Source organism: Pristiophorus japonicus, chromosome 18 (assembly GCF_044704955.1).
Source record: "Pristiophorus japonicus isolate sPriJap1 chromosome 18, sPriJap1.hap1, whole genome shotgun sequence".
Classification (NCBI taxonomy): Eukaryota; Metazoa; Chordata; class Chondrichthyes; family Pristiophoridae; genus Pristiophorus; species Pristiophorus japonicus.
In genome coordinates this window covers 17,315,173-17,603,530 of record NC_091994.1, presented here as the reverse complement: position 1 = coordinate 17,603,530, position 288,358 = coordinate 17,315,173, and the positions used below count along the sequence as shown (strand labels likewise).

The following is a 288,358-nucleotide window of genomic DNA, read 5'->3' as shown; positions in this document are numbered from 1 at the left end:
AAGTCTCCTCCGCAGCAGCAGTCTGCCACCTCTTACATTGGGAATTCTCTTCAATGACTCTTCTCCCATCTCTATTCTGCAGCATGTGATTAGTGATCAATACAAGTTGGGAAATTACAGGTCCCATCACTATAAATCGCTGTCAATGCCATTGCTTTGTCCTCAAGAGATACAAATATGGTTAGATGATTGGCAAGAATCAAAAAGCCCTTTAACATCAATCACAAATTGATTCTCCTCACAAACACTTGAAGCAGCCTTTTACTACAGATCCTCCGAATTAGAAAATGGCGTCCGTAGTGCTGAGTAATACTGAGCTAAGGTCAGGTGAGTGCAGATTTTCTTCAGCGTCTTTTTTGGCCAGCGATCATTTCGGCGAACTGTGAGCGAAATTCCGAAAGTAGCGCTCGGCGATAATCTGGGTGATAATCGGGCGCAGTTTTCCATTATAAGCACTATTATCGGCATTGCACGAGGATGCCGTCATATATATATTTTTTAAATTCGGCTGGGCGATGCAGTTCTTTCATGTGTGCCAAAAGTTGGGCTGGAGATAAATGGGTTATAATCGGGCGCCAGTTTCCACTTTTCATCAAATATCGGCAATAGTCTTAATCTCAGCGCTTATATGGGCGCTAAATGGGCGATGATGTGCCGAATGTCTAGCCCATAGAATCTGTGGAACTATGGGTTGGTTTAATAATGTATAATAATAGCGCAGGTTGGTTTAAGTATTGATGTATAATATTTTCGCGGGAGGGAGGGTTCAGAGATTTATTTACGCCGAGCTCCATGGTGATGCGATTCTGTCCGGCAGTAGCGATCTCTTTTCCCCACCCACTCCCCTCCTTTCTCTCTGGAAAAGTTTTCTTTGAAATGGCAGCAATATTTTCTTTTCAATTACCGCACAACCAAGAAAAGTGCGCACGTGCAACACTGCACCTTTATTGGCAACAGTCGAGTCCTAAAGAAATGCATAAAGCGTGTCCCTCATACTTCAGTTCCCTAAATAAATGCTTCAGTGCTGTGGTTCCATAAGTTAATAAATATGGGATGTTCACATTTCAAATAAGTTATGACTTTCTTCAAGGTAAGTAATGCAAGCCTTTGTAATATTGTTCTATTCAACTCCAGAGACTTGAGCACATAAATCTAGGCTGACACTCCAGTGCAGTGCTGAGGGAGTGTTGCACTGTTGGAGGTGCCGCCTTTTGGATGAGACGATAACCGAGGCCCCGTCTGTTCTCTCAGCTGGACATAAAAGATCCCATGGCACTATTTCGAGGAAGAGTAGTGGAGTTATTCCCAGTGTCCTCAATCAGCATAACAAAAACAGATTAAACGGTCATTGTCACATTGCTGTTTGTGGGAGCTTGCTGTGTGCAAATTGGCTGCTGCATTTCCCATATTACAACAGTGATTACACTTCAAAAGTACTTCATTGGCTCTAAAGCGCTTTGAGATGTCCATTGGTCGTGAAAGGCGCTATATAAATGCCAGTCTTTCTTTTTATGAGTGAAAGTGCAGGTCCGCCTGCTTCACGAGACAGACTAGTTCTATCTGTGACAATGCCTGACACAGCAGAATTAATGCCACACATGTCTGTGGGTGTTGTTATTGCGTGTTCTGTGTTTTCTGAGGTGCTGGCTCCTGTCATTTACTCAGGTAGGGAAGTTCCTGTGGCCAGTATGCCGGGAAACAACTAGAAAAATCAAAACTAATCATGCCGTGAGCTGCAAGCTTTGGCCAGCAACGAGGCCCCTGGATCGCTATATTCTTGTTCAAGTTCACTCCAGAGAATTTTTTCTAGTTTGCAATGCAAAAGTTCACTTCCACAGGCAAGCCCTCATCTGTGAACTAAAGCATCTGATCTTATTGAACATAGAAACATAGAAACATAGAAAATAGGTGCAGGAGTAGGCCATTCGGCCCTTCTAGCCTGCACCGCCATTCAATGAGTTCATGGCTGAACATGCAACTTCAGTACCCCATTCCTGCTTTCTCACCATACCCCTTGATTCCCCTAGTAGTAAGGACTTCATCTAACTCCTTTTTGAATATATTTAGTGAATTGGCCTCAACAACTTTCTGTGGTAGAGAATTCCATAGGTTCACCACTCTCTGGGTGAAGAAATTCCTCCTCATCTCGGTCCTAAATGGCTTACCCCTTATCCTTAGACTGTGTCCCCTGGTTCTGGACTTCCCCAACATTGGGAACATTCTTCCTGCATCTAACCTGTCTAACCCCGTCAGAATTTTAAACGTTTCTATGAGGTCCCCTCTCATTCTTCTGAACTCCAGTGAATACAAGCCCAGTTGATCCAGTCTTTCTTGATAGGTCAGTCCCGCCATCCCGGGAATCAGTCTGGTGAACCTTCGCTGCACTCCCTCAATAGCAAGAATGTCCTTCCTCAGGTTAGGAGACCAAAACTGTACACAATACTCCAGGTGTGGCCTCACCAAGGCCCTGTACAATTGTAGCAACACCTCCCTGCCGTTGTACTCAAATCCCCTCGCTATGAAGGCCAACATGCCATTTGCTTTCTTAACCGCCTGCTGTACCTGCATGCCAACCTTCAATGACTGATGTACCATGACACCCAGGTCTCGTTGCACCTCCCCTTTTCCTAATCTGTTACCATTCAGATAATAGTCTGTCTCTCTGTTTTTACCACCAAAGTGGATAACCTTACATTTATCCACATTATACTTCATCTGCCATGCATTTGCCCACTCACCTAACCTATCCAAGTCGCTCTGCAGCCTCATAGCATCCTCCTCGCAGCTCACACTGCCACTCAACTTAGTGTCATCCGCAAATTTGGAGACACTACATTTAATCCCCTCGTCTAAATCATTAATATACAGTGTAAACAGCTGGGGCCCCAGCACAGAACCTTGCGGTACCCCACTAGTCACTGCCTGCCATTCTGAAAAGTCCCCATTTACTCCTACTCTTTGCTTCCTGTCTGACAACCAGTTCTCAATCCATGTCAGCACACTACCCCCAATCCCATGTGCTTTAACTTTGCACATTAATCTCTTGTGTGGAACCATATAAGATACTGAGGCAGCTCGACAAGGTAAATGCAGAGATGATGTTTCCACTCGTGGGGGAATCTAGAACAAGGGGGCATAATTTAGGAATAAGGGGTCACCCATTTAGAACTGAGATGAGGAGGAATTTCTTCTCTCGAGGGTCGTAAATCTTTGGAATTCTCCACCCCAGAGAGCTGTGAAAGCTGGCTCAGTGAATATATTTAAGGTGGAGATAGACAGATTTCTGAACAAAAAGGAAGTCAAGGGTTATGGGGAGCAGGCAGGGAAGTGGAGCTGAGCCCATGATCAGATCAGCCATGATCTTATTAAATGGCGGAGCAGGCTCAAGGGGCCAAATGGCCTACTCCTGCTCCTATTTCTTATGTTCTTGTGTGTGAAATGATGTGGAATAGCAGCCTGCAGGGCTGGCAATGGACCTTTTGTACTTTTAAGCTGTGCTCTGGAAATAATTTGGGGATTTGGCCATACATTGCCGCTGTCTCTGACTGACAGTACGTCAACCAGCTTAAAAATACAAATTACATTTACTGAGAAGTAAGATGAACAGAAGTAGTAATTAAAAACAAAATGAGTGGCTAGTTTACAATATACTACTTTAACCTGCATTGAGACATTTATTAATTTGTAATAGACAAACGGGTTCAGTTCTTGGTATTAACACTTGTAGTATGAGCCAAGTGCCCATGATGAGAAGTTTTGTGTTTGCAGGATTTTAGGCAGTGATTCATTTGTAGCACTCATGTCATAAGTTATCTTTAAACACATCAAACATCTTTGATGAGCCCACTTACTGGTAGATAAAATGGATTCCTTGTGTTACTTTCCTCTTGCAACTTATCTCTGACCACATTCTGCCTCCCTTGTTTACAGATAGTGACTTAAATATTCCATTTGGTTGCTATGTGATTGACTAGGATCTTGCAACCTGATTAGTGTGCTCAAAGATATCTGCCTACAATTTATACACCATGTAGTGCTGCCCTATGGCTCAGTGCGGGTATCTGGAAAGCAACAAGGCCATAAAACCAGGAAGGACCAGTTTTGATCGTTGCTATGTTCCTAGATAGATAATTTCAGTACCATTGCCTCAAGAACTGCAGTGGTTCAAAGAGAAAGTTCACTACTTCCTTCTCAGGACAATTAGGGATGGGCAATAAATGTAGTCATGCCAGAGTCACGCAGAAGCCAAGAACAAATTAAATATATATATTAACATAGCAGTATTGATGTCCTAAAAGAGATTTTAAAATGTTTATACAAACATTATACAGGACATCTAGATAGGAATAGTGCAATCAAGCAGACGCATGGATTCATGAAGGGGAAATCATGTTTAACTAATTTACTGGAATTCTTTGAGGATATAACGATCATTGCGAGAGGGATGGAGTACAAAAGCTGCGAGGTCCTGCTGCAACTGTACAGGGTATTGGTGAGGCCGCACCTGGAGTACTGCGTGCAGTTTTGGTCACCTTTCTTAAGGAAGGTGTACCGATGGATGTGGTGTACTTAGCTTTCCAAAAGGCCTTCGATAAGGTGCCACACAAAAGGTTACTGCAGAAGATAAAGATACGCGGAGTCAGAGGAAATGTATTAGCATGGATAGAGAATTGGCTGGCTAACAGAAAGCAGAGAGTCGGGATAAATGGGTCCTTTTCGGGTTGGAAATCGGTGGGTTAGTGGTGTGCCACAGGGATCGGTGCTGGGACCATACCTGTTTACAATATACATAGATGACCTGGAAGAGGGGACAGAGTGTAGTGTACCAAAATTTGCAGATGACACAAAGATGAGTGGGAAAGCGGGTTGTGTAGAGGACACAGAGAGGCTGCAAAGAGATTTAGATAGGTTAAGCGAATGGGCTAAGGTTTGGCAGATGGAATACAATGTTGGAAAGTGTGAGGTCATCCACCTTGGAAAAAAACACAGTAAAAGGGAATATTATTTGAATGGGGAGAAATTACAACATGCTGTGGTGCAGAGGGACCTGGGGGTTCTTGTGCATGAATCCCAAAAAGTTAGTTTGCAGGTGCAGCAGGTAATCAGGAAGGTGAATGGAATGTTGGCCTTCATTGCGAGAGGGATGGAGTACAAAAGCAGGGAGGTCCTGCTGCAACTGTACAGGGTATTGGTGAGGCTGCACCTGGAGTACTGCATGCAGTTTTGGTCACCTTTCTTAAGGAAGGATATACTAGCTTTGGAGGGGGTACAGAGATGATTCACTAGGCTGATTCCGGAGATGAGGGAGTTACCTTATGATGATAGATTGAGTAGACTGGATCTTTACTCGTTGGAGTTCAGAAGGATGAGGGGTGATCTTATAGAAACATTTAAAATTATGAAAGGGATAGACAAGATAGAGGCAGAGAGGTTGTTTCCACTGGTCGGGGAGACTAGAACTAGGGGGCACAGCCTCAAAATACGGGGGAGCCAATTTAAAACCGAGTTGAGAGGGAATTTCTTCTCCCAGAGGGTTGTGAATCTGTGGAATTCTCTGCCCAAGGAAGCAGTTGAGGCTAGCTCATTGAATGTATTCAAGTCACAGATAGATAGATTTTTAACCAATAAGGGAATTAAGGGTTATGGGGAGCGGGCGGGTAAGTGGAGCTGAGTCCATGGCCAGATCAGCCATGATCTTGTTGAATGGCAGAGCAGGCTCGAGGGGCTAGATGGCCAACTCCTGTTCCTAATTCTTATGTTCTTATGTTCTTATAAAAGGGCCTGCCGTGATTTTAGAAAGAGATTCAATGATGTTTAAAGTATACCAAAATAGAACCCTGGATATTAAATGGCAGCAGTTCTGATAAATAATGAAGAAAGGTATGGGGAACTTAAAAGTGAAAAATGACAGACAACACAACAAAACAAAAATGCACGGAGAAAAGTGCAACAAAATATATTTGCAAAGTCAAAATAATTTTTTTTCCCCCCAGTTACTCAATCTGCAATCTCCCTTTAAGATGCCCAGGTTCTAGGACTTTTAATGTGCCTATTTTAAATGGAAAGGTGCCGGCTGTGGGTGGAGCTTTGCCTGAAATCTCAGAATTTGGTGTGGGGTCTGATTTGAATAACTGTACCAGTTTACTGATGCTTGCATATGCCTGTAGCCTGGCCTCTTTCCCCTCCCTCCCAAAATACAGCTGCTGTGACTTTGTGAGCCCGATTGTATGACCTGTGCACGCACAATGCAAGGCTCCACTGGTGGCACTGAGCGCTGCAAAATCAGCCCTATGGTCTACACATTCTGTGCAGTAGATATGAGCTTCTAACATTTCACTGCCCTGTGTTCCAGGTCTGACATTTCAGCATTTAGATACTTGTGGATTGAAATTGCACTGAACAATATTCACTTTAACATATTCGTGCATAGTTCTTCTGACCATTATTTTGATGAAGTTATTAATTGAAGTGCCCTTTGTAAAATAGCACAGGAAGTAATTTTATTCATGTCCAGTTTTGGGTGCTTACTTTAGGAAAGATTTCAAGACATAACTAACACTGCACTATGTGATTTCACCTTGTAGTCTTTGCTCGATCATGTTTTGTTTGTAGTGTATACAGATTTTTATGGAACTTGTGCACACTTGAGTCTAAGATACAACCAAGCCTATGCGCCCCTTGGAATTTTCCTTCATTGCCTCATCCGAAAATTGTGCAATGGACAAAATCTAAAACCCAGTAGCTTCACCATCCACTCCTTTGAACTATTTTGTTGCTCCTGTTTCAATTGATGGGCAAATGGTCTGAACCCGAGAAAATAAAATGAACCTAAAATGATGCCATCCAGCAGGTTGGCAGAATTGATATGGAAATGGATTTATGTTTGTACATACTGGAAAAGTGTCTAATCACATGGGTGGGTGGGGGTAAATTAAATAATTCCCATAATGTCTAGTACTTAAATCTTCGTGCATTCCAGGATACCCACATTCAGTATCAAAATTCTGCAACATATTGTTTTAGAAAATTCTTCTTGAAAGCTAAACCTTTACAAATCAGTTGGGTAGGCCACAGTTAGAATATTATGTCCAGTTTTGGGCACCTCATTTTAGGAAAGATGCCAAAGCTATGGAGAAGATGCAGAACAGATTCACAAAGATGATACCAGAGACGAGCAGAGACGAGAAACTGGAACTCTTTTCATTAGAACAATAATGGTTAAAAAATCCAATAAAGATGCTCAAAGTTATGATAGGCACTGAAAAAGTAAGTTGGGAAAAATGATTTCCATTGGTCCGTGAATTGGTAATTCGAGGGTATAAATTTAAGATTGTTACCAAAAGAATTATGGAAGAGGTTCGGAGATTTTTTTATGCACAGGGTTGCCCTTTGACCCGATTGGGGGCGGTAACCTTCAAGGGCCGGAACTTCCAGTGCCAGGACCAGAAGTCCCACCTCCAACACGGAATTGGGCCGTGCACCCCGACACGAAAGCGAGGCCCTGTCCCCGGCGCTCCGCTTCCTTTGAGGGGCGCTCCCGGGGCGACAGCGTAGCGTTGAGTCCAGCGCTACACGGAACAGGCCAGCGCTACACAGATGCTCCAAATAGTGCTGACACGCTACAACGCCCCTCCCCTCCCTATCAATTAAAGGGGAGGGCCGCTGCACGCTCTGCAGGCCCTTTGGTGGCCACCACTGGGCTACCAGGGACATGGTCGGCCGGGCCAAAACGGAGTGTTGGGCTGCATGATGGCGGCCCAGTCGAAGCGAGGGCCGTCATTGTCGGGCCGACACAAGAGTCGGCCGACCAAATAAAAATGGCGGCGTGGGGCGCGAAAGGCCTCCCCTCTAAGGGGCTCCCCAACAGCGGATGTTTGCTAGCTTCGTGACCCGCGAAGCTGGTGTTGACATCCGTCCGCGCCACCCTTGCGGTCCATGGGGCAATTTCCCCCACAGGATGCAAAGGGGTCGCTGCGGGGCGATGAGGGGTTGGTGCGCACGGCGATGACGTCATTGCCGATTGCACACCGACCCGTTGCGCTAATTGCAGGGCGCGCCGCTGCCGGGCCCCCCCCCCCCAAACTTCCAAGGCAATTTCCCTGTAGGCGCTAACGCCCCCCTCCCCCGGTGGACAACGGCATTGCTCCCCATTAGCTTCCCCCAGGAGGTTCTAATGCGGCTATAAAAAGGGGACATTTTGGCCCCATAGAATCATAGAGCAGTGAATGAGGGAATTCAGTCCATCATGCAGTTGCAATTTTGGTTTCCAAATTTACAAAAGGATATATTTGCTTTGAAAGCAGTTCTGAGAAGGTTCACCAGGCTGATTCCGGGAATGAGGGCGTTGACTTATGAGGAAAAGTTGAGTAGGTTGGGCCTCTACTCACTGGAATTCAGAAGAGTGAGAGGTGGTCTTATCGAAACGTATAAGATTATGAGGGGGCTTGACCAGGTGGATGCAGAGAGGATGTTTCCACTGATGGGGGAGACTAGAACTCGAGGGCACGATCTTAGAATAAGGGGCCGCCCAATTAAAACAGAGATGAGGAGAAATTTCTTCTCTCAGAGGGTTGCAGAACATAACAACATAAGAATTAGGAACAGGAGTAGGCCATCTAGCCCCTCGAGCCTGCTCCGCCATTCAACAAGATCATGACTGATCTGGCCGTGGACTCAGCTCCACTTACCCGCCTGTTCCCCATAACCCTTCATTCCCTTATTAGTTAAAAATCTATCTATCTGTGACTTGAATACATTCAATGAGCTAGCCTCAACTGCTTCCTTGGGCAGAGAATTCCACAGATTCACAACCCTCTGGGAGAAGAAATTCCTTCTCAACTCGGTTTTAAATTGGCTCCCCCGTATTTTGAGGCTGTGCCCCCTAGTTCTAGTCTCCCCGACCAGTGGAAATAATCTCTCTGCCTCTATCTTGTCTATCCCTTTCATTATTTTAAATGTTTCTACAAGATCACCCCTCATCCTTCTGAACTCCAACGAGTAAAGACTCAGTCTACTCAATCTATCATCATAAGGTAACCCACTAATCTCCGGAATCAACCGTAGTGAATCGGCTCTGTACCCCCTCTAAAGCCAGTATATCCTTCCTTAAGTAAGGCGACCAAAACTGCACGCAGCACTCCAGGTGCGGCCTCACCAATACCCTATACAGTTGCAGAAGGACCTTCCCGCTTTTGTACTCCATCCCTCTCGCAATGAAGGCCAGCATTCCATTCACCTTCCTGATTACCTGCTGCACCTGCAAACTAACTTTTTGGGATTCATGCACAAGGACCCCCAGGTCCCTCTGCACCGCAGCATGTTGTAATTTCTCCCTATTCAAATAGTATTCCCTTTTTTTGTTTTTTTTCCCACGGTGGATGACCTCACACTTTCCGACATTGTATTCCATCTGCCAAACCTTAGCCCATTCGCTTAACCTATCTAAATCTCTTTGCAGCCTCTCTGTGTCCTCTACACAACCCGCTTTCCCACTAATCTTTGTGCCGTCTGCAAATTTTGTTACACTACACTCTGTCCCCTCTTCCAGGTCATCTATGTATATTGTAAACAGTTGTGGTCCCAGCACCGATCCCTGTGGCACACCACTAACCACCGATTTCCAACCCGAAAAGGACCCATTTATCCCAACTCTCTGCTTTCTGTTAGCCAGCCAATTCTCTATCTATGCTAATACATTTCCACTGACCCCGCGTACCTTTATCTTCTGCAGTAACCTTTTGTGTGGCACCTTATCGAATGCCTTTTGAAAATCTAAATATACCACATCCATCGGTACACCTCTATCCACCATGCTCGTTATATCCTCAAAGAATTCCAGTAAATTAGTTAAACATGATTTCCCCTTCATGAATCCATGCTGCGTCTGCTTGATTGCACTATTCCTATCTAGATGTCCCGCTATTTCTTCCTTAATGATAGTTTCAAGCATTTTCCCCACTACAGATGTTAAACTAACCGGCCTATAGTTACCTGTCTTTTGTCTGCCCCCTTTTTTAAACAGAGGCGTTACATTAGCTGCTTTCCAATCCGCTGGTACCTCCACAGAGTCCAGAGAATTTGGTAGATTATAACGAATGCATCTGCTATAACTTCCGCCATCTCTTTTAATACCCTGGGATGCATTTCATCAGGACCAGGGGACTTGTCTACCTTGAGTCCCATTAGCCTGTCCAGCACTACCCCCCTATTGATAGTGATTGTCTCAAGGTCCTCCCTTCCCACATTCCTGTGACCAGCAATTTCTGGCATGGTTTTTGTGTCTTCCACTGTGAAGACCGAAGCAAAATAATTGTTTAAGGTCTCAGCTATTTCCACATTTCCCATTATTAAATCCCCCTTCTCATCTTCTAAGGGACCAACATTTACTTTAGTCACTCTTTTCCATTTTATATATCTGTAAAAGCTTTTACTATCCGTTTTTATGTTTTGCGCAAGTTTACCTTCATAATCTATCTTTCCTTTCTTTATTGCTTTCTTAGTCATTCTTTGCTGTCATTTAAAATTTTCCCAATCTTCTATTTTCCCACTAACCTTGGCCACCTTATACGCATTGGTTTTTAATTTGATACTCTCCTTAATTTCCTTGGTTATCCACGGCCGGTTATCCCTTCTCTTACCGCCCTTCTTTTTCACTGGAATATATTTTTGTTGAGCTCTATGAAAGAGCTCCTTAAAAGTCCTCCACTGTTCCTCAATTGTGCCACCGTTTAGTCTGTGTTTCCAGTCTACTTTAGCCAACTCTGTCCTCAACCCACTGTAGTCCCCTTTGTTTAAGCATAGTACGCTCGTTTGAGACACTACTTCCTCACCCTCAATCTGTATTACAAATTCAACCATACTGTGATCACTCATTCTGAGAGGATCTTTTACTAGGAGATCGTTTATTATTCCTGTCTCATTACACAGGACCAGATCTAAGATAGCTTGCTCCCTTGTAGGTTCTGTAACATACTGTTCTAAGAAACAATCCCGTATGCATTCTATGAATTCCTCCTCCAGGCTACCCCGTGCGATTTGAGTTGACCAATCGATATGTAGGTTAAAATCCCCCATGATTACTGCCGTTCCTTTTTCACATGCCTCCATTATTTCCTTGATTATTGCCCGCCCCACCGTGAAGTTATTATTTGGGGGCCTATAAACTACGCCCACCAGTGACTTTTTCCCCTTACTATCTCTAATCTCCACCCACAATGATTCAACATTTTGTTCATTAGAGCCAATATCATCTCTCACAACTGCCCTGATATCATCCTTTATTAACAGAGCTACCCCACCTCCTTTCCCTTCTTGTCTATCTTTCCGAATCGTCAGATACCCCTGTATGTTTAATTCCCAGTCTTGGCCACCCTGCAACCACGTTTCTGTAATGGCCACCAAATCATACTCATTTGTAATGATTTGTGCCGTCAACTCATTTACTTTATTTCGAATGCTGCGTGCGTTTAGGTCGAGTGTTTTAATACTAGTTTTTAATCCATGATTTTTAGTTTTGACCCCTCCTGCAGCCCCTTTACACTCAGTGGCCCATTTTGTTTTTTGCCTTGGGTTTCTCTGCCCTCCACTTTTACTCATCTCCTTTCTGTCTTTTGCTTTTGTCTCCTTTTTGTTTCCCTCTGTCTCCCTGCATTGGTTCCCATCCCCCTGTCACATTAGTTTAACTCCTCCCCAACAGCACTAGCAAACACTCCCCCTAGGACAGTCCGGTTTGTACTGGTCCCACCTCCCCCAGAACCGGTTCCAATGCCCCAGGAATTTGAATCCCTCCCTGTTGCACCACTGCTCAAGCCACGTATTCATCTGAGCTATCCTGCAATTCCTACTCTGACTAGCACGTGGCAATGGTAGCAATCCTGAGATTACTACTTTTGAGGTCCTATGTTTTAATTTAGCTCCTAGCTCCTTAAATTCATCTCGCAGGACCTCGTCCCTTTTTTTACCTACATCGTTGATACCAATGTGTACCACGACAACTGGCTGTTCACCCTCCCTTTTCAGAATGTCCTGCTCCCGCTCCGAGACATCCTTGACCCTTGCACCAGGGAGGCAACATACCATCCTGGAGTCTCGGTTGCGGCCGCAGAAACGCCTATCTATTCCCCTTACAATTGAATCCCCTATCACTATCGCTCTCCCACTCTTTTTCCTGCCCTGCTGTGCAGCATCTGTGGAATTTGCTGCCTCAGAGCTGTGGAAGCTGGGACTTTGAATAAATTTAAGACAGAAATAGACAGTTTCTGAAACAATAAGGGTTATGGGGAGCGGGCGGGGAAGTGGAGCTGAGTCCATGATCAGATCAGCCATGATCTTATTAAATGGCGGAGCAGGCTCGAGGGGCCGTATGGCCTACTCCTGTTCCTATTTCTTATATTCTTATGTTCTTATGTCTGTGCCGGCACCTTGAAAGTGTTATCCAGTTAGTTCCACTCCCCTGCTCTTTCCCCGTAGTCCTGCAAACTTCTCCTTTTCAAGTATACATTCCAGTGGATAGATATTTGATTTTTTTTTAAGGGTATAGGGAAAGGACAGCAGGAATGCGACAGGTGTAATGGGCTAAATGGCCTCATTCAGTTTGTAAAATTCTACTCAAAATGTTATACTCAATAAACAAGGAATCCCCTGCAGAGTTTGCAAGAGATTGAAAAAGCTTTAGTTCGCCTTGTGTTAGTAGATTACCTATCACTTACATTGTAGTTTGTAGTTAATTTGACAAGTCAACTTGTTCTTCAGGAGCAACATTGAGAAAAGCTGCATTATTAAGTGTGTGGACTGTCATTGCTTTAAACTCAAACAATGTGACATTTCACATATGCATCAATTATTGCAAATGTTTTTCTTATTAAAAACAGCTTTAATTGGTAGTTTCATTCTGCTTTATTCCATCTCCAGTTTTATACAGTCATTAGGCATTCTCTCTATTTATAAATCAAATGCCTCCCCAGAGCTTGCTGCAGTCATCTATTCAGCTGAAGTGTTACATTACATCTGGGAAAAGTACAGGCGGTATTCTTGGGGGAAATGCTTTATTATCATTACATATAGAATGACAAGTCATGTTGGAGTTTGTTACAAGGTTGTTATGTCGTCAAGGGGTTCAGATGTCTTTGGCAAATATGAAACCTGAACAGTTTGTGAACATCATCTGAACTTGATACTGTCCTACAGTCTGTGGCTCATAACATATTTGCAGTAATATCATTTGATTAGGTTACTTTTGCTGCCAGTGAATGGTTATGATGCTGTAATGTCTGCTGTGGCTGCGGAGTGATGCCCACTGACACCTGGGAGTCCCTGGCCCAAGACCGCCCTAAGTGGAGGAAGTGCATCCGAGAGGGCGCTGAGCACCTCGAGTCTCAACGCTGAGAGCTTGCAGAAAACAAGCGCAGACAGCGGAAAGAGCGTGCGGCAAACCAGTCCCACCCACCCCTTCCCTCAACGACTATCTGTCCCACCTGTGACAGAACCTGTGGCTCTCATATTGGACTGTTCATCCACCAAAGAACTCACTTCAGGAGTGGAAGCAAGTCTTCCTCGATTCCGAGGGACTGCCTATGATGATGATGGAGTGATGCATTGTTTACAATGAGCCACTGTGATTGTACGCTGTCATGTGACAGGAAGAAGGCATGGAGCCTCAGGAAGAAAATCCTCAGGTATGGCGTTCCACATGATGAGAAGAACCAGTGAGACAGAAAATAACTTTATTGTTGAACTATAACACAGTCACTACGCATTGTTTTGTATATTATATTAAAACCATAACATTTTGTTTGCCAAATGACTCAAATCATTTTTGATTGCAAAAGCAAAACACTGCGGATGCTGGAGACCTGAAATTATAAGAGAAAATGCTGGAAACACTCAGCAGGTCGGGCTGCATCTGTGGAGAGAGAAATAGAGGTAAAGTTTGAGACGTAGCAGGTTTTAAGCAAGTGCAGAGGCAGGGTGGAGGGGAGGAAAGGACAAAAGGGAATGTCTGTGATAGGTAGGAGAGATTGAATGACAAAGGGTATGGCTGTGCAAGGCAAAAGGAGATGGTAATGGGACAAGTGAAGAAAGGAAAATAGGTTTGGAAGAAGTGTAAATGGATTAGCAGAATCATCAACTGCTGACAATATTTGATTGCATCTATGTTTGGACTGGACACTGCACTTTCAAACAAAATTTAGGACATCTTCATAGGATGGGCATTATCAAAATGTACACAAAAATAGGCTAAAATTACTCTAGTAACAGACTGATTAATTAGGGGAGGTTATGGTAATCAACTTTAAAAAAAAATTGTTCATGGGATGTGCGGCTGGCAAGGCCAGCATTTATTCCCCATCCCTAATGGCCCTTGAGAAGATGGTGGTGAGCTGCAACGTACAACTTAGTGGCTTGCTTGGTCATTTCAGAGAGCAGTTAAGAGTCAACCAAGTTACATATAGACCAGACCAGGTAAGGACATCAGATTTCCTTCCCTGAAGGACATTAGTGAACCAAATGGGTTTTTACGACAATCTGATAGTTTCACAGTCACTATTACTAGCTTTTAATTCCAGATTTATTTACATTTAAATTCCCCAGCTGCTGTAGTGGGATTTAAACGCATATTTCTGGATCGTGGGTCTAGACCTCTGAATTACTAGTCCAGTAACATAACCACTATGCTACCATTCCCTACTAATCCAGACGTTGTGAGTTTATATCCCACCATGTGAAGTTGTGAAATTGACTTCAATAAATCTGGTAATTGCTGGACTAGCATTGGAATACGTGCATTGAAAGGTGCTGGACTGTTGCAAATACAGGGGTAGGTGATAGATTAACTGAAATACTGAGTACCAGCGAAATGCAAATAAAATAGTGTTAACTATATAAATAGTAATGAAGCATTAAATCGCTCCCTTATACTAGATCTTGGTCATTTATGGTGGCTGGTGACCATTCTATAGCTAGGCATTGACATATATTACTCTGTGAAAGGCATGCACACATCACATCACTTCATAGTTCCCTCAGCAATCCGAAGAAGTGAATGTAGGAATGTAGTGAATCTGGGATTTCTTACGAGATTTGTTACCTTGGCTTTGTTGAATGTGCATGCCTATTGATGGCTTGCATGCTTTAGTTTATATATTGACTTATAACAGGTTGAGCTCGGTTTTGTATTTGGCAGCAGAAGTAGCTAGGGCTAAAATCCTTGCTGAATTCCTGGCTCAGTTTCAATCTCCAGCAAGTAGGTGATCATTGGGACATTGCACACTAATCTGGAGGGATAATCAGACCCACTCAGTATGAAGAAGGTCTGTTGGTGGTGCTTTAATGTAGAGCATTAACATTGCAATAATTGTCTTTAGTGAACTAAAAAGAACAATTTATCCAATTATTGGGGGTGCATCCCCAATTAACTTAACGAAAGAACCTACATTTATATAGTGTCATATCCTATCCTCACGATATCCTAAAACACTTCACAATCACTGCATTAGTTTTGAGGTACAGTCACTGTTGTTCTGTAGGCAAATGTGACAGCCAATCTGTGCACAGCAAGGCCCCCCAAACAGCAATCAGATGAATGGCTAGTAATGGCCTAGACATTTTCAAAGCTTCCCTGATAAAGTGCAACATCCCCACTGACACCTGGGAGACCCTGGCCAAATATCTCCCTAAGTGAAGGAAGTGCATCCGGGAAGGCGCTGAGCACCTCGAGTCTCGTCGCCGAGAGCATGCAGAAATCAAGCGCAGACAGCGGAAAGAGCGTGCAGCAAACCAGTCCCGCCCACCCCTTCCCTCAATGACTATCTGCCCCACCTGTGACAGGGTCTGTGGTTCTTGAATTGGACTGTACAGCCACCTAAGGACTCATGCTAAGAGTGGAAGCAAGTCTTCCTTGATTCCGAGGAACTGCCTATGATGATGAGAGATTGGATCACGGTGTCTGTTTTTCGGGCAAAAATTGTGCACCGAAGGATCCAATATGGCATGTTGTGTGCGCACGTTCAATCCGTGCAGGGAGAGTGCCGCATGTCATGTTGATTAGGGCACTCCGTAGTCGTCCAGGGAACCCATTTGAATTTAGCGTTGGGCCCATTACCAGTGCAAACAGACGGCCTAATACTTGTTTCATGTCTCTTTGGGGAAATTGGATCACGGCTGACCACAGAATGCATCGTGAATGCTGCGGCCTCTTTTCTCGGGCAAAACCAGTGGTCCTTCAAGGGTTTCACTTGACGAAAAAGAAAGACTTGGATTTATATAGCACCTTTCATGACCATCAGACATCTCAAAGCGCTTTGCAACCAACTAAGTACTTTTGGAATATAGTCATTGTTGTCATGTGGGAATCGCAGCAGCCATTTTGCAAGCAGCAAGCTCCAACAAACAGCAATGTGATAATGACCAGATAATCTGTTTTTGCTATGCTGATTGAGAGATAAATAGTGGCCAGGACACCAGGGATAACTCCTCTGCTCTTCTTCGAATTAGTCTCATGGGATCTTTTATGTCCACCTGAGAGAGCAGACGGGGGCCTTGGTTTAACATCTCATCTGAAAGACAACAGCTCTGACAGTGCAGCGCTCCCTCAGCACTGCATTGGATTGTCAGCTTTGATTTTTTGCACTCAAACCCTGGAGTGGGACTTGAACCCACAACCTTCTGACCCAGAGACAAGTGTACCAGAGACCTACTGAGCCACAGCTGACACTGAAATGGAGCTGGGGGATGCGCCTCTTGGCTCTACGTTGAAACTGTGTGCTGCTGCCGGTCGTCGCTAACCCCTCCCCCAACCTCCTCTTCCCCCCGATTTACCGCAGACCTTCTTTGTGACCTATCCACTCCCCCCAATACGCTGGTTACGTTCTGATGACATGAGGACCAATTTCGAATGGACCATTTTCACATCAGTTTCAGCAGGGAAGTCTTTGCCGTCGCTGGGTTCACAACCAAATTTGGACCTGAACCAATTTCTAGCCCAATTCTGTTTAAGGAACCACAAGCAACAAGTGAATAAATAATCAAATGGTCAAATGGATTATATGCTCAGGTTCTGGAGTCAGGCTTTAATCAACAACCTTCTAACTCAGAAGTAAGACCATTACTGAATGAGCCAAGTTCACTCTTTAATAAGTCATTTGGGATCTTTTATAAGCCTTATAAAGTTGTTGTTATTATAATCCCAACATTACAAGCTACTGTTAGGTTAAATATCACCAAGGTTGTTACAGTGCTACAGATTATTCAAAATAATTTGTGTATTCAATGTGCTGCCCAAAAAAGAATAGGATGAAATATAAGGACATACAAGTTGAAGGTAATATTAGTGTGAAACTTTATACAGGCCAAAAAAGTCTTGGCTTTAGCAGTGTAGTAGGCTGTGTGAAATGCTAGTTCCAGGCACGGAAATATTCCAACTGGTCTCCTGGTGGCTTTTAAAGTCACAGCAATTGTTAATCTTTAGTTTTATAGCTACATGGTCTTTCCAGCATCAGAAAGAAATCAAAATTCCATTAGTCAAGGCACAAACCCCATCCAGAATCCAGTTTGTGATTAATGCATTACTTCAGAAGGCTGGTGGCTACATTTATTTTTTATCAAGGTATCTGGCTACACTCAAAGTTGCTATGCTATTGATGGCATTACCAGAATGCTGGGTGAGGTAGCCTGTCTACTCTGGGTGGGGCTGTCTGTGCCACCATTCAGTCTGCTGGCATGTATCAATTATAAGATCTTCTATTTCCTCAATGTAAAAGCGGGGTTGCTAATGCTTCTGACTGCCAAATACCGCAAATCAACTTGATTCCTTCATCCTTAGACAGTCTTGTTTAGGTAGTTTATTTGAATAGGATAACTGACTACAAGGCTGACTCGTGGGGTATCTAGTTTAAACGGCTTATGGTCCCTTTCCATCACCCGCAACGCCAACTGAACAAGCAGGTACCCAAAGCAACATGGCCTATTTCTTAACCATGCAATAATTTGTTTGAACATTACCCAGAAGTGTCTTGATCACTCCGAGGGTGGTTTGAAATATGTCCTGCTACATAATCTCACCATTCAAAAGAAAGTCCACATGAACATCAGTGAGGAGCAGATCTATATGCTGACTATTAAGGAGAAGAGGTGGTGAGCCAGCACTGGCAAGACAGGCTGATAAGAAGCTGATTTGGCACCAATTCTGTGGAAGAATCTTTCTTAGCAACTTGATGTGGGATACACCTTCAGCCATATTATTGCCAAGTTACCATCAGGAAGAAAAGTGTAAGTTCAGTCTCATATGCCCTGTGACCCTTATTGTCTTATTTATTAAATATTGTTACCATCAATATAATTGCAGTGGGAAGAGAAACAAGTTGACATCTACTAATCATTTTACAAACACTTGTTTCTATTCCACATGGACCACAAGATCTTTTCACTTACTCATTACTGCTCAATGAATGAAATGCACAATATTAGACGTACAATCAAAATTTCAATGTAAGCATGATGTATTGGACTGTATTTGAGGCCGTTACAGGAATGCCAGGGTTTAGGCATGGGCTGCGCATGTGCTAAAACCCGGAACTTGCAATCTGTCAAGAATTCTCTTGACAGGTTGAACGCATCCCCGGGAAAAGGGTCTCCATGGGCGGGGAGTTGGGCTATTTGCCCTCCTTCTGCTCAGTGAATGCCCATGAAATTCTTATACCTGGTAAAAGCATGGGGATTCCCTTCTTTGATTGGTTGGGTCAGCCCACGAGATCCCAGGGGCGCTTACGAAAGGTATGCGCCCCTACGATACGTGGGCCTCTACGCAGGCCTACGCGCAGAGGCCCAGGAGTGCAAGTCTCCATGGATCCCGAGGCAGAAGATAAGTTCGTAGATTTTTTGCTGGTCGGAAGCCTCCGACCGCGAATTCAGCCCCATTGTATACATTTGTGCATTTAATCCCCAGGGAGTTCCTTGCATTTGTTTGCACTAAGTGCTTAACACGTCCTTATTGTGACTCTTTGGATTCACCTGTGGCATTGGACGAGAGAGTCAAATCAAAATGGCGATGCACAACTTGAGGCATGGAGATGGTGATATGATCAGTGACACTTTCTGCCTTTAATGCATTAAGGTAGGGAATACCTTCAAGTATTTCTCTGCAGGCCTTAATGTCACCACTATGTGACACATAGTAAGTTTTTATTTCCAGAGATTATTCAGCTTCCTCCCAAGCCTAATGCTCAGTGTCCAAATGGCAAGACTTATGGCATATATCCACCCATTTACTGCCCATTTAACCGCTGAGATTGAGTTTACCGCCCATATTTGATGATAAATGGAAACTAACACCCAATTATCGCCGGCGGAACTTTTGGCATCACCGGGAATTCGCTGAAACGTCCGCCGGTATTTTTTTAATAAAATCTGACGTCATCACTCGTGCACTGCCCAGAAAACTGTTTTTAATGGAAACTAATGCCCAAATACCGGCCAGATTATCGCCAAGCGTTACTTTAGGCATTTCGCCCATATACCGCCCAAATGATCTCCAGTCCAAAAAGACGCTCAAGAAAAGCTGCACTCACATGACCTTAACCCAGCGGTATGGACACCATTTTGTAAATCGGAGGAAGTTTAATAAAAGGCTGCTTCAAGTTGATGGGAGCATTGAAGTAATTCATGAGTGATTTTAAGGGTGTTTTAAAATCTTGACAACCGTCTAATTACATTGTGGTGACTTTTGAGTTTGTAGAGGACAATTTAATAATTTTGAAGACATATTAGGGCATTTATACTGATGGGGCCTGTAATTTCTCAGCCAGTATTGAAGACTACTCACACGCTGCAGAATAGAGATGGGAGAAGGTTCCTTGAAGAGCATTATGTGCCCAATTAAAGAGGTGGCAGACTGCTGAGGAGGAGGAGACTTACACCCAACGCATTTACAGGTATAAGCAATCATACCTGGACTTGTCCGATAACAAGTGCCTTAGGAGGCTGCGCTTCTGAAAGGAGGTCATCAGTGAGATATGTCAGCTAATTAAGGGAGATCTGCAGCCCACCAGCACCATCAGGACTGCCTGTTGAGGTAAAGGTTACTGCGGCACTTTCCTTCTATGCATCGGGCTCCTTTCAGGCCTCAGCTGGCAACATTTGCGGTATCTCCCAGCACGCCACACATTGCTGCATTTGACAGGTGACTGAAGCCCTTTATGCTCGCAGGATGGACTTTATAAACTTCCCTATGACCAGGGAGACACAGAGTGAGAGAGCTTTGGTGTTCTCAAGAACAGCAAACTTCCCCAAGGTGCAGAGAGCAATAGACTGTATGCACATCGACTTGTGAGCACCGTTTCAGAATGCAGAGGTGTGTTGGAACCGAAAGGGATTCCACTCCCTGAACATGCAGCTTGTTGTTGCAAGCAAATAATCATGGCTGTAAATGAAAATTTTCCAGGGAGCATCCAGGATGCGCTCATCTTGCGTGCGAGTACTGTTTCTGACCTGTTTAAGAATCAGCCACAAGGTCATGGTCGGATGCTGGGGGATAAAGGATATGGCCTTGCCAGCTGGCTGCGTAACCCCCAGACAGAAGCCAAGAAGAAATACAACGAAAGCCTTATAGTACTGACCAATTGCTCTAGGTCGTAACTCCCTTTGGTTTCATGGTACACATGTTGCCTTTTCCATTCCCTTTCCTTGGGATCACTACCTTGTCTTTCTCCTTATCAGAACCCACTGCTCCCCAAAGGCAGTGATTCCTCAAATACACTATAATCCTGTGGGCTAACATAAAGTTGGCCCCTACGACTCCTGACCCTGGCTGTTCCCACTTTATTAGGATGCATTCTCACCTGATGTGGAGGGATCCTAAATCTATGGCTAATGGCCTGGACATGGCCCCTACCTGCTCATTCCTGGTGAACCCCACGAGACTGAATGGAACCTTGCTGGACCAGGATGAATCAGTCAGGTTACTCACATAGATCACTGTGCTCAAAGTCCTGGTGTCCACCAAGTACTTCCCCTCTACCTTCTCCACCCCCATCCTCACACATGGTCTACTCCACTCATCGTACATGAGTGAACACAGGTGCTCAGGCTGGGTGCGTGCTAGTCAGGTTGGTGGGATTACCGGAGCGGTCGGGATTTCCCTGCTCACGGCAGCGTCTACCCTTCCCTGCCCTGGCACAAAAACTGTCCAAAGGACGGCCACCAGAACATCAAATTGTTCAGCGGTCCGTCCCTTCACCTCGACAGGTTTTGTCTCAGGCACTGGAGGATCCCTTTTGCCTTGCCCCCTCCTCGGGGCCGGGCAGTCTCTCCTCCAGTGCCCCGTCTTCCCACACCTGAAACACGTCCTAGCCTTCCCTGCGCTATCCCCTTCCTGACGCCATTCCTTTTTATTAGCCTCACTGGCCTTTACTTCGTGTACCCTGCCCTTACTTGGTTTGATCTCCTTCGCTGAGCCGCTTTTTAAGGCCAGGCTCATGTGACAGAGCACTCCGGCCTCCGTATTCGCGAGGTCCTCGGAGTCAAACCAGGCTTCCGCTTTTACTCTCATTCGTGGCAAACTGTTTGCCATGAGGGTCCTGAGCCAATGGTTTCTCGGCCCCCCCCCCCTCCCCCCCTGTAACTGTGCTCAATCGAGCAACCCACCCATGGCCATTTCGTAGATGGGCCAGAGCCTGTCTGCGAATGCCTGAGGTGCTTCCCCTGCCAGTTGCTGTGTCCTCTCTACTTCAGAGAATAGACTACCCTAGGTGTGACCCATGGCTCTCAGGATTTCCTCCTTTAAGCTGGCCGTGGTCCCCTGTCCCCATTTGGTCTCAGCAAACAAGGCCTGATACAGTGTCCCATCCAGGGAAAACAGCAACAGCTTGTGAGCCTCGGCCTCACTACACCCATTAATTCCCCCCAACCTGGTCCACCTTGGTGAAGTGAACTGAGGAGTCCCCTTCTTTCTTTAACTTGGGCATCCCCGAGATCATATTCTGCAGCTGTGGGGTGGTGAATGGAACCACAAAATCGCTTTGCAGCGCGCCCTGACCCGCACCGTTTGCAGGCGGGCCGAACTTCTGCAGCCGTACGGGCCACATCGGTCCCTTTGGCACTTCAAGCAGTGGTCGGGTGTCCCTATCCTGCCTCCAATCCTCGCTATCTTCTCCTTCCTCTTCCCAGTCCACCCAAGCTTCCCCCGGGGCCATCAAGGAAACCATGCCTTTGGCTTTGGCAAGAGTTTGAGTCAAGCTTCGGATTTTTTCTTGGCAGGGCCGGTGATTCCCACTCTCAAACCCCCTACTGCTAGCTACCCTGTAAGCTGTCTTAATATCTCTCAGTTGCCCCTCCAGCCCGTCAACTTTACCCGTTAAGCGGGCGTTCTCCTCCCGTACAGCCTTCTCGTTGAGCTTGGCCTCGGTGACCTGGCATTGCAGGTACTCTCCGGTGTTACGGGAGGTTTCCTCCTGAGTACGCCTTTCCGGCCTCTCCTCGCATAGCTCATCCACTAATCTGTTCCCCACTATGGCCCTTGCTGCTGACTGCTGCTCTGACTCTTGGAGCTCTGCCTTAAGCTTACCAACCTACTCCCTGAGCAACTGGACTTGCTTCTGCAAACACAGGAGCCAAATGGCCTTTTCTTTTGCCTTTTTGTGCTCCTTACCCCCTGTCCACTCTGCAGCTCTGTCCATTGGACTCTCAGCCCGCAACAGGTCTAACACACACTGCTGTGTTACATTAACTTTACCAAATACGTACGAGAAAATCCTATCCTCCATTGTCAATCTCTTGACCTTGAGATCTTCCATGACTGTCTGTTCACTCATACTGGAGTCCTTCCCATGGTCACCAGATTCTGTAAGTGGTTTTGCCCCTGGTGATTTCGAATCACCTCTTTTACAATAGTTCTAGACACCGGAATTATAGTCGTGAACAGTAATATACAGTCATAGACAGATCATTTCGGTCTCCACCATCACACTGCTTTTATTCAAGTTAAAATACACCTGCACCCAGTAAAAACACACCCTGGTAGTGTAATACAAACAAATACAGTACTACACACAGTCTGGCCTATCTAAACAGGCCCCTAACGGGAAGTATGCACGTCTAAACCAGCCCTGCTCGATTCAAAAATGCACCACTGGGTCTGTCCAACAGAATGTGCGTATGCTTATGATCCTTGCAAAAACCTCCCCACTAAAACCCCTAAGGCTTGGTTGGGACACACAACACCCTTTCACACTATGTGGTGGTCTTAAAGATGCATGGGCTGGAATAAATGCTCACCAATTACCCCTCTGGCTTACTCACTGCTTCTCCCGATGAGACGTATCTTCTGGGTCTTCAAGTCCACTCTAAAGGTCTGCTTCCCAGTCGAAGTAGCAAAGCTCTCTGGTGTTTCTTCTCACTGTCCCAGATGGAGTGCTTAGTCCTTGTGCATTGTAAGCAGGCGTAGAGAGGAGAGAGAGAGAGAAATGGCAGCCAAAAACTGCCTCTTATACTTGCAAAAATGCATCCTCTTCGCACCACAAATCTAACTGTCCTTTCCCTTGAGGCTATCCAACTGAAAAGCAAACTCAAGTCTGTGGCTTGTTCCTTTGTCAACTGGGCTGTAGTCGATGTGTGGCTCCAATGAGTCTGTGGTCGAATCCCTTTCCTTTGTCTTTCGATAGCCTGAAACCCCGACCACTTTACTTAATGTCTCACTGATTGCTTCCCATTCCATGAAAACAGGCAGCATGATGTTCCTGCTTTCAGCCATTCTCATTCCCGCCCAGTTGATGTGTATTCAAGTTAAACAAGTTTGAACCTGCCCCAGCCAGCTCTTCTGCTGTACAGTGAATATCCAGTGAATACAGTAGCAATGTCCAAAAAGTCCAAAAAATATTTTTGCCGAATTCTTACACCATGTCGTCGGATTGGTGGTCCCCAGCGAGTTTGTTGTCAGGCGGGCTGGCCCTGCCAAGGAGGTTGTCAGCGGGCCCCACCGAGGAGGTGTTTGGGTGGGCGGGCCCCGCCGAGGAGGTGTTCGGGTGGGCGGACCCCGCCGAGGAGGTGTTCGGGTGGGCGGGCCCCGTCGAGGAGGTGTTCAGGTGGGCGGGCCCCATCAAGGAGGTGTTCGGACGGGGGCCACCAAGGAGGTGCTCGAGCGAGCCGGCAAGGAGGCCCCGAGGTCAGGCAGCGGCAAGGCACTGAGATTGTCAGGGTCGTCAGGTCCAGATTGCGGAACATTTTACAGATTCCGGATGACCCTGCCACCGATCGGTCCGGAGTCCAGATTCCGGAACATTCAGATATTACAGATATTACTCGATACTATTACAAAACACATCGAACACACAGATAATCCATAATTACTCATCGCCTAGGCGTTTCATTGTTAACGTTATATGCTAATATGCAATTGAATGCATGGTTATATCTACAGTCGGAGAATAAATTTAATAAGATCGTGGTTAGGAATTAACGCATGACACCAAGATTACCAGCTTAATTACAATCCGGTAGATTTACATTTTAGTTAATGAGTCATTGCATTATTACAATTATAAATTTAATAATTTAATACCTTCTCTTCCAGACCTAACCAGGTCATTGCAGCAGTTGCGGCACTGGTTTGGCTCTCGGACATCGTGGTCCACTGATGAAACAACCTCGGCGATCTCCGCCCAGATTCTTTGGTATATATTGAAGGGGGGAGGGGTTCCCACGGCCACCCCGGGTTATTTGGGCCCACCGAGTTTCCACCTCATGGACCAGGTCAGCATTCACTTCATCGGAGAATCTTTTAGCTCTCCTTCTCCCATCCATCTCCGCCAAATCACTCCCCTCACCCACCTCCACCACCTCACCAACATCACTCACTCCCAACTCCACATAATCCATCTCCATTATACTATCTACTATTTTTTTTTTTAAATTCTCTCCTGCTTGTGCCTTGACTGAAATACTTTCTGTCTCTCTCGCTCTCTCTTTCAGTCGTCTGAGCATGCGCAGATGATCCCCAACCTCATGAATCACGGGAAAAGTTAATCACCTAAAAAAAAAACACACATGCACAGAATGACCGTTGCTATGGACGCCAATCTTGCACGACGGAATAAATCGCTATCGCCCATTTCACATCACTATGGCTATCGCCCAAATTAAAAAGGCAAAATTAGCGGTTTTTAAAATGGGTGATATCAATGTAACTGGAAAGTCTAGCCCATTATGTGTTTAAGTAGGTATTGGGGATTCATTGGGTTCCAAAACTTCAACCTCCTTATCACAGTCTTTTTCAGAACAATACATAGTTAGAAAATTTAGACTTTCTTTTAGATGCAGATGCCATTTTCCTATCCACTATATTGGCAGTTATTAACATGTGATAGCTGATAGGGTAGAGATCTAGTTTTAGCTATGTCAAACATAGAAACATAGAAAACATAGAAACATAGAAAATAGGTACAGGAGTAGGCAATTCGGCCCTTCGAGCCTGCACTACCATTCAATAAGATCATGGCTTATCATTCCCTCAGTGCCCCTTTCCTGCTTTCTCTCCATACTCCTTGATCCCCTGAGCCGTAAGGGCCATATCTAACTCCCTCTTGAATATATCCAATGAACTGGCATCAACAACTCTCTGCGGCAGGGAATTCCACAGATTAACAACTCTCTGAGTGAAGAAGTTTCTCCCCATCACAGTCCTAAATGGCCTACCCCTTATCCGAAGACTGTGTCCCCTGGTTCTGGACTTCCCCAACATTGGGAACATTCTATCCGCATCTAACCTGTCCCGTCCCGTCAGAATCTTATATGTTTCTATGAGATCCCCTCTCATCCTTCTAAACTCCAATGTATAAAGGCCCAGTTGATCCAGTCTCTCCTCATATGTCAGTCCTGCCATCCCGGGAATCAGTCTGGTGAACCTTCGCTGCACTCCCTCAGTAGCAAGAACGTCCTTCCTCAGATTAGGAGACCAAAACTGAACACAATATTCCAGGTGAGGCCTCACCAAGGCCCAGTACAACTGCAGTAAGACCTCCCTGCTCTTATACTCAACTCCTCTAGCTATGAAGGCCAACATACCATTTGCCTTCTTCACTGCCTGCTGTATCTGTATGCCAACTTTTAATGACTGATGAACCATGACACCCAGGTCTTGTTGCACCTCCCCTTTTCCTAATCTGCCGCCATTCAGATAATATTCTGTCTTCGCGTTTTTGCCCCCAAAGTGGATAACTTCACATTTATCCACATTATACTGCATCTGCCATGCATTTGCCCACTCACCTAACCTGTCCAAATCACCCTGCAGCCTCCTAGCCTCCCCCTCACAGCTCACACCGCCACCCAGTTTAGTGTCATCTGCAAACTTGGAGATATTACACTCAATTCCTTCATCCAAATCATTGATGTATATTTTAAAGAACTGGGGTCCCAGCACTGAGCCCTGCGGCACTCCACTAGTCACTGCCCGCCATTCTGAAAAGGACCCGTTTATCCCGACTCTCTGCTTCCTGTCTGCCAACCAGTTCTCTATCCACTCAGTATATTACCCCCAATACCATGTGCTTTGATTTTGCACACCAACCTCTTGTGTGGGACCTTGTCAAAAGCCTTTTGAAAGTCCAAATACACCACATCCACTGGTTCTCCCTTGTCCACTCTGCTAGTTACATCTTCAAAAAATTCCAGAAGATTTGTCAAGCATCTGAATTAACTGTGTCACTCTCCATCTTAATACAGAATTCTACCATGTTATGGCCACTCTTCCCCAAGGGGCCTCGCACAACAAGATTGCTAATTAGCCCTTTCTCATTACACATCACCCAGTCTAGGATGGCCAGCTCCCTGGTTGGTTCCTCGACATATTTACTTGACTCTGATTATTACTGCTACCTGGTAGCTGAATGTCCTGGCTTATTGACAATGGTAAGTTGGAGTGAGTGGGAATATGCAGTGTTACCAGTCAGCAGTAAATGTGTGAGTTACCATCAGAAAACAGTCCCAAATGCTGTTAGTCCCAACAGCCCACGCAGTTTTATATTACTTTCCACTAATTTTTGCAATTGAAATGAATTGTTTAACATCATCTGCTCACTTCCTCTGTGAGCTTAACAACGAGAGAAAATTAAATAACCAACAAACGTTCGCTTGGTAACCACAATACTCCCAATGAATAGTAGACCAATCTATCCAGACAAGAGTTTTACGAGTATCTATTATATTTGAGACATCTTGCTTCAAAGCAATCAAATAAGGCAGTCTTTCTCATGTTTAATCTGACCTGGAGCCAGTAATTTACAAGCACCTTCCAATCTGCAAATTTCCTTTGCCAAACAACTGAACCCTTATTGACGTGAGGCTGGATATTCTTATAGCAATTAGATTAGTGGACTGAAAGGGATGGGCCACTTTAAACACATCTCCATCTTAAAAGCAGGAAAATATATTGTGCTTTATGTGATATAACACTTCTGTCATTATAGAAAATATCAAATCCTCCCACCTGAGGTGAGCAATGTTACTGGAGGTCTGTGAGCAATAATTAATAACTGGAGCAGCAGCGTGGGTGAGGCCTATAAAGGCCCAGCGGGAGTCCAGGGATCGGCAGCAGTTCAAGAGGCGGAGCAGCAGCGTTGGTGACGTCTATAAAGGCCCAGCGGGAGTCCGGGGATCGACAGCAGTTCGAGAGGCAGCGCAGCAGCGTGGGTGAGGCCTATAAAGGCCGAGCGGGAGTCCGGGGATCGACGGCAGTTCGAGAGGCGGAGCAGCAGCGTGGGTGAGGCCTATAAAGGCCGAGCGGGAATCCGGGGATCGGCGGCAGTTCGAGAGGCGGAGCAGCAGTGTGGATGAGGCCTATAAAGGCCGAGCGGGAGTCCGGGGATGGGGGCAGTTCAAGAGGCGGAGCAGCAGTGTGGATGAGGCCTATAAAGGCCGAGCGGGAGTCCGGGGATGGGCGGCAGTTCGAGAGGCGGAGCAGCAGTGTGGATGAGGCCTATAAAGGCCCAGTGGGAGTCCGGGGATTGGCGGCAGTTCGAGAGGCGGAGCAGCAGTGTGGATGAGGCCTATAAAGGCCCAGCCAGTACAGCTGCAGCAGGGAGGCAAAAAAGAAGTAGAAAGAAATCGAAAGGTGACGTCACAGCCAAGGGGGTAAGTGATTGGCTGGTGATTGGTAAGTAGTTTTTCTTTTTCTTTTCTACTTACCAATCACCAGCCAATCACTTACCCCCTTGGCTGTGACGTCACCTTTAGTATTGTTGTTGACAATTGAAGTTTATCTAAGGGTTAAGTCATGGCAGGACAGCTAGGACATGTGTTATGCTCCTCCTGTACTATGTGGGGAGTCAGGGACGCTTCCGGTGTCCTTGACGACTACATGTGCGGGAAGTGCATCCACCTGTAGCTCTTGACGGACCGCATTGCGGCACTGGAGCTGCGGGTGGAATCACTCTGGAGCATCCACAATGATGTGAATGACGTGAATAGCACGTTTAATGAGTTGGTCTTACCGCAGGTAAAGGGTACACAGCCAGATAGGGAATGGATGACCAACAGGAGTAGCAGTGCAAGGAAGGTAGTGCAGGGGTCCCCTGCGGTCATCCCCCTGAAAAACAGATATATCGCTTTAGGTTGAGGGGGATGACTCATCAGGGGAGGGCAGCAGCAGCCAAGTTCATGGCACTGTGGGTGGCTCTGCTGCACAGGAGGTCAGGAAAAAGAGTGGTAGAGCTATAGTGATAGGGGATTCAATTGTAAGAGGAATAGATAGACGTTTCTGCGGCTGCAACCGAGACTCCAGGATGGTATGTTGCCTCCCTGGCGCAAGGGTCAAGGATGTCTCGGAGCGGGGCAGGGCATTCTGAAAAGGGAGGGTGAACAGCCAGTTGTCGTGGTGCACATAGGTACCAACGATATAGGTAAAAAATGGGATGAGGTCCTACGAGACAAATTTAGGGAGCTAGGGGCTAAATTAAAAAGTATGACCTCAAAAGTAGTAATCTCAGGATTGCTACCAGTGCCACGTGCTAGTCAGAGTAGGAATCGCAGGATAGCTCAGATGAATACGTGGCTTGAGAAGTGGTGCACAAGGGAGGGATTCAAATTCCTGGGACATTAGAACCGGTTCTGGGGGAGGTGGGACCAGTACAAACCGGACGGTCTGCACCTGGGCAGGACCGGAACCAATGTCCTAGTGCTGTGTTTGCTAGTGCTGTTGGGAAGGAGTTAAACTAATATGGCAGGGGGATAGGAACCTATGCAGGGAGACAGAGGGAAGTAGGATGGGGGCAGAAGCAAAAGATAGAAAGAAGAAAAGTAAAAGTGGAGGGCAGAGAAACCTGAGGCAAAAAGCAAAAAGGGCCACATTACACCAAAATTCTAAAGGGGCAAAGTGTGTCAGAAAGCCAAGCCTGAAGGCTCTGTGCCTCAATGCGAAGAGTATTCGTAATAAGGTGGACGAATTAACTGCGCAGATAGCAGTTAACGGGTATGATGTAATTGGCATCACGGAGACATGGCTCCAGGGTGACCAAGGCTGGGAACTCAACATCCAGGAGTATTCAACATTTAGGAAGGATAGACAGAAAGGAAAAGGAGGCAGTGTGGCATTGCTGGTTAAAGAGGAAATTAATGCAATAGTAAGAAAGGACATTAGCTTGGATAATGTGGAATCAGTATGGGTGGAGCTGCGGAATACCAAGGGGCAGAAAACGCTAGTGGGAGTTGTGTACAGACCACCAAATAATAGCAGTAAGGTTGGGGACAGCATCAAACAAGAAATTAGGGATGCATGCAATAAAGGTACAGCAGTTATCCTGGGTGACTTTAATACATATAGATTGGACTAACCAAACTGGTAGCAATGCTGAACTTTGATGGTTTGAGGCGTGAATTGGCTAGAATAGACTGGCAAATGAAACTTAAAGAGTTGACGGTGGATAGGCAATGGCAAACATTTAAAGATCACATGGATGAACTTTAGCAATTGTACATCCCTGTCTGGAGTAAAAATAAAAAGGGAAAGGTGGCTCAACCGTGGCTAACAAGGGAAATTCAGGATAGTGTTAAATCCAAGGAAGAGGCATATAAATTGGCCAGAAAAAGCAACAAACCTGAGGACTGGGAGAAATTTACAATTCAGCAGAGGAGGACAAAGGGTTTAATTAAGAGGGGGAAAAAAGAGTACGAGAAGAAGCTTGCCAGGAACATAAAAACTGACTGCAAAAGCTTCTATAGGTATGTGAAGAGAAAAAGATTAGTGAAGACAAACGTAGGTCTCTTGCAGGTGAATTCAGGTGAATTTATAATGGGGAAACAAGAAATGGCAGACCAATTGAATAAATACTTTGGTTCTGTCATCACGAAGGAAGACACAAATAACCTTTCGGAAGTACTAGGGGACCGAGGGTCTAGTGAGAAGGAGGAATTGAAGGATATCATTATTAGGCGGGAAATTGTGTTCGGGAAATTGATGGGATTGAAGGCCGATAAATCCCCGGGGCCTGATAGTCTGCAGCCCAGAGTACTTAAGGAAGTGGCCCTGGAAATAGTGGATGCATTGGTGATCATTTTCCAACAATCTATCGACTCTGGATCAGTTCCTATGGACTGGTGGGTAGCTAATGTAACACCACTTTTTAAAAAGGGAGGGAGAGAGAAAACGGATAATTATAGACCAGTTAGCCTGACATCAGTAGTGGGGAAAATGTTGGAATCAATTATTAAGAATGAAATAGCAGCGCATTTGGAAAGTAGTGACAGGATCGGTCCAAGTCAGCATGGATTTACGAAAGGGAAATCATGCTTGACAAATCTTCTAGAATTTTTTGAGGATGTAACTGGTAGAGTGGACAAGGAAGAACCAGTGGACGTGGTGTATTTTGACTTTCAAAAGGCTTTTGACAAGGTCCCACACAAGAGATTGGTGTGCAAAATCAAAGCACATTGTTTTGGGGGTAATATTCTGACGTGGATAGAGAACTGGTTGGCAGACAGGAAGCAGAGAGTCGGGATAAATGGGTCCTTTTCAGAATGGCAGGCAGTGACTAGTGGAGTGCCACAGGGCTCAGTGCTGGGACCCCAGTTCTTTACAATATACATCAATGATTTGGATGAAGGAATTGAGTGTAATATCTCCAAGTTTGCAGATAACACTAAACTGGATGGTGGTGTGAGCTGTGAGGGGTACGCTAGGAGGCTGCAGGGTGACTTGGACAGGTTAGGTGAGTGGGCAAATGAATGGCAGATGCAGTATAATATGGATAAATGTGAGGTTATCCACTTTGGGGGCAAAAACGCAAAGACAGAATATTATCTGAATGGCGGCAGATTAGGAAAAGGGGAGGTGCAATGAGATCTGGGTGTCACGGTTCATCAGTCATTGAAAGTTGGCATACAGATATAGCAGGCGCTGAAGAAGGCAAATGGTATGTTGTTCTTCATAGCTAGGGGATTTGAGTATAGGAGCAGGGAGGTCTTACTACAGTTGTACTGGGCCTTGGTGAGGCCTCACCTGGAATATTGTGTTCAGTTTTGGTCTCTTAATCTGAGGAAGGACGTTCTTGCTATTGAGGGAGTGCAGTGAAGGTTCACCAGACTGATTCCCAGGATGGCAGGACTGACATATGAGGAGAGACTGGATCAACTGGGCCTTTATACATTGGAGTTTAGAAGGATGAGAGGGGATCTCATAGAAACATGTAAGATTCTGATGGGACGGAACAGGTTAGATGCGGGTAGAATGTTCCTGATGTTGGGGAAGTCCAGAACCAGGGGACATAGTCTTAGGATAAGGGGTAGGCCATTTAGGACTGAGATGAGGAGAAACTTCTTCACACAGAGAGTTGTTAACCTGTGGAATTCCCTGCCGCAGAGAGTTGTTGATGCCAGTTCATTGAATATATTCAAGAGGGAGTTAGATATGGCCCTTACGGCTAAAGGGATCAAGGGGTATGGAGAGAAAGCAGGAAAGGGGTACTGAGGGAATGATCAGCCATGATCTTATTGAATGGTGGTGCAGGCTCGAAGGGCCGAATGGTCTACTCCTGCACCTATTTTCTATCTTTCTATCTGATCCAGTAATGGCAAGCATGACAGAACCAGTAGGGTTAATTTTAATCCAAAGTGGGTTCTATTTTGCGTGGGAGTGAGGGCGAGTGCAAATTAACTCGCTGGCCTCATTTTCAGGCCCGTGGTATTTTAACTCCTGGGCCTGATTTAAAGAAAGACTTGCATGTATATAGCGCCTTTCACGACCACCAGATGTCTCTAAGCGCTTACAAGTCAATGAAATACTTTTGATGTGTAGTCACTGTTGTAATGTGGGAAACGCAGCAGTCAACTTGCGCACAGCAAACTCCCACAAACAGTAATGTGATAATGACCAGATAATCTGTTTTCTGTTATGTTGATTGAGGGATAAATATTGACCAGGACACCTTCACTTCTTCGAAATAGTGCCATGGGATCTTTTACCTCCACCTGAGAGAATAGATGGGGCCTCAGGTTAACATCTCATCCGAAAGACAGCACCTCCGACAGAGCAGCACTTCCTCAGAGTTTCAGTCCAGATTTATATGTTCAAGTTCCTGGTGTGGGACTTGAACCCACAAACTTCTGACTTAGAAGCGAGTGTGCGACCCATTGAGCCACAGCTGACACTGTGTCAAAGGGCGTCGGTCACATTCCTCCCAGAACGGGCATGAGGAGGGTGCAGACCGGCTGATGTCAGGCAAAGATCAGGTGGCCAAGGACCGCTCAGCGACTTCTACTGCAGCTTCACCGCTCAAACCCTGGTTAAAATTGCATGGAGATCTTATTGGCGTAAATATTGGCGGACCCCGATCGCCAAAACTTAGAAGGCTCCCACCTGCTTTAGGCGGACGCCTCACCTGCTTTCAAAACCCTGCAGGTTAAAATCAGAGAAGGTCGGTATCTTTGCGGGTATGTAAGCTGTTTGTTTTTAATTGCCCACCTGCCCAGTTTACACCAGGTGGGGAGGATTAAAATTAAGCCCAATTTTTTTTTTGCTTTGAAAAATGGTCCAATTTGTATAATTACATGTCTGTATCATATCATCTTAATTCAGCGGAATAAAATCAGAAAATGCTGGCAGTGCACAGCATGTCAGTATCTGATGGAGAAATATAGGTTAAGAATTGGTGTCTAATCTAATATTTGAGAAAGGCTTAAAATTGTGCATTATTTCATAAGGTTCTGCCAGTTGAATATTTAATATTTGATGGCTTGCTACTGCAAAATATCAGGAGCTGGAGAAATGCAGTCATAGAGGACTTCTTAGATGAATGTACTGTATTTTTGAAGCAAGTTGAATGAACATACAGGTACAACACCAAAATACGGAACCCTCGGGACCGAGGCTGCTCCAGATTCCGGGCTTTTACATAGAAAATAGAAAATAGGTGCAGGAGTAGGCCATTTGGCCCTTCGAGCCTGCACCACCATTCAATATGATCATGGTTGATGATGCAACCTCAGTATCCCATTCCTGCTTTCTCCCTTGATCCCTTTAGCCGTAAGGGCCACATCTAACTCCCTTTTGAATATAGCTAATGAACTGGCCTCAACAACTTTCTATGGTAGAGAATTCCACATACTCACAACTCTCTGAGTGAAGAAATTTCTCTTCATCTCGGTCCTAAAGGGCTTACTCTTTATCCTTAGACTATGACCCCTGGTTTTGGATTTCCCCAACATCGGGAACATTCTTCCTGCATCTAACCTGTCCGTCAGAATTTTATATGTTTCTATGAGATCCCCTCTCATTTTCTGGACTTTCAATTTGCTTTCTGACATCACGAATCCAGAAACACCCAAGCCTAGGTTCAGGTATTTCCAGATTTCAGAATGTCAGAAAGGGGGGCAGTGGGGGAATTCCCACCGAGGAAGTGTTCGGGCCGTCTGGCCCTGCCGAGGAGGATGGTGTCGGGCGGACCCCGCCAAGGAGGCCCTGAGGTAAGGGCAGCAGCGGTGAGGCGAGTGGGGCCAAGTGCGCGACGGCGAGGTGAGGCCCTAGGTCAAGCAATGGCGGGGCCCTGAGGTCAGCAGGGTCGTCGGGTCCGGATTCCAAAACATTCTGGATTCCAGACGATACTGCCACTGATCGGTCCGGAGTCCAGATTCCAGAACATTGCGGATTCCGGAACTCCGGATTCTCGACGCTGCACCTGTACAAACTCAGTGAATTTGATGCAACCAGGATGGACAGGATAACCTGTAGCTAACAGTTGAAATTGCTTCTGGAAAATGGTCATTTCTTCCCACAAATATATGGTCTTACTGCAATGTAACTTTCTAGCACTACCTTTCTTGGGATTTACCAACACCTCCCATTAGAAAATGAGCTGCGATATATTTTACGGTAGATAAAATTGTTCAAATACAGGGTATCAGCAAAGTTCCCTGTAATTTTTTTTGCCTCCATGTGGCCCCTTTAAAGGGCTGTGCAGGCCATTCAAAATACTGCGCATGCGTGGTTTTTTTGCATTGAAAAGCCGGTAATCTGGCTGCGTGGGATCCCTGGAGATCGTGCAGCTTTAAGGGAACATTGAGGAAGCGAAATTGCCCCTTCGTCAGCGGCCCGTTAGTGCCTCCGGGGGGGTGCTAATGGGGCGCATGACACTTTTTGCAACCGGCTCCCAGGAAGTTGCCTTTAAGTGAAGGGGAGGAGCGTTGAAGCGGGTCAGCTGCACAACTCATCCGAACATCGCCCCGGGATCCGCCCCTAAAGGAAGTGGAGCGCGCGAGATTGTGCTCCACTTTGTTTGAGGGCGGGTAAGCCCAATTCAGCGGCCGGGGTGGGATTTCTGTGCCAGGTGCAGGAAGTCCTGCCCCCAGCAGGTTTCCGCCCCCAATTGGGGCGCAGGGCAATTTCGCCCCCTGAATGTCAGTGAAATTCTCAGAACCAGAAAACGGGCTCAAGTTTCGGGGCGCGCCTAGAACGGTGCAGCCCCGACACCCACGCCTGTTTTGCGCGCTCAAAAGAGCGTCAAAAACTCACGGAGGAATTCTCGGCCTCGCAGCAGCTTCCTTGCAGCTCGGCGCGGCGTGCAGAGATCAGCGGGGGGGGGGGGGGGCAGGGCCAAAGCGTCGCGCCGATTTTGAGACTGCAGGGGGGCGGGGCTCGCTCAGAGCAGAAGATGTCGTGCCAGCAGCCCTGCGCATACGCGCTGGAGCGTGCACGCATGCCCATTGAGACAGAAACATTGGCACTCGGCCATTTTTAAAGATCGAAGGCTGCTGCTGCCGTCACTGTGGGTGACCTGACGCCGTGCCTTTCTCCTGGCCGAACAACCTGAATCTTCGCAGCTCGAAGGCTACTGCTGCTGTTTCAGACAGGAAGGAAAATTCAATGTGTTTTTTATTTGCTTTATTTATCATTTATTATTCAGGATGGCTCTTTATTTGTATAAGTGAGACTGTTGAATGCGTGTAAAATTTAATTACTTCCTTTCTCCCCCTCCCCACACAACCCCCCCCCCCCCCCCGCCGCCCCCAACCACCTTTCCCTATGCCTGATTTGTAACCTATGCCTGATTTGTAAGTGCAGGCAAGGTTTTTCTGAGCGTACAAAAATCTACACTTACTCCATTCTAAGTTAGTTTGGAGTAAGTTTTTACTGCCTAAACTTGCAAAACAGGCGTAAGTGGCTGGACACGCCCCCTTTGGAAAAAAAAATCTGATCTAAAATGAAACTGTTCTAACTCACTAGGACTGGAGCAAACTAAATGCCGAGAATTGCAATTTCTAAGGTGCTCCATTTTAAACTCGTTGCTCCAAAAAAATAGGAGCAACTCAGGCCGAAACTTGACCCCATTATTTCTGACTTAACAATATTCTTGAAATAAAAGTAATTTTTTTTGAACAAAATATTAATATTGTAACAGAGCAGGAACTTCTAAACAGTTAAATAGAAATTAATGTTGATCATTGTCATCATCATAGGCGTATGAATGCTCAGTCTTGTATGCACCAAATTCCTCTTTGCTCATTTTAACAGCAGTACTGACTCATCTAGCCTCAAATCTTCTGGCGCTCCATCACATTGAACAGAGAATTTTAATACCTTCTTGATCAGAAATCCGATTTTTAAAGGACAATATGCTCTCAAAAGCCCCTATGTTCCACTCAAGTGCAACTTTGTAGCATCCTTTGGGTAAGCGTGCAACATTTAAAAATTTTCTTTGTGCCCTGGGTTACGGGCAATTGAGAAACTATCTTCAAAAGGACTGAAATAGTTGCACAGAAAAAATAAGTTGTGATCAAAGATTCATCACAGACATCTCAAGATTTTCAAGCGCCATTATCTCCAGCGCTCATCAAAATAGAGATACAATAAAAGACAAAAGCTTGACCAACCTAGAATGCTTTGTCAAAGTAGTTAAGATATTAAAAAGCTTCTCGTGCAGGAGTGCACTGCTTGCTTTTAAATTTTTGTAATACTTAGCATTGTCAATCAACTGTTGTGTGGTCTTTGATGTATAAATTGTCCCATATAAGTCAGGGCTATCTTACAAACTTTTATTCAAGGAGTGAAAACTATCAGCTGATAACATCAACACTTCAGCAGATGGGAAAGGTTCCTGAGATTTTCCTTGTAGACTGGACTTTTGAAAAAAACTACTGACTGATGTAGGATTTTGAAGCTAATGCTTGCCACTTATAGTCTAAACAGCAGCGATATAATGTACACAGTACAACACCTCACCTGTACCAATTTGTCACCCTTTGGACCCCTGTAATTAAAATACTTTCCTTTTATAAATTCTTGCGACCTTTGAAAGAGAAAGTCGACAAATCTTGTAATGGGAGAGGTCCAATAATTCTCACTGCCCCTAATCGTCACCTGGATCAATTTCAACTGGCTATGTTTGAAAGTTTGTTCTAAAGTGCACCTTCTGAAAATGAGGGATTCTGTCGGATTTGACAAGTTGATCGCTCGTGGACACCTAAGGATCGAGTGGGTTAACTAGTCTAGCTCTCTGCCTAATGAAGATGTGGCACGCTCTGTGAAAATAAGTGAGAACATCCATTTTCCTGTGTCACTGCTTTGCTGCTTACATTTTTAATTCATGTCAGCAGCACATTTGACACTTCAGTTTTTATTATACTAAGAGTAATGTTTGCAAACAATCCCCATCAATGGGTTTTAATTATTTCCAGTGCACTATTTTCAGTGCACAGGTCAATGCATTATTTTCAATTTCTCATCTGCACCATTTTAATGAAGTCATCCACCTGTTCATTGAAGCAGCATCTTAATCGCAAACACCGATTGGGAGCACACAGGTCCAGCAAGCTACCCAATGCTGTAGCTTGCGTCCCTGGGACCAGAGTTATGCAACACGGAGTGTGGCCACAAGCAGCTAACATATACAAGCTGCAGAGCAAGCGATCTCAGGAGGGCAACGGCAACAGTATCGATACCCTGCCCCCGATCAGCCCCACCTCTCAGGCACCCGATGGCACCAACTGCCACGAGCCTGAAAGAGCAAACTGCGCTAAGGCGCAGCCCCCAGACCCTATCGCCACCAAGGCTACACCCGGGAATGAAGGGTCACCCGCAACAATTCTCCCAAATGGGACTGGGACCAGCCAGGATCCCAAACCAAATAATGCCCAGGCAAGCGAATCAGCAGTTCCCTGTGCACTGCTAGACGACTGCTCCTCAGGGAGCAGCAGCGACCTGGGGTGCAAAGAGAGGACCAGGAGGTCATAGGCATCTGTGAACCTGCCCGATGCTAGAAACAACGGCAAAAGCCCCGAGAGCAGGCAACTTGAGCCAACCAGGTTCCCACTGCCAGCACTGGGCGCCACACCGCCACCAGACTATCTGGATACCATCCAGCAATTCTGGCACTAGTTTGTCCTCACGCACTGGTGCTGACCCCAGTACTGACTCCAAGTATATTCCAAGTATGTACCTCACCATTCAAATGTACTTACCTCATCATGGTACCATGAATGCAATACGGTAAATGCAATTTTTTTTTTGGACTTGAATGTATATGAATGTACTGAGCCAACGGCACAATCTGTATGTTGGGGGGTGGGGGGGGAGGTGGGGGGAGAGAATGGAGTGGTCATGGACGCACAAACAGAAACCACCAGCAACTCTACTGCCAACGAAACACCACCTACTCACCCAAGATGGAAACGACCCTCCAAGGGTCAATTAGATAGAGCTAAGCCCAGATCACAGTCAATGCAAAGACGATTTGCATGAAAGACTTGGGGGAGAGTGATGACATGTATCTTACATGGTTACTGCTTGAACTATTAAAAGGTGTGCCACCAGAGGGCACTGCAGTGGGAGACTTGTAGGTTACCTGTACAGGTGTGCCAGGCCTAGTATAAAAGGCAGGCTACCATGTGTGATCCTTACTCTGGAGTTGCATTAAATGGACTAAGGTCACTACAGTTCAAGCACAACACATTGTCTCGTGGAGTCATTATTAGAGCATCTGAAGACATAACATGGAGGGAATTAAACCTTCAGATATCTAGACAAAATCTTTGGTAACTAAAATAGTCCTATTTGGAGAAAACTTTCTATCTATCTAATCTTGCAGTTAAAGGTAAACAGTCAAACAGGTATGGCTTTAATTATGTTTGTATTCCCATTGTAAAATTTATTTGCTCTATTTTAAATTTAATTTACTCTCATTTTTTATGAGTGTTTCTTTTTATTTTAAAAATGTCTGTCAATTTAATTTCATTTTTTCATGTCTTTTATTTTTGTGATCACGGAGTGATAGTGGTGGGAATGGTGCATACTTCCAATTTTGCTTTCAATGGTAATCTAGTACGATTTGAATTGATATAGCACCTTTTGCATCCTTGACATGTTCTAAGGCGCTTCACAGCCAATGGATTTTTTTTTTGAAGTGTAGTCACTGCTCATATACAGGCAAATGCAGCAGCCAATTTGTACACAGCAAGTCCCAGAAGCCGCAATGAGATAAATGATCGGTTAATCTGATTTGGTGATGTTGGTAGATAGATGAATGTTGGCCAGGACATTGGGAGAATTCTCTCTTTTTCAAAAAGGTAGCATGGGATCTATTGCATCCACTCAATAAGTAGATTGGGCCTCAGTTTAATGTCCCATCCAAAAGATAGCAGCCCTGGCAATGCAGCACTCCCTCAGTACTGCACTGATTATGCATTCCGGTTCTGTAGTGGGGGCTTGCAACCACAACCTTCTAACTCATAGGTGAGAGTGCTACCACTGAGCCAAGCTGACAAGTGTTCCCAGGACTAACATAGCGTGGGTTAAATGCATAACCTGTGTTAACTCCCAAACTAAGAGGAGGACCAAATATTGCACCTGTGTGAACATTTATATTTAACATAACAGACAATTAGCTCTGCATTGTTTGGAAGGCATACTTTTTGATATTTACAGATCATTCCAGTATATTATTGATAATTGCTTGTTCTGATCATGATGCATAGTGTCATTGGGGTTACAGTTTCTCGAGAAATACTGACCACAGCAAATCTTTATGAACATAGTTCTGATGTCACTACACATTATGACATTGCAATTCATCCACCAGTGTGCTGATTTATTCCCCATCTATATTCTATTTTTCTTGAGAGTTAAAAACAGGTGTTGCTATTTCATCCGCACTTTGAAAGATATATAAGAGCATTAATCAGCTGTTTTGGTTGCAGTTCCTTAAACATGAAAGGTGACAAGACTTTTGGCAAAGCGGTACCACCACCCCCACCTACCACCCCAGTCCCTCCCCTCCCTACGCCCCCCTCCCAAAAAATCTTGTATTTACAAGTGTGAGATTAAAAAATTGACCTGTAAAAAAAATAAATAACATTTCTTTCTAACCTCAAGCTGTGCTAAAGATGCCTGCCTGCAGGGATCAATATCAGTAATGCACTGCGTGTATTGTTATCACTGACCTCTGCTCTTTGCTCTGAGCTTCCTGCCTAGTTACAGACTCCAGGAACCCAGGGACAAAATGCATTCAGTGGTGTCTGCACACGAGCTGTGCATTGCTGATATTGATTCCTGAGGTAAATTTTAAACATAACAAACAGACTGAGTTTGTAAAGACATATTTTTCATAGTTACGCATTGATTAACGTAATTACAGCGCAACACAGCTTTCAAAATGCAAGCCATTTTGATGGTAGTATCTTCAGTTATCTTCCAAAGGGGCGTTGCTATTTTTGGAGATATACAAATTGCGAAACAACATGTTCCGGGGATGGTTTAGTTAGTAAGTTCACTCCCTAGTGTGCAACAAAGCCATACAGGACAGGAAGGTATCGGGTGTAACCTCCAGACTGTGTTCCTAGAATCATAGAACAGTTACAGCACAGAAGGAGGCCATTTGGTCCGTCAAGCCCGTGCCGGTGTTGAGCTAACCGACTTCCACTTGGGCAGCAGTTGCAGCCTTATAATTGGAGTCAGTGCCCCTGAGAAAGACAGGGGGAAACGATCAGTCAGGGTTCTTTTCCTGAGCAGGAGGGGTAAGTTCTTTTAATGAAAGGTGGGAGAATGTCAAATGTTCTGCCATTAATGACCCATTAACGAAACCCATTTTAAAGTTGCAGGTTCCCACAATTTCAGGAGCAAGTTGTTGAACACTGAGACAAACAGGCATTTGCCCCATTATTTTTAAATAAAAGAAAACATTTAGGATTGCTGTCTAGTGACTTCACCTGGAAGATGCCCCGTGCGTGTGGGGATAGGATTGGGCTCTGCAGCCTAAAATTTTGCTGACACTCGGGCCTTGAAATTTGATGGCACCGTGCCCGTTTTTCAGGTGCAAAATGGTCGTCTCAGCACCCAATATGGCGGGTGCTCATTACGTTGCGGAAGTGCGTCGCCTGCCACATTGGATCGAGCTCCTCTTTGTGAGTCCAGGGCACACGGCAGAACTATTTAAATCGCTGATTCAAACATTTAAATAAGGGGTCCATGCTTGTCGTGGGACCCTTTTGTAATATTGGGCTGTCCAGTGCCTGACCCGCCATGTGATAAATTCTCCCAGCAACTCGTGGTGCGAACAGGCAGCAAAGATTCTTCAGCAGCGCTATTTAAAGAGCTCATCGAATACATATCCATTAGCTGCTGGTTTGTTATTTGAGACTATTGTTGACATCTGGGCAGTTTTTGGCCTTTTATCTGATTGAGAAAACTTAATTCTGACTGATCATAGAATCGGAGAAACTTACAGCACAGAAGGAGGCCATTCGGCCCGTCATGTCTGTGCTGGCTCTTTAAAGGAGCAATCATGCTTAGTTCCGCCCCCTCTTTTTGTCCTTCTGTAAGTTCCTCATCCTCAGGTACCTGTCCAACTCGCTTTTAAAAATATTTATGGAATCAGCTTCTGCCACCTTTTCAGGTAGAGCGTTCGAGATCCCTTAACTCTCCGAGTGAAAAAAATTCTCTTCATCTCCCCTCCAGATCTTTTGCCAATGATTTCAAAATCCATGACCTCTGGTTATTGACCCGCTCGCCAGAGGGAATAGTTTTTCTCTATCTACTCTATCAAAACCTCTCATCTTCTTGAAAATCTCTATTAAGTCACCTTTTAACCTTCCCTGTTCCAAGGAGAATAGCCCTAACTTTTCCAACTTCAGTTGAAGAGAAGAAGATTTTTGTTGATGCTGCGCTGTTTTTGGCTGCATTCGAAAGAGTTGCACTGCAGTCAGGGTGGTCTGGTAGGGCTACCATTGGGGCTGGAGGAGCATCAGGAGGAGCAGGGAAGACAGCAGAGAGCAGGAGCCGTTCGCAAGCGAGGAAGGAGGAGGCTTCTGCATAGGAGGCCATACCCACAGCGGGCCTTTAGAGAGCACTTGTCCAAATGAACCTCTTGGAGGTGCATTTTCTCAAGTGCCTTCGCTTCACACTGTCACTGAACTATGTCAGCTGTTGCAGCCACAACTTGAGCCTTCTCCAGGGCATGGACAACATTGCCTGTGGGTATTGTAATGTATGCACCTGTGACTATGCGCACAGGTTTGTAGATCTGTTGAGTTGGGAGTGGCTTAGCCAGTCACTTGATGTTCACAAGACTCAATAAAACCCCAGCCAGTTTGGTTCAGGGGATCCACAATGAGACAGGTGGTTGTGAGCCCACCCATTAAAAAAATCCATGCACAGACATCTGCCATTCTTTAGACTGGAGTTCAGGACTGGAATATCGGATCCTTCATTAAAACATCTGTGAACTCATGTGGAAGCAAGTCATCCTCGTTCGAGGGACAGCTTATGAGTGATGAGTGGATGAACTGGTAATATGTAGTGTGATTGTTAAACGTTTTGCTAATAAACCAACTAGTTCTTAATAGCAACGTGTTGCTATGAATTCTTCAGCAAAGAACCCATGAAGCAAATACATTACAGGAATCAAGGTCACTGTGGCCCTTAACTATTATACCACAAGCTCCTTTCAAGTTGCAGCAGGTGACATCAGCGACATCTCCCAGTTTGCAGTCCACCATTGTATCAGGAAGTCACCGAGCCTTTCTAGTCCAGGAGAAATACCAACACCTCGCTCCCCATGGAGAAAAACGAGATCAGGGCACTCGGCTTTGCGCGCATTGCAGGCTTCTCCTGAGTCCAAGGTGCCGTAGACTGCACTCGCATTTCCTTGCATGCTTCCTGTTATATATGCAGACTATAGATATACTCCCTGTGTAGTCACTGTATAGTTGCATAAGATAGAGACTTGTTTACCTGATGTACTATCAATAAGGTTTGCGCTGTGTATATACATGCTGGCACCACTAGAGGGTGCAACTGATGGAGACCGGGGTTTCCTGCCCTGATGGCAGGGGCTGTATAAAAGGGGAGCCACCATGCGGCTGCCTCACTCTGGAGTTTGGAATAAAGGACCAAGGTCACTACAGTTTGAGTACAACACATTGCCTTCGTGGAGTCATTCATAGGTACAGTACAGATATAATACTTCTCATCATCATCGTGGTATCTTTGTCAATAGAAAGCGATTCCACTCCATCAACGTCCAGCTGTCTTGTGACCACCGGCAGCACATCATGCAGACCTGTGCCCAGTTCCCTGGCAGCACTCATGACTCATTCATCATGTGCCAGTCCTCTGTGCTGCCTTTATTCCAACCAGGCCACTAGGTCACAAGTTGGCTACTGGAGACAAGGGCTAGAAAGCAATCGTGGCCCACAACGAAACTAAATAAGAATAAAATTCACACCTTCCTGGGCCTCTTTGGTCCCGGCCCTATCTCCTTGCCGCCAGGTTGGCTTGGCGCAGGCCCCCGGTAAAAATTGCAGCTAGGTCCCAATGGTGTCATCAGAACCTGATCTGCATATTTAAAGAAGAATCCTGCTGCTTTCCAGCTCGGGTTAAGACCCCAGCCAGCGAGATCTTTGCGGGTAAGTCGCATGGACCATTTTAACTGCCTAACTGTCTAGTTTCCCACCAGGCTGCTCGGGTTTAAAATCGGCCTTTTAATAACTGCTTCCCCAAAGATAATGTTGAGGGTTCAATGCATTCCCAATCTGATATTTGATTTGGACCTGCAGACTTCAACCATGCAGTGCAGCTTGTAGTCCTGACTCCTGGTATGCGTGATGCATGAATGACTTCTCACTTGGTTGGTTTGCAACTTCACATGCAGCCCCGGGGCTGTAAGGTATGGTGGTTCAACTAAAATAGTTGCACTTCAGTCCCACGCTCCTGATCTTTGGGCATCCTGTGGGGAGGGGAGCGGGCAGGTCGGAAGGCCTCCTTGCAGGACTGCTCCTGGGCATGGCCAAGGTGGCCATTAATCGGGCGGTCGAGGGGGTCGTTCAGCCCGACTGCCTGCCTCTCTTCTGCGGTTACGTTCGAGCCAGGGTGTCCCTGGAGATGGAGCACACTCGCGGCCTTCCGCGAGATGTGGGCATCGGAGTGACTGGAGTGCATCATCACCCCGGCAACCAGATTTTAATTTGAACGATTATTGTAAAATGTTCATTGTTTAATTTGTCGGTTTTAGCGCCTCTTTAATAAGGGGACACTTGATTTATTGTTTCAACTTAAAATAGTTGTAAGGTATGGTCTCATGGTGGCTGCTACTGTCTAGGAAATGCTATTCTGGCTGGTGGATCACGTGGGTTGGTGAAGATTTGAGAGTCGGGCAGGGTTGCTCTGCATCTTTACGTGGCTGTCCATGAACAGAGGGAGTTGCTGCTGTGTCTCATGGCTCACAACTCCTCTTGCATTGCTGATTCTCTGAATGCCAGTGTCATGCAGAGAGAAGCCTGTCAGTTTAAATATGTATCCCAGCAGCGCTCAGCACGCGCTTGCACAAGAGTCGTTCGTGCGTGATGAGGGAGTGCGGCTCAGACACAGCTAGAGGGAGTGTAGATCCAGGAGGAAACCAATGTGGGCGGTAGCCCTTGCCTTAAGTTGAGGGCAGCTAAGTATGCAATGCAGAGGGCAACAGCATTAGTTTGCTATTAACTCAGATTTATAGGGAAAATTGGAGGAATTCTAATTCCCAGTTGGATCTGACAGTGCTGCATCTTAGTCCTGTCTTCCCATTGTCGTATCCATGACAACAACTTATCTAATCTCATAATTTTTCCGGCAGTAGAGTTGAACACAGATGAATAAAAATATATTCCTTTCTGCTCCACCATTTCCATAAACAATGCTAAATCAAAGAGAACGAGTCAAGTTTTTTTTAAAACAAAATCCCTTACAACTTTTAACTTTGAAATGTTTTACTCTTGCCATTGTATTCTGTATGTATAAATGAAACAGAATACGGCTAATCTTCTCATTTATGTCTTTACTTGCAGGATTATCTGTACACAAATGCTGTATTCAGGAAAGGGTCAAGTGTCCTTTCTCAAGCCCCGGTTCGGACGTTCTGCTTTGGATAAATAGAGTTAGTTGGCAAAGCTCAGACCTTGGTTTGTACTTTTGACCTGGGCCAGTAACCTGAGAAAACAGTTTGATCTTCCTCCCCTCGCCTTTCACAGGCCCACACTTTTTTTTATTTCACTTCAACTGTCTGCTATCATGTTAACATGCCTGAAAGAATTTCCATAGTGCATTGACAACATAATAAAACAGGAATTGGATTTCAACGCTATAGAATGACTCCCTGCTGGAACTCAAATTCAAGTTCTCTTGTGGGGCGGGGGGGTGGGGGGGGGGGGGTGGAGTTGTGTGGTTTAAGGGTTCTTACAGGTAAAGTAGTGAGCAAACGCTGCTGGAGAACGAGCTCGGGGGACGGAGCGAATTTTAAAAGGAGTATGACAAAAGCGTACCAAGTTGTTTCTATTCACTAACCTTTTTAGATGTTCGCTCATTGTTTTCCCAAATGTATTGGGTCCCGGTTTGTTCCCAAAGCGGTGGCAGGTGCAAAAGCAGGTGCAAAGTCAAACATAAAGCCAGCCGACTTTGTGCCCGTGATTTGAATCGATTATTCTTTTTTATTCCGTGTGGAAAAATGGGTATTCAAATTGGTTTGTGCTGATTATTTGGTGTGATCGCACAGCCTTGGTGGCCATTTTATAATTGTGAATAGGAAGGGTGGACACAAGCAGGGCCATTCTTCCTGGCTTCTTTTTCCTTAAAAAAAAGAAATGAATAAAATTTACCTCCTCGGTGGTGTGAGATTCGGCTAAGTGTAAAGTAGGATTATAATACACATCCTGGCACATGCCCCAATTGAAAGCCACAGGAGGGTAAGAGGGCAGAATTATATTTGCATGTGGGAACATTTTCGGTGGGGAAAGAGAGCACCTCTGAAAGCCCCTAATCACTTGGAAGCTCAACGAGTACTCGCCCTATACAGAAACAAGTGGGCCTGTGCGCTTGCATGTTAAACATTACAGTCATGAAATCAATGGTGAGCTCAGATGGGAAAATTAAAATCAGAATTAGCAGTTTAATAAGAAGGTACTGAGACGGAGTAGTGTTAAATGAGAATCATTAGCATTAAGAAAGGTAACATACAAAATTCTTACAGGGTAGATGCAGGGAGGATGTTTCCTCCAGCTGGGGAGTCTAGAACCAGGGGTCACAGTCACAGAATAAGGGGTCAGCCATTCAGGACTGAGATAAGGAGACATTTCTTCACTCAAAGGGTGGGAGGGGGGGGGAGGATCTTTGGAATTCTCTCCCCCAGAGGGCTGTGGAAGCTCAGTCATTGAGCATATTCTAGACAGAGATCGATAGATTATTGGATATTAAGAGAATCAAGGGATATGGGGATAGTGCCGGCAAGTGGAGTTGAGGTAGAAGAGAGGGGGAGAGAGAGAGAGGGGGGGAAGAGAGAGAGAGAGAGAGAAGAGGGTGGAAGATCTTATTAAATGACGGAGCAGGCTCAAGGGGCCGAATGGCTTACTCCTGCTCCTATTTCATGTGTATCACAGCTAATAGGAGTAAATTAAAAGTAGGACACAATAGCAACATGTTCGAATAATGAGGATAATTTAAATTTTAACCCATGAGGACATGCGGGGGCGGGGGGAAGCGGATCGGAGTGTGGGACTAAAAATAAAAGATCAGAAACCCAACTACAACACGTCCACTTCCAGTTTTAACGGAGGTGGTTTGGGGGGCAGGTGACTAACTTGCTCTCCCGAGGAGGGTCCCAAATTTCAATATTGTAATGAGGCTGCCTGCCTCACACTTTAGCTCCAATTTAAATTTTACACTGGCTGTCCAGGTTTCCCGATAGCTGAAGGGAGGTGGGAACGGCCACAACAGGTAAGTACCTTTCCAGTATTACTTGTGGGCCAGGAGAAGTAGGAGTGCTTTCTCTCCGGCCCACCAAGCTTACCTGTGAACCACCCTGCCATTGGACCCCCGCGATTTTCCGCTCCCCTCCCTATATCCGACCCTCTCCGATGTTCGATACTCTCCCGATGTTCGATCACTCCCAATGTTTGAGGCTCTCCCGATGCCCACGCCCCAGCCTCTTCATCTTTGCTGCTGGGAAACAGAGAAAAAAATTTAAATCCGCTCCTGCCATTAAATTCAGCAGGACCTCTAGGAAACCTGTACTTCTGTACATTACCAGCTGCTAAACCTGCCCCCACCACCCCTGCTCCCTTCCCGCCTCACAGTTATTATCGGATCCAATATTGCAGAAGTTAAAGGGACATGTGGGTAGGAGAGAAGAATGAAGTTAAATTAAGCCATTCAGTCCATCAAGCCTGTGCCTTCCACAGCGGAATGTACCTGTAATGAATGCTCACAGGTTTGTGGAGCCGTTGCATTGTGAGTGGCTTAGCCAGTCGCGTGATGTTCACAAGACTCAATAAAACTCCAGTCAGTTGAGTCTAGGTCATCCATGATGAGGTATGCAGTTGTGAGCCTAATGGATGAGCCGAATGTGAGCCTGTAGTATGATTGTTAAACCTTTGTTAATAAACCAACTAGTTCTTAATAGCAATGCGCTGCTATGAATTCTTAAGCAAAGAATCCATGAAGCAAATACATTACAGTTCCTATCAAGGAGTCTATTTAATCTCCTATGGCTAATGTGTACATATATGCTTCCTGATCCTTGAAGATATTCAAGCAAATTCGGAATATCGTTAATCTCCACATTTCCACAAACACTGTTGGCCGCCCTCCATAGATAATGTCCCTGTTAGCAGTTTGGGTCTTATCTGCCTCTCTTATTTTGCCTATTTGTAGTCTACTCTCATAGGTGAGGCTACATTCTCAAGAGCATCATCACTGGCCCTGATGGCTTGCCCAGTACACATGTCTTGTGAATGTAGTTAAATAAATGTACCAACTTCATTTTTGTCAGCCGCTTCCCCACCCGCTTCTCCCCAGTGGCAGTAGATGAATCCATGTATCCCATTGGTTTTTGATCATCTCAATCTATATTTGCCTTTGCAACTTTCAATTATTCCATTCCCAATCAGATATTTATCCACTTTTTGTTTCGAATGAGTTGGGCAACATAGAAACTGACTGCTTTGATCTAAGGACCTAATTCGGCACCAAACCAATACAGACTACAGGATCCTAGATGAGCTGTGTGAAGCTGAGGAGCCCAGAGAAAGAAGAAAGAAAGACTTGCATTTATACAGCACCTTTCATGACCATTGGACATCCCAAAGCTCCTCCAGTGCGCCAGCACAGCCAAGGTGAAGATGCCTTTTGTGTACTCGTGTGTCATAAGACAAGTCCGTGATTGATACCAAGCTGGTACAAGTGATGAATAGTTTAAGTGAAGGATTGCTCTGTACAACGCTGATTGATGCTTGCTCCAGTCCATCGCCCTTCAAAGGCAAGTCCGAACATCCAAATGGGAAGCTTGATCCAAGCAAATTTAAACCAATGTTGTTGATGTACAAAATTTCAAATAAATGACACTGCCCTCCGAACAGCACGTAATTACAATTGTTGACATTTACAATGGGTTCACCTGAGGAAAAGTGTGTTTGAAGACCTTGCCCTCAAATCCACCACCAAGCTCATGGTCTACAGGGATATAGTAATACCCACCCTCCTGTATGGCTCAGAGATATGGACCATGAACAGTAGACACCTCAAGTCGCTGGATAAATACCACCAACGATGACTCCGCAAGATCCTACAAATCCCCTGGGAGGACAGATGCACCAACCTCGACCAGGCCAACATCACCAGCATTGAAGCACTGACTACACTTGATCAGCTCTGCTGGGCAGGCCACATCGTTCGCACGCCAAAGCAAGTAAGGCCAGTAAAGAACATTAGCCTACAGTATATTTGATGGTCAGAGACACACAGGTCAATTTGCCCTTCAAACTGGAGGTGAAAGTTGAACGAGCTGAGCAGGGTGGTTAGTAACATTCTTGTATGCATGGCTTGTACTCACATCGGCCAATCCTCACCAGCACAAACTAAATGTATTCCATGCTTGGGCAAACACCAGACACAGAAAGAGGCGTTGCAATTGACCTCAACACCCCTGGATTAAGGAGGAGAAAATTCATGCTTCTGATCATCACCCCGCTCAGTCTGCACGAATGGACCTTGGCCGGGAACAGCAGTCAGCTTGGCTGTGATGCTCATCCTGCTCCCCCTCCCCCACCCCCCCACCCCACTCCCCCATCCCACTGCAGTCGAATCACCTGACAACACTTACTGCCAAGACTTGCACGAGAAGAATGACCACTTTGTTCACTGTACCTTACAAAGGCCCTGGAATTGTACCTTGGGAAGAAGTGGGCTTCACCAGAGGTCTGGATCCGAGGAAATTGGTTAATAATGCTGCACTATAAACCATGGAGGGGATCTCCGATTGTATGCTGGATGTGCACTCTCACTTGATCATTTTTTGCTTAAATTGATTGCTACTTTCAACAAGAGCACAGATTACATAGAATTACATAGAATGTACAGCACAGAAACAGGCCATTTGGCCCAACTGGTCCATGCCAGTGTTAATGCTCCACACAAGTCTCCTCTAAACCTAATTCATCTAACCCAGTGTTAATGCTCCACACAAGTCTCCTCTAAACCTAATTCATCTAACCCTATCAACATAATCTTCTATTCCTTTCTTCCTCATGTTTTATCTAGCTTCCCCTTAAATGGTCTATGCTATTCATCTCAACCATTCCCTGTGGTAGCGAGTTCCACATTCTCACCACTCTCTGGGTAAAGAAGTTTCTCCTGAGTTCCTTATTAGTGACTATCTTATCTTTATGACCGCTTCAAAGACACCCTCAAAGCCTCCTTGAAAAAATGTAACATCTTCACCGACTCTTGGGAATCCCTGGCCCAAGACCACTCAAAGTGGAGGAGAAGCATCTGGGAAGGCGCCGAAAACATTGAGTCTCTTCGCCGGGAACACGCGGGACAAACCAAGCACCCCATCTACCCGTCCCTTCAACCACCACCTTCCCCCACCTGTAACAGAGACTGTAGATCCTGCATTGGTCTCATCAGTCACCTTAGAACTCATCTTAGTGTGGAAGCAAGTCATCCTCGACTCCGGGGGACTGCCTAGTTTTGGATACCCCCACAAGTGGAAACATCTTCTCTAAATTTATCAGGTCAGCCCTCAGCCTTCTTCTTCTTTACCCTCTTCTTTAGAGAACAGAACCCCAACCTGTTCAATCTTTTATGATAGTTATGAACTCTCAGTTCTGGTAGCAACCTAATAAATCTCTTTTGTTATTCTCACTCTTAACGGTGCCATCCTATAGAAAAGAAAGATTTGCGTTTATATAGTGCCTTTCATGACCTCAGGATGTCGCAAAGCATTTTACAGTCGATGAAGTACTTTTGAAGTGTAGGCACTGTTGTAGGAAATGTAGTAGCCAATTTGCACACAGCAAGCTCCCACAAAAAGCAATGCGATAATGACCCAATGATCTGATTTTTAGTGATGTTAATTGAGGGATAAATATCGGGATAACTCCCCCTGCTCTTCTTCGAAATAGTGCCATAGGATCTTTTACGTCCACCTGAAATAGCACACAGGGCCTCGGTTTAACGCTTCATCTGAAAGACGGCACCTCCAACAGTGCAGCACTCCTTCATACTGCACTGGAGTGCAGCTATATTACATGCTCAAGTCCGAGTGTAGGGCTTGAATCAGCAATGGGATGACCCAGTTTTGAGAGTGCTAGCAAGCTGGTATTCATTGTCTCACCATTAACTTAAGTATTGCGTAAAGGTATCACTTCTTTGAAGTCTCACAAGGATATCTACACCCAGCTGCTGCCTTGCAGATTTTGGAACATTGACTTGAAGAAAAGAATAAATGTCATAAAATGAGGTTCTCTATGTTTATCTTAAAAGTTTCTTGTTGCCTTTTAATTTACTATCTGCTCTTTTCAATACAAGATTTTTTATCATTATTTGCTGATCAAGCTTTGAATAATATTGCACACAGGTAAAAATAGAAACCGGGTGGCAAGCAGGTGAAATATCACTTGATCCTTCAATTTCACTAGGCTCCAGTGTGGGGAAATCACCCTTGGCATCTGCTCTTGACCAATGTGTAATGACGCTAGCTGGAAAGTGCACGTATAGATGTCAGGTAAGGATAGGATCTGGCTACCTCTGATGCCCTCTGTGTCAGCTACGGCTCAGTGGGTAGCACTTTTGCCTCTGAGTCAGAAGTTTGTGGGTTCAAGTCCCATTCCAGGGACTTGAGCCCCCCCACCAAAATCTAGGCTGACACTCCAATGCAGTAATGCATGGAGAGCTGCACCGCTGGAGGTGCCATCTTTCGGATGAGACATTAAACTGAGGCTCCGTCTGCTCTCTCAAGTGGACGTAAAAGATACCATGGCATTATTTCGAAGAAGAGCAGGGGAGTTATCCCTGTTATCCTGGCCAATATTTATCCCTCAATCAACATAACAAAAAACAGATTGGGGGGAAAATGTCGGCCTCACCGGGTTCGGACGAAGTGCGCACGGACCCGGCGAGGCCTCGCAAAAGCCAGTTTTCAGGGCGCAACACGCATGCGCCGCAAACCGGCTTTTCCGATCTGTCATGGTTTCTCTTGACAGATCCTCCGCATCCCCAGGAGAAGGGCATTCGCGCGGGAGAGATTGGACTGTTTGCCCAACTCATGCCCAGCGAATGTCCTTCAAACTCTTACACCTCGTAAAAGCAGGCGCATAGCTTACTTTTACAAGTGTAAAAGTTTTAAAATATATAAAAATTACATTTAAAACCCTGTCCATTAAAGTAAATTTATTTCAAACCGTGTTAAAACACATTTTTTAAAAAGTCAAAAAATGTTTTTTTCTCTAAAACATTAACTTTAATTTCAATGAATTTTAAATATTTGAGGTGTTTTATTTATTATGTTGTGTTTCTTGTCTGAGGTATTTATTCTCATTGATAATAATGGGAAATCGGAGAAACGGAGTTCCCATTATTATCAATGAGAATACTGCCGAGTGATTGGTGGTCCAGGCCCACGTGACTCCAGCTTTTCCGTGCGTACGGGGAAGTCCTGTTCCCGCACGCTACGCGTCAAAAGAAGGACTGCGACCAGAATCGAAGGGGCCTCCGGGACCACCAGGTACTTTCGCAAAAACTTTTCCGGTGGGAGGCGTTTGTCTGAAGGAAGCCTGCGACCGGAATGTTAGCCCCAGTATCTGATCATTATCACATTGCTGTTTGTGGGAGCTTGCTTGTGCGCAAATTAGATGCCGCGTTTCCCACAGTACAACAGTGACTACACTCCAAAAGGACTTCATTGGCTGTAAGACGTCTGGTGGTCATGAAAGGCGCTATATAAATGCAAGTGTTTCTTTTTTTTCTTTCTATGGTAAAATTGTCTGTTAACACTCACTGTCTAGGCTCACACATGAAGACTAGGCTGTTGGCTCTGATATTGAAGACTGCCTGATCCATACAGAACTGCACCACAACATGAGCCAGCACCTTCAGGAGAGAAGGAGGAAAAAGTAGGATTTGTTTCTTTTAAACAAGACTCGGGGGGGCATTGGGGGGGGGGGGGCACTGGATTTTCCTCATTGTTGTGGGTTAACGATGGAACAGGGATTCTGCCCGCCTCTCTGTCCCTGCCTCAAACCTGACCCATTTTACTAGGTTGCGGGATCCACCAAGAGGGAGCCCACCTCTGCAAGGCAGGACATTCCTGGTGGTGTTGCAACAGGACAGCACCAAAAGAGGTGGCCGCCAATTGAAAAGGGCAAAAGAGCCCGGAAAAGCAGAAGGCAGAAATCAATTGGCCAATGATAAATGACAAACACTGGGACTAATAGCCAGCCACCTTGCCCTTCATCAAGAAACTTTGAGGCCATTACCACTACTACACAAGGCTTACTATCACCTTCCATCAAGTGGAAGGTCTTGGGGAGCAGTAGTGACGAGGAGTAAAATGGGCTGGGGCACTTTACATGCAATGTTTCATGCTCACATTTCTGACTGTTTCCACTGTGATACCACCCAGCAGGATCCCAGAGAAAAATCCAAACTCTAATCTCCTTGCTGTATACAGAATTTCAGATTACTTTAAAGTCCAGCCCAAAACGCTGATAGAACGAACAGAATGTTAATCGCTGTAGGTGCTGTGGCGAGACCAAAATCCAATCTCGCACAAGGGAGACCGACACAGCTCACTTACATTGAGGGTATTTATGGATCATTTGTGCTTGTGAGAGGACAGGGTGCAAGGTACTTTTATAAGTGCATATAATCAACCGTTAATAAATGTGCATATCAACCATTGGGTTGTTTTTAATCTGTCTGAGAAGAGTCTAGCCAATAACAGTAAGGCCATTATGTAGAAACAATTGTAATTATGATGTTTTTAATTTCCAGCTTTTTGTAGTTCTTGGCCTTCTCAGTTGTTGATCAGATCTGATAAGGAGAAAGAAAATAGCAGAATAAGACAGGAAGTGAGGTTTATAAATTTTGGTAGAATATGCAAAAGATTGAAAAATTCTGTTTGTCCGGCCCCAATGCCTGTGACCGCATAATGATTGGATTGAAGTCGAAAAATGGTGTTACTGATAATAGCCACTTCAAACAAATGTGTGCGTTCAGCTACTGTGGCTAGCCTTTGCAGTGACCCAGAGTAAATGGCTTTTTCTAACAGCCCTGGACTCAAGTCATAAATGTCATGCCTCAAATATATCACCAATGATGGGAGAAAGTGAGACACCAGCAGTACCCTGAGGGAACGGATCCAATTAACGTAAGGTGCTAATTGAAAACATAGGATGAGCCACGAAAAGAAAAACAAAAAAAAACTTTTGAGAACCTGCACATAAACTGGTCAAGATTCCTGGATCCTTTTGTAAACGTGTTACGGTGTCATCATTCAAACCTGTCTTCGGGAATTATTGTCCATTTCTGTCACCTACAAGTCAAAGTTCAATAATTTTAGCAGACGTGCGGAAAGATGGGCACTATAAGAAGACAGGTAATTCCTCTTTACTTTACTATAACACAGTGACCCCTAACCAGAAGGAATTCATTTTTAAATCTTTAGAGAGGTAATTAACATACTAATGGATCAGAGATGAAACAAACAGGGTTTTTCAAAGATAAACAAAGAATTTTATTAACTGAATACCTGGTGAGTGAATATTTCTGTTACGTGAAGAGAAACTGATTTTTGTCTTGACGTTTTCCCATCGTAATTCGTCCTATTAAATCCTTACTTTATTTAAATTCATGATATTTCTAGGACTTGCTGAAGGACAATAGGTTGTGCTATATTTGGGCAAGGTGGCAGTCCCAATGTTTGTCATTTATCATTAGCTCGCCATTGAGATAAACTGTTTTAAAAAATTTTGCTAACATAAATATTCTAGCGCCTATTTTTGAAATGGTTCCTCAATACCTATTGAACATACAACCATTTGCAAACAATGTTTACATGATTGGATTCCTATTCCAGCTTTTCATCTACCGCACACTGACCATAAAGTTTTGACTCCAAGCAGACTATAATTCCCCTTTTACGGAAGCAATAGGAGTGCTTTGACAAGGAGAACGAAGTATAGAACACATAAAATGCATTTCCTGCCTGGTTTACACTACTTTTATGGACCTGAGGCAAGATTCTGAAAAACCTTTAGTATTTATCGTTAAATCCTTCAGCACTTACTTTTTCTTGAAATTTCTTTAAATGATTTCAGAATTGAATAGTTAGGATAATCATTGAATGGCATCTTTATAAATCTGTTTTCTTCACGATTAACAAAACAGTCAACTGCAATTGCATGATTCTATTTGGAACAAAGTTTTAACAAACTTTTTTTTTAAAAAAAGCTCATAACACCTAAGACCCGAAATTCATCGACATACTGCCCATTACCGCCCGCGTACCGCCCAAAAATACAATTTTAGTGAAAAAACACCTGCATACCGCCGACATAGCGCTCGGCGGAATATTCATCATTGACATACCACCAAGCGGTATGCACACTGTCCGCCGTGCAGGACCGCCTGCATACTGGCCAAAAAGTCCGATTTTCATCGCATACCACCGGAACTGCATACCATCCTGGAAAAGGCGGTTTTATTCGATGTTAAGTGGGCGGGAATGGGCAGAGTGCTCGGAGCCGCCATTTTGGAAATTGGGAACTGTCAGCTAAAGCAGCACCTCTGTATTTCTGAGGTGAACAGTGACTTTACAATGCAATTTAATGTGGAAAAGGGATTTTTATTGGTACTGAGTAACTTATTAAGATAGAAGGCATTTTAATTATTTTTTTTCATTGAAAAATATTGTGAAGATTTAAAAAGAACAGGGCCTGTACTATCTCAGCCTGTATTGCTGACTACCTGTCTAATGGAGGAACCAGATGTGAGAAGGTTTATAAATGAACACTTTGCTTGAATGTGGAGAGCTGTGTTTTGGGACCCTGATGACTGTTACCCCAAACATTTGACACCATACAAGAGTGCTTAAATTCAATTCAAACGTTTATGTAAAAATTTCAAAAATATACAGCAATTTTAAAACTTTGTAAAATTTATAGCTATAAAACAACTATAACAACTTTAACAACTTTAATAACAACTTTATCAAAACTTTAACAACTTTAATAAACTTTTAAAAATCAAACTTCAATTATTCAATGAACAAGTACAACAAAAGACCCTTTACTGTCCTCGACCACGACCACGACTTCGACCTCGTGCTACACCACCCTTGGGACTATTCCTCCCTTTCTTACTCCCACCCTTCTCTTTCCCACTGCCCCTGAGCCCGGACCTCCCTGTGGTGGTACCAAGCCAGCGTGCAGCAGTGCACCCCGAGTGCTGTTGTTGTCGTTGGGGGTCAGACATTGCAGGCGCAATGAATGGGGTCTCAGGAGAAGCTCATGATGTGGAAGGCACGGCTTCAGGGCTGGAAGATGATGTCAGCTCCCCTGACCACAATGACACGGGGGGGGATTCCCGCTAAATCCCGATCCCGTCGATTGCCGCATGGCATCGACGGAGTCAGCAGTTCGCTCCACCAGGGTGATCATATGCGACATATCCTCCAACTGTCATTCTGATAGAGCCGCGATGTTTGCGGCTATCATAGCCATGGCCTTGAGCAGCTCTCGACCTATGTCGACGCTGACCTGTGACAGACGCACCATGTCCTGGTACACGCCTACAGCAACCGACCTTTCCTGCACCAACCTCCGTCGCTGCGGCAAAGGCGCAGCAACACTGGGGGTGCTTTGCTGTGCACCACTAGGTCCCGCAGAATCAGAGGAGCCATGGGGGAATCCCCTGAATATAGACTCGGTGGTGGAGGATGTTCCAGCTGTCCCACATGGAGCTGGTGTATCCTCCTCCATCTTCCCCCCTACCTCCACCTCCACTGGCTCCAGGATCAGTGGCTTTTCCTTTTCCTCTTCGTCTTCTTCATCTCTGCCAGTGGTGAAGTCGGGAGAGGGCTGGGTGACACTAGAGGTGGAGGCAGTGGGTCTCTCTGTGTTGGTGTGGTCTGAATCGTCCGAGTCCGGAAGGACAAAACATTTGAAAATGATTGGCACCAGGGGAGGGGTCAAGGTTACACGAGTACATAGTACATTGACTTAACGCAGTTTTACTTAAATGTCCACCACTGCTGCAGTGCTGCATTATATATCGCAGACAGACAATACATATATACATATACATATACATATGCATTGTGTTACATGCCCCCAACATTGCAGTACATCAATGAGGCCAACATTACAGTGCAATAAACTTACATTGAGAGCGGGCATTAGTCGTTGACAAGTACAGAGCATGTGTGTCTCTCCTGTTGGACCCCTTCTTACTGAGCTGTTTACTTCTATAATGAGCTTGGTAAAGTGTTCAGACTTTACCCAGCCATCGAGTAATCGCAGCCAATGTCCAGAAGCTGAGTTTTAAACAAAGTATCACGAGTTGTCAGCTGCTTTCTATATTAGAATTATAAATATTATCGGAATGTCGTGGCACATTCTGCTGTGGGCTTGTTTCACATCAAGAATTTTGTGAGCTGTTGTGTTCCTGAGCTGGGGCTCCCAGATATTCCAGTTGTACATGCCAATAACTTTGAACTTTTGATGCCCATCAGTGAGGACTTGTTGCCTGTTGGGTTTCTCTTGGTTGGACAGTGCACTAGTCAGACTGCACCTCAAGTACTGTGTCCACAAACACAAAGAGGCAATCAGGACCTGGAGGCAGTCAGTGCAGAGAACAGCACACAGCTGGTGTTGGTGCCATAAAAACTCTTGAAGAAAACCTGCACAGAAAAGGTTAATCTGGAACACTATTTGACGATAAACGGCTAAAGGGATCAAGGGGGATGGAGAGAAAGCAGGGATGGGATACTGAAGTTGCATGATCAGCCATGATCATATTGAATGGTGGTGCAGGCTCGAAGGGCCAAATGGCCTACTCCTGCACCTACTTTCTATGTTTCTATGTTTCTACTACATTACATCAGGCCAACATTATAGTTACAGTTACATTACATGACATGACAGGACAGGACCACAACACAGACCGGGGTTTGTATTCAACTTACCATCCTGTATGAGTGGGTCAGCTCCAACGCCAGTGGTGGCACGGTTGCTATCCCTGACCAGAGACAGGGCACGGATCTCGATGTCAGTCAGAGGCTCTTGGGTTGTGGGTCCTCCCCCCGTACACCGCTGATCGGCTGCTATTGCAGATGCCTTCTTCTGCAGAAAGTAAAGTAAATGAAAGTAAAAATCTTCAATCCATTTAACATCGCAGACACACAGGGTCACACACACACACACACATACACACACACACACACACTAAAAAAACACTGCATTGATTCTCTTCTCATTGCCTGAAAGCACAGATACATCATCGTAACCTTGGGATAAATAATATCATCCACGTGACACTGAACCTACATTTACATGTTACATGGCACATGGGGGGTTCATAAATAAATAAAATCATTACTTACTCTTGCTACCCAAGAACACAACTGTCAAAATCAAGTGGACATGAGGAGGAATTTCTTCTCTCAGAGGGTCGTGTATCTTTGGAATTCTCTATCCCAGAGAGCTGTGGAGGCTGGGTCATTGAATATATTTAAGGTGGAGATACAACAGATTTTTGAATGATAAGGGAGTCAAGGGTTATGGGGAGTGGGCAGGGAAGTGGAGTTGAGGCCAAGATCAGATCAGCCATGATCTTATTGAATGGCGGAGCAGGCTCAAGGGGCCAAATGGCCTACTCCTGCTCCTATTTCTTATGTTCTTTCCCCAGTGCGTACCATGGTACTTGTGGAGGTCACAGCCTCCACGATCTCGTCCCATATCCTGTCATACTCCTTTGGAGGGGGGGGGGCTTTCCACGACCACCCTTCGTTAGCTCGGAGTACCTCTCTGTGATATTCTCGAGAAGGGCGGGTAACTCCATCTCGTCGAAGGCGGGCGCCCTCAACATCCCGCCCTTTTCGATGTTCCTGCGCTTAGACTTTTTTTTTAACATTTCCATAATATTTAATGTTGTTATGATTTTTGCTTTGTAAAATATGTTTTATTCAAACTGTAGAATTATAAGTTCTTAGGATTATTTTTAAACTCTGCAATGTAACTCATTTACTGCCCGTTGACTAGTTTGCTGCTCCTTCTCACTTTCTCTCCCTCCTCTTCAACTTACTGCGCATGCTCGGGTGACCCCTGACCCCCGAAATCGCGGGTAAAGCGCTCTGTGAAAAAAAATGGGGAAAAAAATCTCGCATGTGCAGTTCAGTGCCATACTGTCCATCGAAGAGAAAGCCGGTCTGGATCGACTACTGTGTTACATACCGTCCGCTGCAGACTGCTGGCACACTGCTAACATAACGCCGAAAAAAAATGGATCAATTTTGTCCTCTTCTGTCTCGGCGGTATGCCGACGTTTTGAAGCGACGCACCACCGGCATACCGCCGAGAAATGGGCAGACTTTATGCAGCGACCAATTTCGGGCCCCAAAGGATTGTTATTAATGCCAGGAATCATGAGTTGCATCAAAAACGTTGTCGCAAATGCATTTAAAGATATCACTCTGTTCTGGCTCGCATCTGTTTGGAGTTTGTTCGGTCACAAATGCTGGAGTTCATTCTGTGTACTTCCAATTTACCTCACATTGCAAACCCACGACAGTTTGTAGGGGAAGTACAGGTTTGGCAACACAAGAGTTAGTGAATGCAATCAGGTAAAGATCAGCTCAGTATAAACACTTCTAAACTGTTTACACAAAATCTAGGCTGACACTCCAGTGCAGTGCTGAGGGAGTGCTGCACTGTCAGAGACGCCGCCTTTCAGATGAGATATTAAACCGAGGCTCGGTTCCAACCTCTCAAGTGGATGTAAAAGATCCCGCAACACTGTTTCGAAGAACGGGAGCGTTCTCCCCGTTGTCCTTGCCAACATTTATCCCTCAACCAACATCACTAAAACAGATTATATTGTCATTATCGCATTGCTGCTGTGGGATCTTGCTGTGCTAAAATTGGCTGTTGTGTTTCTTACAATACAACAGTGGCTACACTGCAAAAGTATTTTGTTGACTTTAAAGCACTTTGGAATGCACTGTGGTCATGAAAGGCGCTATATAAATGTAAGCCATTCTTCCTTTTCTTTGCGGCCTAGAATTGGTTCATGTTTGAAGCATAATACGAGTATGGATTTGGTTACAGGATACCAGCAATAATGGAAGCTTCTCACCTAATCTTTGCTTCAAAACTATGGAGTAACTCTCTGTGTAGACTCAATATTATTAAATATCAAGGATAAAATACAGTCCTTTAAAAGAGGCAGACATGCGTGTAAGTCTCTAACCAGTAACAGAACTACTGAAGGAGACGGTAAAACTCAGGATTCTGAACACTCTCAGGGAACACTAGTTTAGTAGCAGAGTAGCTCAGAAAAATGATACTTTTGAAAATGTAAAAACAAGAACAAATATTGAATGATCTCAGAAAGGAGATGATTGAACCAATCTGTTTCTCTTTTGCTTTTAATTCTTAATATTTTACTTCTGTTTTGTTACTTTGAACATTAAACAAATAAGTGATGGCTCTATCTTGCTTGGGAAGTTTGTTTTGGTTATTTCCATTGTAAGCTGCGTCGAAGAGCAATGTGGGATAAAAATGCACTGCAGATGTGTTTGGCTTTACAACCATGTTTGATCATTCCTGGTTTAAACTGAAGTTTTGTCATTTGCTGGAACGCATCATCAGGCAAAACTGCAACTTAAAAGCTGTTTATATTTCCTTGCCTGTAATGATGATTCATTTCCACACCGACTTAGAGGTGAAATGGTGACCAGGTCATCAAGTCTATAGGGATAAGGCCAATCATATTTTAGTCCCAAATCACCTAAATTGGTCCTAATCTAATCTTTTTAATACCATGTTTGGCCGAGGGGCAAAAGTGTCACATCATGTTTAGTGTGCCACTGTCATGGCTTCTGGGCAACTGTGTCTTGACCTACAGAAACAGTGGGAGCTAATCGAGTCGACTTGCTGGTTAGATGGGATGGCAATCAATCTTTGTTAGTCTAGTCTGTGCGTGTGTGTGGGTGAAGGATAAGTTACGGATGCTTGGTGGTCTTTTGCAAGACCTGTGCATCTGATTCCATTAAATTCAAGTTTGGACTTCATAAACACCTGAATTCTAGAAATGTCTCACGTTACAACTGTCAGATACATGTCTAAGGAAGCGTCTCATTTTCTATTACTCATGTTTAGCATTGTTTAAGCTTCAAACATAACTGACTTATTTTAGATACATGCTGTGTTGTGGACAACTAGTTAAATTTAATGAGACCTTGGATACTTTGCTGTGGTTAGGTCATTCTATCACAGATTTCCGACGGCTCAAAAAAAGAATCAGTTTTATTTGATACCGATGAATAATATTATTATTGTACATTGTCTCTGATCTAGAAAAAACAGACCCCTGTTACGTACCACAGATATGTTACAGCTCAAAGTATCCTGTGTTGAATACAAGATGTTAGGTTCTTGAAGTTTTGACTGGAGAACACTGGTGGATGACCTAGACTCAACCGACTGGGGTTTTATTGAGTCTTGTGAACAGCATGTGACTGGCTAAGCCACTCACAATGCAACAGCTCAAGGATGCTAACAGGTTTGTAGAGCTGTTGCATTGTGAGTGACTTAGCCAGTCGTGTGATGTTCACAAGACTCAATAAAACCCCAGTCAGTTGGGTCTAGGTCATCCATGATGTGGTATGCAGTTGTGAACCTAGTGGATGAACTGGTAATGCCTTGTGTGATTGTTAAACTTTTGTTAATAAACCAACTAGTTCTTAAAAGCAATGTTTTGCTATGAATTCTTTAACAAAGAATGCATGAAGCAAATACATTACAATAGGCAATTATGTTTTAGATCGATTTTATCCCATGTAAGTTAAATCTTCATGGATCGTCCATCATAAAAGACACCCGACTTGACCTCAATGGAAATTAAAATCTGGTCAATCCGCAATGCAAGTTAAAAATCTATCGCAAAAGCTTCTGTAATATATTTAACCGAGCAAGAAAAAAAGTAACAGCCGCATTTTCCCCAGATAAAGCTGTAAAATTATTGTTTACTTTCTGTATGAAAAAGAAAGCGCTACTTTCGACTCAAATCTAATCCCACTCTTTTACATCAAGGGTTCAAGTTCTTCCACCATGTTCATAAAATGCTGTCTGTGTAAAGGATTCCATTACTTTTATCAACTGCTTGCCAACAAGAATTGACAATTTATCTCAGGCAATGCTTAGCAATGCAATCAGGTCTTATTTTCCTTCACATTATCCACTCTTCCCACACTTTAATGTGTTTGTTTTATTGGCGTAAAGGTGGAATTATAATCGGCGCTGTTCTTATACAAACACTTAGCATTAAACCAGTGCCAATAAGAACTTGTGTTAAACATTCAGATGAGAACAGTGGCAGTAGTAATTCCTACTCAGGAATTATGGTAGTGGGTGAAATGATCGCAGATTAAATTTAATGCAGACAAGTGTAAAGTTTTTTTTTTATTCGTTCATGGGAAGTGGGCGCGCTGGCAAGGCCAGTGTTTATTGACCATCCCTAATTGCCCATGAGGTGATTCTTCGTAGACTTCTTTGTAGTGGTTTTGTACAACTGAGTGGCTTGCTAGGCCATTTCAGAGGGCAGTTAAGATTCAACCACATTGCTGTGGGTCTGGAGTCACATATAGGCCAGACCAGGTAAGGACGGCAGATTTCATTCCCTAAAGAACCTTAGTGAACCAGATGGGTTTTTACAACAATCTGATAGTTTCATGACACTAGTTTTATTTTCAAATTCCAGATTTATTTAATTAACTGAATTTAAATTCCTCAGCTGCCGTGGTGGGATTTTGAACTCATGTCTCTGGATCATGAGTCCAGGCCTCTGGATTACTAGTTCAGTAAAATAACCACTATGCTACCGTACTACACGACAGAAGGAAGAATGAATAACCCATGTGCTCCATGAATGGTATTGAACTAGCGAAGGATGAAGTTGAAAGAAATCGAGGTTGGCGATTTTAAGCTGGGAAAGGGACAGCAGTGGCTCAAAAGTCATGGTGCTGTACTTACCACCCAGTTCTCATTCCATTCCCTCCCACCTCCATTTTGCTGCGGCCCAATACACAGCCAGTCCAAGAGCGCTCCTGTTTCAGCTGTGTATCATCCCTCCCACCGCTGCAGTACTGGTGGCAGAGCCTTCAATCACCATGCCCTTGACCTCTTCATTTCCTTTCCTAATCCCTGTACCTTGGTACAACTCTCCTATCTTCAAAGGCTTCCTCAAAATCAACCTCCGCCTTTGGTCCTACATCAATTCATCTCCCTACTTTTACTTGGTATCTGACCCCCTCCATCGTTAATGAAGGAGTTGGGATGTTTTGCTATGTTAAAGACAACATAAAAGTGCAAGTTGCTGTTGAGTTACTTTATGTGTAACAGATTTCAGCTAACTGAAGGTTTCTTCTGTGCAGAACTACGTGTAAAAAGTTACACCATTCCAATGCTATGTAGAAACTGTGGGGGAGAAATTCCAAAGCGCCCTGAATGCGGCGGCCTGGTGTGGTACCAGTGGAGCACAGCACTACCATGGCAGCATCTCCGCTAACTCCCGCACAATTTCGCGGGGGTTGGTAGTGCCCTCCCCCGCACACCCCCCTCCCACCCCGCCAGCAAAAACTGTTTTTTGCACCCCATTAGCACCCCACAAAGGTGTTAATGGGTGTCGCAAGAAGAGACAATTTCGACCCATGTGACTTGCCAAACGTTTGATTGTGTATAGATTTTGCTCAGAATAGGGTTGCACCAGATGCGTATTTAAGTGGCTTTGACTGCAGTGGGTTTGTTCTGGAATCTGATATAATTAAAAAGAACATTACAAATTGGCACAAGCTTTTTCTAAAGTTAAAGTAGCTAACTTGCATGCAGACAAAATTGTACATGGTGCTCACAAGTCAATTCTTAACAAAAAAAGTTGGTTATGTAGACTGGTATGTAAAATGTTAATACCCTGCTATACCTAACCTGGCCCCCCCATTTTACATCCATCATGGTGCCTTCCTGTTTTCCTTCATGACCTGTTGTAGTTTTCATACACCACTACTACTTTTGCTTCACTCCTTTTCAGAATTCTTGTCCACTGGACAAACTTAAAGTAACAGTTTTTTGTGAGCAAATAGTTAAAAGATCTGATTTTCCTCCAGCAATTAGAAAAAAGACATATTTATTTAGTGTCCTTCACAAGCTCAGGATGTCTCAAAATACTTTACAGCCAATAAAGTACTTTTGAAGTATAGTCACTATTGTAATGTAAGAATTAGAGGGACATTATGTCCACAAAAAATTATTTGGTAAGGCTTTTTCTTTTGGCTCGGAGACGAAGAGCCAGTGGAACTGTGCATCATTTTCAACATGGCAATGTCACCTGCCATTGACCAGAAGGTGTGCTTTGGCAAGATTTAAGTCGCATAAGTGCAAAAAGTAACGGTGACCATGAAACTATCGGATTGTCGTAAAAACCCATCTGGTTCACTAATGTCCTTCTGGGAAGGAAATCTGCCATCCTTACCTGGTCTGGCCTATATGTGACTCCAGACCCACAGCAATGTGGTTGACTCTTAACAGTCCTCTGAAATGGCCTAGCAAACCACTCAGTTGTATCACACCACTACAACAAAGTCAGCACTGTGGAGATACCTTCACCACAAGGACTGCAGCAGTTCAAGAAGGTGGCTCACCATCTCAAGGGCAATTAGGGATGGGCAATAAATGCTGGCCTTGCCAGCGACGCCCACATCCCATGAACGAATAAATAAAAAAAATAAAAAATTCATATGAGTCGAGCAAGGTTTCCAGAGTATAATGGACATGGGAAACAATGTTCCAGAGAAGGCATTTGATTCAAGGTCAATGGATATTTTAAAAGGAAACTGGATCAGTGCCTGTTGAGAAAGGGGAATGAAGGTTATACAAATATTGGGACAAAGTTGATGATCTGGCACCTCCACCCCCGGGTAGAGTTTTGCATGACAGGAACCGGGCGCTTTGGAATTTCTCCCCCACAGTTTCTACATAGCATCAGAGAGATCAATCCATCTGATGTGTAGCCCACATGATTTTCCATCTGTTAAAATGCGTGGACTTTCTTATGTTCCTGTTATCTTTTGTGTTTGGAGAAAGATTTGCCGAGCAATTTATCCCGAAGGTGCTGTCCTTTTAATTTTCAAACTTTTCCCCAGTGCTGTGCAAATCCGGTCCAATTGCCTGAACTCATTAATAAGTTCTCCTTTAAAGCACACATACTCACCAAACAAAGGTGAAGCTCGTAGGTGTGAAGCTGTTGATGGCAACCGAGAAATATTTCTGCTGATGCCTGCCTTTTCCTCCTCACACCCATATACTTTGCCCCATTACACACCTGAAGTAAAAATCAAAGCATGTGATAAAAGTTCTATGACTGTTAAATGATTAAACAGGCCTACAGCCTGCCTTCCATTGTGTGGATTCTGCCCATGCCAATAGATAACACTGTGTAAAGTGATGGGATAGCAAGTTTAGTCAACTGTGCTTAATGCTGCAAAGACCCCATTGTTTCTGTTGAAGTCACTAAAATCACTGAACCATAGAAAATGGATGTCAATTGACCATAAAAATACAAAATATTACATTTTTCTGTTGCCTTTTTCCAAAACGGGGTGGGGGCATAATGCTTAAACTGAAACTAAATGAAGCGATCAGCCCAAGGATACAGGAATCTACCTGGAACTGCCAGTTTCCGTTCACCCATCACCCCTCTGCTCACTGCCCTACATTGGCTCCCGGTTAAGCAAGGCCTCAATTAAAAATAAATTCTCCTTGATTTCAAATCCCGCCGAGATGTCTGCACTCATCCAATTCTGGCCATTTGAGCATCCCCGATTTTAATCGCTCCACCATTGGTGGCCGTGCCTTCAGCTGCCAAGGCGCTAAGCTCTGGAATTCCCTGCCCAAACCTGTAGTAATAGTTCAATAATTAAATAAATGGGTTAACAACTTTATTTAAATTGTTGTAGAATCTACACAAGCTACTGAACGAATGAATTAACCCCTTCTTTCCAATTATCAAAGAAGTCAGACAATCAAGTAATGATCTAATAATTGTTTATTAACCATAAAATAGTCGTTTGTAGCACTTAAATGTAAATATTAAGTAGATTGGATTAATTGACAAAATAAATATGAGAGTTTACAAATGTAGTTCAGCATTAACCGCTTGCTGATTATACATTTACAATTGCGATTAATGTTTGAAACATAGAAACAGAAAATAGGTTTAGGAGTAGGCCATTCGGCCCTTCGAGCCTGCACCACCATTCAATATGATCATGGCTGATCATGCAACTTCAGTACCCCATTCCTGCTTTCTCTCCATACCCCTTGATCCTTTTAGCCGTAAGGGCCACATCGAGCTCCCTTTTGAATATATCTAACAAACTGGCCTCAACAACTTTCTGTGGTAGAGAATTTCACAGGTTCACAATTCTCTGAGTGAAGAAGTTTCTCCTCATCTCGGTCCTAAATGGCTTATCCCTGGTTCTGGACTTTCCCAACATCGGGAACACTCTTCCTGCATCTAACCTGTCCAATCTCATCAGAATTTTACATGTTTCGATGAGATCCCCTCTCATTCTTCTAAATTCCAATGAATATAAGCCTAGTCGATCCAGCCTTTCTTCATAGGTCAGTCCTGCCATCCCGGGAATCAGTCTGGTGAACCTTCGCTGCACTCCCTCAATAGCAAGTTTGAGATCAATATTAAATTGGTGAAATCAATTTAGTACTCAACTCCTTAGGTAGCTAATAATTTATCAGAATTGGATAGCCAGTCTAATGCATATATTAAAGTCTACATGCTTGTAGTTAGCAATGTTTGTAGAATTTATATAACCTTGTGCATATGAGCTGACGTGGATGAGCTGGTTGCCTGCTTTCCTCTGGGAAGATGGTGATAGCCTTCTTTGATATCAGAGTGATAAACCTCCCTCTGTGTCACTGCTTGCCATTCTTTCTGGATCCTCTGCTGTTAGTTAAAGTCAGCTTCTGCGCTGGTTGAATCTGGACGAGCTAAATATTGGTCAACTTGTGCTTTTGTGATATCAGTGCACAAAGGACTACTCAGTTTGTGGTGCAGTGCCTCCCTTGGTCTCGGGGAAACTCATAGATCTAAGTGACACACTTGTGTCTCCCGACATCTGGTTAGTACAATCTTAACTACTGTAACGTTTCTCTCTGGGAGATGCACTTCTACATACTCCAGACAAAGAACTCCTACACCTTCTACTACAAAGATCTAAAATTAAACTATGAACTAAAGACTCAAGACTGAAGATAAAATACCATTTTATATATCCTTAATATCCAAACAAACCTCTTCAATTCTATTGACCACTTTGAGTGACATTGTGTTAGAAGTGTTCAGCCCTTTTGGTGTCAGTCACCCCACAGCCATGTTGGTACCCCAAAGACCTCAAGTGTAATGAAACATTCACACCTAGACATGCCAGGCTGCTCATTTATTCCCTAACTTCTCCGATCTTTGCTCACAGAGGGTCACACATCGATCCAGATAAGGCAGGACATCTCTATGTTCCCCTTAACAAGCCATCTCCGAGCCTGTGGTCTTGATGGCTTGTTCTGCATCTCTTTTAAGGAATGTTTTGTCTGTATAAGTCTTCATGGTTTAATTAACATTGGCCCTTTCTTTTCCCAGCATTCAGCCTGACTACTGACTCTATTTTGAGGACAATTTTAAGGCAACTCTTACGGCATTTTTCCTATATTGTGCACAAAGGAATTCTCCACGAGCCAGCGCGCTACCAGAGGAAATTAAAGCCTTTAAAGTTTTAAATATTTTATTACTGAACTATTTTTATTATTTGGGTAGTAATACAGATGTTGAACTTCTCACAGTGATGAGGCTTTAACATCTGTTCTGCAATTGGTCAACTTGTGCTTTTGTGATATCAGTGCACAAAGGAGTACTCAGTTTGTGGTGCGGTGCCCTTAAACACTCACAGCAAGTGGTGAGTGCAATGAATTACAGGCATTGTGAGTGAAATTTTCTCATGTGTTGTATTATCATTGTTTTTTCTGATGTGAAATAACAGTGGCTGTGAGAAGAACACTAGTGGTTGTATAAGAATAATTTGTACTTCATAAGCCCAGTTACATTTGTCAAAATTTAAAACGTGACACTTACATGATAAATTCCTCTTTATTATTGATAAGTAAACAAGAACAGAAATGACAAAGGGATTTCTCTAGATTAAGCGTCAGCTGTATAAAGGTTTGCACTCCATTGCAGAGTGTCAATGAGATTGTCAATGACTTTATGACAAGGCTGTTATAGGTTAATGAGGATGTAGTGCAGACTTTTCCTTTTGATATTTTTGAAATACAGTCTACGTACATCAGCAAAGAAGGATACTGCAGCTTTAATCACTAAACACAAAATATGGGTTTCACCCACTTTCTTTGAAAAAGCAAGAAACCCTGTCTGGACATTCTGACAAGTAGCAAAGGTTGACCATTAACAAGCCTGGTGCTAATTGACTGGAGCCTGCAAACTGCTCTGACTCATAAATGGGATTGCTAATTAAACTTTTGAACTCTGGCCAACAAATGTAAGTTTATTACTTTTATTTCTTAAAGAAGGGGAAGTGGAAACCCCTCTGCAGTTACACTTTCTCAGAACATAGGGAGCGGACTTAATTGCTTCAATTACGGTGATTTCATCCAGAGAGGATCAAACAGAAGTTAGGACTGGCTGGAGTGAAGTCATTAAATGGATGACTACGTTTATGAGGCTGAGCAGTCAGCACAAAAGAGGGCTTTAATAGCCGCAGGCACCACACGGCCAGTGATGTTGCAGCACTCTGGAGGATGTCACCTCCGGTGATGGTGTGAAACAGGACAAACTGTTATTGGCACAGCACAATTTCCATATTTCGAGAGTAAAGGCTTCTTCATAGAGTCCAACCTGAAAACTGCATCTTTGAACCTTAAGTGCTGCTTTGCATCAGAAATGTTTATGTCATGTGTTTGCTCTTTTACCTGAACTGATACCAATTGGCTCACGCTGGATACTGATTCAAGCTCTGCAGCATTTGCATTCGAGTGTATCTCAGACCTTTCAAATCCAGCCATGCAAGCACTGACATCAAGTCAAACTGCAGACATATTTTTAATTCCATAATCCTACACATTCCTAATCATGTCAATGGCAGGCCCAGGTCACCCACTAATCCTATATTTACCATCTAAAATTATTAATGTGCAGACAGTATCCCTTCTGTAATCCTTTAGGCTTGTTTGACAAGAGATTTCTAATGGTAGCTAACAATGGACATGTTTGTCAGAGAAATCGCACCAGTGACACAATGCCAGACGCAAAATAAAAATATTTTAAATCAGACAATTTATAAATTAAGCAAAATTACAACTGGCAAAACTTGATGAAGATTTGAAAAGTATGTTTTTTTTTTAAGGCACGTTTAAAAGTATGTGAGCAATCTATTTCAGTTTCCTAAGATTTATGCAGTTTGCATTGAAATGCTTCATTGGACTGTGGATGAATCGCATCATCAGGATGAAAATGGTGCATGGCTGGTCTGGATGGCTCTTCCTCTTCTTCCATATTCACGACGACAGTGTTTCTTTGCCTTCAAAAGCTATGCTTCTAAGTTGCCTGCCTTTAGTTTCCACGCTGACTGCTTCTTTATAACAATTACAGCAGCACGCTTGCAGTTTGCTTCCAGCAGGGGATGGATAGCTTCACCATAGTGACTGAATGGGACCGAGGCTGACGACAAGAAAACAGTTACCAAGAAAGGCGGCAAGAAAACCATCACTAAAGCGCCTCCGAAGGGCGGCAAGAAGCGCAGAAAGTCGAGGGAGGAGAGTTACTCCATCTACATCTACAAAGTGATGAAGCAGGTTCACCCCGACACCGGCATCTCCTCCAAGTTTGTGAACGATATTTTTGAGCGCATCGCGGGTGAGGCTTCCCGCCTGGCCCATTACAACAAGCGCCGCACCATCAGCTCCCGGGAGATCCAGACCGCCGTGCATCTGCTGCTGCCCGGAGAGTTAGCCAAGCACGCCATGACAGAAGGGACAAAGGCGGTGGCCAAGAACACCAGCTCCAAGTAAAACTCCACACTGTCCTGAAAGATAAAACCATAGTGATACCTCCAATTTGCAAGACTATACGTTGCAAAGTGCTCTGGCAGGGACTGAGCTAAAATAACTAAGATGCTCCCTGTCAATTTTAAAACTGACCAACTACACCCATGTCAGGGTCAGAGAATCAAGATGCCCCATAGCGATATTTTTATCTGATATAATTTGAGTGTTCTAACTTCACCTCAAAGAAATGGATGCATTCTGAGCTTATCTATGAAGCCCTTCTATTGCTGATTGATTAGTAAATAAAGATAGTTAAAAATTGGAATGCATATTGTTAAATTGCCCATTGATTATTACAAATGATATGAATACTACAAAAGAACGCCATGAATTGCATATTTGATAATATGTTCCACTCCTCCTTTCTTAATGGCGATAAAAGCAAGGAACTAGACTGATGTGAGAATGCACAGATGCCCTCAGGAAAGGGTTTTCACTGATTCTGACTTAGGCCACCAATACTCAAGATAATGGCTCAATAAGTTGCCTCTTCCAAGCCTCTGATGAGCGAAAGGGGCTAAGTCGGCCATATTTATCAGAAGTCCTGCACTTGCAACAGTTCTATGTGAAATAATTTTGAGCTGTCTCAACCCAGCTCCTAATGAATATAAACCAGGACATGCAATTGCCACTAATTTGGCATTTATTGGCAATCTCGTTCAGGTAGGTCACTGGTATGGAAAATAGAAAAATGTTACATTAGAGCCCTTCTGAAGTTTGGGCTGAGGCTCATGGTTGGGACAGAGTCAAAGGAGCTTTACTTTGTGTCCCATCATGTTATACCTAGTCTGGAAGCATGTGATCCTGGCACTTAATGTCTGAAATGTAAAAATGTTCCATTCCCCAGCACGAACATTTCTTAACGTGATGAGCACAAGATTCAGCAAAGAAAAATTGGCATATTTTTAAATGTAGAGTTAAAAGCCACATTGGTTTAAGGACATAAAAGAATCCAGAGTGAGAAAAGACCAATCAGCCCATCACCACACCCTATCCACAGTACATGTATGACTCCCAGGTGTCAGTGAGGATGTTGCACTTTATTAGGGAGACTTTGAGGGTGTCCTTGTAACGTTTCCGCTGCCCACCTTTGGCTCGTTTGCCGTGAAGGAGTTCCGAGTAGAGCGCTTGCTTTGGGAGTCTCGTGTCTGGTATGCGAAGTATGTGGCCTGGCCAAAAACCACCCTAAGTGGAGGAAGTGCATCCAGGAGGGTGCTAAGCACCTCGAGTCTCGTCGTCGAGAGCATGCAGAAATCAAGCGCAGGCAGCGGAAAGAGCGTGTAGCAAACCAGTCCCACCCTCCCTTACCCTCAATGACTGTCTGTCCCACCTGTGACAGAGACTGTGGTTCTCGTATTGGACTGTACAGCCATCTAAGGACTCATGTTAAGAGTGGAAGCAAGTCTTCCTCGATTCCGAGAGACTGCCTATGATGATGGTGATAACATATATGATGATTCCATCATGAACTTCCCTCCCACACCACCAATTGACCCCTACTTTGGAGACATGAAAGGGTAAAAATTCTGCATCTGCGCTCAGTGCGTGCCAGCAGCACATACCGTGAACCTGAGCATTCCTAGCCCGTGGTTTTCCAGTCCATTTAAATTAGTATGTGTTGCTGGCATGTACCAAGGGTATAAGAGCAGAGCGTGTAGCTTCTATTTGCTTTAATTTCTAACTCTGGGCTCTTACAAATGCCTGTGTTTCAAAACATTGTAAATGTTTTTAATTACTAATATGTTAAATATATTCATAAAAATGGCTTTAAAGATTTGCTGTGCCTTGCCTTTTGAGGCACTAAGCTCTGCAATTCCCCACCTAACCCTCTCCGTCGATCCACCTCTCTCTCTACCTTTATAATGCTCCTTAAAACCTACCCCTTTGATCAGCCTGTCCTAATGTCTGCTTATGTGGCTCAGTGTCAAATAATTTGATAACACTCCTGTGAAGCTCAATGGGTAACACTATCACCTCTGAGTCAGAAGAATGTGGATTCAAGTCCCATTCCAGAGATTTGAGCATAAAATAATCTAGGCTGACACTCCAGTGCAGTGCTGAGGGAGCACTGCACTGTCTGAGGTGCCGTCTTTCAGATGAGATTGTAAAAGATCCCATGGCACTATTTCAAAGAAGAGCAGGGGAGTTATCACCAGTGTCCTGGCCAATATTTATCCCTCAATCAATATAACAAAAAAAAACAGATTATCCGGTCATTATCACATTGCTGGTTGTGGGAGCTTGCTGTGCGCAATTTGGCTGCCGCGTTTCCTACATTACAACAGTGACTACACTCCAAAAGTACTTCACTGGCTGTAAAGCGCTTTGAGGCATTCGGTGGTTGTGAAAGGCGCTATATAAATCCAAGTCTTTCTTTTCCTTTCTTTACATGCAAGTCTGGTTAACAGCCACACTGTTCTGATCCAGGATTCCACTACACTAGAAAAACAGTATGTCCCTCACTTATCTTTTGATTATGCCTCTATGACATGCTATTTCATTTGATAATGCTCCTGTGAAGAGCCTTGGGATCTTTTACTATATTAAAGGCACTATATAAGTGCAAGTTGTAGTTATTATTGTTGCTTTGGGACATTTAACGGATTATATAAATGGAAGCTCTTGTGTTTATATATTGGAAACAAAATGAAGGGGAAAAAATTCTGATTAAGGGTTCTAACCAAAATGCTAACCTATCATTCTCTTGCAGATGCTAACCAATCCCTAACAATGTGTCTCCGTGCCAGCTTCAGAAAAGCATCTCTGCACAAGTGTCAGCCTGGATCATTTGGTAGTAGTCGTGCCCCCGAGTTAGAATAAAGATCCCATGACACTAGTTTCTCCTGATGTCCTGGTCAGCGTTGCTGTCTCAACCAAAATCACCAAAAACAGATTATCCGGTCATTCATTTATTTGCTATTTGAGGGATCTTACTTTGTGCCGATTGGCTGTCACGTTTGCCTACATAAAAACAGCGACTGCACTTCAAAAATGAATTCATTAGCTGTAAAGCACATTGGGATATCCTGAGAAAGGGAAAGATGTTTCGTAAATTCAAGTTCTTTAGTTAGTGTGACATTTTTCTATATCCTTATCCGTCACCCTACGGTCTCTCCAACTGAGATTGCCAAATTACTGCCAATTCTGTTCTGTTCTGTTTATACCTATTGGGAACTGAGGTAAGGCTGCCCCACTCATTTCACATGAAACCCATCTTTTATAGATAACTCATACTCTCCCCGCCCCTTTTTTCAGCGCAATTCACCCCAAACCAGCGCAAAAGATGGCAAAAGATCAAGAAATTTCAATCACAAATTACGTCCAGCTGGAAGCCCCCCCACCCCCACACACACAAAACTGGCCACGTCCCCACATCGAATTAATCACCATGGCGAGTTTCCGCTCATTGTGCCTGTTTGTGGGCCATCAAAGATTAAGCTGTTTTATTTAGGCACAAGGCAGGCACCTTTTAAATATTAAAATATATTTAATTTACTGAGGAACTGACGACTGTACACCAATTAAACGAGTAAATGGTTCTGTACAGTTTTTTAAAAGTCATTTTCTATTATTTAAAATCGGGTTACTCACAGGTGATGGAGTTGACACTGGTTAAAATGTTTCTTTTTGTGATAATCCCATTTCCAGCTGTATTAATAAAACTGCCCCATGTCGATATATCAAGGAATATTTTTGAGTGCAATTTAAAAAAAAAACATTCTAAAACACTGCCCGATTGTGCTGGTTCATGAAAGATTTTACGTTCAATGACATGTAAATGAGTTTGAGCGGAAACTTGAGCAAAGAATTCACTTGGAAAACGAGTGCAATTTTGAGCGCAATTTGCACCCAGATTGTCGATTGTGCCCATAGTGGAAACTCTTGGCTTAATTTTCTTTTGCACCATTTAAAGGAGAGAAAGAACATATGTAATTGCTAACACTGACAAGAAGAAGGAAAAGGCTTCATTGAAGTGAATGACTGTTGGAAAAGTCTTCCAGTAAAGACAAATACTAAAATGAATGGTATAAATTGGTCTGTGCAACTCAGTGGAAAGAAATCCTGTAAATACTTTTTGTGGCTTCAAGGATCAAGCTTGGGTGGAATTTTTTTACAGTAGGAACTCAAGTGTGTAATTAAGAACACAGATCTAAAGTATTTATTATTTGTATCCCTTAGCTACAAGAGCAATTTGCAATCTGCTTCTCCTTGTTCAAGCTATATTAGCTGGACTCTTCCTTACTGCATGTGTTCCATGGCACGTACACTTCAGTAAGGATATTTTTATCGGTGTCCAATTTATGATTTCCTTGCATTCTCTGTGTTATGGTACAAACCCAACAGGCTCGAGAATTTAATGAGCAGATTAGATTAGTGCAGTTCTTATGATACATCGTGATTCACCATGGTCAAAGGCTCCTTTCAAATCTGTACTTGTGAACTTGCAGCTCAGTTAGAGAAATATTGCATTTGCGAATGGTTAAGATACCCATTACTATGGCAGTGAGATAGTCTCATTACTAGTTAGTCACCCATTGGCAACTAGGGCATTGATTGAACTCCGATTGTCTTTTCCATCATAAACAAATGTTACTTGAACATTAACTAAAAGAAACGAATCCTTAGAAGGAATGAAATACACCTCTAGAATAAGCAAGGAGCTCGTCAGTGGAGTAGGGAAGAGCTGCAAAAGACCATGAAGAAACACGTTCACCAAGAAAGTAGAAAAAGATGAGTGGATGGATTGCAGGAGCAGGGACGTATACACTCCTATTACTTGCAAGATGCTAAGTTGCTTTGTTCTTCAGATTCTCGTAGCAAGACAGTAACTCGCCCAAAGCAATCTCACGAGAGGAACTTCCTTGCCCTGGCATATGTACATATGACATTGGCAGTTTTGTTGGTAATGTATCTACTAGAAGATTTATGTGCTCATAATGTGGGAAGAACTGCAGAGATGCATAGTGTAACAAGCTCTACAAGCAACCTATTCTTTCCCGAATGTGCCCTGCGAGGTTTCAAAACTGATTCTGATTTTAGAAATAAAAAAATGCTGATCTTTCTGATAGAATTTAAACTAATGGTCAATCAGGAAATTTACATTAAGTTGATGTAAACAGACGAGTGCAAAACATCCCATCATTTTTGTTGCACAATGAACATATTAATCTTCCAGCAGATGCTCCAACAGTAAAGCTGCCAACATCACATGTACATCAGAGCAAGTAAATACATCTTGCAAAATTGCCCGGGGCAAGTGAGTTACTTGTTGAGGTGGACACTTAACGCCATCTTCTGTCTCACTCTGCATCAGTCCAGAGGACAATGTAAATAATGCATGACGCATCCACTTCACCTAATTAAATACGAAAATCGAAACTGATGATCAGTATTGAACCCCTGCAGTCCCTGTAGTGAAGGTACTCCCAATAGCGCTGTTGATCTAGTAACGATGAAGGAACAGTGATATATGTCCAAGTCAGGATGGTGTGTGACTTAGAGGGGAACATGGAAGTGACGTTGTTCCCGTGTGCCTGCAGACCTTGTGCTTCTAGGTGGTAGAGGTCGCAGGTTTGGGAGGTGCTGTTGAAGATGCTTTGGCGAGTTGCTGCAGTGCATCCTGTCGATAGTACATGATGCAGCCACGTTGCGCCGGTGGTGGAGGGAATGGATGCTTAAGGTGGTGGATGAGCTGCCGATCAAGCGAACTGCTTTATCCTGGATGGTGTTGAGCTTCTTGAGTGCTGTTGCAGCTGCACCTATCCAGGCAAATGGAGAGTATCCCATCACAACTGCTAAATATCCTGCAAATGGTAATGGAAGCTGGTTGGTTCAGGGGGAGGCCAGGTGCTGAGTTACCCCCAGAATAACAATCTGGCTGTTCCCATAGCCCCTTACAAATGCTGTCATTTTAAATAGAAAAAAAATACTCCCCTAATCTTCAGGGGTGCAGACCCCCACCCCAGCCTGGACCTAACCGTATGGCCCACTACCATCATTTTCAGTGAAGTATGCCTGGTGAGATCTGGTATACCTGCGCAGATACTATGCTGAGTCTTCACTGAGGGCAAAGGCATATCAAAGTCTCGATCGAGGGAATCCATGCTCCCCTTACATCAATGGCTTTGTAAAGGTGGGTAGATGCTCCACTCCCACAAGGTCATACAAGAAACTCTGTCTTAAAATTGGGGCCCAGAATACCCAGCTCCTGGTCAAGTTTGTGGCTATTCCAGCAAAGTCCAAATGTGCGGTGAGAGTCTACTGGAACAGTTGGTGTCCATATTATCTTCTGACAGAGTTAACTGGACTGCTACCAACTTAAAACAAAACGAAAACACTTCAGTTTGCACCCTCCTCACTGAGAACACAAGAGCAATGAATTTATCCTACAGTGAATCACTATATCTACACTGCAATACAAACTGTGAAGTATTTCAGGATATTCTCTTAATTTTGTTTTATACAGCCCAATGAAGTAATTCCTTGAAGCACTATGAATAGCGTATCCTGTGTTAACACTGAGAAGATTTCTATATGTGGGCTAAGCATAACAAAATCATAAACATGTTCACCTAGCAGCATCCATTTTGCAGGTGCTCCTAAGCCTCCAATATGGCGGGCAGAAAGTGCATGCTCCTTATGAGCCTGAGGTGTGCCACCTGCCATATTGGTAAAGACCAAAAAATCAGTGTGCAGCAAACCATGCCTGAAATAGGTTAGAACCTTTGCATATGCAAATCAGGAGCCAAACCTGTTTGAGGCCCCCACCGATTTGGTTGCCCTGGCAGCTGGCAGAGCGATTGCTAGTGAGAACCAGTTTGAGCCGGTTTGAACTGATGTGAGCCAGTTTGAACCAGTTTTCAGGTTTGAACTAGATTGAGCCGCCAGATTGAGCCGGAGAACCAGTTTGAGCCGGTTTGAACCAGTTTGAACTTGCAGAGCCATTGAGCCAGAGATCCGGGAAAACTAGGCCTACATACAGCCTAACCGGCAAAGTGACCGCCTGGTGGGCCGCATCCTAAAACATAAGAAACATACGATAAAAGATAAGTTTTATCATATACTTTCCTGAATGTGGAGCCAGGAGGAGCAGGAGTGCTCCTCCAGACCTCGTGTTGAAAGAATGCGGCCTGCTGCCACTCCAGCAACTGCTTTGTTTGGCACATAATATATGAAGTAACAAATTACATTTAATACAGAATTTTAATCTATTTCATAATGCTCCTCATAATATAGACAATAACAAAGCACGCCATACGATGATCATCCTGAAAGCACCGATGCCCACTGAAAGAAGTGCAGAATTGACCATAATACTTCATCAACTGGTTGCTACTGCATTGTCCAGCAAATGAACTGTGTTATTTTCTTCCCTTCCATCAAGGTAGTTTGCTAAATCTATCCCAGGGTAATTTAGGTACCTATGGAATGTTGCCCAACCGTGTGCCGCATGAATATAAAGGGAAAAACCAGCGAATGCCGGAAGTATAAAATAAAGAGAAAATGGTGGAAATACACAGCTGGTCCATCAGCATCAGGAAAAGGATAGTTCAATAGACATAATGTATGGTAAGTGTAGCATGCTTGGGAGGAACAGGTGACTTCTGACCTATGTTTCCTAAACCTTCCACCACTGGGGTCTTCCTCACCTCGTGTCTGGATACCTGTTGTAGACTACATGATAGAGATTGATTGCCATGTTTAGTCAATGACTCCATTATCATTGTATCATGCGATTACCAAGATGATAGAAGGTGAAGTAGATGGGCTTTGGTCTTTATCATCAAGCAATTCCTACGTCAATGTTTTGGATGTAGACACTTCATCTGAATTGGAAACTGTGCAAATATTTTTGTCAGAAAAATTCCTGTTTAGTCACCTGTGGTGACAAGATATTTTTGTAGTAACAGTGCAAAACTATAATAATCAAAGCATGGAGTATCCCATCTTTCTGTTTTTAAGGGTCATTTAGTTGCATACCGTAGAGCTCTTGGGCCACACAGGAAATTTCAATTAATATTTCTTGGTGCTTAGGATTTATCCACTAATGCAGGTGCAGCATTGAGAAGAGATTGTTCCAAATCTCCAGCCTCAAATGGGAGGAATTAGTGAAGTACAACACTTAAGCACAAATGGAAACTGAGGGACCATCTTCAGCTTCATAATGAGGCTGCCCACGCATGTCCTGTTCTGCTGGCCTGTTTCCGCTCAGCGCTCTCACCCATTTAAAATGGGTAGTACTGACCAGTCATGTTCACGCCGGCTAGGGCGGCTGTACTGCTGACCTCATCTGCTGGGAAGTAAGAAAGAAAGAAAAATAAAATAGAAAGAAATTGCATTTATGTAGTGCCTTTCATGACCGTAGGACAGCACAAATCATACTTTTGAAGTGTAGACGCTTTTGTAATGTAGGAAATGTGGCAGCCAATTTACATACAGTGAGGTCCCACAAACACGAATGACCAGATAATCTGTTGGTTGAGGGATACATTTTGACCAGGACACTGGGGAGAACTCCCCCGCTCTTCTTCGAAATAGTGCCGGGCGATCTTTTACATCCACCTGAAAGGGCATGCGGGTTAACATTTCATCTGAAAGACATCATCTCCGAAAGTGCAGTACTCATTCCCTCAGCACCACACCAAAGTTCCAGCTTAGATTATGGGCTCAAGTCAACTCTCTGGAATGGGACCTGGACCCATATCCTTTTGGCTCAGAGGCAAGAGTGCTACCACTGAGCCAAGGCTGACATCTAAGTGATCTCTTAAAACTGTACTTTACCTTTCCTTTTGCTGCCATTCCATTTAAAGCTTATTTGAATGCTCCTCTCTTAGAGGATGATTAAGAACAAAGAGATAGAGCTAGGTTAAGGGTTAACTGTGGGTTACTACAAGTTTTAGTGAGCAACAAAACCTATTGATTTACACACAATTTTTCTGTTTTTGATCTGTGCACTAAGATATCACCCACCCCTAGGCCAGACAATGAACAGGATAAGCAATAATCCACTTAATCAGCTGTGAACTGTAAGTAGCAGTGAGTTAAGCACTGAAAATAGTACTGGGAAGGCAAAGACAGATATTTACCCAGCAACATTGCTGTACGATGAGGCATTTACGAATGTGGAAACTCAGTTTTGCAGGTCAGATACTGGAGATCATCCTGCAAGCATCAGTCAGCCATTACTATCGCAGATGCAGTTCACTCACGTGCACGTTTCTTCACAGTGCAAAGTCCAAGGAGATCTAGTGCAATCAGAATTCGAGAAGGATTTAAGATAGAAAGAGGGAGATAATTGATAAACCAATCAAACTTACAAAGTATAAAATCCTTGGTTCAGATGGATTTTATCCGTGCATTTTTACAAAAAGTTAAGGGAATAGTACCAGAGGATTGGTAGACAGCTAATGTGATTCCTATCTGTAAAAAGGGAGCTAGAACAAGTCCAGGGAACTATAGACATAGTAGCTTATCGTCGGTGGTAAGAAAGCTGTAATGGAAAAACATGTCAACAGAAAAGGATTCCGATCAATACGTAGCTCGTTTGCGACCAGAAGCATTGCAGTATGTAAGTGAATGCTTTGCCAATCTGGGAGCTCTCTGCCCCCCTGCAGACTTGGCAGATCTTCGTTGTTCTCTGAACATTGGTTGCTGTGGCACGAATAATTCTGATGATGCTTGCAGCAGGCCTTGACTTTCTTTACCTGCATGCTATCTCCCCGCCCCCCAAATGGCAAAGAAAGTCTTGCATTTATATAGCCCCTTTTACAACCACTGGACTTCTTAAAGAGCTTTATAGCCAATGAGGTACCTTTTGGAGTGTAGTCACTGTTGTAATGTAGGAAATGCGGCAGCCAAATTGCGCACAGAAAGATCCCAGAAACAGCAAGGTGATAATGACCAGATAATCTGTTTTAGTGCTGTTGATTGTGGGATAAATATTGGCCAGGACACTGGGGACAACTCCCCTGCTCTTCTTCGACATAGTGCCATCGGATCTTTTACGTCCTCCTGAGAGAGCAGACGGGATTTCGGTTAAACATCTCATCCAAAAGACAGCACCTCCAACAGTACTCCCTCAGTACTGCACTATTGGCCTAGATTTATGTGTTCAAGTCCCTGGAGTGGAACTTGAACCCACAACTTTCTGACTCGGAGGCGAGAGTGCTACCCACTGAGCCACAGCTGACACTACAAACTCCCACTGTGAGCGCCCAACTGGAGATATTTCTGATACCTGAAGTGAGCTCAAAACATTATAATGAGGTTGTCTTCAGAAATTTCAGCGGAAGACAGCACTCCTGACGTGAAACAAGCAAAAATTGTGCACCGTCCCCACCTCTGGTCAGACACCTGCCTGAAAACTGCCCTTGACAACAACAAATAACTAGTAATTGATCTTGGCATGAAATGACTGCCATTCTTTATCTTTTTGTTAAGGGATTTCACATTTTGAAAGGTGACTGATGCAAAAAACTTCATAGGGTAAATTCACCAACCCCCTCATTCCCAGTGAGGAGCTTTCCTTGAAGGGAGAACTGGTGCAGCTGCAGGATTGATGAACTTACTCTTACACACACCCACACACACACATACACATATATATAAAATCGATGCACCACTAAGCTACTGAAACTTCTTTAACAATATGGCTACCCTGAAATGGCCTAGCAAGCCACTCATGGGCAATTAAGGATCGGTAATAAATGCTGGCCTTGCTAGTGATGCCCACATCCTGCGAAAGAATAAAAAGAAATGGTGAAATACAATTATTGCAAAAACAATGAGATGTGACCTTCTTTACAGTGCGACTACAGTAACAGAAAATCTGCTCAGAAAGTCTGGCCTGTAGCATATAAAATGATGTGCTGCTCTGTTAATATAACCGTACTGGATCTCTCCTGAATGCATCAGCAGTTCCCACCTCCTCTTGGGATGCTTCCGGTTTCAGGCTGCTGATGGTGTGTGCAGTCAGGCGTTTCTGCTCACAAAGATAATGACTGTGCCATCTAGTGTGTCCTTCAAGTCTCCTCTTCAGAGTTGAAGACGGAATTCAGGCTTCCGTCTATTTTTAGAACACGGAAGTATAATATCAAATTTTCCAAATGAAACCTCGTGAAACAACATTGTATTGATCTTCTGCTTCTGAGAGATCGTATCCTGAATGTTCTTAATTGTTCCTGAAATTGAAGGCTGGTTGCTTGATAATTGACTCAAAAGTTGGGTCTAATGTCACTGGATATGTACACGATATAGGAAGTGCTGAATCATTTTGTTTCTGTGGCAGCAATGCAAAAATCTGTTATTACGTTTATTTATTGGCTGCTCCTACATTACCAAATTGGTTTAGGTCTTAGCCATTAGGAAGGACAAGGGCATGATTAAAAAAAACATAAATAATATCTCTCAACTACACATCCTGCGTGCATTGTCCATTAAGAAACCCATTATACCTAGCTATAGCTTTGTGGACAGGTGTAAACCTGCCTAGCATGCAACGAGTAATGGTGACTTAAGCAAATGTGTTGATATGTGGAGATACCTCTATCCTCACCCAGGCTAATGGTTGTGTGATACATATTGGCCCAGAAATTCCGGTCTCCCGGGTCCGTACAGAGTGTGTACGGACCCGGGAAAGCGTCGCAAAAGCTGTTTTTTTAGCGCACAATGTGCATGCGCTGAAAACCGGCTTTTATGATCTGTCAAACTGGAGCTTGACAGATCCTCCACATCTCTGGAGTGAGAACATTTGCATAGGCAAGATTGCGGCATTTACCCATACCCATGATAAAAGCATAGCCTACTTTTACAGGCGTAAGAGTTTTAAAATACACAAAAATATTTTAAAATAAAATTATAAAAACACATTTTATTGTTAAAAACCCTCCCCACTACAGTAAGTTAATTTTAAATCATAATTAAAAAAACTTTTTAGAAAATCGGAAAAATTTATATTTTTTTAATATGTAAATAACTTTCATTTAAATTAATAAAAATAAGTGGTGTATTTTTTCTAATTTTTATTATTGTTTTGGGTGTTTGGGGGGGTGGGGGGTTCTCATTCATAATAATGGGAACTCCAACTTACGGAGTTCCCATTATTATGAATGAGAATATACTTTACCTGGATTGGCTGCCCAGAGCCATGTGACTGCAGCTCCAGACCTGCGTACGACCCGACGTGCACGCGCTGCGACACGCAGTCAATGGAGGCCTCAGGACCGGGAACTCGCGTGGGCGCAGCAGCTTCAGGTAATGCACGTCTTTTTTTTCCCTCGATCGCCCGCGGGAAGCAGCCAACCGGCATTTCTGGGCCATAGAATCACTGATTATACATTCTTATATTGCTCATTGTGCTATGATGAGCATTCATATGTCAGCCTCAAAATGAGATTCAGAGCCATTTAGCGTTACAGTGGCTTAGTGGTTATGTTACTGGACTAGTAACATAATGATCCGGAGACATAAAATCAAATCCCACCACGGCAGCTGGATAATTTCATAGAATCATAGATGTTTACCGCATGGAAGGGGGCCATTTTGGCCCATCATTTCTGTGCTGGTCAACAAGCAGCTATCCAGTCTAATCCCACTTTCCAGCTCTAGGTCCGTAACCCTGCAGGTCATGGCACTTCTAGTGCACATCCAAGTACTTTCTAAATACGGTGAGGGTTTCTGCCTCTACCACCCTTTCAAGTAGTGAGTTCCAGACCCCACAACCCTCTGCATGAAGAAATTTCCCGTCAAATCCCTTCTAAACCTTCTACGAAGAGAAATAGACCCTTTCTATCCATTATATCTAGGCTCCTCGTAATTTTATACACCTCAATCAAGTCTCCCCTCAGCCTCCTCTGTTCCAAGGAAAGCAAACCCAGCCTATCCAATCTGTCCTCATAGCTTAGATTCTCCATTCCCCGCCAACATCCTCGTAAATCTCCTCGGTACCCTCTCCAGTGCAATCACGTCCTTCCTGTAATGTGGTGACCAGAACTGCACACAGTACTCCAGCTGTGGCCTAACCAGAGTATTATACAGTTCAAGCATATCACCCCTGCTCTTATATTCTATGCCTCGGCTAATAAAGGCAAGCATTCCATATGCCTTCTTAACCACCTTATCTTCTTGGCCTGCTACCTTCAGGGATCTGTGGACATGCACTCCCAGGTCCCTTTGTTCTTCTACATTTCTCAGTGTCTGACCATTTAATGTGTATTCCCTTTCCTTGTTACATCCCTGTGTGACATAAGAATAAAAAAGGGAAGGTGGCACAATCGTGGCTAACAAGGGAAATTAGGGAAAGTGTTAAATCCAAGGAAGAGGCAAATAAATTTGCCAGAAAAAGCAGCAAACCTGAGGACTGGGAGAAATTTACAATTCAGCAGAGGAGGACTAAGGGTTTAATTAGGAGGGGGAGCATAGAGTATGAGAGTAAGCTTGCAGGGAACATAAAAACTGACTGCAAAAGCTTCTAGAAATATGTGAAGAGAAAAAGATTAGTGAAGATTAATGTAGGTCCCTTGCAGTCGGAATCAGGTGAATTCACAATGGGGAACAAGGAAATGGCAGACCAATTGAACAAATACTTTGGTTCTATCTTCACTAAGGAAGACACGAATAACCTCCCGAAAATACTCGGGGACGAGGGCCTAGCGAGAAGAGGGAACTGAGGGAAATCCTTATTAGTCAGGAAATGGTGTTAGGGAGATTGAAGGGACCGAAGGCCGATAAATCCCCAGGGCCTGATAGTCTGCATCCCAGAGTACTTAAGGAAGTGGCCCTAGAAATAATAGATGCATTGGTGGTCATTTTCCAACATTTCATGGACTCTTGTTCAGTTCCTATGGATTGGAGGGTAGCTAATGTAACACCACTTTTTAAAAAAGGAGGGAGAGAGAAAACAGGCAATTATAGACTGGTTAGCCTGACATCGGTAGTGGGGAAAATGCTGGAATCAATTATTAAAGATGTAATAGCAGCGCATTTGAAGATCGGTCCAAGTCAGCATGGATTTATGAAAGGGTTATGAAAGGGAAATCATGCTTGACAAATCTTCTAGAATTTTTTGAGGATATAACTAGTAGAGTAGATAAGGGAGAATCAGTGGATGTGGTTTATTTGGACTTTCAAAAGACTTTTGACAAGGTCCCACACAAGAGATGAGTGTGCAAAATTAAGGCACATGATATTGGGGGTAATGTATTGATGTGGATAGAGAACTGGTTGACAGACAGGAAGCAAAGAGTGGGAATAAATGGGTCCTTTTCAGAATAGCAGGCAGTGACTAGTAGGGTGCCGCAGGACCCCAGCTATTCAGTGTTGGGACCCCAGCTATTTAAAATATACATTAATGATTTAGACGAAGGAATTAAATATAATATCTCCAAGTTTGCAGATGACACTAAGCTGGGTGGCAGATCAAGCTGCGAGGAGGATACTAAGAGGCTGCAGGGGGCTTTGGACAGGTTAGGTGAATGGGCAAATGCATGGTAGATGCAGTATAATGTGGATAGTCGATCCAGTCTTTCCTCATATGTCAGTCCTGCCATCCCGGGAATCAGTCTGGTGAACCCTCGCTGCACTCTCAATAGCAAGCACGCCCTTCCTCAGATTAGGAGAACAAAACTGCTCAATACTCAAAACAGGAAGGCAGAATATTATCTGGATGGTGACAGATTAGTAAAAGGGGAGGTGCAACGAGACCTGGGTGTCATGGTATATCAGTCATTGAAGGTAGGCATACAGGTACAGCAAGTAGTAAAGAAAGCAATTGGCATGCTGGCCTTCATAGTTAGGGGATTTGAGTATAGGAGCAGGGAGGTCTTACTGCAATTGTACAGGGCCTTGGTGAGACCACACCTTGAGTATTGTGTGCAGTTTTGGTCTCCTAATCTGAGGAAGGGCGTGCTTGCTATTGAGAGTGCAGCGAAGGTTCACCAGACTGATTCCCGGGATGGCAGGACTGACATATGAGGAAAGACTGGATCGGCTAGGCTTATACTCACTGGAATTTAGAAGAATGAGAGGGGACCTCATAGAAACTTATAAAATTCTGACGGGACTGGACAGGTTAGATGCAGGAAAAATGTTCCGGATATTGGGCAAGTCCAGAACCAGGGGCCACAGTCTAAAGATAAGGGGTAAGCCATATAGGACCAAGATAAGGAGAAACTTTTTCACCCAGAGAATTGTGAACCTGTGGAATTTTCGGCCACAGAAAGTTGTTGAGTCCAGTTCGTTGGACATATTCAAAAAGGAGTTAGATGTGGCTCTTACGGCTAAAGGGATCAGGAGATATGGAGAGAAGGCAGGGGTAGGGTACTGAGGTTGCATGATCAGCCATGATCATATTGAATGGTGGTGCAGGCTCGAAGGGCTGAATGGCCTGCTCCTGCACCTATTTTCTATGTTTCTATGTTAGCCCTCCCCAAATGCATTACCTTACACTTATCCAGATTGAATTCCATTTGTCATTGTTCTACCCACCTGACCAGTTGATTGATAATTTCCTGCAGTCCGCTGCTTTCTTCTTCATTTTCAACCACAAAGCATATTTTTGTATCATCTGCAAACTTCTTAATCATACCCCCTATATTCAAGTCTAGATCATTGATGTATATCACAAAAAGCAAGGGACCTAGTACTGAGCCCTGTAGAACCCCACTGGAAACATCCTTCCAGTCACAAAAACACCCATCAACCATCACCCTTTGCTTTCTGCCTCTGAGCCAATTTTGGATCCAACTTGCCATTTTGCCCTGGATCGCAGTTAATTTAGTTCATTAAATGAATCTGGAATAAAAAGCTAGTAACAGTGACCATGGGGTCAAGTTTCGGCCTGAGATACTCCTATTTTTTTGGAACAACTAGTTTAGAATGGAGTATCTTAGAAATTGCAATTCTCGGCATTTAGTTTGCTCCAGTTCTAGTGAGTTAGAACAGTTTCATTTCAGAACAGATTTTTTTTCAAAAGGGGGCGTGTCCGGCCACTTACGCCCGTTTTGAAAGTTTAGGCAGCGAAAACTTACTCCAAACTAACTTAGAATGGAGTAAGTGAAGATTTTTGTACGCTCAGAAAAACCTTGCCTACACTGAGAAATCAGGCGTAAGGAACAAGAGATGGCGGGGGGGAAGTTTACAAACATGAAACACATCACTTTTACAAATAAAGAGCCTGCATCAATAATAAATGATAAATAAATCAATAAATCAACCAATAAATCAATCAAAAAAAATATTAAAATTTTAAAAAAATTAAAAATTAAAAAATCAATAAATAAAAAATTAAGTTTCTACTCACCAACTGCAGCAGCGGGAACCCTCCAACAGCATGCTGGGATGGGCCCCCCCTCCCCCCCTCCCCAGTGTATCCCTCACTCTGTCTCTGTCAGTGTCTCTCTCTCTGTCTGTTAGTATCTCTCTCTGTCTGTCAGTGTCCCTCTGTGTTTCTGACAGCGAGGGGAGGAAGGGGGGAGGGAGGAAGGAGGGAGGGGGGAAGAGGAGAGGGAGGGGGTAGAGGAGAGGGAGGGGGGAGAGGAGAGGAGAGGGGGGAGCGGGGGGAGAGGGGAGGGGGAGGGGGAGGGGGAGGGGGGAGGGGGAGAGGAGAGGGAGAGGAGAAGAGGAGATGGAGGGGGGAGAGGGGAAGAGAAGAGGGGAGGGGGGGAAAGGAGAGGGAGGGATGGAGAGGGGAAGGAGAGGATGGAGGGGAGGAGGGGAGGAGGGAGGGGGGGGAGAGGCTGAACGGGTCCGGCCGACAAGAGGAAGCCGGGCCGAAGATTCCGGGCGGGGATGCGCCCCCAGCAAGATTCCGGGCGGGTGGGCCCTGCCGATGAAGTGGAGGGAGGGGGAACGGCTGAATGGGAGGGGGGTGGGGGGGAGCGGACCAGACCAGACCTGAAGGTGGAGGGGGGTGGGGAAGAGAGCCGGAGCTGAACGGGGGTCGGGGGTGGGGGGGGGCGGGAAAGAGCCGGAGCTGAACGGGGGGGGGGGGGGGCGGGAGAGAGCCAGAGCTGAACGGCGGGGGGTACGGGAGAGAGTCAGAGCAGAGCGGAGTGGGAGCTGAACGGGGGGGGGGTGGGGGGTTGGGGGCGGCCAGCAGCAGGCAGCGGACCTGAATGAGGGGGGGTGGAAGGGAGCCAGAAAGGGAGTTGAAGCTCGAGAGGAGGGAGGCCCGAGTCCGATCTTCGCCGCCCCAGTGAGCCCATTCTGCCAGGGCTAGGGGCGGCGTGCTTCAGGCCCCTCCCACACAGCCTCGGGGGCCTGGAGCGACTGCACATGCACGCACAGTCTAGCGCGCATGTGCAGAGATCCCGGCACTGTTTTCAGCGCCGAGACCTGGCTCCGCCCCCACAGCTCGTGCTGCGCTGTGCCAAGGGCCTGGTACCTTCCAGCAGTGGGGAGAACACCAAGGTAAGTTTTAGGCGCGGTTTTGAGCGTGGAAATCAGGCGTGGCTAACGGCGCAGCCCGAAACTTGACCCCCAAGAAACTACCGGATTGTCGTAAAAACCCATCTGGTTCCTGAATGTCCTTTAGGGAAGGAAATCTGCCATCCTTACCCGGTCTGGCCTATATGTGACTCCAGACCACACAGCTATGTGGTTAACTCTTAACTACCTTCTGAAATGGTGGCTCACCACCACCTTCTAAAGGGAATTAGGGATGGACAATAAATGCCAGCGACGTCCACATGAATAAAAAAAAAGATGACTCATGGGCTTCATTACAGTGTAGTCCAAGGATGTTCTGTCCTACCTTTGTTAAATGTGTGTAATGCAATCAAACCATTGGATATCAGTACCTATCTGACAGCACTGATAAAGAGGATGATGTGATTGTGCAGTTTGTGGATTGTTAAATTAACATTTGTTGCATCTTCATTCAGAACCACCATAGTTTAAATATATATACCTTGACTTCACTTTTTACACCAAGTAAGCACAATTTTTCATTTGTTTATGTTGCCGGTTGCTTTAATACTTCACCGGGATGCTTTCCTTTGCCAGTCAGTGGGGTCATGGTGATTCATCAGGGGTGATGGTCATGGTGATTTTTTTTAAATCAAACTGTCCTGGCTGCTGTAACTGCTCCAGTAATGTTTGCAGTTAGTCTATCACACATCTGCTTAATGTATACCTGGGCCATGACTGTCATGTTGAACAGGAGAACGTATAAACAACAATATGAGAAGGATGAATGTGTTTATAGGCTATCCTAATACCGTGAGAAAATAAAGCTGCAGTAAAGTGGGGTGGGGGTGGGGTGGAGGGGGAAGGGGTTGCTGTGTATATGAAAACACTTACTCGATTAAAGGTCAGTTCCATCCGTTAGCAGATATCCAGCTATTTTGACACTTGGACATCATTTGTAAATGGGTCAAGGACCATGAATCCATTTCCAACATGATTTCCAACATTTCTCTCAATTTTATGGCCTCCTGATTTGCTTCTGTGTGTTGCCTCTTCCTGAGGGGCATTACAACTGGCTTCAATATTCCTGAGCAAGAGGGGTGCATGGATGGAACCAAGGAGAGGATCGGACTCAGCCAAGATGCCCTCCTTGGTCAAATAGTCTGGCAACAATGCGCATGAAGCTGGGCCACTTCGATGAGGTAGAGGTGAGTTGTCAGCATCCATGATACTGTAGCCTTGACTCCGTGGTAACATTCTCAGTGGTAGAGTCAGAAGGGTGTGGGTTCAAGTCTTACTCCAGAGACTTGAGCACAAAGTCTAGGGTGACACTAAAGTGCAGCGCTGAGGGAGTGCTGCACTGTCAGAGATGTCGTCTTTTGGGTGAGACGTTAAAACCGAGGCCCCGTCTGCCTTCCCAGGTGGACATAAAAGATTCCACGACACTATTTTGAAGAAGAGCAAGGAAGTTCTCCCCAGTGTCCTGGCCAATATTTACTAAAACAAATTATCTGGACCTGGCTGGTTGTGGGAGCTTGCAGTGTGCAAATTAGCTGCCACTTTCCTACATTATAACAGAGACTACACTTCAAAAACACTTAATTGGCTGCAAAGCATCTTGGGACGTCCTGAGGACGTGAAAAACGCAATATAAATGCAAGTCTTTCTTTCTTCTTTGTAGTACAGCATGAATTAGCACCTTCAAATAAGCAAAGAAAGGAGATTGTTTGGAAAAGAAGAGAAGTATCTGTCTATACTTGCCTTTATAATCTTCAATCCCATTCTTAACTAAATACTTACCCACAATTTTAAAAGGACATAATCACTAGCTTGAACTGCTTTTGATGGGGACTCTATACCACATGTGAATCTCTCTATCAGAAAAAGTGACCTCTCTCCCGATGTGGATCATTAAACGAAAACTAGAACTGCCTAGAATAGTCACGCAAACAACAAACCATTACCATCATCACAATTTGCAAATAAAGAACCAGCAGTCTCTTTATGTTTTGCCCAACTGATGAGATGCACTGAGGGGAGAGGATATCAATGCAAAGCAGTAATCAGCTGCTCTCTGATTGCAGACAGGTCTTGTCATGAAGGAGCATCTTTTTTTAATTAAAGTATTTACTGGCATTCCATTGGGTTGACATTAAGCTTACACTTTGTGTACAGATTTAACAACAATGAATCCGAGTTTAAAAAAAAGCTTCTTGTTTCTACAGGTGAAAATGTATCCAGACTGCATTGCATGTTTAGTGTGTGTGTTGCGTGTTACAATGGCCAACAGCTGCTGTGCGATTAAAGGCACACGAGACCTGTACTTAACACTGTTCACATGTGAGTCAGTCAGAGAAATCTCCTTTCTAAATTCATGGCCTGATCTCACTGTGTCTTATTTGAACTGCATCTCCATACGAGTTGTGGGAAAACACAAATGGAACATTGTACAGGTTGAACTTCCCTTATCCGGAACCCTCGGGACCTGGCCTGTTCTGGATCAGGGATTTTTCAGGACAAGGGGTGGTCACATTAAATTGGATGGTACAGGTACTGAACAAGGGGATATCGGGGCTGGCTGGCCTGGGGCTGGGAATGCAGCAGAGAGATCGTGCGGGGGTGGAGGGGTTGTGGATCGTGGGGTCAGGCCAGCGATTGCGGGAGTCGACAGCGAGGAAGGACTTCAATTTGTTCATGTCGGAGTTCTGCGCATGTGCCACCCGGTGGCTGAGAATGGTACTGGATAAGGGGTGGTTCTGGATAAGGAAGGGAGGTTCAACCTGTGCCTAGTTATGAAATCCATCTAGGAATGCTGGCTTTGGCACTTAGTATGTCCACTAACAATGGAGCAGTAATGAACGTGGCAAATAGAAGGATGAATATGGGGAAAGACCAAGAAAATAGGGCCAGCGTTAATGCCTCTGGAGTGGCGCTAGTAGCAGCTCAGACATGCTAGGCCAAATTGGGCTCCTTCTGTGCCTTATATTTTTCTATCTCAAGAGCCTGGAAATTGCGGTCGGAGGCTTGCCACCCATGCACGCTTCTGAACTGAAAAACTACGTACTTACCTTGTGTCTCCGGAGCTTTCGACTGTTCCCGTCCTAGGCCTGCAGGTGTAGGCCTGCGTAAAGGCGCCGAGACCTCTGGGCACAGGCAGTTCGCATTCCTATGATGCTTATGCGGATTCCATCCACATACGGAATTCCCTTAAGCATAATAGAAACCACCGAATAAATAAAATTTCACACCACTTAAATGAAAATAAATGTTCAAAATTAATTAAAATACCCTTTAATTAAACATTTAGAATAAAAATGATTTTTGAAAAATAAATTAAACATTTTTAAACAGGACAAAATTTACCTGAACTAATTTTAAATGTAAATAAAATGTTTAAATCATTTAAAAATGTTATTTTAACATTTATTTTAACCCTAACATTGGTAAAAGAAGGCCTTACGTCTACTTTTACCAGGCGTAAGGGTTTCGTGGGTATTGGCTGAGCAGCAGTTGGGCAAATAGCCCAATTCTGCGCCAGCGAAAGTGAATTTACAATGGATGTGGTGGAACTGTCCAAGCGACACTTGACGGATCGCAAGTTTCGGGTTTACGCGCATGCGCAGCGCATGCAGAAACCCGGAACTTGCGGGGCCATTCTCATGGCTTCCAACAGCGTACATTGTGCATACACTGTTGGAAGCACCATAAAATCCAGGCATAGATTTTTGAGTCAGAAACTTGTGGGTTAAAGTCCCACTCCAGAGACTTGAGCACAAAAATCTAGGCTGACATTCCAGTGCAATCCTGAGGGAGTGCTGCACTCTCAGAGGTGCCGTCTTTCAGAGGAAACATTAAACCGAGGCCCCGTCTGCTCTCTCAGGCGGACGAAAAAGATCCCATGGCACTATTTTGAAGAAGAGCCAAGGAATTATTCCCGGTGTCCTGGCAAATATTTATCCCTCAATCAACATCACAAAAACAGATTTTTGGGCCATTATCACAAACATGTTTGTGGGAGCTTGCTGTGCGCAAATTGTTTGCCACATTTCCTTCATTACAACTGTGACTATACTTCAAAAGTGCTTCATTGCCTGTAAAGTACTTTGGGATATCTGGTGGTCTTGAAAGGCACTATATAAATGCAAGTCTTTTTTTCTTCTTTTTGTAAGGATATAAGCTGGAGGAAGTCGTATTCAGACAATACAGAGTGCTCTGGTCAGACTACAGCCGAGCACTGTGTTCAGTTAGGTCACTGAGACTCACGTTGAATTCAAACCCTGGAGGTGCTACAGAGAAAAGCCATGAGACTGGTACCTAATGTCACATGAGTTATGAGAAAAGATTGGTAAAACGTGAGATTTTAGTCTTGAAAGAAATAGTGGAGAGGGGCTATCATAGAGGGAATAAATAAGGTAGTACTGTAATAGTTTAGAAAGAGTAAATCTGGAACAACACCACAAATTAAACCATGACAGTGGGACAAGGAGACATAGGTTCAAACTTGTGAAAGACATGTTTAGGACTGTCAGAGAGTTTTTCACACAGAAAGTTAGCAAAGCGCAGAAGAGTGGAGGCAAAAATCTTGGAGTCATTTAAAAAACAGTTGAACACTGTGATGGAAGGATTGTAGGTTCCTTCTAGGTGAATGAGCTAGGCTTGGCTGAATAGTTTTCCTCATGGAAATCTATCTTTTTTGAAGTGGTGATCTACTTTCCACATTTTTTTCCCCACTGCAGCCGTTGGCAGGGCAAGGACCACTCCCAGATTAGGGGATAGGGCAGGACAACCTGCTTCCTTGGCACTGGATGTTGCTGCTCCAGTGCATTGCTGAGCTGTGCTGGGCCACACATCCTGCCCTACATTATCTTTATCAATTAGGCCTGCTTGTTTGTTAGTTTGTTCATCATTTCTTGTATAGTGGCAAATATTCTGTCCAAGAGTTGAAAGTCTCCAAGTTGGCGAGAGATACCCTTTTATAGCCAGGCTACAGTTTACAAAGCTACAGCCCCAGTTGGTGGCACAAGGAATTAAGATTGGGGCTGGGAAATTAGCTGAGAACAAAGAGTGGGGGTGGGAGGGGGCCGGATCAAGTTGAGAAAAGTAGAACTGAACTGGAATTAGGTTAATTCTTCTACACTGAAACAACAGAACAAATAAAGCTTGGATTCTCTAAGGGATACAATGCTAGTTTAACATATTTATTTGAAAAATGGAAGTCCTACGACCCAGACAGATTGTGTGCCTTTATGAATGGCCCACATTCAAAAAGTGTTTGGGTTTAAATTGTGGATGAGGTGAAAGGGCGATTATTGTTATGGTCGGGTTTCTGCTTTTGTCTGGTTCTATAATGCTGCTGTTCCCAAATATTGCCCTCTACTTCCCCTGGTGCACTTGTACAAATGCTATTTTAAACCAGTACAAAGAAAATCCCACCACCAAGCATGCTATTTTTCCACCTTGTTTCAGCATTGGCAATAGGAAGCCATTGTTGGAACTCAAGGGAGGCGGAATGACATTGGGGCAGAGCAGCAGATTTAGCTACTTGATTTCTGAATTTCCCTTCTGAAGGTAATTAGAATGGCAGAGTTGTAAAAATAAAGGAATATTCAGAAGGTGATCGCTTCCATGAGATAGCAGTTATTATTGCTTAGACTAATGCCTTGAATACGTTCATTGCCCCATCCCGGCCATTTGGGACAGAGTCGCCATCTTCGTCAGGTATCCCACTTTGCCACAGTTCCGCCAGCAGCTGGGATTCCTGGGCCACAGTATTTCCTATACCCTATGAGAATTTACCTCTCTAAATATAGAAAGGCTAGATTCTTCAACCTTCAATGGTGAAAGAAAGGGAGCCTTGTAGAGGTCTGTAAGACATCAAGGCCTCGATTTTTCCTACCGGGTCGGGAACGAGATGAGCGACTTCAGGTGCAGACTGGAACCCCGCTCCCATCTTCATCTGGCTTTCTCCAAGTGATTGTACATTGATGAGGCTTGTTAAGCCTGCCCTGCGGGATTCCCGGACAATTAAAAGGAAGAGGGTCTGATGATGTCATTTGTTGACATGTCATCAGCTGGTTTTCTTAAAGGGACCATGGCCACATTGATTTTGACAGTTGCGCTGTCAGTGTTCTGCAACATTGAGATGCACTGCACAAAGTTACACAGCTGTATCCAGTCTCTTCCATCACTCCCTCCAGATGCTTATGGAGGGAGTCACAACAAGGGAGCACCTCTTCCCTTCCAGTGAGTGGAAGAGACTTCCCTCGAACACCAATGTTGCCTGGTTGCACATTGCACAGGAGGGCACAAGCAGGGATATCATCAGGTGGACCTGGATGCAGTGGCGTAAACTTTTCAATGATCTCAGTAGATCACGAAATGTTATGGCAAAGCTACACTCAATCTCATCCTGCTGTGCCACTCATCACATCCCCATCACTCTGCCTTCCCTAATCTACTCCTGTACATCCTTACTCACACCAACTTACCTTGCACCTCCACCCATCCCTCTCCCATTATCTACATCATCACATTCCCATCTCATTAGCCACCCCTCACACTCACCCTCATCCTTGTCTATACATGCCAACTAACAACACACAAGGGTAGGCACTTGGGTCTTTTAGCCAATGTTCATGTAAAGTTTTTGTTAATGTGTTGTCAAACATTGAAATCTTTATTTTCAACACTTTGCGTTCTTGGACAGATTTGTGCGCACCTTTGGAAGTGGCTTACTGAGTTGTAGTGAATGGTGAGACATAACGGTACCCCCGCAATGGTGATGAATGTGAAAGGAATGGCTTGGACATTGCAGGGATGCTTTATGGTGCTGGTGTGGGGTGCTGCCAACCTGGCGCATCATGTGGCAGTCAGGGTGCACAGCATCAAGTGAAGTAAATTTGTCCATGGTGAGGCCATACCTGGCGTCCCGGACAGCAATGTGATCAGGTCCTGATGCTCTCTGTCCTGTGCAGTATCAGGTGATTGTGGAGAAGGTTGTTGATGTTGGTGATTCTGGTGTGCCTGGTGATGTTGGTGTTGGGGCTGATCATGGTGGGATTCTGAGGATCAAGGTAAAATTATTTCAAGGGCACTGATGCTGCTGTAATAGATGGCAGCTAAAGTTGAGATGACAGAAGCGATCTGTCAATGCTGAGAGAGGTTGCTCCAAGAAGGTGACAATGGATAGAGAGTTCACTCCAAACACGTCAAACCTCCATAAAGCTGAAAAGTGTATTTCAAATCCTGAAGGCTCCAGCTTCTATGTTTGGAAATTGAACAGCTGTGAAATGGTATCTTTTATATCACCTTTTCAGCTATCAACTATTCACAGCAATGGAGAGTCATTGAGAACCCGACACACTTACCTGATGTGATGCTTGAGTGCCGGGAACCCGTAAAAAAGTTGGGAAAATCGTTAAGACCTAATAAAATACTGCTTAAATACCTTTAAGTTGCTTCTTAAGTATCTCAATTGCCTGACCCTTGGTGTTGGGTCTGCAAACCGCAGGTGGAGCCAGCACTTGGGAAATTAACATGGAAGTGGAATAAGAGTGGGACACTGCCCCGCTGACAATCTTTTACATTTTGAAAGTAGACCCACCTCCAAACCCGTCCTCTGAACGCTGGCAAGGTTCCGGCCAAAGTGTGATAGAAAAGGTTAATCAGAGCACTATTTCAAGTTAAACCATGACTGCAGGCTATGGGACTAACTGATAAAAGGCAAGTTCAGGACTGATGTCAGGATGCACGTCTTCATGCGAAGAATGGTTAATATCTGGAATGATCCTCCAGTTAGGGTAGTGGAGTTATTCAAGAAGCAGATGCTGTGATGGGGAGGTGGGGATTTGTTGTCGGGGGGGGAGGGGGAGGAGGAATTGTAGATTTTCATGGAAGTATGAACTAGATGGGCCGAATGGCCTCCCTCATCTGTAGTTATCTTCATGCATTATTTCACAAAGATTTCCTATGGTAGTTGAAATCATTTTGATGTCATTGCTCATAGTGACCAGGGAACTGATCCCCACTAATACCAGAATAAAAGGCATTGTCTCTGTATATTAGGCGTAGGTATCTTACCTTGCTACCATGTGTTTTGGCTCTGAAGAGGGTTTTCATTCTGTTGCAAGCACTTGCTTCACTCTTTTGGTTGTCAGTCACCAGGATAGAAAATCCTCGGAGCCAGAATCATTTTAGTGTTTCTAATTTTGTCTCCTCCTTTCCTAACGGTGCTGACATGTGCTGAGGTTATGGCTCCATTGATGCCAACAGCCCAAGCGACCATTATTCAACGTTAAGCCTAGGTTCAACGTTAAGCCTAGGTGATTGGATGGCTATTCACTCACAGATGAGCAGGATCATGTCCTCCGCCATGGCCCGCACATTCCAGCGTGAGTCGCAGAATAGCGATCAGGAGCAGGAAACTTAGTTCAATTTCCCCTCCAGAGTTGTAGCTTCCCTATCACCACCCAAGCTAAAACCCCAGCTAACAGAGTTGGGGTTTGAACTTGGGACCTTCCTGGTCTCTAAAGCCCAGTGCCACAACTGCCGATGCGCCAAGCCACTGGGGGAAGCAGAGTTTGTATGTTCTCATCCAGTTATTAACATTTCATCTGCAGAAGCAGCCCATACAGCTGAGTCCTAGTCTCCTAAGTCTGTGTGGTCTGTTATATGTGCAGCCTAGATTGACAGCTGTGTCCACAAGCTGAACACAACATCTGAATATAACAGTAGGTGGTCTTTTAATCTGAAAATTCACTAAATTACAGCATTGTTAGACCAGATAGTGGGAAAATGCTTTTTGAGGATTAGACTTAATAATTTGCATACGGCCAATAGATATATCAAATAATTATCGGGAAAAATATGGGGAAATGGTGCACGCAGACTATGTCTGTGCTTGTGTTGGTAAAAGCCTGGACATGTACTGTTGCCGTAAAGGTCCTGAGTGACAACTGGAAGGAGACAGATTAGATGGGTGCATTGCCTCAACAATCCCAGCTCCAGCAGGTGAAATTCTGTCAAACCTGTTTTGAGGCCCATCCTTAGCATCAACATGAGGTTTGGCTAATGGGCCAAGTCTTTGAAGATAATGATCTGATTTATGTATTGCTATGCAATGGGATTTACTCTTTGAATTAGGCAACTCAAAGCAGCTGAGAGAAAAAAAATAATAATTTCAGGCATCGAAAACCAGATCATAAGCCTATTTATGAGGCAACACCAGGGTTATCTGGCTCCTTATGCTGCTCTTAGGCACCTGTCGAGACATCCAGTCTACTCCCGCCCTACATATGGCAGGAAAATATTTGTAACTTATTACACATTGAGTATCTACATTTGAACAGTGTACTTTGCAAGGGAAAAAATTTTTACCACATGTGAAATGCTTGACATTCTTAGGTCAGAGATCAATAGCCAATATTGAACATGTTGGCTTTGAAATCCCAATATCAATGAATGTGTAAAGCGTATCTTTCTGAAGTAGATATATGTGGTTTCATCAGCTTCTTCTGTATGGGCAGGTAGTTCTGAAATTCTGTCTTAAAGTGATCCGGGTGGTAACTCGAATTGTATGTATAACAGCAATTGAAGTTGCTCATGAAATTTTTTGAGAAATCCCACTGCTTAACATATCACATGACCTGTGCAAAAATCATTCATATTCATGTTGGCGCGACATTGTCATACACAGTCGACTGAGTGATTTTACAAGGTACATTGGCTATTGCCTGGTCCCGATAAATATTTGTTTTTTTTCACTTAATATAGCTAGTCCTGCTTTTTCTTCTTTCTTTGGCCTTTATTCTTCCATGATGTACTGTGTGTCTTTCTCTCCCTCCATTATTTTTCCTGTAAGTCTCTCCGTCGGTTGGCAGGATTATCTGCCAACAAAAATTTCAGCTAGGGAATCCAAAAATCCCATCCTCATCGCCAATTTCTGATATCTTGAGACACAGCTACACAAGCACACACTTACAAGATGGTTCCAAAAGAACTGTGCAAAGCACATGCTTTATTGTTATTACATCAGTAGTTATTACATCAGCAGTCCACTAGAGGGAGTAGGCCACTAGTCTACAGCACTCCCCACCCCCTCCCCCCTGCTGATTTAATCTCTCTATTTTATACCTTCTCTGACTGAACAACCAGTGGAGCACATATCCATATCGGGAAAGTGCAGAATCATAGAATTTTACAGCATGGAAAGATGCTATTCTATCCATCTCGTCTATTGTACCTATGCCAGCTCTCTGAAAGAACTATCTACTTTACTCATTATTTGCCATTTCCCCAAATCCTTTTCTGTTTCAAATATGTATCCACTTTCCTTTTAATGCTATTCTAGATTCTGCGTCCACCTCTGTTTCTGATGAAAATAAGACATGCATTATTATAGCGCATTTCACGACCGCTGGACGTCTCAAAGTGCTTTAGAGCCAATGAAGTACTTTTGAAGTGTAGTCACTGTTGCAATGTAGGAAACTCCACGTCCGAACAAACTCCTGCATAAAAACATCCTAATCTCTTATTCTCCCTGTTCTTTTGGTAAAATTCCTAAATTTTTGCCCTTTATTTACTGATTCACCAACCAGCGGAAATTATTTCCCTAATTTACTTTTCATTATTTTGAATACCTCTGCTTGATCTCCTATTAACCTTCCATGTTCTAATGAAAAGAGCTCCAATTTCTCTAGTCTCTCCTCAAAACTAAAGTCTCTCATTCCTGATATCATCTTAATGAATCTCTTCTGTACCCTCTCCATGGCCTTGACATCACTGCTAAAGTAAGGCACCCAAAACTGGAGACAATAGTCTGACTGTGGCCTAACCAATAATTTGTATAGATTTAGCATTGATAACTTGCATTTGTACCCTATGCCCCTATTGATAAAAATTAGGATCCATTATGCTTTTTTAATCAGCTTTATCAACTTTGAAACATTTGTGGATCTGATGCCCGAAATCTTTCTTCTCTACTGCTTTTGAAGTTTTGCATTTAGTGTATATGTCCTTTCCTTAATCTTCCTCTCAAAATGTGTCACCTCACATTTCTCCAACTTAAAATTGATGTCACCTTGATTCAGCAATGAACAGCACCTTCTCTGTTAATTTGTACCATGCATGGCTAACCAAATGTAACTTATATGAGGGTTTCTGTTCAACTTGAAGATTGCCAATCTCTGCTCAGACATCCTCTTTGAAGCAAACATTTCTGGACTCCTTCCCTCTTCCCATGTTTGGAACTTCCCCACGAAAGCACAGCTTACTTCATCTATAAAATGGTACTTATACTGATTAAATAGCCTGTTATAGATTTGTTTGTATATTTATAGCTCGGATGTAGTGGTGTTGGAAGGTTACTGATCAGCAACTTTGTAAATGCCCTTTAGCTGTCACCTACCAGCCATTGACAAATGCTGTGATATTGTGTGCGAAAAGTTGGTTTCAAGCGCTACGGTGCCGAAAATATGGTTTACACTCACGAATATTGTTCTTATTAGCGCAATAGCTTGTTAAGACAAGAGGGAAATTTTATGAGGCTCTGCACCTGGTGTGGAACCTTGCCAGATTGCAGTATGGGTTGGAGATAGGGCTATGATACTATAACCGAATCGAAAATAAAAACAGAAAATGCTGAAAATACTCAGTCAGGCAACATCTGTGAAGAGAAACAGAGTTAACATTTCGGGTCTGTGACCCTTCGTCAGGGCTGGAAAAGTTTGAGATGTAACAGATTCTCAAGGAAGTGCAGGGGCAGTGAAAAGGGGAGGGGAGGAAAGAACAAAAGGGAAGATCTGTGATACGGTGGAAGGCAGGAGAGGTTAAGGGACAAAAGGGATGATAGTATCTATGATCCGATAAAGTCAATTGTGCTTCAACTTAGTGCGCCTCCACTTAGGCCCGGAAAAATGATCACTTATGTGTGACCAATGATACTGTCATGTAACTCACACTATTGTACATAACTGTATCTTACCATGCTATACATGACTGTAACTAGAGATGACCTGTAACCATAAGCTTACCTTACCACCAGGGGTGTACTTGCAGGAGACACTGGATACCTGTCCCAGACAGGTATATAAGGACAGGTCTCAGGTAAGTGTGGCATTCGAGAGCTGTGTAATAAAAGCGCAGGTCCTGAGTGACCTTGACTTCACTATGTGCCTCGTGTGAATCTGTACTGAATGGACAGGACTTTACAGTGGCGACGAGTTACGGGATTGCAGAATCCACAGAATGGCGAACAACAGCTCAGATGAAAAATACAATGCTGGAGATAATTGGGAGGACTTTATAGACAGGCTCCAGCAAAGCTTTGTAAACAAAGACTAGTTAGGCGACGACAAGGCAGACAAGAGAAGAGCCCATTTCTTGACCAGCTGTGGCTCAAAATCATGCGCTTTAATGAAGGACCTGCTGGCACCCGAGAAACCAGCAAGCAAGTCGTTTGAAGAGTTGAGCACACTGGTAAGAGACCACCTGAAGCCAGCGAGCAGCCTACACATGGCCAGACACAGGTTCTACAACTACAGACGCTGTGTGGGCCAGAGCATACCCGACTACATGGCGGAACTTTGGAGGTTGGCTAGCTTATGTGAGTTGTCCGATGAACTAAGGAGAGAAGTACTGAGAGACTTTTTTATTGAAGGAATAGGCCATGCAGGCATATTCCAAAAGCTCATAGAAACCAAGAACTTGACCCTAGAGGCAGCAGCACTGGTTGCACAGACATTCTTGGCAGGAGAAGAAGAAACGAGGTTGATCGACACTGGGGGTACGACAACTAACGAAACATCGGAACAAGGGGTTCACAGCGTGAAACAAGCCACTACCCCCACACACAGACAAACAGGAGAGCAGGCCCTCAACAGCAGGCAGTGGAGCCAGAAGCCACCAAGGGCCACATGAACGGCCGTTCACACCTCATCAACCCACAATGTGAGCAATCAACTACAAACTGAGAGAAGCTCAAGAGAGATCAGCCAGACGCAGCTCATCCTTTGGAAACAATGGAAGCGGTCTGTGGTGGAGATTTGGGGAAGGCACTCATCAAGGGGGTGTCGATTTCAGCATGCTGTTTGCAGAAACTGTGACTATACAGGGCATTTGGCCCGCATGTCAAAAAGATGCACCAATAACTTTTCGGGGCAAAATTCACATTAGAAACCAATCACAAGCCCCTCACATCCCTACGATCCGAGAGCAAGGCAATATACGCCAACGCCTCAGCGCAAATTCAACGATGGACACTCATGCTGGCCTCTTACAATTACACCATAAGGCACAGACCAGGCACAGACAACTGTGCCGACTCACTTAGCAGGCTAACCTTGGCGACCACGGAAGGGTCTGATGAACAGGACTGTGAGATAGTTATGGCAATCAATGCCTTTGAGTCCACAGGTTCGCCCATGACGGCTCGCCAAATCAGAGCCTGGACGACCAGCGACCCCACGTTATCCTTAATAAAAAGATGTGTCTTAACTGGTGACTGGACAGAGGCTCACGATGCCTGCCCCGAGGAGATCAAACCCTTCCATAGGCGCATGCATAAGCTGTCACTATAAGCAGACTGCCTGATGTGGGGCAGCCAAGTAGTTATGTCTCTGCGAGGCAGAGAGGCATTTGTCCGGGAGCTCCACCGCGAACACCCGGGGATCGTTCCTGACGACTACATGTGTGGGAAATGTATCCTGCTGCAGCTCCTGATAGACCGTATTGCGGATTGATTCACACTGGAGCATCCGCGATGCTGAGGATGTCGTGAATAGCATGTTTAGTGAGTTGGTCACGCCGCAGGTAAAGGATACACAGGTAAATAGGGAATGGGTGACCAACAGGGAGAGCAGTGGAAGGAAGCTAGTGCAGGGGTCGCCTGCGGCCATCCCCTTCCAAAACAGATACACCATTTCGGGTACTGTTGGGGGAGATGACTCATCAGGGGAGGGCAGCAGCAGCCAAGTTCATGGCACTGTGGGTGGCACTGCTGCACAGGAGGGCAGGAAAAAGAGTAGGAGAGCTATAGTGATAGGGGATTCCATTGTAAGGGGAATAGATAGGCGTTTCTGTGGCCGCAATCGAGACTCCAGGATGGTATGTTGCCTCCCTGGTGCAAGGGTCAAGAATGTCTCGGAGCGGGTGCAGGGAATTTTGGAGGGGGGAGGGTGAACAGCCAGTTGTCGTGGTGCATATAGGTACCAAATGATATAGGTAAAAAATGGGATGAGGTCCTACAAACTGAATTTAGGGAGCTAGAAGTTAAATTTAAAAAGTAGGACCTCAAAGGTAGTAATCTCAGGATTGCTACCAGTGCCACGTGCTAGTCAGAGTAGGAATGACAGGATAGCTAAGATGAATACGTGGCTTGAGGAATGGTGCAGAAGGGAGGGACTCAAATTCCTGGGACATTGGAACCGGTTCTGGGGAGATGGGACCAGTACAAACCGGACGGTCTGCACCTGGGCAGGACCGGAACCAATGTCCAAGGGGGAGTGTTTGCTAGTGCTGTTGGGGAGGGGTTAAACTAATATGGCAGGGGGATGGGAACCTATGCAGGGAGACAGAGAGAAGTAGAATGGGGGCAGAAGCAAAAAATAGAAAGAAGAAAAGTAAAACTGGAGGGCAGAGAAACCCAAGGCAAAAATCAAAAAGGGCTACATTACAGCAAAATTCTAAAGGGGTAAAGTGTGTAAAAAAGACAAGCCTGAAGGCTCTGTGCCTCAATGCGAGGAGTATTCATAATAAGGTGGACGAATTAACTGCGCAGGCAGCAATTAACGAATATGATCTAATTGGCATCATGGAGACATGGCTCCAGGGTGACCAAAGCTGGGAACTCAACATCCAGGGGTATTCAACATTAGGATAGACATATAGGAAAAGGAAGTGGGGGGTAGCGTTGCTGGTTAAAGAGGAAATTAACGCAATAGTAAGGAAGGACATTAGCTTGGATGATGTGGAATCTGTATGGGTGGAGCTGCGGAATAGCAAAGGGCAGAAAACGCTAGTGGGAGTTGTGTACAGACCACCAAACAGTAGTAGTGAGGTTGGGGACAACATCAAACAAGAAATTAGGGATGCGTGCAATAAAGGTACAGAGTTATCATGGGAGACTTTAATCTACATATAGATTGGGCTAACCAAACTGATAGCAATACAGTGGAGGAGGATTTCCTGGAGTGTATTCGGGATGGTTTTCAAGAACAATATGTAGAGGAACTAACCAGGGAGCTGGCCATCCTAGACTGGGTGATGTGTAATGAGAAAGGACTAATTAGCAATCTTGTTGTGCGAGGCACCTTGGGGAAGAGCAACCATAATATGGTAGAATTCTTTATTAAGATGGAGAATGACTCAGTTAATTCAGAGACTAGGGTCCCGAACTTAAGGAAAGGTAACTTCGATGGTATGAGACGTGAATTGGCTAGAATAGACTGGCAAATGATACTTGAAGGGTCGGCAGTGGATAGCAATGGCAAACATTTAAAGGTCACATGGATAATTTCAACAATTGTACATCCCTGTCGTGAGTAAAAATAAAATGGGGAAGGTGGCTCAACCGTGGCTAACAAGGGAAATTAAGGATAGTGTTAAATCCAAGGAAGAGGCATATAAATTGGCCAGCAAATGCAACAAACCTGAGGACTGGGAGAAATTTAGAATTCAGCAGAGAAGGACAATGGATTTAATTAGGAGGAGGAAAATAGAGTATGAGAGGAAGCTTTCTGGGAACATAAAAACTGACTGCAAAAGCTTCTACAGATATCTTAAGAGAAAAAAATTAGTGAAGACAAACATGGGTCCCTTGCAGTCAGATTCAGGTGAATTTATAATGGGGAACAAAGAAATGGCAGACCAGTTGAATAAATACTTTGGTTCTGTCTTCACGAAGGAAGACACAAATAACCTTCTGGAAATACTAGGGGAACGAGGGTCTATAGAGAAGGAGGAACTGAAGGAAATCCTTATTGGGTGGGAAATTGTGTTAGGGAAATTGATGGGTTTGAAGGCCGATAAATCCCAGGGACCTGATAGTCTGCATCCCAGAATACTTAAGGAAGTGGCCCTAGAAATAATGGATGCATTGGTGATCATTTTCCAACAGTCTATCGACTCGGGATCTGTTCCTATGGACTGGAGGGTAGCTAATGTAACACCACTTTTTAAAAAAGGAGGGAGAGAGGAAACAGGTAATTGTAGACCGGTTAGCCTGACATCAGTAGTGAGGAATATGTTGGAATCAATTATTAAAGATGAGATAACCGCATTTGGAAAGCAGTGACAGGATCGGTCCAAGTCAGCATGGATTTATGAAAGGGAAATCATGCTTGACAAATCTGCTAGAATTTTTTGAAGATGTAACTAGTGGAGTGGACAAGGGAGAACCAGTGGATGTGGTGTATTTGGACTTTCAAAAGGCTTTTGACAAGGTGCCACACAAGAGATTGGTGTGCAAAATTAAAGCACATGGTATTGGGGATAATGTACTGACGTGGATAGAGAACTGGTTGGCAGACAGGAAGCAGAGAGTCGGGTCCTTTTCAGAATGGCAGGCAGTGACTAGTGGGGGGCTGCAGAGCTCAGTGCTGGGACTCCAGCTATTTACAATATACATCAATGATTTAGATGAAGGAATTGAGTGTAATAGCTCCAAGTTTGCAGATGACACTAAGCTGGGTGGTGGTGTGAGCTGTGAGGAGGATGCTAAGAGGCTGCAGGGTGATTTGGACAGGTTAGGTGAGTGGGCAAATGCATGGCAGATGCAGTATAATGTGGATAAATGTGAGGTTATCCACTTTGGTGGCAAAAACACGAAGGCAGAATATTATCTGAATGGCGGCAGATTAGGAAAAGGGGAAGTGCAACCAGACCTGGGTGTAATGGTGCATCAGTCATTGAAAGTTGGCATGCAGGTACAGCAGGCGGTGAAGAAGGCAAATGGTATGTTGGCCTTCATAGCTAGGGGATTTCAGTATAGGAGCAGGGAGGTCTTACTGCAGTTGTACAGGGGCTTGGTGAGGCCTCACCTGGAATATTGTGTTCAGTTTTGGTCTCCTAATATGAGGAAGGACGTTCTTACTATTGAGGGAGTGCAGTGAAGGTTCACCAGACTGATTCCCGGGATGGCAGGACTGACATATGAGGCAAGTCTGGATCGACTGGGCCTGTATTCACTGGAGTTTAGAAGGATGAGAGGGGATCTCATAGAAATATAGAAAATTCTGATGGGACTGGACAGGTTAGATGCAGGAAGAATGTTCCCGATGTTGGGGAAGTCCAGAACCAGAGGACACAGTCTAAGCATAAGGGGTAAGCCATTTAGGACTGAGATGAGGAAAAACTTCTTCACAGAGAATTGTTAACCTGTGGAATTCTCTACCGCAGAGAGTTGTTGATGCCAGTTCATTGGATCTATTCAAGAGGGAGTTAGATATGACCCTTGCGGCTAAAAAGATCAAGGGGTATGGAGAGAAAGCAGGAAAGGGGTGCTGAGGTGAATGATCAGCCATGATCTTATTGAATGGTGGTGCATGCTTGAACGGTTGAATGGCCTCCTCCTGCACCTATTTTCTATGTTTCTATGTTTTCCTGGTCAAGAGCTATTTCTGATGCATCACTTTTATCTCTTAGTCACAGGTCATGGCCTCAACCCGACTCTGGGCCTTGAGCACATAATCTAGGTTGACACTTCAGTGCAGCTCTGAGGCAATGCTCCATTGTGAAAGTGCCATCTTCCAGATGAGATGTTAAACCAAGACCCTGTCTATCTGTTCAGGTGAATATGGAAAATCCCACGCCACATTTTTGAAGAAGAGGATGTCCTCTCAGTATTCTAACAATACCACAAAACAAAATTAATTTATTTTTCATGTCGTTGCTGTTTGTGGGATGTTGCTTTGTGCAAACTGGCTGCTCCTTTGCCTTCAAAGCAACATCGATTAGACTTCAAATCATTTATTGGCACTTATGATTAATTTGAAAGGCCCTCTATAAATGCAAGTAATTCTTTCTTTTATGCTTTTCTCCTCCAATTTCCGTTGGTCTTCTCCAGACGTTGCTGTCCCAATTACATGTGCACCCTCCAGCCCCTCACATAGTTGACCATTCTTCATGTGCGTCAGATCCAGCAAGTGTGGAATTGAAGTGGCACAACCCAAGGAAGCTCACAGGCAACAACAATGAGGAGGCAGAGGTGGAGGACAACATCAGAACTGGAACCAGGGGTACAACAGCTACTAGAATCAAGGTTATAGCAGTTACAACATTGGCTATAGTTTAGGTTATTTTTGGCAAAAATGTTTACACTTATTTTTCAAAAATTTTAATTTTTGTTTTAAATGTTTAATTCAATTGTATTTTAATTAATTATAGAACATGTGGTGATTTATTGTGATTTAGGTTGTGTGAAGGTGTTTTTTTAATGTCATTCCTATTGTACTTATGGGATTCCAGGCGTAAATGGAATCCCCATAAGCATAATGGGAATCCCCCTTTTTGGTTGTTTGGGCTGGACCACGTGAACCCAGGGATGTTTGCTAACCACCTGCATCCCTGGGAGACGTGGGCCTTTACGTAGGCGTACCCCTGCAGCCCAGGACAGCAAGAGTCTGAAGATACGGAGGCACCAGGTAAACGCATACTTTTCTTGCAGATTGGAGGCATTTGCCCGCAGGAAGCCTCCGACTGCAATTTCAGATCCATGCTACCTCCAATAGTCAGCAGAGCCGCTTTGGAAAGGCAGCTTTCGATGCAGGCAGTCACCAGAATAACTACCAACCATATTGGAGAAAAATTTATATAGTTATCAATTGAGAGTTTGAGGGCATCACAACTGAGCCCAATCTTTTCTCAGTCAGCATATGTGCGTTGTCAAGGAGGATCACTGGATAGCAATCAGCAGCTGGATCTCTGACTTAGTTCTACCACCCACCCCCTCTCCCCCCACCCCCCATGCTCCACCCAAGGTTTATGGAGCTGGAGCATACCATATGAATTCTAAAAGTTAAAGGTTCTATATAAAAGCAAGTTGCTGGGCTCAGTGGATAGCACTCTCACCTCTGAGTCAGAAGATTGTGGGTTCAAATCCTACTCCATGGACTTTAGCACAAAAATCTAGGCTGACACTCCAGTTCAGTACTGAGGGAGCGCTGCACTGTCGGAGGTGCCATCTTTCGGATGAAACGTTAAACTGAGACCTTGTCTGCCCTCTCAGGTGGACATAAAAGATCCCATGGCATTATTTCGAAGAAGAGCAGGGGAGGTAACCCTGGTGTCCTGACCAATATTTATCCCAATATGACAATTCTGTCAAAATGTTAACTCTGCTTCCTCTCCACAGATGCTGCCTGAACCTGCTGAGATTTCCAGCATTTTCTGTTTTTATTCCAGATTCCTGCACCCGCAGTATTTTGCTTTTGTATTAATATTTATCTCTCAATCAACATCAATAAAAAAACAGATTATCAGATCATTATCACATTGCTGTTTGTAGGAGCTTACTGTGTGCAAATTGGCTGCCATGTTTCCTACATTACAACAGTGACTACACTTCAGAAAAAGTATTGAATTGGCTGTAAATTGCTTTGTGATACCCAGTGGTCATGAAAAGTGCTATATAAATGCAAGTCTTTCTATCTTCTTCTTTCTGAGTCACATAATGTGTTGTTATTTAAGTTAAAATATCACAATACAGTCATAACTGCTCACACATATATTACTATTATGATCAATTTTAGTCCCTCCAGTCAGTTCCTTTTGCTCATTAACTCCTCAGGCAGATTGCTTGCCATTGAAGCTTCATAAAATAAAATAAAAGCTTTTGCAAGCATTTTAATTATTTTAGGGGTTGAAATCATTCTCAGCAATGTTTATTTATAATGAATACTTTGGTGTGTTCAGATAAAATTTCTCTCTGACTTATTTTAACACCAATGGCCCTGAAATTCCGGCCTCCCCAGGTTCGTACGGAGTGTGTACGGACCCTCGAAGGCATCATAAAAGCCGGTTTTCAGTGCGCAATGTGCATGCGCCGAAAACCGGCTTTTCCGATCTGTCAAGTTTCTGGTTGACAGATTGCACGCATCTCGGGGAGAAGGCCATTTCCACGGCAGAGATTAGGCTATTTGCCCATCTCTTGCCCTGTGAATGTCCTGAGAACGCTAACGCCTGGTAAATGCAGGCGCATAGCCTACTTTTACCAGCGTATGAGTTTTAAAACATATCAAAACCATATAAAAATATAAATGTAAAAATACATATTTGTGTTTAAAAACCCTGCCCACTCTGGTCATTTTATTTTACACCATAATTAAAACTTTTAAAAATAATCGGCAAATATTTTTTTTCAAAAACATTTATATCAACTTTCATTCCTATAATGTATTTATGTGAGTTTTTAAAAAAAAATGTTATGTAGTGTTTGAGGGTGTTTCTCATTCATAGTTATAGGAGTTTCGGACTTAGGAAATTCCTATTACTATGAATGAGAAAATACTTTACTGTGATTGGGTATCCAGGCTCACGTGACTCCTACGGACGTCCCAACATGAACGCGCTCCGTTGCGCAAGAAGAGGAGGCCTCAGGGCTGGGATCTCTGGGCGTTCGACCAAAAGGTAAGTGCGCATCTTTTCTCCTATTTTTAGTCGAACACCTCGGGAAGAAGAAACCAGGATTTCAGGCCCATTGTTTACCCATTTAAATAAGTTCTTAATATCGCTGAAAACGATTTCATCCTCTTAGAGAATTTTTAAAAAACACACAGGCTGTACCTTGTCCTGAGGTTTAGATGATGACCAAAATCTACTGGAGTTTTGACCTGTTCATTCATGATCTCAAACTTAATCCCTCAACGTATCCTTCTAGCATATTTTATTCTATATCTAATTCATGCAGAATTGTTCATCCAATACCCAGGAAGCTCTTGGTATAATTGATACATAATTATCTCCTAATAATAGAATCTACATACATTAGCTATATTCAGAAAACTGCTGTTCGAGGCGCTGAGATAATAAAAGAACTACAGGGTGAACATGTGAACCTTAGCTGAAGTCACAGGGTGGACATCTTGGAAATGAAGTGTCTGCTTAGTCTCCTGGGTCCGATCTGCCTCTTACTGCCTGTTACTCACGATCTGTAAAATAATATATTTCTCTGTGAGGCTACAGCCACTGATAACCCCAAGCGAAAGGGAGCAAGAGGTTGCTAAGAGCCTAGAGATTATGACCCTTCCTCTACATTCATTGCTGGCCGCCTCCTGAAAAACTTGTTGCCTGGCTCGAGTAATTCCACTTGTGGGAAAACTGATGACTTCATCTGAGCTGTGGGTACGTAATGCACATTTGCCCTTTTATCCTTCTATATATCGTCTACATGGTCTCCGGTGAAGTGGTGGACATAGCCTCTCAGTGTCTTGACGATGTAGTTACTATTACAAAATGTATTGGGTGGCAATTGCCACTGAATGTGCTGTATACTCCAATCGACTCGGGATTCTATTTGTCGTTTTGAAGGGAGGTTTTTTGATGCCATTTCTTTGATCTTGTTTTGCTTGTTCTAAACTGGAAATAGCAACATTTTCACAAAAAGGCCGATGTTTCACAGTCATGTAGTCAGACTTTTTTCACCATCCCACTGAGTGAACTGATTTTAAAAGGGAATAAAAGTAGTAACATTTTAATGCAAGAATATTGCATTAATACAAACAGAATAATATCAAAGCGCTGTGTTCTGTATTTTGTTGTGCATTTGTTGACCATGGTAATTATTTTAAATTCTATGTTAGTAATGCATATTTCACTTATAATAACTGTTTCATTATTTTATAGACTTTTACAAAAGGTATGATAAATCAACAGAGCACAGGGGAAATTTCGGCCGTGTACTAGATGCAAGCGAATCATAAATGGGTTCACGAAACATTACAGAGAGTGCAGAAGAGAATTCCCCCCTCATACTGTTCACTTTAATTTATTGCTAAATACCTGGGAATCCTTTGGAACTATTTGATAGTGGTTTGGTTCTATTTTGGTGTCTGTGCAACTTTGTTTTTCCATTGCAGGGATGCTTCTCGCTCTAATCTGTTCATTTCTCGTTTATCCTTTCTGTATCTTGGGATATTTATTGTGTTAAAGATGCTATGTAAATCGAAGTTGTTGGAATAGTCTATGAAGAATTTTGAATTTCAGATCTCTTTAAAGCCATTAAAATTGAACATTTCAATTAATATATGTCCTCGTGCTGTCCTGCATATGATCTTTTGAAATATAATGGCCCAAAAATTCCGGCCTTCCCAGGTCTGCACGGAGTGTGTACGGACCCGGGAAGGCGTCACAAAAGTTGGTTTTCAGTGCACAATGCGCATGCGCTGAAAACCGGCTTTTCCGATCTGTCAAGCTGGAGCTATCTTTTCTCCACGTAATCCGAAAAGATCTTGCTGCATAAATAAGCTGCATGTTCTTTTCCATCTATTAGTTTCATTTTGCAGTTCATCCTCAATGGACCTGCTTGTACTGACATAACTTATTTTGCTTATCTGCAAGTGATACGGACTTTGCAAACCTGGGTAACAAAATGCATATTGCCACTATAACCATATAAAATATTCATTCTGATGATTGTTTCTAGATAACAACATCTCAGAAAGCTGCCTGAGAAGAAAGTGAAACGTATTTATTTCTGGTAACATTAAGTGGGGGGGGGGGAGGGAATTGTTGTCTGGAGAAGTGCTTGGGTTTGGGCGGGGTGGGAGGTTTAAAATCTGGCAAAAATGCGAGCGTGTCGGGAAGCCGTTCCAACCCGCCAACTTCCATCTTGAATTTGAATGCGTTAGGCTATTTGTGCCTCACTCCCTCAGGAGAGGCGGGCTGCCTATTAACACTTCACTGTTACTATTGTGTTCCTAACACAGATGAGACTGCACACAGGGAGGTTAAAGTAACAGTGACCTCAGTCTTTATTAAGACACTCCAGAGTGAAGAACAGGCCTTAGGGGCCGGCTTATATATAGTGCTCCCAAGCGATGCTGGGATCCCTTGGAACTTCAGGGGATGCGCTCCCTGGTGGCAGAACATGGGAGTGCGTGCTTTACAGATACACAACATCACTCCCCCCGCAAAGTCAAAGTGAAAACTATTTACAAGGTGAGACGGTCGGGAGCCTTTCTTTCCCTGGTGGACCGCCTCGGTACAAATGTCTGTTCTGTTGTGTTGGCTGTGCCCTCGCTGGGCTGGCGTGTTGTTGACCCTGTAGGGCTGCTGGGTGAGCCTGGCATTGCTGGGCTGTAGGGTGTGATGGGTTCGATTTCCTAGTCCAGGGTGGTGTTGTTGATCCTTTGGGTGTGTGTTGTGGGCTCGAAAAAGGTGGTGTCTGCTGTGGGTTGTTCAGGGCAGTCTGTGAACCACAGCCTCGTTTGGTCCAAGTGCTTTCTGTAAATTTGTCCATTGTCTAGTTTGACTACAAAGACCCTACTCCCTTCTTTAGCTATCACCGTGCCCGCGATCCACTTGGGACCATGTCCATAGTTTAGCACATACACAGGGTCATTCAGATCAATTTCCCGTGACACAGTGGCACGACCATCGTTTACATTTTATTGCTGCCGCCTGCTCTCTACCTGAGGTTGGGCTGAACCAGCGAGAGTCTGGTTTTGAGTGTCCTTTTCATGAGCAGCTCAGCCGGGAGCTCCCCTGTGAGCGAGTGGGGTCTCGTGCGGTAGCTGAGCAGTACTCTGGACAGACGGATTTGGAGTGAGCCTTCTGCGACTCATTTAAGGCTCTGTTTGATTGTTTGTACTACCCACTCTGCCTGCCCATTGGAGGCTGGTTTAAATGGGGCTGAGGTGACATGTTTGATCCCATTGCGGGTCATGAATTCTTTAAATTCGGCACTGGTGAAACATGGCCCGTTGTCACTGACCAGTATGTCAGGCAGGCCGTGGGTGGCAAACATGGCCCTCAGGCCTTCAATGGTGGCGGTGGTGGTGCTTCCCGACATTATTTCACGTTCAATCCATTTTGAAAAAGCATCCACCACCACCAGGAACATTTTACCGGGAAACGGGCCCGCATAGTCGACATGGATCCTCGAGCATGGTCTGGAGGGCCAGGACCACAAACTTAGTGGTGCCTCTCTGGGTGCGTTGCTCAACTGAGCGCACACGCTGCATTGCCGTACACAGGACTCTAAGTCAGAGACGATACCGGGCCACCACACGTGGGATCTGGCTATCACTTTCATCATTACTATACCCGGGTGTGTGCTGTGGAGATCCGAGATGAACGTCTCCCTGCCCTTTTTGGGTAGCACTACGCGGTTACCCCACAACAGGCAGTCTGCCTGAATGGACAGCTCGCCCTTTCGTCCTTTCGGCTTGATTAGCTCTTGCATTTCAACGGGGATGCTGGCCCAGCTCCCATGCAGTACACAGTTTTTTACTAGGGACAGCAGAGGATCTTGGCTGGTCCAAGTCCTAATCTGGCGGGCCGTGACAGATGATTTATCATTTTCAAACGCTTCCATGACCATCAACAAGTCTGCAGGCTGCGCCACCATCAACAAGTTTGCAGGCTGCGCCATTTCCACCCCCATGGTGGGCAATGGTAGCCGACTGAGAGCATCCACACAGTTCTGGGTGCCTGGCCTGTGGCGGATGGTATGGTTATACGCTGATAGCGCGAGTGCCCACCTTTGTATGCGGGCTGAGGCATTAGTATTTATCCCCTTGTTTTCAGCGAACAGGGAAATGAGGGGCTTGTGATTAGTTTCCAGCTCAAATTTGAGGCCAAACAGGTACTGATGCATTTTCTTTACTCCGAACACACGCTAATGCCTCTTTCTCAAACATGCTGTAGGCCCTCTCGGCCTTAGACAAGCTCCTGGAGGCATAGGCGACAGGTTGCAATTTCCCCACAACGTTAGCTTGTTGTAATACACATCCGACTCTGTATGACGATGTATCACATGCTAGCACAAGTCTTTTACACGGGTTATACAATACAAGCAGCTTGTTGGAGCATAAAATGTTTTTGGCTTTCTCAAAGCAATGACTTGTTTTTTTCTCCATACCCAGTTCTCACCTTTACGCAATAACACATGTAGGGGCTCTAAGAGGGTGCTTTACCCCGGTAGGAAGTTACCAAAATAGTTGAGGAGTCCCAGGAACGGCCGCAGCTCCGTGGCGTTCTGTGGCCTGGGCGCGTTCCTGATAGCCTCTGTCTTGGCGTCTGTGGGCCGAGTGCTGTCCGCCGCGATCTTTCTCCCCAAAAACTCCACTTCTGTTGCCATGAAGACGCATTTCGACCTCTTCAGCCGCAGCCCTACGTGAACCAGTCGCTGGAGGACCTCCTCCAGGTGTTGTAGCTCGACGGTGTTCCGACCCGTGACCAATTTTTCGTCCTGAAAAACCACCGTGCTTGGTACCGACTTGAGTAGGCTCTCCATGTTTCTCTGGAAGATCGCTGCAACCAACCGAATTCCAAACGGGTATCTGTTGTAGATGAACAGTCCCTTGTGTGGGTTGATGCAGGTGAGGCCCTTCGAAGACTCCCCCAGCTCCTGCGGCATGTAGGCCGAAGTCAGATCGAGCTTGGTGAATGTCTTGCCTCCTGCCAGCGTTGCAAAATGGTCGTCTGCCTTAGGCAGCGGGTATTGGTCCTGTAGCGAGAAACGATTAATAATTACTTTATAATCGCTGCAAATCCTGACCATGCCATCACTTTTGAGTACTAGAACAATCAGGCTGGCCCACTCGCTGAATTCCACTCAGGAGATGATGCCCTCATGTTGCAGCCTGTCCAGCTCGATTTCCACTCTTTCCCTCATCATGTGAGATACTGCTCGCGCTTTGTGGTGAATGGGTCGTGCCTCTGGGACCAAGTAGATCCGCACCTTCGCCCCGGAAATGCCTGCCTCAAAAAGGGAAGTAAATTTGTAAAGAACCTGGGTACATGAGGCCTCATCAACATGTGATAGCACTCGGATGTCATCCCAGTTCCAGCGGATTTTGCCCAGCCAGCTCCTTCCAAGCAGTGTGGGGCCATCGCCCGGGACTATCCAGAATGGCAGTTCATGTACCATGCTCTCGTAGGTGACCTTGACCATGGCGCTGCCCAGTACAGTGATCAGCTCTTTGGTGTACATTCTCAGTTTCATGTTGATGGGGCTCAGGGCTGGTCTGAGTGCCTTGTTGCCCCACAGTGTCTCGAACATCTTTTTACTCATGATGGATTAGCTAGCGCCAGTGTCCTGTTCCATGGCTACAGGTAAGCCATTCAATTTTACATTTAGCATTATAGGTGGACATTTCATCGAAAATGTGTGCACCCTGTTTACTTCAGCATCTGCCTCCTGTCACTGAGGCTCGAAATTGCTTTGATCCACCATGGACCAATCTTCCTCTGCCACGTGGTGGTTAGCAGGTTTTGCAGAGCTTACAGCTTGTCTGCAAGCTCGGTGGAGGTGTCCCATTGTTCCACAGCTCTTGCAAACATACCCTTTGAAGCGGCATGAATAGGCTGAATGGAAGCCTCCACAATGCCAACAAGGTATGAATTGCCTTGCATTGATCCTTTGTTGCGGACTCTGAGACATCTGGGTCACCTGAGGCCTGCTGGCAGTTGCAGACTCGTGGTTTCTGCCCTGTACATTTCTGCTCACAAACACAGTTCCAGTTAATTTATGAACATTGCTAGCAATTGTGTACTGAGAGATTTGTTTGGTGTTATCACTGGTGAACATAAACGCCTGTGCTATTGCAATGGCCTTACTGAGGGCCGGTGTCTCTACAGTCAAAAGTTTTCATAGGATGGTCTCGTGGCCAATGCCCAGTACAAAAAAGTCTCTGAGCATTTTCTCCAGGTAGCCATCAATCTCACATTGTCCTGCAAGTCACCTTAGCTCGGCGATGTAGCTCGCCACCTCCTGACCTTCAGATCGCTGGCACGTGTAGAACCGATACCTCTCCATCAGCACGCTCTCCCTCGGGTTAAGATGCTCCCGAACCAGTGTACACAGCTCCTCATATGACTTATCTGTGGGTTTCACTGGAGCCAGAAGATTCTTCATGAGGCTGTAGGTCGGTGCCCCACAGATCGTGAGGAGGACCGCTCTCCTTTTTGCAGCGTTTCCTTCTCCGTCCAGCTCGTTGGCTACAAAGTACTGGTCTAGCCGATCGACATAGGCTTCCCAGTCCTCACCCTCCGAGAACTTTTCCAGGATGCCCACAGTTTGCTGCAACTTTGCGTTGGATTCGTATGCTCGTCGCCAGTTATTGCGTTCCTAACACAGATGAGACTGCTCACAGGGAGGTTAAAGTAACAGTGACCTCAGTCTTTATTAAGGCACTCCAGAGTGAGGAACAGGCCTTAGGGGCCGGCTTATATACAGTGCTCCCAAGGGATCCCTTGGGACTTCAGGGGATGTGCTCCCTGGTGGCGGAACATGGGAATGCATACTTTACAGATACACAACAGTTACCACTCTGTTGGAGAGCACTTTGGTGCAGATTAGTGTGGCGCTATAAGGCCACGGCTGAGGCATCTGTCAACCTATTTAAGACATGTTGGCCTCCAAAGTGTGCACGGACTCATTTGATTGCTGCTTTTGATGTGCCACCGAGTTGGCCACTCTATCCATGCAAGAAGACATTGTCGTGATGTCCTGCGACACCATCCTATTCAGGCGGGCTGCTCCATTCTCTCTGCAATCATGGCCAGTGTGCCTGGAAGGACTGTCAATACATCGCACATTCTCTGCTGCTCCTCAACGATTCTCCTTTTCCTCGACTGCCCCCAGGGTTCAGCATCTGTGTCCAACTGAGCAGGGCTTGGAGAGGGCGACACCCTCTGATGCCAACCCTCCATTGTCATCCCTGCCACCATCGTCTGATCTTGCTCACTTGTGAAGTGTGAGTCACCAGGTGAAAACCCAACACTGTGTCTAACTGGTCACACTGAAGTGCGAGTATCTGAGCTGGTGCATGGTATGGATGAGTCATAAGATGGCGGCCCCTCAGAAAGAATCAGCTCCTCTGAGGATTCGTCGTCCGCAAGGTCCATGGACTCCTGCTGCATGCGTGAAGGCCCTGGCAGAGAAAAAAGGTATGAATTAGTACTGGCAAGGTAAGTATGTTGCAACTTATCATTATGAAGATTGATTATATTTCACTCGCTGTTGAAATCAAGTCAACATGATTGAGTGTTGTATGACATGTGGGTCGCTGATATTTAATTGTGTCACCAGGTAGATGGTGGGGGGGCCTCAACTTCCCATCTCCGATGGCCAGAGACTCTGAAACGCCACTGATCTCCAGTGCCTCCTCCTCTGCAGTTGTTAGATGGTAAATCTTTGAAGGCCCACCTCCGGTTCTCTCCCTCTCCCTATTGTTCTGTGCTCCTTTATCTTGCAACGGGAGACAGTACAGAGCTATGAGTGACTAATGGCATGTGTTTACCCGATGCATTTGGTAACAGTGACTATCAAGGAGAGGCATGAAATTACATAAGTGAATGAGAGTGGTGGATGGATAGATGGGGATGTGAGGCAGTTCTTTGAAAGAGAAGGATGGGTGCGCTTGCAAGGTAAGTAGGTGTGAGGAGTGATGTGATGGAGTAGGCTTTACAAGGCAGAGTGAGGGAGTGCGCACAACAGGATGTAGGTGAAAGTGCAACTGTACTCACCTTTCCTCACCGGGTTAGGTCATTAAAGTGCTTCCTGCACTGAATCTAGGAGTGTGACATCACACCCCTGTTGCTGACTGCCTTGGCCACCTCCAGCCATGCCTTCTTTGCAATAGCAGCAGCAGGTTGCTTCTTCCCAATGCTGGGGGAGAGCATCACTCTCCGACTCCCCACTGCACTCAATGCTGGGGAAGAGTATCTCTCTCCGACTCCTCACTGCCCCCAGCAGTACATCAAGGGAGGTGCCATTGAAGCGGGGCGCAGCCTTTGGGCATCCTGAATCCATTGTCATACCATGTCTTCTCTTGCTTCAAACTCCTCGAAATTCCATCTTTGAATTGGCCCTTTAAATACCCGAGTTGAGATCGTGCCACGCGGGTCCTCATCACGTTGCTGCCATGCAATTGGCGACAAACTCAGAAGTAAAATGATCAGGCGGTGGCTGCGTTAAATGCCACTGACAGGCAGGCTGAACTTACTTCCAATGCATCCCTCGCCCTTCACTTCTCCATTAGTTGCAGTCTTCAGTTGTCTCAGTTCCACTCTCTGGGACTCCGTCCTTAAATCTTTTCACTTTTCTGCTTCTCCCCTCACTTTTAAATGCCTTCTCAAAGCCTATATTTTTTATCATGCTCTTAGTCATCTCTTTTAACTCTACTGGAGCTGCTTGGTACCCACCCTTTCCCATGAGAAGCATCTTGGGATATTTATTGTGTTAAAGATGCTATGTAAATCGAAGTTGTTGGAATAGTCTATGAAGAATTTTGAATTTCAGATCTCTTTAAAGCCATTAAAATTGAAAATTTCAATTAATATATGTCCTCGTGCTGTCCTGCATATGATCTTTTGAAATATAATGGCCCAAAAATTCCGGCCTTCCCAGGTCTGCACGGAGTGTGTACGGACCCGGGAAGGCGTCACAAAAGTTGGTTTTCAGTGCACAATGCGCATGCGCTGAAAACCGGCTTTTCCGATCTGTCAAGCTGGAGCTTGTCAGATCCTCTGTATCTCGGCAGCCAGGACATTCGCATGGGCAAGATTGCGGTATTTACCCATATCTTGCCCAGCGGATCTCCTGAAAACTCGTGCCTGATAAAAGCAGATGTATAGCCTACTTTTACAGGCGTAAGATTGTTAAAATACACAAAAACATAATAAAATAAAAAATTTTAAAAAACACAATTTATTGTTAAAAACCCTCCCCACTATGGTAAGTTTATTTCAAATCATAATTTTAAAAACTTTTTTAAAAATCGGAAAAATATATATTTTTTATAATACATAAATAACTTTAATTTAAATTAATAAAAATATATGGTGTATTTTTTCTATTTTCTATTTGTGTTTTGGGTATTTGGTGGGGGGGGGGGTTTCAATCATAATAATGGGAACTCCAACTTACGGAGTTCCCATTATTATGAATGAGAAAATACTTTACCTGGATTGGCTGTCCAAAGCCATGTGACTGCAGCTCCAGCCCTGCACACGCCCTGATGTGCATCTCGTGGGCGCAGCAGGTTCAGGTCAGTGTGCATCTTTTTTAACTTTTTTTTACCCGATCGCCCGCGGGAAGCAGCCGACCGGGATTTCTAGGCCAATGTGTGCTTGTGCCTTGTATAAATCGAATGAAGCAAATCAATTAAATGCTCGAGCAGTTTTTAAATTATTATTAAGTATCTCCTGGGAGCTATAACCTTTGCGCACACGTAAGCCCGCTAAAGGACTCCAAGAGAGAAGGCATTGACTATAACTGGTCATGTTTTCACTCAGTGAACATGCAGGTGGTCTGTGATGCACAGTGTAGAATTACCAGTGTGGTAGCAGAATCACCACGGTCTTGTCACAACTTCTATATATTCTGGTTAATTACGGCCGGGCTGACAGGCAACAGATTTCAGAAGTTCTGTTTCTGGGTATGTGCAGCATAGCCTTTGGGGGCACCTTGTTGGTCTGCTGTCCTGATTCCTTTGCTTATTCTGTTTGTTGGGACAGTAGTTATGGCTTAAAGATCTTACAGTTGCCTCATGTCGCTCAGTTCAGGAATCCAGTTTAAAATAAGTCGAATTCAGGCTTTTTTGATATGGTGTGTAAGAATGTTGCACGACTAGGTGCGTCATTGGTAGAGTTTTTGAACCTAGAATGACCATTTCAGAAGCTTCAGCAATAATTCAGGTGCAGCACTACCTAATACCGCTATAAAAAGATAACATTTTGGGCTCAATTTTTCCCAGTTATCTGCGCCGCTTTTTTTGGCCTAAATTTAAAATATCCAAAGTTTATGTGCCAACGTAACTCAGTTAGTTACGATCTTTTTAGGTTAGTTTTTGCCTGCCTGATGTCTGCGTCAGTTTTTCACATTTATGCAAGTTTGGACAACTTACATTTCTCCTCGGACGGCGTATGTGACCACTCCCAAAAATCCTTCTGGGCACTTAAGAAAAACCAGCGCACATCAAAAAATCAACGCAGAAAGACGCGATTGTTTTTATGCGAAGTTTTGGAGCGAGTCAAGAACACACTAACTATGCATCACCAAGCTTAATTTTTTTCAAACTTAAACAGGAGAAAATGGAAGTCTAATGCAATTCTTTCATTTTGGATTTTTTTTTCCAAAGTGCCACGCCACCACCGAATGTCTCCTCACTGGGCTCGAGGATCGGAGCGTCGGCCGGCAGAATTGATCCCTCGCCCGGACACAGGGGCTCGGGACTTGGCTTCAAAAGAAGCCCACTGGGGGAGGGCATTTGCCGAGCCCCTGTGTCCAGGCGAGGGAGCGGTGCTGCCAGCTGACCCTCGAGCCCAGTGAGGAGACGTTCATTCATTGGTGGGGTAGTAATTAAAGAATTGCATTAGACTTTGTTGCCCAAATGTCCTCATTTGAATGCCTAGCTTCCCGTTCTAAGCAAGCCTATTGTGCATGCGCAGACCTGGGTGTGGTCCATACGATAGCGCCGACCTTGGGGAGAGAACAAAGAAGCTTTAGCTCCTTGTCCTGCTGTTTTGGGCTTCTTGCAAAGGTACAATTTAATTATCGGGGCAACATTGACAATGTCATACCTCGTGCAAGCCTTCTGCATGATGGTGCTGCAGAGGAGACGATTGATTCAACGACATCGCATGAGGAATCGCAGAGCCCATAGGATGATGAGCAGGAGGCCTTACCCACATTGGGTATATCGAGATAGGTGTTCACACCTGCACCTGAGTGATGCAGACTGTGTGAGAAGACTGCGTTCTGCAAACATGAGATCTGTGAGTTAGTAAAAGCAGACCTGCAACCTAGAAGCATCAGGAGGATGGCTTTGTCACTTGAAGTGAAGGATACAGCTGCACTTTCATTCTATGCCTCTGGATCACTCCAGGCCACAACTGGAGATGTGTGTGCCATTTCTCAACATGCAACACATATCTGCATTCGGCAGGTGACTGCTGCACTATATGCCTGGAGGAATGACTACATAAATTTTCCCATGACCACCCAGGCAATGTGTGACAGGACTGTGGGCTTCTCCAGGGTTGCTGGCTTCTCAAAGGTACAGGGCTGCATTGATTGTACCCCACATCACCTTGTGAGCACCTCTGGAGGATTCTGAGAGATACAGGAACAGAAAAAGCTTCCACTCCGTTAATGTGCAGCTCGTATGTGCCAGCATGCATCACATCATGTCAGTTGATGCGAGATACCTTGGAAGCATCCATGCTGCATTCAACCTACGCGAGAGCGCTATATTTGCCACGTTTCAGCAGAAGCCAGAGGGCAGAGCTGGCTACTGGGATACAAAGGGTATGGCCTCACCACCTGGCTCATGACGCCCCTACGCTTCTGTCGGGTTAGCTTCCCGACAGAAGCTAACCGGGAATACAACATGTCGCACATTGCGACGCGCAACATAATAGAGAGGACCATTGGCATCTTGAAACAGCGTTTCCGATGCCTGGACCATTCCAGAGGCTACTTGCAATACTGTCCTGAGATTGTCGGTCAGTTCACTGTTGTGTGCTGCATGCTGCATAACTTAGCCATCATGAGGCAGCAGCAGCTGGTAGAAGAAGACCCATCGGAGGTGAGAGTGGCTGATGAGGAGGAGGAAGATGCAGATGATGAGGAGGATGAGGACGAGGAAGCCATGCAACTACCTGAACCCGGAGCATGACGGCGGAGGAGGGCGGGCCGTCGTGCCCCTTTAACGATTGCTCGAGCCTTGCGCCAGCAACTCATCCATGAACGCTTTACTGCCTGAAGGCTCAGCGGCAACTATTCCAAATGAATCATGTTTACTGTTTGGACCTGTTCCGTAATGTTGTGTTATATTAATGGAATAAATAATGGAAATTATTATTCTTTAGTTCAAAAAGTTGTGTTAATAATGGAACAAATAATGAAAATGATTCAGTTATAATTTAAAATATATTTTATTCAAAAGTTTAACACTTGTTTGTACTTAACTTAGCTTTAATAAAAATATTCTTGTATCAAACTTTAAAGTTTTCAGTTAGGATCACTTACAAACTCTAAGATCACTTAAAATCTTACAAACTTTTAAACTTGTAAATTTACATAACTTACAAAAAAAATTTTATTTGAGAACAGTTACAACAGTAACAACATTAATAATAACAGCAGCAGCAGCAATGAAAGGCTGCACCCATCTCTCCTCCACCTTATTCTAAGACGCCCGCTGCATTTGGTCTTGGTGACTCCACCCCTGCCCGCAGGCAGTGGCGCAGCGTTTCTCGGGTTAGTACCAAGCTTATTCTTTCGAACATCTCGGGTAATGCGCACTTCTTGATGGGGGGGGTGGGTGAGACGGGCGAGGTGCGGTCGGCGGTAATGTAGAAGGCCCAGCTTGGGCCTTTTCAGAGGCTGGTCTGGGGATTGGAGTGGGAGTGGCAGTTGATTCTGTCAATGGCCGCGGGGTCTGGGTGTGTTCCCTTATTGCAGCAGCTAATTCTGACATTCCCTCCCTCATGTGTATCAGCTACCTGCGACATTCCCTCCCTCATGTTCACCGATAGTGTATCAGCTATCTGCGACATTCCCTCCCGCATATGCCTGGACAGGGTTCCCATTTCCCGTGAGAGGGTTGTTCCTTCGCCCGACACCACATCACCCACCCCACTGATGGTATCCAGGAGTGATCATGTAAGATCAATGCTCTCCGCACTCATTGCCATCATCTGAACCACATCTGTTAGATCCTGCACCTCAAGAGAGCGCAGTCGAGCTCTCCTTCCCCTCCTCACCCTGGGTGTGCCTCGCTGCATCCCACTGGGACCCGCAGCCTCGGACGGTGGGGCTTTGGGTAAATCTCGCTGCATCCCACTGAGACCTGCAGTTTCGGACGGTGGGGCTTTGGGTAAACCTCGTTGCATCCCACTGGAATCCCCAGCCTCGGACTGTGAGAAACCATGGAATGTCCCAACACTCGTTCCACTCAGGAAAGGGCCTGGCACCTCAATGGGCGACACCTGCACCTCCTCCAGAGTGAGTACAACAGTGGGGGCTTCATCCATCACCTCAAGTTCTGCAATATAAAACCAAACAGACAAATGGTTAGCAGCAGAGGAGGCGGCAGGGCGGCATGAGTAGGCTCACACACCGCAGGCAGCAGGCTCATTTGAAGGACCACGATGAATTATAGTACATTGCATCAACCGAAGCGTAGCATGGCTATCCCGCGCAGTACTTAACATTTAACATAGCCGACTGTGGAATTTGCAGGACTTACCCTCTCCCCCGAGTGTGGGCCCAGCTTGTGCAGTGGTGGTTACTTTTCTCCAGGCAGGACCTATCAAAGCAGCTACCCTCTCTCTTCCAAGGGTGTCAGTGGTTGCAGATTTGCCGGGCCTTCTCCTGTTCGAGTTCTTTCCCTTTTGTTGTGTGCCACCTTCCTCTGCAAAGATGAAAATATACGTTTTTGGAGAGGGTATTTTTCTGCTGGGTGGGACATATACAGATGGCCACATTTACAATTGCAATTCCAGTGAGTAAATGAAAATATTATTTACACTAACTACTCGAATGCTTCTCTTCCACTTTGAGCGGTCTTGGGCCAAGGATTGCCAAGAGCCAGTGGGGATGTTACATTTTTTCAAGGAGGCTTTGAGGGCGTCCTTGAAGCGTTTTCTCTGCCCTCCTGGGACTCGCTTGCCATGACGGAGCTCGGATCAGAGTGCTTGTTTCAGGAGTCTTGTATCAGGCATGTGTACGGTAAACTGAGGCCCTGTCCGCCCCCTCAGGTAAAAGCTCCCATGGCACAATTCGAAGAAGGGAAGTGGCATTCTCCTAGTTGTTCCTCTTTTAGCACTACTAATAAACAGATTTATCTTATCTGCTGCGTGTTCGACTTTGCTGTGCACAAATTAGCTTGCTGCAGTTACTCACATATCAGTAACTGCACTTCCAGACTGGTTGGTTGTGCAGCATTTTGGAATGTAATAAGGCACTACTTAATTTCAAATTTTCTCTTTTCTTCTTTCTCGATTCATTGGCTGTGAAGCACTTTGGGATATGAAAGCTGTTAGATAAATGCAAGTCTTCCCCTTTCTCTTACTGCATGTTTACTGATTCTAAATAATAGAGGCTGCACAGGGAAGAAACGTATCAGATATCAATTAAGATGCATTTACAGCTCAAATATTGTGGTTTTCTCGGTATATGTTGGTACAAGTGCGGCAAGGGATAAGCAAAACATCTCCGTCGTTTAGTGAAAACCAAATGAAAGAGCGTTATTGTGAAACTGTTCTTCGGAACAGTGAGATGAACCAGAATCTTTTGTGGCTGTTATATTCACACCTCATATCTAGCACAGTGTGCATACCTTCAAGGGTTTAAAAACGTAATCATTCTTTTTTTAATCTTAATTACAAAAGAGGGATGTTTTAGTCTCCTCTCCCACTCCGTGGGGTTGGGAAAGGGCAGAGGTTAGGGTAAGATGAAGAGAAATGTTTTTATTCAACCAATTGTTATGATCTGGAATGCACTGCCTGGAAGGGTGATGGAAACAGATTTAATAGTAAATTTCAAAAAGCAATTGGATAAAAGCTTGACGCGGAGAACATATGCAGGGCTATAGCAACAACTTTTATTTATATAGCACCTTTAACGTTGTGAAACGTCCCAAGGTGCATCACAGGAGTGTTATGAGACAAAAAATTTGACACTGAGCCGCATAAGGAGAAATTAGGGCAGGTGATTAAAAATGTGGTCAAAGGAGCGTCTTGCAGGAGGAAAGAAAGGCAGAGAGGTTTAGGAAGGGAATTCCAGAGTTTAGGGCCTAGGCAACAGAAAGCACGGCCACCAATGGTTGAGTGATTATAATCAGTGATGCTCAAGAGGGCAGAATTAGAGGACGTGGACATCTCAGGGGGTTGTGGGGCTGAGGAGTTTACAGAGATAGGGAGGGGCGAGACCATGGAGGGATTAGAAAACAAGGATGAGAATTTTGAAATTGAGGCGTTGCTTAACCGGGAGACAGTGTAGATCAGAGAGCACAGGGGTGATTGGTGAGCGGGACTTGGTGCAAGTTAGGACATGGGCAGCTGAGTTTTGTATCACCTCTAGTTTACGTAGAGAAAGAGCAGGGGAGTGGGGCTAATTGGATCGCTCTTTCAAAGAGCCAGCACAGGCACGATGGGCCAAATGGCCTCCTCCTGCGCTGTACGATTCGGGGATTCTTATGACCTCCCCTCTGACCAGCCACTGGTCTTGGAGTGAGCGGAAGAAGAGATTCCGATACTTGTTGATTTCTCCAGTTACTGTGGCAGATGGATTAGGGTATTGCTGAGCTATTTACAGTATCTAATGCAGGTGTCCATTTACAATTTTGAACAATCAAAACCTTTCTCTCAAGCTCCTTGGATTATAGGAACACCTTGAACTTACCTGCGGTTTTTAGAAATAGTCAGAATTAAACTGAAGATACAAAAGGGTTTTTAACTTTCCTGAATGAACAGAAACCTCAGGAAGTTTGTCATTTCAATGATCCCTGCACAGAAAATGGAAAATTATTTCACTTAATTTTCTGCAGATATGTTCGAATTTCAATCATTTACCAATTAACCCCCTATTATAAAATATCGATTATTTATTTATTTATATATATATATATATAAAATTTTGTCTGCGCATTCCCTGTCAACTCCCTGGATGAGTGCAGCTCCAACAACACTCAAGAAGCTCGACCCCATCCAGGAAAAAGCAGCCCGCTTGATTGGCAACCCATCCACCATGTTCAGCATTCACTCCCTCCACCACTGGTGCATCGTGGCTGCAGTGTGTACCGTCTACAAGATGCACTGCAACAACTCGCCAAGGCTTCTTGAGTAACACCTCCCAAACCCGTAACCTCTACCACCTAGAAGAACAAAGGCAGCGGGTGCATGGGAACACCATCACCTCCACGTTCCCCTCCAAGTCACACACCATCCTGACTTGGAAATATATCACCGTTCCTTCATCGTCGCTGTGTCAAAATCCTGGAACTCCCTCCCTAACAGCACTGCGGAAGTACCTTCACCCACAGACTGCAGCAGTTCAAGAAGGCAGCTCACCACCACCTTCTCAAGGGCAATTAGGGATGGGCAATAAATGCTGTCCTTGCCAGCAACGACTACATCCCAGAATGAATGCAAAAAACTTTCACATTATAAATTTAGAATGGGAATTTCCTATGTAAGCTTTTCCCATTGTAGTGCCATCCTCCCACCAGTACTGCCATCATAGTGCCACACTCCTCCAGCCTGTACTACAGACAAATGTCTATGCTCCAACCAAATCTACTTCTCTGCTCATACGTTTTGCTATTGAATTAATAATAATAAAGTATTATTGAAAAGTAAGTACACAATATACGACTTTAAAATGGGGAATGAATTACATATGTGCACCCTGATCTGATTATCCACCATCCTATTACCTGGCTTCACCTAAAGAATACATTTAGTCATGACTCCCCATGTGGAAGATCGACAAATATATTTGGAAAAAAAAAAGAAATAGGAGCAGGAGTTGGCCATCCAGCCCCTCGAGCTTGCTCCGCCATTCAATAAGATCATGGCTGATCCTCGACCTCAACTCCACTTTCCCGCTCGATCCCCATATACCTTGATTTCCCCGAGAGTCCAAAAATCCATCAATCTCAGACTTGAATATACTCAATGTCCGAGCATCCACATCCCTCTAGGGTAGAGAGTTCTAAAGATTCGCAACCCTCTGAGTGAAGAAATGGCTCTTCCTCTCAATGGCTGACCACTTATCCTGAGACAGTGACCCCTAGTTCTTGAGTTTCGAGCCAGGGGAAACAAATTCTCAGCATCTACCCTGTCAACCCCCCTCAGAATGCTTCAATGAGATCACCTCTCATTTTTCTAAAGTAGAGAGAGTATCGGCCCAATCTGCGCAATCTCTCCTCATTGGACAACCTTCTCATCCCATAATGGTCAACATGTTAGAAACATAGAAACATAGAAAATAGGTGCAGGAGCAGGCCATTCGGCCCTTCGAGTCTACACCGCCATTCAATATGATCATGGCTGATCATGCAACCTCAGTACCCGACCCCTGCCTTCTCTCCATACCCCCTGATCCCTTTAGCCTTAAGGGCCACATCCAACTCCCTTTTGAATATGTCCAACGAACTGGACTCAACAACTTTCTGTGGCAGAGAATTCCACAGGTTCACAACTCTCTGGGTGAACACGTTTCTCCTCATCTCGGTCCTATATGGCTTACCTTTTATCTTTAGACTGTGATCCCTGGTTCTGGACTTCCCCAACATCGGGAACATTCTTCCTGCATCTAACCTGTCCAGTCCTGTCAGAATTTTATAAGTTTCTATGAGATCCCCTCTCATTCTTCTAAATTCCAGTGAGTATAAGCCTAGCCGATCCAGTCTTTCCTCATATGTCAGTCCTGCTATCCCGGGAATCAGTCTGGTGAACCTTCGCTGCACTTCCTCAATAGCAAGCACATCCTTCCTCAGATTAGGAGACCAAAACTGCACACAATACTCAAGGTTTGGTCTCACCAAGGCCCTGTACAACTGTAGTAAGACCTCCCTGCTCCTCAAATCCCCTCGCTATGAAGGCCAGCATGCCATTTGCTTTCTTTACTGCATGCCTACCTTCAATGACTGATGTACCATGACACCCAGGTCTCGTTGCACCTCCCCTTTTACTAATCTGTCACCATTCAGATAATAATTTGCCTTCCTGTTTTTGCCACCAAAGTGGATAACCTCACATTTATCCACATTATACTGCATCTGCCATGCATTTGCCCACTCACCTAACCTGTCCAAGTCACCCTGCAGCCTCTCAGCATCCTCCTCACAGCTCACACTGCCACCCAGCTTAGTGTCATCTGCAAACTTGGAGATATTACATTCAATTCCTTTGTCTAAATCATTAATGTATATTGTAAATAGCTGGGGTCCCAGCACTGAACCTTGCGGTACTCCACTAGTCACTGCCTGCTATTCTGAAAAGGACCCATTTATTCCCACTCTTTGCTTCCTGTCTGTCAACCAGTTCCCTATCCACGTCAATTCATTACCCCCAATACCATGTGCTTTACTTTTGCACACTAAGGCACATTAGTGAAAGAACAATATCATCAGCAAGAGCCAGTTTTATAGTGATTATAATTGTGAGTTATAATGGCTTCAATTGTTGCAGTCTCAGGTACAAGGTTATTGTAAAAGCTGATATGTTGCTCTAAATAAGTTGAATCCTAATGTTCAGTTTCATCAGCTTGTAGCAGGACAGTGTACACATGGAATGAGAAGGCAAACTGAGACCTTTACTAGCCATAATTAATGTCAGGACACAGGGGGATTTCATGAACGGACCCAGAACATTAAGGGGATGAATTCGTGGCCCCTATGGGGGAGGCGGGGTATGAGGTGCGCACCCGCCCATAGAGGTCCCGCAAGTTCCAGATTTAGGCATGCACTGCACATGCGCCTAAATCCGGAACTTGCGATCTGTCAAGAATCCTCTTGACAGGTCATACGAATTTAACAGGAATGGGCATTCACTGGTGGAGAGTTGGGCTATTTGCCTAACTTCTGCCCAGTGACTGCCCAAGATATTCTTCCAGCTAATAACAGCAGGCATAAAGCCTGCTTTTGTCAGCATAAGACTATTAAAACACAGAAAAATAATTTTTTTTCAATAATTTAAACATTTAAAAACCTGTGAAATAAGGTAAGTTTATTTTTAGACCCTTTAAAATATTTAAATTTTTTAAAAATTCAATTTTTGTTTTAAATAATTAATTAAATTCCATTTTCATTCATTATAAATATATGATTTAAAAAAAAAATTATTTTAAGTGTTTGTGTATTTTTTTGGGTAATCCCATTCGTACATATAGGGATTCCGTATATATGGAACTTACCACAAGTATGAATGGGAATACCCCTACTTTGGTTGGGCTGGCCCATGTGATCCCAGGGACGCTTGCGAAATGCCTGCGACCCTGGAGACCTGGGTTTCTACGCAGGCCTATGCACACAGGCCCAGGAGCGCGTCTCCGAACCTCCCAGACCACCAGGTAAGCTCATAGATTTTTTTTCAGGTCAGAGGCATTCTTCAGCTCACAATTGGTTTCTCACTCCACGGCAACTGCGCCCCCTACTGGCAGAATCACGAAACCATCTACTCATTGTCATCACAAAAGGAGAATGGGAGGAGGTCAACAGCCCTGTTTGGGGAATAAATAATATTAAAAAGCTTGACAGAAACAGTAAGTGGAAAACAAGCAAAGATTTGTGTCTTAGGATTCAGTCAGAACCCAAGAATAATACCATTGATTTCATCATTTCAAACCCTGCTCTTCAGTGATATGAGCTTTCGACAACATATCCGCAGCATAACTAAGACCGTCTATTTCCACCTCTGTAACATCGCCCGTCTCCGCCCTTGCCTCAGCTCATCCGCTGCTGAAGGCCTCATCCATGCCTTTGTTACCTCTAGACTTGACTATTCCAACGCACTCCCGGCTGACCTCCCACATTCTACCCTACATAAACTAGAGGTGATCCAAAACTCGGTTGCCCATGTCCTAACTCGCACCAAGTCCCACTCACCCATCACCCCGTGCTCGCCGACCTACATTGGCTCCCGGTTAAGCAACGCCTCGATTTCAAAATTCTTATCCTTATTTTCAAATCTCTCCATGGCTCACCCTTCCCTATCTCTGTAATCTCCTCCAGCCCCACAACCCCCACCCCGAGATGTCTACGCTTCTTTAATTCTGCCCTGATTATAATCGCTCAACCATTGGTGGCCTTTCCTTCTCTTGTCTAGGCCCTAAGCTTTGGAACTCCCTCCCTAAACCTCTTCGTCTCTCTACCTCTCTTACCTCCTTAAAACCTACCTCTTTGGCCAAGCTTTTTGTCACCTGCGCTAATTTCTACTTATGCGACTCGGTGTCAACTGTTTTATCTCATAATACTCCTGTGAAGCGATTTGGGACGTTTCACTATGTTAAAGGTGCTATATAAATACAAGTTGTTGTTGTTAATACCTATGTAAATTATTTTTTACATATATTATTTCAACACGTTGCAGACCTTTATACCCTAGTTTTTTATGTATTTTTTTCCATTCGTCTCGGTATGTGCTAACCCTCTACAACCACACAGAGCAGCTCAGAAAGGAGGTTGGCAACCTGTAAGCATATTAGTCAATGCAGCACACACAGCTATTTTTTTGCCATGAATAAATGTGCTCTCTCCCCTTGAATGCACGCACCATTGAGATAGCCCATCTGCAAACAACACTGCCACCTAGTGTTCGGCTGGTTAAAGACAGTACTAAACACTTAATTGATGGTCTTTAATAGCCACAAGTCAATCTTTACACGTTCAGCAATCCATTTTTATGCCATTTCTACACACACTCTGCAAATGCAGCTGCAGTTTGCCAGGCTCGTGTTTGTCCATCCTTAAATGGGATGTTTCTATCTCTTTTCTTCAGAGCACAGCTTTGTACATTGTCGATTTGGGGGTGGATTCCCGTCTCTGATCCTATGGGATGAGCTGGCTCCTGTATGATCCAGACCATCTTAATGTGAGGATGGAATTTCTTGTGTCTATAATTTTATTAATGAAATCAGATCAACCTATTCAGGAATGTTATCAAGAGAGTGAGGAGAAAAAATAGGGAAAAATATTTATTTTAGAGTTTTTGGAGCATGGAATGCTTTACCATAGGGAGCAGTTGAGGAAGAGTCCATTGCGATGTTTAAAGGAAAAGTAGATAAACATTTGAAACAGGTATATACTTGCATTGGAGGCAGTTCAGAGAAGGTTCACAAAGTTGATTCCTTAGATGAAGGGGTTGTCTTATCAAGAAAGGTTGAGCAGGTTGGGCCTATACTCATTGGAGTTTAGAAGAATGAGAGGTGATCTTATTAAAATGTATAAGATTCGGAGGGGGCTTGACAGGGTGGATGCAGAGAGGATGTTTCCCCCTCGTTGGGGAATCTAGAACTAGGAGGCATAGTTTCAGAATAAGGGGTCGCTCATTTAAAATGGAGATGAGGAGGAATTTCTTCTCTCAGAGGGTCATGAATCTGTGGAATTCTCTACCCCAGAGAGCTGTGGAGGCTGGGTCATCGAATATATTTAAGGTGGAGATAGACAGATTTTAGAACGATAAGGGAGTCAAGGTTATAGGGAGCGGGCAGGAAAGTGGAGTTGAGGCCAAGATCAGATCAACCATAATCTTATTGAATGGCAGAGCAGGCTCGAGGGGCCAAATGGCCTACTCCTGCTCCTATTTCTTATGTAAGCAGAGGAAGATAAAGGGCTATGGAAAGATAACAGGGCAGTGGGGTTAGTTTTAGATTGCTCCTGTGAAGAGCCAGCACAGACATCATGAGCCAAATGGCTTCCTCTGTGCTGTAAACTCCAAGGTTTTATAGTTCCATGGCTGGCTTCAGTTTAGCTGATGTAGATTCAGGGTAAGCTCTAGCGTAACCATGAATTGATGTTCATAGCTTAGAGGCTTTTAGAAGAAAACTAGATGAGTACATGAGAGAAAAGGGGAATGGAAATATATGCTGAAAGGCTGAGATGAGGTAGATGGAATTGGAGGAGACTCGTGTGGAGTACAGACTGAATGGCCTGTTTCGGTGCTGTATATTCAATGCAATTCTGTGTTGGACAGACCATCAGACAACAGCAGTTGTGAAGTCTACAGTGATGACAAAGATATTAAGCTGGGTGTTTGAATACTTATAAAGAAAAAAAGACTTGCATTTATATCGCTGAAGATGTCCCAAAGCGCTTTACAGCCAATGAAATACTTTTGAAGTGTCTTCTTACTTCTTAGGCGGTCCCTCGTATCGAGGATTACCCACTTCCACACCAAAAATGGATGAGTTCACAGGTGTTTCTATGAGGACCTGATATTCCAGGACCTGATCTACACATTGAAGGGTGGAAGATGCCTGTGCGTGGATTTTTTTAACGTGTGGTGGCCGTTGCACACCAGCCACCACATGGGCTTGACAGAGCTAGGTCTTGGTCCAGTGGCAAGGATTAACCAAGACGACTGGAGACCAGCTCTGCTGCACAGACCTAGCGCGTGCACATATCGCAGTGTGGGCTGGCCCGTGCTGCCCCTGGGCCCTCGCCTCTCCTGGGCCCTGAATTCTCGCCTCTCCTTGAAGTATAATCACTATTGTAATTTAGGAAACATGGCAGCTAATTTGTTCACAGCAAGCTTCCACAAACAGCAATGTGATAGTGATCAGATAATCTCTTTTTTTATTGAGGTTGATTGAGGAATATATATATTGGCCCGGACACCGGGGATAACTCCCCTGCTCTTCTTCTAAATCATATCATGGAAACTGAACCCACACTCAGATAAGGAGTAAGGATGGAACTTTGAGGCGAATGCAGGAGGAGAAGCCATTGCAGAAGATTTACTGATTACATTGGGATAGGCAGAAAAGAACCATGCAAAGATGATGCCACAGAGGAGAGGCGATGGAGATGGATAGAGTGGTCAACTGTATTGCAGGCTGCAGAGAAGTTGAGGAAATGAATGAGGGAACAGATGCTACAGCCACAATCAGACTGAATATCATTGGTAACTTTGATTAGAGTGCAGTGGGCTGAACAATAACTAGACCAGTGGAATTCAGAGAGAGTGGTGAGAGAACTGAGCACAGCTTAGGGAGGCTATGATGTGTTCAAGGACTTTGGAGAGAACGAGGACCCTAGAAATGTAATGATAATTGCAGAGGATGGAAGGATTGCACAAGGACTTTTTGGGGAGGGGTGATGACGGCAGTTCTGTAGGTGGGGAAAGAAAGCTATTGACAATGTCTCTGAGCATTGTGTCAAGGGGAAATGTGGTCTGGGTCTGGGTCAGCAGGGGATTGAGGAATCCGATAGATTTGATTAGGCTTGAAAAGATAATAGAGGCGAAACCACAAGTATTCTGGCATTGGGGCTGATAGGAGGGGACGGGGTTGGAGAACGCACAGAGGATGAGTTGTGGGAGCTGAAGCAGCACTACAGATAGTCTCAATTTTGGAAGCAACAAAATCTATGAGCTCTTCAGAAATTCTGAGAATCAGAAGTGAGGGTGGAGGAGGACCGGGAAGAAGGTGGTTTGTGGTGGACAAAGGGAGTTTGAAGTTGTCTTTATCCTCCAGGATAACACTGGAGCAATGAAAGGATTTGTCAGGAGAGGTGATAGTTCTTGAGGTAGTGAAGCCAAAGATGGCGGTGGAATACCAGGACAGTTGTGTGCCTCGTGCTCTCAAGCATAAAGCCTTTGGATTTGAGTTTGCAAGGTGGGTGATGTACCATGCGGATCGGCAAGAGTGGAAAACTGGTGTGGATGAGAGTTGAAAACAGAAATAAGACAACTGTGAAGCAGATCGAAAGAGGTGGTGATATCACGAGAGATGGAGGCCAAGAGGAAAGGGAGTTGGGCATTGGAGAGTTTGCTGGTAAGGGAGTTCGGTGTCATTTTTTTTCAGGGGCTGAGGGAAGTGGTTGCAGGGTTGGAGTTGATAAGGGGATGTGGATAACGATAATGAGGAAATAACTAGAGATGGTCTTGTCAACATGAAGACTTCAGAAATGGCCAGGTAATTGGAAGGGGGGGCAACAATGTTAACCATATGATTGAGGACGGGTCCATTCCTGAAATGTCTTGTATGTTCTCTCCACAATTGCTGCCTGGCTTGCTGAGTGCTTCCAGTGTTCTCTGTTTTTGTTTCTACTTCAGTGTTTGGCAGTTCTTTTTTCCCTGTTTGATAATTATGTCAAAACAGATGATTGCATCAATATCATTGTGATAAAAATGATGCAGAGACATTCTGGCCTCCTCCGTCACCTATGCAAAAATTAAGAGTTTGTCAAACACTTTCTCAGGAAGACCGTGTCCCTTTAAATATACCAAAGGTAAGTTAGCAGCTTTACTTACGAGGTAAACACTGATCACACAAGCATATTCACCTTCTTGGGGCAGAAGTAAAACTGTGGCTATGCAAGAAGGACACAGGCATTGCCTCTTGCTTGTTTGGCATTATATTGTGGTTAGAATGCTATCGGCCTCAATGTCATAGAATCATAGAATGATTACAGTACGGAAGAAGGCCATTCGGCCCGTCGAGCCCGTGTCCCTTAGTTGCTATCCAATAATTGCTGCTGAAAAATGAGAAAATGGGACAACAGATGAGAAGATTAGGCTCGGGGTTGATGGCCCTACAGCCAAATAGGTTGCTGATAATCCAAGGCCTACACATGAAGAATGTACACTTGGATAGCATCTAATAAAACCAACCCAGCATGAATCACTGCCTTCAGTGTCAACTGTGGCTCAGTGGGTAGCACTTGTCTCCGAGTCAGATGGTTGTGGGTTCAAGTCCCATCCCAGAGATTTGAACAGAAAATCTAGGCTTACACTCTAGTGGAATGCTACGCTGTTAGAGATGCTGTCTTTTGGATAAAGTGTTAAATCAAGGCTCCGTCTGCCCTGTAGATGTAAAAGATCGCATGGCACTATTTTCTGGCCAATATTTATAACTCAACCAACACCTAAAAGCAGATATAGAAACAGAAACTGCTGAAAATACTCAGCAGGTCAGGTAGCATCTGTGGAGAGAGAAACAGAGGTAATGTCTCAGGTCGATGACCTTTCGTCAGTATGTTGTTATGAATGTTTTATTTCAGATTTACAGCATCCACAGTATTTTGCTTTTTTTACCTAAAGCCAGATTATCTGCTCATTATTTTGTTGTTGTGGGAGCTTGCTGTGCGTAAATTGGCTGCCATGTTTCCTACATTACAACAGTGACTACAAAAGTACTTCATTGGCTGTAAAGCGCTTTGGGTCATTGTGAAAGGCGCTATATAAATGCAACTCTTTCATTTTCAGAAAAAGAAAAGCACTAGGGGCAAAAGCAGGGCAACTAAAGTCAAGGCTCCCTGGATGATAAAACAGTTAGAGAATATAATGAAGCAGAAAAAGAGCATGCATGACAGATGTCAGGTTGCAAATAGAAACATAGAAAATAGGTGCAGGAGTAGGCCATTCAGCCCTTCGAGTCTGCACCACCATTCACTATGATCATGGCTGATCATGCAACTTCAGTACTCCATTCCTGCTTTCTCTCCATACTCCTTGATCCCTTTAGCCGTAAGGGCCACATCTAACTCCCTTTTGAATATATCTAATGAACTGGCCTCAACAACTTTCTGTGGTAGAGAATTCCACAGGTTCACAATTCTCTGGGTGAAGAAGTTTCTCCTCATCTCGGTCCTAAATGGCTTACCCCTTAACCTTATACTGTGACCCCGATTCTGGACTTCCCCAACATCGCAAACATTCTTCCCGCTTCTAACCTGTCCAATCTCGTCAGAATTTTATATGTTTCTATGAGATCCCCTCTCATTCTTCTAAATTCCAGTGAATATAAGTCTAGTCGATCCAGTCTTTCTTCATATGTTAGTCCTGCCATCCCGGGAATCAGTCTGGTGAACCTTCGCTGCACTCCCTCAATAGCAAGAATGTCCTTTCTCAGATTAGGAGACCAAAACTGTACACAATATTCAAGGTGTACAACGGCAGTAAGACCTCCCTGCTCCTATACTCAAATCTTCTCACTATGAAGGCCAACATGCCATTTGCCTTCTTCATTGCCTGCTGTACCTGCAATGCCAACTTCCAATGACTGATGTACCATGACACCTAGGTCTCATTGCACCTCCCCTTTTCCTAATCTGTCATCATTCAGATAATATTCTGCCTTCCTGTTTTTGTCACCAAAGTGGATAACCTCACATTTATCTACATTATACTGCATCTGCCATGCATTTGCCCACTCACCTAACCTGTCCAAGTCACTCTGCAGTCTCTTAGCATCCTCCTCATAGCTCACACTGCCACCCAGCTTAGTGTCGTCTGCAAACTTGGAGATATTACATTCAATACTTTGAGAATCAGGCTATATATAGAAAGGTCAGAGGAGAAGTGAACAAGAAAATAAGAGGGGCAAAGAGAGGGTTTGAGAATAGAATGGCAGCCAATATAAAAGGTAGTCCAAAAGTCTTCTATAGGCATATAAATAGTGAAAGGTAAGAGGATGGGTGGGACTGATTAGGGACCAAAAAGGAGACCTATGCATGGAGGCAGAGGGTATGGCTGAGGTACTAAACGAGTATTTACATCTGTCTTCATCAGGGAAGAGGATGCTGCCATAGAAATAGTGAAGGAGGAGGTAGTGGAGACACTTGATAGTTTAAAAAAAATTGATAAAGAAGAAGCATTAGAAAGGCTGGCTGTACTTAAAGTAGATAAATCACCAGGAGGGGGTGGGATGCATCCTAGGCTGCTGAGAGAATTGAGGGCAGAAATTGCAGATGTACTGGCCATAATATTCCAATCCTCTATAGATACGGGGCTGGTGCCAGAGGACTGGAGAACTACAAATGTTACACCATTGTTCAAAAAAGGGTGTAAAGATAAACACAGTAACTAAAGGCCGGTCAGTTTAACCTCGCTAGTGGGGTAGCTGTTAGAAACAGTAATCAGGGACAAAATTAACAGTCACTTGGATAGGTGTGGATTAATTAAGGAATGCCAGCACGGATTTGTTAAAGGCAAATTGCGTTTAACCAACGTGATCGAGTTTTTTGATGAGATAACAGAGAGGGTTGGTAAGGGTAATGCAGTTGACGTAGTGCAGATGGATTTCCAAAAGGCGTTTGATAAAGTGCCACATAATAGACTTGCCAGCAAAGTTGAAGCCCATGAAATAAAAGGGAGAGTGGCAGCATAAATGAAAAATTGGCAAAGTGACAGGAAACATCGAATAGTGGTGAACTGTTGTTTTTCGGACTGGAGGAAGGTAGACAGAGGTGTTCCCCAGAGGTCAGTACTAGGACCACTTCTTTTCTTGATATATATTAATCACTTGGATGTGGGTGTACAGGGCACAATTTCAAAATTTGCAGATGACACAAAACTTGGAAGTATGGTGAACAGTGAGGAGAATAGTGATAGACTTCAGGAAGACAGGCTGGTGAAATGGGCGGACAGGTGGCAGATGAAATTTAACGCAGAAAAGTGTGAAGTGACACATTTTTGTAGAAAGAATGAAAGGACATATAAACTAAATGGTACAATCCTAAAGGGGTGTACGAACAGAGAGAACTGGGGGTATGTGTGCGCAAATAATTGAAGATGGCAGGGCAGGTTTAGAAAACAGTTATAAAGGCTTGTGGGATTCAGAAATAGAGGTATAGAGTACAAAAGTGTGGAAATTATGATGAACCTGTATAAAACGCTGGTTCGGCCCCAACTGGAATACTGTGCCCAATTCTGGGCACCACCCTTTAGGAAGGATGTGAAGGCTTCAGAGATGTGAAGGTGCAGAAAAGATTTACAAAAATGATTCCAGGAATGAGGGCCTTCAGTTACGTTGATAGACTGACGAAGCTGGGGTTGTTCTCCTTGGAGCAAAGAAGATTCAGAGGAGATTTGATAGAGGTGTTCAAAATCATGAGGTGTCTGGACAGAGTAGATAGAGAAAAACTGTTCCCATTGGTAGAAGGGACGAAAACCAGAGGACATAGATTTAAGGTGATTGGCAAACGAACCAAAGATGACATGAGGAAAAACTTTTTACGCAGCGAGAGCTTGGGTTCTGGAATGCACTGCCTAAAAGGGTGGTGGAGGCAGACTCAATCTTATCTTTCAAAAGGGAGTTGGATAAGTATCGTTGGTAGTATTTCTCCAGCGACTTGAGGTGTCTTCTGTACATGGTCCATGTTTCTGAGCTATACAGGAGGGCGGGTATTACTACAGCCCTGTAGACCATGAGCTTGGTGGCAATTTTGAGGGCCTGGTTTTCAAACACTCTTTTCCTCAGGCGGCCGAAGGCTGCACTGGCGCACTGGAGGCTGTGTTGGATCTCCTCATCAATGCCTGCTCTTGTTGATAGGAGGCTCCCGAGATATGGGATGTCTCCGCAAAATCCTACAAATCCCCTGGGAGGACAGATGCACCAACGTTAGCGTCCTTGACCAGGCCAACATCCCCAGCATTGAAGCACCGACCACATTTGATCAGCTCCACTGGGCAGGCCACATAGTTCGCATGCCAGACACGAGACTCCCAAAGCAAGCGCTCTACTCGGGCCTCCTTCACAGCAAACGAGCCAAAGGTCGGCAGCGGAACCGTTACAAGGAAACCCTCAAAGCCTCCCTGATAAAGTGCAACATCCCCACTGACACCTGGTAGTCCTGGCCTTCTTCCGTGCTGTAACCATTCTACGATTCGATGACAAAAGCAAAATACTGCGGATGATGGAATCTGATATAAAAACAGAAAATGCTGGAAATACTCAGCAGGTCAGGCAGCATCTGTGGAGTTAACATTAACTCTGTTTCTCTCTCCACAGATGCTGCCTGACCTGCTGAGTATTTCCAGCATTTTCTGTATCTATGATTCTATGAAAACTGGAAGAAAAAAGCAATCTCTCTTTGTTAGGAACACACAAAATAAACCCAGCCCATTGTGTCTAAATGGATTTGGGATCTTAAATCATGCTCCCTCACTTTCCCCAGTGTCACTGATGCTCCGCCCCTCTGTACATCTGGTGGCATGTGTGGCATGGCGCGCAATACTCCCTGGGATTTGTAGTTCTCGGCGGCTTGGCCTCGCTTCCCAGCGTGCACTGCCGGCGGGGCGCGCGTGCGCAGTGGCTGCGGCGGGCGGTCCGTCCCCCTCCCCAGCAACCAACAACATGGCGCCCTAGAGGAGAGGCGAGATGTCGCTGCTGAGGCTCTGCGCTTCCCGCAGCCCCGGTGCCGTCAGTCTGAAGGAGCTGCTGCTCCTCCAGCCGCCCCCGGGCTGTCACCGCTGTCTGCAGCTCAGGCATCCGGCGAAGGGCTCAGGTAAAGGCCGGGGCTCCGCCAGTGAAGTTAAACAGAAGCCGGTTTCTGGAAGGCCGGGGCTCCATGTGCAGCTGCACACACCTTCTTACCGCCCACCCTCTGTCCCGGAGCCGCAACACCATGCTACTCGCCGCTGGGTGCTTTGTATTTTTCTATCTGAGTCAGAAGGTTGTGGGTTCAAGTCCCACTCCAGAGACTTGAGCACAAAAATCTAGACTGAGGGAGTGCTGCACTGTCGGAGGTGTTGTCTTTTTCGGATGAAGACTTGCGTTTATATATCCCCTTTCACGATCACTGGACCTCCCAATGCGCTTTACAGCCAGTGAAGTACTTTTTGAAGTGTAGTCACTGTTGTAATGTGGCAGCCAATTTGCGCACAGTAAGCTCCCACAAACAGTGATGTGATAATGACCATTTGATCTATTTTTTGTGATGTAGATTGAGGAATAAGTATTGGCCAACACACTAGGGATAACTCCCCTGCTCTTCGAAATAGTGGCATGGATCTTTTACATCCACTTGAGAGAGCAGTTTAATGTCTCATCCAAATTTTTCTTTGATTCCATCGTTTTTAGTGATTCTGTCTTTACTGTTTCATAGAAATCATGATTCTAAAGATTTTAATGCCAGGTGTTGTAACTCAATTTACTGGGTTAGACTTGATATTCATAATGAATTTTACAGCACAGGAGAATGCCATCCTGTCACATCTGCACTCAGTAATCCACAGTTCTATTCCTATCCCTGTTTATTTTTCAAACATTTGTCGCAGTCCCTTTTAAAAGCTATTAGTCATGGGGCCAGATTTTCACCTTTTGAGTTTTTTTCAGCGAAAACGGTAGTGATACATTAAACTTACCATTTTCACTGCGCTACCGTTTTTAGGCCGAACTTTCAGGTTTTACATCTGTGTCGGGGCGCATCAGTAAGGGGGGCGTTGCACGAGGATTCGTGATGCAAAAACGCAAGTTTTGCCAAATTGAGTCCGGGGCTGGGAGCGCTGCAAGAGAGGCCTGGGGGGGCGGGAGGGGGGGAAATTGCAAAAAACATTCACAAAACCTTTAGCTAGCAAACCGCTGAAAAAGAATTAAAAAATAAAAACGTTAACTTACCTTTTTTGCAGGTTTTCATACTTGCTGCTGTAGGCAGGGCTGTACTGTCGGTATTCTGGGCGTGGTGTAGTGCCAAAAGTACGACGGTAATGCAGTCCGTGTTGTTGCACATTGGCGCATCTCTCCCCGGCTGTACTTGAAAGCACCGCCGCAAACAGGTACCCGAGGATCCCGCCCGGGCTTTGCAACCGGGTTTTTGCCATGGAGGATCAAATCGCGGCGAAAACCCGGTCACAAACTTCTCTCAAATCCAGCCCATTGTCTTTTGTTCACAAAGACTTCAGTACTGTTATCAGCAATGCAATTGGCATTTTTAAGAAAAATGTTTGATTTTCTCGACATCTTGTTGGTGAGGTCAGTTTCTAGATCACAGTCAAACTTTCTCTCAGTCTCTAACCATTCTGATCTATAATCTGCACTCGTTTATGCTGCATATTACTCGATGACTCAAAAAGCCATGTTGCCCTGACCTCAAATGCATCAAACTTAAGTCTTTTCCTGTAGCAGCTGTCTGATCATGTATTGACTTGCAATTTAAAACACTTGCACTTCCTCCTTTCTCTCAGTCTCCTTGATTGAAAATTCACTCACCCATTATCCGTTTCCACTGAGAAAAAAGAAGGTAATTGTGCAAGAGGCAGCATGAATCCCCTTCTGTGCATGAGTTTCAGTGCAGATGTGTGGAACTTTGGCACCAGTCTTCCCACAATCCTACGATTATTCAATGTAAGTGGTGAGATCGCCTAGCATACCTCAACACTCCCCACCTGTACCGTTATAAAAATGACACTGTTGTGGTACTAGCAGGGCCAACAAAGTTGACACAGTTTTGTTTACTTGTTCACGGTCCCTACCACATGTAAAAATATCTTTCTAGCTCCTTCATTCTAGCAAAGAGATCATATAATCATAGACTACCACTCTATAAAACATTTTTGTGAATTCTGCGATTGAATTGTTGCAAAGTATTGCAAATGCTCTGTCCAAATGAAAATATACATGGGATCTTAATAAGTTGTGGCTCAGAAGATGTAAGATGATGTAACAGGACTTGTTGTTCAGACCCCAGTCATCTGACTTCAGTGCTGCACTTGGCATCTCATTTGCTGTCCTGCCAGTGAATGTTTCAATTACACTTTTGTCACTGTTCCCAAAGGAATGGACTAACTTGAATTTATAAAGTGCCTTTCACATCCTCAGGTCACCCAAATTTCTTTAGAGCCACTGTATTACTTTGGAAATGAGCTTTGTGGGCAAAGAAAATTATGACAATTAATTGTGTTTTTTAGTGCATATAGTAATAGCTGAGATTAGAATGCCAAATTGATCTTAACTACGTATTGCATTATGACTGTATTGTTCACCCCATTGAAACAGCGGCAGCCAGGAATTATTTTCGCAAAAACTTTCATTGCTTATACAGGTATCTCTGATATATTTAATTTTTTAAAATGTTCTCTTCATATGTCTGCCAGGGAGACTGAGAGAAAGGAGGAAGTGCAAGTGTTTTAAATTGTACGTCAATACATGATCAGACAGATTGTTTTGCTATCTGCATCCACATTGCTGCTCGTGAACATGTCGAAGGCAGGAAAAATAATTATGCTTGCAATCACAACATAGCAGCAACCAAATTTGATAGTTGTCATGTTGTGAAGCACCAAGTTTCCTGTAGTTGCCTTCAGTTTTTTTTTCTCAGAATTCATTATTTCTGTTTATATCATTCTGGGACTGTGGCAATTGTGGATTATCCAGTTAAGTTAGCCTGTTAGACAAACATCACTACCAATAGGGATCAGACATATGTCCTGTCCTATTTATTCCCAAATTAGAAGTTGCATGAAAAGCCATGTTTGCATGTATAATAATGCTTTTCAATCCATTGATCGAGACTTTATTTTTTAGACATGTAATGCCAGCTCCTTATTTTATTGACGGGGCACAGGTGAAAATGACTTAATTATATTAAATTGGCGTCTAATTCAGTTTGTGAATACGCAGGCACTTTCCTTCACACAGCAGAAAAAAAAAACTGAACTACTGTCACAGATGAGGTTTCTATGTGTTCTGAAATGCTTTGAGCAACAGGAAAATATGACGGACCTTCCCTTTTGTTCCTGATCACAGACCTTTCCTTTTATTCTTTCCTCCCCATCTCCTTTCCCTGCCCCTGCACTTGCTTAAAATCTGTTATATCTCTAACTTTTTCCAGGTCTGACGAAAGGTCATCGAACTGAAACGTTAATTCTGTCTCTCTCTCCACAGGTGCTGCCTGACCTGCTGAGTAGTTCTAGCATTTTCTGTTTTTATTTCAGATTTCCAGCATCCGCAGTATTTTGCTTTTGTATTAAAGGAAAATATGACTGATAGTTATTGATGGCTATTCCTTGTTTTTATGGACTGTGTACCTAAAGATGCTTGCAATTGATCTTTCAGAGTGGCCTTGGGGTTTCTTCAGAAGAAATTACTCTTCTATTATCCTGAAGAAGGATGATGGAAAGAATCAAACCTGTGAGAGAGCGCTTCTGTTAGAGGGTGAGTTTGGAGAGAGAAAATTGAAGGGGAACCTGACATGTTTCAGGAGTGTGTTTTACTCATGGGGTTACTGGGAGCTATCTTTCATGGGACTCCTGTATTCATGCCAAAGTCTTCACTTTTACTTCTGAAACAAATATTTCAAATGGTTGAAATTACATCACTGCAATGTCTAGATCTATCTTATTTTTTTTTAAATGTTGTGTATGCTGTAATTTTTAAAAATTCCCATTTCACATACTGCTGCCAATGATCTGAACCAGAAACTGCAATCAGGCAACTTTTCAAGTGTTGTTGTAACTAAACTGTTTGTATTGTAAACAGAAAAAAGATTTGTACATTCACAAGCTTTTCAGTCCCCGTCTGTAAAATAAACAGAAAGACTTGCTTGTGATGGTTATTTATTTCTTAAAAGCAGATAACGGGTAAAAGCTGACTGCTGCTTATAGTTGTGTATAAGACTAGAAATTTGGGGATTAAAAGTTTGTGTGAGGGGGACTCATGTAGGTGCATCATTGTGCTGTGTTGAACTGTATCTCATTCTGGAAGAACACTCATCTCCTCGGCCAGTCTTGCTCACCTCCCTTTCTTGGATTCTCCAGCACCACTTGATTATCTCTATCAGTTTTCTGCTCCTAATCCTCAGCTTTTTTTCTTCTCCCGCTCCCCTCTTTTAGGCTCCAGTTCACTAGATTGATCCCTGGGATGAGAGGGCTGTCCTATGAGGAGAGATTGAGTAGATTGGGCCTATACTCTCTGGAGTTTAGAAGAATGAGAGGTGATCTCATTGAAACATATAAGATTCTGAGGGGATTGACAGGGTAGATGCCGAGAGGTTGTTTCCCCTGTCTGAAGAGGATAGAACTAGGGATCATAGTCTCAGGATAAGGGGTCGGCCATTTAAGACTGAGATGGGAAGGAATTTATTCACTTAGAGGGTTGTGAATCTTTGGAATTCTCTACCCCAGAGGGCTGTGAATGCTGAGTGGTTGAGTATATTGAAGGCTGAGCTAGATAGATTTTTGGACTTGAGGGGAATCAAGGGATATGGCAGTAGTGCAGGAAAGTGGAGTTGTGGTCGAAAATAAGCCATGATCATCTTCAATGGCAGAGCAGGCTCGAGGGGATGTATGGCCTACTCCTGCTCCTAGTTCTTATGTTCTTATGTCTCATATTCACTCTCATGTTACGTGTTTTCTGTTCCTTGTGCACAACAGTGACGTGTGCGTTAAAATTAAAATTCCTGCTCTGGAGAGCCAGTGTGTTGAATGGGGCATCATACATGTGGGTCATAGCATTTTTTGGTTGGCAAATACAGATGTTGTCAGATATGTGGTTTCTTTTTTAAGTGTGTATATATAATATATGTTCTGTTCAATCACGTCAACTATGTTATTGGCCTGTTTTATCTTGATGTATGCATTTCTACATTATTTGATGAAAGTTTCTAGTTAATTTTTTTTATTTCCTTGTTTCTACTCCAAATGGCAGTTCTCAAAGCTAGAATACAGCAACTGCAGGCAGATAACGTGACTGAAATGAAATGTACAGAGGTACAGTTTGTGAACAGAGTAAATTTAACTCCTCTAGAAAGTCGTACCGGGTCAAAGAATCTCACTTTTCTGCCGGCCAGAGAATTAAAGAAATCTCTTAACCTGAACTCTGCAGCTCTCGTGAAAGAAATAACAGCTGAAGAACAGACGGGCAAAAAAAGTCGCGTAGAAACAATGTTACCAAAAACTACCTCTGCCCCCAGCAAATGGATCGAAAAATTAGATAAGGAAAAACGTAACAAAACCAGGAGGCAACTTAGTGTTGTGAAAAAAGTGAAAGCACCTCTGCCATTGTCCAATGCTAAAAAGGTTACTGGTGCTAAGTCCACGGAAAGTGGCAGAAAAAGTACTTCAAAAGCCGAAGCTGCAAAGACTCTAGCAGCACGCAGAACTAGTCCTTCTGTAATGAGTAATCCACATACAGTTCATCCAGACCCAAAGTCTGATGCATTACGTGATTCTTCCATTCTCACTGAAGTGGAAAAACTTGACCAGCAGCTTAACAACTGGGAGCCTTCTGCCAAACTGCTTGAAGACGAAGAAGGCAACAAATATGGTGACGCCCAGCGGAATATTTTATCCTACATCGAGGCTTGTGCATTCAACAATGATCTGGACAGAGCTCATCAGTGCGTCATGTTCCATCACCGGATTCTTACTCGCCGGAAGCAGTTGAATATTAAGATTTACAGCGTTTTAATGCATCTGTGGGCTAAAAAGGTTAGTAGATTTACAGGTACTATAATATATTGATGCCACCTACAACCTTTACTCTGAAGCACTTTTCCAGGGTTCCTCTGTCTGCCTGTTTGTATTAACTTCAAATTCATTGACAGCACTGTTACTTAAAAGCACTCGCTTCAGAAAAAGTGTTTTTCAAACTGTTGCTGTTTTGTATGTGAATTTAAATTTGCTAACCACAATTCACGTTTTAATGGTCAAGAGTCCACAGTAAAAGTGGCTGTAGTTTTTGCATTAATAATTTCACTAACAGAAGCCACGGGATGGCTGCTGTGGAAAATGGAAAAATGTCACGTTGGTGCAACAGGGAATGCTGTTCTGAGGAAGGGTTTAAAATGCCTTGGTGGGGCACAGTAGAGGAAGGTTGATTCAGTATCTAACCTCGCCATACCTGACCTTGGGGTTCTTGGTGCTGACACTGGGTTTTACAAGGGGAATGTGTTCCATTTTCCAGCAGTAACATCCCTTGACTTGATGAGCACGACATTTCAAGAGAGGAGGCGGGTAACCGCGTCGTTTTGCCGAGATGATCACTCGTGTTTTTTGATCTAATTAATGCGGTTGTCAAACATTTGGCAAAAGTGGTTTGAGAAGGCAGAGGTTAGAGTCATTGTTCATCACTGCTCTAGACATGCGCTGGAGAGCGCCAGCTTTATTGAGAAAAAATTGAAACGTTACTCTATCTGGCACCTCAGCAACCCATTTCCCAAGATTATTTCCAACATTCGGGAACTTCTCAGAAGTGATATTCTGTTCTGTCAAAAGTCAGTGCTATCTCTTTTTAAAGAAAAAATACATTCCTTTTTTTTTCTCTCCCAATTTTCTCTGTTACATCTGTTTATATTTTCTGTTTTATTTTTCTTCTTTGACATTTTGCTCCTCATCCTTGTAGTTGTCTCCATAACCTTGCCCGTCTCTGCTCTTGCCTCAGCTCATCTGCTGCTGAAACCCTCATCCATGCCTTTGGTACCTCTAGACTTCACTCCACATTCTACCCTACGTAAACTTGTGTCATCCAAAACTTGTCAGCCTGTGTCCTAACTCGCACCAAGTCCCGCTCACCATCATCCCTGTGTTCGCTGACCTACATTGGCTCCTGGTTAAGCAACGCCTCGATTTCAAAATTCTCATCTTTGTTTACAAATTCCTCCATGGCTTTGCCCCTCCCTATCTCTAATCTGCTTCAGCCTCACAAACCCCTGAGATGTCTGTGCTCCTCAAATTCTGCCCTCCTGAGCATCCCTGATTATAACTGCTCAACCATTGATGGCTGTGCCTTCAAGCTGCCTGGGCCCCAAGCTTTGGAACACCTCCCTGAACCTTTCCGCCTCGCTATCTCTCTTTCCTCCTTTAAGATGATCCTTAAAACCTATCTCTTTCACCAAGCTTTTAGTCATTTGCCATTTTTATTTGTTTTGTGTTATAACACTTCTGTGAAGCACCTTGAGATATTTTACTATTTGTTAAAGGTGCTATATAATTACAAGTTGTTGTTGTCTATTTTCTACTATTTCATTTCTCTGGCCAATGTTCCCCTCCTTTGTGTCTGAACAAAAGCATAGGGTGGTCAGAAAAGGATAACGTCAGGAAAATAACCTCAAATGATTTGCTTTCAGGGTTCATTAAATCAGATTGGCAAGCTTTTCAGCCTGGCGGAGGAAGCAGGGCTGAAGCCAAACCTGGACTGTTATGTGGCAGCATTGGAATGTATGGGACGCATGGAAAATTGCTCATCCCATGTGATTGCAAGGTAAACAGTGATTGGAAAAATCTCTCAAAAGCACTAACACTTTCAATTGCTCTTAACTCATTCTTGCACATTTCCATAGGCGAGCAATGGGAGCACAATAGCCCAGCGAAAAATGCACATTGACTGTAGAAGAACAGATTTCAACTGTACATCCATGCATCTGTTCTCAGAAAATATTTTATTGAGGCCTGTGACCTAAGGAAGGATATACTTTCCTTAGAGGGGGTGGATTGAAGGTTCATTAGATTGATTCCTGGGAAGAAGGTTGTCGTATGAGGGAAGATTGAGTAGAATGGGCCTATACTCTCGAGTTTAGAAGAGTGAGAGGTGATCTCATTGAAGCATGCAAGATTCTGAAAGGGTTTGACAAGATAGGTACGGGCTGTTTCCCTTAGCTGGATAGTTTAAAACTAGGGGGCATAGTCTCAGGTAAGGGGTCGGCCATTTAGGACTGAGACGAGACATTTCTTCACTCAGAGCGTTGTGAATCTTTGGAATTCGCTACCCCAGATGGCTGTGGATGCTCAGTCGTTGAGTATATTCAAGGATAGATAGATTTTTGGACTCAAGAATCAAGGGCTATGGGGATCGGGCAGGAAAGTGGAGTTGAGGTCGAAGATCCGCCATGATCTTATTGAATGGTGGAGCAGGCTCGAAGGGCCGTATGGCCTACTCTTGCTCCTAATTCTTATGTTCTTATGATAATTTAGAAATTTATCTTGCAATAATTGAACAGTACAAAACCATAGCCATTGATGAGATTTCCTCAATAGATGATCAGATTTATGAACTCCTTTGTATAATTTTGGTACCTTTTTCACTATTGATACAAGAATCTCAAGCCTGTTGGCGCGTAGAATGTATGGATAGAAAATCTGTTTTAGGAACTTAAGTATGTTCGGAATACGATGTGATGTGTGCTCAATGAGTCCAGCTTGAATGGAATTTTAACACAACTGCAGTAAGTTTGATATTTTGACTCTTCCCATCCTAAAAATTTTTTTGGCCTGGAAATTACTGTATATTGAATCTCTCATCTTGAGTATGGTACAAATACTTAACGCACTCGTATCAAATTCTTTGCTAATTTAGCAGAGGTTTCAGCTTCTTAAAATAGGAAATAGGGAAATTTGATGTGCATTAAGCATTTGTATGATAACATTAGCAATAGTCACTTCTAGCCTCATATGAAGAAAGCAGACACAATTGGCATACTAATTTATCAGCCTAGACACAGAGAGAGGGAGGCGGTCGTTTCGTGCTGGAGTCCGAGTGTGATAACCTGAAAGCAACCTTGAAACCTGTTACGTATTTTCGATTTAAAAAAAAATATATGTATTACTGAGAACTGGTAGGAGAGTTTAATGTATTATTTGTAGCAATGTTTTTCATTATCTCATTCGTTGCACTGACTAGCTAGGATTTTCCGTAAAAGTGATGCACTTTTGCTTTTCCTCCTCTGTCCATAAAGTCACCTCTGGTGTACTCCAGAGCTCTAACCTTTGTCCGCTCATGTTCATCACTTACATCCTTCCTCTTAGCAGCATCACCTGAAAGCATGGGGTCAGCTTTCACTTGTTTGCTGATGACACCCAGTTCCATGTCTCCACATTCTCCCATCAATTCAAAGGCTGCTGCACTCAGCAATTGCCTAGTTGACATTAAGATCTAGAGGAGTTAAAATTTATTCCAGCTAAATGTCTGCAAAACAGAAGCTATCCTTTTTGTCTCCTGTCAGCATCTTGACTGTAGTAACCTCCTCAGATGCCACTTCCGATGAATCGGAAGTTATGGAATGTCATCGTAATCCTTGCATCCCGAGATGAGCATCCACTCCGTTATCTCGATCATCATTTTCTTTCACCTCTGCAATGTTGCAACGTATCCCCTACCTTTCCTCCTACGACCACTGAAACTCTAGTCCACGGCCTCTCTAATGCTTTGCTCAATGGTATCCCCACCTCAACTCACAAATCACAACTTATTTAAATTAATGTAGCTCATGTGCTCCTCTGCACAGAGTCTGGCACTCTGATCACCCCTGTCCTCTCCCAAATTTCACTGCCTCCCCATGCTCGAGCGAGCGGACTTCAGAGTACTTGCCTCGCTTTCAAATTCCTACACGGCCCCCCACAATTTTTTGTTAGTTACTTAATCCAGCCTTGTATGTCTATTCCCCTCACCCCCCCCCCCTCCCCCACTGCTATTGATCGTCCCCCAAACCCTCAGTTCCATTATCGGTTTTCTGCTTATTCAGCCACTATTTTTCCTGCCCTCTGGAGCCCCCTGCCTAATTCTCCTTGCCTTGCCATTTCTTTCTCAACATTCAGAAACCATTTCAAATCTTTTCTCTTCAATCTGCTTTTGCCAATTTATAGTCTCGGTTTACCATAAGAAAAAATAGTATCTCAAGCATTGTAGCACTCCCTCGGTGTTGTACTGAAATGTCAGCCTAAATGAGGCGATGAAGTCCTGGAACGCGACTTGAAGCCATGATCTTCTAACTTCGAGGTGACAGGGCTACCACTGAACCAATTTGCACTACTCTTGGTAAAATTGTTCTGAATGGACCAAGTTATGAAAAATTGCATGTTTAAATGTGAAACAATCTGTAGCTGCATTTACTTAAGAACTGTAGTGTCAAAGAGAAATAGTTGCATGACATACTGATGCTAATATTGTATTAGAAATCTGGAATGAGAGGATGACCTGACTCCAGAGTGAAACAGAGTCACAATCCCTGGAAGGAGGGAGTTTCTCTATGTTTTGCTCTTGAGTCGGGTCAGACTCTGACTCCAGATTTACACTGCCGATGCCCTTGGTATGAAGTGAAACTACCTCACACCAATATTGCAACGGTCACTGCAGTTGGAGCCAAGAGTGGACATGGTAATATGTACCTGTTTTATCCACTAGATGGCTCCTTTGCACATAGATGTTGTAGAATTAGTAGAGTATCTCAGTATGTACTGTAATCAGTGTTCTGCTTTAACTGGTGTTGATTGAGGATCCTCAAAGTCTTTCTTTGACCGTTTAATTTCAGCAGTCATCATCTGCTTGCATATTCTCCCAATGTTCCATTTCCTGCAATTTCAAATGGCCTGGCATCAAAGTTTCCGCTAAGCTGCGCAGCCGTGCAGTTGTCTGGAGGTCCCGCACAAGCTGCTCATCGGTTTTTCAATTGAAATAATTGTGCACGCGTGAAAAATGTATGGGCCACGCAGCCAGTTAAAGGGCCCGCACACCCAAAAAAAATTACAGGAACATTGCCTGGCAGGAATACATGAAAATGGTGGCGAAGTTACAGTAAATGACAATACTGTGTGTTTAATTTAGGACTGTGCTGAGTGGAAAAATGCCACTCATCGGGCCCAAATTTCCCGAACCCCTTTTTTCAGCGAACTCTCCCGAGATGCGCCGACTTTGTGCGCCGGAAACAGCGCCGAAAACCTTATTCACGATTCTGGCCACTCTGCTGTATGTCCCGGGTCCTGGCGCGGTGCTCCTCGTGGAGTGGGGGGGTGGAGCTACAACCCTGCGCCAAAAACTGCCGGCAGCTGCGCGCGTGCGCAGTAGAGCGCTCACGCATGTGCAGTAGCTCTGTCCCATGATTGTGATGATGATGATGCCTGCAGAACGCGTCCAGCCCCTATCCCAGGCCGAATGGCCTGCCGTGCAGGCAGGCCGCTGAGGGCTGCAAGAAACAGGTTGGTGCGACTGAGTTTTGATCGGGGCGAGAGAGAGCAGGGAGTGGTTGATCGTCTTTGGCTGCAGTCTAGTGGTTTGGACTGAGGATAGCTTGTCATGTAGCGACGTCCCTTGCCATGTGGCTTTGCGTTCGTTTGGTTGGGTGGCGGTCTTGTTATGTTAAAAAAGCACATAGACAGTGACAGCCATGTGCTTAACCTACATCCCATCCTGTGCATCAATAAATAACCAGCAACATGCAGTTAGGTTGTATTACAAATAATTTATGTGTGAAGCTTTGACGATGTCAGAGGGCAAAAAGGGAAAATGGGCAAAAAAGGAAAAAATTCCCACCCGAAAAGGCTTGAAAGTCGGTGGGGGGGCGGCCGCATTCTCCCTCCCCTATCCCGGGCATTAGTTAAAGGTAGAACTTACTTCAGCTCTTTCTTTGTTAATTTAATTATTAACCAGTTCTTTAGTTTTTATTGAATGATTATTACTGCTTGTGCTTTGTTTGGTGCTTGAAATGTTGTTTAGGTGCAGGGTTCCTTCTATTTTTTTTTATTTATTGATTGCTTATTACTTTGGTCTTGCTGCTTTAGGGGCAGGGTTCCTTCTATTTTGTTTGTTAATTAATTGCTTAATACTTTTTGTGCTTTGGTGCTTGGTGGTGCTTTAAATGTAGTTACTTGCGCCGATTCCTTAACTGTAAGTAAGGTCTTTCTGCGCGGACAAAAGTGGACCATTATGCTGCCCTAAGTTAGTTTAGTACAACTTTTTTCTGGCCAAATTGGCATAAATGGTGTAAGTGGCTGGGAACGCACCCCTTTTGGAAAAAAAAAACTGACCTAACAAAAAAGCTAACTAACTCACTTACATTGGCGCAAATTAAATGGCCATATTTTCAACTAAAAAGATACACCAGAAAAATCAAGTTACACCAAAAAAAATGGTGCAACTCATGGGGAAATTTGGGCCCATAATGTATTTTTTGATTTTAAGTATATTGATGAAAAACACAAGCTGTGTTCACATCTGACACATTGAGAATGCCGGATTGGAACTGCTTTGTTGAATCGGCTATTCATTTTAGCATGACTGATGACTGATGCATTTGTAGCTGTACTAACTGATACTGAGAATGCGCTGTGGCTGCCATGGTACCTGCCATGTGATGTTATCCTTCTAGTGAGGTGTCGCAGTAAGCAGCAGCATGCCACATATAGTGATGTCAAATCATTGAAATCGTTGCAGCTGTCAACAGTTTAAAAGTATTTTAGAGGCCGATTATATTGTCATATCTCTATCAGAAATTTGGTGAAGGATTTTGGTACACATTGGTTTATTCATGATTTGCTGAGGTATAAATGGAGGTGATTGGCTAATGAAAGTATTTTTCCTGTTGTACTTATCTTTGACTTTTAAGACCACATTTTTGAGATGGTGTTAAATTATATGTACAAAGGTTACAGGCTATTCCTGTGAGTCAGAACGGGTGGCAGATTATTCTTTTCGAGCATTTGATCAATCGGGATGACTAAATATGAGGGGTAGTGGGTAAATTTTAAACGTGGCTGAGTTTATCCATTGTCACAAAGCCTGGGCCCTGGTGAGGGATAATGCTGTACTGCCGGTGGATGGTGATATGCTCTTGGGGGTAGCTGTGCACTTCAGGGAGTTTACAGTCCCAGAGATATGCCTGATAATGCATCTCAAGTCTGCCCTTGGCTGTTGGGAGATACTGTTCTTTGGCAAATAGCTTGAGGAAATACTTTCAAAAATGACACCTAGGGCTGGATTTTTGAGGGGGTTGAGATCAGTTTAGCACCTGGACGGGGTACAAAAATTTTTTATTGGGGTGAAACGAGTTGCACAACTTTTTGCGCCCGGGCAGAATGTTTGCCAGTGGTTTTGCGGCGGCGCTAAAACTTAGCGCCTGCCCGATGTTTTCACCGTTTGGATGACGTCAATTGGTGTGCAATGTTGCGCTAGCGCCCCGGGCGGAACTTTCGTGCTTATCGCCAATAAAAAGCAGACGCACCCAAGGTGCACCCGGCGCCATCTTGAAAACGGAGCAGAAATTGAGTGCATAAAAGGATTGGGAGAAGAAGGCTGCGTTTTTCACACTGAAGTTTTATGTGAGTTTATAGTTAGTTTTAAAGCAGATTTAAGGACATTTTAAAAGTGGGGCCTATACTTTGCCAGCCATTATTCCTGGCTGTTATATTTATATAGAGGTGTACCGATGGATGTGGTGTATTTAGATTTCCAAAAGGCATTCGATAAGGTGCCACACAAAAGGTTACTGCAGAAGATAGAGGTACGTGGAGTCAGAGGAAATGTATTAGCATGGATAGAGAATTGGCTGGCGAACAGAAAGCAGAGAGTCGGGATAAATGGGTCCTTTTCGGGTTGGAAATCGGTGGTTAGTGGTATGCCACAGGGATCGGTGCTGGGACCACAACTGTTTACAATATACATAGATGACCTGGAAGAGGGGACAGAGTGTAGTGTAACAAAATTTGCAGATGACACAAAGATTAGTGGGAAAGCGGGTTGTGTAGAGGACACAGAGGCTGCAAAGAGATTTAGATAGGTTAAGCGAATGGACTAAGGTTTGGCAGATGGAATACAATGTCGGAAAGTGTGAGGTCATCCACCTTGGGGAAAAAAACAGTAAAAGGGAATATTATTTGAATGGGGAGAAATTGCAACATGCTGAGGTGCAGAGGGACCTGGGGGTTCTTGTGCATGAAACCCAAAAAGTTAGTTTGCAGGTGCAGCAGGTAATCAGGAAGGCGAATGGAATGTTGGCCTTCATTGCGAGAGGGATGGAGTACAAAAGCAGGGAGGTCCTGCTGCAACTGTATAGGGTATTGGTAAGGCCGCACCTGGAGTACTGCATGCAGTTTTGGTCACCTTACTTAAGGAAGGATATACTGGCTTTGGAGGGGGTATAAAGATGATTCTCTAGGCTGATTCCGGAGATGAGGGGGTTACCTTATGATGATAGATTGAGTAGACTGGGTCTTTACTCGTTGGAGTTCAGAAGGATGAGGAGTGATCTTATAGAAACATTTAAAATCATGAAAGCGATAGACAAGATAGAGGCAGAGAGGTTGTTTCGACTGGTCGGGGAGACTAGAACTAGGGGGCACAGCCTCAAAATATGGGGGAGCCAATTTAAAACCGAGTTGAGAAGGAATTTCTTCTCCCAGAGGGTTGTGAATCTGTGGAATTCTCTGCCCAAGGAAGCAGTTGAGGCTAGCTCATTGAATGTATTCAAGTCACAGATAGATAGATTTTTAACCAGAAAGGGAATTAAGGATTACGGGGAGAGGACGGGTAAGTGGAGCTGAGTCCACGGCCAGATCAGCCATGATCTTATTGAATGGCGGAGCAGGCTCGAGGGGCTAGATGGCCTACTCCTGTTCCTAATTCTTATGTTCTTATACGGCATCGAGCTGGAAGAAGGCTTATTGATGATCATTTTGCATGTAATCGAAGAAGTCGCAGACGCATGGGGAGGAACCTTACCCCCCAATGAGTTTACAGGCAACAGCTCTCTGAGGCACAGTGCGTTAGAAGGCTGCCCTTCCGAAAAGAAGTGCTGACAAAGATATGCCAGCTCATAAAAGCAGACCTACCAGCGGCAACAGGACCTCACTGCCCGTCGAGGTAAAGGTGACTGCGGCACATGCCTTCTATGCCTCCGGCTCCTTTCAGGCATCAGCAGGAGACAAAATGCTCCATCTTGTACCACGCTACACATTGCAGCATTCGTCAGGTGACTACTGCACTGTACGCACGCAGGATGGACTTCATAAACTTCCCAATGACCAAGGAGGCCTAGAATGAGAGGGCTGTAGGTTTTGGACGATTTGCTGGTTTCCCCAAGGTTCAGGGTGCCATTGACACATCCAGCACCTTTACACATCCAGAGATTTACCAAAACCGAAAGGGATTCCACTCCATGAATGTACAGGTCGTCTGCGACCGTACTCAGCGCATCATGGCAGTCAATGCCCAATATCTAGGGAGCATCCATGATGACTTCATCTTGCGTGAGAGCACTGTCTCAGGCCTGTTTGAGTGTCAGCCACAAGGCCAGAACTGGATGCTGTGAGACCAAAGTTACGGCCTCGCCACCTGGCTCATGACCCCCTCCAGAACCCTCAGACACAAGCTGAGCATCGCTATAATGAGAGCCATGCAGCCACACACAACATCGTCGAACAGACAGTTGGAGTGCTCAAGCAGTGCTTCCGATGCCTGGACTGCTCTGGAGGCTGCCCGCAATACACCCCTCAGCAGGTCTCTGAAATCACTGCATGCTGCACAACTTAGCCATCATGAGGGGACAGGATTTGCCAATGGGATTGCAGGAGCACCTCAGGAGAGAGAGAGGGAGGATGGAGGAAGAGGAGCCTGGCGAGGAACCCATGCCACCACCACAGCCACACTGGAGGCCTCGTGGAGTTTTCGCCGCTGCAGAAGCCTTATGTCAGCAGCTCATAATTCAACGCTTTGCTTGTCGAGTGAACGGCACATTTGACCATTGCCTGACCACTCTATCCCACCATGTTTACTATTCCCCCTCTTATTCTGCAAATGAGACACTACACAGGAATGATTATGGTGAACAAAATAATTTATTAAACATTGTAAACATAATTGAGAAACTGGAATAAAATGTATTAAACATTGTGAACTTTTATAACTTAACAGAATTAGGAAACTTTGAAAACTTTTATAAAATAACAACAAAGCAACAACCCCTGCCCCAATCGTCTTTTACCACCGGCTCTCCCTCTTCCCCCCGCCCCCCCCCCATCATTCCTTCCCCTTGCCCCTACCCAAAGTGGCACCAAGAGTTCGTGCAGCAAGGCAGCCAGAGTCCCGCTGAATTGGGGGAAGTGACATTGGGGACACCATCTGGGGACACACTGGATCTGCTCAAGACGTGGAAGGCCTGCCTTCTCGACTGGCGAGCCTCTTGATCGATGTTGCCAGTCACAGGTGGTGTGGGAGTGTGTCCGGGTGTCACACTAGGGACTCCAGTGTGACTGGTGCAGGCCACCAGCCTCGTGTAGATGGCCTCGCAGGTTTTGCGGCTCGCACCGACAATCTGCGACCTACTCCGTAATGCTCGCTTTCAGACTGTTGATGCTCGCAGAAATCCTCCCCAGGACACCAAGGAGCTGACTGGTGAGCTGGATTCTCTCCCTGGACAGTGCCACCATGTCCAGTTCTGCGTCTGCCTGTCTGTCAGCAGACCGACTTTGCTGACTCACCCTCCGGAGAGATAGCATATGGGATTCCATTCCAGAACTGCGTTACTGCATGCTACTAGTCCCAGCAGCCTCAGGGATCTCAAAGCCCGGGAATGTTTCATCATCCTTGGATGAGATGTTTTTCGGTGGCAAAAGAGGTGTCGAGTACATCTCCCTCCCACCCCCCCGCCCTTCCTCACCCCCACGGAGTAAGCTGCTCGGTCAACTGCTCCTCCTCCTCCTCTTCCTCCCCCACATGATGGCCTGAGGTGAAGATTTGCTGTGATGGATTCGGCATCTGCGACTCCTCATCTGGAAGTAGAAAGCGACAGATGAGTGGTTAGCAGCAGGGGAGGGGGCAGGATGACATGAGGATGGTCACAGAGCACAGGCTCATTTGAAGGACCACCACTACTCCATTATATGTAGTCCACAGACACTGCATTACATTGCCTTAACCATAGTCCACAGACATTGCATCCACACATTGCCCCAACCCAGCCTAGGGAGTGTGCAGGACTTATCCAAGAAGGAGTCAGCACCCCCACAGACAGTTGTCCGACCTGAGACACAGATGAGACCTGCCACACACTCCTCCAGGTCAGTGAGTGGCAGGGTCCGAGGTGGACCACCGCCTGTCCGCCCTCTGCTCCTGGCGGTTGTGGGACTTCTTAGACAACAAAGATGAAAATGGGAATGGTTACCAGAGGGTCCATCTGTTCTTGTGGCACACAGAGATAGCCACCAAAGCACTTATACCATATTGTGTGAATGTAATACAGTTTAATGGCCTTGGATGTTGCACGTGGTTCATCAGGAGGACATCGATCAAAGTGAGGAAACGTCTTTTGAGATTTCAGAAAGCAATCTTAATGTGTAAAGATCATTCATGGCAAATAGGGTGCCACATTAAGCCTACCTATGTGTTACGCATTTTAGGAGGCAACCCACACAGTGCTCACAGACAGCAACAGCATAAGAACAAATAGTGTGTCAGATTTATATTTTAAGTAATGAAGGAGTGCATCAATAAAAATTGTACTCTTAACGACCTTCGAATGAAACTTTTTTCCAGTACTGTGTTGCAGTCCTTTGCACAGTCGGAGCCAGAGATGACCTCTGCAGTTTGCCTCCATATCTTCTTAAATACTGATGGGAGGGATCTAGATCCACCCCTCCTGTGCAACTCAGGCCATCTACGCTCCACTGCCCCCACTAGAACCTCATTTACCTCTGGGCTGAATCTTTGAGCACGCTGCCTGTTGTCCTCCTCCATCGTGAAAATCAAAATGTAAAAATGGCTGATTCAGCCCCAGGTGTATTGCGCAGGCGCGCGGCCACCACCTGCATTAGCGTTTGCGATCGGACAGCAGACCAGAAATGCAGGGAACAAAATAAAATAATTTGCGCATGCGCAGGACGGCCAATTTCTTTTTTTTTCGGTCGCAACTTTCAGCTCCGACGCACACATTCTGTTGTGCAACGCTGGAGTTAGCGCTAACGACAGTCGTGAACTTTCATTTGGCGGAAGTTGCGCCCTCTGGTGCTAACGCTAGCCTGCGCTTAAAAAAAAAAACATTTTGCCGCGATTTGCGCCTGAAAATGGGTGAAATCACTAAAACCCGAAAATCCAGCCCTAAAACAGACAGGCCAATTAAGCCATGACACTCGCTCTCACCATCTGTATTTTCATCCAAAATCAATTTCCTTTTGGGAGGTAACGAGGTTCTTCCATGATGAGTTTCAGGCAATTTAGAAAGGTAAACTAGGAAGTCAGTATAACATTCCATTAACCTTTGGCCATTTTTAAAAATTGCGTCTGGCTTAAGTAAATGGGAGATTCTAATTTGTTAGAGGTACAAAAAACTGTCATACTGTCAAATCTTGGTGTAAGAAAGACTTTTCAAAAAATCCACTCAATGGCTGCAGTTTTTTGTCAGTTGTTTTGCTAGTTCTTACATCGGGTTATATTAGGCCAGGTGGTTGATGTCTTAATCCACTTAGTTGGTAATTTTCCAAGCAACTGGAGGTTGTCCTTTCAAACATCTGAAAGGTTGACTACTGATTGATTTTGCATAAAACTCCACAGCCTTTTTGTCTTAGACGTGAGGGTGTAATTTCTGATCCCAGCACTGAAATGGTGGATCGGAGTTCTACAAACTTTGTGTTTGCTGAAATTGCACTGGGATGAGCTCATTCTATATGCACAGCAAACTCCCAGTCTAAATTGGGTTTGGTAGCGAGAGCTTCCAGTCAATTGGCAAACAGTTGCACATTATTTAAAGGCTGCAGGTAATACGTAAAGGGGCTGCTTGATTGTTGCTGGGCAGAAGCCTTAAAATGGTTGATTTAAAGTCATCTAACATCTCTATTTCAGATGCCTTGAGCCTGCGTCTATAAGAAGTGCTAGAAAAGAGGGTTGCCCTGTTTTGGCACTCGAGGATTCTCTTACCAGGAGAACTATGCATTATTTAGAAGGAGCACAAGGTTAGATTTTAGAGCACATAAAACTTAGGGCTCAATTTTCCCGGGTCATTTGCGCCATTTTTTCTGGCGTAATTATTTAATTCAAAGTTTCCCCCTGAAATCTACGCCGGTGTAACTGCTTTAGTAACGATTTTTCTAGGTTAGGATTTTTTGATGTTCCCTCATGTCTGTACCAGTTTTTAGCATTTTTCTCAGTTTGCCCCAAATTTTTTATCCCAGGTCAGCATATCTGGCCACTCCCGAAAAACCTTCTGGTGAGTTAACAGAAAGCAGCGCACATTGAAAAATCGGCGCAGAAAGGCGCCATTGTTTTTCATCAAAATTTTTGGAGGGAGTCTCTAACACTTGAAATATCCATATTAAAGTTCAGCCGTTTTTTTACCTTTCAACGGAGTACATGAAAGTTTCTTGGATTTCTGAAGTTTTCATTTTTTTTTACTTACATGCCACCACCGAATGTCTTCAAGCAGGGCTGGAGGGGGGTCATAGTGTCGGCCGCCAGAATCGGCCCCGCGCCAGGACAAAGGGGCTCTGGGCTTGGCTGAAAAACAAGCCCGGGGGGCAGGATGAGGTGGCAGCAATCGGAAGGCTGCTGCACTGAGCCCAGGGAAGGGAGGTGGCGATCGGAAGGCTGCTATACTAGGTACAAGAGGTGGGGGGAGGAGAAGGGGGGAGAACGGTAGAAGTCACAAGACTGCAATTAGTTGGGGAGAGGGAGGAGAAGTCACAAGATCTGGGTGTGGTCCATCCATATAGACCTTGGGGAAAGAGAACAAAGAACCTATCCTGCCTGCCTTCCTGTCGTTTTGAGCTTCTTGCAAAAGTAAAATCTAACTATGGAGGCAATACTGACAATGCCATACCTTGTGCGAGCCTTCTGCATGATGGTGCTACATAGGAGACAGTTGATTCGAGGTCATCGCATGAACATCAGAGCTCATATGGTGCTGGGCAGGAGGCCTTACCCACGTCGGGTATATCGAGACAGGCGTTCGTACCTGCACCTGAGTAATGCAGACTGTGTCAGAAGGTTGCGTTTCCGCACAGAAGTTGTAACTGAGATCTGTGAGTGAGTAAAAGCAGACCTGTAACCTAGAAGCGTCAGGAGGACTGCTTTGTCAGTTGAAGTGAAGGTTACAGCTGCACTTTCATTCTATGCCTCCAGATCGTTGCAAGCTACAACTTGGGGATGTGTTCGCCATCTCGCAACATGCAACACATGTCTGCATTCGGCAGGTGACAGCTGCTGTATGTGCACGGAGGAATAACTACATAAATTTCCCCATGACTGCCCAAGCAATGCGTGATAGGACTGTGGGCTTCTCCAGGATTGCTGGCTTCCCAAAGGTGCACATCGCCTTGCGAGCACCTTTGGAGGATTCCGAGATGTACAGGAGCAGAAAAGGCTTCCACTCCATTAATGTGCAGCTCGTGTGTGACAACATGCATCGCATCATGTCAGTTGATGCGAGATACCCTGGCAGCACCCATGATGCGTTCATCCTATGCGAGAGCATTATATCTGCCATGTTTCAGCAGCAGCCAGAAGGGCAGAGCTGGCTACTGGGAGACAAAGGATACGGCCTCGCCACCTGGCTCATGACACCCCTACGCGTAACCCGGATGGAAGCTGACCGGGAATACAACATTTGCATTGCGATGTGCAACATCATAGAGAGGACCATTGGCATCTTGAAACAGTTTTTCCGATGCCTGGACCGTTCCGGAGGCTACTTGATATACTCCCCTGAGACTGTCGATCAGTTCACTGTTGTGTGCTGCATGCCGCATAACTTAGCCATCATGAGGCAGCAGCAGCTGGTAGGAGAAGACCCACCTGCGGTGAGAGTGGTTGATAATGATGAGGAAGATGCAGATGACGAGCAGAAGGGCGTGGAAGCCATGCAATTACCTGAATCCGAAGCACGACTGCAGAGGAGGGCGTGCCATCGTGTCCCTTTAACGATTGCTCGAGCCTTGCGCCAGCAGCTCATCCTTGAACGCTTTGCTGCCTGAAGGCTCAGCGACAACTATTCCACATGGACCATGTTTACTGTTTGGACCTGTTCCGTAATATGTTAATGGAACAAATGATGGAAATTATTCTTGTTTACTTCAAAAGTTGTGTTGTTAATGGAACGAATAATTAAAATGATTCAGATTTAATGTAAAATATATTTATTCAAAAGTTTAACAAACAGTTCTTTGTACTTAACTTTAATAAAATTATTCTTGTATCAAATTTTAAAGTTTTCAGTTACGATCACTTTAAAAGCTTCAAGATCACTTACTAACTTTTAAACTTGTAAATTTACATAACTTACAAAATTCTTTTAATTTGAAAACAACAGTTACAACAGTAACAATAATAATAACAACAGTAGCAGCAGCAAAGAAAGGCTGCACCCATCTCTCCTCCACCTTATTCTAAGACCGCCGGCTGCGCTTGTTCTTGGAGACACCACCACCTCGGCCTGCAGGCCATGGCGCAATATTTCTGGGGTTGGTATCAAGCTTATTCTTTCTAAGATCTCGGGCAGTGCGCACCTTTTGAGGGGGGGGAGGCGGCAGGCGGCAGTGTGGAGGGCCCGGCTTGGGGCTCTTCAGAGGCTGGCGTGGGGATTGGAGTGGGAATGACAGCTGATTCTGTCAATGGGCACGGGGTCTGGGCGTGTTCCCTTATTGCAGCAGCTAACTCCAACATGCCGTCCCTCATGTGTCCTGATAGTGTTAACATTCCCTCCCTCATGTTGAGCAAAACTGTTTCAACTACCTGTGACATTCCCTCCCTCATGTTCAGTGATAGTGTTTGCACCATCTCTGACATTCCCTCCCTGATGTTCACTGAGCGCATCAGCTACCTGTGACATTCCCTCCCTCATGGTCACTGACATGGTTTCAGCTGACTCAGATATTCCCTCACTCGTTGTCCCGGACATCGTTTCCATTTCTCGTGAGGTTGCGGTTACTTCTCCCGACAGTCCTGCTTACCTCATCACCCACCCCGCTGGTGGTGTCCAAGAGTGATCGCGTAAGGTCAATGCTTTCCCCACTCATTGCCATCGTCTGAACCACATTTGTTAGATCCTGCACCTCAGGAGAGCGCGGTCGAGCTCTGCTTCCCCTCCTCCCCTCGGGTGTGGCTCGCACCTCACCACTGGGACCCGCAGCCTCGGAAGGTGGGGCCCTGGGTGTGCCTCGCTGCACCACACCACTGGAACCAGCAGCCTCAGAAGCTGGGGCCCTGGGGGTGCTTCGCTGCACCCCACTACTGGGACCCGCAGCCTCGGGCGTTAGGAAACCATGGAATATCTCACCAACACTCAAACCACTCGTCACGGAAGGAGCTGGCACCACAATAGGCGGCACTTGCACCTCCAATAAAGTCAGTAAAACAGTGGGGGCTTCATCCATCTCCATCCTCTCCCCCTCACGCACTTGGTCTGGAGGGTGTGATTGGAAGATGTTCTTTTCTTCAGGCTTCTCCGCATCTGAATCATCATCTGCATCGTCAGGGTTGGCCTCAGGTTCTGCAAAATATAACAGAACAGACAAATGGTTAGCAGCAGAGGAGGGGGCAGGGTGGGTGGCATGAGTAGACTCTCTTAGCGCAGGCAGCAGGCTGATTTGAAGGACCACGATGAATGCTAGCACATTGCATCAACCGAAGCGTAACTGGCAGAGACATCCCCAGGGACCAAAGCACAACTAGCCCGTGCAGTACTTAACATTTAGCAAAGCTAGGCTGTGGAATTTGCAGGACTTGCCCTCCCCCTCGAGTGTGGGCCCAGCTTGTGCAGTGGTGATTGCTTTTCTCCAGGCAGGACCCATCAAAGCAGCGAACCTGTCTTCCAAGAGTGTCCCTGGTTGCGGATTTGCCGGGCCTCCTCCTGTTCGAGTTCTTTCCCTTTTGTTATGTCCCATCTTTCTCTGCAAAGGTGAAAATGCAACTTTTTAGAGAGGGGTGTCTTTCTGCTGGGTGGGACATATACAGCTGGTCACATTTACAATTGTAATTCCATTGAAGAATACACTTAACTACTTGACCAAGGTCCTGCCACTTTTTACACTGGCCTCCAGATCTCGTGGTGGTCATCATTGCGCAGTAATCTTCTGCAACTTGGTTCCAGCGTTTCTTCATTTCTTTGGGTGGAGTTTTTATGTGACCTCTGCTGGTGTCCAGCTCCTGCCATCTGTCCTCAATCATAGTAACCAGTGCCTCCACTTCATCCTGTAAGAAATTCTTGGTCCTTGTACTGCATTGCATCTTGTATTGCTGCAGATCCGATTTTTCCAATGCTCTCACACAGCACTCCTTCTCACACACACACAAATGCCTCTTTAAAAATGGCTAACCCGGAGCTGTACCACACATGTCCATCCATTGAAATAACGTCAAAACATCACTTTCTTTTTGTCGTGCATACGTAGAAGGTGCAACATTGTTTTTTTGACGCGGACAGCAGGCTGTACCATCCCCCCCCCCCCCCCCCCCCCCCCCACCCCCCCGAGGCGACTGGACACGATGAATTATACATCGGGGAAACTTTTGCAAAGTATTTCTGGCCTAGAAAAATGGGTGTAACTCTGGCAATATGCCAGAAAATGGGCTTGGGCAAAATTGAGCCCTTAGATTGCGCCAAGTGGCAGTACTGGCACAGAAAGCGTTAGCCACATCTGCAGTTCATTTTAGGATACTTAATTTAGTTGTCCTTTATTTCCGCAGTGTCCAGAAATGTAATGGTGTTACATAAGATATTAGTTGTTCTATGCATTAGCATCCATAATAGTTGAGCTAGTGCTGAGACCAATGTTTTACTGCATTATACACAACAACAACTTGCATTTATATAGTGCCTTTAACGTAGTAAATCGCCCCACAATGCTTCACAGGAGCGTTATCAAACAAAATTTGATCAAACAAGTGATCAAAAGCTTGGTCAAAGAGGTAGGTTTTAAGGAGCGCCTTAAAGGAGGAAAGCGAGGTTTAGGGAGGGTATTCCAGAGCTTAGGGCCTAGGTAGCTGAAGGCACGGCCACCAATTGTGGAACAATAAAAATTGGGGATCTGAAAGAGGCCAGAATTGGAGTAACACGGATATCTCCGGGAGGGGGGAGTAGGATGGGGGCGGTTGTAGGACTGGAGGAGGTAATAGAGAGGGAGGGGGGAGGCCATGGAGGGATTTGAAAACAAGGATGAGAATTTTAAAATCGAGGCATTGGAACGAGAGAAGCGCCGTCCAATTCACATAACTGATTAGGTCTATCATCCAGTGAGGAAAATTACCACCTTCCCACGTTGTACAAAATCCTTGACCATTCTTCATTCCACCCCCCTGGGTAGAGGCAGTTTGCAGGTTAGGTTATGTTTTAAAATTTTTTCTGAACTATATAATTGTAGTAAATGGTTGCTTACTTGTATCCTAAACGCAGTGCTCCTGCACTCTTTCACAGTTGTCATTTGGCTGATGCAGGTGTCACCATGGTTTATATTTCACCCTTCCCAGAGATGGAATGTTCTTTCGTCCTGTGGTGTTCCATGCAGCATTCCAGCTGCCAGCTAAAAACCTCACTGCCAGTAGCGGTAGGTGGACCTGCATGATGGGCATCCTCTCGAATTTAATGCTTGTGACTCGGTTTGAGACGGAATTATTTTTCCTGTATCATTTTTGGTTAAAATACATTTTTTTCAAAAGCAACATAGAAACAGGAGTAGGCCATCACAACCCCTCGAATTTGTTCCGCCATTCAGTGAGATCATGGCTGATATGCATCATAACTCCATTTACCCAGCTTGGCCCCATATCCCTTCTATTGTGTTCCTAACACAGATGAGGTTGCACACGGGGAGGCTAAAGTAACAGTGACCTCAGTCTTTAATAAGACACTCCAGAGTGAAGAACAGGCCTTGGGGGCCGGCTTATATACAGTGCTCCCAAGGAATGCTGGGATCCCTTGGGACTTCAGGGGATGAGCTCCCTGGTGGCGGAATATGGGAGTGCATGCTTTACAGATACACAACACCTTCGCTATCAAAAATCTATCAATCTCAAATTTAAAATTATTAATTGAGCTAGCATCTACTGCATTTTATCGTTTTCTACATTACAACAGTGACTACACTTCAAAAAGTATTTCGTTGTCTGTAAAGCGCTTTGTGACGTCTGGTGGTCGTGAAAGGCGCTATATAAATGCAAGTCTTTTTTGTGGGAAAGTGTTGCACTCTTCTACCACTCTGTGTGTAGAAGTGTTTCCTAACTTTTCTCCTGAATGGCCTGGCTCTGATTTTTAAGGTTTATGTCCTCTTGTTCTGAACTCGCCCACCAGACTGTTTACATAATGGTGTCTTTGCTATTCAGCGTTGAAGGAGTTGATGCTCGTATTTATATAACACTTTGCTTCATGATTGATGCGCTGCATATTAATTTTCAACTCCGACATCAAGAATGACACACCAATATAGTTACCAGTGTTTGCTGAATTATTATTATTTTTATAAATCGATAAAAGGTGGTTAAGGTGAAAACTAAACTCAAAGCCATTCAAGGAAGAAATCATTTTATATTGACGTAAATTTCTTGTAACGGTGAGTACATTGCACAGTGTCTTAATTTGCAAGGTCGTACAGTAGATAATGCCTTATTGATTATGAACACATTTAAAGAACAGTAACCTCATAGCATTTACAGTTCTATTTTAAGCTTTATTTATGGAAAGTAATTTTACAAATACAAAATGGGGTATATAATAGGATGGGGAGTGACTGGTTAATACCAGTTGATTTCCAAACATGGTTGACAATAAAGATGATTAAGCAGTCAGTTTTCTTGGTTAAATAAAAAGTAATTACTTACAGGAATGCTCATGTTTAAAGTATTCTAAGGGAATTATTTTAAGAGCTGAAAATATTTCTAATAACTCCAAAATGTATCAACAAATTTATCTGTTTCTCAAGGCGTTGACTATTGTATTGCAGAATGTTTCTATTACATTATATTTCATGCTTCCCACATACTAATTGATGTCCTTTGGCATTGCACACAGAGTCAAGACTTTAGAGTCCAGATCAAACATGCTTAGATGACGGGGGATAATTGAACATGGGTTGATGGAGGACTCTAACTTTGGAAGCCAGAAGAGGGAAGGGTTGAGGGTGGGGTACGAAGGGAAAGGTAGTGGAGGGTTCGAGGTCATTAGTTGGAACAGGAGGGTAGAGCACGCTTATAGGCTTTGGGGGGTGGGGTGGGAAGGAGCTGGCTTAATGGACTTGTAAGTAGAATGTAATAGCACTGGAGATTGAAGGAGAGGAATTGGGGGCAAGGGGGAAATGGGAAGAAAAACAGACTTTCATTTATATAGCACCTTTCACGACCATCGGACATCCCGAAGCGCTTTACAGCCAATTAAGTATTGCAGAAAATGTCACTATGAAGAATCCTGGAGCCCACAGTTTTCAGCATCCAGTTGTAGTTTTGAAGCTAAAATCATCTTGACCTTGATCCATAACCAAAGCTTTACTGCAATTCTCAACGCCGCTGGCTTCTTGGCACCACTACCCGCTCACCACATTGCCTGCTGCATCCCTTAGAGCTGTGACACCTTTTGCTGTGACTACTGGCATAGCATATTGGTACACCAGCTGGCTCGCACAAATTGTTTCATTTTCTCGAAAGACTGATAACAACAACAACTTGCACTTTTTATAAGGCGCTTCATAGGAGCGTTATCAAACAAAATTTGATAATGGAGTTGATTCAAAATGGAGTTGAATGAAACTTAATGGAATGTATGCTCTGGTTTTTGTTCTGATAATCTATTCGATTATGTAATACACCTCGTGCTAATGTTGGAAACATCCATCTCCTACACTAATATGTTAAGCCAAATTATTTTGGATTCAGCGGTCTGTGCACGCTGCTGCACTGTAAACAGAGTGCAGGCACAGCAACAACTTGAAATTTGTGATTAACATGCTGGACAAATTAAATATGATTATCTAAATTTCCTTGAGATATTAGGTAATTTGTAAATGACGAAAAAGAAATAAAACTTACAAATTGCCTAATAATTGCTCATGAATGCAAAATTAATTTCACTTAAAAGGTTCCAGGCTTTCAAACAGAGATTGTGAGTTGATAATTAAAGTTTTTCAATCAGTAAGCTGTCTAATGCTATGTGCATTAAAACTCAAGAGTGGGAAAGAAACACAGTTTTCAGTCTGTGCTAAGTTAGCTGATTTCTGCCAGCAATAGTAGGTGTAGAACAATCGTCCTTAGCATACCTTGGCTAGGGCAGGGAGAAATATCACCCAGGTTTTCCATTCCTGATTGGTACCTGGTGATGTCTACTGGAAAAGTGTGTGCGAGGACAGGATTGCACTTGGTTATGATTAGTAGCCCATGAAGCTTCATGGTTTCAGGTCAAACATGGGCAAGGAAACCTGCAGGTTAACACCTCCCACCCTCCCTCAGCTGTTAAACATCACTTGGAGGAAACACTTAGGGTAGCAATGACATAAAATGTACTTTGGTTGGGAGTCTTCAATGTCCATTACCAGGAGTATCTTGGCAGTACCTTCACTGACTGAAGGACATAGGCACTAGATTGGACTTGCAGCAGGTGGTGAGAACCAAGGCAGCCAGAGAACCATACCCTAGCAAGTGTCAACACCTTCAGCAGAAGCAGTGGAGGGAAAAGTTAAATGAAAAGGAAAAAACCTTTGTGACTATTTGGTAGAACACATGTTTGGGATTTCAAGTTTGAATCCTAGTACTTGGCTAGTCTTCCAATCTCCTTGCCCTCTGCAGTTCATTCCATACTTTGTCTACAGATTGTATACCAATTACTGTTAAGGGAGTAAGTTGTAGGTGTACATTACTGCGAAAAATACTGTGGCCAGATAGCATTATTTTTATTGTTTACATCTTGTACTGCATGTTGTCAACTTCTGTGACACTATCAGCTGTGGTTCAGTGGGTAGCACCCTCGCCTCTGAGTCAGAAGGTTGTGGGTTCAAGTCCCACTCCAGCTATGGCTGACACTCCAATACAGTGCTGAGGGTGTGCTGCACTGCCGCAGGTGTCATCTTTTGGACGAGACATTAAATCGAGGCCCTGCCTGCCCCCTCAGGTGGATGTAAAAGATCCCATGACACTATTTCGAAGAAGAGCAGGGGAGTTATCCCCAGTGTCCTGGCCAGTATCCCCAGTGTCCTCAATCAACATAACAAAAAAATAGATTATCTGGAAATGATCACGTTGCTGTTTGTGGGAGCTTGCCTGTGCGCAAATTGGCTGCCGCATTTCCCACATTACAACAGTGACTACACTCCAAAAGTACTTAATTGGCTGTAAAGCATTTTGTGACGTCCAGTGGTCATAAAAGGCGCTATATAAATCCAAGTCTTTTTTTATCAGAACTAGGAGATATTGATTCAAGACAGGGTAAACTAAAGTAAAGAGGTAATTCAGACAGTATGGCACGGGCTAACATCAGACAGCAACTTCTGACGGCTGCACATGCGCAGTTAAATGTGGAAATCAGGAAGTTGGTGATCGGGTTGCCCTCCTGATCGAGAAACTATACCGATATCTGGCCGAGAGACTTGGTATTGAAACATGTAAAATTGCTGTATTTGCATGATCGATATCCACTAAACCCGCCAGCAAAAGTTAAGGCTTGTTCATTCCAATGTAAGTGCATTTTTAACAACGTGTTAAGTCTTAATTACTGCCAAACAACCTCTCTGGTACTGAAAATTAAGTTAAAGGTCTAGAGTCTCACTCCTTCAGATTTTAATTATTGTTGAAGATTTTTAAAAATCACTACATTTAAATTATATATTTTTAAAACTTTTTCTTTGTGCCTCTTTTTATCTCTCTCAATCCCATTTTTCTTTCCCTCTTTCTATTTTGCTTTCTGCACATGATTTGGTATTGAATTAAATATTCCAGCTAACATTTCCTGGTTCAGCTTCTGTGCTGTTCAGTAACAATTCTTTAATCCGATTGGCCAAGGAGATACACAGTTGTTTGCTCTGCTCACACAGGTCCTAGATCTTCTGTAGAGGGCGCTGTGCCGATATGGCTTTCTGATCACAGCAAGTTCCAATGCAAAACCCTGCAGAAAGTCTGTGGGCCAAGTGAGTATAATGAACAGCTGGTGTCGTTTGTTCACCAGGTTCAAAAGAGAACTCACCATAATGAACAAACTATCAGTGTAGGTGTTCCGCCTCTAATGCATTGCCATATGTAGCTTTCTACTAAATTAGAAATGTTCAACATAATGGATAAAATCATTTGTGTCTGATGTCTTGATTCATTTGTATCTGAGATCTTGCTTACATTGTAATTTTGGCTAAGGAAGGTACTTGGGAGCAGCTGCAGTCCGTTTCTAATTGTTTGTGTGGACTGGCTAGGGTAACCCGCTATTTAAAAAAAGGTTTTATATAAATCAATTAAAATAAAATTCAATCTGTCTCCCAGCAGACAGTCCAGTTACGCTTTTCATCTCTTGAACAGTGTAACTGGACTACCTGCTGCAAATGCCATAAGGATTACAATTTATTTTAATGGGACTTCTCAGTGTTGAAGTCAAGGAGCAGGGATTCAGTGGCCCGTGAAATGCTGTCTTGTGTCATTTTTGGGTGTTGCAATGCTCTGAAAATGAGGAAAGGAAGAGCAGTGGTTGAACAAATCTAACAGGGAGCAAGAAAAGGTATATTTCCAAACGTAGATGGTGCTTTATCACATTTAAATGTCTCAAAATACTTCATATAAAATTAATGGCTCTTGAAGCACAGTGACTCTTGTGTAGCTGAACTGCGGTAATTGTTTGTGCATAGCAACTTCCCACAAACAGCTATGAAATTAGTAACTGATTTCTTTGGTGATCTTGGTTGAGGGAGGAAATCCTGCCAGGACAGTGGGTGAACTCCCTGCTTTTCACAGAGTGTCATGACTTTGGCTTAACATCTCTTCCATAGGACAGCAGCTCCAACAGTGCAGTACTCCTTCAGTACTGTATTGTCAGCTCAGATTTTGAATCTTTGTATTGGGCTCAAATCCACAATCTATCAACCTACAGAAACCCCAGTGCTTTCATTGGGATTTCTGTGGATGCCTTGTGCTCGGTAACATCAGAGTGCCTTTGCAGCAAGGAGACTCGGCCTGACGGCTCGTTGTTGGAGGCAGTGAATTTTGCCACTCCCAAACAGAGGAGAGTTTGAATTAAAATGACTCTCCAGACATTTATGTTTTCATACAGACTTTTCACAGCCTATGTTTGTAAACTGTAAAAAGTTTATATTTGTAAAGTATGAAGACTGAGTGAATACTGTACCATATCCAGAATATTATGGATTTAGTAGTATAGTACATGAAAAGAAAATCTCTTAACTTTTGGGAAGATTAAAACTTGCAACATCTTTTCACATTTACAAAGTTACTCATAATCTGCATAACATTATTTTCCTAGGTGCATTCAGCAGCTAGAGGAAGATGGCTTCACAATGCAAGACTTGTTTAAGACTTGTGTGTTCCGTAAAGATGAAAGAGAAATGGTACTGAAAGCCATTTATGCCGTAGAGCCCAACTTCCAGCTCTTATCTGAACCTGAGATGGAGGTTTGCCAGTGTCCATTAGTGAAGCACTTTTATTCAAAGGTATGGGGGAAGAGAATTACATTTAAGTACAGTACCACATGGAAAATAATTTTCACCAAATTAAATTGCACCCTTTGAACAGAATTGTTATTTGGTAATCATATGTAAATCGCACATTGCACTTTGATTTACACTGATGAACACGGCAGAGCAGACTGAAGTCAGCCATTGGTGGCTCCTCGACAAACTTAATTAAGATCGGAAATTTGTTTGCCACTTTTGGTGCGGTTCCTGCCAGTTATGATGCGTTTATATTGTCCGTTTGTGGCATACAAGATGGCGCTGCTGCTGCCCAAGGTGGCCTGCATAACCAGAAGAGGTAGCTTGCTTATCAAGGCAACTGTGGCTTTTGGCTGCTGGTAGACAGGAGATGTTAGAATATTCGATCTGCCTGTGACAGTACAGCAAAGCAGGTTTTTGATCAGTGACCTGTATGAATCTTTCTGAGCCAATGGGAATGATGCCACTATCAGCTAAAGGTTTGTGAAGAGCAATTTACAAACAACTGCTGTTCAAATGAGAAATCAGTGCTGCAGGGATCAGCCTACAAATTTTAATGGGATTGGTTTCTATAACGGTGGAGGCTGCGGTCAGCCTACAGAGCAGCTTTCCAAAGTTTTAGAGTGTAATTGTGGTGCTAACGCACTGCTCTGCTGATGGGAAACATTCTCAAGGTGACATATTCCTTCAATGCAATAAATTATGTGTCAATGGTAGGACACTGAGAAGTGTAGAGGAACAATGGGACCTTGGAGTGCATGTCCACAGCTCCCTGAAGGTAGCAGGACAGGTAGATAAGGTGGTTAACAAGGTATGCGGAATACTTGCCTTTATTAGCCAAGGCATAGAATACAAGAGCAGGAGGGTTATGCTTGAACTGTATAAAACACGTTAGGCCATAGCTAGAGTACTGCTTGCAGTTCTGGTCACCACATTACAGGAAAGATGTGATTGCATTAGAGAGGGTACAGAGGAGATTTACAAGGATGTTGCCTGGACTGGAGAATTTTAGCTATGAGGAAAGATTGGATAGGCTGGGGTTTTCTTTGGAGCAGAGGAGGCTGAGGGGAGACTTTATTGAGGGGCCTATATAGGGTGGGTAGGAAGGACCTATTTCCCTTAGCAGAGAGGTCAACAACCAAGGGTCATTGGTTTAAAGTGATTGTTAGGAGGTTTTGAGGGATTTGAGGTGAATGTCTTTCACCCAGAGGGTGGTGGGGGTCTGGAACTCACTGCCTGAAAGGGTGGTAGAGGCAGAAACCCTCACCACATTTAAAAAGTACCTGGATATGCACTTGAAGTGCCGTGACCTATAGGGCTACGGACCAAGAGCTGGAATGTGGGATCAGGCTGGATAGCTCTTTGCCGGCCGGCACAGACATGATGGGCCAATTGCTGTAAATTTCTATGATTCTATGTATTTTAAGAGACACCCTTTTAGTTAAATATACACACATGTTATTCCAGTGTATTGTGCTTATTGTGTGCCTGAAAGCTTTTATTTTTATCTGCTGCACGCATACCAGTCTGCCAAAAAAGTTGTCAAAAATCACCTGGATAGTATAATTAAACTGCTTCAACAAAAACTGTACAGCATGTTTCAGGAATGTTCTCCCGAAGAAGGGATATTGAAAAGTCAATAGATATTTTGTAATCAGTGCATCTGCAGGGATGAGATAATCTCTGGGGTCAAGTTTCGGCCTGAGTTGCTCTTTTTTTGGAGCAACTAGTTTAGAATGGAGTATCTTAGAAATTGCAATTCTCGGCATTTAGTTTGCTCCAGTTCTAGTGAGTTAGAACAGTTTCATTTTAGAACAGATTTTTTTTTTCAAAAAGGGGTGTGTCTGGCCACTTATGCCTGTTTTGCAAGTTTAGGCAGCGAAAACTTACTCCAAACTAACTTAGAATGGAGTAAGTGTAGATTTTCGTATGCTCAGAAAAACCTTGCCTCCACTTAGAAAATCAGGCTTAAGGAAGAGAGATGGCGGGGCGGGGTGGGGGGGAGGGAAGTTTACAAACATGAAACACATCGTTTTTACAAATAAAGAGCCATCATCAATGATCAATAAATCAACCAATTTAGGGGAGAGAGCCGGAGTGGAGCTGGAGCTGGTGGAGGGGAGCGGTAGGCAGCGGAGCGGGAGCTGGGGTGGGGGGAGTCGGAGCCACAGCCAGAGCAGGAGCTTGAGGAGGGAGGTGCAGTCCGATCTTTGCCGCCCCAGTAAGTCCATTTGGCCAGGACTAGGGGCGGCGTGCTTTGGGCCCCTCCCACACAGTTTTGGGCGCCTGGAGCTATGCACATGTGCGCACACTGTAGCGCGCATGTGCAGAGGTCCCGGCACTGTTTTCAGCGCCGGGACCTGGCTCCGCCCCCCACAGCTTGTGCTGTGCTGCGCTGCGCCGAGGGCCTGGACCGACCTGAGGGAGTGGAGAATACCGAGGTAAGTTTTCGGTGCGGTTTTCATTGCGGAAATCAGACGTGGCTCGCGGGGCTGTGCTATTCTAGGCGCAGCCCGAAACTTGACCCCAATGACTCCGCCCAATAAATATTGAAGTTTGAAAGGTTTTGTTACTAAAGCTACAAATCATTTTTTGATCGTGTTTCAGCATTAATTTGGAGAGACGTTTTATTTTCTGCTTTGTAAAGAAATAGCTTCAGAAAATGAAATATTATATTAGGAGTACGGAAGGTTGCTTGCTGCACATGTTGGATAGAAAATAGTTGCAGGAATAAGCCATTCGGCCCTTCGAGCCTGCACCACCATTCGATAAGATCATGGCTGATCATTCCCTCAGTACCCCTTCCTGCTTTCTCTCCATACCCCTTGATCCCCTTAGCCGTAAGGGCCATATCTAACTCCCTCTTGAATATATCCAATGAGCTGGCATCAACAACTTTCTGAGGCAGGGAATTCCACAGGTTAACAACTCTCTGAGTGAAGAAGTTTCTCCTCATCTCGGTCCTAAATGGCCTACCCCTTATCCTTAGACTGTGTCCACTGGTTCTGGACTTCCCCAACATCGGGAACATTCTACCCACATCTAACCTGTCCCATTCCATCAGAATCTTGTATGTTTCTATGAGATCCCCTCTCATCCTTCTAAACTCCAATGTATAAAGGCTAAGTTGATCCAATCTCTCCTCATATGTCAGTCCAGCCATCCCGGGAATCAGTCTGGTGAACCTTCACTGCACTCCCTCAATAGCAAGAACGTCTTTCCTCAAATTAGGAGACCAAAACTGAACACAATATTCCAGATGAGGCCTCACCAAGACCCTGCACAACTGCAGTAAGACCTCCCTGCTTCTATACTCAAATCCCCTAGCTATGAAGGCCAACATACCATTTGCTTTCTTTACCGCCTGCTGTACCTGTATGCCAACTTTCAATGATTGATGAACCATGACAGCCAGGTCTTGTTGTACCTCTCCTTTTCCTAATCTGCCACTATTCAGATAATATTCTGTCTACGCGTTTTTGCCCCCAAAGTGGATAACCTCACATTTATCCACATTATACTGCATCTGCCATGCATTTGCCCACTCACTTAACCTGTCTAAGTCACCCTGCAGCCTCTTAGTGTCCCCCTCACAGCTCACAACGCCACCCAGTTTAGTGTCATCTGCAAACTTGGAGATATTACACTCAAATCCTTCATCCAAATCATTGATGTATATTGTAAAGAGCTGGGGTCCCAGCACTGAGCCCTGCGGCACTCCACTAGTCACTGCCTGCCATTCTGAAAAAGACCCGTTTACCCCGACTCTCTGCTTCCTGTCTGCCAACCAGTTCTCTATCCACGTCAGTATATTACCCCCAATCACCATGTGCTTTGATTTTGCACACCAATCTCTTGTGTGGGACCTTGTCAAAAGCCTTTTGAAAGTGCAAATACACCACATCCACTGGTTCTCCCTTGTCCACTCTGCTAGTTACATCCTGAAAAAATTCCAGAAGATTCGTCAAGCATGATTTCCCCTTCATAAATCGATGCTGACTTGGACTGATCCTGTCACTGCTTTCCAAATGCGCTGCTATTTCATCGTTAATAATTGATTCCAACATTTTCCCCACCACTGATGTCAGGCTAACCGGTCTATAATTACTTGCATTCTCGCTCCCTCCCTTTTTAAAAAGTGGTGCTACATTAGCTACCCTCCAGACCATAGGAAATGATCTCGAGTCGATAGACTGTTGGAAAATGATCACCAATGCATCCATTATTTCTAGGGCCACTTCCTTAAGTACTCTGGGATGCAGACTATCAGGCCCCGGGGATTTATCGGCCTTCAATCCCATCAATTTCCCTAACACAATTTCCCTCCTAATAAGGATATCCTTCAGTTGTTCCTCCTCACTAGACCCTCGGTCCCCTAGTACTTCCGGAAGGTTATTTATGTCTTCCTTCGTGAAGACAGAATCAAAGTATTTGTTCAATTGGTCTGCCATTTCTTTGTTCCCCATTATAAATTCACCTGAATCCAACTGCAAGGGGATCTACGTTTGTCTTCACTAATCTTTTTCTCTTCACATATCTATAGAAGCTTTTGCAGTCAGTTTTTATGTTCCCGGCAAGCTTCTTCTCGTACTCTATTTTCCCCCTCTTAATTAAACCCTTTTTCCTCCTCTGCTGAATTCTAAATTTCTCCCAGTCCTCAGGTTTGCTGCTTTTTCTGGCCAATTTATATGCCTCTTCCTTGGATTTAACACTATCCTTAATTTCCCTTGTTAGCCACGGTTGAGCCACCTTCCCCGTTTTATTTTTACTCCAGACAGGGATGTACAATTGCTGAAGTTCATCCATGTGACCTTTAAATGTTTGCCATTGCCTATCCACCGTCAACCCTTTAAGTATCATTTGCCAGTCTATTCTAGCCAATTCACCCCTCAAACCATCGAAGTTACTTTTCCTTAAGTTTAGGACCCTAGTTTCTGAATTAACTGTGTCACTCTCCATCCTAATAAAGAATTCTACCATGTTATGGTCACTCTTCCCCAAGGGGTCTCGCATAACAAGATTGCTAATTAGTCCTTTCTCATTGCACATCACTCAGTCTAGGATGGCCAGCTCCCTGGTTGGTTCCTCGTCATATTGTTCTAGAAAACCATCCCTAATACACTCCAGGAAATCCTCCTCCACCGTATTGCTACCAGTTTGGTTAGCCCAATCAATATGTAGATTAAAGTCACCCATGATAACTGCTGTACCTTTATTGCATGCATCCCTAATTTCTTGTTTGATGCTGTCCCCAACCTTACTGCTATTGTTTGGTGGTCTGTACATAACTCCCACTAGCGTTTTCTGCCCCTTGGTATTCTGCAGCTCCACCCATACTGATTCCACATCATCCAAGCTAATGTCCTTTCTTACTATTGCATTAATTTCCTCTTTAACCAGCAATGCCACCCTGCCTCATTTTCCTTTCTATCAATCCTTCCTAAATGTTGAATACCCCTGGATGTTGAGTTCCCAGCCTTGGTCACCCTGGATGTTTCTTATTTGGTGAGGAATAAGGCAACTCTAATTTATAGAGCCTGTGATGATGTTGCATCATACTGCCTGCACTGGGGAGAGCAGCAAAATCACATCTAAAATACATTCCCTACTGGGCAGGGTATGCTACCTATGAATTTTGAGGTCATGGCTGTACGTCATGTTTTATGTAATAACTCCAACAGTTTGTTGTACAGCTGGCAAATAGACTGTTTATACCTCCCCAAAACACTATTGATTCCTTAATGTCCCATACAGATGATTAGTTCCCTCTTAAGACACTTCTTAGCCTGAGATTTAAATGCTAAATATTATTTTTAAGCACAGGTTTAGAAAGTGTAATCTTGCAAACATCTCTTACGTAACTGCTTATTCCCACAGTGAAGTAGTCTCGTGAAACCAAGAAGACCATAATTAAACCCCGCAGCTTGTGTGCACAATTAGCAGTGGGAACTACAGTTGGGAAGAAGGCCGAGGTAGCTGAGCACGCTGCCTCATGAACTCCTCATTTGGTTCTTTTAATCTATTTGATCTTAACCTTTTAGAATACCAACCTTATTCTTTTCCTACAGCCTACATGCAAAAATGAAGTGTCAATAGGTCAAAGGTATAATACAGTACTGTAGATAACATTAATTGGTACAATTGTTTTATAAATTATTTGCCCTAAGGTTGTTACAGGGTGTGGGTAATATCTACAGTTTATGGTTCGAGAGATCAAAGATATTGGCCACATTAGGGGGTAGCACATGTGCCAAAATATGAGATATTGGAGTAACCTTTACAATTTAGAGTTCACAGTACCGAGCCATAGTGCATCGGGAGGATTCAGGTGCAGAGGTTGGCATGCCCAAGAGGCCGGCTTGCCCAATTTACTCCTGCGTGATTTTCCAGATAGAAAATAGAGTCGAATAACAGATCAAAGAGGGATAGCGCTCCGCTGTCACGGTCACACAGAATGTCGGTAACATTGGTCAGAATGGTCTTACTACTATGGGTGAGACAGAAGCTCGGCTGAAGGTTTTAAGTAGGTAGAGGCGGGCATGAAGCTGACTGGCGATGGCACATCCTAGAACCTTGGAGAGAAAGTTGGGGATGGACAATTAGTTGGAGAAGAGGGAGGGGATAAGACTCTGTTTTTCAAAGAGTGGGATGATTATGGAAGGTTTGAAAGTGGCACAATGCCTGAGAAAAGGGAGCAGTTGACTATGTTGGTAAGCATTAGGCCAGCAAGTGATATTTGAGTGGTCAAGATCTTAGTATGGTGGGTGTCACTAGCAAGTATTGCCCACCTTTAGGTGCCTTGAGAGCATTGCAAATCAACCACCTAGTATGGAGTCACATGCAGGACATACCGAGCAGGATCCCTTCCCTCAAGGACTTTATGGAACCAGTTGGATTCTAACAACAATTCCGCTATTTTCTTAGTCATTTTTTGGTGCTAGCCTACAAATTGCTGGATTTAAAAAATTCAGTTTCACAATTTGTATATGGTGGGATTTGAACTTGCAACCTCTGGGTCACCAGTGCCATATTCACTAGGCTACCCTATCCTGATGAATAAATGATACCACTGATGAATAAATAGTAGCTGCCCGTATTAAGCATCTTGTTTTATTTTAGGTTGAGCCTGTCAAATACCCCAAATTGGATCTCTGTGTCGAAGAACTGAAGGAGAGATTTGATAGACAACTAAGCAAGGAGCAAGCGGATACCATTACTATCGATTCTGTTGAAGTAACAAAACCCATTACAGAGAAGATGAAAAGAATGGTACATGTGTTCTACTAAGTGCACTAAATACAATATAAAGCAGGAAAATTTGAAGTTCTTTTGTGTATCTTTTTAACTTCGATCTTGGTCTCTTCCTCTAAAATTGAAGACAAAAAGTCAAATGTTGGCTGCATGCCCTAAGTGCCTTTGCTGTTAATAATACTCATGGACATCTTGACCTTTATACAACTGCTACTGTGAGCTGCCATTGTCATAAATGTCACATCTGGTTTTCCAGCTCAGATTTGGGCTTACTAACCACCTTTCGGGTGGCATGGGAGCACAAAATAGTAAAAGAAGAAATATGTTTGTGTCAGACTTCCATGAATGTTTCCTATTTTGTAAATATTTTATGTTTGTTATGCATAATCTAATGGTCTGTATTCAGTTATTAAGTCCATCATGTGTAATTGATTTCCAATTAATAGTTACGTAATTTTTGAATCTGACAACTGGAAGAATACGCATTTTCTGCCCCTTTTTAATAGTACTCTGCCCATTTTGGAGTTCAGGAAAGAGTAATGCAATTATACTGAGGGCTTTAAATCTGTGTGGTAGCTGGATAGTGATATATTTTTTTTAAGTGACATGTATGTAACCGTTATTTATTAGAACTGATGACCACTAACAGAAATGATGTTGTTTTGAATCAGCGGAAACGTCTGGTAGATTTGCGTGCGAAGTGGCAAAAATCTTTACTGCAGGCATTTCGTGAGTGCAAGTTCCATTTGGCTGGTGATAGAAGTTGTTCCTGGAGAATGAATCTCTATCCTTATCTCTGTCTGCTGGATGAGGAGGAGTATGTAGACATTATGGTACAGGTATGAAAGATAAAAGTGTGATCAGATTCACAAACTGTTAATACACAATGTATTTATGCACTTTGAGGGAATTAAAGATTGCTTTGTGGCACAGCTAGCTTTGGCAGTGGACCCCTGGACAGATTTCTGGTTCACAAGTCAGAATTCAGTTCAGAAATTGGATGATCAGTCTCCTGGCTTTTATCCTTTTTGTACTCAGCTAGAGATTAGGTTGAAATACATTAGCTGTAATTGAGTGTAAACTTGGTACGAATCCTAGCTGTGAAGGCACACATTCACATCAGACTGACATTGAGTGTTTTAAACAAGAAAAAATTTCAACACGTGCTTCGGGCATTTAAACCTTGCTGCATGAATGGATTTGAGGTCCAGAGTAAATGGCCAAACCGCTTCACCAGACAACAGAAGAATAAGCCTAGAATGGAGGGGTCAGGGATGGAGATGCGGATAGGAAGGAGACAGGGTATGGAGAGAGTGAAAGGGCGTGGGTGAATTGGAGAGGAGGGCCATAAGGGAACAGGGGGAAGAATGGACAGTACAGTGATGGTTTGATGTTAATGGGGAATGATTAGCTGCATATCTCCCATTATTACTGGCTTTGGGGCCTTGTAATTTAACTTTAAAAAAAGAATTAGAGGGAGCTTTATCCCAAATGAATTTCAAACACTGACGGAAATATTTTTCAGGAGCAGAACCTTAGTCCTGCAAGAAGTCTGAAGACAGAATAAACATTGAAGCCTTTTATATATTCCTTAGAGTTCATGTTTTATATATAAAACCACATGTATTTCCTGCCCCTCCTTGATAGTGCTCTGCACCATGCTCTTTGCAATATAGACAAACAACTTACACTTACAGTGCCTTAATCGTAGTGAAAAGTCTCAAGGTGCTTCACAAAGGAATGTAATGGATGCTGGGTGGGTCGTGGGAGAAGCAGGTTAGGAGAGGCACCTTCAAATGGGGTAGGTTTTGAGATTTTAGAAGGTGGGAAGAGATGGAATTCCAAAGTGTAGCGCATGACAACTTGCATTCATATAGCATCTTTAATGTAGAAAAAAGTGTCCCGAGGCTTTTCCTGATGGAACAGAGGAAGGGGAATGACAGCACAGAAATCCAGACTGAGAAGAGTGAAAACTGGGACATAGGAAATCATTTCACCTGAAGTTCGAGTAGAGTGGCTGAGGAAATTGGAAAAAAAAACATAGCTGTGTGTCGTTATTGATTTCAGTGACAGTGCAAGTGAGGTAGGGACAGAGGCAGGCAATATCCTGTAAGGTGGTAATAGGCAGCCTTGTTGATGGATTAGATGTGAGCCTTGAAGCTTAGCTCAGGATCCCAAAGTTGTGTGCCATTGCGTTCTGTTTGAGTGAGCAGCTTGGCAGAGATTTTGAATTGGGTGAGAGGGCACAGAGTTTCTGGCAAGAACCAGAAAGGATAACTTCAGTCATCTGGAAGCTGAGACTAGGCTTATGGATGATGTCACCAAGAGGCAGCATGCAAACATGGGTTTTTGCTTAGGATAGAGACTTAGGATAGAATTATGGGTCCCACTGGAGGTGACCATGTGGGAGCAGAAGACATTGCAGGAGGTGAGTTAATTATTTAAGGACAGGTAAAAATAAAATCAAGAAATGGTGGTACCTTGGAGGTGCAGTGTGTAAGAGGCGTAATGGTCATCTGTATTAGACTATGGAGAGCTAGAGATGCACAAGGAGGGATAATGAGCTTAGGTTGCAGTCATGCAGCATGTTCTTGGTGACTTGGACCCATGTGGTTCCATTGCTGGGAGTAGTTCGCAAGCTTGGATTAAGGGATTCAAAGTTGAGGACATCAACATGTTTAAGAATGTTGGGTTTGTCACAGAAAATGCTCAAGAATAACAAAGTATCTGATGGAATCTAAACTAAATTCCTAATCTGTACTCTTTGCATTGTCCTTGGATGTTAATTCTTAACCAAACATTTTCAAATGAATCAAGGTAACATAAAAAGGTACTAAAATTAGTTTTTGAAGAGGTACATATAGCTCACAACCCATTCCTTTCTTTCAAAATGTTGCTTTTAGAATAATAAATGTTCACAGTACAGAAGCTTCTATGCTTGTCTTGCAGTAAAAAAAGGTTTGCAGACAATCCTTTTAAATTTGGCTTTAATTTGCAGTCTTAATGCCCTAATGTGAAGCCTAAGCAGTGTGAGACTACTGATCTAATACCTGAGTTATTCAGCTGCTTACTCATCACTGCTTTAAACAGCTTTATATCGAAGCAAAAGTGCAGTTTGTTATATTGTTAACCTTGAATTGTCAGAACCTATGAGGATTACATCGGATATACGGCACAGAAACAGGTCATTCGGTCCAACCAGTCCATGCTGGCGTTTATGCTCCACTAGAACTTCCTCCCGTCTTTCCTCATCTAAATCTATCAGCATAACCCTCTATTCCCTTCCCCCTCATATGCTTGTCTAGCCTCCCCTTAAATGCATCGATACTATTCGCTTCAACCACTCCCTATTGGATTTCTTGGTGACTGTCTTGTATTGATGGCCTCTAGTTATGCTCTTCCCCACAACTGGAAACATTCTCTCTGTATCCATGCTATCAAAACCTTTCATAATTTTAAAGACCTCTATAAAGTCACCCCTCAGCCTTCTGTTTTCAAGAGAAAAGAGACCCAGCCTGTTCATCCTTTTGTGATGTGTATACCTTTTACCCTACTCTCTGCTTTCTGCCTTAAGGCCAGCGAGCTATCCATTCTGCTACTTGTCCCCTGACTCTGCATTCTCTGACCTTGTTCATCAGTCTATCATGGGGTACCTTATCGAAGGCTTTTTGAAAATCTAGATAAATTACATCTACTGCATTACCATTGTCTACTCTGTCTGTTACCTCTTCATAAAATTCAATGAGGTTGGTCACGCAAGACTTTCCCTTTTGAAATCCATGCTGACTATTCGTTATTATATAACATGATAGAACTGTACCTGGGGATGTAATAGTGTTGCAGCTTTTTCCATTATTTATGTACATTGTGAATGTTATGCAAAAGAAAATGCTTGTTTTGAATGCAACAAAAGATAGTTATTACATGTCAGTCATTTTGAAGTTTAACCTACTTGCCCAACAATAGAGATGGTGATTATTTGATGAATGGGCAATGTTTGAAACATTTGATAATTTAATATTTTCCATGCTGCCTTTCAGAGTATCGCAAATATCCCTCCAAATGGAGAGGCATTACTGATAATTGCTAAGGAATTGGGTAACAGAATCTACAACAAGTTTTCAATACGAAAGAAGGTTAAAAATGAGATGGTGGATAAGATAAAAGATATTTATCATGCCTACATCGAACTGTTGGCAAAGGATACTGAGGTAATACTGACTGAATATAGTGTTTCTAAATAATTGCTTTAAATAAAAAGTAGATAAGAACAGATAAGAAATAGGCTGATGTTTTTTCGTAATTCAAAAAAAAAGCTTTCAAGTTGGCACTCTATTGTGTTGCAAACTATTGTGCATCATCAGCAGCACGCATCAAGAAGATTTTTGCATTGGTTCTCATATCTGATGTAATAATTATATTCATATCCTGTCTGAATATTATCATCATCATAGGCAGTCCCTCGAATCGAGGATGACTTGCTTCCACGTCACAAAGTTCACAGGTGTTTCAATGATCGACCTAAAATTCCAGGTCTGAACTAAATCTTGAAGGGTGGAAGATGCCAGTGCTTGGATTTTTTTAACGCGTGGTGACCGTTGCACACCAGCCACCACAAAGCTAGGTCTTGGTCCAGTAGCAAGGATTAACCAAGACGACTGGAGACCTGCTCAGGCTGCACGGACCTAGTGCGCACAGATTATAAAGCTTAAAACACAGCTTATATCTGTAGAAGAGTCATCCTGAATTTATAACCAATGAGATTAAGATGACTTTGTCAGTCAGATTTATCACAGAAGTTTCTCAAGAAACCTCAAAGAATGGATATAATATTTGTATTAGTTTGTCTTTTCTCATTTCCTTTCACAAACATTTTGATGTTGCACGCCAAATTTTTGTCATATACTATTAAGCATTTGCCAGTTTTATAAATTTACACTTGATATCATGAGTCTTACTCTTGCATAAGGTGCCAATCATAATATTTTAAAGAATTTTGAAATAATTATGATGTAACAAGTGGGAAAAGAGACAAACAAAGTTATCAACCAGACCCACAGCACTAATGGCAAAATGTTCCACTGATGGATAGGAGAAAAGATAGATGGTAGGTGCTAGTTTTATTTGCATGAGGCAGGACACAAACTGCAAAATAATCCCATTAAATTACAAAAGTTCAGCAACACAGTACAAGAGAAAGTGCAGCAGCATGAATAGTAAATTGGTTGACAGACATGAAACAAATGGTCAAGGTTAATGAGCACTGCTTGGATTAGAGAATTGAACAGTACTTAGGGACCAGAGCTAGGCCCATTTTTTTTTTTCTCGAGATAGTTCAATGATTTCGACTTGGGTGGACGGAATAGATCAAATTTATCTGACGACACAAAAGTAGCAGTTGTTAGAAACGGTGAGGAAGACTGTAAAAGACTTAAAGAGGACATAGACAGGTGGGGAACGGTAGCATAGTGGTTAAGTTACGGAAATAGTAATCCAGAGGCCTGGACTAATGATCCGGGGATGTGAGTTCAAATCCCACCACAGCAGCTGAGGACTTTAAATTCAGTTAAGTAAATAAATCTGGAATTTAAAAAAAAAAGCTAGTATCAGTTATGGTGGCCATGTAACTACCAGATTGTTGTAAAATCCCATCTGGTTCACTCATGTCCTTTAGGGAAGGAAATCTGCTGTCCTTACCATAACAATGTGATTGACTCTTAACTGCCCTCTGAAATGGCCTAGCAAACCACTCAGTTAAGGACAATTAGGGATGGGTAATAATTGCTGGCCTTGCCAGTGACGCCCACATCCCGTGAATGAAAAAAATATAATTGCTGGGCAGACAGGTAGTAGATGTAATTTAATGTAGAAGAGTATAAAGTAAAGTGTTTTGGGAGGAAAAGCGAGAAATGGGGATTACCCGCAGGGAGCAGCGCGAGCAGGAAAGAGAGGGCGACAAAGGAGAACAGGGCAACTACATTCAACGTCACAGGGAAGTGATTGGTGAGTTTTTCTCTCTTGCTTTAAATTAAAGGCCTTAAATTAGGGGCTGGGATTAATAACTAAAAACTAAATCTAATTAATTAACTACATTATAGATGTTACACTGCTGCAACATGTAGAAGCTGGTGGACACCATTGAGGTTCCCGTCAACCATATCTGCAGCAAGTGTCTGCAGCTCGAGGAACTTTGGCTCTGTGTTGATGAGCTGGAATCCAAGCTGCAGACACTGCGACACATCAGGGAGGGGGAATTTTACCTGGACACCGTGATGCAGGAGCTAGTCACACCAATTAGATTCATTAATTCAAATTTGATCCGTGGTCAGGGACAGGAGGGTGTGACTACAAGCGAGGAAGGTGTGGGGACTTCTGATGGAGTGATGGAGGAGCCTCAGCCCTTGCTCTTGTCCAACAAGTTCGAGGCTCTTACTCCCTGTGTGGACGAGAGTAGGGACTGCAAGGAGGATGAGCAAACTGACCACAGAGGGCCAATCAAGTTGGGGGAGCAAAAAGAAACGTTTTAGCGGTATGGAACAGTATCATTAGGGGGATAGATACTGTTCTCTGCAGCCGAGAGCGCGAGTCCCGAAGGCTGTTACCTACCTGATGCCAGGGTTAAGGACATCTCTGGGCTGAAGAGGAACTTGGAGTGGGACGGGGAAGATCCAGTTGTCGTGGTCCACATGGGTACCAACGACAGCAGGACAAACAAAGAGGTTCTGCAGAGGAATTAGGAACAGCTAGGAGGCCAAATTAAAAAGCAGAACCACAAAGGTAATAATCTCTGGATTACCACCTGAACCATGAATAAATTTGCATAGGGTAAATAAGATCAGAGTGTTAAACACATGGCTCAAAGACTGGTGTGGGAGAAATGGGTTTTGGTTCGTGGGACTGGCACCAGTACTGGGGTAAGAGGGAACTGTTCTGTTCGGAACAGCTCCACATAGAAACATAGAAAATAGGTGCAGGAGTAGGCCATTCGGCCCTTCAAGCCTGCACCGCCATTCAATGAGTTCATGGCTAAACATGCAACTTCAGAACCCCATTCCTGCTTTCTCGCCATACCCCTTGATCCCCCTAGTAGTAAGGACTACATCGAACTCCTTTTTGAATATATTTAGTGAATTGGCCTGAACAACTTTCTGTGCTAGAGAATTCCACAGGTTCACCACTCTCTGGGTGAAGAAGTTTCTCCTCATAGACCGTGCTGGAACTAGGGTCCTGGCGAATCAAATAATTAGGGCAGTAGAGAGGGCTTTAAACTAATTAGTGGGGGGAGGGTTCAGCTGAGCGAAAATTTAAAAAGTCAAAGAATAAGAAGGCACTAGAGCAGCAAGGTAGCACTGGGGGGAAATGAAAACCAGAACATGTCAGGAAGGGGCAGAATGTATAAACATAAAGGTGAATCAGAAAGGCGGGTCAAAGCAGGAGAAAACGGTAAAAAAACAAATTTAAAAGCTCTTTATTTGAATGCACGCAGCATTCGTAACAAAACAGACGAGTTGATGGCACAAATAGATACAAATGGGTATGATCTGATAGCCATTACAGAGACATGGTTGCAAGGTGACCATGACTGGGAACTAAATATTCAGGGGTATTTGACAATTTGGAAGGACAGACAGAAAGGAAAAGGAGATGGGGTAGTACTGTTAATAAAGGATGAAATCAGTGCGTTAGTGAGAAACGATATTGGCTCAGAAGATCAAGATGTTGAATCAGTTTGGGTGGAGATAAGGAATAATAAAGGGAAAAAGTCGCTGGTGGACGTAGTATATAGCCCCGCTAACAGTAGCTACACTGTTGGACGGAGTGTAAATCAAGAAATAATGGAGGCTTGTAAAAAAGGAACGGCAATAATCATGGGCGATTTTAACCTTCATATTGATTGGACAAAGCAAATTGGCCAGGGTAGCCTTGAGGAAGAGTTCATAGTGATTCGGGGATAGTTTCCTTGAACAGTATGTTGTGGAACCAGCCAGGGAACAGGCTATCTTAGATCTGGTACTATGTATTGAGACGGGATTAATAAACAAACTCCTAGTAAAGGATCCTCTAGGAGTGAGTGACCATAACATGGATGAATTTCAAATTCAGTTGGAGGGTGAGAAAGTTGGATCTCAAACCAGTGTCCTAAGCTTAAATAAAGGAGACTACAAAGGTATGAAGGCAGATTTGGCTAAAGTGGGCTGGGAAAATAGATTAAAGTATGGGACGGTTGATGAGCAATGGCAGACATTTAAGGAGATATTTCATAACTAAGTGAGTGGACAAAAAATTGGCAGATGGAGTGTAATGTGGGAAAATCTGAGGTTATCCACTTTAGCAGAAATAATAGAAAAGCAAATTATAATTTAAATGGAGAAAAATTGCAAAGTGCTGCAGTACAGAGGGACCTGGGGGTCCTTGTGCATGAAACACAAAAAGTTAGTATGCAGGTACAGCAAGTAATCAGGAAGGCAAATGGAACGTTGGCCTTTATTGCAAGGGGGACAGAGTATAAAAGCAGAGAAGTCCTGCTACAACAATACAGGGTATTGGCGAGGCCACACCTGGAGTGCTGTGTACAGTTTTGGTTTCCGTATTTAAGGAAGGATATACTTGCATTGGAGGCTGTTCAGAGAAGGTTCACTAGGTTGATTCTGGAGATGAGGAGGTTGACTTATGAAGATAGGTTGAGTAGTTTGGGCCTATACTCACTGGAATTCAGAAGAATGAGAGGTGATTCTATCGAAACATATTAAGATAATGAGGGTGCTCGACAAGGTGGATGCAGAAAAGATATTTCCACTCATAGGGGAAACTAAAACCAGGTGACATAGTCTCAGGATAAGGGTCCGCCAATTTAAAACTGAGATGAGGAGGAATTTTTCCTCTCCGAGGGTTGTAAATCTGGAATTCCCTGCCCCAGAAAGCTATATTTAAGGTGGAGATGGACAGATATTTGAGTGATAATTGAATAAAGGGTTATGGGGTGCGGGCAGGGAAGTGGAACTGAGTCCATGATCAGATCAGCCATGATCATATTAAATGGCGGAGCAAGCTCGAAGGGCCAAATGGCCTACTCCTGATCCCTATTTCTTATGTTCTTAAGCTTAAATCAAGATATTAAATAGTCTGAAGGAACAAAGAGTGGCATGCAGATGCATAATTCCTTGAAACTGCAAGGGTAGTTAAAGCCAAAAAAGGACACTAGCATCTTGGATTTTATAAGTACAGGTACAATGTCTGAAATCCAGCAACCTCGGGTCCGAATCCGTGCCGGTTATCGGGTTTTGCTGGATTTCGGACCTCGCAGTTGGCGCTCCTCGCTGCCCGTGGCCCCCTGGCACTGCATTTTTTACCTGTCTGCTCGTCCCTCGCCACCTGATGTCGCCATCTTGGCTGCCTCAAATCCGGTTTTCGGACAATTCTGGTTTTCGGAATTCTGAATTCGGCATGTTGTACCTGTAGTAACATAGAGTAATCCTCTAAAGTTGTCGTTAACTCGGCATTCTTTCTGACCTTGTGTTGCTATGATTGAATATAAATTCAAGACAAGGGTTGGACACTTAAAAACCATAATAACTATTCTTTTGCAAACCTGATATATTTACGTGTGGTTAAAAAAAATTATTTTTAAACTGTATTTCAATTCTAGCTGAACAACTTCCTGCCTCGTGAATACTTGATGAAACTGGAAAAAAAGATGAATTTAGGTACTTCGCTAATAAGTGAAGATTCTCCCTGGCCACATGTTCTTATTGTACATTTGGGAACTCATCTAGTGGATCTAATGGTTCGTGAAATTAAAATCCCCATAAACACCCAAAACCCAGGTCATGAGAAGAAACTTATTCCTGTCTTGTATCACATGTACAGCTTTCGCAGTAACAAACAGGTGAGGCATAAAGTCATAAGTTTTCTTTTGTATGTTGCATAGATATTGTATTGTATTATTTTGAAGAATCTGCGGTAGCCCCCATACGTAACCAAGCAAGTGTTGGCTAGTCAACTTATCTTGCGTCTGTATTTGTGAGAACTGAGGGATTTTTTATATTGAAGTGGGTGAGTGAGTGGGACTTATGGGAAAGAAAGAATGGAAGAAAGAATTGCATTTATATAGCGTTTTTCATGATAGGATGTCTCAAAGCGCTTTACAGCCAATTAAATACTTTCGAACTCGAGTCACTGTTATAATGTAGGAAATGCGACGGCCAATTTGCGCACAGCAAGGTACCACAAACAGCAATGTGATAAAGACCAGGTAATCTTTATTTTGGTGATATTTATTGAGGGATAAATATTGACCAGGACACCAAAGATAACTTCCTTGTTCTTTGATATAATTAATGGGAATCATTTACGTCCACCTGAGAGAGTAGTTGGAGCCTCGGTTTAACACCCCATCTGAAAGGAGGCAGCACTGACAGTGCTGCACTCCATCAGTACAGCACTGGAGTGTTAACCTAGATATTTCCAGGTCTCTGGACTCGAACTTGAATCCATAACCTTCTGACTCAGAGGCGAGAGTGCTACTGAGTCACGGCTGAAAATTATGGCATTGCATGATCCACTACCTCTAAGTAGTGCCAGTACCCCAGAATGTGAGAGATGTTCTACAAAATTATGACAAAGGGGATTTAAAAAGCAGCTATAGCTAGGTAGAATAGTTTATTTCTGGTGCTTTTTTTTCAAATCTATTGTTGGGATGCCAATTAGACATCTGTATGTCTTCAGAGTAGGACAGAACAAAAAAGATGTTTAAGGAGGAATCCATTTAAGCAGTCACTTTCAATTTCAAATCTGAATCCTCAAATTTTATTTGATTCGGGCCTGGCTAAATGAACACACAAATGGAATGAAGCATTCATATAATGCTTTCCACTGTTCCTCTTTGGGATGTTAATCTGTTCACTGAGAAGTGTAAGAGAAACTACAATGACACCAGTCTGGCTAGGAGCTGCCAAAACACAATGTTATGGAGGAGTTAAGGCTATAATTTAGTCATTTGGCTGCAATTTTATATGTTTAAATGGTTTTAGAATGGCAGGAAATTGAAGTTTTGACATTGGGTAGAGATTGCCACAGTTTGCTAATTTGTGGCCTCTTTTATTCCGTTTATATCTCGTTAGTGGGGGGGGCAAAATCATACAATCTGATCTATTCATATTACTTCAGGTTTTTAATATCTATTTAAATGAATATTAACAATGGACTTTCTGTATCCAGTCCAGTAAAATTAATATGTGCCACTGCAGATGTAAAGATCACTTAAGAAAGCTTTAAAGAAAATAATGAACACACAATTTGGTTATTAAATTGCTCATTTTCAGCCTCATTTATGATTGAGTTACTGACTTTTACTGAACAGAATTAGCACAGCAATATCAGGCTGCTGAGATTGGCAGAATCATAAGAACATAAGAATTAGGAACAGGAGTAGGCTATCTAGCCCCTCGAGCCTGCTCCGCCATTCAACAAGATCATGGCTGATCTGGCCGTGGACTCGGCTCCACTTACCCGTCCGCTCCCCATAACCCTTAGTTCCCTTATTGGTTAAAAATCTATCTATCTGTGACTTGAATAAATTCAATGAGCTAGCCTCAACTGCTTCCTTGGGCAGAGAATTCCACAAATTCACAACCCTCTGGGAGAAGAAATTCCTTCTCAACTCGGCTTTAAATTGGCTCCCCCGTATTTTGAGGCTGTGCCCCCTAGTTCTAGTCTCCCCGACCAGTCGAAACAACCCTTCTGCCTCTATCTTGTCTATCCCTTTCATAATTTTAAATGTTTCTATAAGATCACCCCTCATCCTTCTGAACTCCAACGAGTAAAGACCCAGTCAACTCAATCTATCATCATAAGGTAACCCCCTCATCTCCGGAATCAGCCTCGTGAATCGTCTCTGTACCCCCTCCAAAGCCAGTATATCCATCCTTAAGTAAGGTGACCAAAACTGCACGCAGTACTCCAGGTGCGGCCTCACCAATACCCTATACAGTTGCAGAAGGACCTCCCTGCTTTTGTACTCCATTCCTCTCGCAATGAAGGCCAACATTCCATTCGCCTTCCTGATTACCTGTTGCACCTGCAAACTAACTTTTTGGGTTTCATGCACAAAAATTCAGGTAAACTCAAAAGAGTTTCATGCACAAGGATCCCCAGGTCCCTCTGCACCGCAGCATGTTGTAATTTCTCCCCATTCAAATAATATTCCCTTTTACTGTGTTTTTTCCCAGGGTGGATGACCTCACATTTTCCGACATTGTATTCCATCTGCCAAACCTTAGCCCATTCGCTTAACCTATCTAAATCTCTTTGCAGCCTCTCTGTGTCCTCTACACAACCCGCTTTCCTACTAATCTTTGTGTCTTCTGCAAATTTTGTTACACGACACTCTGTCCCCTCTTCCAGGTCATCTATGTATATTGTAAACAGTTGTGGTTCCAGCACCAATCGCTGTGGCACACCACTAACCACCGATTTCCAACCCGAAAAGGACCCATTTATCCCGACTTTCTGCTTTCTGCTAGCCAGCCAATTCTCTATCCATGCTAATACATTTCCACTGACTCCGCGTACCTTTATCTTCTGCAGTATCCTTTTGTGTGGCACCTTATCGAATGCCTTTTGGAAATCTAAATACACCACATCCATCGGTACACCTCTATCCACCATGCTCGTTATATCCTCAAAGAATTCCAGTAAATTAGTTAAACATGATTTCCCCTTCATGAATCCATGCTGCGTCTGCTTGATTGCACTATTCCTATCGAGATGTCCCGCTATTTCTTCCTTAATGATAGTTTCAAGCATTTTCCCCACTACAGATGTTAAACTAACCGGCCTATAGTTACCTGCGTTTTGTCTTCCCCCTTTTTAAAACAGAGGCTTTACATTAGCTGCTTTGCAATCTGCTGGTACCTCCCCAGAGTCCAGAGAATTTTGGTAGATTATAACGAATGCATCTGCTATAACTTCCGCCATCTCTTTTAATACCCTGGGATGCATTTCATCAGGACCAGGGGACTTGTCTACCTTGAGTCCTATTAGCCTGTCCAGCACTACCCCCTCTAGTGATAGTGATTGTCTCAAGGTCCTCCCTTCCCACATTCCTGTGACCAGCAATTTTTGGCATGGTTTTTGTATCTTCCACTGTGAAGACCGAAGCAAAATAATTGTTTAAGGTCTCAGCCATTTCCACATTTCCCATTATTAAATCCCCCTTCTCATCTTCTAAGGAACCAACATTTACTTTAGTCACTCTTTTCCGTTTTATATATCTGTAAAAGCTTTTACTATCTGTTTTTATGTTTTGCGCAAGTTTACTTTCGTAATCTATCTTTCCTTTCTTTATTGCTTTCTTAGTCATTCTTTGCTGTCGTTTAAAATTTTCCCAATCTTCTATTTTCCCACTAACCTTGGCCACCTTATACGCATTGGTTTTTAATTTGATACTCTCCTTTATTTCCTTGGTTATCCACGGCTGGTTATCCGTTCTCTTACCGCCCTTTTTCACTGGAATATATTTTTGTTGAGCACTATGAAAGAGCTCCATAAAAGTCCTCCACTGTTCCTCAATTGTGCCACCGTTTAGTCTGTGTTTCCAGTCTACTTTAACCAACTCTGCCCTCATCCCACTGTAGTCCCCTTTGTTTAAGCATTGTACACTCGTTTGAGACACTACTTCCTCACCCTCAATCTGTATTACAAATTCAACCATACTGTGATCATTCATTCCGAGAGGATCTTTTACTAGGAGATCGTTTATTATTCCTGTCTCATTACACAGGACCAGATCTAAGATAGCTTGCTCCCTTGTAGGTTCTGTTACATACTGTTCTAAGAAACAATCCCGTATGCATTCTATGAATTCCTCCTCCAGGCTACCCCGTGCGATTTGATTTGACCAATCGATATGTAGGTTAAAATCCCCCATGGTTACTGCCGTTCCTTTTTCACATGCCTCCATTATTCCCTTGATTATTGCCCGCCCCACCATGAAGTTATTATTTGGGGGCCTATAAACTGCGCCCACCAGTGACTTTTTCCCCTTACTATCTCTAATCTCCACCCACAATGATTCAACATTTTGTTCATTAGAGCCAATATCGTCTCTCACAACTGCCCTGATATCATCCTTTATTAACAGTGCTACCCCACCTCCTTTCCCTTCTTGTTTCCCTTCTTGTCTATCTTTCCGAATCGGCAGATACCCCTATATGTTTAATTCCCAGTCTTGGCCCCCCTGCAGCCACGTTTCTGTAATGGCCACCAAATCATACCCATTTGTAATGATTTGTGCCGTCAACTCATTTACTTTATTTTGAATGCTGCATGCGTTTAGGTAGAGTGTTTTAATACTAGTTTTTAAACCATGATTTTTAGTTTTGACCGCTCCTGCAGCCCCTTTACATTCAGTGGTCCTTTTTATTTTTTGCCTTGGGTTTCTCTGCCCTCCACTTTTACTCATCTCCTTTCTGTCTTTTGCTTTTGTCTCCTTTTTGTTTCCCTCTGTCTCCCTGCATTGGTTCCCATCCCCCTGCCATATTAGTTTAACTCCTCCCCAACAGCACCAGCAAACACTCCCTCTAGGACATTGATTCCGGTCCTGCCCACGTGCAGACCGTCCGGTTTGTACTGGTCCCACCTCCCCCAGAACCGGTTCCAATGTCCCAGGAATTTGAATCCCTCCCTGCTGCACCACTGCTCAAGCCACTTATTCATCTGAGCTATCCTGCGATTCCTACTCTGACTAGCATGTGGCACTGGTAGCAATCCTGAGATTACTACTTTTGAGGTCCTACGTTTTAATTTAGCTCCTAGCTCCTTAAATTCGTTTCGTAGGACCTCATCCTTTTTTTACCTGTATCGCTTGTACCAATGTGCACCATGACAACTGGCTGTTCACCCTCCCTTTTCAGAATGTCCTGCACCCGCTCCGAGACATCCTTGACCCTTGCACCAGGGAGGCAACATACCATCCTGGAGTCTCGGTTGCGGCCGCAGAAACGCCTATCTATTCCCCTTACAATCTGATCCCCTATCACTATCGCCTCTCCCACTCTTTTTCCTGCCTTCCTGTGCAGCAGAGCCAGCCACGGTGCCATGAACTTGGCTGCTGCTGCCCTCCCCTGATGAGTCATCCCCCTCAACAGTACTCAAAACGGTGTATCTGTTTTGCAGGAGGATGACCGCAGGGAACCCCTGCACTACCTTCCTTGCACTGCTCTTCCTGCTGGTCTTCCATTCCCTAGCTGGCTGTGGACCCTTCACCTGCGGTAACACCAACTCACTAAACGTGCTATTCACGTCATTCTCAGCATCGTGGATGCTCCAGAGTGAATCCACCCTCAGCTCCAATTCCACAACGCGGTCTGTCAGGAGCTGGAGGCGGATACACTTCCCGCACACGTTGTCGTCAGGGACACCGGAAGTGTCCATGAGTTCCCACATGGTACAGGAGGAGCATAACACGTGACCGAGCTCTCCTGCCATGGCTTAACTCTTAGATACACTTAAATTGGCAACATAAATGCTAAAGTTTATTCACTGTTATAGAAGAGAAAAAAGAAAAACTACTCGCCAATCACTTAACCCCTTGGCCGTGACGTTACCTTTCTGTTTCTTACTACTTTTTTGCCTTCTCCCTGTAGCTGCACAAGCACGCCTCTCGCCGACCCCAGACTCGCGCTGCTCCGAGCTCCCGCGTCCTCGAACTGCCTGACTCCCGCTGGCCTTTATAGGCCTCTTGCCGACCCCGGACTCGCGCTGCTCCGAGCTCCCGCCTCCTCGACTGACTGCTCGAACTGCCTGACTCCCGCTGGCCTTTATAGGCCTCTAGCCGACCCCGGAATCATTTAACTGGACTCCGCATGGTTATTGTAATGGCTGATGGAGAGTTGCAATTACCCTGCCAACGACTGTTCCACCTGTGACAGAGACTGTAATTCCCGTATTGGACTGTACAGAGAACTCACTTTTAGAGTGGAAGCAAGTCTTCCTCAATTTCGAGGGACTGCCGATGATGATGATGATGCACAGGAAAAGAAAAAACAAGAATTCTGGAAATCTGAAATAAAAACAGAAAATTCCAGAAATATACATCAACCCATTTAGCATCTGAAAACAAAACATTGTGTGGAGTATGATCATTCATCAGATTTCTGTTTTGGTTTTATGATGTCGACTATATCTTCAGAGCTGTGGCAGCCCACTTGCTCTTAGTCCATTCTTGCACTTTGGTCCTATGTCTATTGTACTTTTGGTTTCATTCCACCATACAACCACCTAAGCAGAATATGAATCCCATATTATTTATTCATTTACGGGATATGTGCATCGATGCAAGGCCAGCATTTATTGCCGAGCCCTAATTGCCCTTGAGAAGGTGGTGGTGAGTCACCTTCTTGAACCACTACAATCTGTGTTGTGAAGGTACTCCCACAGTGCTGTTAAGTAAGGAGTTCCAGGATTTTGACCCAGTGACGATGAAGGAATGGCGATATATGGCTGACATGATGGTGTCTGGGCTTATGTGTTATCTTTCTTGGCCCTTCACCTTTTGGGAGGTGAATCTCAAGTGTGAATTCCTTTGCTGCCTTGCATCTATCACAGTGGAATATTTATCTTCAGGTACTTAGCAAATACTGTGCAACTAGGTTTCTGTTTGCATTTTCTTCCTTTGCCATCATCCTCTTGATGGACCAGACAAAACTCATTCTGATCACCTCCATACAGGCCTTGTCGACCATAGTTCTTTGGGATCTTGGGGATAGTTAGCATTCTTATTTCCCTTGAGTGGCATCTACTTTCACAGTGGGAGATCAAATCTATATCCAGAACAGGAATGCTTTCAGCTGTCATGATTATTGAACAGCTTCAACTTCTAGAACAAGGTCTTCTCTCGTCCATATTCAGTTGAAGGATACCTTTCATGAACTGAGCATAAAATGTCACGTGGTGAAAATTTGTGGAATAATGCATGGCTATTTCTCCATATTAGGTGTGTAATTTGTTATAATCTAGAATACCTGTAGTTTATTTTAGTTGAACCTAAAACACAGTTCTGTTGGGGTGCACATGGCCAGTGAATGTAAAACTGACAGACATGACTGGGCCACTCATACAGAGTGGCATTCAAATAATGCTGGAAGCTGATTCTTGGTGGTGAATGTTGTGTATGGGAATTCCTTATCCTTCCCCTCCACTGCCATCACCTATGTTTGTCAAGCACGGGTATGATGAGGTCAATTGGGTGCTCAGGCAAAATGCATAATAGTTGGAGAAGAAAATTGAATCTGTCGACATTTCTTTACAAAAAGCACTGCTGTCATGTAGTGATGGAGCTTCAGTACAGTCAGGGAGGAATGGTATGACGAGGGAGCTACGAAAGGTTTGAAACCAATTGATCAAGAAATTTGCACAGAAATCAAATTTATACCCCGAAGTGTATGTTAGTGGAAGTTATAGCAGATGTAGGGATTTTTTTGTACTTTTCTTTTTAAATGCAAATGTTGGAAATCAGAAATAAAAACAGAAAATGCTGAAAAGACACAACAGGTCATCAGCATCTGAAAAAAACCAAGCTGGTTTAATGTTTTAGAAACCTTTTGTAATGTATTTTTTTTGTTGCAGATTGGTTTCATCAAGCCACATCCTATTCTAACTCAGATCCTTTCAGAAGCTGCAGAGACAACCTTGATCTTTGACTCCTGTGTCATGCCAATGGTGTGTGCTCCCATCCCATGGACTTCCTCTAGGCTTGGAGCCTACGTGCTGACCCCCACCAAACTAATGCGGTGCGTGGAAGGAGCTCTGCAGCATCAGTTACTTTTGGAGAAATGCAAGAGTAGCGACTTACATGCAGTACTCGATACCCTAAATCAGCTTGGGAACTGTGCTTGGAAAGTCAACAAACCAATACTCGATTTAATTATTTCTATTTTTAATGACAAAGGAAATGAGAATCTGGAGATTCCACCTCCACTTTCTGAAGCGCCAGACATGCCCAAGTTTAATCCAAAATGTGAGATTAGCCCAGCAGCCAAGTCTCTATTGAAAAAGAAGATTGCTTGGGTCAGGAAAAGGTCAGCTGAAATGCACAGTCTTCGAATGGATGCCCTTTACAAGCTTTCCATAGCCAACCATATCAGAGATGATATATTCTGGTTTCCTCACAACATGGACTTCCGAGGAAGGACGTACCCTTGCCCACCATATTTTAACCACCTGGGCAGTGATGTCACTCGGGCCATATTGTTGTTTGCAGAAGGAAAGCCCCTGGGAGAACATGGGTTAAATTGGTTGAAGATTCATCTCGTTAACTTAACTGGCTTTAAGAAAAACTGCTCCCTCAAAGAGAGACATGATTATGCTGATAAAGTAATGGCCGACATCTTGGATTCGGCAGATAACCCTTTAACAGTAAGTGAACATTATCTCAAACATGCCGATCCAATTGGATGATTTACATTACTATATTAATAAATTAAATATGAATCTGCATTTTCTAGTTTTGCACTATTCTATTCGAAATGTGCAGCTAACATTGGCAGTTAAATGTACATCATGCTATTTTATAGATTTAAGATAATGCAGTAGTTTAAAAAAAATTGCTACTTCTATCTATGATGTATTCCAATGCAGGTTTTATAGAGCTCCCTAATTTGTAGCGATTTTTCTTCTCCACCCCCTGATAAAAGCATCCACAATACTTAAATGTGCGCTCCCCTGAATGATTTTACAACCCTAGTATCAGCCAAAAGGAGGAGGTGGGCTGTGACCATAGTCACCTTTGGCATCATCAGATGATTCAAATAGTAGCTCATGAAACCTTGTCCACCACTAAAAATAGGGAATAACAGAAGGTGATGAAACATAGAAACATAGAAAATAGGTGCAGGAGTAGGCCATTCTGCCCTTCGAGCCTGCACTACCATTCAATAAGATCATGGCTGATCATTCACCTCAGTACCCCTTTCCTGCTTTCTCTCCATATCCCTTGATCCCTTTAGCCGTAAGGGCCATATCTAACTCCCTCTTGAATATATCCAACGAACTGGCATCAACAACTCTCTGCGGTAGAGAATTCCACAGATTAACAACTCTCTGAGTGAAGAAGTTTCTCCTCATCTCAGTCCTAAATGGCTTATCCCTTACCCTTGTACTGTGTCCCCTGGTTCTGGACTTCCCCAACATCGGGAACATTCTTCCTGCATCTAACCTATCCAGTCCCGTCAGAATGTTATATGTTTCTATGAAATTTCTATGAAAATTTCTATGAAAACAAGCAAGTACATCATATCAAAAAATGAAAAAAGACAATTGAATGCAACCAATTTATTTATGCTTTACATGTTAAAAATTGGAATGTTGATTCATTTCTGTGAAATAATGCTCCTGTTTGAAATTTTGTTGTACTCTATGTGCTTTCTAGCAAAGCTGAAATACTTGTTACCGTGTCGCTACACCTTCCCTCGCCACTGTTCCACGCAGGCTCTGGCTCAAGAGTTGAAGCCCCTCAGATCTTTAGGTCTGCATGGCTCTGGTCGTGGAGGGCATTCGAGGAGATACTCCATTGTTTGAGATGCACAGTCGGTAGCATCGGTTTGGCTGTATCCCCACTTCAGCATGAGGGCCCTGCAGAGGCTGACACCAGTCCTGAGGCGATTGAGACAAGTCTCACCGGCTCCTGTTGGAAGAGATTCCTCTGGATCAAAAGACAGCTTGTGTGGGGCTTTGTCTGCAGATCCTTTGACTCAAGCATCTAGTCTAAAGCTGTGGGGATTACATTCCAAGGGCTAGACAGCATGTAAGAAACTGCTTCTGGACTTGAACCTTAGTTGAAATACTGTAAGTGAAGGAGGGTCTTGTATTTTGTTTAGCTGACCAATTAAAAACTGGTAAGTGATCTAAAATGTTCAGTTGCAATTATACAAAAAACTTAAGTTAATTAGAACTTCAAACACAAAGGTTGCACTGGCGTAAAAGTCACTCCTTCATATTTCCAGCACTTCAAACAGCTTTTCTTTCACAGAATAATATACAAAAAAATATGTGCTATTTTAAATGATGAATGAAATCATGTTTCAATATAACATATTTCAATGTAGAAATTGGTTTTGATCTAAACCGTTGAAAGCATCTGAGTGCCTAAAACAATGACAAAGTGTAAGTGCAGATCATTTGTCCCTGATTAATGGTGTTTACTAAAATGATGTGTTTGTGTGTCTGAGCTGTTGTTTGCTTTTCCTAGGGGAGGAAGTGGTGGATGAATGCAGATGAGCCTTGGCAGACTTTGGCCTGCTGCACAGAGATAGCACATGCTGTGAGATCACCTGATCCAACCAAATACATTTCATATTTCCCAGTCCATCAGGTAAATTCTGAAATATTTAGACAAATTACAACAGTGACTACACTCCAAAAGTGCATCATTGGCTGTAAAGTCCTTTGAAACGTCCGTCCGGTGGTTATGGAAGGCACTATATAAATCTTAAGTCTTTAACGTATAGTTAAGATTTTTTTTCCTATATATCCCATTTCCATGCAGAAAAAAGCTATTTTAAACAACAACATAACCTGCTTTGGAAGATTACAGTATTGAAAACAAAATGGAACTGATGTCCTAAGAAATGTTTTAATATTTACAATACTTATAAATGATACTAGGTAGTTGTGTTTAGTTTAAGATCAGTGTTCTAGCAGCAGTTATCAGTACGTATGCTGATTTCCTGTCCACTTCCTAAATTGACGTTTTAACATTGAAAGATTAACGATTGTCATGCAAGTACTCGCAACAAATGCCTGTCTGATTACCGTGATATTTTGTGACCTGTGTGTGTGCGCGCAGAAAGACCAATATCTATGTATGATTTCCTAAAAGTCTTGTATATAGTGTGCCCTTTCTGTAAATGTTGCACTAACTTCCTGTAATACTTAGTTGGTAACTATTGTAACGATTGCATCACCTCCGGCCCACCATGAGCACAAGATCTTCTTAGAAAGAAATATTTTATATAAGTTAAATGCGAATGATGCAACCTGAATAACTGTATACCCTGTGCAGACTGCAGGGTCTGCCGTCAGCTTACAAAGTCACTGTTCTAGTCAGAAATATTTGGGCCCAAGTTTCGGCTGGAGTTGCTCCTATTTTTTTGGAGCAACTAGTTTAGTTTGGAGTATATTAGAAATCGCAATTCTCGGCATTTAGTTTGCTCCAGTTCTAGTGAGTTAGTTTAGTTTCGTTTTAGTTCAGTTTTTTTTTCAAAAGGGGGCGTTACCAGCCACTTACGCCTGTTTTGCAAGTTTAGGCAGCGAAAAGTTACTCCAAACTAACTTAGAACGGAGTAAATGTCGACTTTTGTACGCTCAGAAAAATCTTGCATATACTTTAGAAATTAGGCGCAGGTAGCCAGAGATGGGGGTGGAGGGGCGGGGGGGGGAGTTAAGTTAGGGGATTTTCCAAAGCATTAAACACTTCACTTTTAGCAATAAAGAGCCATCATTAATAATAAATGATAAATAAATCAACCAATCAATAAATAAATCAATAAATAAAAAATAAAAAATCAATCAATAAATCAGTAAATAAAAAATTATTACTGCAGCATCTATCCGTTCAGTAGCACCGGGAGCCCTCCAACAGCACACGCAGCCCTGCCTGCGAAGGAGGAGTTCGGGCAGGCCCGGCCACCGGGGTGGTGGTCGGGTGGGGCACGCAGAAAAGCTGGTCGGGCTGCCCCATCGCGGAGGAGGTGTTGGGGCGGGCGGGCCAGGAGGCCTCGAGGTAAGGGCAGCGGCGAGGCGAGGGACGGTGAGGCAGGCAGGCCACTCAGCCCGGGATAGGTGCAGCGAACATCGCAACGTCCTTCGGCCAGGGATAGGTTGCCCGGAGACAAGACGCGCTGGGAGGGCCAGGAGCTACTGCGCAAGTACGCAGACTCCACTGCACATGCGCGCAGCTGCCGGCACTCTTTTCGGCGCAGAGCTGCAGCTCTGCCCCCAGCTGCTTGTGCTGCACCGCTCCGACTGCTAAACAGGCCTGCGAGGTATGTTTTTAGGCATGCTTTTAATTCTACAAAATAGGCGAGCCTCTCGGAATTGCGTCGTTCTGCGGGACAGCCTAAACTTGGGCCCATTAAGTCATAATCTAGGCTCTTGGGAGTGTCCGAGGCTTTCAAAAAAAATCTTGGATGAAAGCACTAAAATACACAGACAATTCAGTGGACAATATTCATTTTGTAAAATGTATAATTTTTAAAAACCGACAGTAGAAATTTTAGATACTGAGAAAAAAATTGGTGGACAAAAATATTTTCAAAAAGCATTCTACGTCAACCCTGGCTCAGTTAGTAGCACTGTCGCCTCTGAATCAGATGGTTGTGGGTTCAGGTCTCACTCCAGCACAAAAATCTCGACAGACACTCCAGTGCAGTAATGAAGGAGTGCTTCACTGTCGGAGGTGCCGTCTTTTGGATGAGACGTTGAACCGAGGCCCAGCTGCTCTCTCAGGTGAACGTAAAAGATCCCAGAGCAAGGGAGTTATACTTGATGTCCTGGCCAATATTTATCCCTCAATCAACACCACTAAAATTGATTATCTGGTCATTATCACATTGCTGTTTGTGGGAGCTTGCTGTGTGCAAATTGGTTGCTGCGTTTCCTACATTACAACAGTGACTACACTTCAAAAAGTACTTCATTGGCTGTAAAGCACTTTGGGACATCCGATAGTCGTGAAAGGCGCTATATAAATGCAAGTCTTTCTTAAATGATTGGTTCATCAACAAATCAGCAAAGTGTTTACATACTGTTTTCCCATTATGAATGTTGCCATGTTTCCAATAATAAATGTTTACGTCGGAATTTTTCAATATAATTACAGATGTTTGGAACAATGCAGTGCAGTTGGCATGGCTATAACATTAGGTGTCTGAAGTCAGGGTAGATGATGCAGGATGTGTCTGGACAAAATTCATGCTGACCTTGAAGTAATGCCTCATGCCAGTTGATCCCAGAGCAGTATTGATACCAGTCATGATGAAGCCAGCTTCTGAGGTTGTCCTACTATTGGAGATGTGTGCTTGTTTGATAGGGTACAGGAGGATAAAAGAAGTTCGAACATAATTTTTAAAATTACTACTTTAGATGACAATATTGTATCCATCTTGATGAAAAGAGCTTAAGACTTGAATATCTTTTGGATTTTATTTGCTGTAGTTGCTCTTTGGTAACAACACATGTATACCTAGTAGATTTGCTGAGTGGCTGGTGTTTCGGAAGACCCTAGGAACTGATTCTTAAAGTTAGTGAATTGTTTCAGCATGAATTTGTAACTAGGTCAGTTTCAATATCATCAGCAAAAATGTTGCTTTTTTCTGCATTGATAGCATATTGGAGATTTACTGGAAGACATTCACTTCCTGAACTTGGAGCAGTCCCCAGAGAGCTCTTCCGAGTTACTAAATCCACACAATTTCCTTGTCTGATTTTTTTTTTTGGTTGGCATGAGATGTGCTGTTCAGTGAACAATCTTGGGTGCATTGCATATCTTCATCTATTAGAACTACTGATTAATGGTTAATGTCAGGATACTGAAGTAAAAATGGGTCAAAGGTTTATTGTGATTAATAGACCTTCTATAGAAAACTGAAAATCACATTGCTTATGAAGCAAAATATGGTTTTCTGTGTAATTGGAATTAACTGCTGGACAGTTAGATTTTACTGCATGTCAGTTAGCATCTGTAAACGGCAATGGATTTTCTCTGCTGATTCACCTGCATATGTCCAAGTCTTTTTTTCGGCTTTTATTTCAGATCTCCAGCATTTACAGGGTTTTCTTTTTCTTTTATTTGTAATGTTAACGTCTGTTCGTCAGTTGTTGGCAATTCTATTTTTAATGAGCAACGTAGGTCAAGAGCACGGTCATGTGCAGGACATTACCAAGGTTTTAAAAAATCCAATACTAATGATAGGTGATTACAAACTTGAATTATAAAAGGCTTATAGGAGGAGGAAGGAGGTACCTGAGGTAGGTAAGGAACCCGACCAATTTAAGGTCCTCGGAAAGAGAGTAGGAGATGATGCAATATGCTTTTTGTCTCCGCTCCACTCCCACTCCGATCTCTCTATCCTCGGCCTCTTACACTGTTCCAATGAAGCTCAACGTAAGCTCGAGGAATAGCTCCTCATCTTTCGTTTAGGCACTTTACAACCTTCTGGACTCAACATCGAGTTCAACAATTTCAAACCATAACCTCTTCCCCTACTTTTTTCTGTTTTTTTTTCTTTCTCATGGCAGCTGTTGATGATTCTGCCATCTCCATTTACACCCTATCTCGACTCATCTTTTGTTCCTTAACTTGTCCCATTACCATCTCCTTTTGCCTTGCACCATCATCCCTTTTATCTCTTAATCTCTTCTGCCTTCCATCCTATCACAGACCTTCCCTTTTGTTCTTTCCTCCCCTCCCCCTTTCCCTGCCCCTACACTTGCTTAAAAATCTGTCACATCTCTAACTTTTTCCAGTTCTGACGAAGGGTCATTGACCTGAAACGTTAACTCTGTTTCTCTCACCACAGACGCTGCCTGACCTCCTGAGTATTTCCAGCATTTTCTGTTTTTATTTGCTTTTTGCCTTTGATGGATTACTTCTAGTTATGTGCATTAAGTTGGTTGACCTAATTTTTTGATTCAGAACATATTTGAAGACCTGATAAACATGAACCTATGTTATAATGGAGTAACACAATGATCAGAACTGTCCTTGCACTTGTGAGAATTTGATGTTCAATCCAACTAACCACATTTCACATTTCCACTCACTCGCTGATGGATGACATGTATCTGTAGTTCGAATGGTTTTAAAAAATCTAATGTTGCTTTATAGAGAATTACTGAAAGGACAAAGATAATTTTATTCAGTTGATTAATAGTCTACTGGACCATTTAAATACCGCTATGTGCTATTGCAAGTGGTCTATTAGCAATATTACATTTCATTTACAGCAACGATCTCTGTGAAATATACTACTTGTATGTTTAAAAATGGAGATGAATTTTTTTGAATTCCATTATAAGTTCTTAGGAATGATTCCGTACTCCAGTTAGAAATTGTGGCTGCATTAAATCTAGAACATGGCTGCAGATAGCAGTCTTCACATATAAGATACTATATATTATTAACTATGCATGGCATAACAACAACTGCAACCTAATGACCTTGTGAAACCCACAATACCCACTGATTATGAAAAGAATGCATGTTGCAACTTCAATAAAGCCTAAATTCTGATCTTTTTATAGATAAATAGACATGAAGCCTTTTCAGTTTTCAAAATTATCAACATAATGTTATAACCTCAACAAAAACTGCTAAATCTGTTAAATGGAAATGTTGGGAACTTCAAAGTAGTTGGCTGTAAACAAATGAGTAATTGTAATTTTGAATCCCACTAGCATTGTGGGAACTGGTTACATTGGCATTTTTTCACATTTTAATTTCTACATAAAAGAATGTTTTCTATATGGTTCTGTGTTAACAACTGTCATTATTTATTAATTTTGAATTCTGATGGTAATGAATACCAAAGAATGTGTAAATTAGTGGATTGTCTGGCTCGACTTAGTATAATCTCTCTATACCCTGTTTTACCACCCAGGACATTGGATTGCTTCCTTTGCAACTTTCTTGAGGACAGAAATTCAGGTACGCCAGAAAGCTGGCACACCTATGAGCTTTTACCTGGTTTTACCACTGGGAACCATGAGGTGGCTGTCTGATCGATTTTCAGGACTTTGACATTTTCCCACCGGAAGTCGGTCATAGTGGAGGCGGGGGATCGACAGGATGGCAGGCTGAGGGGCTAAATTTGGGTTGGGACCGGGACTCCGCCGCTGTCGATCAGCGGTGGAGTGGTGGTGATGTCACAGCGCGTGTGCGTCATCACGCTTTCTGCCCTCCGTTAAAGGGGAGAAAATCAGTCATTTTTAAAATCTTGGGCCACCGGGAGGGTTTCGGCTGGGCCAACGGCTTGGCACCCAAGAGTGGGGGTGCCAGGCTGCCCAGTCGAACCCATGAGCACTATCTTGCCGATTGGCCGGCAAAAATAAATATGGTGGCTGCAGCAGTGGGCCCTCCCCTTGAAGGGCTGCCGGACTGTACACAATCCGGATAAGGTGCACTGACAGAAAAAGTGTCGGGGGCACCGTGCGGTTGGGCATTGATTTTTTTTTTAGGTGAATTTTGCTCGGTTTATTTTTCAGGTGAGGGAGAGCGGCAGCGCGCGTACTGATGACGTGCTTGCGCTGGTCATCGGCATCGGGGTGGAATCGGGTCCAGGCTGAAAAATCGGATCAGGGCAGCCATTTGATCACAAAGCGGCGGCCACGGGATTCCGCTGCATGACCGCCGCAAACAGGCAGTAACGGGTCTTTCTGAGACCTTGAATTCCGGCCCCTTGGTGATCTGATTTTTAAAACCCTCTTTTAGCCCCTATTAAACCAAAAATGGTTTCCAACGAGGTGTGTCGTGTCCTTCTGAATAGTCAGACCTAGCTATTTGTTAAAATGCAAATAGGAAAGATTTAAAACCAACATTTTATATATATCTTTCTCATAGTCACATTCTGAACAGTTGGACAGCAAAGGGCTAGTATTCCATATTACATGCAGTGATGCATTTAAGTAACTGTGGCATTAATTTATTTATTTACTTATAGTGGGTAAGGAAGACATTGTTAATTTTCTATAAACCAATCAAGTCACTTAATTTAATAATAAAAACGGAAAATGTTGGAAATCTCAGCAGGTCAGGCAGCATCTGTGGAGAGAGAAACAGAGTTAACGTTTGTTTGTTTGTTTCTGGGTAAATTGCTTCCAAACGTGCTTCCAAACATCCTACCAAATTTCACTGGAGATATGTGCCTTTCGTCACTTCCATAATCCAGCAATCCCCCCTCAACAGCACAGCCTCAGACTTACCATGAGCAATGCCACAACAGTTCTGTTTCTGTATATCTTTACTTCCTGCTGAAATGCTTTTTTCCACACTGTGTCAACTCTTCCCATTATAAATTCCTGCATTCACATTTATAATGGAAAAGCACAATGTAACCACCCTCCCCGTCATTGTCTAATTAAAGCTATGCCACTAGATGGTGCTGCAGTTACCTCATCATAGGCGGTCCCTCGTATCGAAGATGACTTGCTTCCATGCCAAAAAGGGATGAGTTCACAGGTGTTTCAATGAAGGACCTAATATCCCAGGTCCCAAACTACATCCTGAAGGGATGCTTGTGCGTGGATTTTTTTAACGTGGGGTGGCCATTGCACACCAGCCGCTACACAGGCTTGACAGAGCTAGGTCTTGATCCAGTGGCAAGGATTAACCAAGACGACTGGAGACCAGCTCTGCTGTACGGACTAGTGCGCACACATATCACAGTGTGGGCTGGCCCATGCTGCCCCTGGGCCCACGCCTCTTTTGGCCCCAAACTCGCGCCTCTCCTGGGCGACACATTATGTACACATAATAGTATCATAGAAACAGGAGCAAGCCATTCTCTTGTTTAGCCACGGCAACTCAGCAATAGAAGAAAGAAATAAAGACTTGCATTTATATAGCGTCTTTCTTGACCACCGGACGTCTCAAAGCACTCCACAACCAATGAAGCACCTCTGGAGTGCAGTCACTGCTGCAATGTGGGAAACGCAGCAGCCAAACCGAGTTTTTTATTATCAATGCTGAAGTTGGCACTCTAACCCTTGCCGTTAATTGTTCTGTGAGCGATTGCACAGGCTTCCTGGATACCCCTCCACACTGCGAGAGCAACACTGAATACCAGGGATCAAGGGGTATGGAGAAAAAGCAGGAATGGGGTACTGAAGTTGCATGATCAGCCATGATCATATTGAATGGTGGTGCAGGCTCGAAGGGCCGAATGGCCTACTCCTACTTTCTATCTTTCTATGGAAACACACAGCCCTTGCATCAAATTTACAATGGTGGAAATGACAGCAATGAAACGGACAGGTGCAGACGAAACGGACGGGTATAGTTTAGATGGACAGGTGTAGATTAAACGGGTAGCTGTATTGTAAGGTGTTGGTCTCAGCGTTTGGGAAGTTGAGGCGATGTAAAAATGAGTGGGACTGCAGTCGGAGGGAGGGTGGAGAATTTCACTTAAATCTTCAGTCTCTGCCTAATATTTTCCATTTTGAAAAGAGTGAAACACATGTTAAATCATTTCAGAAGGTTTCCTACAAATTGCTCAAAAGGCTTTCTGAAAAAAAATCCAATTGCCATTTGTTTCTCTGTAACTGAAATTACTAATGTCCAAAATATGAGCTCAAACAAAATAAATTTTTAAAATTTCAGTTTCTTTTAATGCCTTCATTGTTTATCTTGACTGGGGCAGGATGATCGGACGCCTCGTGAGGAGATCTCCAATCTCGGGGGGTGGGTTAAGTAGGGTCCCTAGATCCAGGAGGTAGGTATAAAGGGACTTGCCTCCTGAATTCAGCAGCCCCCATCTTGCTTTAACTGCCGGGGACTTTAATTGCTTTCACTCAATTCGTGAAACCCATCCACATGCAGTTAAAAACAGAGTGGAGGTTAAAAAAGAGACTTCCAGCCTCATTACCATATTTAAATTGACGGTCTGCCCCCGGAAGTGGTCAGGTTGGAGGTAGGATCAGGTTAGGAATCCCATCTTTAACAATTTAACTACCCCCACACTCCAAACCCACCCGTTTAAAAGTTTTATGGTTACGCTTCTCAATCAAACTTGTGACACTCTTCAAAATAAGTATAAAGAAAAAAGGCATAGAATTGTTTAATCCTTGTCTTTTGACCTGGAACCTGAAATTTACCAGAGAAGCATGGAAACGGTTTTGTTATAAATGTGTTTGCACTTGTGTATATATACAAGAAAACATGCCGAAATATAGGAAGAAACACACGTTCTTAAGAAAAAGTCTGATAAAGGAATACTTTTGCAGTTAACCCAACAATAAGTAGAATTATTTGAGTAGATCTGTATTAGACAACCAGTCAGACCCTAAGGGTGATTACGGCAGGTATAATATTTACCCAACAGTTCCACAAATGTAATTCAAGGAGTTGCGTTTACTCTAACCCTTGTGTGTATTTACTCGGAGAGATTCTATTCTTTCTAAAAACTGGCCTACAATTTCATGGTAGCTAAGTAAGGTAATCATATTAGCATTGATGAAATGTCTCTTTTTTTTATCTCCGTTGATTAAAAAGCATGTAAACTGAATATGTCAAAACAATAATATGCAGAACCATCGAGTATATTTTATATATGACATTCTTGGTGCATTTGTAAACTGATTTTTTAAAACTCAGTTGTGTAGTGCAGATTCAACGTAGGCCAAATCATTGGAAATATTTAATCTTAAGTATTTTATCTGTCATTTAACAGGATGGATCTTGTAACGGCTTGCAGCACTACGCTGCTCTAGGACGTGATGTTATTGGTGCAACCTCTGTGAACCTAATACCTTGTGAGGTACCGCAGGATGTTTATAATGGGGTGGCACAGCAGGTAAGTGAACTCAGTTGGATGAACTAGGAACATTCACAGTGGCTGACCTGTTTCTCATTACAGTACAGGCCTCCTAGTGGACGAGACAGCAGCACACTACCCAACAGGCTTTGGTAGTCTGTGGAGTATTTTCTACATCAAACTAAAAATAAAAGCGTATTAATATTATGAGTTGGTGCTACTGAACATATTTGTGCCAGATAGGAAGAAAGGATTTAGCTTAGATAAAAATATTGTGGAATCATTAATTGGCTTGTTTGCCCTTGTAAAATGGACCTGATACTGTAACAAGTAGAAACATAGAAATTTACTGCGCAGAAGGAAGCCATTTCGTCCCATCGTGTCCGCGCCGGTCGACAAAGACCCCACACGGCCCTCGGTCAGCAGCCGTGAAGGTTACATATAAACCTGTGAGCAATGGCGGAAAGGTAAAGAGCATCCAGTCCACCCAGTCCGCCTCACACAACTGCGATACCCCATGCATCGCAACATTTTACACTCCACCCCAACCGGAGCCATGCGATCTCCTGGGAGAGGCAAAAAAACACATTAAAAACCCAGACCAATTGGGGGAAAAAAATCTGGGAAAATTCCTCTCCGACCCATCCAGGCGATTGAAACTAGTCCGTATTCGATTCCCTGAAGTACTTACCATCGTATCTGCGCCAGCCAACAGGAGGTTATCCAGTCTAATCCCACTTACCAGCTCTAGGTCTGTAACCCTGCAGGTCACGGCACTTCAAGTGCCTATCCAAGCACCTTTTAAATGTGGTGGGGGTTTCTGTCTCTACCACCCTTCCAGGCAGTAAGTTCCAGACCCCCACAACCCTCTGCGTGAAGAAATGACAGTGAGATTATGGTAATAAATGCTAATCTTGTTAACCCTTCAGGATTATAGTCACGTTCTAGCAAAGTACAAATAATCCAGTTATTAGAGGTGTTGGGTAGTTTCTACAAAGCTTAGATATAACAATGCACTGGATCCTCTGCTTAAAACTGGCTTTAGGAGCCCTAGAAAAGGGAGGAAGAAATACATGCAACAATGAGGAAATATTGAACTGAGCTCATCAAAATGACAAAATATTTTTTGTAAATTATAAATGGTAAGAGCATATGCATTTGAAAATTGCAAGAAAAAAATTGACCTGTTTCGCCTTGCACCATCATCCCTTTTGTCTCTTAATCTCTTCTGTCTTCCACCCTATCACAGATCTTCTTCCAAGTCGAATATTTTGTATCAGTCTTTACGGCAGAGGACACTAACAATATTCTAACAGTGGATAGTCAATGGGCTATGGGGGGAAGGAACTTAACACAATCACAATCACTAAGGAGGTGGAACTCAGTAAGATAATGGGACTAAAGGCAGATAAATCCCCTAGACCTCTTGGCTTGCATCTTAGGGTTTTAAGAGAAGTAACGGCAGGGATTGTGGATGCATTGGTTGTAATTTACCAAAATTCCCTGGATTCTGAGGAGGTCCCACCAGATTGGAAAACTGCAAATGTAACGCTGCTATTTAAAAAAGGAGGCAGACAAAAAGCAGGAAACTATAGACCAGTTAGCCTAACATCTGTGGTTGGGAAAATGTTGGAGTCCATTATTAAAGAAGCAGGAGCAGGACATTTGGAAAAGCAAAATTCGGTCAGGCAGAGTCAGCATGGATTTGTGAAGGGGAAGTCATGTTTGACAAATTTGCTGGCGTTCTTTGAGGATGTAACAAACAGGGTGGATAAAGGGGAACCAGTGGATGTGGTGTATTTGGACTTCCAGAAGACATTTGACAAGGTCCACATAAAAGGTTACTGCACAAGATAAAAGTTCACGGAGTTGGGGGTAATATATTAGCATGGATAGATGATTGGCTAAATAACAGAAAACAGAGAGTCGGGATAAATGGTTAATTCTCTGGTTGGCAACTAGTAACTAGTGGGGTGCCGCAGGGATCAGTGCTGGGACCCCAACTATTTACAATCTATAATTAACGACTTGGAAGAAGGGACTGAGTATAATGTAGCCAAGATTGCTGACGATATAAAGATGGGAGGAAAAGCAATGTGTGAGGAGGACTCAAAAAATCTGCAAAAGGACATCGACAGGCTAAGTGAGTGGGCAAAAATTTGGCAGATGGAGTATAATGTTGGAAAGTGTGAGGTCATGCACTTTGGCAGAAAAAAAAATCAAAGAGCAAGTTATTATTTAAATGGAGAAAGATTGCAACGTGCTGCAGTACAGCAGGACCTGGGGGTACTTGTGCATGAAACACAAAAGGATAGTATGCAGGTACAGCAAGTGATCAGAAAGGCCAATGGAATCTTGGCCTTCATTGCAAAGGGGATGGAGTATAAAAGCAGGGAAGTCTTGCTACAGCTTTACGGGGTATTGGTGAGGCCACACCTGGAATACTGCGTGCAGTTTTGGTTTCCATATTTACGAAAGGATATACTTGCTTTGGAGGCAGTTCAGAGAAGGTTCACAAGTTTGCTTCCGGAGATGAGGGGGTTGACTCATGAGGAAAGGTTGAGTAGGTTGGGCCTCTACTCATTGGAATTTAGAAGAATTGGAGGTGATCTTATCGAAACGTATAAGATTATGAGGGGGCTTGACAAGGTGGATGCAGAGAGGATGTTTCTACTGATGGGGGAGACTAGAACTAGAGAGCATGATCTTAGAATAAGGGGCCGCCCATTTAAAACTGAGATGAGGAGAAATTTCTTCTCTGAGGGTTGTAAATCTGTGGAATTCGCTGCCTCAGAGAGCTGTGGAAGCTGGGACATTGAATAAATTTAAGACAGAAATAGACAGTTTCTTAAACGATAAGCGGTTATGGGGAGCGGGCGGGGAAGTAGAGCTGAGTCCATGATCTTATTGAATGGTGGAGCAGGCTCGAGGGGCTGTATGGCCTACTCCTGTTCCTATTTCTTATGTTCCCTTTTGTTCTTTCCTCCCCTCTCCTCTTTCCCTGTCCTGCAAATTTTTTTCCTTCAGTTACTTATCCAATTCCCTTATGAAAGCCACGATTGAGTCTGCCTGCATCACCCTTTCAGGCAGTGCATTCCAGATCCTAACCACTCGCTGTGTAAAAATATTTTTGCTCATGTCGTCTTTGGTTCTTTTACCAGTCACCTTAAATCTGAGTCCGTTGTTTCTCGAACCTTCCGCCAATGGGCTCATTATGTAATTGCCATATGTTTTCCCCCTCAGGTTGAGGAATTTAGAAAACGAGATGCTGAAAAAGGTGTCAAAATTGCTCAAATCTTGGAAGGCTTCATTAGTCGTAAAGTCGTGAAACAGACAGTGATGACTGTGGTATATGGCGTGACACGATTTGGTGGGCGTCTCCAAATTGAAAAAAGATTGAAGGAAATTGAAGATTTTCCAAAGGTACCAAAGTGGTTTTACGCTCATGAGCAAAAGCTCAGTATTTATTCCCTGTTTTTCTTCCAGGGCCAGGGTACCCTGGGCAATTCTAGTTTCGTCCAACTGAACCAGATTTTCCAGACAAACTATTTGCACCGGGAGACCCTGCTCGTCAGGCAATGTTTTCTGTTTTGCTGCCCATTATAACCTGGAAAATGCAGGGAGTATTCCAATTTGAAAATGAGAGTACTGCATAAACAGGACATTAGTCTGGGCTTCACCTCTCACTATGATTTCAAGAAGCTGCTAAGAATTGGCACAAAAGGAAAAACAAGAATGCTGCAAATTCTGATACAAAAACAGAACATTCTGGAAATGCTCAGATTAATCAGCATCTAAAAGAGAAAATTCCAAGCATGATTTTGCTGAACCAATAATTATTGAAGCAAAAATATCTAATTTCAGAAATGCTAACTGCTTTTCATAAATCATAGAACGGTTACAGCACAGAAGGAGGCTATTTGGCCCGTCGAGCCCATGCCAGCTCTCTGCAAGAGCACCTCAGCTAGTCCCACTCTTTCCCCATAGCCCTGCAAATTTTTTCCTTCAGTTACTTATCCAATTCCCTTATGAAAGCCATGATTGAGTTTGCCTGCATCACCCTTTCAGGCAGTGCATTCCAGATCCTAACCACTCGCTGTGTAAAAATATTTTTGCTCATGTCGTCTTTGGTTCTTTTGCCAGTCACCTTAAATCTGTGTCCGCTGTTTCTCGAACCTTCTGCCAATGGGAACAGTTTCTCTCTACTCTGTCTGGACCCCTCATGATTTTGTAATCCTCTATAAAATCTCCTCTCAACCTTCTCTGCTCTAAGGAGAACAACCCCAGCTTCTCTAGTCTATCCATGAAGTCCCTCATCCGTGGAATCATTCTTGTAAATCTTTTCTGCACCCTCTCTATGGTCGTTATATCCTTCATAAAGTGCAGTACCCAGAATTGGACACAATACTCCAGTTAAGGCTGAACCAATGTTTTATAAAGGATCATCATAACTTCCTTGCTTTTGTACTCTGCCTCTATTCTCAACCTGCCTTGACACCTTCAACAATTTGTGCAAATATACCCCAGGTCTCTCTGTTCATGCATGCCTTTAGGATTGTACCTTTCATATTATATTGCCTCCTCCTCATTCTTCCTACCAAAATGTATCACTTCGCACTTTTCTGCATTGAATTTCATCTGCCACGTGTCCACCCATTTCATCAACCTGTCTATGTCCTCCTTACTGTTCACTATACTTCCAAGTTTTGTGTCATCTGCAAATTTTGAAAATGTACCCTGTGCACCCAAGTCCAAGTTATTAATATATATGAAGAAAAGCAGTGGTCCTAGTACCGACCCCTGGGGAACTCCACTGTATACCAACTGTTCACCACTACTCTCTGTTTCCTGTCATTTAGTCAATTTCGTATCCATGCTACCACTGTCCCTTTTATTCCATGGGCTTCAGCTTTGCTGGCAAGCCTATTATGTGGCACTTTACCCAACGTCTTTTGGAATCCCATGTACACCACGTCAACCGCATTGCCCTCATCAACCCTCTCTGTTACCTCATCAAAAAAACTCAAATCAAGTTAGTTAAACACGATTTGCCTTTAACAAATCCATGTTGGCTTTCCTGAATTAATTCACACTTGTCCAAGTGACAACATTTTCCCTGATTATCATTTCTAAAAGCTCTCCCCAATACCGAGGTTAAACTGACTGGCCTGTAGTTGTTGGGTTTATCCTTGCACTCTTTTTTGAACAAGGATGTAATAGTTGCAATTCTCCAGTCCTCTGGCACCACCCCTGTATCTAAGAAGGAATGGAAGATTATGACCACTACCTCTGCAATTTCCTCCTCAACTTCCCAGAATGTATCCCATCTGGTCTTGGTGACTTATCAACTTTTTAAGTACAGACAGCTTTTCTAGTACCTCCTTTTTATCAATTTTTATCTCATCCAGTATCTCCACTATCTCCTCTTTTCCTTTTAACCTTTTTGAATAAGGATTTTGCTCTTGGTTTCAAAGTAAAGCTTTGCTCGAGCCTTAGTTTGTTTAGTGAAAGCAACTGAGAAATAACCAGGTAGTGCTATTCTTTGAATTGGTAATCTCAGCAGGATAGTGAATAAACCCATATGGATTCAATACAAGATCTAAGCAAGAAAGTAACTACTTAACAAAAGTTCACAGCTAACATTGTTTAATTAATTGGTCACAATAGTCATAGAAAATATATTTTAGGATTTTCAATTTCTATTCGTCACTGAAGTGCATTGAGCCGCAACAAAATGTAAAATGATCTGAAAAGAATTTGAGCTTGTGAATCAGCACCCCTGCCTGTGCATTTTTTTTTAATGAATTCAATATTTGTCAAGTGGCCAACTCAGGAATTTTTGACTTTTTCCTTGTCAGTTAGCCTGATTCACTTTAGCTTTGCTGAATTGAATAGACAGCAGAGTTGAACAGCCTAACGGAAATTACTTGAATTTGACAATGTGCAACATACCAAACATCTTGTCACAACATATAGGGCCCAAGTTTTCACATGATACGCGCCTGATTTTTAGGAGCAACTGGTGGAGAACGGACTATTTTAGAAATCGCAATTCTCCACATTTTTTTTTCTGCAGTTCTAGTCAGGTAGAACAGTTCTAGTTTAGAACAGAATTTTTTCTTCAAAAGGGGGCATGTCTGGCCACTGATGCCTGATTTGAAAGTTTCCACAGTGAAAATGTACTCCAAACTAAAGTAGAATGGCGCCAGTGAAGATTTTTGTAGAACTGAAAAAACCTGTTCTACACATTAAAAAATCAGGCGCAGGTTACAAATTAGGCGTCCGGGGGGGGGAAGGGAACTCATTAAATTCGACAATAAATCCTTATTTATACTTCTACAAATATTATACAAATAAATCCAACCTGAATAAACATTTATAAGCCAAGAAAAGATTAAATAAACCATCTTCCTACCTGTGTGAAAGTGCTTCAGCTAGGGAGAATTCTGCAGCTGTTCGTGCCGCTGAGTGGGAGGGAGAGAGGGGAGGGAGAGAGAGAGAGAGAGAGAGAGAGAGGGGAGGGGAGGGGAGGGAGAGGGAGAGGAGAGAGGGAGAGGGAGGGGAGAGGGGGAGAGGGGGAGAGAGAGGGGAGGGAAGAGCGGGGGGTCGGGGAACAGGGGCGGGTGTCGGGTGGGGGGGGGAGTGGGTGTCGGTTCGGGGGGGAGGGGAGCGGGTGTCGGGTCGGGGGGGGAAGCGGGTGTCGGGTCCGGGGGGGGGGAGCGGGTCTCGGGTCGGGGGGAGCGGGTCTCGGGTCGGGGCGGGGGGGTGGAGCTGGTGTCGGGTTGGGGCAGGGGGGGGGAGCGGGTGTCGGGTCGGGGGGGGTGGGGAGCGGGCCTCGGGTCGGGGGGGGGAGCGGGTCTCGGGTGTCGGGGCGGGGGGGGGCGGGTGTCGGGTCTCGGTCGGGGCGGGGGGGAGCGGGTGTCGGGTCGGGGCGGGGAGCGGGTGTCGGGTCTGGTCGGCGGGGTGGGGGAGGGGAGCGGGTGTCGGGTCGGGTCTGGTCGGCGGGGTGGGGGAGGGGAGCGGGTGTCGGGTCGGGTCTGGTCGGCGGAGGGGTGGGGAAGCGAGTGTTGGGTCTGGTCGGGCGGGGAGCCGGAGCTGGCCGTGGGAGGAGCCTCATTCACGCAGCCCCAGTGACGCCATTGGGCCAGGGCTAGGGGCTGCGTGCTTCGGGCCCCTCCCACACAGTTCGGCGCCTGGTGCTACTACACTTGCGTGCCGACTGTAGCGCGCATGTGCAGAGGTCCCGGCACTGTTTTCAGCGCCGGGACCTGGCTCCGCCCCCCCCACAGCTCGTGCTGGCTGCGCCAAGTGCCACAGGACCTGTAAGTCGGTGGAGAATACCGAGGATTTTTTTAGGCGCCGTTTTAGGGAAACTTGGGCCCATAATCTCATCATGCTCAAGATAATAGGCTGAAGGGAAATGTTTGCATTTCTCCAGACAATTTAATCTGAATCGGCTATGCACCTATGTTTAGGAATAAAACCATACCAAATCAAATTGCTTAGGGAAGTCCTGCTATACAGCTGTAAAGGCTACAGGAGTATTATAATCCTGTGGAACAAAAGTATAGTGCTTTTCAGTAGAATGCATTACCCATTGCACATTCTTTATTTTGCATCGAAGTTCCAGGGTCTAGTTTTGTAATTTTGTTATAAACAAAAGAAATCTTCGTGATGTAATAGAAAGAAAACAAAGACTTATATTTTTATAGCTTTTTTCATGACCTCTGGATGTCCCAAAGCACTTTACAGCCAATAAAATACTGACAAAATGTAGTCACTGTTGTAATAATGTAGGAAACGTTTAGGGATGTCCTGATGCACCGCTGTAAAAGCTACAGGAGTATTATAAATCTATGTAACAACAGTAATGAAAAGTGGCACAGAAAACTGCCAGCCACAATTAAGATGTGGACTCTGAGAGCATCCAAATGGGAAAGCCGAGCAATATTGAATGCTAAATATATTGGTAGGATCTGTGGGAATCGTAAGTCTTCATCCTTACGTCATTTGTTTGATATTATCAAAGTCTTCATCCTTACGTCATTTGTTTGATATTATCAAATAATTTGTTAGCCTTATTTGTGTATATGATGGCAGAAGTTTAATTGCTCAGTCTTGCTACTTTTTAATGCTAAGTTCTAGTCACTTGCTGCCACATTTAAGATCTGACTGAGCTCTGACACATTTCAAGCAAGTCTTTAGTCATTTTCATCTTACTCTTTTCTTCTGTAATATTACCCAGATCTCACTGATGCTCTGTTTGATAGGGAGCACAGGCGGCGAGGAACTTGAATCCCGCATCATTTGAATTGAAAGGAGTGTTTCTTTCTTGCCAATTTTCTTTCCATTTCCTTCCTCACCTGAATGTGATTATTTCTCGCTGGGGCATAGTTCCACAGGTGCTGACTGTTCTTCGGCACCCTGCCGAGCTAAGTAATAGGGTTATTCAGCTGTAATGCCTTCATAGCCAAGCCCAATCCTCTCTTCACCTGATGTTCGCACATGCAGGAGGTTGCTGGATAACCCAAATCTGCTCTCAACATGGAAGCATTGAAACCAGCTCTAGGAGCTGCACTAGACTCCTGGCTGAAATCACATCATTGACCCATAGGGGTAGCCTGTACAGCATAATTAAGGAGAATTCAAGACCTGCAGATAAAAATAAATAACATCGAAAATGAAAAAAATTTGTCACCTCTGACATGTCTGCACACGCCTCAGCTACACCATCAACAACCTAATTTCATGTCCTGCAGAGGCCACCATTTGTTCTCTCTGCGTTTAATGTTCACCGTTCCAATCTATTGAAATAGATGTGATTCAGGATAGTAAGATGCATGTAAAGGTGCACTAGCTTTCAAAACCTCTTGGGCCTTTTTCATTATATCATTTTCCTGTTCAAGGATCTCTGAAATAAATAGGTGATGTAATCTTTTATCTGCATGATTCCAATCTTTTGGTGAGGCAACCTATTAAAATGATAAATTACCCCAGCAAAAAAAATCTGTAAACATTTGGAAATTGATATGGCCATACCAGTCCTAGTTGCTTGTATGGAAGTCCAACTTTGAAAGGAGGCAAAGTGCTGTTTGTCGAAGATAATGCTTCAGAGCGCAACTGCCATTGATGTACAAAGCCAGATAAAATTGTAGCATTTTGTGTTTGCCTACAACAGCTACAAGGAATAAATAAAACATAATTAAGTTTTTTATTGAATAATTTATCTTCAAAACAAAATGATTTTGTGGTGATTCATTACAAGAGCTCCATATGTCAATAAGTGCTGAACTAGTAACTTTATCAGGTCGCACAGCTTTATATTCCCTCTGGTGTGCTGTGCCACGTGTGTGCACTTCACATGTCTGATGCGAACTTTCAGGTCTTTGGTTTTGTGTGCTGACCTTAAAAATGAAAATGGAAAATTAAATATAACTGCTTGATTTTATTTAATTTTCAGGACTATGTGTGGGATGCTTCTCATTACCTGGTGCAGCAGGTTTTCAGCAGCCTGAAAGAGATGTTTACTGGCACCAGGGAGATTCAGGTAATTTCACTAAATACGGTTATGCTGCAGGAGAATTGATGTCTGTATTGCGGTGTGATCCAAGCTTAATCGGTGTCTTCTATTTTTTTTGTTGCAAATGTGCAAAATGCAAATCACCCGTGTGCAGACCTGTACATTAATGATCTGAAACAGCTGCTTTAAAGAATTTGCAGGTCTACTTTTTAAACAAGTCAAAATGATAAAATAAGCAAGTTCTTTACTGTAATGCATGATGCAGCTTGAATGTCACTAGACCAGGAGATACGACAAATGCGATAAATGAATTCAGTTTGTGCCAGACCTCATCATGTGATTGCACTGGAGAGTGTACAGAGGAGATTTACGAGGATGTTGCCTGGACTGGGGAATTTTAGCTATGAGGAAAGATTGGATAGGCTGGGGTTTTCTTTGGAACAGAGGAGGCTGAGGGGAGACCTAATTGAGGTGTATAAAATTATGAGCGGTCTAGATAGAGTGAAGGACCTGTTTTCCTTAGCAGAGGGGTCAATAACCAGGGGGCATAGATTTAAAGTAAATGGTAGGAGGTTTAGAGGAGATTTGAGGAGAAATGTTTTCACCCAGAGGGTGGTGGGGGTCTGGAACTCACTTCCTGAAAGGGTGGCAGAGGCAAAAGCCCTCAAAGCATTTACAAAGTACTTGGATATATACTTGAATTACCTACAGGGTTACGGACCAAGAGCTGGAAAGTGGGATTAGGCTGGATAGCTTTGTCGACCGGCACGGGCATGATGGGCCAAATGGCCTTCTGTGTTGTAAATTTCCATGATTTTCTTTGTGCTCTGCTTTCTAGAATGCGGCTTTTTTGGGACAAGTAGATCACCTTGGCTTTACTACCAGTAGTAAACTTGTCTGTTGGTCCAACACCTGGAACATGTTTTTTAAAATATTTACTGTGGTGTCACTCTCTGGTCTCAAACATACACTCCCCAAACTGTTGATATTGCCTTCAGACAGGCTGCAACTGCCATTCATATTGGGTCCCCGACATTCACCTTCTGCCAACTCAGTCTCTCAGACCCTATGCAAGGCCCGGCAGCTAATTCAGCACAATCCAGGGACCAAAACTGTCTCATCTGCACACTAAACTGTTTACATTCCACCTGATCCATTTGGAGCAAAAATGTTTTAACTGTTTCACAATGTTAACACAAAAATTGACTTCCTCAAGGAAGTTGATTGAGGATGCAGCTGAAGGTCCACGGAGGTGGGAGTTGGCATTTAAACCAAAATACTTATTTATAATGAACATTTTACAAAATTCTTCTTTATAAAGCAGGTCTTAAAATTATTTCTGTTAAGTAGAATGATACATAATTTGCAAGCTGGAAACAATACTGAGTTTTCAGATGATTGAGACCAGAATCACAGTTTTAATATGTGTGAGCTTTTCAAGTTAGGCTACCTATTCTCAGTTTTGGTGCCTAACTTTAAAAACATAGTCCATATTATATGATCATAAATTCAGTCTTGCTCCTTCTGGCTACATATACTTTTAAAGCCTCGAACAGCTTTTGCTTGGTACAAATATCGCTAATGTTTAAGTGAACTACATACTGCAATTAAAATCACTAATACTTTAACGATTTAATTCCAGACTACATGCAGAATCTCTGCAAAAATATATTTGCTTAGTTCTTTTTAATTTAATAAAATTGGCGAATTACCTTCCAGTCTTTGTGAAAGCTGCCATTTTTGTATCAGGAATCCAAACAGCTAGTCTTTCTCAGCATATGTCGCTGCAAAAAAAAATCATAATTCATAAATTGCTATAAAAATGGATTTTGCTGCTTGAAAATGCAGATGGCTAGTATTCCAGGTCTGTCCAGGCATACGGTCTTGAGCTGTATTTATGACTCCATAATCACAGTGATAAGCAAAAGTGCATATTGAAATCCACAAGGAGCAACAAATATTTTATTACCTCAGGAGTTTTACAGTTGATTTCCATCGCAAATTTGTGGTCAGTTGGGTTTTTGTTTTAAAATTTAATAATCATGGGCTACAGTGAATTGTTGCTTCATGACATCTTTTCACTTGAAACATTTTTTTATCTTTAGGACTGGCTGACAGAAAGTGCACGACTAATTGCAAGATCAGGAAGCTCAGTGGAGTGGGTAACACCACTGGGACTTCCAATTGTGCAACCTTACCACCGGACCAGGACTACATTAGTAAGTACTGTACAATGATCTATATCTTGTTGAAAAGCATAATAATTAACTTGCATATCTGGTAAACTGATCTGCCATTCAATTGGATCATACCTGCTCTGTATTTCAACTCCATTTCCCTGCCTTGGTTCCATGTCCCTTAATGCCCTTACCTAACAAAAATCTATCTCAGTTTTGAAATTTTCAATTGACCTCACCTCAACAGCTTTTTAGGGGGAATGTTCCAGATTTCCACTTGTGTGAAGAAGTGCATCCTGATATCGCCCCTGAACCTCAGATATAGCTTTCAGTTTAAGGTTCTGGACTCCACTACCAGAGGAAATGGTTTCTTTCTACCTACCCTATCAAATACTTTAATCATCTTAAACACAATTAGATCACCCCATAGTCTTCTAAGGGAGTGATTGCTTGTGAGGCGTATCAGTCCTTCTGCGCATGCGCACCCGTATGGGGGAGCCTGACGACTGTTTTGGGACTGCGTATGTGCTCTCGGATCAGTCGCGCGTGCACCTAGAGCCGACTGGAGAGGAAACCGGAAGTGGGGCCCACCAAAGCACGTTGCTTTGCTGCTCGGAGTGAGATTATCCACTTTGGTGGCAAATACATGAAGGCAGAATATTATCTGAATGGCGACAAATTAGGAAAAGGGGAGGTGCAACGAGACCTGGGTGTCATGGTACATCAATCATTGAAAGTTGGCATGCAGGTACAGCAGGCGGTGAAGAAGGCAAATGGTATGTTGGCCTTCATAGGTAGGGGATTTGAGTATAGGAGCAGGGAGGTCTTAATGCAGTTGTACAGGGTCTTGGTGAGACCACACCTGGAATATTGTGCTGAGTTTTGGTCTCCTAATCTGAGGAAGTTCTTGCTATTGAGGGAGTACTGCAAAGGTTCACCAGACTGATTCCCGGGATGGCACAACTGACATATGAGGAGAGACTGGATCGATTGGGCCTGTATTCATTGGAGTTTAGAAAGATGAAAGGGAATCTCATAGAAACATATAAAATTCTGATGGGACTGGACAGGTTAGATGCATGAAGACTGTTCCCGATGTTGGTGAAGTCCAGAACCAACGTCTAAGAATAAGGGGTAAGCCAGATTGAACCGAGATGAGGAGAAACTTCTTCACTCAGAGAGTTGTTAACCTGTGGAATTCTCTACTGCAGAGCTGTTAATGCCAGTTCATTGGATATATTCAAGAGGGAGTTAGATATGGCCCTTACGGCTAAAGGGATCAAGGGGTATGGAGAGAAAGCAGGAAAGGGGTACTGAGGTGAATGATCAGCCATGATCTTATTGAATGGTGGTGCGGGCTCAAAGGGCCGAATGGCCTATTCCTGCACCTATTTTCTATGTTTCATACCGATTGAACTGCTGCTCCGGCTGGTTTCCCGTGGGCGTTTTTTTTCTCCTCACCTACGGCTCACTGCTACCACCAAGCTTGAGCGGTAGTGGTTTTTCCAGTGTTCCCCGTCGGCGGTCCGCTCCCCAGCGGTATTTCGAAACCGCCGGCAGAACAGATTCATCAAACTCGCACCGATGTATACCACCAAAAAATACGAATACAGGGGTACCACCAAAAACCCCGGCGGATATGCTGGCCAAATTCCTGCCCAAAGTCTTTTATATTACCAGCCAAGGACAACTATAATTACAATTGCAGAACACTGGGTAGCAGAGGATCCTCACAAAGCTAACTACAGCTCTACTTTGTGCATTCTACCATATCACCATTCTCAGATGATTTGCATCTTCCTTAGCCATACTGTACAATCACAGCAGCACACGAAACTCTGTAGCCTGCCTGTCTGACAATGACGGGATCAAATTACTCATTGCAGAGAACTTAAATTACTCTGCAGCAGACAGGATCAAATTACACATTCCAGACAAACTTGCAAACTTGCAGCCATCTTCTAAATCCAATGGAATACAAGCCTATTCTGTGCAACCTATCCTCACAATTTAACCCTTGAGTAGGGGTGCTGATCTAAATCAAATTCCATTTTTATTGAATGGGATTTTCGCTTTTGTTTTGGGGATCAAATTCTGTCCTTTTTGTCCATGAAAACTGTAAATCAGCTTGGGGAATGCCACAAGTACAGCTGCAGTATGTTTTTAAATAATGGATGACTGCATAATTCTGGGAAATTAATGATTGACCGGTCAATAGCTCTCAACCTTCACGTTGATCTGCTCTTCTCCATTCATCAAAATAGTCCATTCTTACTGTACAGTCATAGATTCCGCTGCTGTTTGAACCACTAACAAGGTTTTCTGATGCTTTGAAGTTTTCAACAATGTTTATCCATTTTCAAATTGTGGTGGACAACTCTCCATTGCAGCATTAACACCGAAGGCACACACACGTCACTGTGTCTCATGACCCTATCATCAGTCAAGATCCAACATTCAGCAAGTCAGATAGATTTTAAACTGATTGGATCAGATGGATCCATTAATTGAAAATATTAAATGTATTTGTAATTCAATAGATATTGGGCCCAAATCGTATTAGCAATCTCTCATGTACTATGTAAGATAGAGGTGATCCAAAATCCGGCTGCCCATGTCCTAACTCGCACCAAATCCCGTTCACCCATCATCATCATCATCATCATCATCATCATCATCATCATATCATAATCATATCATAATCATATCATATCATATATCATCATCATATCATCATCATATCATCATCATCATCACATCATCATCATCACATCATCATCATCATCACATCATCATCATCACATCATCATCATCACATCATCATCATCACATCATCATCATCATCACATCATCATCATCATCACATCATCATCATCACATCATCATCATCATCACATCATCATCATCATCATCACATCATCATCATCACATCATCATCATCATCACATCATCATCATCATCATATCATCACCATCATCACCATCATCATCATCATCCCATCATCATCATCACCATCATCATCATCATCATCACATCATCATCATCACATCATCATCATCACATCATCATCATCACATCATCATCATCATCACATCATCATCATCACATCATCATCACATCATCATCATCACATCATCATCACATCATCATCATCTCATCATCATCACATCATCATCATCACATCATCATCATCATCATCATCATCACATCATCATCATCACATCATCATCATCATCATCACATCATCATCATCACATCATCATCATCACATCATCATCATCCCCTCGGAATAGAGGAAGACTTGCTTCCACTCTGGGACAGACAGTGGTTGAAGGGAAGGGTGGACGAGGAGCCTGGTTTGCCACACACTCCTTCCGTTGTCTGCGCTTGATTTCTGCAAGCTCTTGACGACGATACTCGAGGAGCTCGGCGCCCTCCCGGATTCACTTCCTCCACTTAGGGTGGTCTTTGGCCATGAACTCCCAGGTGTCAGTGGGGATGTCACACTTTATCAGGGAGGCTTTGAGGGTGTCCTTTTTAACGTTTCGTTCGTTTGCCGTGGACAAGTGCCACGTAGAGTGCTTGCTTTGGGAGTCTCGTGTCTGGCATGCGAACTATGTGGCCTGTCCAGCGGAGCTGATCAAGTGTGGTCAGTGCTTCAATACAGGGGATGTTGGCCTGGACAAGGACGCTAATGTTGGTGTGTCTGTCCTCCCAGGGGATTTGTAGGATCTTGCTCCCGGTTAAGCAACGTCTCAATATCAAAATTCTAATCATGCTTTCAAATCCCTCCATGGCCTCGCCCCACCCTATCTCTGGATATCTCCTCCAGCCCCACAACCCCCCGAGATGTCTCTTGAGCATTCCCTGATTATAATCGCTCAACCATTGGTGGCCGTGCCTTCTGTTGCTTCTGCCCTAATCTCTGGAATTCCCTGCCTAAACCTCTCTACCTCTCCTCCTTTAAGATGCTCCTTAAAACCTATCTCTTTGACCAAGCTTTTGGTCACCTGCCCTAATTTCTCCTTATGCGGCTCGGTGTCAAATTTTTTGTCTCATAATACTCCTGTGAAGCGCCTTGGGACGTTTCACTACGTTAAAGGTGCTATATAAATATATGTTGTTACATGTGAATTTGCTTCTGAATTTGAAGTTTCCAATGAGCAAAAACAGAATTTCTCGTGGGGAAGATTATCATTCTGTTCACAAAGTATGTGGCTGTTGTTAACGTGAAGAGAATGTCTTTTACACACATTACTTCTCTTCAGTGGCTTGGACATAATATGATTACAATAAAATTCTAATCATGCTTTCAAATCCCTCCATGGCCTCGTCCCTCTCTATCTCTGTAATCTCCTCCAACCCCGCAATCCCCCCGAGATGTCTCTTGAGCATTCCCTGATTATAATCACTCAACCATTGGTGGCCGTGCCTTCTGTTGCCTAGGCCCTAAGCTCTGGAATTCCCTGCCTAAATCTCTCCGCCTCTCTACCTCTCTCTCCTTTAAGACGCTCCTTAAAACCTACCTTTTTGACCTTGAGAACTAGAGAAGAACAGCTGGTCTCAGTCAGACTGATATTTTTCCAGTGTGTCGCAGCTGAACAATTGCCTAGAATCACCACCTCTGATAACCTGGATCATTTTAATCAGTTAGCAATTTGCAAAATTAATTGTAGACCACCAAAATAATGACTCATTTTTCTCCCCTTTGTATGGTACATATTAGAGAAAAATAAACCAGATCTAAACCAGTAGGTTTTAATTCCACCACAATGTTGTACAAAAGTAAATTTGCATTGTACTTAGTGTTCAATTATAGTTACAATTTGCAGTATCAAACTCTGTTGTGTGGGTTGATACTTTAACATTGTACTTTTTTTCTAAAGCCATTGCGCTGGAAGAGCTGGAACTTAATTGGTTACTTTATCCATGAGTCATCTCAGTAACGTTAAAGACCACACAAGAGAAAATTTGCCATCTGGGATGGTGAGAAAGTGCCACCTATCCCATGGATACACCTATGACTCCATTCCAAATCCTGAAATCAGAATCGTAAGTGTTATGGAGGCAGGCACCCACATCGATTCTGGCCCTACTCAGGCGCTTGCCTTGGAAGGAAATAGGAGCGGAGGGATTTTGTTACAGTGCCAAAGATCTTCAAAATATAGTTGTATTGCTGACTTTTCAAATATGTCTCATTCCCAACACCAGTTGATTGATTGTAGTAAGAGAAGTGGATTTTTAAGTTATACTGGACCCCACCTCTGCCAGGATCAAGTCTTGGCATACTTTAACCTCTGCCTGAACAATTGGACACAGACAAGGCCTCACTTCAATGCCATCTCACCCAAATAGCAGCATCTCTACTAATATTACACTCCCCCAATACTGCACTGAAGTGACAACTAGATTATGGGGCTCAAATCTGCATCTTTGAATTTCTTAAGTAGATTTAAACCAACCTTAATAATTGTCCCTTACTCTCCAAGTACCTCATGTAGTTTGCATGCCTGACTTCTTCATTAAAGCTAAATGTTAGCAGTGTTTTGACCTAACTTTGACTCACAGCTTTCTCTCCTCCTCTGAGTTCCTTTAGAAGAAAGAGGTTTGTTCAGAGCATCAATGCGTAGGACCATGTATATATAAACATACAGTACTTGAACTTGTCACCTCAAAAATGTAAATCAATTTAACATTAGATTTCCTTTCTCCAGACTCTTCATTATCATGTTGCAATCTTTCCATATTATTCAGAATGCTGAGTTTGTATTATCGAAAAAACAGGCTCAAATCTTATTGCTGACATGAAATAAGGAAAGGGAAAAAAAGTAAGGGTACTTTAGAAAGTGCTTCTCTAAATGAACTAAAAAAATGACTAGTATATCTTGTCAATTGGGAGATATCTTATTTTTACCTTGCACTTTACCCGTCAGTGAAACCCACCATTTTGAATCACTGCCTGCTGTTCCTGCTCTGCAGGACAGTCATATGTACCCCAATTTATTTACATCAAAGCCAGAGTTTCAGACTAGCCCATAAGAGGCCAAACTGGAAGCACCCAAGGCTGGAAAAGCTTGTCGCTGCTAGGTACTACTGCATACTTGAATGTTTCTTTAGGGGGCTGGACAGGTGGATGCAGAGAAGATATTTCCATTCTTAGGGGAAACTAAAACTAGGGGACATAGTCTTAGAATAAGGGGCCGCCCATTTAAAACTGAGGAGGAATTCCTTCCCTGAGGGTTGTAAATCTATGGAATTCTCTGCCCCAGAGAGCTGTGGAGGCTGCGTCATTGAATATATTTAAAGCGGAGATAGACAGATTTTTGAGCGATAAGGGAGTAAAGAGTTATGGGCAGGGAAGTGGAGCTGAGTCCATGATCAGATCAACCATGATCTTATTGAATGGTAGAGCAGGCTCAAGGGGCCAAATGACCTGCTCCTGCTCCTATTTCTTATATTCTTATGCTTATTTATTTCAGTTCTTAAAGAACACGTCAGTAATTACTCTGTTAGTAATACAATATTCCTTTAATAACTCATCTTGTTTGGGCAAAAGTTTTGTTCTAAAGTACTACTGAAATTGATACAAAATGGGTGAGTATAAAATTCAGGACCCATGTAAATTTTGCAATTTAATCAGCTTTCAGACCATGGATAGTAGATTGGTATTCATTGGAGACATTTTATAAAATGGAATTTTACAGTCTTTTGAACATTTTATAGTGCAATTTGCAGTTTCACGGTGCAATTTATATTAAGAGACATGTATATATTAGCACTATTTTGCTCATTGTAAGTCAAAGGATGCAATGTTTTATGACAATGGGAACATTAAATCATGTTCTCACTGGAATAGAGAAGGTTGAGAGGTGATATAATTGCTGTTTTTAGGACTCGTAAGGGACTAAATAAGGTAGACTATGACGAGCTATTTCACTTTGTCCAGAATGACAGAACTACCGGACAGGGGGCTTGAAGGGGGCTAAAATCAAAACTAATCTGAGGAAACAATATTTCAGCAAGCGAGTGGTCAATCTGTGGAACGGACTCCCCAGGGAGATGGTTTGGTATTGATTCGTTCAAATGCAAATTAGATAGATTTCTTTCAGAATATAACATGTTGGGATACCATATATGTATAAGTTGAGACATATCATGTGGTAAGTGGAACATGCTTGGGAAGAAAAAGATGACTTTGAACTTATAGAATCATAGAAATTTAGAGCACAGAAGGAGACCATTTGGCCGGTTGAGCCTGTGCTGGCTCTTGGAAAGAGCAGTCATGCTTAGTCCCACATCCCCGCTTTTTGTCTTAGTCCCACATCCCCGCTTTTTGTCTGTAACCCTGTAAGTTCCTTATCCTCCAGTACCTGTCCAACTCTCTTTTAAAATTAATAATGGAATCAGCTTCCACCACTTTTTCAGCTAGAGCATTCCAGATCCCGACAGCTGAGTGAAAAACATTCTGCATATCTCCCTTCTCATCTTTTACCAATTATTTAAAATCTATGGCCTCTGGTTATTGACCTACTCGCCAGAGAGAATCGTTTTTCTCTACTCTTATCAAAACCTCTCATCATCTTGAAAACCTCTATTAGGCCACATCTTAACCTTCTCTGTTCCAAGGAGAACAGTGCTAACTTTTCTAACCTTTCCTCAAAACCGAAGTCCCTTGTCCCTGGTAACATCTTGGTAAACTTCCTCTGCACCCCTGCTAAGGCCTTTACATCTTTCCTGAAGTGTGGTGCTCAGACTTGTCCACAATAATCCAGCTGAGGCCTAACCAGTGATGTATAAATTTCTAGCATGATCTCTTTGATTTTATATTTTATTCTTCTATTTATAATATAATAAAAACACAGATTATCTGGCCATTATCTCGTTGCTATTTGTGGGAGCTTGCTGTGTGCAAATTGGCTGCCACGTTTCCCACATTACAACAGTGACTACACTTCAAAAAGTACTTGGCTGTAAAGCCCTTTGAGACGTCTGGTGGTCATGAAAGGCGCTATATAAATGCGTCTTTTTTTATAAACCCAAATAGCACGTATGCTTTTTTAACCACCTTATCAACTTGCTATGCCACCTTTAAGGATTTATGTATATGGACACCAAGGTCTCTCTGTTCATCTACACTTTCAAAATCGTGACATTTATAGTATAATGTCTTTCCATATTGGTCCTCTCAAAGTGCATCACTGCACACTTCTCTGCGTCCAGATCCATCTGCCATGCTTCTGCCCATTTCACCATCCTGTCTGTCATCCTGAAGTCTAAACTGATCCTCATCACTATCTGCTACTTTGCCAAGTTTTGTATCATCTGCAGACTTTATAATGCTGCTCCCTACACCCGAGTCTAGGTAGTTTACAAAAATTGAAGAGAGTAATGGACCCAACACTGACCCTTGGGGCACACCACTGCACACCACTTCCCAGTTTGAAAAACATCACTCTTTGCTTCCTGTACCTGAGCCAATTGCTTAATCCATACCACCATTTGACCTTAATTCCTTGGGCTTCCATCTTCTAAATAAGCTTGCTGTGTGGCACTTTGTCAAATGCCTTCCAAAAGTGCATATATGCAACATCTTCTGCATTACCTTGATCAACCTTTTTTGTTATCTCATTGAAGAATGAAATCAAGTTAGTCAGACACAATTTGACTTTTAACAAATTCATGCTGCCTCTTCTTGATTAAAAAAAAAAAAATTGTTCTTGGAATTTGGGCATTGCTGGCAAGGCCAGCATTTATTGCCCATCCCTAATTGCCCTTGAACAACTGAGTAGCTTGCGAGTTAAGAGTCAACCACATTTCTGTAGATCTGGAGTCACATATAGGCCAGACCAGGTAAGGTCGGCAAACTCCCTAAAGAACATTAATGAACCAGATGGGTTTTTACGACAATCCTGAGAAGGGTCAGTAACCAGAGTATAGAGATTTACGCCGATTGGCAAAAGAACCAGGGGCAACGGAAGAAAACATTTTTAAAGCAAGTTGTTGTGATCTGGAATGCACTGCCTGAAAGGGTGGTTAAAGCAGATTTTTAACTTTGAAAAGGGAATTGAATAAATACATGCAGGGAAACAAATTACAGGGCTGTGGGGAAAGCGCATGGGAGTGGGACTAATTGGATAGCTTTACCATCATCATAGGCAGTCTCTCGGAATGGAGGAAGACTTACTTCATTCTTAACATGAGTTCTTAGGTAGTTGTACAGTCCAATACGAGAACCACAGTCTCTATCACAGGTGGGACAGATAGTCGTTGAGGGAAGGGATGGGTGGGACTGGTTTGCCGCACGCTCTTTCCGCCGTCTGTGCTTAATTTCTGCGTGCACTCAGCGACGAGACTCGAGGTGATCAGCGCCCTCCCGAATGCACTTCCTCCACTTCGGGCAGTCTTTGGCCAGTGACTCCCAGGTGTCGGTGGGGATGTTGCATTTTATCGGGGAGGCTTTGAAGGTGTCCTTGTAACGTTTCCGCTGCCCACCTTTGGCTCGTTTGCCGTGAAGGTGTTCCAAGTAGAGCGCTTGCTTTGGGAGTCTCGTGTCTGGCATGCGAACTATGTGGCCTGCCCAGCGGAGCTGATCAAGTGTGGTCAATGCTGGGGATGTTGGCCTGGTCGAGGACGCTAACATTGCTAGGATCTTGCGGAGACATCATTGGTGGTATTTCTCCAGCAACTTGAGGTGTCTACTGTACATGGTCCATGTTTCTGAGCCATACAGGAGGGCGGGTATTACTACAGCCCTGTAGACCATGAGCTTGGTGGCAGTTTTGAGGGCCTCGCTGAACAGCACTGCCCCCCAGTCATCAAGATCCATGGCGCCACGCTGGACAACGTGGACCACTTCCCATATCTCGGGAGCGTCCTATCAACAAGAGCAGGCATTGATGACGAGATCCAACACCACCTCCAGTGTGCCAGTGCAGCCTTCGGCCGCCTGAGGAAAAGAGTGTTTGAAGACCAGGCCCTCAAAACTGCCACCAAGCTCTACTAAATACACAGGTACAATGGGCCGAATGGCCTCCTCCTGTGCTGTATCACTCTATGATCAATTATGAATTTTGGAAGCTGCCCATTTTATTTCCAAGTCTTAATCTTATTGAGAAGTTGAAACTTTCAATTACATTCTGCAAATTATTTGGACAACCTTATTTATACTGTATACAGTAACTGGTTGGCAATTATAAATGCAAGAGTAATGCAATTAATTGTTTCCAGTGCAACTTTCCATCTGACTTAACAAAAATCACCATAGCATAAACTGAAAAAATGCTGGGTTATATCAGATATTATTTTTGAATATAATGTCATGCACAAATTACTTTGACATTCATGTGTTAGTCACTAGAATTGTATATACATTGTATTACTTGATGTCCTTGCTTTGTACTCTTTATTAATCATTTTGAAGACTCTTATTTTGAAGACTGGTTGAGGTTTTGCATAAAAATTTCATAAGCTTGTAATTTAGTCTTTTTGGGCTCAAAGTTGCCCAGGAGTTGCTCCGTTTTTTTTTGGAGCAACTTGATTTTTCTGGAGTATCTTAAAAATCCCCATTTTGCACATTCAATTTGTGCCAGTGTAAGTGAGTTAGTTAGGATTTTTTTTGTTTAGTTTAGTTTTTTTCCAAAGGGGGCGTTACCAGCCTCCTCCGCTTGTTTTAGCCATTTACGCCACTTTGGACAGCTAATAGTTACTCCAAACTAACTTAGGCCAGTGTATGTGGCCACTTATGGCCGCACAGAAAACCCTTGCAGAGAGTTAAGAAATCAGCGCAGGTAGGTACATCGGAGGCCAGCAGAACTTAATGACCTGACTAAAGAATGTGAATAGGATCAAACAGCTATACAGGACATCATATGACAAACTTCGCAAAGTTAATTTACTATACAACAGAAGCATTCATGGAAACTTAAAGTACAAAATAAAAGTAAAAGACAAAATATATTTACATAATTTTTTCAAAATATCCAAATAAAAAATAGAAGTACCTCCTGCTCGTTGTTCTTATGTAGGAAAGTATTTTCATCAACAGAGTTAAGGAGAGTCTTGAGTAAGCTCATTAAAATTACTGGCTACATAATTATCACCCCCCCCCCATGGGATCAAAACTCTTTCTCCCCCCCCCCCCCCCCAATCAAAACTCTCCTCTCTGTTACCCCCCTCCCCGGGATCAAAACTTTCTCTTCTCTCTCTTCCTCTCCCCCCCCCCCCCCCCCCGGATCAAAACTCCTCCCCCTCTCCCCATCAAAACTCTCCGCACCGGATCAAAACTTCCTCCCCCCCGATCAAAACTCTCCTCTCCCCGCCCCCCCAGATCAAAAAAAAACTCCCCGCACCAACCTGTTTGTTGTCCCGGGAAGGCAGTGGGCCAACCGGGGCGGGACACATCGGGTCCCATGCTGCAGCATGCACACAGGCTGGGGGCAGGAGCTACTGAACATGCGCGCACACCCCAACGCGCATGTGCAGAACTGCCGGCACTGTTTCTGGCGCAGGGCCCTAGCTCCGCCCCCCAATCGACTGGCCACGCCAAGCCCCGGGAGTGGCATCGGGGGGGCTTTTTTAGTCGCTGTTTTCAGCCCACAAAGTCGGTGCATCTCTGGTGAGTGCGCCGACAAAAGGGGTGGGCCAAATTTGAGCCCTTTAAATTTAAGTCAAGCTTCCCTTTTGGTTCAGTTTCGAGTGGCAGTATATACCTGATCCATACAGACTAGACAAGCCCAGGTTCATTCTGTGGTCTGTGAAGAGTTAACTGATCTCAGCCAGGATAAGATCAGGGTCATATAATTGACATCAATGGGCCTGGTCTAGGAAGAAGAAAATTAGCCAATATTTGCACCCCTGGTATTATAATAGGAAGTGTTTGTGTGTGCATGTCGAATGAGGAAAGGTTCGGGTCTGGCTGTGATTCACCCCCTCCCCCTGCCATGGTTATATAGTCTACCAATGCTCATTGCCTAGCCTCACATAAAAAGAAAGCATTACCTCACTTGGGTAAAGTACTTTGACACCTGTGGAATCGGAAGATAAATACAATTGAAAGAGGACATGCAGCCCACTTTACCTCATCCACTCAAAGAAAACCTACAGTTTTTCTCCCTTCCCCCCCAATCATGATATCCTACATGCTCTTGAACTGCTTAATAAGATTGGAATAATAAGATTTTGGCCTCCGCTATTCCTTCTGGGAGTTTGTTCTGCACTAATTAGTCAACATTTTTTCTGTTTGATTGGAACGGCTAGGGTTGACCTAAAGACCAAAATTTCAAACCGCAACACCATCTGGATTTTTTGGATACACTGATTTTTATGTTTAATATGACATGAAATATATATGAGTAATCTTTCTTGCTCTCACCTTTGTAAGTTATGTGTTTTAAACATCTCCAGAGATTGCATGTCGTTTACTTCTATCTAACCTGCATCCTGTTATCTAGACAATTTAATGAACGCTGACTAGATTTCAAGGGCATACAATAGGAAGGTTGGAAAAGTACACAAGGGCAAGTGCTGAGAATAATTAGAATGGGAAAGCAGTCACCAATTTAGCTTTCATATTACAGGAGATGACATGATCAATCAATATGTGCGCATTATCTGAGAGCAGATGTACAGTCCTATATTTTCATCCTGCTACATTCATCGTAATGGAATCATGAGATAGTAATTTGTATAAAGAAGTCATGATCAGGAAAACCACAGTACTGTGTTGCAAAATATAAACAGGAAAATTAAAATCGTTGTATGTATCATACAGCATTGTATTTAGTTCTCCCACGTCAACTTTATGGTTCAAGTTGTTAGTATGTACACGAGAGTCTTTGGGCCCACATTTTGGATGTCCTCCCAGAACAGCGCACTCCGAGAGGTCTGCCTATTTTTTAGAATAAGAAAAGTGCCTAAAACTTAACCACGCGATTCTCCGAGTCCAACAGGCCTGTTCACAGTCAATGCAGCGCAACACAAGTAGCTGGGGGCGGAGCTACAGCTGCGCGCAAAAAGAGTGCCGGCAGCTGCGCGTGTGCGCAGTAGCTCCTGGCCCTCCCAGCGCATCCTGTCTCCGAGCGACCCTATCCCTGGCCGAGTGGTCTGCCTGCCCTTACCTCCTCGGCGGTGGGGCCCGCCTGACCAACAGCTCTTCGGTGGTGGGGCCCGCCCGACCAACAGCTCTTCGGTGGCGGGGCCCGTCCGACCAGCATTTCTTCGGCAGCGGGGCCCACCCGAACTCCTCCCCGGTGGCGGGGCCCGCCCGAACTGCAGCTCTTTGGTGGCAGGCCCCATCCAAACTCCTCCCCGGCGGCGGGGCCCGCCCGACCGGCACCTCTTCGGCAGCGGGGCCCGCCCGCCCGAGCACCTCTTCGGCGGGTTGTTGGAGGGCTCCCGGTGCTGCAGTAGGTGAGTAGGAACTTTACATTTTTTATTTATTGATTGATTTAAAAAAAAAATTTTGATTGGTTGATTTATTGATTTCTTTATTATTGATGATGGCTCTTTATTGGTAAAAGTTAAGTGTTTAATGCTTTGGAAAATCCCCTCACTTCCCTTACGCCGCCCCCCCCCCCCCCCCCCCCCCCCATTTCTTGCTACCTGCGCCTAATTTATAAAGTGTAGGCACGGTTTTTCTGAGCGTACAAAAATTGACACTCACTTCGTTCTAAGTTGGTTTGGAGTAACTTTTCGCTGCCTGAACTTGCAAAACAGCCGTAAGTAGCTGGTAACGCCTCCTTTTGAAAACTGTACTAAAGCGAAACTATTCTAACTAACTAGAACTGGAGCAAACTAAATGCCGAGAATTGCGATTTCTAAGATACTCCGTACTAAACTAGTTGCTCAAAAAAAATTGGAGCAACTCGAGCTGAAACTTGGGCCCAAATTGTTTCTTGCAAAACTCTCTGACCCTATTATAGCTCTAGTCTATTGTCATATTGCCCTGGACCTTTATCAGTGAAGGAACGACACTCGCCATTGACTGCTGATAGCTGCCCACAGCGGGCTTCTCAGCATAGATTCCCTCTAATCCGCCGTCTGATCCAGCACAGCGCCCTTTACAGGGGATCTGTGGCATCTGCAAACAGGCTCTTCAACCAATCAGATTGAGGAATCCTCACAAGCCACACAAAGTCTAAATCAGGAAGTATAAATTAGATTTAAATCATGTACAGAAAACAAAATAAAGATTCAGAAAGACAGATGGGAGGAGTGGGGGTATCTCTGACAGCAACTTCCAGATTTCTGCTTTTAATTGCACATATGCATGCTCCAGAGGTTGCTGTCTGATTTTCTCTGTTATTAGCGTGGTTAGCCTCACCGTTATTACTATCGTAAAATCCAGGCCAATGTTGTCATGGGACAGAGAGTCAGGGGTTGCTCCAATGTGTTGCTCCACTATACTGATTTGAAGTACTATTTATAAATGCATGGACACTTGTCAAATCAGTGTGGCTCAAGCAAATTAGTAAAACAGGCTCCTTGACTTCCCTATTCAGGGATACCAACATCCATCTGTTCATTGTTTGTGGTAGGTTGTAAGTCTAATCTGTGATTTTTTTTTTAAACATGTAATGATTGAATTGTTGGCATTCAACATTCCAGTTGTAATTTTATTGTTCGTGGGCCACTGTAATGCTATTTATGATTGCTAAATTATGTAAAGGGTATAAACACATCAATTTGCTTGTGGATACAGTCCTCAGCAGTGACTTGCTTAAGAGCCACATCTGGGTGAATGGCCCTTGAACCGAGCACTGCTCAGAATTATGTCTCGACACCCTTGGTTGGTTAATCTTCAGTTATGTAATGCTGTGTGAGCACTGGAGGCTGCGCAGGTGTTATCTGAACAGTGAAACCTGTAAATTATGTCCACCTTCGGGATTGCCATCAGCTGTCCTGATTTTCAAAATGATCATTGGGAACATTTTTTTTACAGTATGTACAATGATCTTTTAAGAGCCAGCTTAGATTATGATCAGCACCTAATCAGTTGCAGCAATGCTCAGAATTCCTCTCCTGCACACCAGCGTTCAGCTCTATTCACTTCACAGTTTTGCAGTCGAAACTCCTGTTCCAGTTCACACCGCTCTCACTTAGAGCAGAGTGTAATTCCAGTAATGAACTGTGTTTCTCAGTTGTGCTCACTGGCATTAGGGCAGTCACAGGACAATAAAAGGGAGAAATGTGATGGAACGGCGTGCCGGTATAATGAAGCTTCCAAAGGCCAGTCTTCGAACAGATTGAGGACATTTGGGAGGGAAAACACAGCAGGTCACATTATGTGTAGGAGTGAAGCTGCAGTTTTCTGGATGAGCAATGAGTGTGCAGGAGTACTGACTGATAGCTGGGAGAGAACCCGGGCCAGCCATCCACCTTCACATCCCGAAGCCAATCCACCATTAGAAGCCGAGGGAAAGAAGACAATGGCAGGGTTGGGGGAGAGGAGCTGCCAGCAGCCACTGAAAGAATGTATGGACACAGTGCTCGGGCAGAAAAGGACAGCCCTTCTCGCTGTTTGCACACACTTTCCTTGATTCGGGAGACTGGTGAGGTCAGTGAATGCAGGACAGCACGAGGCGACAGCGGGTTTTGTGAAGGAAATGGGTTTTATCGAATGGGCAGTTCTTTAACCAGCATTCAATCCCAGAGATAGAGCAGTTTCTCTGCGGCTATGGATACTGGGGAAAAGAGCTTACCATTCCACAAAAATTATCCCTTACACAAAGCGCGCTAACCTGCATACACTGACCTCAACCAAAGTGACGGGCTCAAGAAAATTTGGGGGCAGTAAGGAAGCAAGCGGCAAGGGAAAGCACCAGTGATCCTGATTCACTGAAAGTTCCAGATACAGCTGCTTTCCAACAATCTGTGTCCCGTATTTTAAGTTATAAAAGGGCACAGTGCATTGAAGGCGGTCCGCAGTTCGTAATTTGCAAGTGTCCGTGGTTTCACAGTGCCTCTTGTATATTTTACCATGTGAGTTATTTGGGTGACTAAGTGTTTGTTTCTTTGCAGGTGTCTAATTATACAGGTTTCACTGTATTTGAAATTCAGATTTAGTATTGGTGGGATGCTTCTGTGAATAAAATAGCCCAGGACCAAACAGTGTTGCAAAATTCAAACCTTGAGCGTTTGGCAAGGTTCCAACGAGTATTCGAATGACTGTTATGCTAGGTTTTTTGGTATTAATCCATTAATTATTTGAGCTGCTTCTGTTGACAGAAAGTTAGCATCTCAGTTCACTGCACAGGTCCAAGTCATTTACACTTGACATTTTCTGTAGGTCCTCATCCTGTACACCGTTTAAACCCAGTGTTTCACAGGTTGTGAAATGCGTTCAAGAACATTCAGGTGCAGTCACATTATTGTCGTGATACAGCCAGTTAAAAAGCCTGCTATATTTACAGGAGGTCCCTACTCGCAAAAAATACTTGAACACGAATTTCTATTACAGGGATGGTATTTGAAGAAAGTACTGAATAGTGCTCACCTTATTAACTATTTGAAGCAGAGGATGAGACAGAGCAACATGGAGAGAGCAGGGATTAGTATTGAAATGGATCAGCAAAGACCATGCACAGACATGATGGCTGTAAGGCCTCCTTCTGTGTTGTAAATTTCTGTGGTTCTGTACTTCATAGAATGAATCAGGCAAATGTTCTCCTTCAGGCTAACAGAAATTGATCTGTGATACTGAACCTTTCGGCTCTGTGCGAATTGTAGAGCTGAGTTTTATTTTAAGAATTCGATGAAAAGGCAGTAGAAGAATGGTTGCACAGTCCTGACTATGATTGTCTTAATATATATTAAACTATTAGGATTTTAAAATGACACAATGGCATAAGATCATGAAAGGTAATTTTGCGCTTTTTCTGTTTGTTAATTGAAAATCTCTCCATTTATGGATGTCGATCATATAGATGAAAAAAATCTAGTGTATGAATTCTATTATATAAGCATTAAAACCTATGCTATTTGTGCTACAAAAATGTGGCCAAATGGGTTGGGTTATACAATGATTAATTGCTGTTGGAACATTATCCTTAGTCACTGAAGAGAGCAACATAACACTTCAGAGTTGCACTGTTTAAATTAATGCAACTGATGTGTGATATTTTGACATTGCCATCAGAATTTGATGTAACATCAACTGATGACCTATTTTAAAAGAAAATCTTTATTTATATTTGAAATTTAAGAACATCTATTTTGGGGATATGAATGATTATAAATAAACTCTTAAAGGTGACTCTTGTTTGATGGAATAGGTTAGAATAAATATAAAAACTTGTCTAGATAACTGGAATGATTACACCAATGCTGACTAACTTTTTGAAAATGTTTGCTACTGTATTTCAAAAATAAATGTTTGACAATCAAATGCAAGTACCAGTATATTGTAAATTTTGTAAGATGTTCTCCTATCACGTGTGAGAGAGTAAAGTCAATTGAATAAACATTTCTTATCCACAGCAATTTGGATGTAAAAATTTGTATCATGTTGGGAATTGTGCTACCATATAGGAAAATGTAAATGTACACTGATAGTAGAAAACCTTCAGCTCTTCAACTGTTCTGCCCCCTCCCCTCTCTCCCCCTCATACCTCCAATTTTCTCCCTTGTTCTGAAGTCACTGACTTGCTTAGATACGGTTCCTCTCCAGTACCTTAACTAAGTGGCCATTCTTCATCTATGAGGCTGCACAGGCTATTCATAAATGGAGGACGTTGCAGCCCAGTCCTATCCTGGCATCCACACACACACCTTTTCAGGTGGAGGTCACGGGATAATAGTTGGGCAAGGGAGCTGCAGATAATCTTGCCTCTTCCTAGCCCAAAGGTGTTTGAACTGTTGCCATGGGTGAGATCAGCTACTTAAGCACATACCAGGAATCAATTCTGAAATCTTTAGTTCAGTTTTTTTTTAATTTGTTCCGGGATGTGAGCATTGCTGGCAAGGCCAGCATTTATTGCCCATCCCTAATTGCCCTTGAGAAGGTGGTGGTGAGTCGCCGCCTTGAACCGCTGCAGTCCTTGTGGTGAAGGTACTCCCACAGTGCTGTTAGGGAAGGAGTTCCAGGATTTTGACCCAGCGACGATGAAGGAACGGCAATATGCTTCTAAATCAGGATGGTGTGTGACTTGGAGAGGAACTTGCAGGTGATGGTGTTCCCATGCGCCTGCTGCCCTTGTCCTTCTAGGTGGTAGAGGTCATGGGTTTGGGAAATGATGGCTTTGTAATGCACCAGACCAATATAGAATTAAATGCATATGAAATGCAGACCAACATCTCACATACAACTATGTGTGATATAATACATCATACAATCATATAAATTGTAAGTTCAAGGGTTGCACATGAAAAATACAATATTACAGGTTTGCGTCCATGAGGTTTAAAAGTTTTCAGAATTAAATGTATGTATTAAACACAATAGTGTTTTGACTAATTTAATTGCAAATGTATGTTAATGGAATACATAAAACATTGAAATTCAAGTTAATACATCGCAATTGTTAGATCATCTAGAAATTGTGTCATTGTATATTTTATTAAAAATATAACGAGTGAAACAATATTTAATGATTCTTTTACAGCTCCGAAGCAATCTTCAGAATTTGAAAATGCAAATAAGTCATGATGCAACTCAGTAAGTATTTCCCAAGTTTTGTTTAAGGAAGTCAATGCCGTGTAGTTATAGAAAGTAGAGATTTTATCTTTGGCTGAGTTTAAGACGAATGTTAAGGCTAATTTCATAGCATACTAAATTGCACTGTCTTATAGATGCACGTTTAACAATTGCAAAAGTTGCAGCAGTTAGTGCTGTTAATTATACATGAGCCAAAATTGAAGTACAGGTGCAACGTCCCAAATCCAGAACTCTGAAAACCGGACATTTTGCGCATAGCTGAGGGAGAGGGCAGGAAAAAGAGTGGGAGAGCAATAGTGATAGGGGATTCGATTGTAAGGGAAATAGATAGGCGTTTCTGCGGCCGCAACCGAGACTCCAGGATGGTATGTTGCCTCCCTGGTGCAAGGGTCAAGGATGTCTCGGAGCAGGTGCAGGACATTCTGAAAAGGGAGGGTGAACAGCCAGTTGTCGTGCACATTGGTACCAACGATATAGGTAAAAAAAGGGATGAGGTCCTACGAGACGAATTTAAGGAGCTAGGAGCTAAATTAAAATGTAGGACCTCAAAAGTAGTAATCTCGGGATTGCTACCAGTGCCACGTGCTAGTCAGAGTAGGAATCGCAGGATAGCTCAGATGAATACATGGCTTGAGCAGTGGTGCAGCAGGGAGCGATTCAAATTCCTGGGGCATTGGAACCGGTTCTGGGGGAGGTGAGACCAGTACAAACCGGACGGTCTGCACTTAGGCAGGACCGGAACCAATGTCCTAGGGGGAGTGTTTGCTGGTGCTATTGGGGAGGAGTTAAACTAATATGGCAGGGAGATGGGAACCAATGCAGGGAGACAGAGGGAAACAAAAAGGAGACAAAAGCAAAAGACAGAAAGGAGATGAGTAAAAGTGGAGGGCAGAGAAACCCAAGGCAAAAAATAAAAAGGGCCACAATGTAAAGGGGCTGCAGGAGGGGTCAAAACTAAAAATCATGGTTTAAAAACTAGTATTAAAACACTCTACCTAAATGCACGCAGCATTCGAAATAAAGTAAATGAGTTGACGGCACAAATCATTACAACTGGGTATGATTTGGTGGCCATTACAGAAACGTGGTTGCAGGGTGGCCAAGACTGGGAATTAAACATACAGGGTTTTTGATGATTCGGAAAGATAGACAAGAGGGGAAAGGAGGTGGGGTAGCTCTGTTTAATAAAGGATGATATCAGGGCAGTTGTGAGAGAAGATATTGGCTCCAATGAACAAAATGTTGAATCATTGTGGGTGGAGATTAGAGATAGTAAGGGGAAAAAGTCACTGGTGGGCGCAGTTTATAGGCCCCCAAATAATAACTTCACGGTCGGGCGGGCAATAATCAAGGGAATAATGAAGGCATGTGAAAAAGGAACGGCAGTAATCATGGGGGATTTTAACCTACATATCGCTTGGTCAAATCAAATCGCACGGGGTAGCCTGGAGGAGGAATTCATAGAATTCATACGGGATTGTTTCTTAGAACAGTATGTTACAGAACCTACAAGGGAGCAAGCTATCTTAGATCTGGTCTTGTGTAATGAGATAGGAATAATAAACGATCTAGTAAAAGATCCTCTCGGAATGAGTGATCACAGTATGGTTGAATTTGTAATACAGATTGAGGGTGAGGAAGTAGTGTCTCAAACGAGCGTACTATGCTTAAACAAAGGGGACTACAGTGGAATGAGGACAGAGTTGGCTAAAGTAGACTGGAAACACAGACTAAACGGTGGCACAATTGAGGAACAGTGGAGGACTTTTAAGGAGCTCTTTCATAATGCTCAACAAAAATATATTCCAGTGAAAGAGAAGGGATAACCAGCCGTGGATAACCAAGGAAATAAAGGAGAGTATCAAATTAAAAACCAATGCGTATAAGGTGGCCAAGGTTAGTGGGAAACTAGAAGATTGGGAAAATTTTAAACGACAGCAAAGAATGACTAAGAATGCAATAAAGAAAGGAAAGATAGATTACGAGGTAAACTTGCGCAAAACATCAAAACAGATAGTAAAAGCTTTTACAGATATATAAAACGTAAAAGAGTGACTAAAGTAAATGTTGGTCCCTTAGAAGATGAGATGGGGGATTTAATAATGGGAAATGTGGAAATGGCTGAGACCTTAAATAATTATTTTGCTTCGGAAGACACAAAAACCATGCCAAAAATTGCTGGTCACAGGAAAGTGGGAAGGGAGGACCTTGAGTCAATCACTATCACTAGGGGGGTAATGCTGGACAGGCTAATGAGACTCAAGGTAGACAAGTCCCCTGGTCCTGATGAAATGCATCCCAGGGTATTAAAAGAGATGGCGGAAGTTATAGCAGATGCATTCGTTATAATCTACCAAAATTCTCTGGACTCTGGGGAGTTACCAGCGGATTGGAAAGCAGCTAATGTAACGCCTCTGTTTAAAAAAGGGGGCAGACAAAAGGCAGGTAACTATAGGCCGATTAGTTTAACATCTGTAGTGAGGAAAATGCTTGAAACTATCATTAAGGAAGAAATAGCGGGACATCTAGATAGGAATAGTGCAATCAAGCAGACACAACATGGATTCATGAAGGGGAAATCATGTTTAACTAATTTACTGGAATTCTTTGAGGATATAACGAGCATGATGGATAGAGGTGTACCGATGGATGTGATGTATTTAGATTTCCAAAAGGCATTCGATAAGGTGCCACACAAAAGGTTACTGCAGAAGATAAAGGTACGCGGAGTCAGAGGAAATGTATTAGCATGGATAGAGAATTGGCTGGCTAACAGAAAGCAGAGAGTCGGGATAAATGGGTCCTTTTCAGGTTGGAAATCGGTGGTTAGTGGTGTGCCACAGGGATCGGTGCTGGGACCACAACTGTTTACAATATACATAGATGACCTGGAAGAGGGGACAGAGTGTAGTGTAACAAAATTTGCAGATGACACAAAGATTAGTGGGAAAGCGGGTTGTGTAGAGGACACAGAAAGGCTGCAAAGAGATTTAGATAGGTTAAGCGAATGGGGCTAAGGTTTGGCAGATGGAATACAATGTTAGAACGTGTGAGGTCATCCACCTTGGGGGGGAAAAAAAACAGTAAAAGGGAATATTATTTGAATGGGGAGAAATTACAACATGCTGAGGTGCAGAGGGACCTGGGGGTCGTTGTGCATGAATCCCAAAAAGTTAGTTTGCATGTGCAGCAGGTAATCAGGAAGGCGAATGGAATGTTGGCCTTCATTGCGAGAGGGATGGAATACAAAAGCAGGGAGGTCCTGCTGCAACTGTATAGGGTATTGGTGAGGCCGCACCTGGAGTACTGCGCGCAGTTTTGGTCACCTTACTTAAGGAAGGATATACTAGCTTTGGAGGGGGTACAAAGACGATTCACTAGGCTGATTCCGGAGATGAGGGGGTTACCTTATGATAGATTGAGTAGACTGGGTCTTTACTCGTTGGAGTTCAGAAGGATGAGGGGTGATCTTATAGAAACATTTAAAATAATGAAAGGGATAGACAAGAAAGAGGCAGAGAGGTTGTTTCCACTGGTCAGGGAGACTAGAACTAGGGGGCACAGCCTCAAAATACAGGGGAGCCAATTTAAAACCGAGTTGAGAAGGAATTTCTTCTCCCAGAGGGTTGTGAATCTGTGGAATTCTCTGCCCAAGGAAGCAGTTGAGGCTAGCTCATTGAATGTATTCAAGTCACAGATAGATAGATTTTTAACCAATAAGGGAATTAAGGGTTATGGGGAGCGGGCGGGTTTGTGGAGCTGAGTCCACGGTCAGATCAGCCATGATCTTGTTGAATGGCGGAGCAGGCTAGATGGCCTACTCCTGTTCCTAATTCTTATGTTCTTATGTTCTTATGAGTCGTCCTGAATCCAGAATTATTGTCTGAAAACAGGACATTTTGAGGCAAAACCCCAAATCCGACACGGATTCGGTCGAGGATTCCGGATTTCAGACTATTGATTTTCTTGTTTGAAATCCGGAAAAACCCAAAAACCGGAACGGACTCAGTCCTGAGGATTCTAGATTTCGGACTTGTACTGATATATTTATCTCTGTTCTAGAAATAACGCTGGAGTCAAAATGTGCTACAGTGGACAAATAAAGCAGTTACGCATTTATTTTGCCGAGCATGTGTGTTTTGCAATAGTACTGGACAAAAGGGGAGAATTTATTGTACATTCAGAATCAACTGCCCAATTTGTTCAGAAATGACCAATGATGTAACAGTTTATATCATTTTCAGTTTGCCCTTTTATTAATATGCTAAATGTCCCAAAGATGGTCATTAGTTTTGTGACACTTTGGCTTTCATTCCAAGGACTTTTACCTAGTTTATTCCAATAGTGCATAATTCTATTTCTGTTTTAAACAAACACTAAGTAGTTGCACAGCTCAGTGTTTTATTTGGCACAGCTCTTTTTAATGTAATCCAAAAAAACCCTCACTGTATGATTTGATAAGTTATTGGTCCTCCATGACTTAAAAAGGAATTAATACATAAAGCAGCTGGTGTTAATTAAATAAATCTGGAATAAAAAGCTAGCGTCAGTAATGGTGACCATGAAACTACTGGATTGTCGGAAAAACCCAACTGGCTCACTAATGTCCTTTAGGAAAGGAAATCTGCTGTCCTGGTCCAGTCTGTCCTATATGTGACGCCAGACCCACAGCAACGTGGTTGACTCTTAACTACCCTCTGAAATGGCCTAGCAAGCCACTCAGTTGTACCAAACCACTACAACAAAGTCAGCACTGTAGGAGTACCTTCACCACACAGATGGCAGCAGTTCAAGATGGCGGTTCACCACCACCTTCTCGAGGGCAATTAGGGATGGGCAATAAATAATGAATAAATACAAATAAAATATTTAATAATATTTGACTTGTTAATATGATGAGTAAAACATTGATTTCTCTTCCACAAGTTTGTATTTTGTCTTCATAAAGTTCAACAGAATCTTTACCTCCTAAACAGACCTCAGCTGAAGAAAGGTTAATTGTCGAGGAAATTTTAGCTTAAATTAACTCAGGCGGAGGCTTTCAGAGCCGTGCTTCGAGAGAATTTTATTTCCTAACAAGATATCTCGGAGAGTCCGCTCAGCCCGCACTGAGGCAAAACTCTGACTTTTACAGGAAAACTCGCTCTATCTTTATACAGTTGAAACAGGAATCTAAAACACACCACACAAGTACATTAATCATACATTCTTGTAAATGCAATCACAGCAAGAACTTTATCTAAAACACCTCATATGAGCATTAATCATACATCCTGTAAATACAAAGGTCATTTCAGGAGGCAGACTTTTATCTTGTCCTTCCATAGTTTCTCCCTGTCCGTTTTCTGATAAGCAGGGTATCTGGAAACTCATGTAAACACTAGACAGTCATGTATTTACAACATTTTTTGTTCCAAGATCTGAGAGGTTTGGGTGTTTTCTTTTCTAGCTCCACTAATTTAATTAACTCAGCAAGAAGTGAACTTAACCCTTTCCTTAAAAATAGGGCTTAGATCATTTTCTTCCACAATTCCCTCCTTGTTGATCTTTTACTAGATCAACACAGTTTCTTATATATTCTTTTCTTGTTCAAAAGGGGGTTCATACCCCTCAGGGTAGGGTCGCATTTTAAGACATTCCTCTTCATTGTAATCATCTACTTTTCCCTCTATGCGATTTAACCTTCCTTTTATGGACACACTTTTCCTTTCTACTTGGGATACCAGGCTCATTACTTGACTAATTAATTTTTTCAACTTTATCCATATTCCACAAATGATTATTAATAATGTAAGCATCACTACACCCATGATTATTATGGGGTCTACAGCTAGCTTCAGTACTGCGGAAGCTTTTGGGGACCATCCGAAAAACACATCCCACCAGTGGTGTACCGTCAAAAAGGTAACTTCATCTGCGATTCTTACTAGCTGCCCCTTCTTGTAACTCATTTCGACTCTAAATTGGTGGATGTCTCTGCCTCTTTTTGACAGAGCTTCCTCAATTTGCTTGTCATTACGTATCAAATTGTGCAGTCTGGTCAAATTAATTACAGGGGGTAAGGGTTCAATCTTGTGCGCAGACAGATATTTTTCTACATTTTGCCATTGCCCAAAGGTATAAGTTCTTTTTACTTCAGGGTCATACAGGGTGTAGACTCCTCTCACGCATTTATTAATGGGGGGCCTATACAAAATTCCATCCAGATAGACAGGTTTATTCCCTGTCACACACATCTCATTCTGTCCAATTTCTGTAATATCAGTGTCATTTGTTGGCTTCAGTTCCCACTTACATACTCCAATGGAGTGCTGTAGTGAGCATGGTTCGTGTATGGCAGTTTGATAAGGACATACCATTCCGAATGGCCACCTAGCACATCCCCTATGGTGATGTGTCAAATTCTTTTCATCAACCCAATCTCCTTTAAACTCTGGGTACCAAAGGTTCTGTCCAAATAACTGGGGCATTACTTGGAACTGACACCAAATTTCTTGTCTCGTCTTATTCACTATTTCCATAGTTATGTTACATCCCTTTGAATCACAACTGGTATATCTTTCTTGGGGTTTAATGGTCAGATTAAGAAGCCTATCCTTCTGATTGATTTTCAGCAACCCTTCCCACATGTCAGCATGGAAGGATAATATCTTCCTTTCTAGCTCGGCTCTCAATAACTGTCTGATCGTTTCTTTAAACATGCAATGGGTGTACCTGTTTACTCCCTGTTGTTCCTTCATCAGGTTCTCTATTTCCTTTTCTATCCTTTCGTTCTGCTTCCAGGTCATTATGTCCGTGACGTAACCTGATACCTGCAGTTGCTGTAACCCTTCATCCCAGGCATTTCTTATTTTTATGCCTTCCCCTACCAGTCCTCCGACGACCTGGATTTTATTTTGTAGGGTTTTGATATCCATGGAGTTCAATGCTCCTATTCCTGCTCCCACTCCACCTAACACAGTCCCTAGCGCATCCCGTTTCTTTTTCGGGGGCCTTTCTTTTCTAAAAGATACCTCAACACTGGTTGTGTTGCAGCCGCCTTTCTCCTTCGGGGGATATTTAATTTGTATTGTTAAATTTAATACGCCTGGGGACTTTACCACTGGGATGCAGGTGGTCAATACCCGTTTCAGGTGTCCCGGATCTCGCGGGGAATGCTTATTTTTATTATGGGTCCACTGTTTAGTATAGGTTATTCCATTTATTATTTTCGTGAGGTTCATACACTTTACCCATTCTCTGTTTCCTAATTCAAAGTAGCAATTCTCTTCCGGTCCACACAATGTTCCATTGGTCTCCCGACTCCCACCCTGGTCCGTGCTGGTCAGGCAAGTCATATCCACCTTCCAGTTCAGGGATATATTAAATCCTTCCTCACTGGTCACTTTCACTTCTCCTGATCGCTGATCTATTCCTACTCCGCAAGCTTTACACATCACTGTGAAATTCCCTATCTTACAATTTTTTCCCTCTGGGCATGTAAAGTTACCTTGCTGCGTTGCCTTATCAGTTTTCTCCCACTTTACATCTCCCTTCCATACTTTTCCTTCTTCAAGTAATTCTTCCTCCTGTCTGACTCTCCTTACTGCTAAAATGATCAGAACGCCCAATGTCCATTTATAGTTTTTCCAAAAGTCCCACCTCATCTTCTCTTTTCTGTTTTCTTCTATAACACTCTTGAACTAATTCGTTACAATAACAACACGCAAGCACGATGGTAACCGTAACCAAAATAATAAATGCCCAGGCTGGCGCACAAATGAGTTCTGACATTCGTCCCTGGATTTTTTTTAGTAACTATAGATACTTTTAAGTCCAAAATACCCAAAATAAGTGAACACAAAATAAGGGCAGGTACAGTTCTTTAGCGAGAAGATGGCTGTTTTCTTAGTCGGGCGACCGTAGCTCGTCCTGGTTCAATGCATTTTCTTTCGGCTGTGATTCGTCGGAGAAATAATATTTACAGCGGGTTGCATGCACCCAATTCGGGTGCTTTTCCAACTTCAAAGCGGTTTGTGTTGTGAGGATTATCTGATATGGTCCCTTCCACCTAGGAGAAAAAGATTCTTTGTTTAATGTTTTTACTAACACTTGATCTCCAGGCCTGAAAGGGTGCATATTTCCTTCCGACGGGGGCACCTGTGTCTGCTTTATTTGTTCGTGCAGACTCCTCGCTATTTCACACATGTCCTGAGCATACTTTAGTGATTTTTCATCATTCCAAATTAATGCTATCTTTTCAGCCACCAGTGGTGGTTTTACGCCGGTCGGCATTGGTCTTCCCAACAAGGCTTCATGTGGTGTCAACCCAGTGTTTCGTTTTTTTTGGTTTCTAATTGTATACAGTACCAATGGTAAGGCATCTGGCCACTTTAGTCCTGTCTCCTGACATACCTTGGTGAGGGTAGATTTTATTATCCCATTTACTCTTTCTACAATTCCCAAGGACTGTGGTTGATATGGTATATGTAACTTCCACTGGAATCCTAATGCTTCTGCAAGATTTTGCACTATTTTTCCTGTGAAGTGTGTTCCCCTGTCACTGTTGATTCCCATAGGTATCCCATATCTTGGTACTATTTCTTTAAATAGAATTTTTACTACTGTTCGGGCATCGTCTCTCCTAGTGGCGTACGCTTCTACCCATCTTGTGAACATATCTACTATAACTAATAGATACTTGAGACCTGATACTGGAGGCATGTGGACAAAATCAATTTGCAAATTTTCAAAGGGCATACTTGGCTGGGGTAGATGATCATATTCAGCAGGTGTTTTACCTCTGTTATTTTGTTGACAAATTTGGCATGGTGTAGCAATTTTTTCAATTACTACTGTTATTCCTGGTGCATTCCACTGTGCATTAATAGCATGTATCATCCCTCCTTTGCCCATGTGAGCCTGACCGTGTGCTAGGCGAGACAGGGGCAAAAATAGAGACCTAGGGCAAACAGTTCGCCCATCAGGGTGATACCAAATGTCGTTTTTGAGAAAACAACCTCGGTGTTCCCAAGTCCTTCTTTCTTGTATAGTAATTTGTTGTTGGGCTGTTTTAAGTTGTTGGATGTCAAGCATCTGTGGAGGGGAGACTGAGACTGCTTGAAGGCAGTCTGCCTGTGCCGAAGCGGCCTGTTTGGCTGCTGCGTCAGCCCTCCTATTTCCTACTGATACTTCATCCTCACCGGTTGTGTGAGCTGCACATTTGATAATGGCTACCTTACTTGGCAACTGAATGGCGTCTAATAGATTAAGCACCAGTTGAGAGTGCTTAATATGCTTTCCACCAGAGGTGATAAAGCCTCTGTTTTTCCACAGTTGTCCAAAATCATGGACCACCCCGAATGCATATCTAGAATCAGTTTAGATATTAGCAGTTTGATCTTTAGCTATTATACAAGCTCTAGTGAGGGCACACAATTCAGCAGCCTGAGCCGAGGTTCCGGGAGGCAGGGCAAATGCTTCAACAGTTTTGTGGGGGTTTACAATAGCATAGCCTGCCAAAAGCAAATCATCCGACGGCCTGTACGATGATCCATCCGTATAGAGAATAAGATCAGGATTGTCCATGGGCTCTGTGAGCAAATCTGGTCTTGGTAAGGTGGCTATTTCCACCGTTAACAGACAATCATGCTGGTCTGGATCCTCTACTTCTCTAGTAGGAAGAAAGGTGGCTGGGTTCACTACCGGTGCGCGTCGAAAGGTATAGTTAGAGTGTGACAGCAGTAATACTTCATAACCTGTTCTTCTAGACGCTGTGAAGTGTTGTGTGGCGGCTGAATTTAAAAGTAATAACACAGCATGGGCTGTAATGACAGTACATGGATAGTCCAAAACAATAGATACCGACTTCTCCACCATGACCGCAATAGCAGCTACAGCACGTAGACATGCTGGCATTCCCCTTACTACTGGAGGCAACAAAACCGAATAATAAGCAACTGGTCTATTTCCCCCACCATGTTCTTGGGTTAGTACTGCTGTTGCAAATCCTTCTTTCTCATTCACATACATCTGGAAAGGTTTTCCATAATTCGGAAGTCCCAACGCCGGAGCATTAGTAATGGCTTTCTTTAACTGTTTAAATGCCTCCTCTCTCTCTGGGGTCCACTCCACCTTGGGTGGGGCATCATTTAGGGCAGCTGATCTTAGGACCGCATCCCATTCTCGATAATCAGGGATCCATTGTCTACAGTACCCAACCATCCCCAAAAATGACAAGATATCCTTCTTTGTCTTCGGTATGGTGGCACTTTGAATTGTCTGAATTCTTTCTGGTCCTAGCTGCCTCTACCCTTGAGATATGTGAAAACCCAGGTACTGGACTTGAGTCTGACAAAATTGTAACTTTTGTAACGACACTCGGTGCCCTCTTTCACATAGGTGCTGTAATAGTTTCAGGGAATCTTGCATGCACCTGTATCCGTGGCTGGAAGCCACAAGCAAATCGTCCGCATACTGCAGCAGTACAGACTGGTCTGATAATGAACAGTCTTCGAGGTCTCTTTTTACTGCTGTTGCATATACTGCGGGGATTTCGGTGTATCCTTGGGGCAACCTGGTCCATGTGTACTGCTGTTTCTTGTAGGTGAAAGCAAACAGATACTGACTTTCTTGATTTAACGGGATGGAGAAAAAGGCTGAACACAGGTCTATCACAGTAAAGACAGTTGCTGTTGGTGGGATAGCAGATAGTATAATGTTGGTGTCCGGTACCACAGGGGTGATAGGGACTACTATCTTATTAATAGCTCTCAGATCTTGCACAAATCTCCACTCATTCGGCCTATTAACCTTTGGTATGGGCAGTATCGGAGTGTTACACTGGCTCTGTGTCTTTTCTAGAACTCCTTGTTCCAATAATGCAGAAATGACTGGCTCTATCCCATTTTCTGCCTCTGGAGGCAGTCTGTACTGCCTAATGCTTGGTAACATGGCGTTCTTTATCAATTGTACCCGATGGGGTACTGCAGAATGTACTTGCCCAACAAGATTCTTATGCTTTGCCCAAAGTTCAGAGGATACTTGATTCAATGCCATTGGCAGCTTAGGGCTTGGTTGTTCCGGGGGTTGCTGTTTTTCAAAAGTGGAGGCATGACTTTTTCCTTTCCACTGGAGAATCCCCCTGTTGTGGGTGATAAAGTCTATCTGAACATTTTGCAATTTTATTACTGCCCAAGGTTGATAGCCTTGTTGCTGTTTTTCCTTTTCTATTTCTACAATCATCGGACCCATATCTTTAGGTTTCGCTGGCAGTTTTACAGCCAATGTCAGATGGGGTGTCGAGTTCTCTTAGAAACATAGAAAACATAGAAAATAGGTGCAGGAGTAGGCCATTCGGCCCTTCTAGCCTGCACCGCCATTCAATGAGTTCATGGCTGAACATTCAACTTCAGTACCCCATTCCTGCTTTCTCGCCATACCCCTTGATCCCCCTAGTAGTAAGGACCTCATCTAACTCCTTTTTGAATATATTTAGTGAATTGGCCTCAACAACTTTCTGTGGTAGAGAATTCCACAGGTTCACCACTCTCTGGGTGAAGAAGTTCCTCCGCATCTCGGTCCTAAATGGCTTACCCCTTATCCTTAGACTGTGACCTCTGGTTCTGAACTTCCCCAACATTGGGAACATTCTTCCTGCATCTAACCTGTCTAACCCCGTCAGAATTTTAAATGTTTCTATGAGGTCCCCTCTCATTCTTCTGAACTCCAGTGAATACAAGCCCAGTTGATCCAGTCTTTCTTGATAGGTCAGTCCCGCCATCCCGGGAATCAGTCTGGTGAACCTTCGCTGCACTCCCTCAATAGCAAGAATGTCCTTCCTCAGGTTAGGAGACCAAAACTGTACACAATACTCCAGGTGTGGCCTCACCAAGGCCCTGTACAACTGTAGCAACACCTCCCTGCCCCTGTACTCAAATCCCCTTGCTATGAAGGCCAACATGCCATTTGCTTTCTTAACCGCCTGCTGCACCTGCATGCCAACCTTCAATGACTGATGTACCATGACACCCAGGTCTCTTTGCACCTCCCCTTTTCCTAATCTGTCACCATTCAGATAATAGTCTGTCTCTCTGTTTTTACCACCAAAGTGGATAACCTCACATTTATCCACATTATACTTCATCTGCCATGCATTTGCCCACTCACCTAACCTATCCAAGTCACTCTGCAGCCTCACAGCATCCTCCTCGCAGCTCACACTGCCACCCAACTTAGTGTCATCCGCAAATTTGGAGATACTACATTTAATCCCCTCATCTAAATCATTAATGTACAGTGTAAACAGCTGGGGCCCCAGCACAGAACCTTGCGGTACCCCACTAGTCACTGCCTGCCATTCTGAAAAGTACCCATTTACTCCTACTCTTTGCTTCCTGTCTGACAACCAGTTCTCTAAACCGCTGCTAGTGTAAGGGTGTCAAATCCATGGCTACCCCCAATCCTTCTGGTCCAAAATAAATGCGGGGCGTAGCTTCTACTATTTCTTCTGTATTTAAAAAGAATTGTACCAGACACTGGTAAGTTTCAGCTTTTTGTCGAGTGTACCAGGCTGTACAGTGAAGCTGAACTGCCTCAAAGCTTGTCAAAATTATATACATCAGTTCTTCAGTATTAGAGTCAATTTTAGCTTTTAAGTTTTGTATAACTTCATGTATCAAGGGGGAATAGAAGTTGCCATTCAATTGCCAACAATAGAGGGCAGCCTTTTCTTTGTTATCTTCCCTTTTCTCTTCTTCAATCCCCTTAAAGAACTGATGGATTTTATTTGGAGTGAGCTCCATGAACATCCCTTCCTTTGTGCAATAAATTGTGGCTCCTAGTTTGCACAAAGTCTGTCTTCCCAATAAAGGGAGAGGTGTTGTTTTAGAGACTATCAAAGTCTCATTATTAACTTGTTGTCCTTCAACTATCAATTTGGTAGGTTCAGATAAAAATTATTTCATGGGGATACCGGCCACGCCCAAACTTAAGACGGTGGTGTTGCTTACAGGTAGTCCCACAGAGGGTGGTACAGAAGACATAGTAGCACCGGTATCCACCAGGAACTTCACATAAGTGTTTCCCACTTTTACTACTGCTAAAGGGTTTTCTTCTATGTCTGCTGATAAGCGGAGGGCTGCCGCTTGTACCACTAAGCCTCCGGGGCATCCCTATGCTGATTGGTGTGGGTTGTGGTTAGAGAATGAAAACTGAGGGGCCAATGAAGGTGGAGGTTCGGGGAAATCCCTTTGTAACCCTCCAAGCTGTTTCGGTGGGCATCTGCAATCACGAGCCCAATGCCCTTTCCTTCCGCAATTTCTACACTCATCTTGGGAGCGATCGCGTTGGGGCCACTGTCCTCTTCCTCTTCCCCGTCCTCGTCCCCCAAACCCTCCTCTATTATTCTGTGCTTGTCCTCTTCCCTTTTGTTGATAGTATTGACCTGTTATTTTAGCCTTGTTGTCTTTATAGGTGAATAGTCCCTCCCTATCCATATTGACCAGTACTGTAATTGTCTCCTTCCAACTTTTTCCTTGCCAGTCCAAAACCTTTATTCTGTATGTTCTTGCGTGTTGCGGCAACATACAATTTAACAAGGTTTGCACTGCCAAAGGTTCATTTTGATCCATCGGTATTCCTGCATGTTCGTCCCAACTATTTTTCCATCTGCCTGCAAAATCTATTATTGATTCTTCTGCTTTCTGCAAGCAGCGGGTGACTTCCCCTATATCCCCATGCTTTTTAGCCCCTTGCAGAATTGCGTTCTTTCCTCGGTGTTTCAGCCAATGGGTTAATGACTCGTTGCCGGCATCCAGCAAGTCATCATTAACTCTCCAGTCTCCATTTTCCCCTGTTGGGATGGGGAACATATCTTTTACCCCCTGCCAGGAAGATCCATAGGCCGCTTGCAATAATAATTTAACATCTCCTGGGAGTGGATTGTAAATTGTACATGTTTGCTCAAGCCAGTTGTGAAATGCTACCGGTTTCCTTACCGGATTTGGGGCGGCCGAGATCATATCTCTGGCTTCTCCAGGGGACCATGGTTTTAAGACTGCCGTAGTTCCTATCATTACCCTAGGATTTTGGCCGACGGGGGTTTGGGAAGTAGAGTCGGCGGCTTCTCTTTTAGCCACTTGCCCTCTTGTTGTTACCCCAGATCTGTGGTCTATGCCTCCTTCTCCGGAGGCTCTGGCTTCCCCTGACCCAGATGCTCCCGGGTCTCCTCCATTAGCTCCTCCACTAGGTGGCTGATCCGGAGGGGCTGCTAGTTCCCTCGGAGCTTGATTTCTATGGGCAGCGATTATTTCTATAAGTTCCTGCCAGCTATCTTGTTTTGGGGGTTCTATACGGGGATAGAGTCCTACTGCTGGTGCTGAGGGGATAGGAAAACCCGGAGGACTATAAGAGGGAGGTTTTTCACTCTCCCCTCTTTCTTTTTCTTCTGATTTATTTTTGGGGGGTTGATGCCTTTTAGCAACCTCTGTCTCATTTTTTAAAACAGTTTTCCATATAGTCCCTATCCCAAGTAGGGTCTCCCCCTCCTTCCTTGGTTGTTTTTCTTCACTCTTCACTCAAAGACAACTTAAAACTTCCTCCATATGGCCAATCCCCATCAGACCAACCGTACAAATCGCTACTAAACGTTACCGCGTATCTGTCATCTCCTGTTTCCTTAATTACAGTGTCTTCCGGCGAGTCGGGCGGCACAATGGGATCTCCTACCTTCTCTCGTTGCTTTACTACCTTACGGATTCTTTTCTCGGTCTCAGGATGTACTTTCATTCTTTCAGTCGAGAGGTCTTCTTTCTTTCCTTTTCTAGGAGCTGGGCGCGAGCGCCCTGCTCGACTAGAGCCGTTTCCCATTCTTCTGGGTGCAACGTCTCGCGATCTTTTCTGAAATGAGAGTTAGGACAATCCTACAAAATATACCGTAATTTACAAAGCGCTCACCGGTGTTCTCTCTTCCGCTCAGCTCGGGGTCTCCTTTTGCCTTTTTGTTAGTTTAGCTTCTTTGCGGTAGCTACCTTAAATTATGCCTCACCCTCCAGGGGATCTCGGCAGCTCGTCCCCCTTTCAGCTAGGACGGCCTAGGCACCTTCCTCCTTTCAGCTAGGAAGGTCCTTAAAATTCCTCTTTTCTCTTTAAAAGTTAAATTTAGTTCTTTTGGATCTCGTTTTTTTTTAAAAGAGATCCTGCCGACTACGCCAGAATCTGTCAAGGAAATTTTAGCTTAAATTAACTCAGGCAGAGGCTTTCAGAGCCGTGCTTCGAGAGAATTTTATTTCCTAACAAGATATCTCGGAGAGTCCGCTCAGCCCGCACTGAGGCAAAACTCTGACTTTTACAGGAAAACTCGCTCTATCTTTATACAGTTGAAACAGGAATCTAAAACACACCACACAAGTACATTAATCATACATTCTTGTAAATGCAATCAAAGCAAGAACTTTATCTAAAACACCTCATATGAGCATTAATCATACATCCTGTAAATACAAAGGTCATTTCAGGAGGCAGACTTTTATCTTGTCCTTCCATAGTTTCTCCCTGTCCGTTTTCTGATAAGCAGGGTATCTGGAAACTCATGTAAACACTAGACAGTCATGTATTTACAACATTCTTTGTTCCAAGATCTGAGGGGTTTGGGTGTTTTCTTTTCTAGCTCCACTAATTTAATTAACTCAGCAAGAAGTGAACTTAACCCTTTCCTAAAAAATAGGGCTTAGATCATTTTCTTCCACATTAATAAAGCTTTGATCATGACATGGTTGTAGCTCACACCACACTGTATATATGATAGAATATTAGTATAAATACAGTGCAATTAGGTGTAATGAGGCTTTGAAGCGTCAAATGTTTCTGAGGGCATTTTGACTCGAGGCCTTCCTTGCTTCTGGTCAATTTTTAGATCACTGGCTGAAAAAGGAATTACACCAGAATCAAAGGCTGTGCTCAACCAAAAGTCAATCTGTCATTGAGATTCTGGGTGCAGCTCCTCCTCTCACTAACCATGCTGTCCTGGAGCCTTAAATGCAGCATGATATCATTTTAGCAATTTGACATCTCTTGTTAGATTGCTGTAGCTTAATGTTCTCTTGCAATCTGAATTTTCAACAGCATCATCTGTAAAAATGACAGTATGACACTGAGAAAATGCCTTGTCAAACTGCCTCTTTTATATTGCTGCAAGATGGTTTCTGCTTTGTGGTGCCACTAAAGTAACAATGAAAATGCAGATTTGGTTCACAATCTGACTTCAAAGGGGAATGGTGAGAGACCTTCTAGAGGATACTGTCCAGCTCGAGACACCATGAGATGGAACTTCAGTGTGGTATACAGCCTAGTGCAGAAAATATTCAAGAGGCCTCCTGGACACTTCAGCAGACATGTTTAAATGTGAGAAAGTGGCTGCTCCCGTCTACTTTCTCAAAGTATTTACAATTTATTGATGGAGGAGAGCTTTGTACATGCATCTAATCGTGTACGTACAGACTATCTTCAGGTCTTGAGTGAGATTTGTAACCAGGCAGTATAAATAAGTTGCAAAAGCAAAATACTGTTTTTGGAAATCTGGAAAAAAAAACAGAAACTGCTGGAAATACTCAGCAGGTCAGACAGCATCTGTGGAGAGAGAAACAAAGTCTGCGCACATGGTACGCCCCGGAGAGGCCGCAATTCACGGCTCAATGTTTCAGGTCGATGACCTTTCATCAGAACTAAACCTGAAACATTAACTCTCTTTCTCTCTCCACAGATGCTGCCTGACCTGCTGAATATTTCCAGCATTTTCTGTTTTTATTTTAGTATGAATACGACGCTGCCAGCTACAAATAGGTACTGTAACGACTGATTTAAGATTAATAGCTAGAGCATGACTGCAACCTTGGTGAAATTGCATTATTGGGGTAAGGGAAGTGCAAGCACAAACTAAGGTCAATTTGAAAATTCGCAAAGTTAGAAATTCCAAGAGAAAAAAGTTAGGCTAAAATTTAAGGATTGAAATCGGATGAAGGTCTACTATAGTAGGTGCACATTTAACAGGTTATTCACATTAGATATCTTTGCTGGTGTGGCATGGTTCAGGGGGTTCTATGTTGAATGCTGTGGATCAGCCTAATTTTGCTTTAGAACAGTCAACAGGAGAATGCCACGGAATGTATTGTTTAGAGATGTTACAACCTATTACCAGTAGCAAAATGATAAATATGCAAGGGTGTCAGTAATTTTGATGGAGTAACAGTTGCAAGTGGGGTTGTGTCATTTTCTGAAATTGGTCAGGAGCTGTGTAATTTATCTTCAACAGAGACAATCAAGAGAAGGATGACTTTGGACTGTACCAAATGTGATGAACTGGAGCTTGAGAGATTCCATAATCCTTATGCTTCAAAAGCATAGAATCATAGAAAATTATGACACAGAAGGAGGCCATTCGGCCCATCGTGTCCGTGTCGGTCAAAAAGGATCTACCCAGCCTAATCCCACCTTCCAGCACTTGGTTCGTAGCCCTGTAGGTCACGGCTCTAAGTGCACATCCAAATACTTTTTAAATGTGGTGAGGGTTTCTGCTTCTACTACCCTTTCAGGCAGTAAGTTCCAGACCCCCACCACCCACTGGGTGATTATTTTTTCCCTCATCTCCCTCTAATCCTTCGACTAACTATTTTAAGTCTATGCACCCTGGTTATTGACCCCTCTGTTAAGGGAAACGGGTCCATCCTATCCACTCTATCTAGGCCCTTCATAATTTTATACACCTCAATTAAATCTTCCCTCCGCCTCCTCTGTCCAAAGAAAACAACCGCAGCTTATCCATTCATTCCTCATAGCTAAACATTTTCCAGTCCTGACAACATCCTCGTAAATCTCCTCTGCACCCTCTCTAGTGCAATCACATCTTTCCGGAATGTGGTGACCAGAACTGTACGCAGTACTCTAGCTGTGGCCTAACTAGTGTTGTATACAGTTCTAGCATAACTTCCCTGCTCTTATATTCTATGCCCTAGCTAATAAAGAAAAGCATTCCATAAGCCTTTTTAACTACCTGTACTGATTTGGATTTTGTTTCTAGTGAAGGAAATCTTGTGCAGCACTTTTTGTTGGCTTATTTTTACTAGAATGAACAGTATTTTGCTTGAATCCACAAACCAGTTTTCATGGCTGTATAGCCAAAGCAAGGTTTTTGACTCATTGAATTTTATTTTGTGTTCAGTAATCTGATACTTTGACAATTCCTCATGAAATGTTAGAAATTTTTGAGTCAATCTAATATTTTATTTTGTTATATTTAGTAGTGATTTTATAGGATTAAGCCCTTATTCATTTTCATTTGATGTTTGGTTTAACACAGTGGTCCCTCCCGAATGCATTCATGACAATTATTTTAAGTTGTGTCATGATAGAATAGCAAATTTACATCATGCATTAAACTGTTCAATGTTGCATTTTTAAAACTATATGACATTCTGAATAATACTGACGCAGAATAGACACTGACATCAGCAGTGGGTTAACATAAAAAAATTGTTGAAAGTCCTTAGTGGTAACACAATAGATTTGTTAATTCTTTCAGCTTGTGTGCACTATACCAAAGAAATATCTCCTGAGTTGCTAGGCCATATTGATGATTAAAGTTATTAAGGTGATGATAAAAGTAGAACAAAAATAAGGAAAATGGCCCCAAGTTTCCACACGCGGCAAAACGGGCGCCCCTCCGAGCTGGGCGCCCGTTTTTCGCGCCGAAAACGGCGCCTGAAAAAAAACGCGCTATTCTCGAGCGCTTTGCAGCTCGATGTCTGCTTGGCGTGGCGCACGGGGCGGAGCCTACTACTCGCGCCGATTTTGTAAGTAGGAGGGGGCGGGTACAATTTAAATGAGTTTTTTTTCGTGCCGGCAACCCTGCGCGTGCGCGTTGAAGCGTTCGCGCACGCGCAATGTGAAGGAAACATTGGCACTCGGCCATTTAAAAAAGTGCTACAGAAAAAATGAAAATTTGTTTATTGAACCCTTGCAAAGGCTTGTATTTTAATTTTCTTGATATTTCTGTGTGTGAGGGTGAGGAAGTGCATTCTGTAATTAAAGATAGACTGTGATAAACAGGACACATGCACTTGTTTGAGACTATTCAAATTCTTTGTAGCTGTTCAATTTTTAACATTTTTTAAATAAAACCACATTGCCCTTCCATGATCAGCACTGAGGCTTCTTGCAGCTTTCTCCCCCTGCCGTCCGTCGGGCCCGACGGCAAACGGCTGCCTCAAGTAATGAGGCTTCCTGCAGCCTTCTCCCTCCCTTCCCACCCCCTGCCGTCGGTCGGTCCCGACGGCAAACCGCTGCTTGAAAGGCCTGCCTGAAGCACTTTCACACAGGTAGGAACATGGTTTACTTAATCTTTTCTTTGCTTATAAATTTTTATTCAGGTTGGATTTATTTGTATAATATTTGTATAAGTATAACTAAGGATTTATTGTAGAATTTAATGACTTCCCTTCTCCCCCCTCCCCCCCCCCCCCCCCCCCACCTCGTTCCCGACGCCTAATTTGTAACCTGCGCCTGATTTTTTAATGTGTAGACAAGGTTTTTTCAAGCCTACAAAAATCTTCACTTGCTCCATTCTAAGTTAGTTTGGAGTACGTTTTCACTGTGGAAACTTTCAAATCAGGCGTCAGTGGCCGGACACGCCCCCTTTTGAAAAAAAAATTCTGTTCAAAAGTGAAACTTTCTACCTGACTAGAACCGCAGAAAACTTAAATGTGGAGAATTCCGATTTCTAAGATCCTCCGTTCTCCACTAGTTGCTCCTAAAAATCAGGAGCAAATCATGTGGAAACTTGGGGCCTTAGTGTGAATCATTTGAACACACAAATCTGAAATTGCAGACTTTTCAGTGATTGTCCAGCATGGTGTTATAATAAGACTCCGACGCACTGCTTTTCACATATATAAGTCTAGCTTAAAATCAAGGCAGAGAAAAGGAACATTGATGTGTCCTGTTCAGTGGTTGTATTCATAATCAGCATTGAAAAATGCAATTTTATTATAATGACTGGACTTTTTAGCTTTCATTCTAATGGTTATAAATCGGTACTGCAGATTGAACCTCCTTTATCCGGAACCCATGTGACCTGACCTGTACTGGATAAGTGATTTTTCCAGACAAGGGGTGGTCACATTAAATTAGATGGTACAGGTACTGAGCAAGGGTATATCGGGGCTGGCTGGCTTGGGGCTGGGAGTGCGGCAGAGAGATCATGGGGGCAGGGGGGTGGATCGCGGGGTCAGGCCAACGATTGCGGGAGTCGGCAGTGAGGAAGGACTTCAATTTGTTCATGTTGGAGTTCTGTGCATGCGCCACCCGGTGGCCGGGAATGATTCTGGATGAGGGGTGGTTCTGGATAAGGGAGTTCTGGATAAGGGAGGTTCAACCTGTACTGCAATTGACAAGTTGGCAGTGTAAACTTCAAATATATATATAGTGTGATCTTTTCAATATTACTACAGGAAACTCTCAATTATCCGCACACGTAACGGGATTTAAAATTTCGGCCTGGGAAGGTATCGGGCCGCTGACATTGGAGTCCTTTCGGCCCGGGAAGGCATCGGGTTTTAACTTTATAATGTCAATCGCTCGAACAGAGAAATTGTTTACCCGGTATAGCCCAATCCCCGAGGGACCCGGATAATCAAGAGTTGCCTGTATAATATGTGCTTTAAAGAAAAACCCTGGCTTGCACTAATGCAGGAAAGGCTTTTATTCATAGTGCACTCATTTATTTTTAACCTGCTTGTCTTGTCCCATGCATTAACTGTAGTTTTATACTTGTTCCTTCACATCTACCTTTACTTCATTCCAGTTCTTTTATCCTCAATGCCCCTGCCCCGTTCTCCTGTTCTTGATCTCTTGCAGCAGTGAATCAGCCTAGTGCCACATTACTTGTACACCGTCTCCTACAGATTGCAGTATTTGCTGACTCTCATCCTCTTTGATTTAGCTAAAAGAGACTAAAAATACCTGTTTTATTGAATATGCATGGACATCTTGTCAGGTTCATTTTTTCAGGTCTGGAGATTTTGTTCTTTTTGTCACCCACTGTTAACATACTGTGCGCATTCCCTAAGCTCAGAGGAACACACACTAGTGCATCAGTGTGACATTTTCATCGCTAAATTAAACTATCATAAGTTGAAGGTGGTGCTGCAAAAAAATTGATAGATGCGCAAATAGGATGACAAATTTTCAGCAAAAATATATAAAATGCAAGCAGATTCCCTGTAGTATTGGTCCTGATGAGTCAGAGAAAGTGCTGTTTTATAACAATATTGTAGTTTTGACATGTAATGCACAATACTGTATCAGGGCTATTAATAATAGAACATAAGATATAGGAGCAGGAGTTGGCCATTTGGCCCCTCGAGCCTGCTAAAGCGTTTAATAAGATCATGGCTGATCTGATCTTGGGCTCAGCTCCACTTCCCTGCCCGCACCCCATAACCCTTCATTCCCTTATCGTTCAAAAATCTGCCTATCTCCACCTTAAATATATTCAATGAGTCATTGATATATTGATTAAGTCAAATTCTGTTTTTATTACATGCTTATGGTATACTAAAATTTTAATCAAAGCTTTGAAAATTGAATTCCATGACTTAGTTCATTATTCTGTGTAAACTATCGTAAGATGCTTCTATTTTCTATATATACTTTTCCATGTGAATTTACTCTTTATGCCTCACCATTTTTAAAGTTGAGGATACACAGCATGATGGTATCCAAAGTATGGGGGCAGGTATCTGATAGTTTTGGAGAGAGGAGGGGTTTGGTACTCATGTGATGCTCCTGGAGATTGGCAGCATTTTGCTGGGGTGCTAGGGTTTGACAGCATGTGCATAGCCCTTTGGTTTCCCCCACTTCGGAGGGGTACCTGGGGTTTGTCAGTATTGGGGGTGCAATATGATGTTTGGCTCACTGGTGGAGTGTGACAGTAAGATGTTGACATGTGTTTACCATTGTCAAGTGTTGAAGTACAATTTTGCCATTAAAGAATATTGACATGGTTGCACCATAATAAATGTTTCCATAAAAGAAAAGCATGAAAAATGACCCAGGAAATAAGCTTAATGTGGAAAGGAAGATCATAAACATGACTCTTAATATATTAAAGATAGATGTAATTTTCTCATTGAATTATATTGATTATAATGTCTGGTACTGTGTGTAATCTAAAACTATTATCACTGTGGAGTATTGATTTAACTGCATGTTCCAAAATCCAGTGGATGGTGCTTCATGAAAATCTGACCTTGTATGTTCTATGTTTTCTGCAGACGACCTGACACAGTCAAGCAGAAGAATGCTTTTCCACCAAATTTCATTCATTCTCTTGATTCAACTCACATGATGCTAACAGCGCTCTATTGCTACAGGTAAGCTAATGACTGGTAGCTGGACTACAAATTCAACCTCATCACATCTGAAATGTTTGTACCCATTTTCTTGTACTTTTAAGGTTATAACCTCATCACTGGCAAAATATATTCTTCCTTGGGGTGTTGTACTTTGTTCATATTTTTTCAATGGATTTTAAATCGCTTTTGGATCCTTAAGTTACTAAATTTACTTTCCAAATCTACATTTTTCACAACAATGTTCCTATAACTATCTATTGGTGTATTATTATACACTTAATTTTAATCTTGTCTTTACCCAAGTATAAAACAAAACGTTGCAACAGATATAATTGACGATCCAATTACATCATTGCTTCACCAACTCTCTTTCTGGCTGCAAACCAATTTTTCCAGATAAATCGTGTCTACCTAGATTTTTGTTTTAGCTACTAAGTCGGGAATGGCCACCACAACGGATATGTAGGGAAATAACTAAACAGACCGCCTTATATCTGATTCTTTCTTTGTCCTACATTACAATAGAGCCTGTGTAAACTTGGCCCATTGTACAGAAGTCGACAGAGACAAATTAGTTGGGACCTTGCGGTCATTCTGGTCCCTCAGAAGAATTTTGTACATACTTTATATAAGTTAAGACCTCCTGTAATACAATTGTCAGCTGTGCCTCAGTGGGTAGCACTCTTGCCTCTGAGTCAGAAGGTTGTGGGTTCAAGTCCCACTCCAGGGACTTGAGCACAAAAAATCAAAGCTGACACTGCAGTGCAGTGCTGAAGGGCGCTGCACTGTCGGAGGTGCCGTCTTTCAGATGAGGCGTTAAACCCCGACTGCTCTTTCAAATGAACATAAAAGATCCCATGACACTATTTCGAAAAAGAGCAGAGGACTTATAGAAACATAGAAATTTACAGCGCAGAAGGAGGCCATTTCGTCCCATCGTGTCCACGCCAGCCGACAAAGAAGCAATGAAGCTTATCCCCGGTGTCCTGGCCATTATTTATCCCTCAATCAACATAACAAAAAAATAGCTTATCTGGTCATTATCACATTGCTGTTTGTGGGAGTTTGCTTATGCGCAAATTGGCTGCCGCATTTCTCACATTACAACAGTGACTACGCTCCAAAAGTACTTCTTTGGCTGTAAAGCACTTTGAGACGTCTGGTGGTCGTGAAAGGCGCTATATAGAAACATAGAAAATAGGTGCAGGAGTAGGCCATTCGGCCCTTACTAGCCTGCACCGCCATTCAATTAGTTCATGGTTGAACATGCAACTTCAGTACCCCATTCCTGCTTTCTCACTATACCCCTTGATCCCCCTAGTAGTAAGGACTTCATCTAACTCCTTTTTGAATATATTTAGTGAATTGGCCTCAACAACTTTCTGTGGTAGAGAATTCCACAGGTTCACCACTCTCTGGGTGAAGAAATTCCTCCTCATCTCGGTCCTAAATGGCTCACCCCTTATCCTTCGACTGTGTCCCCTGGTTCTGGACTTCCCCAACATTGGGAACATTCTTCCTGCATCTAACCTGTCTAACCCCATCAGAATTTTAAACGTTTCTATGAGGTCCCCTCTCATTCTTCTGAACTCCAGTGAATACAAGCCCAGTTGATCCAGTCTTTCTTGATAGGTCAGTCCCGCCATCCCGGAAATCAGTCTGGTGAACCTTCGCTGCACTCCCTCAATAGCAAGAATGTCCTTCCTCAGGTTAGGAGACCAAAACTGTACACAGTACTCCAGGTGTGGCCTCACCAAGGCCCTGTACAACTGTAGCAACACCTCCCTGCCCCTGTACTCAAATCCCCTTGCTATGAAGGCCAACATGCCATTTGCTTTCTTAACCGCCTGCTGTACCTGCATGCCAACCTTCAATGACTGATGTACCATGACACCCAGGTCTCTTTGCACCTCCCCTTTTCCTAATCTGTCACCATTCAGATAATAGTCTGTCTCTCTGTTTTTACCACCAAAGTGGATAACCTCATATTTATCCACATTATACTTCATCTGCCATGCATTTGCCCACTCACCTAACCTATCCAAGTCGTTCTGCAGCCTCATAGCATCCTCCTCGCAGCTCACACTGCCACCCAACTTAGTGTCATCCGCAAATTTGGAGATACTACATTTAATCCCCTCGTCTAAATCATTAATGTACAGTGTAAACAGCTGGGGCTTCAGCACAGAACCTTGCGGTACCCCACTAGTCACTGCCTGCCATTCTGAAAAGTCCCCATTTACTCCTACTCTTTGCTTCCTGTCTAACAACCAGTTCTCAATCCATGTCAGCACACTACCCCCAATCCCATGTGCTTTAACTTTGCACATTAATCTCTTGTGTGGGACCTTGTCGAAAGCCTTCTGAAAGTCCAAATATACCACATCAACTGGTTCTCCCTTGTTCACTCTACTGGAAACATCCTCAAAAAATTCCAGAAGATTTGTCAAGCATGATTTCCCTTTCACAAATCCATGCTGACTTGGACCTATCATATCACCTCTTTCCAAATGCACTGCTATGACATCCTTAATAATTGATTCCATCATTTTACCCACTACCGATGTCAGACTGACCGGTCTATAATTCCCTGTTATCTCTCTCCCTCCTTTTTTAAAAAGTGGGGTTACATTGGCTACCCTCCACTCCATAGGAACTGATCCCGAGTCAATGGAATGTTGGAAAATGACTGTCAATGCATCCACTATTTCCAAGGCCACCTCCTTAAGTACTCTGGAATGCAGTCCATCAGGCCCTGGGGATTTATCGGCCTTCAATCCCATATGAATCCAAGTCTTAAAAAAAAACCTTGGTAAAAGGAAAGTACTATAAAACTCCATAGAGGGTTAAGTCACCAGTGAATGGGGCAGCAGCAAGAGGACAGAAAATCAGGTAAGTTGATGGTGGCGATGTTCTTCCCCAAGGTGGCTCTTTCCCCTTCCATTCCTGCTGGTAAAGCAAACATGTGGTTTAAATGTGATTGTGGGATACTGTTGCCTGTGAATGTTCAAACTGAGATTCTGGCATACAGTTTTGTGATTAGATGAACTCGGAAAGCAAAGCTGAAAATTATTTTCTGACATGTAATTTTTCCACCCAACATATTCCAACGACACTTTTATAAAATATACCCCTGACGCCTGTTCATGAGATCATTCCTTAATGGAAGATAATTGCCTGGAAACAACTTTGTGATGTATTCAAATCTGTACTGATGAGTTCTATTTCCACCAGAGCATCTCAATTAACATGCATCAACTGTTTATATGCTGCCTTGTTTAATACTTTGCTCCTTTAATTGTAGGTTATCATTTTGAAATATGTATGCTATAAGTAAACTTTCTAAGCTCTTTAAACAATATCTCAGCTTTTCTAGTGACAAAAAGATATTGCTGAGTATTTGAAAGACTCGTCTTCAGGCTTCAACAAAGTAAAATGACTTTGCATATGGCTGCATTTTTTGAATAGATAAAGCAGAATTGTATTTGCTTTTTTGTTCCATGACATCAGTCACTTGTATCGTGCAAGCTGAGTGTGTTTTCAGGCAATTAGAATTGACTTCATTGCAATGTTGCAAATGAAGATGGGCTCCCATGACGGTACAATCATTCCCATCAAGCCTGCCCTGTCCAGTCGATGGTGCAACCTCGCACACCATCCAGCCACCCTTAGTAACACTGTTTCCCGGGAAAGAGAAAACAAAAATAGAGAGAAAACCTGCGGCCAATTCAGAAAAAATGTCTGATTCCATAAGGCAATCAAGCAAGCTCTCGGAGACCCTGCAGTTTTAACTGAATAGAAACTTACCCCATATAATAGGCAATACCCACCTTCAGAAACTTGTTAGATTGCCTTCTAAAGGACTACACAGACCCCATACTCAGCACATAGCTCTGCATGTTGTTTTAGACAATGATTACAATCTGCAAGCAGAAATACTTTCTTTGCTCACTGATTTTATAGACGTGACCTCTGGTCCTGCATTCCTTGTCCATTTTGAATCATCTGTATCCCATTCCTTAATCATTTTTTTTAAAACTCCATATTCCCCTCTAAGCCTGAATTTCTCCAAAGTAAATGACCCGAACTCATGGAGCTTATCCTCATAACTAAGAACCCAAAGATTTGGTATGATCCTGGCCAACCTCTTCTCCGTCCTTTCCAGAGTCTTAATATCCTTCACCATGTCCAGAAACCCAAACTGAAAATATACGCCGAATGTATACCAGAGCCTTATATAGTTTTAAGTGTATTACATCAGGTCAGGTCCATGTGTTTGCATGTCATGTCATTTCATTTCCTACCATCACTTGTATGATCTCTTTATAGAATGGCAAACTAATGTAAGGTTTTAAAAAATTCTGTTAGCAAAAAAGGAAATTAAGATGATATTTATGCATGTAGTTGAGTATGTTGTCGATGGCCGCATCGTGAATCTTGATGACTGGAGGGCAATGCTGTGCGGCGAGGGCAGGCTGATGGAGGACTTTTGTCTTACGGACGTTAAGCATAAGGCCCATGCTTTCATATGCCTCGGTGAATACATCGACTATATCTTGGAGTTCAGCCTCAGAATGTGCGCAGACGCAGGCCTCGTACCTCGGGAGCCTCTTGTCAACAAAGGCAGACATTGATGCGGAGATTCAACACCGCCTCCAGTGCGCCAGTGCAGCCTTTGACCGCCTGAGGAAAAGAGTGTTCGAAGACCAGGCCCTCAAATCTACCACCGAGCTCATGGTCTACAGGGCTATAGTAATACCCGCCTTCCTGTATGGATCAGAGGCATGGACGATGTACAGAAGACACCTCAAGTCGCTGGAGATATATCACCAACGATGTCTCCGCAAGCTCCTGCAAATCCCCTGGGAGGACAGGCGCACCAACATTAGTGTCCTCGTCCAAGCTAACATCCCCAGCATTGAAGCACTGACCCCACTTGATCAGCTTCGCTGGGCAGGCCACATGGTTCGCGTGCCAGACACGAGACTCCCTGAGCAAATGCTCTATACGGAGCTCCTTCACGGCAAACGATCCAAAGGTGGGCAGCGGAAACGTTACAAGGACACCCTCAAAGCCTCCCTGGTAAAGTGCAACATCACCACCGACACCTGGGATTCCCTGGCCGAAGACCGCCCTTGGTGGAGAAAGTGCATCCGGGAGGGCGTTGACCTCTTCGACTCTCAATGCCGAGAGCGTGAAGAGGTCAAGCGCAGGCAGAGTAAAGAGCGTGCGACAAACCAGTCCCACCCACCCCTTCCCTCGACGAATGTCTGTCCCACCTGTGACAGGGCCTGTGGCTCTCGTATTAGTCTGTTCAGCCACCAAAGAACTCACTTCAGGAGTGGAAGCAAGTCTCCCTTGATTCCGAGGGACTGCCTATGATGGATGATGAGTTGAGTACTAAAGTTATTTCTGATGGATTATTTTGCAATATTTTCATATTTTGAAGTCTACAGTATTTTTATGTTGGTGTTTTATTTTAAACTGAAACGTGATTGAAGAGTGGTAGCAACAGTGCGCAGCCTGATCATGTTGTACATCTAGCAACTGTTGAAAAATGGCCGTTTGACAATGCTTTATATAAACCTCAGTTTCCCGCTCCCTGGCTCCAATGCACAAGCTGTTTATGTATTTCATCATATGGCTGCGGGTAAATAACAACTTGCATAAAAGAACGAGTTGTGGTGAAGAGGTGGACATTTAGCAATCGAAGCAAAGGGCAAGATTGAAGGCACAGTGAAAGAAATAAGTTTATTAAAAAGCTTTTGAAGATAATGAGGAAGGTAGCAAGTCTCAAGTGCGGGCATAGGGCATGAGCTTCTAACAATGGAGTGGCCATCAAATAATAATCCAGAGTCAGTGGAATGGACAGTGTAGGCAGGGATGATGGTAGAGCAAACACAAGAAGGACCAAAAGACAATGAAAGAAAGAAGGATGGATGGATTGATAGGTGAGTAGGGGGGGTGGGTATAGTGACTGTTGTTATGTAGGAAACACTGCAGCCAGTTTTTGCACAACAAGCTCTACAAACAGCAATGTGATAATGACCAGATAATCTGTTTTTATGTTGTTGATTGAGAGATGAATATTGACCAGGATACTGGGGATAACTCCCCTACTCTTCTTCAAAATAGTGCCATGGGATCTTTTACATCACCTGAGAGAGCAAACGGGGCCTCGGTTTCACATCTCATCCGAAAAACAGCACCTCCGATAGTGCAGCGCTCCCTCAGTACTGCACTGGAGTGTCAGCCTAGAATTTTGCGCTCAAGTCTCTGGAGTGGGACTTGAACCCACAACCTTCTGTTTCAGAGGCGAGTGTGCTATCCACTGAGCCACAGCTGACACTTTGCCATGTACTTGAATGACCCTGAAGTCAATTCACTGGGGCTCAGGAAGACAGAGCTTGGCAAGGACGGAGGTGATGGGAGAGCTAGACCTTGTAAGAGAGGGGACCTGGGCTATGGGGTTTTGGAATAACTAAAGTTTTTGAAGGCTGATGAGAGCAATTCATGAGGTATTGGTTTAGGATGGGCAAGGGATAGGCCTGTAAGCAGGCAATGTTTTTGAGGTTAAAGTATGTTTTCTTGGTGACAAACTGAATAAAAACTAAGAAACTCAGGAACTTTGACACTAGATACGTCCTATAGATGCAACAAAGGAAAACCTCATTACCATAACCTTCTGTGTCTTTTCAGTGCTGGGCTAACATTTGTCTCTGTCCATGACTGCTTCTGGACGCATGCATTTACAGTAGATGTCATGAACAAGGTAACTATTCTCCCTTACATTATTTCTGCTTATCATTGAATAGCACACAGTAGGATAATTGTGTAAGAACAAATATTTTTACTGTAATTGTTTCAATAAATTTTCTATTTATACTTTGTGAGAATGGATATTTCAAGTACATAATGTTCTATGCAAGTTTCACTAAGTCGTCTTCCCTCCTATTTCTGAGCTTTGCTTTGCAGCAGAATTATAAAACAGAGTTATAAAAGAGCCCCAGTTGCAGAATGGATTGTTATACTAAAATGCTGTGCAAGGAAGAATAAGGCTTTCCCCTCACTTTCCCAATGAATCCATTGAATAGTGGCTTTATGTTTTCTGGGGGAGAGTGGTGTCGGGGGTGGAGACAATATATCCAAGTGTGAGAAAGTCCACATCACTTACATGGTGTGCCATTGTCACAAACCTGGAAGCTTGGCTTCCGTTTGGAAATAGTGTGGAGGTGGAGTGGGAGAGAAAGTTGTATACCATAAAGTAAAGTCAAAATATATCTATCAAGGTTTTGTTTTATTAAAACATTCCCTAATATACCCATATTGACTGATGAAAGACAGGAAAAATGCTTTTGCTTAGGTAGGTGGAGCAACAGTTGCATACAGTCTTGTACTCGAAGTGTTCAAATGGGAAAAAGCTCTCTGACCTTGCCACCAAAAACAAATTGGTGCTTATGTGAATAGAAATACTTAGTAGAGTAGTGAGAAGTATAACATTCACTGTACAATCTCTCTTTTAATATTCCACTTATGGATGGTTTTGAGTGTTATCAAATAATTCAATTTTATAATGATTGTTAGGGTGCCATGAATACTATATATATCCGACTCGGGTTGACATTTGCAGCATATGATCCTCAGCCAGGAGACAACAACAACAATTGCCACCAGTGTCCCACCATTAGTGACAGAGCCAGCAACAGACTAGCCTGTGTACTCTCCCAAAACCCCTGCTCCTCTCCACATTTCTGCCCACCTTTAAAACCTACCCAAAAACCATCTTTCCATCAAGTTTTCTGTCTCCTCTCCTACTTCTTGCATCATGGTTCATTGTCTCTTCCTTTATTCCTTTTATCTGTATATTTTTTCTCCCTTTCTGTAAAATACTGTGGGATGTTTTCTATATGAAAGTGCTGTATAAATACAAATTAGTGTTGGGAGTTAGATCAGTGACCTGCTAGTCTTGTTAAATAAGTGCTTCTGTATTGATCATCCAAAGCTGCTGCAAATTGGTGCAAAAATGTTGGTATAACCGCACTATTGTACAATGTGCACTAATTGTTCTATGTAATTGGGCTTTTTGTAAAATTTCAATTTTAGTACGTGAAATCAGTAAATTGAATCTGGCTTTTCTACCTAACTAAGCTTTTTGTAAACAGCTATCAAAAAACATGTCTTATCCTGGGAAAGTCTTCTGTAAGTGTTGTAATCAGTGGAATGAAAGCACTGAATGGATGATTTAAGGGTAACCTTGTACTGCAGTTGAATTGCAAGCTCCCTACGCAAATTTTAAGTAGGATAATGTATCTACAGTTGATCCTAAAGCTTGTCTTGTGGAATTTCACGATAAACAGCAACATTTATTCCTGTTAGTTATCCCAGTACAAAAGAGCATTATATCTCACAAAGTAAAGAACTTGGGTGATCGTGCAGTAAATAATCTCTATACAGTTTGTACCTCTCCAGTCTGGCACCCTTGGGACCTGACCGGTGCCGGATCAGAGAATTTTCCGGACCACGGGAGGTCGCGCTGACCCTAACACTGTCAGCAGTACCCTAGACTTACCGGGTACTGCTGACAATGACCCGGCCGCGTTCTGCACATGTGCTGCGCAGAAGCCTACTGCGCAGCATTTCTCAGGCCCAGCTTCGGCGCCTCAGTCAGCCGCCACGCTCCTCGCTCCCTCTCCGCGCTGACCCGACCAAGGAAGGAATACCGAAGGCGGGGAGAAGAGGAGCAGCCAGTCCCAGGACACAGCACAGATCGCAACCACCCCCCGTCCCCGCCAGGAATGATGCCGGACTATAGAGTCCCGGACTGGAGAGGTACAACCCCTAATGCAATCAAAATAATTGCAACATAGGAATGAATTCCTTCTCTTCTGTAATTTACTTTGTAATACAGTACTTCAGGAATATATTTCTACTGAAATGCAGCTCTATTATAATGGACGTATATATTATTGTTCCTGGAGCTTTTTGGTCCTAAGTGGGCATCATAGAAAAAGCTTCCAGCCCAATCTCATTCAATCCACAAAGCAGTAGCCTGCATGTTTTGTTAATGAATAGTGTTTGTGCACATGTGTTGCAGGTTTGTCGTGAGCAGTTTGTAGCTCTACACACCCAACCTATTCTTCAAGATCTTTCCAAATTCCTGGTAAACAAATACCGTCATAACATTCCGTGAGTATTGCACTCTTTTCAATCCATTGAGAATCATAACCTGTTCAAAGATATGATTTACAGCAATCAAACGCACGTGTTAAAATGCTCAATATTGTCTGCAATTTTCTGTTTAACAAACAAATCTGAGCATGGTTTCAGCCAAATATTTCTGTCTTTGCAGTGTCGATCGAAAAAGCAAAAAGCTTCAGGAGTACAAAAGAATGTTGGAGCTGCTGTCTAAAGTTCCGAAGACAGGTACTGAGCAAATTGCTTTAGGAAAAAAAAAATTAGATTTGGCATTAGATTAATAGGGCATCTGTTCTGAGTCAAAGGAGCTAATTAATACATGTACACTTTATATAAAATGCTATAGGTGTTAGGGTACTTTTTTTTGGAAGGAGCAAGGTGTACTGAAGGAGATAGCATTTATGAATGGCTTCTAAGAGGTAACTGTGTGAAAAAAAGATTGGATTAAATAGCTTCAAGAAAAAATAATAGCTGCATAATCACAGCAATTTTTTGATGCTAACTTTTTGTTACTTCATTTATCCAGTGAAAGATGTTTTTTGATTGGATTGAATTTTTTCTGAACAATTTTTGCTATCAGTTTTTTATTTTTCCCTCTCGCATTTCTGTCGTCACTGACCCACTCTTTGGTACATTGCCTAAGTAGCCGTTATTCATGTGGGAGTCTTGTCAGTGTGGCTGCATGTTGTTTTACATGGGCAGTATCAAGCCAAGCTCAGACCTGCCCTCACTCAATACACGCACAATATCTCCCGAGCCACTTTTTCCCACCCTAAACCAAGGTTGCTGACAGGATGTGGTACCCTACTGTCATTCTGACTAAGATCAGCTAACAACACCACACATGGATTGAACATGGACCTTGCTGGTCTGCATGCACAGTTATACACTGGATAAACTCATTGAGCTACCAGAGGGGCTGGTAACCCACTTTCTGTCCAGCAGTCAAGTAACTATGGGCCCAAGTTTCGGGCCGCGCCTAGAACGGCGCAGCCCCGACCTGTACGCCCGTTTTTCGCGCCACAAAGTGCGCCTAAAAAAACTTACGTATTCTCCGGCTCCCTCTGGAGTCGGGCGCGGCACAGCACGAGCTGTAGGGGGCGGAGCCAGGTCCCTGCGCTGAAAACAGTGCCAGGACCTCTGCACATGCGCGCTACAGTGGTCGCACATGTGCAGTAGCTCCAGGCGCCTAAAACTGGCCAAATGGCCTCACTGGGGCTGCGTGCATAAGGCTGCCTCCCACGCCCAGCTCCTGCTTCCTCCCGACCCGACCCGACTCCCGCTCACCCTGCCCCCGGACCCGACCCGACTCCCGCCCTCTGACCTGACCTCCCTCTCCCCCCCCCTCCCCCCCCCCCCCGACCCGAACCGAACCGAACCGACCTCCCTCCCACCACCCCCCTGACCCGACCCACGCTCCTGACCCCCCACCACCCGGACCCGACCCGACCCAACCTGACCTCCCTCCCCCCCGCCCCCGACACGAACCGACCCGACCTCCCTCTGTCCCCCCCCCCCCCGACCCGACCTCCCTCTGTCCCGCCCCCTCCCCCCTACCCGAACCAACCCAACCTCCCTCCTCCCCCCCCCCGCCCCGCCCCGACCCGCGCTCCCCCTGACCCGACTCGTGCTCCGGACCCCGGACCCGACCCAACGCCACCGACCTGTAAATCTGGAGCTGGGGACGGGCCTTGCTCAAAGTCGGGCCCAGCCCGTTCAGCATCCCTCCCCTTCTCCTTTCTTCCCCCCTTCTCCTTTCTTCCCCCCCCTTCTCCTTTCTTCCCCCCTTCTCCTTTCTTCCCCCCTTCTTCTTTCTTCCCCCCTTCTCCTTTCTTCCCCCCTTCTCCTTTCTTCCCCCCCTTCTCCTTTCTTCCCCCCCTTCTCCTTTCCTCCCCCCCTTCTCCTTTCCCCCCTTCTCCTTTCCCCCTTCTCCTTTCCCCCCTTCTCCTTTCCCCCCTTCTCCTTTCCCCCCCTTCTTTCCCCCCCCTTCCCCTCCTCCTCCTCCCCCCTTCCCCTCCTCCTCCTCCCCCCTTCCCCTCCTCCTCCTCCTCCTCCCCCCTTCCCCTCCTCCTCCTCCTCCTCCCCCCTTCCCCTCCTCCTCCTCCCCCCCTTCCCCTCCTCCTCCTCCCCCCCTTCCCCTCCTCCTCCTCCCCCCCTTCCCCTCCTCCTCCTCCCCCCTTCCCCTCCTCCTCCTCCCCCCTTCCCCTCCTCCTCCTCCCCCCTTCCCCTCCTCCTACTCCCCCCTTCCCCTCCTCCTCCCCCCTTCCCCACCTCCTCCTCCTCCCTTCCCCACCTCCTCCTCCCCCCCACTTTCCCCACCTCCTCCTCCCCCCCTTTTCCCTCCTCCTCCTCCCCCCCTTTTCCCTCCTCCTCCTCCCCCCCTTTTCCCTCCTCCTCCCCCCCCTTTCCCCTCCTCCTCCTCCCCCCCTTTCCCCTCCTCCTCCTCCCCCACTTTCCCTTCCCCTCCTCCTTCCCCTTCCCCTCCTCCTCCCCCCCTTCCCCTCCTCCTCCCCCCTTCCCCTCCTCCCCTTTCCCTTTCTCCTCCTCCCCCCCTCCCCTTCTCCTCCTCCCCTCCTCCGCTTCTCCTCCTCCCCCCCCTCCCCTTCTCCTCCTCCCCCCTCACCTTCTCCTCCATCCTTCCCCCTGCCCTCCCTCTCCCCCTGCCACCCCCTCCCCCTGCCTCTCCTCACCCCCCCTCCCCTCGCTGTCAGAAACACAGACACTGACAGACAGAGAGTGAGAGACACACACAGACAGACAGAGAGATAGAGACACACTGGGGGGTGGGGCATCCCAGCACGCTGTTGGAGGACTCCCGGTGCTGCAGTCGGTAAGTAGAAAATGTTTTATTTATTGATTTTTTTAAAAAATTATTTCTTATTAATTTTTTTGATTGATTTATTGGTTGATTTATTGATGTTTTTATCATTTGTTATTGATGATGGCTCTTTATTTGTAAAACTGAAGTGTTTAATGTTTGTAAACTTCCCTTTTAAACTCCCCCCCCCCCACCATTCCCTACGCCAGATTTGTAACCTACGCCTGATTTTCTAAAGTGTAGACAAGGTTTTTTCCAGCGTACAAAAATCTTCACTTACTCCATTCTAAGTTAGTTTGGAGTAAGTTTTCACTGCTGAAACTTTGAAAACAGGCGTAAGTGGCCGGACACGCCCCCTTTTTTTAAAAAAATTCTGTTCCAAAGTGAAACTGTTCTGACTAGAACTGGAGCAAACTAAATGGCGAGAATTTGAATTTCTAAGAAACTCCGTTCTACACCAGTTGCTCCAAAAAATCAGGAGCAACTGAGGCCGAAACTTGGGCCCTATGAAACTCCTCAAAGAAGCTTGAAAGATTATTTAATTAGCTGAAAGAAGACATCTGGTAATTTCCTGTATTTTCTACAGTTTATTCCAAGAGAACAACAGTACTGATGAATGGTAAACTGTTAGACCACTCTTTCTTTGTCACTGATGCAACCTAGCTTATCCTTACACAAAGCACTGCATTAAAACAACAATCAGCCAACGGCTGGTGTAATCAAAGCATAGTTGGGCATGGTACTTTTTCTTACTTCTGAACTTTTTAAGTTTAGCATCATCAGTGTCTGTACTCTAATTATCAAATCATGTAAACAAAGGATGGGCAATTTATATTAATATCGCTGCACACTTTGAAAATATAGCTTCTGTATCTTACCTTACTGATCTGGTTTTTGGGGGTTGTAGGGAAACACAAGATCACAAGAAATAGGAGCAGGAGTAGGCCATTTGACCCCTCGAGCCTGCTCCGCCCTTTAATAAGATCATGGCTGATCTGATCATGGACTCAGTTCCACTTCCCTGCCCGCTCCCCATAACCCTTTATTCCCTTATGGCTCAAATATCTGTCTATTTCCATCTTAAATAAATTCACTGAGCCAGCCTCCGGAGCTCTCTGGGGCAAAGAATTCCACAGATTTACAACCCTCTGAAAGAAGAAATTCTTCCTCATTTCAGTTTTAAATGGGCGGCCCTTTATTCTGAGACTATGCCCCCTAGTTTTAATTTCCCCTATGTGGAAATATTCTCTCTGCATCCAACTTGTTGAGCCCTCTCATTATCTTATGTTTCGATAAGATCTCCTCTCATTCATCTGAACTCCAATGAGTATAGTCCCAACCTACTTAACCTATCTTCATAAGTCAACCCCCTCATCTCCGGAACTTTCTTCTAGTGAACTTTCTTTGAACTGCCTCCAATGCAAGTATATCCTTCCTTAAATATGGAGACCAAAACTGCACACCCTACTCCTGGTGTGCCCTCACCAATACCCTGTACAGTTGTAGCAGGACTTCTGCTTTTATACTCTGTCCCCATTGCAATAAAGGCCAACATTCCATTTGCCTTCCTGATTACTTGCTGTACCTGCATACCAACTTTTTGTGTTTCATGCAGGACCCCCAGGTCCCTCTGTACTGAAGCACTTAGCAATCTTTCTCCATTTAACTTACAATTTGCTTTTCTATTTTTTCTGACAAAGCGGATAACCTCACATTTTCCTACATTATACTCCACCTGCCAAATTTTTGCCCATTCACTTAGCCTGTCTATATCCCTTTGTAGATTTTTTGTGTCCTCCTCACAATTTGCTTTCCCACCCATCTTTGTATCATCAGCAAACCTGGCTACATTACACACGGTCCCTTCATTCAAGTCATTAATATAGATTGTAAATAGCACCGATCCCTATGGCACCCCACTAGTTACTGTTTGCCAACCGGAAAATGACCAGTTTATCCCGACTCTCTGAATTCTGTTAGTTAGCCAATCCTCTATCCATACTAATATATTACCCCCAATCCCGTGAACTTTTATCTTGTGCAGTAACCTTTTATGTGGCACCTTATCGCATGCATTCTGGAAATCCAAATACACCACATCCACTGGTTCCCCCTTATCCACCCTGCTCGTTACATCCTCTCACTCCAGCAAATTTGTCAAAACATGATTTCCCTTTCATAAAACCATGCTGACTCTGCTTGTTTGAATTATGCTTTCCCAAATGTCCTTCTACTGCTTTTTTAATAAATGGACTCCAGCATTTTTCCAATGACAGATGTTAGGCTAACCGGTCTATAGTTTCCTGCTTTCTGTCTGCCTCCTTTTTTAAATAGGGGTGTTACATTTGCAGTTTTCCAATCCGCTGGGATCTCCCCAGAATCCTGGGAATTTTGGTAGATTACAGCCAATGCATCCACTATCTCTGCAGCCACTTCTTTTAGGACCCTCAGATGCAAACCATCAGGTCCAGGGAACTTGTCCGTCTTTAGTCCCATTATTTTACAGAGTATTACTTCTTTAGTGATTGTATTAACTTCCTCCCTTCTTATAGCCCCTTGATTATCCCTTATTGAGATGTTTTTAGTGTCTTCTACACTAAGGAATGGGAGAAAATCTTTCGGACCGAGATCTAGTCACTTGCCTGCACCAGATTGATTGGAGCGAGTTTAATTCCTTCCCTTTGAGTCCTTCTATTTGAAAACGTGATGAAATATTGCAGCTTTGTTCATGGAAGACCTGTGCACAGCATGGTACAAAGAACATTTGTGGCCCCCACATTTGCCTTCTGTTTGCAAGTAACTGCTATATTGCATCACTAGAATCTGGCTCAACAGCCAGCCAGGACCTGCAGTCAACATTCTGAAATTCCAGGTCAAGAAAGGTACCTTTGGTTGGAGAAACATCTCTGAACCACAATTTGAAAAATTGTTCATCAGCGATCATCAGTTGGCTGACCATATCTAGTTGTTAAGGTCTTTTGAAAAAGTGTGAGATCTACCTTAATGGTGATTCTGAGTCTATCGTACGTATCTTGAGAAAGAAATGACTGCAGTCATTGCAGAATTCCTAAAATTGAGCAAAAGCCATTGATGGGAGATGGCCATTTCCGGTACTAATTCGTTCATTAATGCCTCAATATTGTTCATTCAATCTTTATTAATCCATATTAGGAAACATTTCTAAAACACTAATCATTCAAAGCTCAGCAGAAAACGTTCATAAAACATTAAGTTTGGCATGTCTTTTCAGACGTGCACTTCCGCAGAGAAATTAACTTGATTTGCATCAGTTTTTCCTTCCTGATCCACTCGTGTTTGCAGGACTGATTGCTTCATGTTTATTTTTCCTTTCAGGTGAATTCGATCTAGAGAAGGTGAAAGAATCTACCTATTTCTTCAGCTGAAGGTATCAGAATGCTGGGATGATGATCTAAGAATATCTGCCTTTTGAAACCAGTAAAATCCCCCATCTGTTCAGTGGACACATGAAGGACCTATGCTGGGGAGGGAAATTATTGTTTCAGCAAAGTCGTTGAAGAAAAGCTTTTTTTTTTGTACAGTGGACCTGTATAAATCTTTGCATATTTATGACAAGATCAATGAAAACTTAAAATAAACTGCCACAGACAATAGTTGAGCTCTATTTCTGCCTGAGGATTAAATTGATCATCGTTGACAAAAGACCATCTTGAGGAATTAAGTCAAAGCTTGCTTAAGATCTCTAATTATGTATGACTTGCTGAATATATACTGGAGAAAGCAACGAAGAATGTTCCAACTATTTTTTCCCGATTCCTATTTCAGTTATTGGTCATCCTTTCATCGGGGTTTGCAGAGCCCCAGTTCTGTGAATGTTTGGTCTTCAGAGCACAAGACACAGCACAGTGCTTGGATCTTGAATGAAAGGGGAGTTCATAGCATTGTGAATCGGATACATGAGCAGCCACACTCGCCTGCCTAAGGATTAGAATGCCAAAGTTGTTGCTTCCCATTGAATGCAATACAGTTTCAATGTTTTATTTTAAGAAATATCAATGTGAGCATTCTCCAAAAGTAAACTGCTAATCTATTTCCAAGGTATTTTTAGCATCAGTTCTTGGACCAGGGACAGGTTATCATGGCCGTTACCATGAGATTCGTAACATCATTGTAGTTCAGTTACCTGGTGGCAACATTCATAAGTGGAAGAAAATTCCTGCAACTGGATAAATGGGGCTTTGGACTGGACTTGGCCTCCATTTTCTAGTTTGCTGTGTTTTCTTTCATTTAAGGACTACGGTCCTTAGTTTTGAAACCTCATTCCACTGATGTCTTACGATATGTTGGTGGAACACTAAGATTTATTTTGGTTAAAAAGAAATGGTTTTCAGCTTTCACAGCTTTGCAAGTTTAGTGAAAAGCGATTGTGACCCCATGTCTGACAACTGAGAGGAATTGTTGAATTTCATATTGCCTGTTACTTGAATGATTCACCTTGTTGAACTGCATTGGATTTTGTCTGTTTACAGAACATTTGACAGATGAGAAATTGTATTTTTTGTAATAAATAAGTGCAATCCTAAAACTGGCTAATAACCATCCTGGGAAGGAGTTAAACGAATACAGCAGGGGGATGGGAACCTATGCAGGGAGACAAAGGGAAGTAGAATGGGGGCAGAAGCAAAAGATAGAAAGAAGAAAAGTAAAAGTGGAGGGCAGAGAAACCTAAGGCACAAAGCAAAAAGGGCCACATTACAGCAAAATTCTAAAAGGGCAAAATGTGTTAGAAAGACAAGCCTGAAGGGTCTGTGCCTCAATGCGAGGAGTATTCGGAATAAGGTGGACGAATTAACTGCGCAGATAGCAGTTAACAGGTATGATGTAATTGGCATCACGGAGACATGGCTCCAGGGTGACCAAGGCTGGGAACTCAACATCCAGGGGTATTCAACATTTAGGAAGGATAGACAGAAAGGAAAAGGAGGCGGGGTGGCATTGCTGGTTAAAGAGGAAATTAATGCAATAGTAAGAAAGGACATTAGCTTGGATGATGTGGAATCGGTATGGGTGGAGCTGCAGAATATCAAGAGGCAGAAAATGCTAGTGGGAGTTGTGTACAGACCACCAAACAGTAGTAGTAAGGTTGGGGACAGCATCAAACAAGAAATAAGGGATGCATGCAATAAAGGTACAGCAGTTATCATGGGTGACTTTAATCTACATAATGATTGGGCTAACCAAACTGGTAGCAATGCGGTGAAGGAGGGTTTCCTGGCGTGTATTAGGGATGGTTTTTCTAGACCAATATGTCGAGGAACCAACCAGGGAGCTGGCCATCCTAAACTGGGTGATGTGTAATGAGAAAGGACTAATTAGCAATCTTGGTTGTGCGAGATCCCTTGGGGAAGAGTGACCATAACATGGTAGAATTCTTTATTAGGATGGAGAGTAACACAGTTAATTCAGAAACTAGGGTCCTGAACTTAAGGAAAGGTAACTTCGATGGTTTGAGGCGTGAATTGGCTAGAGTAGACTGACAAATGATACTTAAAGGGTTGACGGTGGATAGGCAATGGCAATACATTTAAAGATCACGTGGATGAACTTCAGCAATTGTACATCCCTGTCTGGAGTAAAAATAAAACGGAAAAGGTGGCTCAACCGTGGCTAACAAGGGAAATTAAGGATAGTGTTAAATCCAAGGAAGAGGCATATAAATTGGCCAGAAAAATCAGCAAACCTGAAGACTGGGAGAAATTTAGAATTCAGCAGAGGAGCACAAAGGGTTTAATTAAGAGGGGGAAATAGAGTACGAGAAGAAGCTTGCCGGGAACGTAAACACTGACTGCAAAAGCTTCTATAGATATGTGAAGAGAAAAAGATTAGTGAAGACGGATCTAGGTGAATTTATAATGGGGAACAAAGAAATGGTAGAAAAATGATGAAATAGCAGTGCATTTGGATAGCAGTGCATTTGGAAAGCAGTGACAGGATCGGTCCAAGTCAGCATGCATTTATGATGGGGAAATCATGCTTGACAAATCTTCTGGAATTTTTTGAGGATGTAACTAGCAGAGTGGACAAGGGAGAACCAGTAGATGTGGTGTATTTAGACTTTCAAAAGGCTTTTGACAAGGTCCCACACAAGAGATTGTTGTGCAAAATCAAAGCACAGGGTATTGGGGGTAATATACTGACGTGGATAGAGAACTGGTCGGCAGACAGGAAGCAGAGAGTCGGGATAAACGGGTCCTTTTCAGAAAGGCAGGCAGTGACCAGTGGGGCTCAGTGCTGGGACCCCCAGCTCTTTGCAATATACATCAATGATTGGATGCAGGAATTGAGTGTAATATCTCTAAGTTTGCAGATGACACTAAACTGGGTGGCGGTGTGAGCTGTGAGGGGGACGCTAAGAGGCTGCAAGGTGACTTGGACAGGTTAGGTGAGTGGGCAAATGCATGGCAGATGCAGTATAATGTGAGGTTATCCACTTTGGGGGCAAAAACACGAAGGCAGAATATTATCTGAATGGTGGCAGATTAGGAAAAGGGGAGGTGCAACGAGACCTGGGTGTCATGGTTCATCAGTCATTGAAAGTTATCGGGAAAATAACGACAAGTTTAATGTGCATGCCACTATTAGTGTGTAAATAACCCAGCAATTTATGGCAAAAGTGAGGCTCTGAGTTGCTGCCAATTGCTGGATGATTTACGCCACTTTGCCATTAGCCTCGCGAAAATAGGAGCTCACTCTCAACGTTCCGTGAGTTTCAAGAAATTGCTGCATTTGCGCTGTTAAACGAATTAAACTCACCACAAAAAGTTAGAGCTGGTACTTAATGATGTAAGGATCCTTTTAATGACCAGCTTTATGTTCTTGCTATGTCAATCAATCTTTCCAACCCAGAAAGGGAACAACTGAATCTCGAGTCTCATTCCTGCAGGTAGTAAATTGTTCTTGAAGGTTATTAAATGTTGTAATTTTTTCTTACTTTTCCTCAATCCAATCTTTCCCTCTTTCTATTTCTGTGTTCCTAATTTGACTGTAATTCACCCTATTTCCTTCTCTGTCGTTGGCCTCTGTTTCTTTCCTTACCTTAAATGTCATGGGCTAAGGAGCTAGATTGGTGGTCCCGTCGTTCACCAAGGTCCCAGATGCCCTGTTTTCCTCGGCTCTCAATTTTTGCAGAGCAAGCTTTTTTTTGTGCTGAAGGGTAAAGAATTTTTTTAAATCAAACTGGGCATGTTGTGAGATGCCCTGCTCCTGCAAATTTTAGGACATTGCCTTAGTTGCTGAACAGCCAAGCCTTCTGTTATTCCTTGATGTTAGCCTGACTCTCAACTCTCTACTACAACTACAACATGCATTTATATAGTGCCTGTAGTAAAATATCCCAAGGCACTTCACAGGAGTTTGACACTGAGCCACAAGCTATTGGGACAGATGGCCAAAAACTTGATCAAAGAGGTAGGCTTTAAGGAGCGTATTCAAGGAGGGGAGAGAGATAATGAGGCGGAGACGGCTGGAGAGAGAATTCCAGAGTTTAGGGCCTAAGCAGCAGAAAGCACAGTTGCCAAGGGTGGAGTGATTAAAATAGGGGATTCGCAAGAGGTCAGAATTGGATGAGCCCAGGGATCTCGAAGGGTTGTAGGCAATGTTCCCATTAAACTGCTTAGCGGCCTGCAAGTTCCACGCAGGTGGTCACCGGCTTTTGAATGGAAAAACCGTGCATGTGCGGAAATGTGAATGTGCGACGCAGCCCGTACACCCAAAAAATAATTAGGGAACTTTGCTTGTAGGGCTGGAGCAGGTTACAGCTATAGGGAGGCTGTGAGGTCATAAAGGGATTTGGAAATCAGGATGAGAATTTTCAAATTGAGGCATTGCTGGACCAAGATCAGCGAGTATAGGGGTGATGGGTGTGATCGGGACATGGTGTGAGTTACGTTAACTGGCAGCAGAAATTTGAATGAGCTCGGGTGTCTATAAGGTGGATGATGGAAAGCCAGCCAGGAGAGCATTGGAATAGTGCTCTGCTGGGCAGGCCACATAGTTCGCATGCCAGACACGAGACTCTCAAAGTAAGTGCTCTACGCGGAGCTCCTTCACGGCAAACGAGCCAAAGGTGAGCAGTGGAAACGTTACAAGGACACCCTTAAAGCCTCCCTGATAAAGTGCGACATCCCCACTGACACCTGCGAGACCCTGGCCAAAGACCGCCCTAAGTGGAGAAAGTGCATCTGGGAGGGCGCTGAACACCTCTAGTCTCAACACCGAGAGCATGCAGAAATCAAGCACAGGCAGCGGAAAGAGCGTGCGGCAAACCAGTCCCACCCACCCCTTCCCTCAACGACTGTCCCACCTGTGACAGAGTCTGTGACTCACATATTGGACTGTCCAGCCACCAAAGAACTCACTTCAGGAGTGGAAGCAAGTCTTCCTCGATTCCAAGGGACTGCCAATGATAATGGGGGAATAGTCAAGTCCAAAGGTAACATGGATGAGGGTTTCAGCAGTAGAAGGGCGGGGGCGGAGGTGGAAGTAAGTAGTCTTGGTGGATATGTGGCTGGAAGCTCATTTTGAAGTCAAATATGGCACCATGGTAGATACGATTTTGGGGGGATGGGGGACGCGGAGGGAGTGGCGGGCAGCGTGGTTGGCTTCTCCCATCAAACGAGAGCTCTGCTCGATATCTACCCAGTATTCAGAGGCTGGAGCTCTGTTCTCTTGCTCACCAGGCTACAATGGGGGGGTTGGAAGGAGGAGGTACCGCTCCATTCCTGTAGGGTGCGCACATCTTGCTAGATGTCAACCCAGTAATCAAAGGCATTGTGGCCAAAATTGCCTTCCACCCCAAATGGGGCGGATAAATCGAATTAAGTGATGATTCTCCACCCCAATTGATGGGGCGGATAATCGATCGAAATTGCCCTCTTTTTAAAAAAAAAAAAATAGTTGGGGATGCTAACGGGCGGAAATGCGTTGGGAGAGGGGCGGAAGGCGGGCGGTGTCATCACAGTCACGCTGAGCACGTCAATGTGACGCGGACATGCCACTTCTCGCTGACTTGTAGCAACGTCCCTCCCCTACAGCAACTTTTATTTATATAGCGCCTTTAACGTCGTAAAACATCCCAAGGCGCTTCATAGCAGTGTTATAAGACTCAACACAAAAATTTGACACTGAGCCACATAAGAAGAAATTATGGCAGATGACTTGATCAAAGATGTAGGATTTAAGGAGCGTCTTAAAGGAGGAAAGAGAGGCGGAGATGTTTAGGGAGGGAGTTTCAAAGCTTGGGGCCTAGGCAGCTGAAGACAGGCCACCAATGGTTGAGCAGTTATAATCAGGGATTGTCGAGCAAAATTTGAGGAGCGCAGGCATGTCGAGGGGCTGCTGCGAGCTCTGCAGCCACTTTAGTGGCACCCACTGGGCCGTCAGGGAAGGTTTGGCCGGGCCAACAGCCCAGCACAAAGAGCGGGTGCCGAGCTGCCTGTTGGGCCATTAGGGAGGATTCAGTCGAACCCTTGGGCGCCAGTGTCAGGCCGACTTCAGAGTCGGCCGACAATTAAAATAAAATGGCAGCCGCGGCGGTGCCACCTTCCCTTTAAGAGCGGATGCGCCGCCCAGCCACTGGCTGCTTCCAGCCGGGAAAAGCTGTTGTGGCCACCGACGGGCAGTAGCTCCTCTCCCGCAGGGCAATTTCCCTTGCAGGGTGGAAAGGGGTTGCCTCCGGATGGTAAGGGGTCGGCTCGGGGGCGCGGGGCAATTTCGGATGGGTCAGCCCATCCACCTGCCTTTGGTCGGAAAGGCCTTACCGCCTCATTCCCGCTTCTTGGAGGTGGTAATGGACCTTAAAAAAAAATGGGGGCAATTTCGTCCCGATAGACTTTTACCTCTGCTCGCCAGGACTGTCTCAAGCCCCTTTTGACTCAGGTGGGAATGCTACCACTGAACTGTGACTCACTACCCAAACTCCATTTTATATCTGGGTAATTAAAATTCACCACTATTAAAGCATTTTGCTGGGTGCTTTCTTATTTCTCTGTAAATTATCTGATCACTGCTACTTGGTCTGAGAATCTGTAGCAAATTCCAACCACTAATTTCTCCTGGCTTTCCTCATTCAACTATCCAGTGTGTCTCAATCTTTGATGTCCAGTCCACCCTGTACCTTTATGTTTTCCTTTATATTTAATGCCACTCCTCCTCCTCACTTACACCTATATCGATCTCTTCTAAACAGCTTTTACTCTGTTGTTTCCCATTTGTGCTCCTTTCTCTGTTATATCTGTGTCACTAGCCCATCTAATTCAGTCTTTGCTGTTAGCTTTCTAATATTTGTGCACAGCTCTTTCATTCCTTTACTTTTCTCCAGTTTATCCCTTGCTGATTACTACTTGTCTTGCATGTGATGTATTACTTATGGCCCTGCATTGCTTTCCTATACTATGTTTTATTTAGCTTTCCATCTATTCCTCACATTTCCAAATTTAAATACCCCTCTGTCAGTCTGCCGATAGTACCTTTTATTTTAACTAGAGCCAACCAGTCGGTAAAGTCTTCTCTTTTCTCAAAGGCTCCCCTGAAACCTAAATGCTTTTTCTCTACACCATAATCATAGCCTTGAGTTACTTTCTCGTATCCCCACTCCTGCACAAAGTGCCTGAAGTATTTTCTCCATAAAATTGCAACGCTCACTCTCGCATCAAGAAATTGATGAAATACTATTGGATCACGGTATCCCAGTATCCTTCGCGCACTGAAACCAGTCCATTAACACTTCAAGTAATGGACTGGATTCAACACGAGGGAGACCAGGTTCCCCGCAGTCTCCTGAAAGCAGTGCAACTGGAGTGAGCTGAGAGGACACGGAATAAGCTTGAACATGCGTCATACAGGAGGAGGTGTTGGATATTGTAGATTAGTTGGGGAGAGGAATTACCTGCTGACTGGATCATTTTTAATATTTGATATTGAGTATTGTCTCAAGCCCTGTACAATAAAGCATTTCCTGTGCAAATCATAGCAACAATCCTCCCATCTAGCTACTATTGTAATCACTTCAGTCCCCTGCAAAAGCTCTGAGCTTCCACCTCAACTCCTGTTCCTTCGGCATGATGCTTGCTAAAGGTGCATATCTTCTGGGCAGCTGATAGTAGGAATTCGCCCCCCTTGTGACCATGTTCTTCGCTACACTCCGTCATTACATGTAATCTTGTTTCATAGCTTCCCGTGCCCTCCACGGTTGTGTCATTCCGAGGTGCAACCCTATAACTATAACATGTTCTTCCTTTAAATCCCTTAATGTCACCAATTGCCCGTCAAGATCCATGACATAGGAGTACGGTAGCATAGTGGTTATGTTTACTGAGCTAGTAATCCAGAGGCCTGGACTATTGATGCAGAGACAGGAGTTCAAATCCCATCACAGCAGCTAGGGAACTTAAAATCGGTTAATTAATTACATTTTTAAAAAGCTAGCATCAGTAATGGTGACCATGAAACTACTGGGTTGTCATATAAAACCCCATCTGGTTCACTTTAGGGAAGGAAATCTGCCATCCTTACCTGATCTGGCCTAAATGTGACCCTAGACTCTTAACTGCCGTCTGAAATGGCCTAGTAAGCCACTCAGTTGTATAAGGTGGCTGACCATCACCTTCTCGAGGACCATTAGGGATGGGCAATAAATGCTGGCAAGGCCAGTGATGCCCACATTCTATGACTGAATAATAAAATAGTATCCTGAATGTTGTATTGAACTTGGATTGATCGCCTGTGTAGTAGTTCTTCTTCATGAGCTAGAGGTCATATAGTTTAGCACAAGATTTGCCCTGCCATTCTAATTACTTTTTTGTTCTATTCCACTGGTTATTAGATGTCATAAATGTCACCCACCACTCACCCACATCCAACACAACCAAACTCTGTGTTGAGAATTCACTTGGTCACTGCCTCATTCCTTGTTTTGCTGTTCAATTTTAAGATTTAAAAGTAAGTAAATTTACAGAATCTGCTAATGTGGACTAAGTGCAAGTTTGGATCGATTGGTAGCACTCTCCTCTCTGAGCCAAAAGGTTATGTATTCAACTTTCATTCCAGGACTTCAACACACAATCCAAGCTGACACATCAGTGGAGCACTGCAGGAAGTGCAGTGTTTGCATGAAAAGTTAAGCTGAGGCCCCGCTTGCCTGTTGAGATGGATATAAAAGATTCCCTGGCACATTTTTTAAGAGCAGGGAAATTTTCTAGTTATCCTTGTTAACAATCATCCCTTAACTAACCCCACCAAAATAGAAAAACTGCACAAATTGCAATGGGTGTCGACAAAGTAGCAGTGACCACACTTCAAAACTTATTAGTTTGCCATGAAGGCTTTAGAAAGTCCTGAGGAAATGAAAGATGCTGTATAAATGTAAGTACTTTTTCTGTGACCTTCTCTCCTGCCCTAACTCCCACAATCTTATAAAATAGACTTCTTCACCCAGTCAAAATCTCACTCCACCCTAAGTAAGACAATTGCAACAAGAGTCGAGAGCCTAGAAACTCGGTAGGTCCATTTTTGGGCACCTTATCAATGGGGCTAACAACCCGAGCTCAAATGGGGAGGTCCGAGGAGCCGGGGATTTTGGGCCTCGGACCTCATTAGCATGTAGATGGCACAGAGGTAGGAGCCCGCAGAGTTCCATGCGTCAATTTTCAGGTAAGTGATTGGGTATGATCGTGGGGGTCTGAAGGAGGAACGGCTGGGCGTCTGAGTGCGATCAGAGGGCTGTTGGAGTCAGGGAAGAAGATCGCGGCAGTCAAGATTATTGTTGGGGGGTGGGAGGAGCCTGGAGGTCAGAATCGGGAGTGAGGTAGGAGATCTTGAGACCGGGAGCGGCGGCGATTATGGTAAGGACACAACGTTCCAAGGTGCACTGAGATTTTTTTTTAATTGACACTGAGCCATATAAGGAGAATTAGGGCAGGTGACCAAAAGCTTGGTCAACGAGGTAGGTGTTGTGTCCTTGCACACTACTATGAATTCACACGAGGCACATTCTGCAGACAAGGTCACTCTGTGACCCGAACCTTTATTCACAGGACCAAGAAGTGATGACCCTGTGTGGGACCTCCCTTTATATACCTGGATGACAAGGTGAGGAGTGTCTCCCACAAGTTCACTCCCTGTGGTCAAGGTGTGCATTTCTTAGGTGTATACAGTATGCAGTGTTGTTACATGAAGGTTACAGTTACATGAAGCTTACATACATGACATCACCTCCCCCCAACGTCTTATGGGGTCAAAGATTAAGTCTATCGGGCGGTCGACGCGCTCTCGTGGAGCGCCGCAGTTGGGGCTCTGGTTGTTGAGCCTTGGCATGCATCTCTGTCACCTGTGGTGATTCCAGCGCGTCCGGGCTGTCCGCGGGGACTGTGCATGCTGCTGAAAGTTCTTGTTGCTCGTTCACTGGCGGTGGTATGGGTAGCATCTCATGATCTTCCTCAGGTTCCTCACTGTCCATGCTGAACCTTTTTTTTTACTTGGTCCAGATGCTTGCGGCATATCTGTCCATTGTTAAGTCTGACCACTATGACCCTATTCCCCTCTTTGCCAATTACAGTACCCTCAAGCCACTTGGGCCCCAAAGCACGATTAAGAACAAATACAGGGTCATCAATTTCTATTCATCTCTCCTTTGAGTTACAGTCGTGGCACTCATTTTGGGACTGGCGCTTGCCCTCAACAATGTCTGACAGGACTGGGTGAATGAGGGACAGCCGAGTTTTAAGTGTACGTTTCATGAATAGTTCCGCGGGCGGCACTCCCATGAGCGAATGCGGTCGGGACCTATAGGCCAGCAGGAGGCGCGATAGGAAGCATTGAAGGGAGGGTCCTTGAATCCGGAGCATGCCTTGTTTTATGATTTGGATCGCACATTCCGTCTGGCCATTGGAAGCCGGCTTGAACGGTGCTGTCCTGACATGTTTGATGCCATTTCCTGACATGTTTGATGCCATTACCCGACATGAACTCCCGGAATTCATAGCTAGTGAAGCACGGGCCGTTGTCGCTAACCAGGATGTCCGGCAAGCCGTGGTTCGCAAAGACCGCATGCAGAATCTCCACAGTGGTGGATGTCATGCACAAATTCAATATGATGCACTCGATCCATTTTGAGTACGCGTCAACAACAATGAGGAATATTTTTCCCATGAATGGGCCCGCGTAGTCTACGTGAATACGTGACCATGGCTTGGTGGGCCAGGGCCACGGGCTGAGTGAGGCCTTCCTGGGGGCATTGCCCAGCTGGGCACACGTCGTGCACCTGCGAACACGGTGTTCCAGGTCTGAGTCCATTTACGGCCACCATACATGTGACCGGGCAATGGCCTTCATTAGCACAATGCCTGGGTGCTCGCTGTGGAATTCCCTGATGAATGCTTCCTTTCCCTTCTGGGGCATGACTAACCGGCTGTCCCATAGTAGGCAGTCGGCTTGGATGGAGAGCTCATACATCCGTCTGTGAAACGGGCTAACCTCCTCAGGGCATGCTCCGTGTGCGGGCACCCAATCCCCAGTCAGGACACATTTCTTAATCAAGGATAGGAGGGGATCTCTGTTGGTCCAGATTTTGATCTGGCGGGCTGTGATGGGGGAGCCTGCGCTGTCAAAAGCATTGACAGCCATGACCATCTCCACGCTTTGCTCTGCTGCCCCCTCAGTGGTGGCCAGTGGAAGCCTGGAGCGTGTCAGCGCAATTTTCGGTGCCTGGCCGGTGCCATATGGTGTAGTCATATGCAGCCAGCGTGAGAGCCCATTGCTGTATGCGAGCTGATGCATTGGCATTGACAGTTTTGCTGTCTGACAACAGGGATGTTAACGGCTTGTGGTCCATTTCTAACTCGAACCTTCTGACAAAAAGGTACTGGTGCATCTTTTTCACCCCGTAGACACATGTGAGTGCTTCCTTTTCAACCATCCCATATCCCCTTTCTGCTTGGGAGAGCGACCTAGAGGCATAAGCCACAGGTTGGAGTTGGCCCTCATCATTACTCTGCTGCAACACACACCCAACCCCATAGGATGATACATCACATGTCAAAACCAATTTCTTACAGGGGTTGTACAGGGTCAACAGCTTATTAGAACAAAGCAGGTTCCGCGCCCGATTGAAAGCCCGTTCCTGACAGTCCTCCCAAAACCAATCGCAACCCTTACGTAGGAGCATGTGTAGCGGCTCCAACAATGTGCTTAAGTTCGGCAGAAAGTTCCCGAAATAGTTCAAGAGTCCCAGAAATGAACGCAACTCTCGTGTTGCCGGGCCTGGGCGCACGACGAATCGCCTCTGTTTTGGATTCGGTAGGCCGGATCCCGTCTGCGGCAACCCTCCTGCCCAAAAACTCGACCTCTGGGGCCAAAAACACACACTTGGACTTCTTTAGTTGCAGGCCTACCCGGTCCAGTCGGCGTAGCACCTCCTCCAGGTTGTGGAGGTGTTCCTCGATGTCTCGACCCGTGATAAGGATGTCGTCCTGGAATACGATTGTTTCAGGGATGGATTTGAGCAGGCTTTCCATGTTCCTTTGAAAGATAGCAGCTGCTGAACGAATGCCAAACGGACACCTGTTGTAGACAAACAGCCCCTTGTGCGTGGTGATGGTGGTCAGTAGCTTGGATTCTTCGGCCAGTTCCTGGGTCATGTAGGCTGAAGTGAGGTCCAACTTGGTGAACAGCTTGCCGCCTGCCAGCGTGGCAAAAAGATCCTCCACTCTCGGAAGCGGGTATTGGTCTTGTAGTGACACTCGGTTGATAGTGGCCTTGTAGTCGCCACAGATCCTGACCGAGCCATCCGTTTTTAGGACAGGGATGATGGGGCTTGCCCAGTCGCTGAATTCAACGGGCGAAATCATGCCCTCTCTCAGCAACCTGTCCAACTCACTCTCAATTTTCTCCCGCATCACATACGGCACAGCTCTGGCGTTATGGTGCAATGATCTGGCATCCAGGGTGATGCTTATTATTGCTTTGGTACCTTTGAAAGTCCTGACACCAGGTTGAAATAGTGACTCAAATTTCTGTAGGACCTGTGAGCATGAACTTCGCTCCACAGATGAAATGGCGTGCACATCCCCCCATTTCCAGTTCATCTCGGCTAGGCAGCTCCTCCCCAAAAGCGCGGGACCATTTCCCGGGACAATCCAGAGTGGCAGCCGGTTCTCTGATCCATTATGTGTGATCACCAACACTGCACTGCCTAGCACTGGGATGATTTCTTTGGTGTACGTCCGTAATTGCGTGTCAATGCATTCCAGTTTGGGTCTGCTAACTCTGAGTGGCCATAGTTTCTCGAATTGTTGGACACTCATAAGTGACTGGCTGGCACCTGTGTTCAGCTCCATGTGTACCAGGATGCCGTTTAATAGTACTTTCATCATCATAGGTGGCGTTTTTGTATATGAGCTGTGGATGTTTGCCACCTGAACCCACTGTCCCAAGCATAAACCTGCCTTGCAGACCCCTCTTGTGGTTCATCTGCCTCGTAAATTAGCCTCGCTGCGGGCTTCCTGCACATGCTGGCTAAATGTCCACTGAAGTTACAATTTCTACAGATGAATTGTTGAAACCTGCAGGTTTTCGCAGCATGTCTGCCCCCGCACCTCCAGCATGAGCTGAGATTGTTGTGAACAAAAGGGCTGTTACCAGGCATTCCTCTCTGATTGTCTCTTTGATTACTCTTGAGCACTCTGTTAGTGGGTGTCAATGGCCCCATCCCAGGACGTATTGTCCCTTGTGATGGTGTAAATGTCCGTTCAACCTGCCATTGTCTCTGTTGAGGACCCACTCTAGAGTCTGTTGCTGCCTGGGTGGTGTCGAATTGCCCTTGCCTGCCTGCAGGGTTCTGAGTCGCGTTTACAATGTTAACTCCCTGCTCCATCGCCACGTTGGAAGCAGAGTTGCGTGCGTATATTATCTTGGTTTCCTCCTCCCCCGCCATGAAGGTTTGAGCCATCAACGCCGCTGCTTCCAAGGTCAAGTCCTTGGTCTCAATTAGCTTTCTGAAAATCCCAGCATGACCAATGCCCTCAATGAAGAAATCCCATAACATCTCCACCCTGCAGGCGTCTGTGAACTTACAGAGGCTGGCCAAGCGTCGAAGGTCCGCAATGACGTCGGTGCGTATAGAATCGGTGTCGGGCCATGTGTATACTGCTCGCCGGTTTGAGGTGCTCACCGATCAGTTTGCTGAGCTCCTCAAAGGTTTTGTCCGCTGGCTTCTCGGGTGCGAGTAGGTCTTTCATCAGCGCGTACGTCTTGGGTCCACAGCTGGTCAGTAGATGCGCCCTTCGCTTGTCAGCCATTGCCTCTCCCAGCCAGGCCCTCGTGACAAAGCTCTGCTGGAGCCTCTCAACGAAATCATCCCAGTCCTCACCAACACAGTACTGTTCCTCTGTGCTACCGGTGGTCATTCTCGTAAGTCATTGATTCCCGTTTCTCGTCGCCAAATGTTGTGTCCTTACACACTACTATGAATTCACACGAGGCACATTCTGCAGACAAGGTCACTCTGTGACCCGAACCTTTATTCACAGAACCAAGAAGTGATGATCCTGCGTGGGACCTCCCTTTATATACCTGGATGACCAGGTGAGGAATGTCTCCCACAAGTTCACCCCATGTAGTCAAGGTGTGAATTTCTTAGGTGTATACAGTATGCAGTGTTGTTACATGAAGGTTACAGTTACATGAAGATTACATACATGACAGTAGGTTTTAAGGAGCGTATTGAAGGAGGAAAGAGGTAGAGAGGCGGAGAGGTTTATGGAGGGAACTCCAGAGCTTAGGGCCTAGGCAACTGAAGGCATGACCATTAATGGTTGAGCGATTATAATCAGGGATGCTCAAGAGGGCAGAATTAGAGGAGTGTAGAGATCGTAGGGTGGGGGGCGGGGGAGAGATTACAAAGATAGGGAGGTGCGAGGCCATGGAGGGATTTGAAAACAAGGATGAGAAATTTGAAATCGAGGCATTGCTTAACCAGGAGCCAATGTAGGTCAGCGAGCACAGGGGTGATGGGTGAGAGAGATAGTGCGAGTTGGGACACGGGCAGCCGAGTTTTGGATCATATCTAGTTTACATAGGGTAGAATCAGATCAGCCATGATCTTATTGAATGGCGGAGCAGGCTCGAGGGGCCAAATGCCCTACTCCTGCTCCTATTTTTTATGTTCTAGAATGTGGGAGGCCAGCCAGGAGTGCGTTCCAGGGTTTGTTTAGAGAAGTGTGCCCTCCAGAGTTCCGATGTTATCCAGGAGTGGAGTTGTCTGTTTTTTATTGGTTACTTGTCCCAGTAATATTTCTGTGCAATTCCTGGCCTCTGAACGCTGTGGTGTGAGTGACAATGACTGAAATTGCTTTTGAAGATGTGCCACTGGATGTTTCTAGAAACCACTGCTTTAGCACTTCTACCAGTAAATTGATCTGAAACATAATTTAAACCAAAGGAGCATTATTACAGTTTTCAACAGGCCAGCCCTACCGTTAAGTGTGTGATTTGCACAAGAAACTCATTACTGTACAGGACAGAATATGGAGAGCAATATCAAATATTAAAAGTTCAATATGCAGGTACTGTAATCCCCGCACCCCTCTGCCCCCGAAGTCATTGTCCTCTATGATGTGTGTTGAAATTTATGCCCTGGTGAGACCACACCTGGAGTACTGTGTACAGATTTGGTCTCCTTACCTAAGGAAGGTTATACTTGCCATAGAGAGAGTTCACCAGACTGATTCCTGGGGTGGGGGGAACTGACTTTTGAGGATAGATTGAGTAGACTAGGCCTATATGCTCTAGAGTTTAGAAGAATGAGAGGTGATCTCAT

General features: G+C 43.9%; 1 protein-coding gene across 5 annotated transcripts; it reads left to right on the top strand.

Moving 5' to 3' along the window:
* Positions 1 to 137,034: 137,034 nt before the first annotated feature.
* Positions 137,035 to 274,655, top strand: polrmt (polymerase (RNA) mitochondrial (DNA directed)). Of its 5 annotated transcripts, XM_070859706.1 has the most exons (21): positions 137,035 to 137,186; positions 140,735 to 140,833; positions 142,325 to 143,106; positions 144,744 to 144,877; positions 167,799 to 167,985; positions 175,105 to 175,254; positions 175,908 to 176,075; positions 179,277 to 179,447; positions 184,883 to 185,122; positions 192,862 to 193,650; positions 195,482 to 195,604; positions 204,678 to 204,800; positions 208,005 to 208,184; positions 214,222 to 214,308; positions 216,387 to 216,500; positions 235,058 to 235,110; positions 257,415 to 257,513; positions 264,195 to 264,267; positions 266,590 to 266,681; positions 266,845 to 266,918; positions 272,863 to 274,655. In XM_070859706.1, the coding sequence occupies exons 1-21, from the start codon at positions 137,060 to 137,062 to the stop codon at positions 272,910 to 272,912; spliced, it is 3,915 nt and encodes a 1,304-aa protein (XP_070715807.1). In that variant the 5' UTR covers positions 137,035 to 137,059; the 3' UTR covers positions 272,913 to 274,655. The 5 variants fall into 5 exon arrangements, with proteins under 5 accessions (XP_070715807.1, XP_070715808.1, XP_070715810.1 ...); XM_070859707.1 differs by lacking the exon at positions 208,005 to 208,184; XM_070859709.1 differs by lacking the exons at positions 257,415 to 257,513; positions 264,195 to 264,267; positions 266,590 to 266,681; positions 266,845 to 266,918; positions 272,863 to 274,655 and adding an exon at positions 251,849 to 251,928.
* Positions 274,656 to 288,358: the final 13,703 nt, after the last annotated feature.

What these genes read in the sequence shown, in the direction of transcription:
- polrmt (XM_070859706.1), top strand. Translation starts at nt 137,060, where the DNA reads ATGTCGCTGCTGAGGCTCTGCGCTTCCCGCAGCCCCGGTGCCGTCAGT. An exon ending in ATAATGGGGTGGCACAGCAG is followed by an intron (nt 204,801 to 208,004) that starts GTAAGTGAACTC and finishes TTTCCCCCTCAG; the next exon opens with GTTGAGGAATTTAGAAAACG. An exon ending in AAATTGAAGATTTTCCAAAG is followed by an intron (nt 208,185 to 214,221) that starts GTACCAAAGTGG and finishes TTTAATTTTCAG; the next exon opens with GACTATGTGTGGGATGCTTC.